General features: G+C 50.2%; 1 protein-coding gene across 4 annotated transcripts; it reads right to left on the bottom strand.

Annotated features, from left to right (window-relative positions):
• Window positions 1-10,913: 10,913 nt before the first annotated feature.
• LOC120978007 (DAB2 interacting protein) lies at window positions 10,914-126,662 on the bottom strand. 4 transcript variants are annotated; one of them, XM_040406239.1, is made up of 14 exons: window positions 92,269-92,412; window positions 91,330-91,428; window positions 89,301-89,855; window positions 69,557-69,701; window positions 69,045-69,189; window positions 68,663-68,899; window positions 66,317-66,515; window positions 58,528-58,706; window positions 55,648-56,524; window positions 36,320-36,460; window positions 33,770-33,972; window positions 33,351-33,438; window positions 32,907-32,977; window positions 10,914-11,828 (listed from the first exon to the last, which is right to left on the bottom strand). In XM_040406239.1, the coding sequence occupies exons 1-14, from the start codon at window positions 92,410-92,412 to the stop codon at window positions 11,819-11,821; spliced, it is 3,093 nt and encodes a 1,030-aa protein (XP_040262173.1). In that variant the 3' UTR covers window positions 10,914-11,818. The 4 variants fall into 4 exon arrangements, with proteins under 4 accessions (XP_040262173.1, XP_040262171.1, XP_040262172.1 ...); XM_040406237.1 differs by lacking the exon at window positions 10,914-11,828 and adding an exon at window positions 126,584-126,662 and having other exon boundaries at window positions 32,407-32,977; window positions 92,269-92,422; XM_040406238.1 differs by lacking the exon at window positions 10,914-11,828 and having other exon boundaries at window positions 32,407-32,977; window positions 55,648-56,458.
• Between the last annotated feature and the right edge of the window lie 161,696 nt (window positions 126,663-288,358).

Below are 288,358 nucleotides of genomic sequence, written 5' to 3' on the forward strand. Positions count from 1 at the left end.
TCAAGGACACCTTGGGGACCCCTTCTAATATATCTTCCCACTTATCTTTAGACATTTCCCCCACGTCAGCCTCCCATTTTTTGTTATTCTTGAAAGCGGAAACCCCTCTAGGAATTTTTCCAGTGAAAGAGCGTACACCTGTGATATCAGCCCTCTTTCCCCCCCACCTGTCGGGAGAACAAGCTTATGAACCACCTCCATCTGAGCTATCTCACATCCTTTCCGCAGTGTGACCTCAAGGGCATGCCTCATTTGAAGAAAAGAAAACTCTTTGAATGAGAAGGTGTGTCCAAACTTTTGGTCTGTACTGTGTGTATATGTGTATATATATTATACTGTCCTCTGTAGTATATATACAGTAGACTGTCCTCTGTAGTGTATATATACACAGTATACTGTCCTCTGTAGTATATATATATACAGTATACTGTCCTCTGTAGTGTATATATACAGTATACTGTCCTCTGTAGTATATATACAGTATACTGTCCTCTGTAGTATATATATACAGTATACTGTCCTCTGTAGTGTATATACAGTATACTGTCCTCTGTAGTGTATATACAGTATACTGTCCTCTGTAGTGTATATATACAGTATACTGTCCTCTGTAGTGTGTATATATATTATACTGTCCTCTGTAGTATATATATATATACAGTATACTGTCCTCTGTAGTATATATATATATATATATACAGTATACTGTCCTCTGTAGTGTATATATACAGTATACTGTCCTCTGTAGTATATATACAGTATAGTGTCCTCTGTAGTATATATACAGTATACTGTCCTCTGTAGTATATACACAGTATTGTGTCCTCTGTAGTATATATATACAGTATACTGTCCTCTGTAGTGTATATATATTATACTGTCCTCTGTAGTATATATACAGTAGACTGTCCTCTATAGTAAAAAACATTTTTATTTGTTGATTGCGTCACAGACAATGCCCATTGTGTTTGTTAATTGTATCACAGGCGGGGGGGGGGTTGTGTACAATTGCTGGGAGCATTTCAATACTGTAAATGCAAGTGATTGGCTAATGTAAAAACTCTCAGTCTTCCACAAGGTCCCCAGGGGCAGTGTCCCTTGCTGGAAGACCTGTAGAAAGGGCTGACATGTAGCCCCATTAAAGAGTTCCAGTTTTACCCTCAGCATAGAGCCTCGTCTCATGTGTGGGGATTGCTATACGCTGTATACTCCCCTGGCTATAATCACTCAGCTCTTTTAAGAGCTGTTCCTGCATCGCTCTCTGAAGGAAGACTGCGAGATCCCAACCAAACTGCGGCGGTTCGTGGGATCGGCAGTACTTACAGTGTCAAGTGGAGTGCTTGGAGCCCTCGGGAAGCACTAGGAGCATCCATCAACGGATGTACCCAGTCGGGGTGCTAGGAGATCTGTTACATACGACATCCATTGATTCGCCGCGGTCAAGACTAGAACTTACCTCCTCATAAAAACGGATTAAATTAGTTTTACATGACCGATCCCTCATGAAGCCATGTTGAGGTGCTCCAAGATAGCATCTCTTAGAAAACCTTCAAACTGTTTACCCACGACAGATGTTACACTTACCGGCCTATAATTTCCAGGCTGTTTTTGGACCCTTTTTGAATATTGGCACCACATTTACTATGCGCCAATCCTGTGGAATGTCCCTGTCAGTATAGAGTCCATAAATATCAGAAGTAAGGGTCTGGCTATGACATTACTTAATTCTCTTAGGATACGGGGGTGTATGCCATCTGGTCCTGGCGATTTGTGTACCGTATTTTTCGCCCCATAAGACGCACTTTTTCTCCCCCCAAAATGGGGGAAAAATGCCCCTGCATCTTATGGGGCGAATGCTGACCGTTTTACATCGCTGGCTGCGAGGGACTGGGAGGAGGCGGTGCAGTCACTGTACTATAGCCCCGCCGCTCCTGTGCTGCACTATTCAAATATAAAATGTCTTATTCAATTAAAAGTGATTACACATGCCCCCCCACTCCTAATAGTACTGTAAATCCTAACAGCTTCAGTAGAATACAGGCAGGCCGGGCAGCAGCACAACTCCCTGATGTCACGTGCCTGCGCCGCCTACTTTATGAATGAAGCAGGCGGCGCAGGCAAGTGACGTCAGTGAGTGACGCGCCGGCCTGCCAGCGTTGTACAGAAGCTGTTAGGATGTACGGTACTATTAGGAGTGGGGGGGCATGTGTAAGGGGTGGGGGTCTGTGGATGGCACTGTTATGGGGTGGGGGGTCTGTGGATGGCACATATATAACAGTGCCACCCACAGATCCCCCCTCTAACAGTGCCATCCACAGACCCCCCCCTGTAACAGTGTCAGTCACAGATCCCCCATAACAGTCATAGCTATCATACAGCCGTGTCTCAGTTATTCCCACTGTCATAGCTATCATCCAGCCGTGTCTCAGCTATTCCCACTGTCATAGCTATCATCCAGCCGTGTCTCAGTTATTCCCACTGTCATAGCTATCATCCAGCCGTGTCTCAGTTATTCCCACTGTCATAGCTATCATCCAGCCGTGTCTCAGTTATTCCCACTGTCATAGCTATCATCCAGCCGTGTCTCAGTTATTCCCACTGTCATAGCTATCATCCAGCCGTGTCTCAGTTATTCCCACTGTCATAGCTATCATCCAGCCGTGTCTCAGTTATTCCCACTGTCATAGATATCATCCAGCCGTGTCTCAGTTATTCCCACTGTCATAGCTATCATCCAGCCGTGTCTCAGTTATTCCCACTGTCATAGCTATCATCCAGCCATGTCTCAGTTATTCCCACTGTCATAGCTATCATCCAGCCGTGTCTCGGTTATTCCCCCAGTCATAGTCCTCCTCACACATCGCTAATTCCAGTTCCCCAGTACGTCCCTGATATCCTGCGCATGGAGTGTTGTTCAGTTGGGTGTTGTGGGCTGTTATTCAGCAGCAGAGAAGCTCCAGAGCCGAGGCCGATGACCCCCAGGTTGTTCCGCGCAGCTTTTGGATGATATTGTATCTGGTTTTTAGCTTCTCAACTGTTTTTATTAGGTGCTCCTACTCTCTAGTTGGAGAGGAGTCACCCAGACACGGGGGTCTCTAATCCGAGAGGAGCCACCCAGACACGGGGGTCTTTAATCCAAGAGGAGCCGCCCTGACATGGGGGTCTCTAATCCAAGAGGAGCCGCCCTGACATGGGGGTCTCTAGTTGGAGAGGAGCTGCCATGACACGGGGGTCTGTAGTTGGAGAGGAGCTGCCATGACACGGGGGTCTGTAGTTGGAGAGGAGCTGCCATGACATGGGGGTCTCTAGTTGGAGAGGAGCCTCCATGACACAGGGGGTCTCTAATCGGAGAGGAGCCGCCATGACACGGGGGTCTCTAATCGGAGAGGAGCCGCCATGACACGGGGGTCTCTAGTTGGAGAGGAGCTGCCCTGACACGGGGGTCTGTAGTTGGAGAGGAGCTGCCATGACATGGGGGTCTCTAGTTGGAGAGGAGCCGCCCTGACATGGGGGTCTCTAATCAGAGAGGAGCCACCCAGACACGGGGGTCTTTAATCCAAGAGGAGCCGCCCTGACATGGGGGTCTCTAATCCAAGAGGAGCCACCCTGACATGGGGGTCTCTAGTTGGAGAGGAGCTGCCATGACACGGGGGTCTCTAGTTGGAGAGGAGCTGCCATGACATGGGGGTCTCTAGTTGGAGAGGAGCTGCCCTGACACGGGGGTCTCTAGTTGGAGAGGAGCTGCCATGACACGAGGGTCTCTAATTAATCGGAGAGGAGCTGCCATGGCACGGGGGTCTCTAATCGGAGAGGTGGCTGATCCTCTGAGGCGTCTGTGCCTCACTCTCGCGATCGTGGGATTCCATGATAGGGGCCACACAGGCTCCCAGCAGAAGCCCGCCTCACCTGGAGGATGATAGGTGGTGTAGTAGCTGAGAGTTCGGCCGGATTCCCCCACGTAGAATGCTGCGCCTTCGCCGTTTGTCATGAGTCATGTTGGTTTAGACTCCGTGTAATTTGTGCGCGGTGGAGCGGATAATGGCGGTAATTAGTGACCGGAGATTATCGCCGTGACGGGCGCTCATCTCCTCCGCCTGCTGAACAATCGCGCAGTATAATTAACACGTTTTATCTCAATATAATCAGACAATAGATGTGAAAACGGCGCGGATTAAACCAACCATCCGCCTCCTGACATCCGAGCGTATGTTCATTAAAGGGCCAGCGCAAACTCCTGTACATCTGCTGGAAGTCAGTGAAGAAGTACAGTTTATATCTAGTTCCCCTCCCACAGCTGAGGGTTTGTTACAATGTATCAGCACAGACCAGCCTCTGAGGAAAAGATAGCAGCACAAATCTCTCTCCTGTCCTGGAGGCCAGACTGATAGATTCACTGATACATTGTAACAAACCCTCAGACAGCAGATAAAAATAGCAAAGAATTAAACCACAAAGTGGGCAGTTATTAAAGGGGTTGTCTCACTTCAGCAAGTGGCATTTATCATGTAGAGAAAGTTAATACCAGCCACTTACTAACGTGTATTTATTCTCCATATTGCTTCCTTCGCTGGCTGGATTCATTTTTCTATCATATTATGCACTGCTCGTTTCCATGGTTACAGGACCACCCTGCAATCCTTCAGCGGTGGTCGTGCTTGCACACTATAGGAAAAAAGCATCAGCCTCTCTGGTGGCCGGGACAGTGGGAGCGCACATAGGCCGGTGCAAGCACGACCACCACTGATGGACTGCAGGGTGATCTGTAACCATGGAAACGAGCAGTGTATAATGTAATAGAAAAATAAATGCAGCCAGCAAAGGAGGCAACATGGAGAATCACAATCCATTAGGAAGTGGCTGGTATTAACTGCATCTACATGATAAATGCCAATTGCTTAAGTGAGAGGACCCCTTTAACATTCAAAAATGCTTTTTTATGTTAAACATAAAAAATGTAGACATATTAGGTATCGCCGCGTCCGTAAGAACCTGCTCTATAAAAAATACCACACGACCTAACCCCTCAGGTGAACACCATTAAAAAAATAAAATAAAAAAGGTGTAAAAAAAGCTATTTTTTGGTCATCTTACATCACAAAAAGTGTAATAGCAAGCGATCAAAAAGGCGTATGCACCCTAAAATAGTACCAATCTAACCGTCATCTCATCCCGCAAATAATGAGCCCCTACCTAAGACAATCGCCCAAAAAATAAAAAAACAATGGCTCTCAGACTATGGAGACACTAAAATGATTTTTTTTTGTTTCAAAAATGATATTATTGTGTAAAACTTAAATAAATAAATAAAAAGTTAACATATTAGGTATCCCTGCATCAGTAAGAACCTTCTCTATAAAAATAGCACATGATCTAACCTGTCAGATGAACGTTGGTAATAATACAAAATAAAAACGGTGCCAAAACAGCTATTTTTTGGGCAGATTTTCCATTTTAATCCATTTTTTCCAGTAACAAAGCAAGGGTTAACAGCCAAACAAAACTCAATATTTATTGCCCTGATTCCGTAGTTTACTACACCACTCAAGGTATTCAAAACAGATTTTACAAACTTTGTTAACCCTTTAGGTGTTCCACAAGAGTTAATGGCAAATGGAGATGAAATTTCTGAATTTCAATTTTTTGGTACTTTGCCTCACAAAAAGTGTAATATAGAACAACCAAAAATTCTATGTTCCCTAAAATAGTACCAACAAAACTGTCACCTTTCCAAAATGGGGTCACTTTTTGGAGTTTCTACTCTAGGGGTGCATCAGGGGGGCTTTAAATGGTGGGACATGGTGTCAAAAAACCAGTCCAGCAAAATCTGCTTTCCACAAACCATGTAGCTTTCCTTCCCTTCTGCGCCCTGCCGTGTGCCCGTACAGCAGTTTACGACCACATATGGGGTGTTTCTGTAAACTATAGAATCAGGGCCATAAAAATTAAGTTTTGTTTGGCTGTTAACCCTTGCTTTGTCATCGAAAAATAAAATGATTAAAATGGAAAATCGGCCAAAAAGGTGAAATTCTGAAATTTCATCTCCATTTTCCATTAATTCTTGTGGAACACCTAAAGGGTTAACAACGTTTGTAAAATCAGTTTTGAATACCTTGAGGGGTTTAGTTTCTAAAATGGGGTAATTTTTGGGTGGTTTCTATTATGTAAGCCTCAGAAAGTGACTTCAGACCTGAACTGCTCCTTAAAAAGTGGGTTTTGGAAATTTTCTGAAAAATTTTAAGATTTGCCTCTAAACTTCTAAGCCTTCTAACATCCCCAGAAAATTAAAAGTAATTTACAAAATGATCCAAACATGAAGTAGACATATGGGGAATGTAAAATAATAACTATTTTTGGAGGTATTACTGTGTATTATAGAAGTAGAGAAATTGAAATCTCAGAACGGCCTGGAAAAGTCAAAGCATTTTAAAGTTATTACCACATAAACTGACACTGGTCAGTTTTGCAAAAAATGGCCCAGTCCTTAAGGTGAAAATGAGCCCGATCCCTAAGGGGTTAAGAAAAGTTGCCGATTTTGTTGAAAAAAAAAGATTGTGATGTTTTGTCCTTTCTCCGACACCCTTTTCCAAAACGAGTGAAGAAGGCGGCTGCGGGTGGGACCTCCACGGCCAGACGTGCCACAATTAGGAGTCAGGCGCCCCACGACTGGTGCACACGACGCCCCCAAAGTGTATTGGAAAGATGTAATGATAAAGGCTTCTGTGCATACGGCAGCACCGGCCCTTTAAGTCTCGATTCTCACCCAAAGTGCCTTGTGCTGCCGCAGTGTGGATCTCCTCACAAATTAGGCACAAATTTGGAAGTCTGGACACCAGGGGTAAAAACTATTCTGGCCCCTGACTGACGGCTCCTGACTGATTTGGGGCTGTCAGTCAGGAATCATCAGTGTGAGACAGTCAGTCACGGCTGTCAGTCATTCTAGAGTCATCATTTAGATGCAGTCGGTCAGGGGCAGTAAGTCAGGTTTGTCAGTCAGGAGCCATCAGTCAGGGCTAACAGCCATGAGTCATCAGTGTGAGGCAGTCAGTCACGGCTGTCAGTCATTCTAGAGTCATCATTTAGATGCAGTCGGTCAGGGGCTGTCAGTTGGAGGCAGTAAGTCAGGTTTGTCAGTCAGGAGCCATCAGTCAGGTCTAACAGCCATGAGTCATCAGTGTGAGGCAGTCAGTCAGGAGCCATCAGTTGGAGGCAGTAAGTCAGGTTTGTCAGTCAGGAGCCATCAGTCAGGGCTAACAGCCATGAGTCATCAGTGTGAGGCAGTCAGTCAGGAGCCATCAGTTGGAAGGCAGTCAGTTGGGGCTGTCAGTCATGAGCCGTCAGTCGTCGGGGCTTCACTCTACAGTCATCAGTTGGATGCAGTCGGTCAGGGGCTTTCAGACAAGAGTCATCAGTTGAAAGCAGTCAGTCGGGGCTGTCAGTCAGTCAGGAGCCATCAGTCGGGGCTGTTAGTCAGGAGACGTCATTCCAGGGTCATTAGTTGGAGGCAGTCAGTCAGGGCTGTCAGTTGGGGCTGTTAGTCCGGAGTCATTAGTTGGAGGTAGTCAGTCAGGGGTCATCAGTTGTAGTTTGTCAGTCAGGAGTCATCAGTTGTAGTTTGTCAGTCAGGAGTAATCAGTGTGAGGCAGTCGGTCAGGGCTGTCAGTCTTGAGCTGTCAGTCGGGTTTCAGTCTAGAGTCATCAGTTGGAAGCAGTTGGTCAGGTGCTGTCAGACAGGAGTCAGTTGGGGCTGTCAATAAGGAGCCGTCAGTCGGGGCTGTCAGTCAGGAGCCGTCAGTCGGGGCTGTCAGTTGGATCCGTCAGTCGGGGCTTTCAGTTAGGAGCCATCAGTTGGAGGCCATCAGTCAGGAGTCATTAGTGTAAGGCTGTCAGTGAGCAGCCGTCAGTTGGAGGCAGTAAGTTAGGTTTGTCAGTCAGGAGCCATCAGTCGGGGCTTTCAGTCAGGTTTGTCATCAGTTGGAGGCAGTCAGTCAGGGCTAACAGCCATGAGTCATCAGTGTGATTCCTGACTGACAGCCCCGAATGACGGCTTCAAACTGATCACTCCTGACTGACAGCCCTGACTGACTCCCTCGAACTGATGACTCCTTACTGACAGCCCCGACTGACGGCTCTTGACTGACTGCCTCACACTGATGACTCCTGTCTGACTGCATCCAACTGATGACTCCAGACTGAAGCCCCGACTGACTACTCACACTGATGACTCCTGACTGACGGCTCCTGACTTACAGCCCCGACTGACGGCTCCTGACTCACTGCCCCGACTGACGGCTCCTGACTCACTGCCCCGACTGACGGCTCCTGACTCACTGCCCCGACTGACGGCTCCTGACTCACTGCCCCGACTGACGGCTCCTGACTCACTGCCCCGACTGACGGCTCCTGACTCACTGCCCCGACTGACGGCTCCTGACTCACTGCCCCGACTGACGGCTCCTGACTTACAGCCCCGACTGACGGCTCCTGACTTACAGCCCCGACTGACGGCTCCTGACTTACAGCCCCGACTGACGGTTCCTGACTTACAGCCCCGACTCTCGGTTCCTGACTTACAGCCCCGACTGACGGTTCCTGACTTACAGCCCCGACTGACGGCTCCTGACTTACAGCCCCGACTGACGGCTCCTGACTTACAGCCCCGACTGACGGCTCCTGACTTACAGCCCCGACTGACGGCTCCTGACTTACAGCCCCGACTGACGGCTCCTGACTTACAGCCCCGACTGACGGCTCCTGACTCACTGCCCCGACTGACGGCTCCTGACTCACTGCCCCGACTGACGGCTCCTGACTCACTGCCCCGACTGACGGCTCCTGACTCACTGCCCCGACTGACGGCTCCTGACTCACAGCCCCGACTGACGGCTCCTGACTCACAGCCCCGACTGACGGCTCCTGACTCACAGCCCCGACTGACGGCTCCTGACTCACAGCCCCGACTGACGGCTCCTGACTCACAGCCCCGACTGACGGTTCCTGACTCACAGCCCCGACTGACGGTTCCTGACTCACAGCCCCGACTCTCGGTTCCTGACTCACAGCCCCGACTGACGGCTAACTGACTCACTGCCCTTGATTCTTAGTGCCTGCCTGGCAGCCCCTAACATTTTGCTCCTCTTGTTCGCATTTCCAGTAAACTTGCCAATGCCTCCCAAGTGGCAAAGATTGTGTAAAAATGCCTGGGAACAAACTTTTGTCACACTGGCATTTAAGGTGCAATCTCCTCTTCCATTTAGAGCTGGTGTGTCCTGAAGCCATGGTGAAGGGCTGCTGCAGTCCCATGTAAATTAAAGGAGTATTCTGGTTATACTGTTATCCCGCATTCACAGGATAGAGGATAACTATTAGATCGGCGGAGACTCTCAGCAATTATCAGAATGGGAGCTCCATACCCCATAGAGCCTACCCAAAATGAACGGAGCGCCAGTCCATTCATTTCTATAACAGCGCTGGACAGCCAAATACAGTGTGATCAGCGGGGGTCTCAGCAGTAAGCCCCCACCGATCTAATATTCTCTATCCTGTGGCTAGGGGATAACTTAATATAACCGGAATAACCCTTTAACCTTAATTTCACATGTCAGTGCATACTATGACTTACAACAAGGGATGAGTGAATCATCCGAAGTCGATATGCATAAAACTGAACTTATTACCCTTTGTAAGTAGGGATGAGCGAATCAACTTCGGATGAAACAAGTCGAATCGCATAAAATTTCATTCCAATACTGTACGGAGCAGGAATGTATTAACTTCGGCTCATCTGAGCCATTACTTCCAAGGTACCACTTGGAACCGAACCCGAGTTCAGGATTTTTTTTTTTACAGTACAAAATAATTTATGAAGTTATTACTCGAAGTCTCGCGAGACTTTGCAAAGCAATAACTTCGGCTCATTGCAGCCAATACATTCTAATACTGTACGGACTTCCTGCTCCGTACAGTATTGGAATGAAGTTTTATGCGATTCGGCTTTGGTTGTTTCATCCGAAGTCGATTCGCTCATCCCTACTTACAACGGGTAATAAGTTCATTCTCAGACCTCCAAATATATATGGATTACAGCCTGCCCCCCAGTAATACATGCTGGATGTGAGGTCTGTGTGACCCCCTTCCCTTTATAACAGATGCAGGCGTTTAAGGTTGGTGTGTCCTGGAAGATGCTTCCTTCACAAGCTTTCATGGGCTGGGTTTACAGAAATGTCAATTTCATTTTCTGTTCCTCTGAGCTGATGGAAATTGCTCAAACAGATGCCAATTTTTTCTGTTCTTTTGATGGTTCAGAAGAACTGAAAATGAAATTGAGATGTTATTTTAAAATCTAGAGTAATGGACTACTCTTTAGAAATGGTTGAAATCTTTTTGCACAGCCCTGCTGATTATTAGTCCAAGTTCTTTAGTGGGTATAAAGACTGATGGATATTCTCCCTCCCTCCCTGCTGTAAGGTCTAATACAGTGCCACTGTGAGAGGAGGAGGGGTAGAGCAGAGACGTGACATCGGGGCCCCCGGGAACAGGGTGCTAACAGCACAGCCAGCTATGTACAGGAGTCCCACAGACTCTACAGAAGCAAACTGATGTGTGGAGGAGGAGGAGAAGAAGAAGAAGAAGAAGGAGGAGGAGATGGAGGAGGAGGAGGAGAAGAAGAAGGAGGAGGAGGAGATGGAGGAGGAGAAGAAGAAGGAGGAGGAGATGGAGGAGGAGGAGGAGGAGGAGGAGGAGGAGGAGAAGAAGAAGAAGAAGGAGATGGAGGAGGAGGAGGATAAGAAGAAGAAGAAGGAGGAGGAGGAGATGATGATGATGATGATGATGATGATGATGATCCAGGCACCACCAAAGGACACAGCTCGGTAATCAGAGAACTCTTTATTGTTTCTGCTGATCTGTGATGAGTTTTGTCAGAGAAGCCTCTTCCAGGGCTCTGAACAACTTCTGCATCACAATAGTTCTATATGCATAGCATACATGTAATATACACAGCAGGATATATGACCCATGAGTAGATTACAAATGACATGGTACTGCAGCTTCCTGCTCAGCAATGCAGTGACTGCTCCTTGCCAGACTTTCATGTAAGTGGTGAACCAGCATCTGGCTCCAGGTTTGGCAGGTGGAGCAGCGCTAGGTGTCTCACATGCTTGATGCGAGTGGAATGATATTCTGACTGCAGGTCAGGAACCTGAGAATTATTTCTGTGCTGCCAGATCCTACGACCAATAACCTGTGTAATTGACAGCGGTTCCCCCGACAAGTTCAAGGAAGGGACGACAGAACATTCATTTTACTATTAAAAAAAAAAAAAAAGGTGTAGAAATCGGTGACTCTTCTTGGGTATCTGTACACGGCTAGTTGGTGGAGGTGCTTTTGAGGCAGGGGCCACACAACGCCTCAGTCACGCAGCATAAACACAATAGACATTATAAATCCTCATACAGTAGATCCCGCAGATTTAAAGCTACAATGATGTACATTCCCCTGGGGCGTCCGTCGTCTGGAGTTTCCCCCCTGAAAACAGCAAAGTTTGTACAGTTTCTATTTTCTCCTTGATTTGTCTCCTTTGCCGTCAGCTGCCAGGAATTGGTTCAGTAGTATCGGGGACCATGGTCTGACCCCCAAGTATATGCGACAACATGGAGCATTTCAAGTTACTATATGTTATACCAGTGATTATGTTCGGTGGGCTCCGTCACAAATGCAGTATATAGTAGACCGTGCCCTGGCAGAGTCCGCAGTGATTGCTTCCTGGGCTGGATTTTTCCACCGGTTTACATTCTTCATGTTTTCCCAATTACAAAGTAATCTAAGGCAGACTGTGAAAGAAAAGAAATAGCATTTACCCAGAATCAGCAGCGGCTGCTCGTCCTACATCACACCCTGTAGAGACCCAGCGGTACAGGAGGGAGGGAGGCTGCTCGTCCTACATCACACCGTATAGACCCAGCGGTATAGAGGGAGGCTGCTCGTCCTACATCACACCCTGTATAGACCCAGTGGTACAGGAGGGAGGGAGGCTGCTCGTCCTACATCTCACCGTATAGACCCAGCAGTACAGGAGGGAGGCTGCTCGTCCTACATCACACCGTATAGACCCAGCGGTACAGGAGAGAGGGAGGCTGCTCGTCCTACATCACACCGTATAGACCCAGCGGTACAGGAGGGAGGGAGGCTGCTCGTCCTACATCACACCGTATAGACCCAGCAGTACATGAGAGAGGGAGGCTGCTCGTCCTACATCACACCCTGTATAGACCTAGCGGTACAGGAGGGAGGGAGGCTGCTCATCCTACATCACACCATATAGACCCAGCGGTACAGGAGGGAGGGAGGCTGCTCGTCCTACATCACACCATATAGACCCAGCGGTACAGGAGGGAGGGAGGCTGCTCGTCCTACATCACACCCTGTAGAGACCCAGCGGTACAGGAGGGAGGGAGGCTGCTCGTCCTACATCACACCCTGTAGAGACCCAGCGGTACAGGAGGGAGGGAGGCTGCTCGTCCTACATCACACCCTGTAGAGACCCAGCGGTACAGGAGGGAGGGAGGCTGCTCGTCCTACATCACACCCTGTAGAGACCCAACGGTACAGGAGGGAGAGAGGCTGCTCGTCCTACATCTCACCGTATAGACCCAGCGGTACAGGAGGGAGGGAGGCTGCTCGTCCTACATCACACCATATAGACCCAGCGGTACAGGAGGGAGGGAGGCTGCTCGTCCTACATCACACCCTGTAGAGACCCAGCGGTACAGGAGGGAGGGAGGCTGCTCGTCCTACATCTCACCGTATAGACCCAGCAGTACAGGAGGGAGGCTGCTCGTCCTACATCACACCGTATAGACCCAGCGGTACAGGAGAGAGGGAGGCTGCTCGTCCTACATCACACCGTATAGACCCAGCGGTACAGGAGGGAGGGAGGCTGCTCGTCCTACATCACACCGTATAGACCCAGCAGTACATGAGAGAGGGAGGCTGCTCGTCCTACATCACACCCTGTATAGACCTAGCGGTACAGGAGGGAGGGAGGCTGCTCATCCTACATCACACCATATAGACCCAGCGGTACAGGAGGGAGGGAGGCTGCTCGTCCTACATCACACCATATAGACCCAGCGGTACAGGAGGGAGGGAGGCTGCTCGTCCTACATCACACCCTGTAGAGACCCAGCGGTACAGGAGGGAGGGAGGCTGCTCGTCCTACATCACACCCTGTAGAGACCCAGCGGTACAGGAGGGAGGGAGGCTGCTCGTCCTACATCACACCCTGTAGAGACCCAGCGGTACAGGAGGGAGGGAGGCTGCTCGTCCTACATCACACCCTGTAGAGACCCAACGGTACAGGAGGGAGAGAGGCTGCTCGTCCTACATCTCACCGTATAGACCCAGCGGTACAGGAGGGAGGGAGGCTGCTCGTCCTACATCACACCATATAGACCCAGCGGTACAGGAGGGAGGGAGGCTGCTCGTCCTACATCACACCCTGTAGAGACCCAGCGGTACAGGAGGGAGGGAGGCTGCTCGTCCTACATCACACCCTGTAGAGACCCAGCGGTACAGGAGGGAGGGAGGCTGCTCGTCCTACATCACACCCTGTAGAGACCCAGCGGTACAGGAGGGAGGGAGGCTGCTCGTCCTACATCACACCGTATAGACCCAGCGGTACAGGAGGCTGCTCGTCCTACATCACACCCTGTAGAGACTCAACGGTACAGGAGGGAGGGAGGCTGCTCGTCCTACATCACACCCTGTAGAGACCCAACGGTACAGGAGGGAGGGAGGCTGCTCGTCCTACATCACACCGTATAGACCCAGCGGTACAGGAGGGAGGGAGGCTGCTCGTCCTACATCACACCCTGTAGAGACCCAGCGGTACAGGAGGGAGGGAGGCTGCTCGTCCTACATCACACCGTATAGACCCAGCGGTACAGGAGGCTGCTCGTCCTACATCACACCCTGTAGAGACCCAACGGTACAGGAGGGAGGGAGGCTGCTCGTCCTACATCACACCGTATAGACCCAGCGGTACAGGAGGGAGGGAGGCTGCTCGTCCTACATCACACCCTGTAGAGACCCAGCGGTACAGGAGGGAGGGAGGCTGCTCGTCCTACATCTCACCGTATAGACCCAGCGGTACAGGAGGGAGGGAGGCTGCTCGTCCTACATCACACCGTATAGACCCAGCGGTACAGGAGGGAGGGAGGCTGCTCGTCCTACATCTCACCGTATAGACCCAGCAGTACAGGAGGGAGGGAGGCTACTCGTCCTACATAACACAGTATAGACCCAGCAGTACGGTATAGAGGGAGGCTGCTCGTCCTACATCTCACCGTATAGACCCAGCGGTACAGGAGGGAGGGAGGCTGCTCGTCCTACATCACACCGTATAGACCCAGCGGTACAGGAGGGAGGGAGGCTGCTCGTCCTACATCACACTGTATAGACCCAGCGGTACAGGAGGGAGGGAGGCTGCTCGTCCTACATCACACTGTATAGACCCAGCAGTACGGTATAGAGGGAGGGAGGCTGCTCGTCCTACATCTCACCGTATACACTCATGGCCAAAAGTTTTGAGAATGACACAAATATTAGTTTTCACAGAGTTTGCTGCTAAACTGCTTTTAGATCTTTGTTTCAGTTGTTTCTGTGATGTAGTGAAATATAATTACACGCACTTCATACGTTTCAAAGGCTTTTATCGACAATTCCATGACATTTATGCAAAGAGTCAGTATTTGCAGTGTTGGCCCTTCTTTTTCAGGACCTCTGCAATCCGACTGGGCATGCTCTCAATCAACTTCTGGGCCAATTCCTGACTGATACAACCCATTCTTTCATCATCACTTCTTGGAGTTTGTCAGAATTAGTGGGTTTTTGTTTGTTCACCCGCCTCTTGAGGATTGACCACAAGTTCTCAATGGGATTAAGATCTGGGGAGTTTCCAGGCCATGGACCCAAAATGTCAACGTTTTGGTCCCCGAGCCACTTAGTTATCACTTTTGCCTTATGGCTCGGTGCTCCATCGTGCTGGAAAATGCATTGTTCTTCACCAAACTGTTGTTGGATTGCTGGAAGAAGTTGCTGTTGGAGGGTGTTTTGGGACCATTCTTTATTCATGGCTGTGTTTTTGGGCAAAATTGTGAGTGAGCCCACTCCCTTGGATGAGAAGCAACCCCACACATGGATGGTCTCAGGATGCTTTACTGTTGGCATGACACAGGACTGATGGTAGCGCTCACCTTTTCTTCTCCGGACAAGCCTTTTTCCAGATGCCCCAAACAATCGGAAAGAGGCTTCATCGGAGAATATGACTTTGCCCCAGTCCTCAGCAGTCCATTCACCATACTTTCTGCAGAAGATCAATCTGTCCCTGATGTTTTTTTTGGAGAGAAGTGGCTTCTTTGCTGCCCTTCTTGACACCAGGCCATCTTCCAGAAGTCTTGGCCTCACTGTGCGTGCAGATGCGCTCACACCTGCCTGCTGCCATTCCTGAGCAAGCTCTGCACTGGTGGCACTCCGATCCCGCAGCTGAATCCTCTTTAGGAGACGATCCTGGCCCTTGCTGGACTTTCTTGGACGCCCTGAAGCCTTCTTAACAAGAATTGAACCTCTTTCCTTGAAGTTCTTGATGATCCTATAAATTGTTGATTGAGGTGCAATCTTAGTAGCCACAATATCCTTGCCTGTGAAGCCATTTTTATGCAACGCAATTATGGCTGCACGCGTTTCTTTGCAGGTCACCATGGTTAACAATGGAAGAACAATGATTTCAAGCATCACCCTCCTTTTAACATGTCAAGTCTGCCATTTTAACCCAATCAGCCTGACATAATGATCTCCAGCCTTGTGCTCGTCAACATTCTCACCTGAGTTAACAAGACGATTACTGAAATGATCTCAGAAGGTCCTTTAATGACAGCAATGAAATGCAGTGGAAAGGTTTTTTTGGATTAAGTTAATTTTCATGGCAAAGAAGGACTATGCAATTCATCTGATCACTCTTCATAACATTCTGGAGTATATGCAAATTGCTATTATAAAAATTTAAGCAGCAACTTTTCCAATTTCCAATATTTATGTAATTCTCAAAACTTTAGGCCACGACTGTATACCCAGCGGTACGGTATAGAGGGAGGAGGCTGCTCGTCCTACATTACACCGTATAGACCCAGCGGTACAGGGGGGAGGGAGGCTGCTCGTCCTACATCACACCGTATAGACCCAGCGGTACAGGAGGCTGCTCGTCCTACATCACACCGTATAGACCCAGCGGTACAGGAGGGAGGGAGGCTGCTCGTCCTACATCACACCGTATAGACCCAGCAGTACAGGAGGGAGGAGGCTGCTCGTCCTACATCACACCGTATAGACCCAGCGGTACAGGAGGGAGGGAGGCTGCTCGTCCTACATCACACCGTATAGACCCAGCGGTACAGGAGGGAGGGAGGCTGCTCGTCCTACATCACACCGTATAGACCCAGCGGTACAGGAGGGAGGAGGCTGCTCATCCTACATCTCACCGTATAGACCCAGCGGTACAGGAGGGAGGGAGGCTGCTCGTCCTACATCTCACCGTATAGACCCATCGGTACAGGAGGGAGGCTGCTCGTCCTACATCACACTGTATAGACCCAGCAGTACAGGAGAGAGGGAGGCTGCTCGTCCTACATCTCACCATATAGACCCAGCGGTACAGGAGGGAGGGAGGCTGCTCGTCCTACATCACACCGTATAGACCCAGCGGTACAGGAGGGAGGGAGGCTGCTCGTCCTACATCACACCGTATAGACCCAGCGGTACGGTATAGAGGGAGGCTGCTCGTCCTACATCTCACCGTATAGACCCAGCAGTACGGTATAGAGGGAGGCTGCTCGTCCTACATCACACCGTATAGACCCAGCGGTACAGGAGGGAGGGAGGCTGCTCGTCCTACATCACACCCTGTATAGACCCAGTGGTACAGGAGGGAGGCTGCTCGTCCTACATCACACACCGTATAGACCCAGCGGTACAGGAGGGAGGGAGGCTGCTCGTCCTACATCACACCGTATAGACCCAGCAGTACGGTATAGAGGGAGGGAGGCTGCTCGTCCTACATCTCACCATATAGACCCAGCGGTACAGGAGGGAGGGAGGCTGCTCGTCCTACATCACACCGTATAGACCCAGCGGTACAGGAGGGAGGGAGGCTGCTCGTCCTACATCACACCGTATAGACCCAGCAGTACAGGAGGGAGGGAGGCTGCTCGTCCTACATCACATCGTATAGACCCAGCAGTACAGGAGGGAGGGAGGCTTCTCGTCCTACATCACACCGTATAGACCCAGCAGTACGGTATAGAGGGAGGCTGCTCGTCCTACATCACACCCTGTATAGACCCAGTGGTACAGGAGGGAGGGAGGCTGCTCGTCCTACATCACACCGTATAGACCCAGCGGTACAGGAGGGAGGAGGCTGCTCGTCCTACATCACACCGTATAGACCCAGCGGTACAGGAGGCTGCTCGTCCTACATCACACCCTGTATAGACCCAGTGGTACAGGAGGGAGGCTGCTCGTCCTACATCACACCGTATAGACCCAGCGGTACAGGAGGGAGGGAGGGAGGCTGCTCGTCCTACATCACACCGTATAGACCCAGCGGTACAGGAGGGAGGAGGCTGCTCATCCTACATCACACCGTATAGACCCAGCGGTACAGGAGGGAGGGAGGCTGCTCGTCCTACATCACACCGTATAGACCCAGCAGTACAGGAGAGAGAGAGGCTGTTCGTCCTACATCACACCGTATAGACCCAGCGGTACAGGAGGGAGGGAGGCTGCTCGTCCTACATCACACCGTATAGACCCAGCGGTACAGGAGGGAGGGAGGCTGCTCGTCCTACATCACACCGTATAGACCCAGCGGTACAGGAGGGAGGAGGCTGCTCATCCTACATCACACCGTATAGACCCAGCGGTACAGGAGAGAGAGAGGCTGTTCGTCCTACATCACACCGTATAGACCCAGCAGTACAGGAGGGAGGGAGGCTGCTCGTCCTACATCACACCGTATAGACCCAGCAGTACAGGAGAGAGAGAGGCTGTTCGTCCTACATCACACCGTATAGACCCAGCGGTACAGGAGGGAGGGAGGCTGCTCGTCCTACATCACACCGTATAGACCCAGCGGTACAGGAGGGAGGAGGCTGCTCGTCCTACATCACACTGTATAGACCCAGCGGTACAGGAGGGAGGGAGGCTGTTCGTCCTACATCACACCGTATAGACCCAGCAGTACAGGAGGGAGGGAGGCTGCTCGTCCTACATCACACCGTATAGACCCAGCAGTACAGGAGGGAGGAGGCTGCTCGTCCTACATCACACTGTATAGACCCAGCGGTACAGGAGAGAGGGAGGCTTCTCGTCCTACATCACACCGTATAGACCCAGCGGTACAGGAGGGAGGAGGCTGCTCGTCCTACATCACACCGTATAGACCCAGCGGTACAGGAGGGAGGGAGGCTGCTCGTCCTACATCACACCGTATAGACCCAGCAGTACAGGAGGGAGGAGGCTGCTCATCCTACATCACACCGTATAGACCCAGCAGTACAGGAGGGAGGAGGCTGCTCGTCTTACATCACACTGTATAGACCCAGCGGTACAGGAGGGAGGAGGCTGCTCATCCTACATCACACCGTATAGACCCAGCGGTACAGGAGAGAGAGAGGCTGCTCGTCCTACATCACACCGTATAGACCCAGCGGTACAGGAGAGAGGGAGGCTTCTCGTCCTACATCTCACCGTATAGACCCAGCAGTACAGGAGGGAGGGAGGCTGCTCGTCCTACATCACACCGTATAGACCCAGCGGTACAGGAGGGAGGGAGGCTGCTCGTCCTACATCACACCGTATAGACCCAGCGGTACAGGAGGGAGGGAGGCTGCTCGTCCTACATCACACCGTATAGACCCAGCGGTATAGAGGGAGGGAGGCTGCTCGTCCTACATCACACCGTATAGACCCAGCGGTATAGAGGGAGGCTGCTCGTCCTACATCACACCGTATAGACCCAGCGGTACAGGAGGGAGGGAGGCTGCTCGTCCTACATCTCACTGTATAGACCCAGCAGTACAGGAGGGAGGCTGCTCGTCCTACATCACACCGTATAGACCCAGCGGTACAGGAGGGAGGCTGCTCGTCCTACATCACACCGTATAGACCCAGCGGTATAGAGGGAGGGAGGCTGCTCGTCCTACATCACACCGTATAGACCCAGCGGTACAGGAGGGAGGGAGGCTGCTCGTCCTACATCACACCGTATAGACCCAGCGGTACAGGAGGGAGGAGGCTGCTCATCCTACATCACACCGTATAGACCCAGTGGTACAGGAGGGAGGGAGGCTGCTCGTCCTACATCACACCGTATAGACCCAGCGGTACAGGAGGGAGGGAGGCTGCTCGTCCTACATCTCACCCTGTATAGACCCAGCGGTACAGGAGGGAGAGAGGCTGCTCGTCCTACATCACACCGTATAGACCCAGCAGTACAGGAGGGAGGAGGCTGCTCGTCCTACATCACACTGTATAGACCCAGCGGTACAGGAGGGAGGGAGGCTGCTCGTCCTACATCACACCGTATAGACCCAGCGGTACAGGAGGGAGGGAGGCTGCTCGTCCTACATCACACCGTATAGACCCAGCGGTACAGGAGGGAGGAGGCTGCTCATCCTACATCACACCCTGTATAGACCCAGCGGTACAGGAGGGAGGGAGGCTGCTCGTCCTACATCTCACTGTATAGACCCAGCGGTACAGGAGGGAGGAGGCTGCTCATCCTACATCACACCGTATAGACCCAGCAGTACAGGAGGGAGGGAGGCTGCTCGTCCTACATCACACCGTATAGACCCAGCGGTACAGGAGGGAGGCTGCTCGTCCTACATCACACCGTATAGACCCAGCGGTATAGAGGGAGGGAGGCTGCTCGTCCTACATCACACCGTATAGACCCAGCGGTACAGGAGGGAGGAGGCTGCTCATCCTACATCACACCGTATAGACCCAGTGGTACAGGAGGGAGGGAGGCTGCTCGTCCTACATCTCACTGTATAGACCCAGCGGTACAGGAGGGAGGGAGGCTGCTCGTCCTACATCACACCGTATAGACCCAGCAGTACAGGAGGGAGGGAGGCTGCTCGTCCTACATCACACTGTATAGACCCAGCGGTACAGGAGGGAGGGAGGCTGCTCGTCCTACATCACACCGTATAGACCCAGCGGTACGGTATAGAGGGAGGAGGCTGCTCGTCCTACATCACACTGTATAGACCCAGCGGTACGGTATAGAGGGAGGCTGCTCGTCCACCGTATAGACCCAGCAGTACTTTCTTATTCCTTATATACTTTCAGCTCCTATGATCAGGACTCTCTCTCTTCCCTCGCCTCTTATAGATTGTAAGCTCCTATGGTCAGGACTCTTTCTTCCCCCACCTCTTGTAGCTTCTCATACTTTATAGAATGCAAATGACCGCCATATGTAAAATATCGCAGCCGCAGATGGTGCTGTATGCGGCAGTTTTAGCTATATTACTGTCTAATCCTCTGACATCTCTCTTTACTTTTGTCCCCTTGTGATTCCAGCATGTGATGTCGGGAGCATTTGGCGGTAAATGCTTTGACAGGTCTTTTCGCTGGCGGATCTGCTTGCTGTAAACTGGCGTCTTTATGCAACAATATAAAAGTGAGAAACAATCAACAGCCTCCAGTAATGAGCTGCTCACGGGCCGGACTCCCCCTGAAGAGCGGGGTCTAGGCAAAACCCTTTGTAACTAGTCATGTGACCACATCACGTGATCCACGTTACAGGCAATTACACATCAGCAATACAATAAACATTAGAAAGTTTCAACAAGGTAAATGTTGCCGTGGAGACCATAAGGAACTATAGAGGACTACAACCCCCATCAGGATTATAGTTATGTGCAAGATAACAGCAGGCTAATCACTAATGTGTTTAATTACTGTTTTTGGCAGAAAAGATAATTCAACATGAGAATAAATGCATAACTGGGTGTGGCCGAGTAATGGGCGACCAACAGTCAGGAAGTGCGTGGAGGTCAGCGAGTGTGGTCATTCATCCTGTGACAGGTGTCAATCATGGCCCTTATTTAAAGGAGGGGGGGAGGCGAATGTTGGACCTGCTGGTTTTAGCCCGAGCTCAGGCAGTAAAATAGGTCGTTCCAGACATTGGACTGAAGAAATAAGAACTTTGATCAAGAAGTTGATTGGAGACGGGGAAAACACATGAAGGGCAGAAAATTATTGGCTAAAATGAACTCCACTACTTTAAAATAGTAAAAAAAAGAAAAGAAAAGAAATACCGCCATCCGTGTAGATGATGGAATAAGAGGAATGGCTAAGAAGCCTCCAGAGATCGGCTCCTGGGAAATCCAAGATCTTCATCTACCTTTGAGCGGTGCAATCAGAAGACACCGAAGTGAAGACAAACCTGGTAAAGAACCAGGAATGAGAAGAATACATCCTGCTGAAAAGGCCGAAAGAGAAGCGGCGGAACGTTCTATGGACAGACGAAAGCAGCATTATTGGGTCCAACGGCCGCAGAAGACCCAGAAACACGGAATTCAAGCATGGAGGGGCAGCAGAATGGTTTGGAGATGGTTCTCATTCTCTGGATTGGCCCATTTATCACATTTCTATTTTGTGAACATTATTACTTTTCTTCACTTTCAGTTTAAAAATTGTTATTTTGTTTGTTTTCATTTGGAAGTGAACGAGGAAGAGCAGTGAGACTACAGACTCTTTGTAAGAGCGGTGAGACTATGGGGTCTTTACTGTAAGAGCAGTGAGACTATGGACTCCCTTACTGTAAGAGCGGTGAGACTATGGACTCTATACTGTAAGAGCGGTGAGACTATGGACTCTGTACTGTAAGAGCAGTGAGACTATGGACTCTATACTGTAAGAGCAGTGAGACTATGGACTCTTTACTGTAAGAGCAGTGAGACTATGGACTCTTTACTGTAAGAGCAGTGAGACTATGGACTCTATACTGTAAGATCAGTGATACTATGGACTCTTTACTGTAAGAGCGGTGAGACTATGGACTCTGTACTGTAAGAGCAGTGAGACTATGGACTCTATACTGTAAGAGCAGTGAGACTATGGACTCTTTACTGTAAGAGCAGTGAGACTATGGACTCTATACTGTAAGAGCAGTGAGACTATGGACTCTGTACTGTAAGAGCAGTGAGACTATGGACTCTATACTGTAAGAGCAGTGAGACTATGGACTCTGTACTGTAAGAGCAGTGAGACTATGGACTCTTTACTGTAAGAGCAGTGAGACTATGGACTCTATACTGTAAGAGCAGTGAGACTATGGACTCTATACTGTAAGAGCAGTGAGACTATGGACTCTGTACTGTAAGAGCAGTGAGACTATGGACTCTTTACTGTAAGAGCAGTGAGACTATGGACTCTATACTGTAAGAGCAGTGAGACTATGGACTCTATACTGTAAGAGCAGTGAGACTATGGACTCTATACTGTAAGAGCAGTGAGACTATGGACTCTGTACTGTAAGAGCAGTGAGACTATGGACTCTATACTGTAAGAGCAGTGAGACTATGGACTCTTTACTGTAAGAGCAGTGAGACTATGGACTCTTTACTGTAAGAGCAGTGAGACTATGGACTCTATACTGTAAGAGCAGTGAGACTATGGACTCTTTACTGTAAGAGCAGTGAGACTATGGACTCTTTACTGTAAGAGCAGTGAGACTATGGACTTTATACTGTAAGAGCAGTGAGACTATGGACTCTTTACTGTAAGAGCAGTGAGACTATGGACTCTTTACTGTAAGAGCAGTGAGACTATGGACTCTATACTGTAAGAGCAGTGAGACTATGGACTCTATACTGTAAGACCAGTGAGACTATGGACTCTATACTGTAAGAGCAGTGAGACTATGGACTCTGTACTGTAAGAGCAGTGAGACTATGGACTCTGTACTGTAAGAGCAGTGAGACTATGGACTCTTTGTAAGAGCGGTGAGACTATGGACTCTTTGTAAGAGCGGTGAGACTATGGACTCTTTACTGTAAGAGCAGTGAGACTATGGACTCTTTACTGTAAGAGCAGTGAGACTATGGACTCTTTACTGTAAGAGCAGTGAGACTATGGGCTCTTTACTGTAAGAGCAGTGAGACTATGGACTCTTTACTGTAAGAGCGGTGAGACTATGGACTCTTTACTGTAAGAGCGGTGAGACTATGGACTCTTTACTGTAAGAGCAGTGAGACTATGGACTCTTTACTGTAAGAGCAGTGAGACTATGGACTCTTTACTGTAAGAGCAGTGAGACTATGGACTCTTTACTGTAAGAGCAGTGAGACTATGGACTCTATACTGTAAGAGCAGTGAGACTATGGACTCTTTACTGTAAGAGCAGTGAGACTATGGACTCTTTACTGTAAGAGCAGTGAGACTATGGACTCTTTACTGTAAGAGCATTGAGACTATGGACTCTATACTGTAAGAGCAGTGAGACTATGGACTCTATACTGTAAGAGCAGTGAGACTATGGACTCTATACTGTAAGAGCAGTGAGACTATGGGGTCTTTACTGTAATAGCAGTGAGACTATGGACTCTTTACTGTAAGAGCAGTGAGACTATGGACTCTATACTGTAAGAGCAGTGAGACTATGGACTCTTTACTGTAATAGCAGTGAGACTATGGGGTCTTTACTGTAATAGCAGTGAGACTATGGACTCTGTACTGTAAGATCAGTGAGACTATGGACTCTTTACTGTAAGAGCAGTGAGACTATGGACTCTGTACTGTAAGAGCAGTGAGACTATGGACTCTGTACTGTAAGAACAGTGAGACTATGGACTCTATACTGTAAGAGCAGTGAGACTATGGACTCTATACTGTAAGAGCAGTGAGACTATGGACTCTATACTGTAAGAGCAGTGAGACTATGGACTCTTTACTGTAAGAGCAGTGAGACTATGGACTCTATACTGTAAGAGCAGTGAGACTATGAACTCTACTGTAAGAGCAGTGAGACTATGGGCTCTATACTGTAAGAGCAGTGAGACTATGGACTCTTTACTGTAAGAGCAGTGAGACTATGGACTCTTTACTGTAAGAGCAGTGAGACTATGGACTCTTTACTGTAAGAGCAGTGAGACTATGGACTCTATACTGTAAGAGCGGTGAGACTATGGACTCTGTACTGTAAGAGCAGTGAGACTATGGACTCTTTACTGTAAGAGCGGTGAGACTATGGACTCTGTACTGTAAGAGCGGTGAGACTATGGACTCTTTACTGTAAGAGCAGTGAGACTATGGACTCTTTACTGTAAGAGCAGTGAGACTATGGACTATTTACAGTAAGAGCAGTGAGACTATGGACTCTATACTGTAAGAGCAGTGAGATTATGGACTCTTTACTGTAAGAGCGGTGAGACTATGGACTCTTTACTGTAAGAGCAGTGAGACTATGGACTCTTTACTGTAAGAGCAGTGAGACTATGGACTCTATACTGTAAGAGCAGTGAGACTATGGACTCTATACTGTAAGAGCAGTGAGACTATGGACTCTTTACTGTATGAGCAGTGAGACTATGGACTCTTTACTGTAAGATCAGTGAGACTATGGACTCTATACTGTAAGAGCGGTGAGACTATGGACTCTATACTGTGAGAGCAGTGAGACTATGGACTCTATACTGTGAGAGCAGTGAGACTATGGACTCTTTACTGTAAGAGCAGTGAGACTATGGACTCTTTACTGTAAGAGCAGTGAGACTGTGGACTCTTTACTGTAAGAGCGGTGAGACTATGGACTCTATACTGTGAGAGCAGTGAGACTATGGACTCTATACTGTGAGAGCGGTGAGACTATGGACTCTTTACTGTAAGAGCGGTGAGACTATGGACTCTTTACTGTATGAGCAGTGAGACTATGGACTCTATACTGTAAGATCAGTGAGACTATGGACTCTATACTGTGAGAGCAGTGAGACTATGGACTCTATACTGTGAGAGCAGTGAGACTATGGACTCTGTACTGTAAGAGCAGTGAGACTATGGACTCTATACTGTAAGAGCAGTGAGACTATGGACTCTTTACTGTAAGAGCAGTGAGACTATGGACTCTATACTGTAAGAGCAGTGAGATTATGGACTCTATACTGTAAGAGCGGTGAGACTATGGACTATTTACTGTAAGAGCGGTGAGACTATGGACTCTTTACTGTAAGAGCAGTGAGACTATGGACTCTTTACTGTAAGAGCAGTGAGACTATGGACTCTATACTGTAAGAGCGGTGAGACTATGGACTCTGTACTGTAAGAGCAGTGAGACTATGGACTCTTTACTGTAAGAGCAGTGAGACTATGGACTCTATACTGTAAGAGCGGTGAGACTATGGACTATTTACTGTAAGAGCGGTGAGACTATGGACTCTTTACTGTAAGAGCAGTGAGACTATGGACTCTTTACTGTAAGAGCAGTGAGACTATGGACTCTATACTGTAAGAGCAGTGAGACTATGGACTCTTTACTGTAAGAGCAGTGAGACTATGGACTCTTTACTGTAAGAGCAGTGAGACTATGGACTCTTTACTGTAAGAGCAGTGAGACTATGGACTCTTTACTGTAAGAGCATTGAGACTATGGACTCTATACTGTAAGAGCAGTGAGACTATGGACTCTATACTGTAAGAGCAGTGAGACTATGGACTCTATACTGTAAGAGCAGTGAGACTATGGGGTCTTTACTGTAATAGCAGTGAGACTATGGACTCTTTACTGTAAGAGCAGTGAGACTATGGACTCTATACTGTAAGAGCAGTGAGACTATGGACTCTTTACTGTAATAGCAGTGAGACTATGGGGTCTTTACTGTAATAGCAGTGAGACTATGGACTCTGTACTGTAAGATCAGTGAGACTATGGACTCTTTACTGTAAGAGCAGTGAGACTATGGACTCTGTACTGTAAGAGCAGTGAGACTATGGACTCTGTACTGTAAGAACAGTGAGACTATGGACTCTATACTGTAAGAGCAGTGAGACTATGGACTCTATACTGTAAGAGCAGTGAGACTATGGACCCTTTACTGTAAGAGCAGTGAGACTATGGACTCTTTACTGTAAGAGCAGTGAGACTATGGACTCTATACTGTAAGAGCAGTGAGACTATGGACTCTTTACTGTAAGAGCAGTGAGACTATGGACTCTTTACTGTAATAGCAGTGAGACTATGGACTCTTTACTGTAAGAGCAGTGAGACTATGGACTCTTTACTGTAAGAGCAGTGAGACTATGGACTCTGTACTGTAAGAGCAGTGAGACTATGGACTCTTTACTGTAAGAGCAGTGAGACTATGGACTCTATACTGTAAGAGCAGTGAGACTATGGACTCTTTACTGTAAGAGCAGTGAGACTATGGACTCTTTACTGTAAGAGCAGTGAGACTATGGACTCTTTACTGTAAGAGCAGTGAGACTATGGACTCTTTACTGTAAGAGCAGTGAGACTATGGACTCTATACTGTAAGAGCGGTGAGACTATGGACTCTGTACTGTAAGAGCAGTGAGACTATGGACTCTTTACTGTAAGAGCGGTGAGACTATGGACTCTGTACTGTAAGAGCAGTGAGACTATGGACTCTTTACTGTAAGAGCAGTGAGACTATGGACTCTTTACTGTAAGAGCAGTGAGACTATGGACTCTTTACTGTAAGAGCAGTGAGACTATGGACTCTTTACAGTAAGAGCAGTGAGACTATGGACTCTATACTGTAAGAGCAGTGAGATTATGGACTCTTTACTGTAAGAGCGGTGAGACTATGGACTCTTTACTGTAAGAGCAGTGAGACTATGGACTCTTTACTGTAAGAGCAGTGAGACTATGGACTCTATACTGTAAGAGCAGTGAGACTATGGACTCTATACTGTAAGAGCAGTGAGACTATGGACTCTTTACTGTAAGAGCGGTGAGACTATGGACTCTTTACTGTAAGAGCAGTGAGACTATGGACTCTATACTGTAAGAGCAGTGAGACTATGGACTCTATACTGTAAGAGCAGTGAGACTATGGACTCTTTACTGTAAGAGCAGTGAGACTATGGACTCTTTACTGTAAGAGCAGTGAGACTGTGGACTCTTTACTGTAAGAGCAGTGAGACTATGGACTCTTTACTGTAAGAGCAGTGAGACTATGGACTCTTTACTGTAAGAGCAGTGAGACTATGGACTCTATACTGTAAGAGCAGTGAGACTATGGACTCTTTACTGTATGAGCAGTGAGACTATGGACTCTATACTGTGAGAGCAGTGAGACTATGGACTCTATACTGTGAGAGCAGTGAGACTATGGACTCTTTACTGTATGAGCAGTGAGACTATGGACTCTTTACTGTAAGATCAGTGAGACTATGGACTCTATACTGTAAGAGCGGTGAGACTATGGACTCTATACTGTGAGAGCAGTGAGACTATGGACTCTATACTGTGAGAGCAGTGAGACTATGGACTCTTTACTGTAAGAGCAGTGAGACTATGGACTCTTTACTGTAAGAGCAGTGAGACTGTGGACTCTTTACTGTAAGAGCGGTGAGACTATGGACTCTATACTGTGAGAGCAGTGAGACTATGGACTCTATACTGTGAGAGCGGTGAGACTATGGACTCTTTACTGTAAGAGCAGTGAGACTATGGACTCTTTACTGTATGAGCAGTGAGACTATGGACTCTATACTGTAAGATCAGTGAGACTATGGACTCTATACTGTGAGAGCAGTGAGACTATGGACTCTATACTGTGAGAGCAGTGAGACTATGGACTCTGTACTGTAAGAGCAGTGAGACTATGGACTCTATACTGTAAGAGCAGTGAGACTATGGACTCTTTACTGTAAGAGCAGTGAGACTATGGACTCTTTACTGTAAGAGCAGTGAGACTATGGACTCTATACTGTAAGAGCAGTGAGACTATGGACTCTTTACTGTATGAGCAGTGAGACTATGGACTCTATACTGTAAGAGCAGTGAGACTATGGACTCTATACTGTAAGAGCAGTGAGATTATGGACTCTATACTGTAAGAGCGGTGAGACTATGGACTATTTACTGTAAGAGCAGTGAGACTATGGACTCTTTACTGTAAGAGCAGTGAGACTATGGACTCTTTACTGTAAGAGCAGTGAGACTATGGACTCTATACTGTAAGAGCGGTGAGACTATGGACTCTGTACTGTAAGAGCAGTGAGACTATGGACTCTTTACTGTAAGAGCAGTGAGACTATGGACTCTTTACTGTAAGAGCAGTGAGACTATGGACTATTTACTGTAAGAGCAGTGAGACTATGGACTCTTTACTGTAAGAGCAGTGAGACTATGGACTCTTTACTGTAAGAGCAGTGAGACTATGGACTCTATACTGTAAGAGCAGTGAGACTATGGACTCTTTACTGTAAGAGCAGTGAGACTATGGACTCTTTACTGTAAGAGCAGTGAGACTATGGACTCTGTACTGTAAGAGCAGTGAGACTTTGGACTCTTTACTGTAAGAGCAGTGAGACTATGGACTCTATACTGTAAGAGCAGTGAGACTATGGACTCTTTACTGTAAGAGCAGTGAGACTATGGACTCTTTACTGTAAGAGCAGTGAGACTATGGACTCTATACTGTAAGAGCAGTGAGACTATGGACTCTTTACTGTAAGAGCAGTGAGACTATGGACTCTTTACTGTAAGAGCAGTGAGACTATGGACTCTGTACTGTAAGAGCAGTGAGACTTTGGACTCTTTACTGTAAGAGCAGTGAGACTATGGACTTTACTGTAAGAGCAGTGAGACTATGGACTCTTTACTGTAAGAGCAGTGAGACTATGGACTCTATACTGTAAGAGCAGTGAGACTATGGACTCTATACTGTAAGAGCAGTGAGACTATGGACTCTATACTGTAAGAGCAGTGAGACTATGGACTCTATACTGTAAGAGCGGTGAGATTATGGACTCTATACTGTAAGAGCGGTGAGACTATGGACTATTTACTGTAAGAGCAGTGAGACTATGGACTCTTTACTGTAAGAGCAGTGAGACTATGGACTCTTTACTGTAAGAGCGGTGAGACTATGGACTCTGTACTGTAAGAGCGGTGAGACTATGGACTCTGTACTGTAAGAGCAGTGAGACTATGGACTCTTTACTGTAAGAGCAGTGAGACTATGGACTCTTTACTGTAAGAGCAGTGAGACTATGGACTCTTTACTGTAAGAGCAGTGAGACTATGGACTCTTTACTGTAAGAGCAGTGAGACTATGGACTCTTTACTGTAAGAGCAGTGAGACTATGGACTCTATACTGTAAGAGCAGTGAGACTATGGACTCTTTACTGTAAGAGCAGTGAGACTATGGACTCTTTACTGTAAGAGCAGTGAGACTATGGACTCTGTACTGTAAGAGCAGTGAGACTTTGGACTCTTTACTGTAAGAGCAGTGAGACTATGGACTCTGTACTGTAAGAGCAGTGAGACTTTGGACTCTTTACTGTAAGAGCAGTGAGACTATGGACTCTTTACTGTAAGAGCAGTGAGACTATGGACTCTTTACTGTAAGAGCAGTGAGACTATGGACTCTTTACTGTAAGAGCAGTGAGACTATGGACTCTGTACTGTAAGAGCAGTGAGACTTTGGACTCTTTACTGTAAGAGCAGTGAGACTATGGACTCTTTACTGTAAGAGCAGTGAGACTATGGACTCTTTACTGTAAGAGCAGTGAGACTTTGGACTCTTTACTGTAAGAGCAGTGAGACTATGGACTCTGTACTGTAAGAGCAGTGAGACTTTGGACTCTTTACTGTAAGAGCAGTGAGACTATGGACTCTTTACTGTAAGAGCAGTGAGACTATGGACTCTTTACTGTAAGAGCAGTGAGACTATGGACTCTTTACTGTAAGAGCAGTGAGACTATGGACTCTATACTGTAAGAGCAGTGAGACTATGGACTCTTTACTGTAAGAGCAGTGAGACTATGGACTCTTTACTGTAAGAGCAGTGAGACTATGGACTCTGTACTGTAAGAGCAGTGAGACTTTGGACTCTTTACTGTAAGAGCAGTGAGACTATGGACTCTTTACTGTAAGAGCAGTGAGACTATGGACTCTTTACTGTAAGAGCAGTGAGACTATGGACTCTATACTGTAAGAGCAGTGAGACTATGGACTCTATACTGTAAGAGCAGTGAGACTATGGACTCTATACTGTAAGAGCAGTGAGACTATGGACTCTATACTGTAAGAGCAGTGAGACTATGGACTCTATACTGTAAGAGCAGTGAGACTATGGACTCTTTACTGTAAGAGCAGTGAGACTATGGACTCTTTACTGTAAGAGCAGTGAGACTATGGACTCTATACTGTAAGAGCAGTGAGACTATGGACTCTTTACGGTAAGAGCAGTGAGACTTTGGACTCTTTACTGTAAGAGCAGTGAGACTATGGACTCTTTACTGTAAGAGCAGTGAGACTATGGACTCTTTACTGTAAGAGCAGTGAGACTATGGACTCTATACTGTAAGAGCAGTGAGACTATGGACTCTTTACGGTAAGAGCAGTGAGACTATGGACTCTTTACTGTAAGAGCAGTGAGACTATGGACTCTATACTGTAAGAGCGGTGAGACTGTGGACTCTTTACTGTAAGAGCAGTGAGACTGTGGACTCTTTACTGTAAGAGCAGTGAGACTATGGGCTCTATACTGTAAGAGCAGTGAGACTATGGACTCTTTACTGTAAGAGCAGTGAGACTATGGACTCTATACTGTAAGAGCAGTGAGACTATGGACTCTTTACTGTAAGCACCTTCCGGATTGTGGACCCATTCAAGTGAACAGTGAGGGGAGATTGCGGACCTGCTGTTTGTGTATGAGCCTTTATTCTGATGCCTGATTGCAGTTGGGAAGGAATGCTTTTCCCCATGATGAAAGCTGTCTTCTACCTCACAGGGGTTTTCTTCCTCTGGATCAATCTCCAGGCTGGATGGATGGGGGGCTTTATTCAAAGTATGTTGCCCCCGGTATACACTGGGCCCAGCCTTGTATACACCAGCTCCTCCCTCTCCTTGATTGACAGGGCCAGGTGAGATGATTACAGGAATCTTTCCCTGTCAAGGAGAGGGAGGGGCTGACAGAGGAAGCAGGCGGAGCCAGGGTGCACAGAGTGGCGTGGTCCCGCCCACAGGGCACTAAACAGTTCATTTCCATATGTTGTTCTCCAGAATTTAGCCACAGATCAGAAATCATTCATTAGGTGGAGCTCGCCCTACGAGGCAGGGTATTTCATGGTGGGGGGCTGGCTGTATATGGGATTGGGGCGCAGTATGTGGGGGGCTGTATACAAGGTTAGGGTGCAGTATGTGGAGGGTGCTGTATTTGGGATTGGGGCGCAGTATGTAGGGGGTGGGCTGTATTTGGGATTGGGGCGCAGTATGTAGGGGGTGGGCTGTATACGGGGTTAGGGTGCAGTATGTGGGGGGCTGTATACAGGATTGGGGCGCAGTATGTGGGGGGTGGGCTGTATACGGGGTTAGGGTGCAGTATGTGGGGGGCTGTATACGGGATTGGGGTGCAGTATGTGGGGGGCTGTATATGGGATTGGGGCGCAGTATGTTAGGGTGCAGTATGTGGGGGGCTGTATACGGGATTGGGGCGCAGTATGTGGGGGGGGGCTGTATTTGGGATTGGGGCGCAGTATGTGGGGGGGAAACCATCATCAGATCAGGCTCTGCAAACCATGGGGTTGTAGTCCTCTATAGCGTCCTATGGTTTCCATAGCAACGTTTACCTTCTACTGAATTGGTCACTGTGCCTATCTAATGGCCTGTAAGGAGGATCATGTGATGCGGTCACATGATGGGCCTTACTCTGACAGACGTGTAATGGCGGGATAATTGGGGATGAACGATCGCCCGTTAATCAGGTGACGTTCCAGGCCAGTAAATCGTGGCGTGTAAACAATGTAGCCGTATGAGGACGGGCGATGGCGGCAGGGAAACGCAGCGCTTCACGCTTCGGCTGCCCCCCCGTACACCCACCTTAAATTGTGCTCTGGCTCGGATCCAGGTGCAGACCTGCTGGTGCCACGAGACCTGCGAGCTACAGAGGGCGTCAGGGCGCAACGCATGCGGGCGACGCCTGACTGATGACATGATGGAGATTGAGCCTGTTATATGGGGGACCCCCTGGAAGTGACCCCAATACATCCCGCCGGTACCACTCTGCTAGGTCATGGCCGATAGGTGGGGGGGGGTCTAATGTCGGGGTCCGTTACCATAACCCCTATATAATCCGCAGACCAGGGGAGACGTTCTGATAAAGCATCTTTATTCCACAGGTTAATGTACACAGTCCACCACAGACACCTGGAAGACGTCCTACAGCCTGATGAGAGTAGTAGTACACGTGACCGCAGGGCAGTGTAATCGCAGACTAGACTATGGATACACTGACTGGGGAGGGGGTCACTGACTGCGTACAGGGTAGCGCAGGTCTGGCCATACATCCCGCGAGCTGGAGCAGCAGGTCTTACTGTTTACGGACTGCGCTCACGCCGATGGCGGCTGCGCAGATTGGTTTTAACCCTTTGCAGGTTCTCGGAGGAAATAAAAATCTGATTTAACATTAAAATAACCGGAATCTTCTACAAATAAGGTTCTTATGGCACATTACAGCATCCGCCAGTCCTGGAGCAGTCCCCGCTGCCGCGTCTCCGTTAACAATTACTGCTGTTTCGGAACTCGCCGTTCTCTGTGATCTGTAACTTAGTCGGGTTTGTGGGCGAGATCCCGTTACGTGTTTGCATGCTGTACCTCTCTTTCAGCTGGGTTAAGGCGCTCATGAGCCGGGCGTTGGCCGCGTCCAGCGAGGCGATGCGCTTCTCCTGGAACGAGAGAAGAGACGCTCGCACTTCAAACTGTTTTACAATGCTTTCCTCTGCTTGCTGTCAGTGAATCAGAACATGGCTTAGATTCAGAGACTTAAAACCTGCCCTACCCACACAGCTGAGGGTTTGTAACAACGTGTCAGTGCACTGGAGAGATTTGTACTGATGCGTTTAGCTCTCTGGGCTGTCTACACTGATGCACTGTAACAAACCCTCAGCTACGCGAGCTGTAAATAAGTAAGCAGAGATCCTGAATATGGTGCACTCAGTACAGGGGGGCAGTAGATAATAGTTGCACTGGTTGTTGCCGTGGTCCGTTGAGATCCACTTACTAATCGCGGCAGCTTATCCAATGGGATGTGCTCCTCACCTGGGCGTCGATGATCTTCTGCTTGGAGTCGACCGCCGCCTGCATCTCGGCGTGATCCTTCTTCAGCTCCTCCTCCACGGACATCAGCCTGCAGCAGACACAACCCCATTATTCCAGCACACACAAGACCTGACATGAAGAGGACTGACACCGCCTTGATGGCGCTCATCACCCAGGGGTTAATCTGGCACCTCATACCTCGGCCTGACTCTACGTCCACGCCGCTGAGGGCCGGCACAGTGGCCCCGCGAAGCCCCGCCCCCTTAGTCACGTATTAATAAATGCCCCCTTTGTGCTTCACTCATTTCCAAGATCTCCTCTCACAGCTGAGGGGTTGTTACTCTGGGCATCAGACTGTGCTGCGTCAGTGTTCACTCACTGCAGGCAAGCACTACATCCCCCATCATCCATGCTCTTACCTGCTTATGATGCCCTTCATCTGCATCTCCTTGTCCTCCTGCTGCCTGCGCAGCCGCTCCTCGCTCTCCTCCAGCCGCGCCTGGTACTCCAGCAGGATCTTCTGCGTCTGCTCGTCCTGGCTCTTGCAGCGGCTCTCGTACTCCTCCAGCTTCTTGTTGGAGAGTCGCAGCTTGTCCTGCAGCACCAGGATCTCCTGCTGATACTGCCGGCGACAAACCAGTGTTAGGAAGCGGGCGGCTAAACGCACAATGGGGGGAGTAGTCCTATAACGTGAAGTGAACTGTACAATGACCCCTAGAATCCTCTCCTTAGTGGCTCACTGCAGAGCTGGCCAATCAGATTGCTGCGCACAGTTCAACCTGCAGGTGGAGCATAAATGCTGCTCTCTGATTGGCTGTCCAAGTCCAGCGGAAAGGTGACGGCCTGCAAAGAAACTGCTGCTGACGAATCTTATCAGACTGGGAGCCAATGGGATCCCCAGGCTGCTCAGCTCGCCCACAACTGACCGATCTTATCAGACTGGGAGCCAATGGGATCCCCAGGCTGCTCAGCCCGCCCACAACTGACCGATCTTATCAGACTGGGAGCCAATGGGATCCCCAGGCTGCTCAGCTCGCCCACAACTGACCGATCTTATCAGACTGGGAGCCAATGGGATCCCCAGGCTGCTCAGCTCGCCCACAACTGACCGATCTTATCAGACTGGGAGCCAATGGGATCCCCAGGCTGCTCAGCTCGCCCGCAACTGACGGATCTTATCAGACTGGGAGCCAATGGGATCCCCAGGCTGCTCAGCTCGCCCACAACTGACCGATCTTATCAGACTGGGAGCCAATGGGATCCCCAGGCTGCTCAGCTCACCCACAACTGACGGATCTTATCAGACTGGGAGCCAATGGGATCCCCAGGCTGCTCAGCCCGCCCACAACTGACGGATCTTATCAGACTGGGAGCCAATGGGATCCCCAGGCTGCTCAGCCCGCCCACAACTGACGGATCTTATCAGACTGGGAGCCAATGGGATCCCCAGGCTGCTCAGCTCGCCCACAACTGATGGATCTTATCAGACTGGGAGCCAATGGGATCCCCAGGCTGCTCAGCCCGCCCACAACTGACCGATCTTATCAGACTGGGAGACAATGGGATCCCCAGGCTGCTCAGCCCGCCCACAACTGACGGATCTTATCAGACTGGGAGACAATGGGATCCCCAGGCTGCTCAGCCCGCCCACAACTGACGGATCTTATCAGACTGGGAGCCAATGGGATCCCCAGGCTGCTCAGCCGGCCCACAACTGACCGATCTTATCAGACTGGGAGCCAATGGGATCCCCAGGCTGCTCAGCCCGCCCACAACTGACCGATCTTATCAGACTGGGAGACAATGGGATCCCCAGGCTGCTCAGCCCGCCCACAACTGACCGATCTTATCAGACTGGGAGACAATGGGATCCCCAGGCTGCTCAGCCCGCCCACAACTGACCGATCTTATCAGACTGGGAGCCAATGGGATCCCCAGGCTGCTCAGCCCGCCCACAACTGACCGATCTTATCAGACTGGGAGACAATGGGATCCCCAGGCTGCTCAGCCCGCCCACAACTGACCGATCTTATCAGACTGGGAGCCAATGGGATCCCCAGGCTGCTCAGCTCGCCCACAACTGACCGATCTTATCAGACTGGGATCCAATGGGATCCCCAGGCTGCTCAGCTCGCACACAACTGATGGATCTTATCAGACTGGGAGCCAATGGGATCCCCAGGCTGCTCAGCTCGCCCACAACTGACCGATCTTATCAGACTGGGAGCCAATGGGATCCCCAGGCTGCTCAGCTCGCCCACAACTGACCGATCTTATCAGACTGGGATCCAATGGGATCCCCAGGCTGCTCAGCTCACCCACAACTGACCGATCTTATCAGACTGGGAGCCAATGGGATCCCCAGGCTGCTCAGCTCGCCCACAACTGACGGATCTTATCAGACTGGGAGCCAATCAGATCCCCAGGCTGCTCAGCCCGCCCACAACTGACGGATCTTATCAGACTGGGAGCCAATCAGATCCCCAGGCTGCTCAGCTCGCCCACAACTGATGGATCCCAGTGTCCCGTGTAGTGGTTTTCTGTAAACGACGCTCCACAGCCTTGAGGCTTTCAATGGCGGAGAATGACCACACCCAGTCCTGCTCTCAGCTGCGGGTTTGTTACAGTTGTATCCAGTCTGGAGTCCAGGGTGTTCACTGGATACAACTGTCACAAACCCTCAGCTGTGTACAGGGCACAGCCCTGAGTATAAAGCAGTGCTGTCGTTCACTGACATTCTGCAGGTATAGTAATCAGCAGTCACCCAGCACTATTCCCCCTCCTCACTGACTAGATCTGTCATCTGGCATTGGCAAACCCAGCTACAAGCCTAAACCCAGCTTAAACCCTCTGTGCTGCAGTAAGATCCCATTGACAGCATGAAATGCAGACAAGAAGTGATGAAGATGGCGGCACATGCCCTGCGCTGCGGTAGGTGTGAGCCTGGCTAACCTGGGGCGACATTTTACCTTTTCTGCTTGGCTCATGTCTTCCTTACTCCTGCTCCTATCCCTGAGCTCGGGGCCTTCATCTTCTAAAAGCTGCAGATTCATAGTCAGCAGCCAAGCAGCTGTGCGGTCCAGGGCATTGGGGTTCACGGGCGAGGGGGCCTAAAACAGAACATACAGCCGTAACCAAAGAAAAGCATGACACTGGCAGCAAAGGCCTCAGATAAGCGGCCCCCAGACCCGTTACCCCCGCTCTGCTAGGGTAAGTGACATTGTGAAGGTGAGAAGCAAGCAGGGAATGGACATGGTCTGAAGACAATGGCGCCCCTCCTGCCCAGAGCCTGAACTGCACCTACACTGAGCACGTCTACCCCCACACCTCGTGCTGCTTCTCACCTAGGCATTGCTCATCAGCAGCTGGTTTGCTACAGTGTATCAGTCTGGAGCCCTGCACCAAGCTCGACATCTGCACCCAAGACGAACGGAACCGATCACATCTAACATACTATCTGCAGCCCCATGTAACACCACAGGTGTGACATGGGGTGTGCGTCCGATGTCAGCTGTGGTGTTACACAGGACTGTGAGCTCAGTAATGCAGCCCCATGTAACACCACAGGTACGGACACAATCTGGGTTACTGTGCATCAGGTGTGAGCTGTGCTGTTACACAGGACTGCTAGCTCAGTGATGCAGTCCCATGTAATGCAGGTGCAGAATGTCATTAGGCTCCTTTCCTGATTCTTTCCCTTCTCATTTCAGGCTCCAATTTAGGAAGAGAGAAGACGAGATGGCGCGGGGTGTCCACAGGGCACTACAACACCCAACATCACTCTGGACCCGATCTATTTTCTGGATGGTGAGGGTTGTGTGACTGGTGTACGCGAATGCTCTTGTATCCCCCCCGAACCCCTAGTTTAGTTCCTCTCAGTACTGAGATGTGATCAGCCTTACCAGGCTCGAATCTACTCAACACGGACCCGGGGGGCCGGTACCCCCGCCTTCTGTGGAGCCGGCACCCCCTGCCTTCTGTGGAGCCGGCACCCCCTGCCTTCTGTGGAGCCGGCACCCCCTGCCTTCTGTGGAGCCGGCACCCCCTGCCTTCTGTGGAGCCGGCACCCCCTGCCTTCTGTGGAGCCGGCACCCCCTGCCTTCTGTGGAGCCGGCACCCCCTGCCTTCTGTGGAGCCGGCACCCCCTGCCTTCTGTGGAGCCGGCACCCCCGCCTTCTGTGGAGCCGGCACCCCCTGCCTTCTGTGGAGCCGGCACCCCCTGCCTTCTGTGGAGCCGGCACCCCCTGCCTTCTGTGGAGCCGGCACCCCCTGCCTTCTGTGGAGCCGGCACCCCCTGCCTTCTGTGGAGCCGGCACCCCCTGCCTTCTGTGGAGCCGGCACCCCCTGCCTTCTGTGGAGCCGGCACCCCCTGCCTTCTGTGGAGCCGGCACCCCCTGCCTTCTGTGGAGCCGGCACCCCCTGCCTTCTGTGGAGCCGGCACCCCCTGCCTTCTGTGGAGCCGGCACCCCCTGCCTTCTGTGGAGCCGGCACCCCCTGCCTTCTGTGGAGCCGGCACCCCCTGCCTTCTGTGGAGCCGGCACCCCCTGCCTTCTGTGGAGCCGGCACCCCCTGCCTTCTGTGGAGCCGGCACCCCCTGCCTTCTGTGGAGCCGGCACCCCCTGCCTTCTGTGGAGCCGGCACCCCCTGCCTTCTGTGGAGCCGGCACCCCCTGCCTTCTGTGGAGCCGGCACCCCCTGCCTTCTGTGGAGCCGGCACCCCCTGCCTTCTGTGGAGCCGGCACCCCCTGCCTTCTGTGGAGCCGGCACCCCCTGCCTTCTGTGGAGCCGGCACCCCCTGCCTTCTGTGGAGCCGGCACCCCCTGCCTTCTGTGGAGCCGGCACCCCCTGCCTTCTGTGGAGCCGGCACCCCCTGCCTTCTGTGGAGCCGGCACCCCCTGCCTTCTGTGGAGCCGGCACCCCCTGCCTTCTGTGGAGCCGGCACCCCCTGCCTTCTGTGGAGCCGGCACCCCCTGCCTTCTGTGGAGCCGGCACCCCCTGCCTTCTGTGGAGCCGGCACCCCCTGCCTTCTGTGGAGCCGGCACCCCCTGCCTTCTGTGGAGCCGGCACCCCCTGCCTTCTGTGGAGCCGGCACCCCCTGCCTTCTGTGGAGCCGGCACCCCCTGCCTTCTGTGGAGCCGGCACCCCCGCCTTCTGTGGACCCGGGGGGCCGGCACCCCCGCCTTCTGTGGACCCGGGGGGCCGGCACCCCCGCCTTCTGTGGAGCCGGCACCAAACGCCTTCTATGGACCCCGGACACCAGCGCCATCATCTTCTATGGACATTGGAGAAGGAAGAGGGTGGGGGCAGGTTGCTAGCGATGGGGGCTGGGGTGGTAGCGACCTCCACCTCCACTCACCTCTATAGCTGTCACTGACAGGCAGCAATGGAAGACAATGCTGTGTACAAGAGGCATCAGGGACCCCCAGAGCTACTGCAGGGGATCGAAGATGTCTCCACCCAAACCCACAGGTCACATGCCCAGCCCCCCCACAGCACAGGTCACATGCCCAGCCCCCCTTCCCTACCATAGCACAGGTCACATGTCCAGCCCCCCCCCTACCATAGCACAGGTCACATGTCCAGCCCCCCCCCCTACCATAGCACAGGTCACATGTCCAGCCCCCCCCCTACCATAGCACAGGTCACATGTCCAGCCCCCCCCCTACCATAGCACAGGTCACATGCTCAGCCCCCCATAGCACAGGTCACATGCTCAGCACCCCCCATAGCACAGGTCACATGCTCAGCCCCCCCCATAGCACAGGTCACATGCCCAGCCCCCCATAGCACAGGTCACATGCCCAGGACCCCATAGCACAGGTCACATGCTCAGCCCCCCCCCCCCCATAGCACAGGTCACATGGCCCTCCCTCCATAGCACAGGTCACATGCTCAGCCCCCCCCCCATAGCACAGGTCACATAGCCCTCCCTCCATAGCACAGGTCACACAGCCCTCCCTCCATAGCACAGGTCACACAGCCCTCCCACCATAGCACAGGTCACACAGCCCTCCCACCATAGCACAGGTCACATAGCCCCTCTCCATAGCACAGGTCACATAGCCCTCCCCCCATAGCACAGGTCACATAGCCCTCCCCCCATAGCACAGGTCACATAGCCCTCCCTCCATAGCACAGGTCACATAGCCCTCCCTCCATAGCACAGGTCATACAGCCCTCCCTCCATAGCACAGGTCACATAGCCCCCCCACCATAGCACAGGTCACATAGCCCTCCCACCATAGCACAGGTCACATAGCCCCCCTCCATAGCACAGGTCACACAGCCCTCCCCCCATAGCACAGGTCACATAGCCCCCCCCCCCCCTCCATAGCACAGGTCACATAGCCCTCCCCCCATAGCACAGGTCACATAGCCCTCCCCCCATAGCACAGGTCACATAGCCCTCCCTCCATAGCACAGGTCACATAGCCCTCCCTCCATAGCACAGGTCACACAGCCCTCCCTCCATAGCACAGGTCACACAGCCCTCCCTCCATAGCACAGGTCACATAGCCCTCCCTCCATAGCACAGGTCACATAGCCCCCCCCCCCTCCATAGCACAGGTCACACAGCCCTCCCCCATAGCACAGGTCACATAGCCCCCCCACCATAGCACAGGTCACATAGCCCCCCCACCATAGCACAGGTCACATAGCCCTCCCTCCATAGCACAGGTCACATAGCCCTCCCTCCATAGCACAGGTCACATAGCCCTCCCACCATAGCACAGGTCACATAGCCCTCCCCACCATAGCACAGGTCACATAGCCCTCCCACCATAGCACAGGTCACACAGCCCTCCCACCATAGCACAGGTCACATAGCCCTCCCTCCATAGCACAGGTCACATAGCCCTCCCTCCATAGCACAGGTCACATAGCCCTCCCTCCATAGCACAGGTCACATAGCCCTCCCTCCATAGCACAGGTCACATAGCCCTCCCTCCATAGCACAGGTCACATAGCCCTCCCACCATAGCACAGGTCACATAGCCCTCCCCCCATAGCACAGGTCACATAGCCCTCCCCCCATAGCACAGGTCACACAGCCCTCCCACCATAGCACAGGTCACATAGCCCTCCCCCCATAGCACAGGTCACATAGCCCTCCCCCCATAGCACAGGTCACATAGCCCTCCCACCATAGCACAGGTCACATAGCCCCTCTCCATAGCACAGGTCACACAGCCCTCCCACCATAGCACAGGTCACACAGCCCTCCCTCCATAGCACAGGTCACATAGCCCTCCCACCATAGTACAGGTCACACAGCCCTCCCACCATAGCACAGGTCACATAGCCCCTCTCCATAGCACAGGTCACATAGCCCTCCCACCATAGCACAGGTCACATAGCCCTCCCTCCATAGCACAGGTCACATAGCCCTCCCACCATAGTACAGGTCACACAGCCCTCCCACCATAGCACAGGTCACATAGCCCTCCCTCCATAGCACAGGTCACATAGCCCTCCCTCCATAGCACAGGTCACACAGCCCTCCCACCATAGCACAGGTCACACAGCCCTCCCCCCATAGCACAGGTCACATAGCCCTCCCTCCATAGCACAGGTCACATAGCCCTCCCTCCAAAGCACAGGTCACATAGCCCTCCCACCATAGCACAGGTCACATAGCCCCTCTCCATAGCACAGGTCACATAGCCCTCCCACCATAGCACAGGTCACATAGCCCTCCCTCCATAGCACAGGTCACATAGCCCTCCCTCCATAGCACAGGTCACATAGCCCTCCCACCATAGCACAGGTCACATAGCCCTCCCACCATAGCACAGGTCACATAGCCCTCCCACCATAGCACAGGTCACATAGCCCCTCTCCATAGCACAGGTCACATAGCCCTCCCTCCATAGCACAGGTCATACAGCCCTCCCTCCATAGCACAGGTCACATAGCCCCTCTCCATAGCACAGGTCACATAGCCCTCCCACCATAGCACAGGTCACATAGCCCTCCCACCATAGCACAGGTCACAAAGCCCTCCCACCATAGCACAGGTCACATAGCCCTCCCTCCATAGCACAGGTCACACAGCCCTCCCACCATAGCACAGGTCACACAGCCCTCCCACCATAGCACAGGTCATACAGCCCCTCTCCATAGCACAGGTCACAAAGCCCTCCCACCATAGCACAGGTCACACAGCCCTCCCTCCATAGCACAGGTCACACAGCCCTCCCACCATAGCACAGGTCATACAGCCCTCCCTCCATAGCACAGGTCACATAGCCCTCCCACCATAGCACAGGTCACATAGCCGCCCCCCCCCCCCCCCCCTCCATAGCACAGGTCACACAGCCCTCCCCCCATAGCACAGGTCACATAGCCCCCCCCCCCCCCCTCCATAGCACAGGTCACATAGCCCTCCCCCCATAGCACAGGTCACATAGCCCTCCCCCCATAGCACAGGTCACATAGCCCTCCCTCCATAGCACAGGTCACATAGCCCTCTCTCCATAGCACAGGTCACATAGCCCCCCCCCCCCACTCCATAGCACAGGTCACATAGCCCCCCCTCCATAGCACAGGTCACATAGCCCTCCCCCCATAGCACAGGTCACATAGCCCTCCCTCCATAGCACAGGTCACATAGCCCTCCCCCCATTGCACAGGTCACAACGCCCTCCCACCATAGCACAGGTCACATAGCCCTCCCACCATAGCACAGGTCACATAGCCCTCCCTCCATAGCACAGGTCACATAGCCCTCCCACCATAGCACAGGTCACATAGCCCTCCCCCCATAGCACAGGTCACATAGCCCCCCCACCATAGCACAGGTCACATAGCCCCCCCACCATAGCACAGGTCACACAGCCCTCCCTCCATAGCACAGGTCACACAGCCCTCCCCCCATAGCACAGGTCACATAGCCCTCCCACCATAGCACAGGTCACATAGCCCTCCCAACATAGCACAGGTCACATAGCCCTCCCTCCATAGCACAGGTCACACAGCCCTCCCTCCATAGCACAGGTCACATAGCCCTCCCTCCATAGCACAGGTCACATAGCCCTCCCTCCATAGCACAGGTCACACAGCCCTCCCTCCATAGCACAGGTCACATAGCCCTCCCTCCATAGCACAGGTCACATAGCCCTCCCTCCATAGCACAGGTCACATAGCCCTCCCCCCATAGCACAGGTCACATAGCCCTCCCACCATAGCACAGGTCACATAGCCCCTCTCCATAGCACAGGTCACATAGCCCTCCCTCCATAGCACAGGTCACATAGCCCTCCCTCCATAGCACAGGTCACATAGCCCCTCTCCATAGCACAGGTCACATAGCCCTCTCTCCATAGCACAGGTCACATAGCCCTCCCTCCATAGCACAGGTCACACAGCCCTCCCCCCATAGCACAGGTCACATAGCCCTCCCTCCATAGCACAGGTCACATAGCCCTCTCTCCATAGCACAGGTCACATAGCCCTCCCTCCATAGCACAGGTCACATAGCCCTCCCACCATAGCACAGGTCACATAGCCCTCCCCCCATAGCACAGGTCACACAGCCCTCCCACCATAGCACAGGTCACATAGCCCTCCCTCCATAGCACAGGTCACATAGCCCTCCCTCCATAGCACAGGTCACACAGCCCTCCCTCCATAGCACAGGTCACACAGCCCTCCCACCATAGCACAGGTCACATAGCCCTCCCACCATAGCACAGGTCACACAGCCCTCCCACCATAGCACAGGTCACACAGCCCTCCCACCATAGCACAGGTCACATAGCCCTCCCACCATAGCACAGGTCACACAGCCCTCCCACCATAGCACAGGTCACACAGCCCTCCCACCATAGCACAGGTCACATAGCCCTCCCACCATAGCACAGGTCACACAGCCCTCCCACCATAGCACAGGTCACACAGCCCTCCCACCATAGCACAGGTCACATAGCCCTCCCCCTATAGCACAGGTCACATAGCCCTCCCTCCATAGCACAGGTCACATAGCCCTCCCTCCATAGTACAGGTCACACAGCCCTCCCTCCATAGCACAGGTCACATAGCCCTCCCCCCATAGCACAGGTCACACAGCCCTCCCTCCATAGCACAGGTCACATAGCCCTCCCACCATAGTATAGGTCACACAGCCCTCCCTCCATAGCACAGGTCACATAGCCCTCCCCCCATAGCACAGGTCACATAGCCCTCCCTCCATAGCACAGGTCACACAGCCCTCCCACCATAGCACAGGTCACATAGCCCTCCCTCCATAGCACAGGTCACAAAGCCCTCCCACCATAGCACAGGTCACACAGCCCTCCCACCATAGCACAGGTCACATAGCCCTCCCACCATAGCACAGGTCACATAGCCCCCCCCCCCCCACCATAGCACAGGTCACACAGCCCTCCCACCATAGCACAGGTCACACAGCCCTCCCACCATAGCACAGGTCACACAGCCCTCCCACCATAGCACAGGTCACACAGCCCTCCCTCCATAGCACAGGTCACATAGCCCTCCCACCATAGCACAGGTCACATAGCCCTCCCTCCATAGCACAGGTCACACAGCCCTCCCCCATAGCACAGGTCACACAGCCCTCCCCCATAGCACAGGTCACACAGCCCTCCCCCCATAGCACAGGTCACACAGCCCTCCCACCATAGCACAGGTCACATAGCCCCCCCCCCCACCATAGCACAGGTCACATAGCCCTCCCTCCATAGCACAGGTCACATAGCCCTCCCACCATAGCACAGGTCACACAGCCCTCCCTCCATAGCACAGGTCACACAGCCCTCCCTCCATAGCACAGGTCACATAGCCCTCCCACCATAGCACAGGTCACATAGCCCTCCCTCCATAGCACAGGTCACACAGCCCTCCCCCATAGCACAGGTCACACAGCCCTCCCCCCATAGCACAGGTCACACAGCCCTCCCCCCATAGCACAGGTCACATAGCCCTCCCACCATAGCACAGGTCACATAGCCCTCCCTCCATAGCACAGGTCACATAGCCCTCCCTCCATAGCACAGGTCACATAGCCCTCCCTCCATAGCACAGGTCACATAGCCCTCCCTCCATAGCACAGGTCACATAGCCCCCCCACCATAGCACAGGTCACATAGCCCTCCCACCATAGCACAGGTCACATAGCCCCCCCCCCCCTCCATAGCACAGGTCACACAGCCCTCCCCCCATAGCACAGGTCACATAGCCCCCCCCCTCCATAGCACAGGTCACATAGCCCTCCCCCCATAGCACAGGTCACATAGCCCTCCCCCCATAGCACAGGTCACATAGCCCTCCCTCCATAGCACAGGTCACATAGCCCTCTCTCCATAGCACAGGTCACATAGCCCCCCCCCCCCCCCCCTCCATAGCACAGGTCACACAGCCCTCCCCCCATAGCACAGGTCACATAGCCCCCCCACCATAGCACAGGTCACATAGCCCTCCCTCCATAGCACAGGTCACATAGCCCTCCCTCCATAGCACAGGTCACATAGCCCTCCCACCATAGCACAGGTCACATAGCCCTCCCTCCATAGCACAGGTCACATAGCCCTCCCACCATAGCACAGGTCACACAGCCCTCCCACCATAGCACAGGTCACACAGCCCTCCCTCCATAGCACAGGTCACATAGCCCTCCCTCCATAGCACAGGTCACATAGCCCTCCCACCATAGCACAGGTCACATAGCCCTCCCACCATAGCACAGGTCACATAGCCCTCCCTCCATAGCACAGGTCACATAGCCCTCCCTCCATAGCACAGGTCACATAGCCCCTCTCCATAGCACAGGTCACATAGCCCTCCCTCCATAGCTCAGGTCACATAGCCCTCCCCCATAGCACAGGTCACACAGCCCTCCCACCATAGCACAGGTCACACAGCCCTCCCACCATAGCACAGGTCATACAGCCCCCCCACCATAGCACAGGTCACAAGCTCAGCCCCCCCACCATAGCACAGGTCACATGCTCAGCCCCCCTTCTTCCATAGCACAGGTCACAAGCTCAGCCCCCCTTCTTCCATAGCACAGGTCACATAGCCCTCCCTCCATAGCACTGGTTACATAGCCCCCCCACCATAGCACAGGTCACATAGCCCTCCCACCATAGCACAGGTCACATAGCCCCCCCCCCTCCATAGCACAGGTCACACAGCCCTCCCCCCATAGCACAGGTCACATAGCGCCCCCCCCCCCCCCTCCATAGCACAGGTCACATAGCCCTCCCTCCATAGCACAGGTCACATAGCCCTCTCTCCATAGCACAGGTCACATAGCCCCCCGCCCCCCCCCCCTCCATAGCACAGGTCACACAGCCCTCCCCCCATAGCACAGGTCACATAGCCCCCCCACCATAGCACAGGTCACATAGCCCCCCCACCATAGCACAGGTCACATAGCCCTCCCACCATAGCACAGGTCACATAGCCCTCCCACCATAGCACAGGTCACATAGCCCTCCCTCCATAGCACAGGTCACATAGCCCTCTCTCCATAGCACAGGTCACATAGCCAGCCCTCCCTCCATAGCACAGGTCACATAGCCCTCCCTCCATAGCACAGGTCACATAGCCCTCCCTCCATAGCACAGGTCACATAGCCCTCCCTCCATAGCACAGGTCACACAGCCCTCCCTCCATAGCACAGGTCACATAGCCCTCCCACCATAGCACAGGTCACACAGCCCTCCCACCATAGCACAGGTCACATAGCCCTCCCTCCATAGCACAGGTCACATAGCCCTCCCACCATAGCACAGGTCACATAGCCCTCCCACCATAGCACAGGTCACACAGCCCTCCCTCCATAGCACAGGTCACATAGCCCTCCCCCCATAGCACAGGTCACATAGCCCTCCCCCCATAGCACAGGTCACATAGCCCCCCCCCCCCCTCCATAGCACAGGTCACATAGCCCTCCCCCCATAGCACAGGTCACACAGCCCTCCCCCCATAGCACAGGTCACATAGCCCCCCCCCCCCCCCCCTCCATAGCACAGGTCACATAGCCCTCCCCCCATAGCACAGGTCACATAGCCCTCCCTCCATAGCACAGGTCACATAGCCCTCCCACCATAGCACAGGTCACATAGCCCTCCCCCCCATAGCACAGGTCACATAGCCCTCCCTCCATAGCACAGGTCACACAGCCCTCCCCCCATAGCACAGGTCACATAGCCCTCCGTCCATAGCACAGGTCACATAGCCAGCCCTCCCTCCATAGCACAGGTCACACAGCCCTCCCACCATAACACAGGTCACATAGCCCTCCCTCCATAGCACAGGTCACATAGCCCTCCCTCCATAGCACAGGTCACACAGCCCTCCCTACATAGCACAGGTCACACAGCCCCCTCCCTCCATAGCACAGGTCACATAGCCCTCCCTCCATAGCACAGGTCACACAGCCCTCCCTACATAGCACAGGTCACACAGCCCTCCCTCCATAGCACAGGTCACATAGCCCTCCCTCCATAGCACAGGTCACATAGCCCCTCTCCATAGCACAGGTCACACAGCCCTCCCCCCATAGCACAGGTCACATAGCCCCCCCTCCATAGCACAGGTCACATAGCCCCTCTCCATAGCACAGGTCACACAGCCCTCCCTCCATAGCACAGGTCACATAGCCCTCCCTCCATAGCACAGGTCACATAGCCCTCCCACCATAGCACAGGTCACATAGCCCTCCCTCCATAGCACAGGTCACATAGCCCCTCTCCATAGCACAGGTCACACAGCCCTCCCCCCATAGCACAGGTCACATAGCCCCCCCTCCATAGCACAGGTCACATAGCCCCTCTCCATAGCACAGGTCACATAGCCCTCCCACCATAGCACAGGTCACACAGCCCTCCCTCCATAGCACAGGTCACATAGCCCTCCCTCCATAGCACAGGTCACATAGCCCTCCCACCATAGCACAGGTCACATAGCCCTCCCTCCATAGCACAGGTCACATAGCCCTCCCCCCATAGCACAGGTCACATAGCCCTCCCTCCATAGCACAGGTCACATAGCCCTCCCTCCATAGCACAGGTCACATAGCCCTCCCTCCATAGCACAGGTCACATAGCCCCTCTCCATAGCACAGGTCACATAGCCCTCCCTCCATAGCACAGGTCACATAGCCCCCACACCATAGAACAGGTCACATAGCCCTCCCTCCATAGCACAGGTCACATAGCCTCCCCACCATAGAACAGGTCACATAGCCCTCCCTCCATAGCACAGGTCACATAGCCCCCCCACCATAGAACAGGTCACATAGCCCTCCCTCCATAGCACAGGTCACATAGCCCTCTCTCCATAGCTCAGGTCACATAGCCCTCCCTCCATAGCACAGGTCACATAGCCCTCCCACCATAGCACAGGTCACATAGCCCCCCCCCCCCCCTCCATAGCACAGGTCACATAGCCCCCACACCATAGAACAGGTCACACAGCCCTCCCTCCATAGCTCAGGTCACATAGCCCTCCCACCATAGCACAGGTCACATAGCCCTCCCCCCATAGCACAGGTCACATAGCCCTCCCTCCATAGCACAGGTCACATAGCCCTCCCTCCATAGCACAGGTCATACAGCCCTCCCTCCATAGCACAGGTCACATAGCCCTCCCACCATAGCACAGGTCACATAGCCCTCCCCCCATAGCACAGGTCACATAGCCCTCCCTCCATAGCACAGGTCACATAGCCCTCCCTCCATAGCACAGGTCACATAGCCCTCCCTCCATAGCACAGGTCACATAGCCCTCCCCACCATAGCACAGGTCACATAGCCCTCCCTCCATAGCACAGGTCACATAGCCCTCCCACCATAGCACAGGTCACATAGCCCTCCCCCCATAGCACAGGTCACATAGCCCTCCCTCCATAGCACAGGTCACATAGCCCCTCTCCATAGCACAGGTCACACAGCCCTCCCTCCATAGCACAGGTCACATAGCCCTCCCTCCATAGCACAGGTCACATAGCCCCTCTCCATAGCACAGGTCACATAGCCCCCCCACCATAGAACAGGTCACATAGCCCTCCCTCCATAGCACAGGTCACATGCCCCCCCCCCCCCCCTCCATAGCACAGGTCACATAGCCCTCCCTCCATAGCACAGGTCACATAGCCCCTCTCCATAGCACAGGTCACATAGCCCCCCCACCATAGAACAGGTCACATAGCCCTCCCTCCATAGCACAGGTCACATGCTCACCCCCCCCCCCCTCCATAGCACAGGTCACATAGCCCCCCCACCATAGAACAGGTCACATAGCCCTCCCTCCATAGCACAGGTCACATAGCCCCCCCACCATAGAACAGGTCACATAGCCCTCCCTCCATAGCACAGGTCACATAGCCCCCCCACCATAGCACAGGTCACATAGCCCCCCCCCCATAGCACAGGTCACAGGCCCACCCCCCCCCCCCCCCATAGCACAGGTCACATAGCCCTCCCACCATAGCACAGGTCACATAGCCCCCCCACCATAGCACAGGTCACACAGCCCTCCCACCATAGCACAGGTCACACAGCCCTCCCACCATAGCACAGGTCACATAGCCCTCCCACCATAGCACAGGTCACATAGCCCTCCCACCATAGCACAGGTCACATAGCCGCCCCCCCCCCCCCCTCCATAGCACAGGTCACACAGCCCTCCCCCATAGCACAGGTCACACAGCCCTCCCCCCATAGCACAGGTCACATAGCCGCCCCCCCCCTCCATAGCACAGGTCACACAGCCCTCCCACCATAGCACATGCTCAGCCCCTCTCCATAGCACAGGTCACATAGCCCTCCCCCCATAGCACAGGTCACATAGCCCTCCCTCCATAGCACAGATCACATAGCCCTCCCTCCATAGCACAGGTCACATAGCCATCCCACCATAGCACAGGTCACAAAGCCCTCCCTCCATAGCACAGGTCACATAGCCCTCCCCCCATAGCACAGGTCACACAGCCCTCCCTCCATAGCACAGGTCACATAGCCCTCCCACCATAGCACAGGTCACACAGCCCTCCCTCCATAGCACAGGTCACACAGCCCTCCCCCCATAGCACAGGTCACATAGCCCTCCCACCATAGCACAGGTCACATAGCCCTCCCTCCATAGCACAGGTCACACAGCCCTCCCACCATAGCACAGGTCACATAGCCCTCCCACCATAGCACAGGTCACACAGCCCCCTCCCCCCATAGCACAGGTCACATAGCCCTTCCTCCATAGCACAGGTCACATAGCCCTCCCCCCATAGCACAGGTCACATAGCCCTCCCACCATAGTACAGGTCACATAGCCCCTCTCCATAGCACAGGTCACATAGCCCTCCCCCCATAGCACAGGTCACATAGCCCTCCCACCATAGTACAGGTCACATAGCCCCTCTCCATAGCACAGGTCACATAGCCCTCCCTCCATAGCACAGGTCACATAGCCCTCCCCCCATAGCACAGGTCACATAGCCCCCCCCCCATAGCACAGGTCACACAGCCCCCCCCCCCCCCCCCCACCATAGCACAGGTCACACAGCCCTCCCTCCATAGCACAGGTCACATAGCCCTCCCTCCATAGCACAGGTCACACAGCCCTCCCTCCATAGCACAGGTCACATAGCCCTCCCACCATAGCACAGGTCACACAGCCCCCCCCCCCCCCCCCCCCCCCACCATAGCACAGGTCACACAGCCCTCCCTCCATAGCACAGGTCACATAGCCCTCCCTCCATAGCACAGGTCACATGCTCAGCCCCCCCCCCCCCCCATAGCACAGGTCACATAGCCCTCCCACCATAGCACAGGTCACATAGCCCTCCCTCCATAGCACAGGTCACATAGCCCTCCCACCATAGCACAGGTCACACAGCCCTCCCTCCATAGCACAGGTCACATAGCCCTCCCTCCATAGCACAGGTCACATAGCCCTCCCTCCATAGCACAGGTCACATAGCCCTCCCTCCATAGCACAGGTCACATAGCCCCTCTCCATAGCACAGGTCACACAGCCCTCCCCCCATAGCACAGGTCACATAGCCCCCCCTCCATAGCACAGGTCACATAGCCCCTCTCCATAGCACAGGTCACATAGCCCTCCCACCATAGCACAGGTCACACAGCCCTCCCTCCATAGCACAGGTCACATAGCCCTCCCTCCATAGCACAGGTCACATAGCCCTCCCACCATAGCACAGGTCACATAGCCCTCCCTCCATAGCACAGGTCACATAGCCCTCCCCCCATAGCACAGGTCACATAGCCCTCCCTCCATAGCACAGGTCACATAGCCCTCCCTCCATAGCACAGGTCACATAGCCCTCCCTCCATAGCACAGGTCACATAGCCCCTCTCCATAGCACAGGTCACATAGCCCTCCCTCCATAGCACAGGTCACATAGCCCCCACACCATAGAACAGGTCACATAGCCCTCCCTCCATAGCACAGGTCACATAGCCTCCCCACCATAGAACAGGTCACATAGCCCTCCCTCCATAGCACAGGTCACATAGCCCCCCCACCATAGAACAGGTCACATAGCCCTCCCTCCATAGCACAGGTCACATAGCCCTCTCTCCATAGCTCAGGTCACATAGCCCTCCCTCCATAGCACAGGTCACATAGCCCTCCCACCATAGCACAGGTCACATAGCCCCCCCCCCCCCCCTCCATAGCACAGGTCACATAGCCCCCACACCATAGAACAGGTCACACAGCCCTCCCTCCATAGCTCAGGTCACATAGCCCTCCCACCATAGCACAGGTCACATAGCCCTCCCCCCATAGCACAGGTCACATAGCCCTCCCTCCATAGCACAGGTCACATAGCCCTCCCTCCATAGCACAGGTCATACAGCCCTCCCTCCATAGCACAGGTCACATAGCCCTCCCACCATAGCACAGGTCACATAGCCCTCCCCCCATAGCACAGGTCACATAGCCCTCCCTCCATAGCACAGGTCACATAGCCCTCCCTCCATAGCACAGGTCACATAGCCCTCCCTCCATAGCACAGGTCACATAGCCCTCCCCACCATAGCACAGGTCACATAGCCCTCCCTCCATAGCACAGGTCACATAGCCCTCCCACCATAGCACAGGTCACATAGCCCTCCCCCCATAGCACAGGTCACATAGCCCTCCCTCCATAGCACAGGTCACATAGCCCCTCTCCATAGCACAGGTCACACAGCCCTCCCTCCATAGCACAGGTCACATAGCCCTCCCTCCATAGCACAGGTCACATAGCCCCTCTCCATAGCACAGGTCACATAGCCCCCCCACCATAGAACAGGTCACATAGCCCTCCCTCCATAGCACAGGTCACATGCTCAGCCCCCCCCCCCCCCTCCATAGCACAGGTCACATAGCCCTCCCTCCATAGCACAGGTCACATAGCCCCTCTCCATAGCACAGGTCACATAGCCCCCCCACCATAGAACAGGTCACATAGCCCTCCCTCCATAGCACAGGTCACATGCTCAGCCCCCCCTCCATAGCACAGGTCACATAGCCCCCCCACCATAGAACAGGTCACATAGCCCTCCCTCCATAGCACAGGTCACATAGCCCCCCCACCATAGAACAGGTCACATAGCCCTCCCTCCATAGCACAGGTCACATAGCCCCCCCACCATAGCACAGGTCACATAGCCCCCCCACCATAGCACAGGTCACAGGCCCAGCCCCCCCCCCCCCCCATAGCACAGGTCACATAGCCCTCCCACCATAGCACAGGTCACATAGCCCCCCCACCATAGCACAGGTCACACAGCCCTCCCACCATAGCACAGGTCACACAGCCCTCCCACCATAGCACAGGTCACATAGCCCTCCCACCATAGCACAGGTCACATAGCCCTCCCACCATAGCACAGGTCACATAGCCGCCCCCCCCCCCCCCCTCCATAGCACAGGTCACACAGCCCTCCCCCATAGCACAGGTCACACAGCCCTCCCCCCATAGCACAGGTCACATAGCCCTCCCTCCATAGCACAGGTCACACAGCCCTCCCACCATAGCACATGCTCAGCCCCTCTCCATAGCACAGGTCACATAGCCCTCCCCCCATAGCACAGGTCACATAGCCCTCCCTCCATAGCACAGGTCATACAGCCCTCCCTCCATAGCACAGGTCACATAGCCCTCCCTCCATAGCACAGGTCACATAGCCCTCCCTCCATAGCACAGGTCACATAGCCCTCCCTCCATAGCACAGGTCACATAGCCCTCCCCCCATAGCACAGGTCACATAGCCCTCCCTCCATAGCACAGGTCATACAGCCCTCCCTCCATAGCACAGGTCACACAGCCCTCCCACCATAGCACAGGTCACATAGCCCTCCCCCCATAGCACAGGTCACAACGCCCTCCCACCATAGCACAGGTCAAACAGCCCTCCCACCATAGCACAGGTCACACAGCCCTCCCACCATAGCACAGGTCACATAGCCCTCCCTCCATAGCACAGGTCACATAGCCCTCCCTCCATAGCACAGGTCACATAGCCCTCCCTCCATAGCACAGGTCACATAGCCCTCCCACCATAGCACAGGTCACATAGCCCTCCCTCCATAGCACAGGTCACATAGCCCTCCCACCATAGCACAGGTCACACAGCCCTCCCCCCATAGCACATGCTCAGCCCCTCTCCATAGCACAGGTCACATAGCCCTCCCCCCATAGCACAGGTCACATAGCCCTCCCTCCATAGCACAGGTCATACAGCCCTCCCTCCATAGCACAGGTCACATAGCCCTCCCACCATAGCACAGGTCAAACAGCCCTCCCACCATAGCACAGGTCACATAGCCCTCCCTCCATAGCACAGGTCACATAGCCCTCCCTCCATAGCACAGGTCACATAGCCCTCCCTCCATAGCACAGGTCACATAGCCCTCCCACCATAGCACAGGTCACATAGCCCTCCCTCCATAGCACAGGTCACATAGCCCTCCCACCATAGCACAGGTCACATAGCCCTCCCTCCATAGCACAGGTCACATAGCCCTCCCACCATAGCACAGGTCACATAGCCCTCCCTCCATAGCACAGGTCACACAGCCCTCCCACCATAGCACAGGTCACATAGCCCTCCCTCCATAGCACAGGTCACATAGCCCTCCCACCATAGCACATGCTCAGCCCCTCTCCATAGCTCAGGTCACATAGCCCTCCCCCATAGCACAGGTCACATAGCCCTCCCTCCATAGCACAGATCACATAGCCCTCCCTCCATAGCACAGGTCACATAGCCATCCCACCATAGCACAGGTCACAAAGCCCTCCCTCCATAGCACAGGTCACATAGCCCTCCCCCCATAGCACAGGTCACACAGCCCTCCCTCCATAGCACAGGTCACATAGCCCTCCCACCATAGCACAGGTCACACAGCCCTCCCTCCATAGCACAGGTCACACAGCCCTCCCCCCATAGCACAGGTCACATAGCCCTCCCACCATAGCACAGGTCACATAGCCCTCCCTCCATAGCACAGGTCACACAGCCCTCCCACCATAGCACAGGTCACATAGCCCTCCCACCATAGCACAGGTCACACAGCCCCCTCCCCCCATAGCACAGGTCACATAGCCCTTCCTCCATAGCACAGGTCACATAGCCCTCCCCCCATAGCACAGGTCACATAGCCCTCCCACCATAGTACAGGTCACATAGCCCCTCTCCATAGCACAGGTCACATAGCCCTCCCCCCATAGCACAGGTCACATAGCCCTCCCACCATAGTACAGGTCACATAGCCCCTCTCCATAGCACAGGTCACATAGCCCTCCCTCCATAGCACAGGTCACATAGCCCTCCCCCCATAGCACAGGTCACATAGCCCGCCCACCATAGCACAGGTCACACAGCCCCCCCCCCCCCCCCCCACCATAGCACAGGTCACACAGCCCTCCCTCCATAGCACAGGTCACATAGCCCTCCCTCCATAGCACAGGTCACACAGCCCTCCCTCCATAGCACAGGTCACATAGCCCTCCCACCATAGCACAGGTCACATGCTCAGCCCCCCCCCCCCCCCCCATAGCACAGGTCACACAGCCCTCCCTCCATAGCACAGGTCACATAGCCCTCCCTCCATAGCACAGGTCACATGCTCAGCCCCCCCCCCCCCCCATAGCACAGGTCACATAGCCCTCCCACCATAGCACAGGTCACATAGCCCTCCCTCCATAGCACAGGTCACATAGCCCTCCCACCATAGCACAGGTCACACAGCCCTCCCTCCATAGCACAGGTCACATAGCCCTCCCTCCATAGCACAGGTCACATAGCCCTCCCTCCATAGCACAGGTCACATAGCCCTCCCTCCATAGCACAGGTCACATAGCCCCTCTCCATAGCACAGGTCACACAGCCCTCCCCCCATAGCACAGGTCACATAGCCCCCCCTCCATAGCACAGGTCACATAGCCCTCCCACCATAGCACAGGTCACATAGCCCTCCCTCCATAGAACAGGTCACAAGCTCAGCCCCCCCACCATAGCACAGGTCACATGCTCAGCCCCCCTTCTTCCATAGCACAGGTCACAAGCTCAGCCCCCCCACCATAGCACAGGTCACATAGCCCTCCCTCCATAGCACAGGTCACAACGCCCTCCCTCCATAGCACAGGTCACATAGCCCTCCCTCCATAGCACAGGTCACATAGCCCTCCCCCTATAGCACAGGTCACACAGCCCCCCCCACCATAGCACAGGTCACATAGCCCTCCCTCCATAGCACAGGTCACATAGCCCTCCCACCATAGCACAGGTCACATAGCCCTCCCCCTATAGCACAGGTCACATAGCCCTCCCACCATAGCACAGGTCATACAGCCCTCCCTCCATAGCACAGGTCACATAGCCCTCCCACCATAGCACAGGTCACATAGCCCTCCCTCCATAGCACAGGTCACATAGCCCCCCCCCCCCCCATAGCACATGCTCAGCCCCTCTCCATAGCACAGGTCACACAGCCCCCCCACCAAAGCACAGGTCACATGCTCAGCCCCCCCACCATAGCACAGGTCACATGCTCAGCCCCCCCACCATAGCACAGGTCACATGCTCAGCCCCCCTCCTTCCATAGCACAGGTCACATGCTCAGCCCCCCCACCATAGCACAGGTCACATGCTCAGCCCCCCCACTATAGCACAGGTCACATGCTCAGCCCCCCCACCATGGCACAGGTCCATGTTAGCACCCCCCTTACCCCCAAATATCACAGGTCACATGTTGCCTCCCCCCCAACAGGACAGATGACATGTTTGGCCCCCCCATTCCTGATGGAGACAACCCACCTGTTTGTGTACCGTCCTGTGCTTCATCTCGGGGCTGTCTCCTTTGGAGGACGATGACTGCTGCCTCATGCGGGCTCCACTGCCGGGCCAGTCTGGGGAGGAGGACATCATGCTGCCGCTGGACGGTCTGGGGTAGGGTGCTGTGTTGAGTAACGTTGGGGGTGTCCTGCCCCTCATCATTGGTGGTGGGGGAGGAGGTGGGGGTTGGTCTATCCTCCTCTGGGGACCCGAGCTGTTTTGCCGCGGCATGGTAGGCTGGCCAGTCTTTTCTGTCATGGAGAGCTGCCGCCTGGAGCCGTCCCCTGAGCGCCGGCTAAAGTCCTCGCTGGCGCCCATGTTCATGAAGCCGTGTTTGGTGGCGGCTAAGTCCTCGCTGTTACTGTGAGAGCTCAGCGAGCTGTGACATTCTGACCCAGAGTCTGCCAACCCCCTCGGTGACACCGGCAAACCTGCTGCCATCTGGTACACGGGGTTCTGGAATGACAAAGGCGCCAGGAGCTGGGGTCTCCCCAATGTGGCGTCTGCATTGGGAGTGGTCGGCGTCTGCCCCGTTCTCCTGGCCGTGGTCATGGTCATCATGTTACCCTGCGGCGTCCGGGCTGTCCATATTGCCTGGAGCTGGCTGAACGATGTCTGGCTGTCATTTAAAGAGTCCCCAATGGTGGGGGGACTGGTGCCAATATCCAAAACCCGATTGTCCTGCAGGTCAACCATGGACAAGCTCTTGCTGCCATTAGTTATCTGCATGTCCGGCTCGTTGGCCTCCGAGTAACTGGAGCTTCGTGCCGGCGAAGGCTGAACCCCAGCAGACCTTGTGACAAAAAATAAGTCCTTGTTTTCAGGAGTTGGAGATGGTAACCTGGTGAAATCTATCAGACTAGGGGGAAATAGATAAAGAGGAGCTGTAAATGGCGCCCCGCACAGGTCAGTCATCACATTACACCCCATCCCCTACCATATGGAGATGGGACCTGGAGAAATCTATCAGACTAGGGGGAAATAGATAAAGAGGAGCTGTAAATGGCGCCCCGCACAGGTCAGTCATCACATTACACCCCATCCCCCACCATATGGAGATGGTAACCTGGTGAAATCTATCAGACTAGGGGGAAATAGATAAAGAGGAGCTGTAAATGGCGCCCCGCACAGGTCAGTCATCACATTACACCCCATCCCCTACCATATGGAGATGGGACCTGGAGAAATCTATCAGACTAGGGGGAAATAGATAAAGAGGAGCTGTAAATGGCGCCCCGCACAGGTCAGTCATCACATTACACCTCATCCCCCACCATACGGAGATGGGACCTGGTGAAATCTATCAGACTAGAGGGAAATAAAGAGGAGCTGTAAATGGCGCCCCGCACAGGTCAGTCATCACATTACACCCCATCCCCCACCATATGGAGATGGTAACCTGGTGAAATCTATCAGACTAGGGGGAAATAGATAAAGAGGAGCTGTAAATGGCGCCCCGCACAGGTCAGTCATCACATTACACCCCATTCCCCACCATATGGAGATGGTAACCTGATGAAATCTATCAGACTAGGGGGAAATAGATAAAGAGGAGCTGTAAATGGCGCCCCGCACAGGTCAGTCATCACATTACACCCCATCCCCCACCATATGGAGATGGGACCTGGAGAAATCTATCAGACTAGAGGGAAATAAAGAGGAGCTGTAAATGGCGCCCCGCACAGGTCAGTCATCACATTACACCCCATCCCCCACCATACGGAGATGGGACCTTGAGAAATCTATCAGACTAGGGGGAAATAGATAAAGAGGAGCTTTAAATGGCGCCCCACACAGGTCAGTCATCACATTACACCCCATCCCCCACCATACGGAGAAGGGACCTGGAGAAATCTATCAGACTAGAGGGAAATAAAGAGGAGCTGTAAATGGCGCCCCGCACAGGTCAGTCATCACATTACACCCCATCCCCCACCATACGGAGAAGGGACCTGGAGAAATCTATCAGACTAGGGGGAAATAGATAAAGAGGAGCTGTAAATGGCGCCCCGCACAGGTCAGTCATCACATTACACCCCATTCCGCACCCATACAGAGATGGGACCTGGTGAAATCTATCATACTAGGGGGAAATAGATAAAGAGGAGCTGTAAATGGTGCCACGCACAGGTCCAGTCATCACATTACACCCCATCCCCCACCATATGGAGATGGGACCTGGAGAAATCTATCAGACTAGGGGGAAATAGATAAAGAGGAGCTGTAAATGGCGCCCCGCACTGGTCAGTCATCACATTACACCTCCTCCAGCCATCTCTCTAGACCTCTGCATTAGCACAGCTCACCACCAGAGGGCACCCTTGTGTTCTAGCTTCTGGTTATTACAGATAATTGGGGTTGTAGTTCACAGTTATGGCAGCAGAGAATCTCCTCCTGGGACATATAATCTGACCCGCCATGTCTGCTCACCATGCTGTGCCATCCATGGGCTCATCTGGTGCCTTCCAGATTAATTACCGCCGCCATCGGGGAGTCTGAATGTCTTCGGGAATCGGCTGCAGTGTGGTCCCGATGCATCCTTACATGTGGATGCTCCATGACCTCCCTGCAGCACGCTCTACTGATGGGACGCCCCTGACGATGTAGCAGAGGCAGGCAGCCGCCACACTCCTGCTCTGCTGCTCTAGTAGACCACATGCTGAGCAGAATTAGGGACAGAAGTGGTAATTAGCAAGACATCCCGCCCGCCTCCCCTTCTACTAATTAAATTGTTAAATACAGTCCTACTTCAGATCAGTATAATTACACGGTATTAGGGAAAAGGAGGGGTTTTCCGGCGGAGGTGGCTCTGCACAGCTGCAGGTTATTGGGGGTCCGCACACAGGCCTCGGCGGCTCTTACCCAGATAAGTCATTGTCGATTACCATCTTTTGGAGGCCGATGGAGACGTTGTTGCTTGTGTTCGGCGAGGTGGCGGAGTGATCGCTGGTGACAGATCCCTGTGCGTTGGACGGATTGTTGAGTGCGGCGTTCACATCCCGCAGAATACGAGGCAGGGGTCCCAGCTTAGCGACTGTGGCCTGTAGGGACAGAATAGAGATGAGGTGAAGGGGGTTAATAAATCCATATATCGCCATGTTCATCCGGGAAGCCTTCACACCCTCTCACTTTTCTCACATTTTGTTCCTTGTATTATCAGTTCACCCCTAATAAAAAAAGTGAGGACAGAAGGTAAGAAATCTGAGAGGGGAAACTAACATCTCACATTGACGTAAGTCTTCGGCCCCTTTACTGGGGACAGAAGTCTTCGGCCCCTTTACTGGGGACAGAAGTCTTCGGCCCCTTTACTGGGGACAGAAGTCTTCGGCCCCTTTACTGGGGACAGAAGTCTTCGGCCCCTTTACTGGGGACAGAAATCTTCGGCCCCTTTACTGGGGACAGAAGTCTTCGGCCCCTTTACTGAGGACAGAAGTCTTCGGCCCCTTTACTGGGGACAGAAGTCTTCGGCCCCTTTACTGGGGACAGAAGTCTTCGGCCCCTTTACTGGGGACAGAAGTCTTCGGCCCCTTTACTGGGGACAGAAGTCTTCGGCCCCTTTACTGGGGACAGAAGTCTTCGGCCCCTTTACTGGGGACAGAAGTCTTCGGCCCCTTTACTGGGGACAGAAGTCTTCGGCCCCTTTACTGGGGACAGAAGTTTTCGGCCCCTTTACTGGGGACAGAAGTCTTCGGCCCCTTTACTGGGGACAGAAGTCTTCGGCCCCTTTACTGGGGACAGAAGTCTTCGGCCCCTTTACTGGGGACAGAAGTCTTCGGCCCCTTTACTGGGGACAGAAGTCTTCAATGTGAGATGATAGTTCCCCTCACAGATTTCTCACATTCTGTCCTACACTTTCTCATTATGGGGTAAGTGATAATGAGAGGGTGTGAGGACTTTCCCAATGCACTGTATAATGCGCCCTCCCCCAGTCATGAGGCACAGGACAGTGGCTGCGGCTCTCATCTACATCCACTAGAGGGGGCTCCTGCAGAGCTTAGTACGTGGCTCCTGGAGATCACAGCAAACACACGGCGCAGGACACACACACCGCTGTGCACACCATGTTCTCATCAGTGGCCGCATGTCTGAGGCTAAGGAGTCGGCGTAAAGCACAGCAGCTGGGAAGCCTGGGGGAGGGGGGGATGGAGCTGTCACATCTCAACCACTCTCATACAACCAATGGAAGGAGCGACAAAAGCTAGAAGGCAGAGCATGCAGTGACTGGCTCGGCCAGTTCCTCCCAAAATGCAAATACAAAAGTACTGATCCCCTAGGGGACAAAGGGGGTAAAACTTAACTTTTATTAATAATCATTATAAAATCTCCGCGCTAAAACACGGGTGGAACCTTCAAAATCAATAGAACAGCCCGGGGTGGGCCTATACAAACATACACTGTGCCAGTATGTAATAAATAAGGGACGCTCTCACCCATCAATGGCTGTGCAGGCTGGTGGTCGGATCTCTTCCAGCGGGATGGGCTTCAAAGCCATGGGTTTCCCAATTTGATGGAGATGAAAAATCCCATAGGCTGTAGTACCATTCAGGAAAAAATGCCAACAGTGAACTTCAGCGAAAATGGGAAACGGGAGAATAAGTCCCTAATCCAGGGGACTAATATCACCCTGCCTATCTATACGAAGTACTTGCCCCGCAAGGGGCGACCCCGTCCGGATACCTTTCTCTAGTGCACCCTACTGGAGGTAAACGCCCGACGTGTCACGTTTCGTTCCACATGAACTCATCAGGGGAGATGTACAACAATGGTAGCAAATTCAAAAAGAGCTTGTTGGGGGGGGGGTATAAACATAAATGAATTGGCAGTGGTTGGAGCTTTCACCTAAAAAACAGGGAACTAATAAACTCCTAGGGAAAGGCCAGGCCAGTGGGACCCAGGCCACCCAAATACCACTAATCGGGTGGGTGGTGACGGCTTAAGCAACTGTACGTTGCGGCCCAGAGTCAGAATAGTCAGGCTGTCAGCTACCATTGTTGTACATCTCCCCTGATCAGTTCATGTGGAACGAGACGTGTCCAGTAGGGTGTACTAGGGATACTGCCCGGGATTAGGGAAAGGAATCCGGACGGAGTCGCCCCTTGCGGGGCAAGTACTTCGTATTGATAGGCAGGGTGATATTAGTCCCCTGGATAGGGCGTATTAGGGACTTGTTCTCCCTTTCCCATCTACGCTGAAGTTCACTATTGGCATTTTTTCCTGAATGGTACTACCCTGGCTACAGCAGGATAGAATCGGCTAGTCTTCGGACAGTGTTCCATGGCGATGAGGCGGCCGCGGACTACAGGGATGCAGACAGAAAGGAAGTCTGGTATGATGCCCTGGAAAATGCCCAGTGGCGGCGAGGTGAGAGTCTCCTCAGTTATGAGCAGCGGCTACAGAAGCGTGTGGCGATGCGGATGGGTCTCTTGGGAGAGCAGCCCCTGGATGACTGGGTAACAGAGCTCCAGAGCCTGGTATGTAAGGAGCTTTGGCTAGAGGACGCTTACCAGGCCCTAAGGTGGCATGTCATTCAACATTCCCCCTGGATGGCTGAGCACGACAGACCCGAGGGTGAGGATTATGATGGACCTGGGTTACTATGGGATGCCTTGGAGGAGGACATTGATCTTGGCAGCACGGAGGAGTCTAGGTTTGGGGACATCTACGACTACCGGATGGGCATGCATGTTTATGCTGACGGAAGGGAGGTGAGCAAAGACATGACCCACCTGGTAACAAGGGAGTGGGAGCTGGAGCAGACCTACCAACACCTGCTCAGCTCCGTTCATCCCCAACCTACTCGACAAGCAGAGCCAGATCCGCCCCCCTACAACTGGGAAGACTTGCCGGCGATACCCCCTGCTTCCCTACCAACTCCCAAAGTAGGGAACTTCATCGACTGGTTCTGGGAAGACCTCCAGATGGCAGGTAGAGATGGGACCGCGGTCTCTGCACCAGGCCTACCGGGATGCTGGACGGCCGGTTCAGATCCCCCACCAACCCCGCAGGAATGCCAGGAGGAGGAGGTAAGCGATTCCTCCTCTCCACAGCCGATCTGCAACAAGGTCCTGGGGATAGGATTCCCTGACCACATCCCAGCAGAAGAGCTGGCATCTGGGCAGAGCGCAGTCAGCCTCTGGCCTCCCCTATCCTCTTATCCAGAGCCTGACTCCCCACAGGCTACCCCAGCGGAAGAGCTGGCATCTGGGCAGAGCGCAGTCAGCCTCTGCCCTCCCCTATCCTCTTCTCCAGAGCCGGACTTCCCACAGGCTACCCCAGCAGAAGAGCTGGCATCTGGGCAGAGCGCAGTCGGCCTCTGCCCTCCTCTATCCTCTTCTCCAGAGCCTGACTCCCCACTGGCTACCCCAGCGGAAGAGCTGGCACCTGGGCAGAGCGCAGTCAGCCTCTGCCCTCCCCTATCCTTTTGTCCAGAGCCAGACTCCCCACAGGCTACCCCAGCGGAAGAGCTGGCATCTGGGCAGAGCGCAGTCGGCCTCTGTCCTCCTCTATCCTCTTCTCCAGAGCCTGACTCCCCACTGGCTACCCCAGCAGAAGAGCTGGCATCTGGGCAGAGCGCAGTCAGCCTCTGCCCTCCACTATCCTCTTGTCCAGAGCCTGACTCCCCACTGGCTACCCCAGCGGAAGAGCTGGCATCTGGGCAGAGCGCAGTCAGCCTCTGCCCTCCACTATCCTCTTCTCCAGAGCCGGACATCCCACAGGCTACCCCAGCGGAAGAGCTGGCATCTGGGCAGAGCGCAGTCGGCCTCTGCCCTCCACTATCCTCTTCTCCAGAGCTGGACTTCCCACAGGCTACCCCAGCGGAAGAGCTGGCATCTGGGCAGAGCGCAGTCAGCCTCTGCCCTCCCCTATCCTCTTGTCCAGAGCCTGACTCCCCACAGGCTACCCCAGCAGAAGAGCTGGCATCTGGGCAGAGCGCAGTCGGCCTCTGCCCTCCTCTATCCTCTTGTCCAGAGCCTGACTCCCCACTGGCTACCCCAGCGGAAGAGCTGGCATCTGGGCAGAGCGCAGTCAGCCTCTGCCCTCCCCTATCCTCTTCTCCAGAGCCGGACATCCCACTGGCTACCCCAGCGAAAGAGCTGGCATCTGGGCAGAGCGCAGTCGGCCTCTGCCCTCCTCTATCCTCTTCTCCAGAGCCGGACTTCCCACAGGCTACCCCAGCGGAAGAGCTGGCATCTGGGCAGTGAGCAGTCAGCCTCTGCCCTCCTCTATCCTCTTCTCCAGAGCCGGACTTCCCACAGGCTACCCCAGCGGAAGAGCTGGCATCTGGGCAGAGCGCAGTCAGCCTCTGCCCTCCCCTATCCTCTTCTCCAGAGCCTGACTTCCCACAGGCTACCCCAGCGGAAGAGCTGGCATCTGGGCAGTGAGCAGTCAGCCTCTGCCCTCCTCTATCCTCTTCTCCAGAGCCGGACTTCCCACAGGCTACCCCAGCGGAAGAGCTGGCATCTGGGCAGTGAGCAGTCGGCCTCTGCCCTCCTCTATCCTCTTCTCCAGAGGCTGACTTTCCACAGGCTACCCCAGCGGAAGCGCTGGCATCTGGGCAGAGCGCAGTCGGCCTCTGCCCTCCCCTATCCTCTGCTCCAGAGCCGGACTTCCCACAGGCTACCCCAGCGGAAGAGCTGGCATCGGGGCAGAGCGCAGTCGGCCTCTGCCCACCAAGTACCTACAGATCCAAGCTAGAGAGCTACAGGGAAGCAAGGAGTAGCAGATGCCCCCTCAACAGCTGGGGACATACAGAACAGAGCCAGGCCCCAAAATTCAACAGGTCCAGTATTGGGTTGTGGGTGGACTGCCAGACTAACTCAGGTACCGACCGGCATGAGGTCAGGTATCTGGTTAGTCTTCCCTGGGAGGGGGAGATGTGTGGCGAAACCAACCTCGCCACTGGGTTTCGGAGGGGCCTGGCTACCAGCCTCTTGCCCCAGGATTATGGCCCATACTAACTTTAAAGGAGAAGACAGACCGGCCGCACAGCTTAAATCTGTCTTTGGAATTTTGTTGTATGTTATGTGAGGGCACCCAGATAGCTAATTGTATTGTATTTGTGTATTCTGAGTGCCATTCACCTAATGATATGCACTCAGACTGGATCTATCTGGGGATATGTTAAATGTCTGTGTTTACTGTAAGGGTTGTGACATTGTATGTTTTTTTTTATTTTATTTTTTTTAAACTCGTTTTATTGAAGTTTAACAACAGCATGGTGCATCACATTCTGGAGCAGTGGCAACCCACACAGGGGAGCCACTAGCTCCACATCAGACAATGAAAATACACGGTGCATTGGGTAATTTTCACATTATTCAACCGCCCGACATCAAGAGGCATCATAAACGTGACATTGTATGTTTAAATGGTGATTTCTGTCCTGCTGTCCCCACATGTGTATTGGCGATTTCCCTTTGTCCTGAGAGATAACTGAATTGTTCCTCGGGTGTCTCCAGGGCAGAGAGGAGGAAACCATGATGCATTGTGGGGATGTGTTGTGTCTGTGTATCCTGAGTTGCTGCATATCTGTCCTGTGTCACAGTCTTCCTTCTGGTCCCCTAGGGGCGTGTCTACCAGATGGGGACCTGCATAAATACGGGCGGGTAGCCCTCAATAAAGGGTTCCTGTTTTACCCTTCATCATGTTGAGGCTGGTGTTTGGGTAACTGATCAACACTGGGGGATTGCTATACGCTGAAGATTTGCTATACTCCCCTGGCTTTACTACTAGCTCTTGTAAGAGCTGTTCCTGCTCTCTGGTTTTAGGAGAGGTTCACCCACTGGAGCCTGGAGCCTTGTCGTAGGTCCAGGGTGGGTAGGAGACGGTGAGACCTCCACCAAGCTTCGGCGGTTCGTGGGGTCTGCAGCGCTTACGGTGTCAAGTGGAGTGCTTGGAGTCCTCGGGAAGCACTAGGAGCAGCTATCAACAGAGGTACCCGGTCGGGGTGCCAGGAGATCCATTACACAGCCTATGGGATTTTTCATCTCCATCAAATTGGGAAACCCATGGCTTTGAAGCCCATCCCACTGGAAGAGATCTGACCACCAACCTGCACAGCCATTGATGGGTGAGAGCGTTCCTTATTTATTACATACTGGCACCAGTGTATGTTTGTATAGGCCCACCCCGGGCTGTTCTATTGATTTTGAAGGTTCCACCCGTGTTTCAGCGCGGATATTTTATAATGATTATTAATAAATGTTACGTTTTATCCCTTTTGTCCCCTAGGGGATCAATGGAAGGGGCGCCATGCAACCAACTGGAATGCGGGACAGGGAGCGGCAAATGCCTCAGGTGTTTAATGGGGACAGGAGGTGAGTACAAGCAGGATGGCCACAAGTCACTGCAGTGAGTGCACAGAGCCCCAGGGCGGAGGCTGTAGTGCTCGTGCCCGACCTCCATGCCCCTGTCTGGAGCGGTGAAGTAGAGCTCCAGGAGACTCCACCAGACGTGTTCCTGTCTTGGCAATGGTGATCAATGGTCCTCAGCACACAGCCCAATTCTATCAGCTATGTCTAAGAAGGTGCCATTTCTGACCTGTTACATCATTGTATGCATGGACTTTTAAGTGGTACCCCACCCAGACATTGCAAGAATATATGCCTGACAGCTAGTACCCCCACCAGTCCATATACTGGGGACCACAGTAATGTAAGTCTGTGACAGACGAGAAGTGTTACAATGTATCTGTCTGTGCTGAGTTTCTCCACTCCACCCCTCCCACTAGAAGGTTCCAGTCTAGCAAAAACTGTATATAAGGAGAGCAGTCAGAGCCCCTAGTGTGCTGCTGTTAGGGACCAGTGCTTGTAGGGGAGACTCTACCAGACTACTGAGTGACCAGAAGACGCTGAGACGGAGATACTTTGCCACACCAGCCTTGGACCAGGGTATCAGCCTTCTGAGAGAGAGAGGTACAGCTAGCTCAGGCCTTTCCTCATCATCAAACCCTTCTTCTGCCAGGGAGGGGACTGGAGAAGCCATCCCTGTGCCTCGTCCTAGGCAGAAGACTGGAGAAGCCAGCCCTATGCCTCGTCCTAGGGAGGAGACGGGAGAAGCCAGCCCTATGCCTCGTCCTAGGGAGGAGACTGGAGAAGCCAGCCCTATGCCTCGTCCTAGGGAGGAGACTGGAGAAGACAGCCCTATGCCTCGTCCTAGGGAGGAGACTGGGGAAGACCGCCCTATGCCTCGTCCTAGGGAGGAGACTGGAGAAGACCGCCCTATGCCTCGCCTGTATTGTGCACCATGCCTTACCATCCCTTCCGGAGAGCAGCAACACGTAGTGACACCTCAATGGTGTCCGGGGCCCCTGCGTAGCATTTCGGCCACCATAAAACCGGCCACTGCAATGGTACTTACATGGGACTGTACATCACAGAAGACTGGGGGATTAGAGCGATGGTACTTACATGGGACTGTACATCATAGAAGACTGGGTAGGAAAGCAATGAAACTTACTTTTAATGTGAGGGTTCACTCAACCATTTTACGTTTGGACGGACTTTATGTTTTCCCGTTTGTGGCACCGAGTGGCGCGATATTTGACTTGGTATCGAAGTTGAAATACTGAATCGTGACCACCCTAATGAGAAGTGTGCACAGGTCACTGCCCTCACCTCCAGAGGGCATCCCTTAGAGAAGGTCGTTGTACCTGATCCATGGAGATCACCTCCCACAACAGGGAATGCAGCATGGACAACTCCCGACCCAGGTCGATGTAGCCCTCAAATCCTGCCGTGTTGGAGATGGTTTCTGGATTCGAGATCTCCAGGAGGAAACGCTGCATGTTGGTCCATTCGTGCTCCAAGAACTGATTCATGAAGGACATGTACTCCTCCTTACTGCCGAACCTGCGGATACACAGGACATGGCCAGTCAATCATGTGGCCACAGGACATCTTTCCTGGTGGGGCCATATCTTGCTGGGTGACAGCAGCACTCATTATTCGTAACTCACCCTTCAAGATGTGGACCCCACCAACAAGAACCTAATGACTGGTAAACATAGATGTCTTACCATCAGCCCGGTGGTCATGGCACACCACATTTACCTCAGGGGTTGCTTTCCACTACACTTCAAATGAGAAGGGACATGCAAGCCAAGACTAGACCTTGCGTGATCTGTCCACCCCCTCCTCACCATAGCTTCTATTAGTGTGATACAAGGGCGCCCCCCCAGAGGTCACCTCCAGTACAACTGCAGACGGTGTACCTGAGGTTTTCTGCCCCCTCCGCCCTCCTCCACAGACTGCCCCCTCCGCCCTCCTCCACAGACTGCCCCCTCCGCCCTCCTCCACAGACTGCCCCCTCCGCCCTCCTCCACAGACTGCCCCCTCCGCCCTCCTCCACAGACTGCCCCCTCCGCCCTCCTCCACAGACTGCCCCCTCCGCCCTCCCCCACAGACTGCCCCCTCCGCCCTCCTCCACAGACTGCCCCCTCCGCCCTCCTCCACAGACTGCCCCCTCCGCCCTCCTCCACAGACTGCCCCCTCCGCCCTCCTCCACAGACTGCCCCCTCCGCCCTCCTCCACAGACTGCCCCCTCCGCCCTCCTCCACAGACTGCCCCCTCCGCCCTCCTCCACAGACTGCCCCCTCCGCCCTCCTCCACAGACTGCCCCCTCCGCCCTCCTCCACAGACCGCCCCCTCCGCCCTCCTCCACAGACCGCCCCCTCCGCCCTCCTCCACAGACCGCCCCCTCCGCCCTCCTCCACAGACCGCCCCCTCCGCCCTCCTCCACAGACCGCCCCCTCCGCCCTCCTCCACAGACCGCCCCCTCCGCCCTCCTCCACAGACCGCCCCCTCCGCCCTCCTCCACAGACCGCCCCCTCCGCCCTCCTCCACAGACCGCCCCCTCCGCCCTCCTCCACAGACCGCCCCCTCCGCCCTCCTCCACAGACCGCCCCCTCCGCCCTCCTCCACAGACCGCCCCCTCCGCCCTCCTCCACAGACCGCCCCCTCCGCCCTCCTCCACAGACCGCCCCCTCCGCCCTCCTCCACAGACCGCCCCCTCCGCCCTCCTCCACAGACCGCCCCCTCCGCCCTCCTCCACAGACCGCCCCCTCCGCCCTCCTCCACAGACTGCCCCCTCCGCCCTCCTCCACAGACTGCCCCCTCCGCCCTCCTCCACAGACTGCCCCCTCCGCCCTCCTCCACAGACTGCCCCCTCCGCCCTCCTCCACAGACTGCCCCCTCCGCCCTCCTCCACAGACTGCCCCCTCCGCCCTCCTCCACAGACTGCCCCCTCCGCCCTCCTCCACAGACCGCCCCCTCCGCCCTCCTCCACAGACCGCCCCCTCCGCCCTCCTCCACAGACCGCCCCCTCCGCCCTCCTCCACAGACCGCCCCCTCCGCCCTCCTCCACAGACCTCCCCCTCCGCCCTCCTCCACAGACTGCCCCCTCCGCCCTCCTCCACAGACTGCCCCCTCCGCCCTCCTCCACAGACCGCCCCCTCCGCCCTCCTCCACAGACCGCCCCCTCCGCAGACTGCCCCCTCCGCCCTCCTCCACAGACTGCCCCTCCGCCCTCCTCCACAGACTGCCCCTCCGCCCTCCTCCACAGACTGCCCCCTCCGCCCTCCTCCACAGACTGCCCCCTCCGCCCTCCTCCACAGACTGCCCCCTCCGCCCTCCTCCACAGACCGCCCCCTCCGCCCTCCTCCACAGACCGCCCCCTCCGCCCTCCTCCACAGACCTCCCCCTCCGCCCTCCTCCACAGACTGCCCCCTCCGCCCTCCTCCACAGACCGCCCCCTCCGCCCTCCTCCACAGACCGCCCCCTCCGCAGACTGCCCCCTCCGCCCTCCTCCACAGACTGCCCCTCCGCCCTCCTCCACAGACTGCCCCTCCGCCCTCCTCCACAGACTGCCCCCTCCGCCCTCCTCCACAGACTGCCCCCTCCGCCCTCCTCCACAGACTGCCCCCTCCGCCCTCCTCCACAGACTGCCCCCTCCGCCCTCCTCCACAGACTGCCCCCTCCGCTCTCTGTCGCACACTTACTTTGCAAAGTTGGCGAGGTTCTGCGTGACTTTGGCAATCAGGGTTAAAGTGCGAGCTGTGCGGTCATCAGGATATTCCTGGAGAAGGTTGAATAAGGAGGGAGACATGATGGCGGGACAGAGGAAGCGCAGGAAGAGAGACGCACTAATGAGCCGCTCGCTGATGTCCGGCCGCCCCCGGTTGTTACACTCCTGCCTCCAGGACGCAAACACCTCCTTCAGCTCTCGGGGGAAAACGCTGCAAATACAAGAAGTAAAATGAGAATTATCACCAGACCCCGCCCACAGCGCAATAAGCCCCCCCACCCAGTCACACCCTATACTCCAGTCACACCCAGAGCTGCAGTCACATCCTCTCCTATACCGCGGGCCCCCCCACTGACCAGTAGGAGTTGATGATCTTGCAGAAGGCCAGCTCGCAGCACATTTTGAGGTTCCCCTGGTGCTCGGGGAGGTCGGAGGCTGAACACTTGTTGGGGTCGACCTCACAGTTCTCGTCTGACTCGTATAGGGCCTTGATGAACTCTCCTGTGGAGGACACAAGACTGATCAGAGGGCGATCCCCGTGTGATGCACCTAAACCAGTAATGCCCAACCTGCGGCCCTCCAGCTGTTGTAAAACTACAACTCCCAGCATGCCTCAACAGCCTACAGCTACTAGGGCATGCTGGGAGTTGTAGTCTTGCAACAGCTGGAGGGCCGCAGGTTGGGCATCCCTGCCCTAAACCATTCGTCTGCATGAGGCACCGCTGCCGGGCACTGCCTGATGATGTCACCAGCAGGGGCCATGTAACCCCGATCCCTGCAAGGAGGGATTTGTCAGAAGCCATCCCCCTCATTACCATTTCCCACCCCCCTCTGTTGACGCTCACGGCGCCCCCTGTGGTGACATTACCCAGCGCATCCTGCAGATACTTCTGTCCCACCAGCTTCAGGTATTCCTCAATCGCCTTGGTGGCCAAAGTGTTCTCCCGAAATATCAGATGTTCATTGTCTCCACAGCGATCCACCTCTGACATCATCAGATCCGTGAGGAAATCCTGGGGAGAAGAGACTGGTGAGGAGACATCATCCTGACCTTCATCCTCACAGAGATCAGCGGTGCCATCACTGAGAATGCAGCCTATCCATACACTAGAGATCAGCGGTGCCATCACTGAGAATGCCACCTATCCATACACTAGAGATCAGCGGTGACATCACTGAGAATGCTGCCTATCCATTCACTAGAGATCAGCGGTGCCATCACTGAGAATGCAGCCTATCCATTCACTAGAGATCAGCGGTGCCATCACTGAGAATGCCACCTATCCATACACTAGAGATCAGCGGTGACATCACTGAGAATGCTGCCTATCCATTCACTAGAGATCAGCGGTGCCATCACTGAGAATGCAGCCTATCCATTCACTAGAGATCAGCGGTGCCATCACTGAGAATGCCACCTATCCATACACTAGAGATCAGCGGTGACATCACTGAGAATGCTGCCTATCCATTCACTAGAGATCAGCGGTGCCATCACTGAGAATGCAGCCTATCCATACACTAGAGATCAGCGGTGCCATCACTGAGAATGCCACCTATCCATTCACTAGAGATCAGCGGTGACATCACTGAGAATGCAGCCTGTCCATCACTAGAGATCAGCGGTGCCATCACTGAGAATGCAGCCTATCCATACACTAGAGATCAGCGGTGACATCACTGAGAACGCAGCCTATCCATTCACTAGAGATCAGCGGTGCCATCACTGAGAATGCAGCCTATCCATACACTAGAGATCAGCGGTGCCATCACTGAGAATGCCACCTATCCATTCACTAGAGATCAGCGGTGACATCACTGAGAATGCCACCTATCCATTCACTAGAGATCAGCGGTGACATCACTGAGAACGCAGCCTATCCATTCACTAGAGATCAGCGGTGCCATCACTGAGAATGCCACCTATCCATACACTAGAGATCAGCAGTGCCATCACTGAGAATGCCACCTATCCATTCACTAGAGATCAGCGGTGACACATGGCTGTTAGTCGGCTCCTGTGGCTGGGGATAAGCGGTGCTGTGGGTTGGGTAGTTTTTCTGAGTGGATTCAGACCCGAGATAAGCGGCACTGAGCTCTGATAAATGACTCCCCAGCATGTAATCTGGTAAATATCTTGTAGATCTGGGCGCCGCTCGTCCTCCTTACACATGGTGTAATCTCGCCGCCATCGCACCGTCCTGTCACATTCTGAGGTTGGATCATGACTGACCCCATGATGCAGGACCATCTCTAGAACCAGTCCAGAACCTCACATGGATCCAGTGTGCCCCCGTTCATTGTTCTGCTAAATCTTCTTCAGGCTGGTAGCTCAGGGGTGTGACCTTTCTACTGCAGCACTTTCCTCATCACTGCTCTGGGGGTGTGACCTTTCTACTGCAGCACTTTCCTCATCACTGCTCTGGGGGTGTGACCTTTCTACTGCAGCACTACCATCACTGCTCCGGGGGTGTGACCTGTCTACTTCAGCACTACCATCACTGCTCCGGGGGTGTGACCTGTCTACTTCAGCACTACCATCACTGCTCCGGGGGGTGTGACCTTTCTACTGCAGCACTACCATCACTGCTCCGGGGGTGTGACCTTTCTACTGCAGCACTACCATCACTGCTCCGGGGGTGTGACCTGTCTACTTCAGCACTACCATCACTGCTCCGGGGGGTGTGACCTTTCTACTGCAGCACTACCATCACTGCTCCGGGGGTGTGACCTGTCTACTGCAGCACTACCATCACTGCTCCGGGGGTGTGACCTGTCTACTGCAGCACTACCATCACTGCTCCGGGGGGTGTGACCTTTCTACTGCAGCACTACCATCACTGCTCTGGGGGTGTGACCTTTCTACTGCAGCACTACCATCACTGCTCCGGGGGTGTGACCTGTCTACTGCAGCACTACCATCACTGCTCCGGGGGGTGTGACCTTTCTACTGCAGCACTACCATCACTGCTCCGGGGGTGTGACCTGTCTACTGCAGCACTACCATCACTGCTCCGGGGGGTGTGACCTGTCTACTGCAGCACTACCATCACTGCTCCGGGGGGTGTGACCTTTCTACTGCAGCACTACCATCACTGCTCCGGGGGTGTGACCTTTCTACTGCAGCACTACCATCACTGCTCCGGGGGTGTGACCTGTCTACTTCAGCACTACCATCACTGCTCCGGGGGGTGTGACCTGTCTACTGCAGCACTACCATCACTGCTCCAGGGGTGTGACCCGTCTACTGCAGCACTACCATCACTGCTCCGGGGGTGTGACCTTTCTACTGCAGCACTACCATCACTGCTCCGGGGGTGTGACCTTTCTACTTCAGCACTACCATCACTGCTCCGGGGGTGTGACCTTTCTACTGCAGCACTACCATCACTGCTCCGGGGGGTGTGACCTTTCTACTGCAGCACTACCATCACTGCTCCGGGGGTGTGACCTTTCTACTGCAGCACTACCATCACTGCTCCGGGGGTGTGACCTTTCTACTGCAGCACTACCATCACTGCTCCGGGGGTGTGACCTTTCTACTGCAGCACTACCATCACTGCTCCGGGGGTGTGACCTTTCTACTGCAGCACTACCATCACTGCTCCGGGGCGTGTTCTTTCTGTTGGAACTCTCTCCTAGTAACGGTCAGTTTCTAACAGTAGATATGGTTAGTGGCAGTGCTCAGCAGCTGGACGTGCACATTACAGAGGATACACTAGGGGGCGCCATTATAATGAAGACAACCCCTCAAAGCTGCAGCTTTATTGTAGCAGGAAGTAACGGTCGCCAGGTAACACCAAATTATAATAAAATAACATTTAAAGGCCGGGTGATGGCGACAACGCAAAGTTACATCTGTAGCGGGACAACACATAGTCTGATGATCAGCGCCAGGATGGAGGATGAGGGTTATCACACGTGTAAAACATGGGGGGCTCTAGAGAAACCTTAAAAACACACAGGCTCCCCAAAAGTGGTGACCACATGAGCTGCTGGGAAGATTGCATCAGAGTGAGATCACAGATCATCCTGCACCGTGGAGGAGATTCCCAGGTCTACTACATCAGAGTGAGATCACAGATCATCCTGTACCACGGAGGAGATTCCCAGGTCTACTACATCAGAGTGAGATCACAGATCATCCTGCACCGCGGAGGAGATTCCCAGGTCTATTACATCAGAGTGAGATCACAGATCATCCTGCACCGCGGAGGAGATTCCCAGGTCTATTACATCAGAGTGAGATCACAGATCATCCTGCACCGCGGAGGAGATTCCCAGGTCTATTACATCAGGGTGAGATCACAGATCATCCTGCACCGTGGAGGAGGATATTCCAGGGTCTATTACATCAGAGTGAGATCACAGATCATCCTGCACCGTGGAGGAGATTCCCAGGTCTATTACATCAGAGTGAGATCACAGATCATCCTGCACCGTGGAGGAGATTTCCAGGTCTACTACATCAGAGTGAGATCACAGATCATCCTGCACCGTGGAGGAGATTCCCAGGTCTATTACATCAGGGTGAGATCACAGATCATCCTGCACCGCGGAGGAGATTCCCAGGTCTATTACATCAGAGTGAGATCACAGATCATCCTGCACCGCGGAGGAGATTCCCAGGTCTACTACATCAGAGTGAGATCACAGATCATCCTGCACCGTGGAGGAGATTCCCAGGTCTATTACATCAGAGTGAGATCACAGATCATCCTGCACCGCGGAGGAGATTCCCAGGTCTACTACATCAGAGTGAGATCACAGATCATCCTGCACCGTGGAGGAGATTCCCAGGTCTATTACATCAGGGTGAGATCACAGATCATCCTGCACCGCGGAGGAGATTCCCAGGTCTATTACATCAGAGTGAGATCACAGATCATCCTGCACCGTGGAGGAGATTCCCAGGTCTACTACATCAGAGTGAGATCACAGATCATCCTGCACCGCGGAGGAGATTCCCAGGTCTATTACATCAGAGTGAGATCACAGATCATCCTGCACCGCGGAGGAGATTCCCAGGTCTATTACATCAGAGTGAGATCACAGATCATCCTGCACCGCGGAGGAGATTCCCAGGTCTACTACATCAGAGTGAGATCACAGATCATCCTGCACCGTGGAGGAGATTCCCAGGTCTACTACATCAGAGTGAGATCACAGATCATCCTGCACCGTGGAGGAGATTCCCAGGTCTACTACATCAGAGTGAGATCACAGATCATCCTGCACCGCGGAGGAGATTCCCAGGTCTATTACATCAGAGTGAGATCACAGATCATCCTGCACCGCGGAGGAGATTCCCAGGTCTACTACATCAGAGTGAGATCACAGATCATCCTGCACCGTGGAGGAGATTCCCAGGTCTACTACATCAGAGTGAGATCACAGATCATCCTGCACCGTGGAGGAGATTCCCAGGTCTATTACATCAGAGTGAGATCACAGATCATCCTGCACCGTGGAGGAGATTCCCAGGTCTATTACATCAGAGTGAGATCACAGATCATCCTGCACCGTGGAGGAGATTCCCAGGTCTATTACATCAGGGTGAGATCACAGATCATCCTGCACCGCGGAGGAGATTCCCAGGTCTATTACATCAGGGTGAGATCACAGATCATCCTGCACCGTGGAGGAGATTCCCAGGTCTACTACATCAGAGTGAGATCACAGATCATCCTGCACCGCGGAGGAGATTCCCAGGTCTACTACATCAGAGTGAGATCACAGATCATCCTGCACCGTGGAGGAGATTCCCAGGTCTATTACATCAGAGTGAGATCACAGATCATCCTGCACCGTGGAGGAGATTTCCAGGTCTACTACATCAGAGTGAGATCACAGATCATCCTGCACCGTGGAGGAGATTCCCAGGTCTACTACATCAGAGTGAGATCACAGATCATCCTGTACCACGGAGGAGATTCCCAGGTCTACTACATCAGAGTGAGATCACAGATCATCCTGCACCGCGGAGGAGATTCCCAGGTCTATTACATCAGAGTGAGATCACAGATCATCCTGCACCGCGGAGGAGATTCCCAGGTCTATTACATCAGGGTGAGATCACAGATCATCCTGCACCGTGGAGGAGGATATTCCAGGGTCTATTACATCAGAGTGAGATCACAGATCATCCTGCACCGTGGAGGAGATTCCCAGGTCTATTACATCAGAGTGAGATCACAGATCATCCTGCACCGTGGAGGAGATTTCCAGGTCTACTACATCAGAGTGAGATCACAGATCATCCTGCACCGTGGAGGAGATTCCCAGGTCTATTACATCAGGGTGAGATCACAGATCATCCTGCACCGCGGAGGAGATTCCCAGGTCTATTACATCAGAGTGAGATCACAGATCATCCTGCACCGCGGAGGAGATTCCCAGGTCTACTACATCAGAGTGAGATCACAGATCATCCTGCACCGTGGAGGAGATTCCCAGGTCTATTACATCAGAGTGAGATCACAGATCATCCTGCACCGCGGAGGAGATTCCCAGGTCTACTACATCAGAGTGAGATCACAGATCATCCTGCACCGTGGAGGAGATTCCCAGGTCTATTACATCAGGGTGAGATCACAGATCATCCTGCACCGCGGAGGAGATTCCCAGGTCTATTACATCAGAGTGAGATCACAGATCATCCTGCACCGTGGAGGAGATTCCCAGGTCTACTACATCAGAGTGAGATCACAGATCATCCTGCACCGCGGAGGAGATTCCCAGGTCTATTACATCAGAGTGAGATCACAGATCATCCTGCACCGTGGAGGAGATTCCCAGGTCTATTACATCAGAGTGAGATCACAGATCATCCTGCACCGCGGAGGAGATTCCCAGGTCTATTACATCAGAGTGAGATCACAGATCATCCTGCACCGCGGAGGAGATTCCCAGGTCTACTACATCAGAGTGAGATCACAGATCATCCTGCACCGTGGAGGAGATTCCCAGGTCTACTACATCAGAGTGAGATCACAGATCATCCTGCACCGTGGAGGAGATTCCCAGGTCTACTACATCAGAGTGAGATCACAGATCATCCTGCACCGCGGAGGAGATTCCCAGGTCTACTACATCAGAGTGAGATCACAGATCATCCTGCACCGTGGAGGAGATTCCCAGGTCTACTACATCAGAGTGAGATCACAGATCATCCTGCACCGTGGAGGAGATTCCCAGGTCTATTACATCAGAGTGAGATCACTGATCATCCTGCACCGTGGAGGAGATTCCCAGGTCTATTACATCAGAGTGAGATCACAGATCATCCTGCACCGTGGAGGAGATTCCCGGGTCTACTACATCAGAGTGAGATCACAGATCATCCTGCACCGTGGAGGAGATTTCCGGGTCTACTACATCAGAGTGAGATCACAGATCATCCTGTACCACGGAGGAGATTCCCAGGTCTACTACATCAGAGTGAGATCACAGATCATCCTGCACCGTGGAGGAGATTCCCAGGTCTACTACATCAGACTGAGATCACAGATCATCCTGCACCGTGGAGGAGATTCCCAGGTCTATTACATCAGAGTGAGATCACAGATCATCCTGCACCGTGGAGGAGATTCCCAGGTCTACTACATCAGAGTGAGATCACAGATCATCCTGCACCGTGGAGGAGATTCCCAGGTCTACTACATCAGAGTGAGATCACAGATCATCCTGCACCGTGGAGGAGATTCCCAGGTCTATTACATCAGAGTGAGATCACAGATCATCCTGCACCGTGGAGGAGATTCCCAGGTCTATTACATCAGAGTGAGATCACAGATCATCCTGCACAGTGGAGGAGGATATTCCAGGGTCTATTACATCAGAGTGAGATCACAGATCATCCTGCACCGTGGAGGAGATTCCCAGGTCTACTACATCAGAGTGAGATCACAGATCATCCTGCACCGTGGAGGAGATTCCCAGGTCTACTACATCAGAGTGAGATCACAGATCATCCTGCACCGTGGAGGAGATTCCCAGGTCTACTACATCAGAGTGAGATCACAGATCATCCTGCACCGTGGAGGAGATTCCCAGGTCTACTACATCAGAGTGAGATCACAGATCATCCTGCACCGTGGAGGAGATTCCCAGGTCTACTACATCAGAGTGAGATCACAGATCATCCTGCACCGCGGAGGAGATTCCCAGGTCTATTACATTAGAGTGAGATCACAGATCATCCTGCACCGCGGAGGAGATTCCCAGGTCTACTACATCAGAGTGAGATCACAGATCATCCTGCACCGTGGAGGAGATTCCCAGGTCTACTACATCAGAGTGAGATCACAGATCATCCTGCACCGCGGAGGAGATTCCCGGGTCTATTACATCAGAGTGAGATCACAGATCATCCTGCACAGTGGAGGAGATTCCCAGGTCTACTACATCAGAGTGAGATCACAGATCATCATGTACCACGGAGGAGATTCTCGGGTCTATTACATCAGAGTGAGATCACTGATCATCCTGCACCGTGGAGGAGATTCCCAGGTCTACTACATCAGAGTGAGATCACAGATCATCCTGCACCGCGGAGGAGATTCCCAGGTCTATTACATCAGAGTGAGATCACAGATCATCCTGTACCACGGAGGAGATTCCCAGGTCTATTACATCAGAGTGAGATCACAGATCATCCTGCACCGTGGAGGAGATTCCCAGGTCTACTACATCAGAGTGAGATCACTGATCATCCTGCACCGTGGAGGAGATTCCCAGGTCTACTACATCAGAGTGAGATCACAGATCATCCTGTACCACGGAGGAGATTCCCAGGTCTATTACATCAGAGTGAGATCACAGATCATCCTGCACCGCGGAGGAGATTCCCAGGTCTACTACATCAGAGTGAAATCACAGATCATCCTGCACCGTGGAGGAGATTCCCAGGTCTACTACATCAGAGTGAGATCACAGATCATCCTGCACCGCAGAGGAGATTCCCAGGTCTACTACATCAGAGTGAGATCACAGATCATCCTGCACCGTGGAGGAGGATATTCCAGGGTCTATTACATCAGCATAGTAACCACACCATGTACACCCCATATCTGCAGCACAGTAATAGTAACCACACCATGGACACCCCATATCTGCAGCACAGTAATAATAACCACACCATGGACACCCCATATCTGCAGCACAGTAAAAGCCAAATCATGTATTCCGCATATCTGCAGTACACTATTAATAACCACAGCATATACACCCCATATCTGCAGTACAGTAATAGAAACCACACCATATACCCCCTATATGCAGCACAGTAATAACCACACCATATATACCCCATATACGCAGCACAGTAATAACCACACCATGTACACCCCATATATGCAGCACAATAATAACCACACCATGTAAACCCCATATTTGCAGTACACTAATAACCACAGCATATACACCCCATATCTGCAGCACAGTAATAATCACACCATGTATACCCATATCTGCAGTACAGTAATAACCACATCATGTACACCACATAACTGCAGTATAGTAATAACTACACCATGTACACCCCATATTTCTGTAGTACAGTAATAGTAACCACACCATGTACACCCCATATCTGCAGTACAGTAATAGTAACCACACCATGCATACCCCATATCTGCAGTACAGTAATAGTAACCACACCATGGATACCCCATATCTGCAGTACAGTAATAGTAACCACACCATGGATACCCCATATCTGCAGTACAGTAATAGTAACCACACCATGTATACCCCATATCTGCAGTACAGTAATAGTAACCACACCATGTATACCCCATATCTGCAGTACAGTAATAGTAACCACACCATGGATACCCCATATCTGCAGTACAGTAATAGTAACCACACCATGTACACCCCATATCTGCAGTACAGTAATAGTAACCACACCATGGATACCCCATATCTGCAGTACAGTAATAGTAACCACACCATGTACACCCCATATCTGCAGTACAGTAATAGTAACCACACCATGTATACCCCCCATATCTGCGGCACAGTAATAACCGCACCATGAATACACCATATCTGCGGCACAGTAATAACACCATGTACACCCCATACCTGCAGTATAGTAATAACCACATCATGTACACCCCATATCTGCAGCACAGTACTAACCACACCATATGTACCCCATATCTGCAGCACAGTAATAACCGCACCATGTATATACCATATCTGCAGTACAGTAATAGGAACCACACCATGTACACCCTGTATCTGCAGTACAGTAATAGTAACCACACCATGTATACCCCCCATATCTGCGGCACAGTAATAACCGCACCATGAATACACCATATCTGCGGCACAGTAATAACACCATGTACACCCCATACCTGCAGTATAGTAATAACCACATCATGTACACCCCATATCTGCAGCACAGTACTAACCACACCATATGTACCCCATTTCTGCAGCACAGTAATAACCACACCATGTATACCCCATATCTGCAGTACAATATTAATAACCACAGCATATACACCCCATATCTGCAGCAAAGTAATAATAACCACACCATGTACACCTCGAATCTGCAGTACAGTAATAACTGAACCATGTATACCCCATATCTGCAGCACAGTAATAACCACACCATGTATACCCCATATCTGCAGTACAGTAATAGTAACCACACCATGTACACCCCATATCTGCAGTACAGTAATAGTAACCACACCACGTACACCTTGTATCTGCAGTACAGTAATAATAACCACACCATGTACACCCCATATCTACAGTACAGTAATAACCACACCATGTACACCCCATATCTGCAGCACAGTAATAACCGCACCATGTACACCCAATATCTGCAGCACAGTAATAACCGCACCATGTATACACCATATCTGCAGTACAGTAATAGTAACCACACCATGTACACCCCATATCTGCAGTACAGTAATAGGAACCACACCATGTACACCCCATATCTGCTCAGAGACCATCAGCAAGGAGCCTTGGGTGGATGTGCAGTCCTGTCTGTGTACTGACGTCCTGTCGGGAGGGTGTATATACTACCCATTGAGTAACAATCAGAACATCTGGAAGATATGAAGCTGCTATGAGGAGTTATCAGGCAGTAATAACCACACCATGTACACCCCATATCTGCAGTACAGTAATAGGAACCACACCATGTACACCCCATATCTGCAGTACAGTAATAGGAACCGCACCATGTACACCCCATATCTGCAGTACAGTAATAACTGCACCATGTATACCCCATATCTGCAGCACAGTAATAACCGCACCATGTATACACCATATCTGCAGTACAGTAATAGGAACCGCACCATGTACACCCCATATCTGCAGTACAGTAATAACCGCACCATGTATACACCATATCTGCAGTACAGTAATAGGAACCGCACCATGTACACCCCATATCTGCAGTACAGTAATAACTGCACCATGTATACCCCATATCTGCAGCACAGTAATAACCGCACCATGTATACACCATATCTGCAGTACAGTAATAGGAACCACACCATGTACACCCCATATCTGCAGCACAGTAATAACCGCACCATGTATACACCATATCTGCAGTACAGTAATAACCGCACCATGTATACACCATATCTGCAGTACAGTAATAACCGCACCATGTATACACCATATCTGCAGTACAGTAATAACCGCACCATGTATACACCATATCTGCAGTACAGTAATAACCGCACCATGTATACACCATATCTGCAGTACAGTAATAGGAACCACACCATGTACACCCCATATCTGCAGTACAGTAATAACCGCACCATGTATACACCATATCTGCAGTACAGTAATAGGAACCACACCATGTACACCCCATATCTGCAGTACAGTAATAACTGCACCATGTATACACCATATCTGCAGTACAGTAATAGGAACCACACCATGTACACCCTATATCTGCAGTACAGTAATAACCGCACCATGTATACACCATATCTGCAGTACAGTAATAACCGCACCATGTATACACCATATCTGCAGTACAGTAATAGGAACCACACCATGTACACCCCATATCTGCAGTACAGTAATAACCGCACCATGTATACACCATATCTGCAGTACAGTAATAGGAACCACACCATGTACACCCCATATCTGCAGTACAGTAATAACTGCACCATGTATACACCATATCTGCAGTACAGTAATAGGAACCACACCATGTACACCCCATATCTGCTCAGAGACCATCAGCAAGGAGCCTTGGGTGGATGTGCAGTCCTGTCTGTGTACTGATGTCCTGTCGGGAGCGTGTATAGACTACCCATTGAGTAACAATCAGAACATCTGGAAGATATGAAGCTGCTATGAGGAGTTATCAGGCAGTAATAACTGGACCATGTACACCCCATATCTGCAGTACAGTAATAACTGCACCATGTATACACCATATCTGCAGTACAGTAATAGGAACCACACCATGTACACCCCATATCTGCTCAGAGACCATCAGCAAGGAGCCTTGGGTGGATGTGCAGTCCTGTCTGTGTACTGATGTCCTGTCGGGAGCGTGTATATACTACCCATTGAGTAACAATCAGAACATCTGGAAGATATGAAGCTGCTATGAGGAGTTATCAGGCAGTAATAACTGCACCATGTACACCCCATATCTGCAGTACAGTAATAGGAACCACACCATGTACACCCCATATCTGCTCAGAGACCATCAGCAAGGAGCCTTGGGTGGATGTGCAGTCCTGTCTGTGTACTGATGTCCTGTCGGGAGCGTGTATATACTACCCATTGAGTAACAATCAGAACATCTGGAAGATATGAAGCTGCTATGAGGAGTTATCAGGCGAAGCAGCCATTGTAATAAGATCAGTAAACAGCAGCATTCTGAGGTCTGCACCAAGTATAAAATAAGAGCTCAGAGAGCGGCTGTACGTGAAGATCGGTGGAGACCGCGGACACGCGCCTTCTCATCCGGAATGCAGAAACCGCAGAGCGGCTTCACAGAAATCTTTGTAAAAAACACCCAAAAACCCTGAAGCCCCAATACAAGCACTGCTCCCGAGAGCTGGCAGAGCAGGCGCCACAACCCCCAGACCACGCTGCCACACCAGGGGAGTGGGAGGAACACGGCACGCGTACATACAGCCCTGCCGAGTCACAGGGAGAGAATCTGCAGATTATTACACCTCTGACCTTTACAGAGATCTGCAGAACATCGCTCTGTCCTCTCTACCTCCTGACACATACATAGTGATATATCCTGCAGATTATTACACCTCTGACCTCTACAGAGATCTGCAGAACATCGCTCTGTCCTCTCTACCTCCTGACACATACATAGTGATATATCCTGCAGATTATTACACCTCTGACCTCTACAGAGATCTGCAGAACATCGCTCTGTCCTCTCTACCTCCTGACAGATACATAGTGATATATCCTGCAGATTATTACACCTCTGACCTCTACAGAGATCTGCAGAACATCGCTCTGTCCTCTCTGCCTCCTGACACATACATAGTGATATATCCTGCAGATTATTACACCTCTACAGAGATCTGCAGAACATCGCTCTGTCCTCTCTACCTCCTGACACATACATAGTGATATATCCTGCAGATTATTACACCTCTGACCTCTACAGAGATCTGCAGAACATCGCTCTGTCCTCTCTACCTCCTGACACATACATAGTGATATATCCTGCAGATTATTACACCTCTTACCTCTACAGAGATCTGCAGAACATCGCTCTGTCCTCTCTACCTCCTGACAGATACATAGTGATATATCCTGCAGATTATTACACCTCAGACCTCTACAGAGATCTGCAGAACATCGCTCTGTCTTCTCTACCTCCTGACACATACATAGTGATATATCCCGCAGATTATTACACCTCTGACCTCTACAGAGATCTGCAGAACATCGCTCTGTCCTCTCTACCGCCTGACACATACATAGTGATATGTTCTGAAGATTATTACACCTCTTACCTCTACAGAGATCTGCAGAACATCGCTCTGTCTTCTCTACCTCCTGACACATACATAGTGATATATCCTGCAGATTATTACACCTCAGACCTCTACAGAGATCTGCAGAACATCGCTCTGTCTTCTCTACCTCCTGACACATACATAGTGATATATCCTGCAGATTATTACACCTCTGACCTCTACAGAGATCTGCAGAACATCGCTCTGTCCTCTCTACCTCCTGACACATACATAGTGATATATCCTGCAGATTATTACACCTCTTACCTCTACAGAGATCTGCAGAACATCGCTCTGTCCTCTCTACCTCCTGACAGATACATAGTGATATATCCTGCAGATTATTACACCTCTGACCTCTACAGAGATCTGCAGAACATCGCTCTGTCCTCTCTACCTCCTGACACATACATAGTGATATATCCTGCAGATTATTACACCTCTACAGAGATCTGCAGAACATCGCTCTGTCCTCTCTACCTCCTGACACATACATAGTGATATATCCTGCAAATTATTACACGTCTGACCTCTACAGAGATCTGCAGAACATCGCTCTGTCCTCTCTACCTCCTGACACATACATAGTGATATATCCTGCAGATTATTACACCTCTGACCTCTACAGAGATCTGCAGAACATCGCTCTGTGCTCTCTACCTCCTGACACATACATAGTGATATATCCTGCAGATTATTACACCTCTGACCTCTACAGAGATCTGCAGAACATCGCTCTGTCCTCTCTGCCTCCTGACACATACATAGTGATATATCCTGCAGATTATTACACCTCTTACCTCTACAGAGATCTGCAGAACATCACTCTGTCCTCTCTACCTCCTGACACATACATAGTGATATGTTCTGAAGATTATTACACCTCTGACCTCTACAGAGATCTGCAGAACATCGCTCTGTCCTCTCTACCTCCTGACACATACATAGTGATATATCCTGCAGATTATTACACCTCTGACCTCTACAGAGATCTGCAGAACATCGCTCTGTCCTCTCTACCTCCTGACACATACATAGTGATATATCCTGCAGATTATTACACCTCTACAGAGATCTGCAGAACATCGCTCTGTCCTCTCTACCTCCTGACACATACATAGTAATATATCCTGCAAATTATTACACGTCTGACCTCTACAGAGATCTGCAGAACATCGCTCTGTCCTCTCTACCTCCTGACACATACATAGTGATATATCCTGCAGATTATTACACCTCTGACCTCTACAGAGATCTGCAGAACATCGCTCTGTGCTCTCTACCTCCTGACACATACATAGTGATATATCCTGCAGATTATTACACCTCTGACCTCTACAGAGATCTGCAGAACATCGCTCTGTCCTCTCTGCCTCCTGACACATACATAGTGATATATCCTGCAGATTATTACACCTCTTACCTCTACAGAGATCTGCAGAACATCACTCTGTCCTCTCTACCTCCTGACACATACATAGTGATATGTTCTGAAGATTATTACACCTCTGACCTCTACAGAGATCTGCAGAACATCGCTCTGTCCTCTCTACCTCCTGACACATACATAGTGATATATCCTGCAGATTATCACACCTCTGACCTCTACAGAGATCCGCAGAACATCGCTCTGTCCTCTCTGCCTCCTGACAGATACATAGTGATATATCCTGCAGATTATTACACCTCTTACCTCTACAGAGATCTGCAGAACATCGCTCTGTCCTCTCTACCTCCTGACACATACATAGTGATATATCCTGCAGATTATTACACCTCTGACCTCTACAGAGATCTGCAGAACATCGCTCTGTCCTCTCTACCTCCTGACACATACATAGTGATATATCCTGCAGATTATTACACCTCTGACCCCTCTAGAGATCTGCAGAACATCGCTCTGTCCTCTCTACCTCCTGACACATACATAGTGATATATCCTGCAGATTATTACACCTCTTACCTCTACAGAGATCTGCAGAACATCACTCTGTCCTCTCTACCTCCTGACACATACATAGTGATATATCCTGCAGATTATTACACCTCTGACCTCTCTAGAGATCTGCAGAACATCACTCTGTCCTCTCTACCTCCTGACACATACATAGTGATATATCCTGCAGATTATTACACCTCTGACCTCTACAGAGATCTGCAGAACATCGCTCTGTCCTCTCTACCTCCTGACACATACATAGTGATATATCCTGCAGATTATTACACCTCTGACCTCTCTAGAGATCTGCAGAACATCGCTCTGTCCTCTCTACCTCCTGACACATACATAGTGATATATCCTGCAGATTATCACACCTCTGACCCGTCTAGAGATCTGCAGAACATCGCTCTATCCTCTCTACCTCCTGACACATATATAGTGATATATCCTGCAGATTATTACACCTCTGACCTCTACAGAGATCTGCAGAACATCGCTCTGTCCTCTCTACCTCCCGACACATACATAGTGATATATCCTGCAGATTATCACACCTCTGACCTCTCTAGAGATCTGCAGAACATCGCTCTGTCCTCTCTACCTCCTGACACATACATAGTGATATATCCTGCAGATTATCACACCTCTGACCCCTCTAGAGATCTGCAGAACATCGCTCTGTCCTCTCTACCTCCTGACACATACATAGTGATATATCCTGCAGATTATCACACCTCTGACCCCTCTAGAGATCTGCAGAACATCGCTCTGTCCTCTCTACCTCCTGACACATATATAGTGATATATCCTGCAGATTATTACACCTCTGACCTCTACAGAGATCTGCAGAACATCACTCTGTCCTCTCTACCTCCTGACACACACATAGTGATATATCCTGCAGATTATTACACCTCTGACCCCTGTCTAGAGATCTGCAGAACATCACTCTGTCCTCTCTACCTCCTGACACACACATAGTGATATATCCTGCAGATTATTACACCTCTGACCTGTCTAGAGATCTGCAGAACATCGCTCTGTCCTCTCTACCTCCTGACACATACATAGTGATATATCCTGCAGATTATTACACCTCTGACCTCTACAGAGATCTGCAGAACATCACTCTGTCCTCTCTACCTCCTGACACACACATAGTGATATATCCTGCAGATTATTACACCTCTGACCCCTGTCTAGAGATCTGCAGAACATCACTCTGTCCTCTCTACCTCCTGACACACACATAGTGATATATCCTGCAGATTATTACACCTCTGACCTCTCTAGAGATCTGCAGAACATCGCTCTGTCCTCTCTACCTCCTGACACATACATAGTGATATATCCTGCAGATTATCACACCTCTGACCCCTCTAGAGATCTGCAGAACATTGCTCTGTCCTCTCTACCTCCTGACACACACATAGTGATATATCCTGCAGATTATTACACCTCTGACCTCTACAGAGATCTGCAGAACATCGCTCTGTCCTCTCTACCTCCTGACACATACATAGTGATATATCCTGCAGATTATTACACCTCTGACCCCTGTCTAGAGATCTGCAGAACATCGCTCTGTCCTCTCTACCTCCTGACACACACATAGTGATATATCCTGCAGATTATTACACCTCTGACCTCTCTAGAGATCTGCAGAACATCGCTCTGTCCTCTCTACCTCCTGACACATACATAGTGATATATCCTGCAGATTATCACACCTCTGACCTCTACAGAGATCTGCAGAACATCGCTCTGTCCTCTCTACCTCCTGACACATACATAGTGATATATCCTGCAGATTATCACACCTCTGACCTCTCTAGAGATCTGCAGAACATCGCTCTGTCCTCTCTACCTCCTGACACATACATAGTGATATATCCTGCAGATTATCACACCTCTGACCCGTCTAGAGATCTGCAGAACATCGCTCTATCCTCTCTACCTCCTGACACATATATAGTGATATATCCTGCAGATTATTACACCTCTGACCTGTCTAGAGATCTGCAGAACATCGCTCTGTCCTCTCTACCTCCTGACACATACATAGTGATATATCCTGCAGATTATTACACCTCTGACCTCTACAGAGATCTGCAGAACATCACTCTGTCCTCTCTACCTCCTGACACACACATAGTGATATATCCTGCAGATTATTACACCTCTGACCCCTGTCTAGAGATCTGCAGAACATCACTCTGTCCTCTCTACCTCCTGACACACACATAGTGATATATCCTGCAGATTATTACACCTCTGACCTCTCTAGAGATCTGCAGAACATCGCTCTGTCCTCTCTACCTCCTGACACATACATAGTGATATATCCTGCAGATTATCACACCTCTGACCCCTCTAGAGATCTGCAGAACATTGCTCTGTCCTCTCTACCTCCTGACACACACATAGTGATATATCCTGCAGATTATTACACCTCTGACCTCTACAGAGATCTGCAGAACATCGCTCTGTCCTCTCTACCTCCTGACACATACATAGTGATATATCCTGCAGATTATTACACCTCTGACCCCTGTCTAGAGATCTGCAGAACATCGCTCTGTCCTCTCTACCTCCTGACACACACATAGTGATATATCCTGCAGATTATTACACCTCTGACCTCTCTAGAGATCTGCAGAACATCGCTCTGTCCTCTCTACCTCCTGACACATACATAGTGATATATCCTGCAGATTATCACACCTCTGACCTCTACAGAGATCTGCAGAACATCGCTCTGTCCTCTCTACCTCCTGACACATACATAGTGATATATCCTGCAGATTATCACACCTCTGACCTCTCTAGAGATCTGCAGAACATCGCTCTGTCCTCTCTACCTCCTGACACATACATAGTGATATATCCTGCAGATTATCACACCTCTGACCCGTCTAGAGATCTGCAGAACATCGCTCTATCCTCTCTACCTCCTGACACATATATAGTGATATATCCTGCAGATTATTACACCTCTGACCTCTACAGAGATCTGCAGAACATCACTCTGTCCTCTCTACCTCCTGACACATACATAGTGATATATCCTGCAGATTATTACACCTCTGACCCCTGTCTAGAGATCTGCAGAACATCGCTCTGTCCTCTCTACCTCCTGACACATACATAGTGATATATCCTGCAGATTATTACACCTCTGACCCCTGTCTAGAGATCTGCAGAACATCGCTCTGTCCTCTCTACCTCCCGACACATACATAGTGATATATCCTGCAGATTATCACACCTCTGACCTCTCTAGAGATCTGCAGAACATCGCTCTGTCCTCTCTACCTCCTGACACATACATAGTGATATATCCTGCAGATTATCACACCTCTGACCTCTACAGAGATCTGCAGAACATCGCTCTGTCCTCTCTACCTCCTGACACATACATAGTGATATATCCTGCAGATTATCACACCTCTGACCCCTCTAGAGATCTGCAGAACATCGCTCTGTCCTCTCTACCTCCTGACACATACATAGTGATATATCCTGCAGATTATCACACCTCTGACCCCTCTAGAGATCTGCAGAACATCGCTCTGTCCTCTCTACCTCCTGACACATACATAGTGATATATCCTGCAGATTATTACACCTCTGACCTCTACAGAGATCTGCAGAACATCGCTCTGTCCTCTCTACCTCCTGACACACACATTGTGATATATCCTGCAGATTATTACACCTCTGACCTGTCTAGAGATCTGCAGAACATCGCTCTGTCCTCTCTACCTCCTGACACATACATAGTGATATATACTGCAGATTATTACACCTCTGACCTCTACAGAGATCTGCAGAACATCACTCTGTCCTCTCTACCTACTGACACACACATAGTGATATATCCTGCAGATTATTACACCTCTGACCCCTGTCTAGAGATCTGCAGAACATCACTCTGTCCTCTCTACCTCCTGACACACACATAGTGATATATCCTGCAGATTATCACACCTCTGACCCCTCTAGAGATCTGCAGAACATTGCTCTGTCCTCTCTACCTCCTGACACACACATAGTGATATATCCTGCAGATTATTACACCTCTGACCTCTACAGAGATCTGCAGAACATCGCTCTGTCCTCTCTACCTCCTGACACATACATAGTGATATATCCTGCAGATTATTACACCTCTGACCCCTGTCTAGAGATCTGCAGAACATCACTCTGTCCTCTCTACCTCCTGACACACACACAGTGATATATCCTGCAGATTATCACACCTCTGACCTCTCCTGAGATCTGCAGAACATCGCTCTGTCCTCTCTACCTCCTGACACATACATAGTGATATATCCTGCAGATTATCACACCTCTAACCTCTCCTGAGATCTGCAGAACATCGCTCTGTCCTCTCTACCTCCTGACACATACATAGTGATATATCCTGCAGATTATTACACCTCTGACCTCTCCTGAGATCTGCAGAACATCGCTCTGTCCTCTCTACCTCCTGACACATACATAGTGATATATCCTGCAGATTATCACACCTCTGACCCCTGTCTAGAGATCTGCAGAACATCGCTCTGTCCTCTCTACCTCCTGACACACACATAGTGATATATCCTGCAGATTATCACACCTCCCTCCTGCCGACCACGGCTTCTTACCTTGGCCTTTCCGGTGCTCTGCAGGATATGGACCAGCGCGGACGCCATCTCCTCCTTGTTCTTGACGCTGAGGACGGCCTCCAGGCTGGAGCACAGCACCATGTAGTTGTTGGTGATGTACTCGGCGAACTCCTTGTACAGCTCCATGGGCAGGATGCTGATGCTCTGGTAGCGGCTCTTCATGCGAATCATGGGGCCGGCGGACTTCCCTTTGCTGGTGTTTGTGGACACCACCGGATACCACTTTTCCACAAACTGCCGCCCTGTCACCGCGGTTACGGGGATGCTGACCAGGCCCACGTAGTTGTTCTTGTCCTTCTTCTTCTTCTTGTCCGTCTCCTTGTATAAGTGCACCATGATGCTCCTCAGGGGCGGCAGGTTGTTGAACTCAAAGTGCTCGCCCCAGAAGACGTTGTCCGTCTTCAGTTTGCAGGTGGTCCGTGCGTAGAGCACATCGTCCAGGAACAGCTCGCACAGGTACTTCTTCTTGGCCGGCAGGTCCTTGGCCTCAACAATCCACAGCTTCAGCATGTTCTCCGTCCGACGACTGTTATCCTGCAAGCCACAAACACCGTCAGTGCGCCATTCAGACACAGATTTCCTGCTCTGAAGCCAATAAAGTGGACCCAATCCTGCAACATTTTGTGAAAGTGTTGGAAAAAAAGTATTTAGGGGATTTCCGATAAATTTATTTTGTATTTTTACCACCAAGCAACCCTTGAAGCGCTGTCTGCGGAGTACGGGTACTGGTCTGTACCGGAGTTCGCCTGTACCATCCACGAAAGGCTCTGCCATAGAAATTCAGTGCAGGATGTCCCCTTGTCAGGGGGCCCGAACGTCAGGGGTCGCTTGGTGGCAAAATTAGAAAATAAATAGATAAAGTTTATCAGAAAAAATTATTTTTAGGGCATTTCTAACACTTTCCAAGTATCTTACTTGAAGGTTTAGGGAGACCTTAAAGGGGTTCTCTGTTTTCAGCAGATGGCGTTTATCCTGTAGACCAGGCATGGCCAACCTGCGGCTCTCCAGCTGTTCCAAAACTACAACTCCCATCATGCCCTGCTATAGGCAGTCTGGGCATGCTGGGAGTTGTAGTTTTGGAACAGCTGGAGAGCCTCAGGTTGGCCATCCCTGCTGCAGACGCAGTTACTACCAGGCTCTTCCTAATTGTCAGGTGGTCGGGAAGGGAGCTGCTGCGCAGAGACCAGGTGCTCTGGAAGGGAGCTGCTGCGCAGAGACCAGGTGGTCGGGAAGGGAGCTGCTGCGCAGAGACCAGGTGGTCGGGAAGGGAGCTGCTGCGCAGAGACCAGGTGCTCTGGAAGGGAGCTGCTGTGCAGAGACCAGGTGGTCGGAAAGGGAGCTGCTGCGCAGAGACCAGGTGCTCTGGAAGGGAGCTGCTGCGCAGAGACCAGGTGGTCGGGAAGGGAGCTGCTGCGCAGAGACCAGGTCGTCGGGAAGGGAGCTGCTGCACAGAGACCAGGTGGTCGGGAAGGGAGCTGCTGCGCAGAGACCAGGTGGTCGAGAAGGGAGCTGCTGCGCAGAGACCAGGTGGTCGAGAAGGGAGCTGCTGCGCAGAGACCAGGTGGTCGAGAAGGGAGCTGCTGCCTGGATATCCAAGAAGCCAGCGCTTATTCTATAGGGTGAAGCACAACCGCGGCTTCTGGATTGTAGGGTGGACATAATCATGGAAACTAGCAGTGTATGTGATGGAAAAATGAATCCAGCCAGCACAGGAGGCAATATGGAGAATCACTGCACATTAGTAACTTCCTCTGCTGAAGACAGACCACCCCTTTAAGCAGGTTCATCGGGGGGCAATCAAGTCAACACTCCAGAACCACCCAAGATGAACACCCTGCCCCCCCCCCTCCTTAGAAGCCGCCATCTTGGATACCATGTCCTCCAGATCTTCAGTACTGGTGTGAGCTTGGACAGCATGGAGGAGGTATGGGGGTGGAAGATGATGAAGCATTATGGAGGGATATGCGGGCAGAGTACCCGGGTGCCCGTTAGTGCGCTCTCACCGTACCTTATTTGGGTGTACGGCACGACGCAGGTTCTCCATCCATTTATCCCGCTCAGCTGATGAGCGGCACGAGAAGCATTTACTGCCAGACGACGCTGTGACCTACGAGGAAAACAGACGCCATGAGAGCACTCCGCATCCCTACATCCGGTATACATGCGCTGGCTTGTGTCGGTTTGTGCACGTGTGCAGTTTGATGGCGCTCAGCCCTGGTTGTCAGCCTCCATTACTGCACACAGTGTGGCTTTATTCTGCCATGTGTCCCCCGCCTCCCTCCGCCATGACACTATCCCCATGTCTAGAAGGCAGAGACGGAGCCAGTCTGGTGTAGAGGCTGGTGACTGGAAGACTGCCAGGCTATGCCAGCCCATCATCCACAATATGCCAGACCTGCAGGGTGGGAGACGACCCCTGTGACCACAAGATTCCAACAGATCTCCCCAGAACAGAAGCTAACAAGCAGGCGGCATGAGGTGGAGGAGACATCTCAGTGCCCCACCCTGGCCTTAGCCTGCAGCAGGCGAGGAGCTCCAGGACCCAAACCATGGAGTACAGACCTCCTGCTCTGACACACTGAAATCATCTCAGGGGACGGTATTCTGTGGACCTATCAAGTGACCAGAGATAAAAAGAACTCGCCATGAAACCGGGGGCCAGGAGGCCTACTATGCAACCAGGGGCCAGGAGGCCTGCTATGCGACCAGGGGCCAGGAGGACCTATCATATAACCAGGGGCCACGAGGACCCGACATGTGACCAGGTATAATGAGGAACTGCCACGTGGCCAGGGGGACCAGTCATGTGACCTGGGACTGAGAGGACCTGTTGGGTGACCATGGATAGTGAGGACCTGTTGGGAGACATGGGATAATAAAGACCAATGGCATGTCTTACACAGCGTGCTGTGTGCTGCCCTCATCACCTCAGTAGTAGTCCCCTTACCTCGAAGCAGTAGTCCTGGCCCAGGATGCTGCTGTGGACAGGTTTGATCACCACTTCTTCCTCCATGCTGAGATCAAGAGCTTCAACCGCACTGCTGGGACTAAGCAAAGACTCGTGGGAGCGCGATTCCTTCAGCCTCGGCATTAGATGTGACCTGCGGAGAGAAGAGAGGTGAGCGGCCAAATTCTGCCTCCTTCCCCGCCATGCCCAGCCGGAGACGTTTCCTCCTATGTGGTGTCACATGACCTGATGAGATGTCGGGGGTCACCCTGGAGGTCAGTGTCGCCTATATACAGGTAACATGATGTCATCACTGATGAGATGTCGGGGGTCACCCTGGAGGTCAGTGTCGCCTATATACAGGTAACATGATGTCATCACTGATGAGATGTCGGGGGTCACCCTGGAGGTCAGTGTCCCCTATGTACAGGTAACATGATGTCATCACTGATGAGATGTCGGGGGTCACCCTGGAGGTCAGTGTCCCCTATATAGAGGTAACATGATGCTATCACTGATGAGATGTCAGGGGTCACCCTGGAGGTCAGTGTCCCCTATGTACAGGTAACATGATGTCATCACTGATGAGATGTCGGGGGTCACCCTGGAGGTCAGTGTCCCCTATGTACAGGTAACATGATGTCATCACTGATGAGATGTCGGGGGTCACCCTGGAGGTCAGTGTCCCCTATATACAGGTAACATGATGTCATCACTGATGAGATGTCGGGGGTCACCCTGGAGGTCAGCGCCCCCTATGTACAGGTAACATGATGTCATCACTGATGAGATGTCGGGGGTCACCCTGGAGGTCAGTGTCCCCTATATACAGGTAACATGATGTCATCACTGATGAGATGTCGGGGGTCACCCTGGAGGTCAGTGTCCCCTATATACAGGTAACATGATGTCATCACTGATGAGATGTCAGGGGTCACACCCGGGATGTCAGCGCCCCCTATATACAGGTAACGATGTCATCATCACCAGAGGTGGAAGCGTCAGCCTAGGTCGTCAAATGATCTGATGAGATGTCGGGGGTCACCCTGGAGGTCAGTGTCCCCTATGTACAGGTAACGATGTCATCACTGATGAGATGTCGGGGGTCACCCTGGAGGTCAGCGCCCCCTATGTACAGGTAACATGATGTCATCACCAGAGGTGGAAGCGTCAGCCTAGGTCGTCACATGATCTGATGAGATGTCGGGGGTCACCCTGGAGGTCAGTGTCCCCTATATACAGGTAACATGATGTCATCACCAGAGATGTCAGGGGTCACCCTGGAGATCAGCGCCCCCTATGTACAGGTAACGATGTCATCACTGATGAGATGTCAGGGGTCACCCTGGAGGTCAGCGCCCCCTATGTACAGGTAACATGATGTCATCACCAGAGGTGGAAGCGTCAGCCTGGGTCGTCACATGATCTGGTGAGATGTCGGCGGTCACCCTGGAGGTCAGCGCCCCCTATGTACAGGTAACATGATGTCATCACTGATGAGATGTCGGGGGTCACCCTGGAGGTCAGTGTCCCCTATGTACAGGTAACATGATGTCATCACTGATGAGATGTCGGGGGTCACCCTGGAGGTCAGTGTCCCCTATGTACAGGTAACATAATGTCATCACCAGAGATGGAAGCGTCAGCCTAGGTCGTCACATGATCTGATGAGATGTCGGGGGTCACCCTGGAGGTCAGCGCCCCCTATATAGAGGTAACATGATGCTATCACTGATGAGATGTCGGGGGTCACCCTGGAGGTCAGTGTCCCCTATATACAGGTAACATGATGTCATCACTGATGAGATGTCGGGGGTCACCCTGGAGGTCAGTGTCCCCTATATACAGGTAACATGATGCCATCACTGATGAGATGTCGGGGGTCACCCTGGAGGTCAGTGTCCCCTATATAGAGGTAACATGATGTCATCACTGATGAGATGTCGGGGGTCACCCTGGAGGTCAGTGTCCCCTATATACAGGTAACATGATGTCATCACTGATGAGATGTCAGGGGTCACCCTGGAGGTCAGTGTCCCCTATATAGAGGTAACATGATATCATCACTGATGAGATGTCGGGGGTCACCCTGGAGGTCAGTGTCCCCTATATACAGGTAACATGATGTCATCACTGATGAGATGTCAGGGGTCACCCTGGAGGTCAGTGTCCCCTATATAGAGGTAACATGATGTCATCACTGATGAGATGTCGGGGGTCACCCTGGAGGTCAGCGCCCCCTATGTACAGGTAACATGATATCATCACTGATGAGATGTCGGGGGTCACCCTGGAGGTCAGTGTCCCCTATGTACAGGTAACATGATGTCATCACTGATGAGATGTCGGCGGTCACCCTGGAGGTCAGTGTCCCCTATATAGAGGTAAAATGATATCATCACTGATGAGATGTCGGGGGTCACCCTGGAGGTCAGTGTCCCCTATATACAGGTAACATGATGCCATCACTGATGAGATGTCGGGGGTCACCCTGGAGGTCAGTGTCCCCTATATAGAGGTAACATGATATCATCACTGATGAGATGTCAGGGGTCACCCTGGAGGTCAGTGTCCCCTATATACAGGTAACATGATATCATCACTGATGAGATGTCGGGGGTCACCCTGGAGGTCAGTGCCCCCTATATAGAGGTAACATGATGTCATCACTGATGAGATGTCAGGGGTCACCCTGGAGGTCAGTGTCCCCTATATACAGGTAACATGATGTCATCATCACCAGAGGTGGAAGCAGCAGCCTAGGTCGTCACATGATCTGATGAGATGTCAGGGGTCACCCCTGGAGGTCAGTGTCCCCTATATAGAGGTAACATGATGTCATCACTGATGAGATGTCGGGGGTCACCCTGGAGGTCAGTGTCCCCTATATACAGGTAACATGATGTCATCACTGATGAGATGTCGGGGGTCACCCTGGAGGTCAGCGCCCCCTATGTACAGGTAACATGATGTCATCACCAGAGATGGAAGCGTCAGCCTAGGTCGTCACATGACCTGATGAGATGTCGGGGGTCACCCTGGAGGTCAGCGCCCCCTATATAGAGGTAACATGATGTCATCACTGATGAGATGTCAGGGGTCACCCTGGAGGTCAGCGCCCCCTATATAGAGGTAACATGATGCCATCACTGATGAGATGTCGGGGGTCACCCTGGAGGTCAGTGTCCCCTATATACAGGTAACATGATGTCATCACTGATGAGATGTCAGGGGTCACCCTGGAGGTCAGCGCCCCCTATATAGAGGTAACATGATGCCATCACTGATGAGATGTCGGGGGTCACCCTGGAGGTCAGCGCCCCCTACTTACAGGTAACATGATGTCATCACTGATGAGATGTCAGGGGTCACCCGGGAGGTCAGCGCCCCCTATATAGAGGTAACATGATGTCATCACTGATGAGATGTCAGGGGTCACACCCGGGATGTCAGCGCCCCCTATGTACAGGTAACATGATGTCATCATCACCAGAGGTGGAAGCAGCAGCCTAGGTCGTCACATGATCTGATGAGATGTCAGGGGTCACCCCTGGAGGTCAGTGTCCCCTATATAGAGGTAACATGATGTCATCACTGATGAGATGTCGGGGGTCACCCTGGAGGTCAGTGTCCCCTATATACAGGTAACATGATGTCATCACTGATGAGATGTCGGGGGTCACCCTGGAGGTCAGCGCCCCCTATGTACAGGTAACATGATGTCATCACCAGAGATGGAAGCGTCAGCCTAGGTCGTCACATGATCTGGTGAGATGTCGGCGGTCACCCTGGAGGTCAGTGTCCCCTATGTACAGGTAACATGATGTCATCACTGATGAGATGTCAGGGGTCACCCTGGAGGTCAGCGCCCCCTATATAGAGGTAACATGATGTCATCACTGATGAGATGTCAGGGGTCACCCTGGAGGTCAGCGCCCCCTATATAGAGGTAACATGATGCCATCACTGATGAGATGTCGGGGGTCACCCTGGAGGTCAGCGTCCCCTATATAGAGGTAACATGATGTCATCACTGATGAGATGTCAGGGGTCACCCTGGAGGTCAGCGCCCCCTATATAGAGGTAACATGATGCCATCACTGATGAGATGTCGGGGGTCACCCTGGAGGTCAGTGTCCCCTATATAGAGGTAACATGATGTCATCACTGATGAGATGTCAGGGGTCACCCTGGAGGTCAGCGCCCCCTATGTACAGGTAACATGATGTCATCACCAGAGATGGAAGCGTCAGCCTAGGTCGTCACATGATCTGGTGAGATGTCGGCGGTCACCCTGGAGGTCAGTGTCCCCTATGTACAGGTAACATGATGTCATCACTGATGAGATGTCGGGGGTCACCCCTGGAGGTCAGTGTCCCCTATATACAGGTAACATGATGTCATCACTGATGAGATGTCGGGGGTCACCCCTGGAGGTCAGTGTCCCCTATATACAGGTAACATGATGTCATCACTGATGAGATGTCAGGGGTCACCCTGGAGGTCAGCGCCCCCTATGTACAGGTAACATGATGTCATCACTGATGAGATGTCAGGGGTCACCCGGGAGGTCAGCGCCCCCTATGTACAGGTAACATGATGTCATCACCAGAGATGGAAGCGTCAGCCTAGGTCGTCACATGATCTGATGAGATGTCGGCGGTCACCCTGGAGGTCAGTGTCCCCTATGTACAGGTAACATGATGTCATCACTGATGAGATGTCAGGGGTCACCCTGGAGGTCAGCGCCCCCTATGTACAGGTAACATGATGTCATCACTGATGAGATGTCAGGGGTCACCCTGGAGGTCAGCGCCCCCTATGTACAGGTAACATGATGTCATCACCAGAGGTGGAAGCGGCAGCCTAGGTCATCACATGATCTGATGAGATGTCGGCGGTCACCCTGGAGGTCAGTGTCCCCTATGTACAGGTAACATGATGTCATCACTGATGAGATGTCAGGGGTCACCCTGGAGGTCAGCGCCCCCTATGTACAGGTAACATGATGTCATCACTGATGAGATGTCAGGGGTCACCCTGGAGGTCAGCGCCCCCTATGTACAGGTAACATGATGTCATCACCAGAGATGGAAGCGTCAGCCTAGGTCGTCACATGATCTGATGAGATGTCGGCGGTCACCCTGGAGGTCAGTGTCCCCTATGTACAGGTAACATGATGTCATCACTGATGAGATGTCAGGGGTCACCCTGGAGGTCAGCGCCCCCTATGTACAGGTAACATGATGTCATCACCAGAGATGGAAGCGTCAGCCTAGGTCGTCACATGATCTGATGAGATGTCAGGGGTCACCCGGGAGGTCAGCGCCCCCTATGTACAGGTAACATGATGTCATCACCAGAGGTGGAAGCGTCAGCCTAGGTCGTCACATGATCTGATGAGATGTCGGGGGTCACCCTGGAGGTCAGTGTCCCCTATATACAGGTAACATGATGTCATCACTGATGAGATGTCAGGGGTCACCCTGGAGGTCAGTGTCGCCTATATACAGGTAACATGATGTCATCACTGATGAGATGTCAGGGGTCACCCTGGAGGTCAGCGCCCCCTATATACAGGTAACATGATGTCATCACCAGAGATGGAAGCGTCAGCCTAGGTCATCACATGATCTGATGAGATGTCAGGGGTCACCCTGGAGGTCAGCGCCCCCTATGTACAGGTAACATGATGTCATCACCAGAGATGTCAGGGGTCACCCTGGAGATCAGCGCCCCCTATGTACAGGTAACGATGTCATCACCAGAGGTGGAAGCGTCAGCCTGGGTCGTCACATGATCTGATGAGATGATTTTGGGGGCCATAGAAATGTGGGGGCTCAGAAGCTGCACTTCTCTCTGACAAAGCAGCATCACTGCAGTTATATACAGAACTCATACTACAACTGCTGACAACAGTCTCCAAATGTCTGAGAGGTTGTCACAGCCCCGCCACAGATTTAGTTTTAGACTGTGATCAGTAAAGCTCTATCATCTCACTGCCCCCAATATCCACACATGTCCAGTTGTTCTGTCCCCAGGGGCTTCCCACTTAACACCTGGACACAACCACTGGAGCGGAGGAGACATGTCACAGCATCACCTTAGACGCACGACAACTTGTGACAGGAGGAAACAACCAGAGAAGAAATCATCAGGACCACCGACATCCCGGATATCAGTCAGACGCAGCGTCCAGAGACCTCAGTCATCAGGAGACTAATAACAGGAGGAAACAACCAGAGAAGAAATCATCAGGACCACCGACACCCCGGATATCAGTCAGACGCAGCGTCCAGAGACCTCAGTCATCAGGAGACTAATAACAGGAGGAAACAACCAGAGAAGAAATCATCAGGACCACCGACACCCCGGATATCAGTCAGACGCAGCGTCCAGAGACCTCAGTCATCAGGAGACTAATAACAGGAGGAAACAACCAGAGAAGAAATCATCAGGACCACCGACACCCCGGATATCAGTCAGACGCAGCGTCCAGAGACCTCAGTCATCAGGAGACTAATAACAGGAGGAAACAACCAGAGAAGAAATCATCAGGACCACCGACACCCCGGATATCAGTCAGACGCAGCGTCCAGAGACCTCAGTCATCAGGAGACTAATAACAGGAGGAAACAACCAGAGAAGAAATCATCAGGACCACCGACACCCCGGATATCAGTCAGACGCAGCGTCCAGAGACCACAGTCATCAGGAGACTAATAACAGGAGGAAACAACCAGAGAAGAAATCATCAGGACCACCGACATCCCGGATATCAGTCAGACGCAGCGTCCAGAGACCTCAGTCATCAGGAGACTAATAACAGGAGGAAACAACCAGAGAAGAAATCATCAGGACCACCGACACCCCGGATATCAGTCAGACGCAGCGTCCAGAGACCTCAGTCATCAGGAGACTAATAACAGGAGGAAACAACCAGAGAAGAAATCATCAGGACCACCGACATCCCGGATATCAGTCAGACGCAGCGTCCAGAGACCTCAGTCATCAGGAGACTAATAACAGGAGGAAACAACCAGAGAAGAAATCATCAGGACCACCGACACCCCGGATATCAGTCAGACGCAGCGTCCAGAGACCACAGTCATCAGGAGACTAATAACAGGAGGAAACAACCAGAGAAGAAATCATCAGGACCACCGACACCCCGGATATCAGTCAGACGCAGCGTCCAGAGACCTCAGTCATCAGGAGACTAATAACAGGAGGAAACAACCAGAGAAGAAATCATCAGGACCACCGACACCCCGGATATCAGTCAGACGCAGCGTCCAGAGACCTCAGTCATCAGGAGACTAATAACAGGAGGAAACAACCAGAGAAGAAATCATCAGGACCACCGACACCCCGGATATCAGTCAGACGCAGCGTCCAGAGACCTCAGTCATCAGGAGACTAATAACAGGAGGAAACAACCAGAGAAGAAATCATCAGGACCACCGACACCCCGGATATCAGTCAGACGCAGCGTCCAGAGACCACAGTCATCAGGAGACTAATAACAGGAGGAAACAACCAGAGAAGAAATCATCAGGACCACCGACACCCCGGATATCAGACGCAGCGTCCAGAGACCTCAGTCATCAGGAGACTAATAACAGGAGGAAACAACCAGAGAAGAAATCATCAGGACCACCGACACCCCGGATATCAGTCAGACGCAGCGTCCAGAGACCTCAGTCATCAGGAGACTAATAACAGGAGGAAACAACCAGAGAAGAAATCATCAGGACCACCGACACCCCGGATATCAGTCAGACGCAGCGTCCAGAGACCACAGTCATCAGGAGACTAATAACAGGAGGAAACAACCAGAGAAGAAATCATCAGGACCACCGACATCCCGGATATCAGTCAGACGCAGCGTCCAGAGACCTCAGTCATCAGGAGACTAATAACAGGAGGAAACAACCAGAGAAGAAATCATCAGGACCACCGACACCCCGGATATCAGTCAGACGCAGCGTCCAGAGACCTCAGTCATCAGGAGACTAATAACAGGAGGAAACAACCAGAGAAGAAATCATCAGGACCACCGACACCCCGGATATCAGTCAGACGCAGCGTCCAGAGACCTCAGTCATCAGGAGACTAATAACAGGAGGAAACAACCAGAGAAGAAATCATCAGGACCACCGACACCCCGGATATCAGTCAGACGCAGCGTCCAGAGACCTCAGTCATCAGGAGACTAATAACAGGAGGTAACAACCAGAGAAGAAATCATCAGGACCACCGACACCCCGGATATCAGTCAGACGCAGCGTCCAGAGACCTTAGTCATCAGGAGACTAATAACAGGAGGAAACAACCAGAGAAGAAATCATCAGGACCACCAACACCCCGGATATCAGTCAGACGCAGCGTCCAGAGACCTCAGTCATCAGGAGACTAATAACAGGAGGAAACAACCAGAGAAGAAATCATCAGGACCACCGACACCCCGGATATCAGTCAGACGCAGCGTCCAGAGACCTCAGTCATCAGGAGACTAATAACAGGAGGAAACAACCAGAGAAGAAATCATCAGGACCACCGACACCCCGGATATCAGTCAGACGCAGCGTCCAGAGACCTTAGTCATCAGGAGACTAATAACAGGAGGAAACAACCAGAGAAGAAATCATCAGGACCACCGACACCCCGGATATCAGTCAGACGCAGCGTCCAGAGACCTCAGTCATCAGGAGACTAATAACAGGAGGAAACAACCAGAGAAGAAATCATCAGGACCACCGACACCCCGGATATCAGTCAGACGCAGCGTCCAGAGACCTCAGTCATCAGGAGACTAATAACAGGAGGAAACAACCAGAGAAGAAATCATCAGGACCACCGACACCCCGGATATCAGTCAGACGCAGCGTCCAGAGACCTCAGTCAGTTTCACCTTAATTACCATTTAATTTTCTAAAACGGTGATATTTTCTTGCAACTGAGACGGTCTACACGGCGCCATACAACACCGATTATTAAATACAGATGACAGAGCAGTCCCCGGGATCAGCAGAGTCACACACTATTATATAAAGATGATAGAGCAGTCCCCGGGATCAGCGGCGTCACACCTCGATTATTATATACAGATGACAGAGCAGTCCCCGGGATCAGCGGCGTCACACACTGACTATCATATAAAGATGATAGAGCAGTCCCCAGGATCAGCGGCGGCACACCTCGATTATTATATACAGATGAGAGCACAGTCCCTGGGATCAGTGACGCCACACCTCGATTATTATATACAGATGAGAGCACAGTCCCCGGGATCAGCGTCGTCACACACTGACTATTATATACAGATGAGAGCACAGTCCCTGGGATCAGTGGCGGCACACCTCGATTATTATATACAGATGAGAGCACGGTCACCGGGATCAGCGGCGGCACACCTCGATTATTATATACAGATGAGAGCACAGTCCCCGGGATCAGCGTCGTCACACACTGACTATTATATAAAGATGATAGAGCAGTCCCCGGGATCAGCGGCGTCGCACCTCGATTATTATATACAGATGAGAGCACAGTCCCTGGGATCAGTGACGCCACACCTCGATTATTATATACAGATGATAGAGCACAGTCCCTGGGATCAGTGACGCCACACCTCGATTATTATATAAAGATGAGAGCACAGTCCCTGGGATCAGTGGCGGCACACCTCGATTATTATATACAGATGAGAGCACAGTCCCCGGGATCAGCATCGTCACACACTGACTATTATATACAGATGAGAGAACAGTCCCCGGGATCAGTGGCGTCACACCTCGATTATTATATACAGATGAGAGCACGGTCACCGGGATCAGCATCGTCACACACTGACTATTATATACAGATGAGAGAACAGTCCCCGGGATCAGTGGCGCCACACCTCGATTATTATATACAGATGAGAGCACAGTCCCCGGGATCAGTGGCGTTGCACCTCGATTATTATATACAGATGATAGAGCACAGTCTCTGGGATCAGCGGCGGCACACCTCGATTATTAAATACAGATGAGAGAACAGTCCCTGGGATCAGTGGCGCCACACCTCGATTATTATATACAGATGATAGAGCACAGTCCCTGGGATCAGTGACGCCACACCTCGATTATTATATACAGATGAGAGCACAGTCCCCGGGATCAGTGGCGCCACACCTCGATTATTATATACAGATGATAGAGCACAGTCCCCGGGATCAGTGGCGTTGCACCTCGATTATTATATACAGATGATAGAGCACAGTCTCTGGGATCAGCGGCGGCACACCTCGATTATTATATACAGATGAGAGCACAGTCCCTGGGATCAGTGACGCCACACCTCGATTATTATATACAGATGAGAGCACAGTCTCCGGGATCAGCATCGTCACACACTGACTATTATATAAAGATGATAGAGCAGTCCCCGGGATCAGTGGCGTCGCACCTCGATTATTATATACAGATGAGAGAACAGTCCCTGGGATCAGTGACGCCACACCTCGATTATTATATACAGATGATAGAGCACAGTCCCTGGGATCAGTGGCGTCGCACCTCGATTATTATATACAGATGAGAGCACAGTCCCCGGGATCAGTGGCGCCACACCTCGATTATTATATACAGATGAGAGCCCAGTCCCCGGGATCAGCGGCGGCACACAGGATTACTGAATCCAGTCACACTGTACGGGGCAGGCGGTGCTCATAGATTCATTGCTAGAGAAGCCAGCCATACGTGTAAGTGACTCCGATCATACCAACATCATGGAGCCCTTGGACCAGACTGACTTATAACTGGGTTCCAGCACAGATCCCACCATGACCACTGGATTGAACAGAGCAGAACCTTCTGCATGAACTGGAGGATAAAATGACGGATCCCCCGGACCCCCTCGGCATGATAGCGCCCCCGGGCCTGCAGTGGTTGATGGTAGCAAGGATGGCAAGCGCACCGCTGTGTACCACATCGCCTATTATTTGCTCATCATAAATATGTCATTAGCAATGAGCGCAGCAAGACATCAAAGCGGAGCTTGCACCAGGCCGCCAGCGAGGTAATCAACGCACAATTTATCCGATTATATCAGCAGAGTCTACAGCGATAAAAGGTGGCGGCACTAAAACTTGCTGACACAGCGCAGTCTGCTCAGAGCCAAAGGCTTAGGACAAAAATATATCAGCAGCAAAAACTGCAGAGACCTCATCCATCCAGAGAGAACCCGGAAAGGGACAAGAGTAGAGCGGACAGACCCCCAGACCTGCTGGACCACGTCATACACCAAGGAGACAAAGCCAAAGACAATGATGGCCGAGGAGAAGACATCATCCACACACATTGCAGGATGCAGATATTGATGGAGGTGGCGGTATTCTTCACCTGCAGCGGACAGACATCATGGCGGACACCAAGGGCAGAAACATGGAAGAAATGGCTGATAACAGGGGGCAATAGACTGTATTCTCCTGTCCTACAGTCATCCTCTGCCCTGAAATGGCTGATAACAGGGGGCAATAGACTGTATTCTCCTGTCCTACAGTCATCCTCTCACCTGAAATGGCTGATAACAGGGGGCAATAGACTGTATTCTCCTGTCCTACAGTCATCCTCTTCCCTGAAATGGCTGATAACAGGGGGCAATAGATTGTATTCTCCTGTCCTACAGTCATCCTCTCCCCTGACATGGCTGATAACAGGGGGCAATAGACTGTATTCTCCTGTCCTACAGTCACCCTCTCCCCTGAAATGTCTGATAACAGGGGGCAATAGATTGTATTCTCCTATCCTACAGTCATCCTCTCCCCTGAAATGGCTGATAACAGGGAGTAATAGACTGTATTCTCCTGTCCTACAGTCATCCTCTCCCCTGAAATGTCTGATAACAGGGGGCAATAGACTGTATTCTCCTGTCCTACAGTCATCCTCTCCCCTGAAATGTCTGATAACATAGGGCAATAGACTGTATTCTCCTGTCCTACAGTCATCCTCTCCCCTGAAATGGCTGATAACAGGGGGCAATAGACTGTATTCTCCTGTCCTACAGTCATCCTCTCCCCTGAAATGGCTGATAACAGGGGGCAATAGACTGTATTCTCCTGTCCTACAGTCATCCTCCCCCTGAAATGGCTGATAACAGGAGGCAATAGACTGTATTCTCCTGTCCTACAGTCATCCTCTCCCCTGACATGGCTGATAACAGGGGGCAATAGACTGTATTCTCCTGTCCTACAGTCACCCTCTCCCCTGAAATGTCTGATAACAGGGGGCAATAGATTGTATTCTCCTGTCCTACAGTCATCCTCTCCCCTGAAATGGCTGATAACAGGGAGTAATAGACTGTATTCTCCTGTCCTACAGTCATCCTCTCCCCTGAAATGTCTGATAACAGGGGGCAATAGACTGTATTCTCCTGTCCTACAGTCATCCTCTCCCCTGAAATGGCTGATAACAGGGGGCAATAGACTGTATTCTCCTGTCCTACAGTCATCCTCTCCCCTGAAATGGCTGATAACAGGAGGCAATAGACTGTATTCTCCTGTCCTACAGTCATCCTCCCCCTGAAATGGCTGATAACAGGGGGCAATAGATTGTATTCTCCTGTCCTACAGTCATCCTCTCCCCTGAAATGGCTGATAACAGGGAGCAATAGACTGTATTCTCCTGTCCTACAGTCATCCTCTCCGCTGAAATGGCTGATAACAGGGAGCAATAGACTGTATTCTCCTGTCCTACAGTCATCCTCTCCCCTGAAATGGCTGATAACAGGGGGCAATAGACTGTATTCTCCTGTCCTACAGTCATCCTCTCCCCTGAAATGGCTGATAACAGGGGGCAATAGACTGTATTCTCCTGTCCCACAGTCATCCTCTCCCCTGAAATGTCTGATAACAGGGGGCAATAGATCTGTATTCTCCTGTCCTACAGTCATCCTCTCCCCTGAAATGGCTGATAACAGGGGACAATAGACTGTATTCTCCTGTCCTACAGTCATCCTCTCCCCTGAAATGGCTGATAACAGGGAGCAATAGACTGTATTCTCCTGTCCTACAGTCATCCTCTCCCCTGAAATGGCTGATAACAGGGGGCAATAGACTGTATTCTCCTGTCCTACAGTCATCCTCTCCCCTGAAATGGCTGATAACAGGGGGCAATAGACTGTATTCTCCTGTCCTACAGTCCTCCTCTCCTCTGAAATGGCTGATAACAGGGAGCAATAGACTGTATTCTCCTGTCCTACAGTCATCCTCTCCCCTGAAATGTCTGATAACAGGGGGCAATAGACTGTATTCTCCTGTCCTACAGTCATCCTCTCCCCTGAAATGACTGATAACAGGGGGCAATAGACTGTATTCTCCTGTCCTACAGTCATCCTCTCCCCTGAAATGGCTGATAACAGGGGGCAATAGACTGTATTCTCCTGTCCTACAGTCATCCTCTCCCCTGAAATGACTGATAACAGGGGGTAATAGATTGTATTCTTCTGTCCTACAGTCATCCTCTCCCCCTGAAATGGCTGATAACAGGAGGCAATAGACTGTATTCTCCTGTCCTACAGTCATCCTCTCCCCTGAAATGGCTGATAACAGGGGGCAATAGACTGTATTCTCCTGTCCTACAGTCATCCTCTCCCCTGAAATGGCTGATAACAGGGGGCAATAGACTGTATTCTCCTGTCCTACAGTCATCCTCTCCCCTGAAATGGCTGATAACAGGGGGCAATAGACTGTATTCTCCTGTCCTACAGTCATCCTCTCCCCTGAAATGACTGATAACAGGGGGTAATAGATTGTATTCTTCTGTCCTACAGTCATCCTCTCCCCCTGAAATGGCTGATAACAGGAGGCAATAGACTGTATTCTCCTGTCCTACAGTCATCCTCTCCCCTGAAATGGCTGATAACAGGGGGCAATAGACTGTATTCTCCTGTCCTACAGTCATCCTCTCCCCTGAAATGGCTGATAACAGGGGGCAATAGACTGTATTCTCCTGTCCTACAGTCATCCTCTCCCCTGAAATGGCTGATAACAGGGAGCAATAGATTGTATTCTCCTGTCCTACAGTCATCCTCCCCCCTGAAATGGCTGATAACAGGGAGCAATAGACTGTATTCTCCTGTCCTACAGTCATCCTCTCCCCTGAAATGGCTGATAACAGAGGGCAATAGACTGTATTCTCCTGTCCTACAGTCATCCTCTCCCCTGAAATGGCTGATAACAGGGGTAATAGACTGTATTCTCCTGTCCTACAGTCATCCTCCCCCCTGAAATGGCTGATAACAGGGGGCAATAGACTGTATTCTCCTGTCCTACAGTCATCCTCTCCTCTGAAATGGCTGATAACAGGGAGCAATAGATTGTATTCTCCTGTCCTACAGTCATCCTCTCCCCTGAAATGGCTGATAACAGGGAGCAATAGACTGTATTCTCCTGTCCTACAGTCATCCTCTCCCCTGAAATGACTGATAACAGGGGGTAATAGATTGTATTCTCCTGTCCTACAGTCATCCTCTCCCCTGAAATGGCTGATAACAGGAGGCAATAGAGTGTATTCTCCTGTCCTACAGTCATCCTCTCCCCTGAAATGGCTGATAACAGGGGGCAATAGACTGTATTCTCCTGTCCTACAGTCATCCTCTCCCCTGAAATGGCTGATAACAGGGAGCAATAGACTATATTCTCCTGTCCTACAGTCATCCTCCCCCCTGAAATGGCTGATAACAGGGGGCAATAGACTGTATTCTCCTGTCCTACAGTCATCCTCCCCCCTGAAATGGCTGATAACAGGGGGCAATAGACTGTATTCTCCTGTCCTACAGTCATCCTCTCCTCTGAAATGTCTGATAACAGGGAGCAATAGACTGTATTCTCCTGTCCTACAGTCACCCTCTCCCCTGAAATGGCTGATAACAGGGGGCAATAGATTGTATTCTCCTGTCCTACAGTCATCCTCTCCCCTGAAATGGCTGATAACAGGGGGCAATAGATTGTATTCTCCTGTCCTACAGTCATCCTCTCCCCTGAAATGGCTGATAACAGGGGGGAATAGACTGTATTCTCCTGTCCTACAGTCATCCTCTCCCCTGAAATGGCTGATAACAGGGGGCAATAGACTGTATTCTCCTGTCCTACAGTCATCCTCTCCCCTGAAATGGCTGATAACAGGGGGCAATAGACTGTATTCTCCTGTCCTACAGTCATCCTCTCCCCTGAAATGGCTGATAACAGGGGACAATAGACTGTATTCTCCTGTCCTACAGTCATCCTCTCCCCTGAAATGGCTGATAACAGGGGGCAATAGACTGTATTCTCCTGTCCTACAGTCATCCTCTCCCCTGAAATGGCTGATAACAGGGAGCAATAGACTGTATTCTCCTGTCCTACAGTCATCCTCTCCCCTGAAATGGCTGATAACAGGGAGCAATAGACTATATTCTCCTGTCCTACAGTCATCCTCTCCTCTGAAATGACTGATAACAGGGAGCAATAGACTGTATTCTCCTGTCCTACAGTCATCCTCCCCCCTGAAATGGCTGATAACAGGGGTAATAGACTGTATTCTCCTGTCCTACAGTCATCCTCTCCCCTGAAATGGCTGATAACAGGGGGCAATAGACTGTATTCTCCTGTCCTACAGTCATCCTCTCCCCTGAAATGGCTGATAACAGGGGGCAATAGACTGTATTCTCCTGTCCTACAGTCGTCCTCTCACCTGAAATGGCTGATAACAGGGGGCAATAGACTGTATTCTCCTGTCCTACAGTCATCCTCTCCCCTGAAATGGCTGATAACAGGGAGCAATAGACTGTATTCTCCTGTCCTACAGTCATCCTCTCCCCTGAAATGGCTGATAACAGGGGTAATAGATTGTATTCTCCTGTCCTACAGTCATCCTCTCCCCTGAAATGGCTGATAACAGGGGGCAATAGACTGTATTCTCCTGTCCTACAGTCATCCTCTCCCCCGAAATGGCTGATAACAGGGGGCAATAGATTGTATTCTCCTGTCCTACAGTCATCCTCTCCCCTGAAATGGCTGATAACAGGGGGCAATAGATTGTATTCTCCTGTCCTACAGTCATCCTCTCCCCTGAAATGGCTGATAACAGGGGGCAATAGATTGTATTCTCCTGTCCTACAGTCATCCTCTCCCCTGAAATGGCTGATAACAGGGGGGAATAGACTGTATTCTCCTGTCCTACAGTCATCCTCTCCCCTGAAATGGCTGATAACAGGGGGGAATAGACTGTATTCTCCTGTCCTACAGTCATCCTCTCCCCTGAAATGGCTGATAACAGGGGGCAATAGACTGTATTCTCCTGTCCTACAGTCATCCTCTCCCCTGAAATGGCTGATAACAGGGGGCAATAGACTGTATTCTCCTGTCCTACAGTCATCCTCTCCCCTGAAATGGCTGATAACAGGGGACAATAGACTGTATTCTCCTGTCCTACAGTCATCCTCTCCCCTGAAATGGCTGATAACAGGGGGCAATAGACTGTATTCTCCTGTCCTACAGTCATCCTCTCCCCTGAAATGGCTGATAACAGGGAGCAATAGACTGTATTCTCCTGTCCTACAGTCATCCTCCCCCCTGAAATGGCTGATAACAGGGGTAATAGACTGTATTCTCCTGTCCTACAGTCATCCTCTCCCCTGAAATGGCTGATAACAGGGGGCAATAGACTGTATTCTCCTGTCCTACAGTCATCCTCTCCCCTGAAATGGCTGATAACAGGGGGCAATAGACTGTATTCTCCTGTCCTACAGTCGTCCTCTCACCTGAAATGGCTGATAACAGGGGGCAATAGACTGTATTCTCCTGTCCTACAGTCATCCTCTCCCCTGAAATGGCTGATAACAGGGAGCAATAGACTGTATTCTCCTGTCCTACAGTCATCCTCTCCCCTGAAATGGCTGATAACAGGGGTAATAGATTGTATTCTCCTGTCCTACAGTCATCCTCTGCCCTGAAATGGCTGATAACAGGGGGCAATAGACTGTATTCTCCTGTCCTACAATCATCCTCTCCCCTGAAATGGCTGATAACAGGGGGCAATAGACTGTATTCTCCTGTCCTACAGTCATCCTCTCCCCTGAAATGGCTGATAACAGGGGGCAATAGACTGTATTCTCCTGTCCTACAGTCATCCTCTCCCCTGAAATGTCTGATAACAGGGAGCAATAGACTGTATTCTCCTGTCCTACAGTCATCCTCTCCCCTGAAATGGCTGATAACAGGGGACAATAGACTGTATTCTCCTGTCCTACAGTCATCCTCTCCCCTGAAATGGCTGATAACAGGGGGCAATAGACTGTATTCTCCTGTCCTACAGTCATCCTCTCGCCTGAAATGGCTGATAACAGGGAGCAATAGACTGTATTCTCCTGTCCTACAGTCATCCTCCCCCCTGAAATGGCTGATAACAGGGGTAATAGACTGTATTCTCCTGTCCTACAGTCATCCTCTCCCCTGAAATGGCTGATAACAGGGGGCAATAGACTGTATTCTCCTGTCCTACAGTCATCCTCTCCCCTGAAATGGCTGATAACAGGGGGCAATAGACTGTATTCTCCTGTCCTACAGTCATCCTCTCCTCTGAAATGGCTGATAACAGGGGGCAATAGACTGTATTCTCCTGTCCTACAGTCATCCTCTCCCCTGAAATGGCTGATAACAGGGGGCAATAGACTGTATTCTCCTGTCCTACAGTCGTCCTCTCACCTGAAATGGCTGATAACAGGGGGCAATAGACTGTATTCTCCTGTCCTACAGTCATCCTCTCCCCTGAAATGGCTGATAACAGGGAGCAATAGACTGTATTCTCCTGTCCTACAGTCATCCTCTCCCCTGAAATGGCTGATAACAGGGGTAATAGATTGTATTCTCCTGTCCTACAGTCATCCTCTGCCCTGAAATGGCTGATAACAGGGGGCAATAGACTGTATTCTCCTGTCCTACAATCATCCTCTCCCCTGAAATGGCTGATAACAGGGGGCAATAGACTGTATTCTCCTGTCCTACAGTCATCCTCTCCCCTGAAATGGCTGATAACAGGGGGCAATAGACTGTATTCTCCTGTCCTACAGTCATCCTCTCCCCTGAAATGGCTGATAACAGGGGTAATAGATTGTATTCTCCTGTCCTACAGTCATCCTCTCCCCTGAAATGGCTGATAACAGGGAGCAATAGACTGTATTCTCCTGTCCTACAGTCATCCTCTGCCCTGAAATGGCTGATAACAGGGGGCAATAGACTGTATTCTCCTGTCCTACAGTCATCCTCTCCCCTGAAATGGCTGATAACAGGGGGCAATAGATTGTATTCTCCTGTCCTACAGTCATCCTCTCCCGTGAAATGGCTGATAACAGGGAGCAATAGACTGTATTCTCCTGTCCTACAGTCATCCTCTGCTTGGCCTAACTGAAAACAATAGACTAGAGTGATATAGACAGCAGCACTCACCCTCAGTGCCGCTTGCTCTTGCAGTTGGCGGCAGCCTCTGTGATGGTGACTCTTGTCGGCCCCCTGCAGACAGGTGTTCTTGGGGCCCCTGACTGGTGTTGCCTGGTTACTAGGGTCCCCCATGGGAGGTTGTGCAGGAGGTTTGGAGCCCGGGGGACTAACTGTTTACCAGGCTTATCACACCGGGAGAGTGAATGGGCGTATCACTGTTAATCTAGGACATGGGGGGCACCTACTTCTGCTCAATCAGAACTATCATGCAGCCCAATATTCTCCACAGAGCAGGTAACCCCAGGGGTGCACACAAAATTCAGGGACAATTCATACGCAGCAGATATGCTGTGATTGCCCTATTCACATGAATAGGAATTGCAGAAGTCCCTTCCACCCCCGCAGTAGAAGTGACTGTAAATCAGGGCCCCAGCGTTGTGCAGACCTCTCAATCCCCGCCATTGACTCACAGAACAATTCCCGCTTTAATCCATCAATGTCAGACATAGGGAGCAGAGGAGGTGGCCGATCGCACCGGATTATAAATGAGGACAAGGCGTCATACAGCAGGATACCCCTAGTGGGTGGGTGACTACATGATGGGAGTTGTTGGCTCTCACTTCTCCGGGGACAGCGCAAGAGAGAAGCTTGAGGCTTAGAGTCCAACACAGCAGGGCGCTAATACTTAATTGGACACCCTCCAAGAGCCAAGTACCAACCTCCAGCCTGAGAAGAAAGTGTTCACCCCCCTAGATGTCTGGGACACATACAGGCAAATGCAAAAGTATTCACTCCCTCCTGGTGTTTCCTAATGTCAGTTACATGTACAGGCGGATGAAAAAGTATTCACCCCCTCCTGAAATCTGGGATAGGTGCAACGGGCGACCGCGCCCCAGTGCCATCTATGTCGCGTCCCAGGTGTAGGAAATGACGAGTGGTATGTTGCGGCCTAAAATGTCCTTTTACGTGTGTGACGGTGCTCCTACATGGATACGGCTGGACCCCAGGCTTTGGCTCTGAAGCAATAAATAGGGGAATAATTGAAGGATTTGAAAGAATAATTTGAGTCCAGACCTTGAGATGAAGTGAACGCCAGCTTTAGGGTACATTCACACATCTGTGTGCGTTTTGCGGATCCACGGATCGCCGGCACTTAATAGAAAATGCCTAATCTTGTCCACAATTACGGCCAAGAATAGGACATGTTCTATTTTTTGGGGGAACGGAATTGCGGACCCAGAAGTGCGGATCTGCAATTCCGGATCCGGGCAGCACATCGTGCGGCCCCCTAGAAATGAATAGGTCTGCAATTCCGTTCCGCAAAATGCGGAACTGAATTGCGGACGTTTGAATGGACCCTTACTTCGAATAAACGTTTCTTCGAACAGTCTTGAGGCTTTGTCTTGGTTCCAGCAGGCTTTAGCATATAACTGGCAGGCAAACTCAACTCTGCTGTACCGACAAGCTTAAATAGAATCGTTTTCTTCTTGATGCTGCACTTTCTCTCGGTAGTCTGACTTTAGGTAATGCCAGGGAACTTTCCTCCTGAGGCTTTAAGTTTTGGCCTCCATGGCCAGCAGAGCTTAGGGTGCTCTGGCTGGTGTGGGCATGTCCAGCAGAGACGTGCACCTGTACACCCTTCCCCTGTCTAGGGAAGACCTAACATGGAACTAACTGGTCCCCACCCTTCCTGCAGGGAAGTAGGGCTAGCCCACTTCTCTCCAGAGGGGGGGGGGGGGGGGGTTAGAATGGAATGGTATGTTGCATTCTCTCCAACTATAGCTCTGCCGTGTTTGCTGCCACCTGTTGGTAAACCAGGCACATTACAGAACTGTTGCAAACAGATTAGGAATGCACAGTGTATAGGACCTGGACAGAAATACATAAGATTACGTTTTGTTAGCCCAATAAAGACAGTAGCAGGGTGCAGGAGTGGTAACACCACTCTGGGGTGTTACATAGGCTTCTCAGAAATCCGTACAAATATAATGAGACCCTGACAAGTAACAACAAAAGACCAAAGTCCTCAGCTCCTAGCCCACCAAGTGCAGAAGTACCTGCACCCCAAACATATGGACGACTTCTGTGCAGACAAGGTTTGCACATCCGACACAAAGATTAACGCTCCATGCATAAGATGCCCAAGACCTGCAAGTCCTGACACTCAGAAAGGGGGAAATTACTTTACAACAGATGGACCCCCACAGACCCCAGTCACAGATTCAGTGCTTTAACTGATCATGCACAGGTGCCCTACTCATCCAGAACTTCCAGGTTCATCAGGTTAGTTATGGAAGAGCATGCACTTCGAAAAGCGCAGTCTGTACGGGCCCGCCTCTGACCGCACTGATCGGACTGAGTCCTAGAGACCACCCTGGGTCCCCCAATGGCGGAGGCCATGGCTGCCCCGCACTGGTTATCACCCCGAGTTGTGCCACTGGCACACAGGGCTCAGTAATAACCAGGTGACAGATGGAGCCCCCCATGTTGTAGTTGGCAGACCCCACCAGGAGCTGAACGCGCCTCATTCACTGATTTATCTATATGGAGGAGGAAGAATGTGTCGCTGCTCCACCAGCCAAACATCCATCAGCTTCCTAGAAGCCAGGGGACTATAGGGGGCGACAGTGATCCCCATTTCTGTCAGCCATTATTGGGGTGAGCTACATTCGCAGCACTGTGGATACAGACCTCTGTCCACATTACTTCCTCACCGCTCCCAAGCCAGACGGCTCTAGGAATGGAAATGATTAGTGGGCACAACAAGTGGACTGAGCCTGAGCCGCCGGCACTGACCCTGGAAACAGACTGAGCCTGTGCCATCAGCACTGACCCTGGAAACAGACTGAGCCTGTGCCATCAGCACTGACCCTGGAAACAGACTGAGCCTGTGCCATCAGCACTGACCCTGGAAACAGACTGAGCCTGTGCCATCAGCACTGACCCTGGAAACAGACTGAGCCTGTGCCATCAGCACTGACCCTGGAAACAGACTGAGCCTGAGCCTGTGCCATCAGCACTGACCCTGGAAACAGACTGAGCCTGAGCCTGTGCCGCCGGCACTGACCCTGGAAACAGACTGAGCCTGAGCCGCCGGCACTGACCCTGGAAACAGACTGAGCCTGAGCCGCCGGCACTGACCCTGGAAACAGACTGAGCCTGTGCCATCAGCACTGACCCTGGAAACAGACTGAGCCTGTGCCATCAGCACTGACCCTGGAAACAGACTGAGCCTGTGCCATCAGCACTGACCCTGGAAACAGACTGAGCCTGTGCCATCAGCACTGACCCTGGAAACAGACTGAGCCTGTGCCATCAGCACTGACCCTGGAAACAGACTGAGCCTGAGCCATCAGCACTGACCGTGGAAACAGACTGAGCCTGTGCCATCAGCACTGACCCTGGAAACAGACTGAGCCTGAGCCGCCGGCACTGACCCTGGAAACAGACTGAGCCTGAGCCGCCGACACTGACCCTGGAAACAGACTGAGCCTGAGCCGTCGACACTGACCCTGGAAACAGACTGAGCCTGAGCCGCCGGCACTGACCCTGGAAACAGACTGAGCCTGTGCCATCAGCACTGACCCTGGAAACAGACTGAGCCTGTGCCATCAGCACTGACCCTGGAAACAGACTGAGCCTGTGCCATCAGCACTGACCCTGGAAACAGACTGAGCCTGTGCCATCAGCACTGACCCTGGAAACAGACTGAGCCTGAGCCATCAGCACTGACCCTGGAAACAGACTGAGCCTGAGCCATCAGCACTGACCCTGGAAACAGACTGAGCCTGAGCCGCCGACACTGACCCTGGAAACAGACTGAGCCTGTGCCATCAGCACTGACCCTGGAAACAGACTGAGCCTGTGCCATCAGCACTGACCCTGTTTCCAGGGTCAGCCTGAGCCATCAGCACTGACCCTGGAAACAGACTGAGCCTCAGCCATCAGCACTGACCCTGGAAACAGACTGAGCCTGTGCCATCAGCACTGACCCTGGAAACAGACTGAGCCTGTGCCATCAGCACTGACCCTGGAAACAGACTGAGCCTGTGCCATCAGCACTGACCCTGGAAACAGACTGAGCCTGTGCCATCAGCACTGACCCTGGAAACAGACTGAGCCTGTGCCATCAGCACTGACCCTGGAAAAGGACTGAGCCTGTGCCATCAGCACTGACCCTGGAAACAGACTGAGCCTGTGCCATCAGCACTGACCCTGGAAACAGACTGAGCCTGTGCCATCAGCACTGACCCTGGAAACAGACTGAGCCTGAGCCATCAGCACTGACCCTGGAAACAGACTGAGCCTGTGCCATCAGCACTGACCCTGGAAACAGACTGAGCCTGTGCCATCAGCACTGACCCTGGAAACAGACTGAGCCTGTGCCATCAGCACTGACCCTGGAAACAGACTGAGCCTGAGCCGCCGGCACTGACCCTGGAAACAGACTGAGCCTGAGCCGCCGGCACTGACCCTGGAAACAGACTGAGCCTGTGCCATCAGCACTGACCCTGGAAACAGACTGAGCCTGAGCCATCAGCACTGACCCTGGAAACAGACTGAGCCTGTGCCATCAGCACTGACCCTGGAAACAGACTGAGCCTGTGCCATCAGCACTGACCCTGGAAACAGACTGAGCCTGTGCCATCAGCACTGACCGTGGAAACAGACTGAGCCTGTGCCATCAGCACTGACCCTGGAAACAGACAGACCATGACCCGTCAGTATTGACCATGGAAACAGACTGCAAATTTCTGTGCCCAGAACATTGGGGAGAAGGCAGCACACCGCAGTATCAATGTAAATAGAGTATCAATGTGAATGGCGACAAACATACTGGAAAAAGACAAGGAGGACAAGAACTACATGGCTGTGGTACTAAAGGTCTCAGTGTCCTATCCCTGAAGAGCTTACACTCAAATTTTTCCACAGCACACGGGGCATCCTCTGTGACAGCTTGATGTCTCCATGTGATCAAAGTATCCTGGCTTGTCTGAGGAGCTTGCAATCTAATGTTTATTAGAGCTGGGTATACCACCACAAGTAAATCCAACAGCACACAATCAGCTAGATTGACAGAGAAGCAGGTGTGGATGACAGTTGTGGTCCCTGGTGTGTCAGGAGCAGGGCCCCTCCAGCACCAGGGTGCGGGGTGGAATTTCTGAGGCTGCAAACAGCAGCTCTGCTCCTCCTTGTAAGGAAACTAGTGCTGTGTTCTGGCCTCCAGCCGAGGAGCCCAGGGTAGTCAGTGCTGCAGTGCCCTCACAAGTGGTCACTTCCACATCCTGACTGTATAACCCCTATTATTCTCCATAACGGCGTCTTCCGGTGATATAGTCCTGAGAACGCCCGGCCACTCCGCATTCACATATGGTCTATTTTTAAGGCCTCTGTCACAGGAGTGGAGAAAGAACTGATGAAACCTGAGCAGACCCAGTCATTGGCGCCTTCAGTGTTGTCCGTTTTATCTGGATTGTGTCTCTGATCCACCTGCATGAAGAAAAACTGGAGAATAACCCTCAACATCTCCCAGAAGCCATCAGTGAAAAAAACATTGCGCCCTGGCGCCTTCCGTATTCAGGCACCTATCATTCATTTCTTCAGAGCTAAGACTGCTAGGAAACCGAATATAGAGCACGCCGCCCCCAACACAGAGCGCGCCGCCCCCAACACAGAGCGCGCCGCCCCCAACACAGAGCGCGCCGCCCCCAACACAGAGCGCGCCGCCCACAACACAGAGCGCGCCGCCCACAACACAGACCGCGCCGCCCCCAACACAGACCGCGCCGCCCCCAACACAGACCGCGCCGCCCCCAACACAGACCGCGCCGCCCCCAACACAGAGCCCGCCGCCCCCAACACAGAGCCCGCCGCCCCCAACACAGAGCCCGCCGCCCCCAACACAGAGCCCGCCGCCCCCAACACAGAGCCCGCCGCCCCCAACACAGAGCCCGCCGCCCACAACACAGAGCGGGCCGCCCACAACACAGAGCGCGCCGCCCACAACACAGAGCGGGCCGCCCACAACACAGAGCGGGCCGCCCACAACACAGACCGCGCCGCCCACAACACAGACCGCGCCGCCCACAACACAGACCACGCCGCCCACAACACAGACCACGCCGCCCACAACACAGACCACGCCGCCCACAACACAGACCACGCCGCCCACAATATAGAGTGTGCAGTGATTTCTCCTGAGATGAGACGAGGCTCATCTGTGCAAAACCAGCATCAGGGACAGACTGGGAACTAAAAGTTGCCCTGTAAAAAAATAAAAAAATAAAAAAAAAGTGTCCCCATGTTGTAGCCTCGTCCAAACCGACAGAAGGCGGTGCAACACCAGTGGCAGGTGTCAGCAATACCATAGAGTAAAATACCATCCCAGCAGAACCAGTTACCACAGTGCAGCATAATGCCCCAACAGCTGGTGAGCAGCTGACATCTTCTGTCTTCCTCCAGTTCCCCCTGATGAAGGTATGGAGCCGTGGGCACAGCGGGCACAGCAGCTGAATTCAGGAGGGCGCCTTCAGTGGTTAGTGGGAAAAGGGTCCAACATGTCCACAAAATATCACACAATGTGCGCCATGTGATTAATGCAGTCTGTATCCCCCAGTGGACAAGCAACGGAGTGCACAGCAGATATGCAAGGGTTAAGTCAGCGATATGGGCAGCACTGCTCTCTATAGGATGCGTGACAGCAGGACTTATCACCCTCAGCATCCACGCACTGGTCCGAAGGTGGGGGGGTCCTCCTCCGGTCACACAGCCAGCCGTCTGCAGCACATCTCGCAGCATTAATGCTCAGCCTGCGGAGACACTACACCGGACCCCCGTGGTCCCAAGTTGGTGGTCCGGTGTCCTTCCAGCACTGAAGAGTTGAGACATTACGAAGCTTGTCCAGTCTATAAAAGTTTTCTCATCCACTGACAGCAATCAGAGGTCTTCAAATGGTGAGGTACTGAAACTAAGTTTATCAAAAAGCTGTACACAAGTCTGAAACGACCCTTCAGGTCCAACCCCAATATTGGATCGCCCCGTGCGTCCTCCCTCCAGTCTAAGACCTCACACCAGACGAGGCGCCGCTGATCAGGACAACATCAGTCAGAAACAGGATGCTCTCACTAATACGATGTGGGAGTGCACTGACACCCTGGGGCTCATCAATCCACATAGAGGGGGGCCCATGTCATCATCTGGGGGTGCACCGACACCCTGGGGCTCATCAGTCCACACAGAGGGGCCCATGTCATCATCTGGGGGTGCACTGACACCCTGGGGCTCATCAGTCCACACAGAGGGGCCCATGTCATCATCTGGGGGTGCACCGACACCCTGGGGCTCATCAGTCCACATAGAGGGGGGCCCATGTCATCATCTGGGGGTGCACCGACACCCTGGGGCTCATCAATCCACATAGAGGGGTGCCCATGTCATCATCTGGGGGTGCACCGACACCCTGGGGCTCATCAGTCCACATAGAGGGGGGCCCATGTCATCATCTGGGGGTGCACTGACACCCTGGGGCTCATCAGTCCACATAGAGGGGGGCCCATGTCATCATCTGGGGGTGCACCGACACCCTGGGGCTCATCAGTCCACATAGAGGGGGGCCCATGTGATCATCTGTGGGTGCACTGACACCCTGGGGCTCATCAGTCCACATAGAGGGGGGCCCATGTCATCATCTGGGGGTGCACCGACACCCTGGGGCTCATCAGTCCACATAGAGGGGGGCCCATGTCATCATCTGGGGGTGCACCGACACCCTGGGGCTCATCAGTCCACATAGAGGGGGGCCCATGTCATCATCTGGGGGTGCACCGACACCCTGGGGCTCATCAGTCCACACAGAGGGGCCCATGTCATCATCTGGGGGTGCACTGACACCCTGGGGCTCATCAGTCCACATAGAGGGGGGCCCATGTGATCATCTAGGGGTGCACAGACACCCTGGGGCTCATCAGTCCACATAGAGGGGGGCCCATGTCATCATCTGGGGGTGCACCGACACCCTGGGGCTCATCAGTCCACATAGAGGGGGGCCCATGTCATCATCTGGGGGTGCACTGACACCCTGGGGCTCATCAGTCCACATAGAGGGGGGCCCATGTCATCATCTGGGGGTGCACTGACACCCTGGGGCTCATCAGTCCACATAGAGGGGGGCCCATGTGATCATCTGGGGGTGCACTGACACCCTGGGGCTCATCAGTCCACATAGAGGGGAGCCCATGTCATCATCTGGGGGTGCACCGACACCCTGGGGCTCATCAGTCCACATAGAGGGGGGCCCATGTCATCATCTGGGGGTGCACTGACACCCTGGGGCTCATCAGTCCACATAGAGGGGGGCCCATGTGATCATCTGGGGGTGCACTGACACCCTGGGGCTCATCAGTCCACATAGAGGGGAGCCCATGTCATCATCTGGGGGTGCACCGACACCCTGGGGCTCATCAGTCCACATAGAGGGGGGCCCATGTCATCATCTGGGGGTGCACCGACACCCTGGGGCTCATCAGTCCACATAGAGGGGGGCCCATGTGATCATCTGGGGGTGCACAGACACCCTGGGGCTCATCAGTCCACATAGAGGGGGCCCATGTGATCATCTGGGGGTGCACCGACACCCTGGGGCTCATCAGTCCACACAGAGGGGGCCCATGTCATCATCTGGGGAGGATGAGTCTGACATTGTCTCGGTGGGGTTCCAAGGGAGAAGACAATGTGAGGCCTCGCTGACTTAAATCAGAAGATAGAGGACAGGACACAAGCACAGCAGGTGCAGCAGCACTTTGTGTCGCACCGCGAGAAGCGTCCTCCGTAAATCTTCCAATAAAGCTGGGGACACCTCAACACCTGACATCCGGGAATCCTGGAAAGCCGGGAAGAGGATGGGGAGCCATATTGGAAACAAACCACTGCACCTGCCTTCCCGGGTCCCAGGGACAAGGCCCAGTCTGCACAGACAAGTCTGAGACTTCAGGATTCAGAGGAATCACCTGCTCTGTGCCGAACATCCATCAACCTGCCAGTACATGGCTTCCACGTATCCTGCCAACGCCTCGAGCCAGGGGCAAGATAAGAGAAATCTCCAAAAAGCCCAGAGGGCACATATTCATCTGCTCCAGGGCGAGGACGTACAGCTCTCCATCCATTACAGGGGCTGAGCTCCCGATGAAGGACCCGGCCTGGTCCTGTACACAGTATACATAGGGGGCTGAGCTCCCGATGAAGGACCCGGCCTGGTCCTGTACACAGTATACATAGGGGGCTGAGCTCCTGATGAAGGACCCGGCCTGGTCCTGTACACAGTATACATAGGGGGCTGAGCTCCTGATGAGGGGTCCGGCCTGGTCCTGTACACAGTATACATAGGGGGCTGAGCTCCTGATGAAGGACCCGGCCTGGTCCTGTACACAGTATACATAGGGGGCTGAGCTCCCGATGAAGGACAACGGCCTGGTCCTGTACACAGTATACATAGGGGGCTGAGCTCCTGATGAGGGGTCCGGCCTGGTCCTGTACACAGTATACATAGGGGGCTGAGCTCCTGATGAGGGGTCCGGTCTGGTCCTGTACACAGTATACATAGGGGGCTGAGCTCCCGATGAAGGACCCGGCCTGGTCCTGTACACAGTATACATAGGGGGCTGAGCTCCCGATGAAGGACCCGGCCTGGTCCTGTACACAGTATACATAGGGGGCTGAGCTCCCGATGAAGGACCCGGCCTGGTCCTGTACACAGTATACATAGGGGGCTGAGCTCCCGATGAAGGACCCGGCCTGGTCCTGTACACAGTATACATAGGGGGCTGAGCTCCCGATGAAGGACCCGGCCTGGTCCTGTACACAGTATACATAGGGGGCTGAGCTCCTGATGAAGGACCCGGCCTGGTCCTGTACACAGTATACATAGGGGGCTGAGCTCCTGATGAAGGACCCGGCCTGGTCCTGTACACAGTATACATAGGGGGCTGAGCTCCTGATGAAGGACCCGGCCTGGTCCTGTACACAGTATACATAGGGGGCTGAGCTCCCAATGAAGGACAACGGCCTGGTCCTGTACACAGTATACATAGGCGGCTGAGCTCCCGATGAAGGACCCGGCCTGGTCCTGTACACAGTATACATAGGGGGCTGAGCTCCTGATGAAGGACAACGGCCTGGTCCTGTAGACAGTAGACATAGGGGGCTGAGCTCCCGATGAAGTACCCGGCCTGGTCCTGTACACAGTATACATAGGGGGCTGAGCTCCTGATGAGGGGTCCGGCCTGGTCCTGTACACAGTATACATAGGGGGCTGAGCTCCTGATGAGGGGTCCGGCCTGGTCCTGTACACAGTATACATAGGGGGCTGAGCTCCCGATGAAGGACAACGGCCTGGTCCTGTAGACAGTAGACATAGGGGGCTGAGCTCCCGATGAAGGACCCGGCCTGGTCCTGTACACAGTATACATAGGGGGCTGAGCTCCTGATGAGGGGTCCGGCCTGGTCCTGTACACAGTATACATAGGGGGCTGAGCTCCTGATGAGGGGTCCGGCCTGGTCTTGTACACAGTATACATAGGGGGCTGAGCTCCCGATGAAGGACCCGGCCTGGTCCTGTACACAGTATACATAGGGGGCTGAGCTCCTGATGAGGGGTCCGGTCTGGTCCTGTACACAGTATACATAGGGGGCTGAGCTCTTGATGAGGGGTCCGGTCTGGTCCTGTACACAGTATACATAGGGGGCTGAGCTCCTGATGAAGGACCCGGCCTGGTCCTGTACACAGTATACATAGGGGGCTGAGCTCCTGATGAAGGACCCGGCCTGGTCCTGTACACAGTATACATAGGGGGCTGAGCTCCTGATGAAGGACCCGGCCTGGTCCTGTACACAGTATACATAGGGGGCTTAGCTCCTGATGAGGGGTCCGGCCTGGTCCTGTACACAGTATACATAGGGGGCTGAGCTCCTGATGAAGGACCCGGCCTGGTCCTGTACACACGGGTCACTATACACGGTGTATGATACGTGTGGTGCAGACAATGTGCACCCCTTAACCTGTACACCTTTACTATGATATACATCATGTGAGCCATTCTGATGGATTGAATGTTCCCATTTTGGAGTTGTCTGCGTATTACTACTTATTAAGAACTAGGGGTGCACTTATATGTAGGCCCGGAGTGGTGGGGGCTTATAGGGTCTTTCCTGTACACAATATTATAAAGTAGTTCTTTTTCTGTGGCTATAATCATGGAGCGCTGTCCTATCAGCCTCCACACACACAGGAAAGCTGCAGTACACGTATGTACCCCCGCTGATCATGGAGCGCTGTCCTATCAGCCTCCACACACACAGGAAAGCTGCAGTACACGTATGTACCCCCGCTGATCATGGAGCGCTGTCCTATCAGCCTCCACACACACAGGACAGCTGCAGTACACGTATGTACCCCCGCTGATCATGGAGCGCTGTCCTATCAGCCTCCATACACACAGGACAGCTGCAGTACACGTATGTATCCCTGCTGATCATGGAGCGCTGTCCTATCAGCCTCCACACACACAGGACAGCTGCAGTACACGTATGTACCCCCGCTGATCATGGAGCGCTGTCCTATCAGCCTCCATACACACAGGACAGCTGCAGTACACGTATGTACCCCCGCTGATCATGGAGCTCTGTCCTATCAGCCTCCATACACACAGGACAGCTGCAGTACACGTATGTATCCCCGCTGATCATGGAGCGCTGTCCTATCAGCCTCCATACACACAGGACAGCTGCAGTACACGTATGTATCCCTGCTGATCATGGAGCGCTGTCCTATCAGCCTCCATACACACAGGACAGCTGCAGTACACAATACACATATGTACCCCCGCTGATCATGGAGCGCTGTCCTATCAGCCTCCATACACACAGGACAGCTGCAGTACACGTATGTACCCCCGCTGATCATGGAGCGCTGTCCTATCAGCCTCCACACACACAGGACAGCTGCAGTACACGTATGTATCCCCGCTGATCATGGAGCGCTGTCCTATCAGCCTCCACACACATTACGATCGGAGGCAGTTGGTGTGTAGCATTGCACATTGTGGGCCCCTCGGGACATAGGTAGATAGTCCTCCACTCCATATCATCCTATGACTACAGGAATCAGAGGAAGCCTTTCTATGTGGCCCTGAAGTTTAGAGCCTCGGGAATGTGTAGCTGCTCCCATGTTCACACTGGACAGTTCCGAAGGCGGATCATTCAGTATAAATACGGCCTATCTACCGGTGATCGCCCCGCCACGGGCTGACCCGATATGGGCCGCTCCTTAATGAGAAGAGGAGCAGGGCGAGCTCAGCAGCAGAAGGGTTAAGCTGGGACTTCAGCCTTTTCCTTGCTGGCAGCAGTGATTTCTCCATGTGAAATCCATGTCCCGGGGCTATGAGCGCTGCTCCGGACTCTGAATGAAGCAGCTGGGAGGAAGAGGCATGTTCAAACCAATGTGCACAGCTATGCAAACAATGTCATGACAAAGCGGCAGGAGGGCGAGTCAGGCCGCCCCCAGCCCAGCGTCACCTCCAGCCAGACTGGCAATGTGGAAGCTAAGGCAGGAGTGAGGAGCTAAACACTTATGAGGAATACTGTGCCTCACGCCTCAGAGAGGTCCTGGTCTCATATCAGCTGCCTGCACTGAGGTCCACCATATCTCCTCCTGGAAATACGTCACACAACCATTCCAGAGCAGATCCAGAGACTGCAACCATCTCTGTCCGTATAACATACACCCGGCACAACGCCACCGGATGTCAGACCTAGTGGATACAGGACAGAGGTGGGCACCGCCGGTGTGGACGGACACAGGCAGGTGGTGGTAACAGCCAGTGTTGATGGACACGATGGTGCAAACACATGCAGGCTGCCATCTTTAGTAAGGTAGACTCACCCGTCCGGCGATGCACAGGTAAGCCCTTACCTGTGCCGGGAACCGGTCTGAAATCAAATGCAGTCACCGGGAGCAGGCAGTTCCGAGAACAGCCGCCGGGGTCCTTCATCGGGCTGTTCTCGGAACTGCCTGCTCCCGGTGACTGCATTTGATTTCAGACCGGCTCCCGGCACAGGTAAGGGCTTACCTGTGCATCGCCGGACGGATGAGTCTACCTTACTAAAGATGGCAGCCCGCATGTGTTCGCTGGCGAACACTGCAAACTGGCCATCACTGGTCTCAACATACAAAATACAGCACAAGAGGTTGACTTCTAGAACACAGCAAAAGAAAAAGACCACTAGTGGCCCATTCTACAACAAGGGCCTAGCACCCCCCTATAAAGAGGTTGTACATGAAGGAGTACCCGCAGCCACACTACACCCTGCAGGCACCACAACCCCAGGAGCAGATCATAGACCGGGCTCCGAGAAGATGACCCCAAGACCTCTGACCAATCACTACTGTTCTCAAGAAAACAATACCAGGTCCACTGACAAGACGTGAGGGTGACAAAAATAAGGGTGAAGGTGGAATATAGGGTTAAGTGATGCAGGGAGATAGTAAGTAGGGTGAGAGGGACAGGAGGGTCACAGGAAAAACGGTATATGGGCGTGAGAGTGACAGGAGGACGGTATATAGAGGTGAGGGTGACAGGAGGACGGTATATAGAGGTGAGGGTGACAGGAGGACGGTATATAGAGGTGAGGGTGACAGGAGGACGGTATATAGAGGTGAGGGTGACAGGAGGACGGTATACAGAGGTGAGGGTGACAGGAGGACGGTATACAGAGGTGAGGGTGACAGGAGGACGGTATACAGAGGTGAGGGTGACAGGAGGACGGTATACAGAGGTGAGGGTGACAGGAGGACGGTATATAGAGGTGAGGGTGACAGGAGGACGGTATACAGAGGTGAGGGTGACAGGAGGACGGTATACAGAGGTGAGGGTGACAGGAGGACGGTATACAGAGGTGAGGGTGACAGGAGGACGGTATACAGAGGTGAGGGTGACAGGAGGACGGTATATAGAGGTGAGGGTGACAGGAGGACGGTATATAGAGGTGAGGGTGACAGGAGGACGGTATACAGAGGTGAGGGTGACAGGAGGACGGTATACAGAGGTGAGGGTGACAGGAGGACGGTATACAGAGGTGAGGGTGACAGGAGGACGGTATACAGAGGTGAGGGTGACAGGAGGACGGTATACAGAGGTGAGGGTGACAGGAGGACGGTATACAGAGGTGAGGGTGACAGGAGGACGGTATACAGAGGTGAGGGTGACAGGAGGACGGTATACAGAGGTGAGGGTGACAGGAGGACGGTATACAGAGGTGAGGGTGACAGGAGGACGGTATATAGAGGTGAGGGTGACAGGAGGACGGTATATAGAGGTGAGGGTGACAGGAGGACGGTATATAGAGGTGAGGGTGACAGGAGGACGGTATATAGAGGTGAGGGTGACAGGAGGACGGTATATAGAGGTGAGGGTGACAGGAGGACGGTATATAGAGGTGAGGGTGACAGGAGGACGGTATATAGAGGTGAGGGTGACAGGAGGACGGTATATAGAGGTGAGGGTGACAGGAGGACGGTATATAGAGGTGAGGGTGACAGGAGGACGGTATATAGAGGTGAGGGTGACAGGAGGACGGTATATAGAGGTGAGGGTGACAGGAGGACGGTATATAGAGGTGAGGGTGACAGGAGGGACGGTATATAGAGGTGAGGGTGACAGGAGGACGGTATACAGAGGTGAGGGTGACAGGAGGACGGTATACAGAGGTGAGGGTGACAGGAGGACGGTATACAGAGGTGAGGGTGACAGGAGGACGGTATACAGAGGTGAGGGTGACAGGAGGACGGTATACAGAGGTGAGGGTGACAGGAGGACGGTATATAGAGGTGAGGGTGACAGGAGGACGGTATACAGAGGTGAGGGTGACAGGAGGACGGTATACAGAGGTGAGGGTGACAGGAGGACGGTATATAGGGTGAGGGTGACAGGAGGACGGTATATAGAGGTGAGGGTGACAGGAGGACGGTATACAGAGGTGAGGGTGACAGGAGGACGGTATATAGAGGTGAGGGATGGAGAGGAGGACGGTATATAGGGTGAGGGTGACAGGAGGACGGTATATAGAGGTGAGGGTGACAGGAGGACGGTATACAGAGGTGAGGGTGACAGGAGGACGGTATACAGAGGTGAGGGTGACAGGAGGACGGTATATAGAGGTGAGGGTGACAGGAGGACGGTATACAGAGGTGAGGGTGACAGGAGGACGGTATATAGAGGTGAGGGTGACAGGAGGACGGTATACAGAGGTGAGGGTGACAGGAGGACGGTATACAGAGGTGAGGGTGACAGGAGGACGGTATATAGAGGTGAGGGTGACAGGAGGACGGTATATAGAGGTGAGGGTGACAGGAGGATGGTATATAGAGGTGAGGGTGACAGGAGGACGGTATACAGAGGTGAGGGTGACAGGAGGACGGTATATAGAGGTGAGGGTGACAGGAGGACGGTATATAGAGGTGAGGGTGACAGGAGGACGGTATATAGAGGTGAGGGTGACAGGAGGACGGTATACAGAGGTGAGGGTGACAGGAGGACGGTATACAGAGGTGAGGGTGACAGGAGGACGGTATACAGAGGTGAGGGTGACAGGAGGACGGTATACAGAGGTGAGGGTGACAGGAGGACGGTATACAGAGGTGAGGGTGACAGGAGGACGGTATATAGAGGTGAGGGATGGAGAGGAATGGTATACGAGGATGACGGTGATGTCGTCAGATAGAGACGGCAGAGAACGGTAACAGCGGGTGAGCGCTTCCTGCGGAGGAGGCTCCGGTCCCCGCACACAGCCCCTCCCGTCACTCACCCGGTGCCGGCCCCGGTCAGGGCTCCCTCAGCGTCCGCACATCCCGGCCGTGTCCACACTGACTGGAAGGAGGGGGCGGGGAGTGCGGCGAGGAGGCGGTGCCGGGATATTGCTCCGCCCACACCCCGCCCTTTGGTGCTCCTTGTGTAGGATCGATTGCCCGCCTTTTTTCTGAGGGGATGTAGTCCTGAGGAGAGACATGGCGGAGGAGGAGCGGGAGCAGGGAAGAGGTGGAGCTCGAGAACGGGGCTACAGCTGAGGGGAAGCGGCGGGAGAACGGGGCTACAGCTGAGGGGGAGCGGCGGGAGAACGGGGCTACAGCTCAGGGGGAGGGCGGCGGGAGAACGGGGCTACAGCTCAGGGGGAGGGCGGCGGGAGAACGGGGCTACAGCTGAGGGGGAGGGCGGCGGGAGAACGGGGCTACAGCTCAGGGGGAGGGCGGCGGGAGAACGGGGCTACAGCTGAGGGGGCGGCGGGAGAACGGGGCTACAGCTGAGGGGGAGGGCGGCGGGAGAACGGGGCTACAGCTGAGGGGGAGGGCGGCGGGAGAACGGGGCTACAGCTCAGGGGGAGGGCGGCGGGAGAACGGGGCCACAGCTGAGGGGGAGCGGCGGGAGAACGGGGCTACAGCTAAGGGGGAGCGGCGGGAGAACGGGGCTACAGCTGAGGGGGCGGCGGGAGAACGGGGCTACAGCTGAGGGGGGCGGCGGGAGAACGGGGCTACAGCTCAGGAGGAGGGCGGCGGGAGAACGGGGCTACAGCTCAGGGGGAGGGCGGCGGGAGAACGGGGCTACAGCTGAGGGGGGCGGCGGGAGAACGGGGCTACAGCTCAGGGGGAGGGCGGCGGGAGAACGGGGCTACAGCTCAGGGGGAGGGCGGCGGGAGAACGGGGCTACAGCTGAGGGGGGCGGCGGGAGAACGGGGCTACAGCTGAGGGGGGCGGCGGGAGAACGGGGCTACAGCTGAGGGGGGCGGCGGGAGAACGGGGCTACAGCTCAGGGGGAGGGCGGCGGGAGAACGGGGCTACAGCTGAGGGGGGCGGCGGGAGAACGGGGCTACAGCTCAGGGGGAGGGCGGCGGGAGAACGGGGCTACAGCTCAGGGGGAGGGCGGCGGGAGAACGGGGCTACAGCTGAGGGGGAGCGGCGGGAGAACGGGGCCACAGCTGAGGGGGAGCGGCGGGAGAACGGGGCCACAGCTGAGGGGGGCGGCGGGAGAACGGGGCTACAGCTCAGGGGGAGGGCGGCGGGAGAACGGGGCTACAGCTGAGGGGGCGGCGGGAGAACGGGGCTACAGCTGAGGGGGCGGCGGGAGAACGGGGCTACAGCTGAGGGGGAGGGCGGCGGGAGAACGGGGCTACAGCTCAGGGGGAGGGCGGCGGGAGAACGGGGCTACAGCTCAGGGGGAGGGCGGCGGGAGAACGGGGCTACAGCTCAGGGGGAGGGCGGCGGGAGAACGGGGCCACAGCTGAGGGGGAGCGGCGGGAGAACGGGGCTACAGCTAAGGGGGAGCGGCGGGAGAACGGGGCTACAGCTAAGGGGGAGCGGCGGGAGAACGGGGCTACAGCTCAGGGGGAGCGGCGGGAGAACGGGGCTACAGCTCAGGGGGAGCGGCGGGAGAACGGGGCTACAGCTCAGGGGATGTAGTCCTGAGGAGAGAAAAAATATAACATGTCCTATTCTTGTCCGTTTTGCGGTCAAGTATAGGCATTTCTACAATGGGCCGCCCGTTCTGTTCCGCAAATTGCGGAAGGCACACGGGCGGCTTCTGTGTTTTGTGGACCGCAAAAAACGGAACAGTCGTGTGCATGTAGCCTTATGGACAATGATAGGACTTTTTTTAGGTACCAGCTGTTCCGTTCCACAAAATACAGAATGCATGCAGCCATCATCTGTAACTTTTGCGAATCCGTGTTTTTTGGATTGCGAAATACATATGTTCATGTGCATGAGCCCTAAGGATGAGGGACTGTGACCCCCGCCATATTAATCGCATCGCATTGCATCATGTGGACGGCCAGGTGTGTCACTTACCTGGGGGAGAGATGGCACCGGGTGCACTATAGGGAGAAGGCACCTGGTCTAAGGAATCGCTTTACATCATGTGGATGGCCAGGTGTATGTGTGTCACTTACTTGGGGAAGACATGGCATCGGATCCACTATAGGAAGAAAGCGGTATGGTCTGAGCAATCGCTTTACATCATGTGGATGGCCGGGTGCGTGTGCATCACTTACCTGGGGAAGAGATGGCACCGGGTGCACTATGAGAAGAAGACACCTGGTGTGGGGAATCGCATTACATCTTATGGATGGCTGGGGACGTGACCTGATCACAGCAGAAGTACTGATATACACTCACCTAAAGAATTATTAGGAACACCTGTTCTATTTCTCATTAATGCAATTATCTAGTCAACCAATCACATGGCAGATGCTTCGATGCATTTAGGGGGGTGCTCCTGGTCAGGACAATCTCCTGAACTCCAAACTGAATGTCAGAATGGGAAAGAAAGGTGATTTAAGCAATTTTGAGCGTGGCATGGTTGTTGGTGCCAGACGGGCCGGTCTGAGTATTCACAATCTGCTCAGTTACTGGGATTTTCACGCACAACCATTTCTAGGGTTTACAAAGAATGGTGTGAAAAGGGAAAAACATCCAGTATGCGGCAGTCCTGTGGGCGAAAATGCCTTGTGGATGCTAGAGGTCAGAGGAGAATGGGCCGACTGATTCAAGCTGATAGAAGAGCAACGTTGGCTGAAATAACCACTCGTTACAACCGAGGTCTGCAGCAAAGCATTTGTGAAGCCACAACACGCACAACCTTGAGGCGGATGGGCTACAACAGCAGAAGACCCCACCGGGTACCACTCATCTCCACTACAAATAAGAAAAAGAGGCTACAATTTGCACGAGCTCACCAAAATTGGACTGTCGAAGACTGGAAAAATGTTGCCTGGTCTGATGAATCTCGATTTCTGTTGAGACATTCAAATGGTAGAGTCCGAATTTGGCGTAAAAAGAATGAGAACATGTATCCATCCTCTGATGGCTACTTCCAGCAGGATAATGCACCATGTCACAAAGCTCCAATCATTTCACATTGGTTTCTTGAACATGACAATGAGTTCACTGTACTAAAATGGCCCCACAGTCCCCAGATCTCAACCCAATAGAGCATCTTTGGGATGTGGTGGAACGGGAGCTTCGTGCCCTGGATGTGCATCCCTCAAATCTCCATCAACTGCAAGATGCTATCCTATCAATATGGGCCAACATTTCTAAAGAATGCTATCAGCACCTTGTTGAATCAATGCCACGTAGAATTAAGGCAGTTCTGAAGGCAAAAGGGGGTTCAACACCGTATTAGTATGGTGTTCCTAATAATTCTTTAGGTGAGTGTATAATAGTACACTTATAATATCCTGCACCCCAACCGTGTGTGATCAAGATCGGACAACAGCAGAAAGACTGATATATATACACATAGAGGGACATTCATCATGTCAGAAGAGGCATAAAGATGTCCCTAGTCTTGGCATTCGGCTTATGTGAGGTAAAACTTTTCAAAAGTGGCAAGAAAAGGTGATGTGGGTGGGCGAGCAGGTGCATTTATCTTTTTCCATGTTAGTTTTAGTTGTGGAAAATGGCTTACATCTACACCTGCAGGAGAGCTGGTGTATGTTGCACATCCTACTGGACAATGCACCAACCATATGTAGAGGCCTGCGCCGCCTCCGGCATCACAGAGGAACTGGAGACCCACCGGGAAAACGCCCAGTCTTCATAAATGTCCCCCATAATGTGTACTTCTCTGTATCCATATAATAGCCTGCTTTTCTTTCCGCCACCTAGTTACGGTCAGATAGCACTAGTGGAGACGATGGTGGCCTCTCTTCCTCAGGCGTCCTCCAGAACCTTGTTCTTGCCTCATCACCACACTCGCCCAGACAGGCACACAAGATTGTCCCGGCAGCGATTAATTGCAGCTTAATGACAGCGTACTGCCTGGAGCCGCACAACGCTGACCCACTTCTCCCTACTCCCTGCAGCTTCCTCCAAATAATGTGATGTAAATGAGCACGGGAAAACGGCTTCTACCACCCCCGGCATTAACCACTTGCTGCTTCTCCTCGTACATCAGACTAGTGTTAAACATTTAATCAAGAGTGATGCAGGATGATATTACATGGTGCAGGACCTATACACAGTCAAAGAATGACCTCACATTGTACAGGACCTATACACAGTCTAATAATGACATCACACCCTGTACATGACCCATATACAGTCTAATAATGACATCACACCCTGTACAGGACCCATATAAAGTCCAATAATGACATCACACCCTGTACAGGACCCATATACAGTCCCTACTGGGATTATCTCTACAGCAAGTAGTAAAACGGACTTTTCTAAAATTAGATTAGTGGTATACGAGTCTCTATCAGATTGGAACAGTTTCATTGGAGTCCAGGAGAAATGGGACTACTTAAAAGTGGCACTATTGAAGGCAACAGAATTGCATTAGGCTTGTCAGTAAAAGCAAAAAAAGGAAGAGACCACTGTGGTACTCAGCAGAAGTGGCCAAAATCATTAAAAACAAAAAGATAGCATTTAGGAATTATAAAAAAAAACGAGGATGACAGGCTAATTTACAAGATTAGGCAGAGAGAGGCCAAACAAGTTATAAGAGCTTCTAAAGCACAGGCAGAAGAGAAATGAGCTCAGTCAGGGAAAAAAGGCGATAAGGCATTCTTCAGATACATAAATGAAAAAAGGAAACTAAAACAAGGAATTACCAAATTAAAAACAAAAGAAGGAAGGTATATGGAAGAAGATAAAGAGCTAGCTGACTGCCTCAATGAATACTTCTGTTCAGTTTTTGCAAAGGAAAAGGACCTCAGTTAGGAAAGAAGACTAATGAATCTTTTGATGCATGTGTCTTTACAGAGGAAGAGGTTCTAAGTCAGCTGTCTAAAATTAATACAAATAAGTCACAGGGGCCTGATGGGATACACCCAAAGCTATTAAAAGAGCTCAGCGGTGAACTAGCAAAACCATTAACAGATTTATTTAACCAATCACTGGCAACAGGAGTCGTCCCAGAAGATTGGAAATTAGCAAATGTTGTGCCCATTCACAAGAAAGGTAGTAGGGAGGAATCGGGCAACTATAGGCCAGTAAGCCTGACATCAATAGTGGGGAAATTAATGGAAACCATACTTAAGGAGAGGATTGTGGAACATCTAAAATCCCATGGATTGAAAGATGAAAAACAGCCTGGGTTTACTTCAGGGAGATTTTTTTTGATTGGGTGACTAAAATAGATGGAGGAGGTGCAGTAGACATCGCTTATCTAGACTTTAGTAAGGCTTTTGATACTGTCCCACATAGAAGGCTTATCAATAAATTGCAGTCTTTGGGCTTTGACTCCCATATTGTTGAATGGATTAGGCAGTGGCTGAGGGACAGGCAACAGATGGTTGAAGTCAATGGAGTATATTCAGACCAAGGTCTTGTTACCAGTGGAGTACCTCAGGTATCTGTTCTGGGACCCATATTGTTTAATATCTTTATCAGCTAAATTGCAGACGGCCTCAATGGTAAGGTGTCTTTTTGCTGATGACACAAAGATTTGTAACAGCCTTGATGTTCCTGGAGTGATACACCAAATGGAAAAGGATTTGGGAAAACTAGAGGAATGGTCAAAAATCTGGCAACTAAAATTTAATATTCATAAGCGCAAGATAATGCACCTGGGGCGTAAAAACCCAAGATCAGAATATAAAATCAGTGATACAGTCCTAACCTCACTATCTGAGGAAAGGGATTTAGGGGTCATTATTTCAGAAGACTTAAAGGTAGGCAGACCATGTCAAGAGCAGCAGGAGATGCTAGCAGAATGCTGGGGTGTATAGGGAGAGGCATTACCAGTAGACAGAGGGGGGCGCTCATGCCGCTCTACAGAGCACTAGTGAGACCTCATCTGGAGTATTGTGCTCAGTACTGGAGACCATATCTCCAGAAGGTTAGTGACTCTTTGGAGAGAGTTCAGAGAAGAGCTACTAAACTGGTACATGGATTGCAGGATAAAAATTACCAGGAAAGATTAAAGGGAACCTGTCACCAGTTTTATGGTGTCCTAACTAAGGGCAACATAAATAAGTGACTGATTCTCCTAGCAAAATGCTGGGTCACTTTCTTTAATTGACCCAGTCAATCTGCCAACATCTTGTATTGAAAAGCTCCAGCTGATAATGATGAGTCCTGAATATTCATGAGCTCCTGACTCTCCCCGCCTACCTGCTGCTGATTGACAGTTATTTTCCATATGAATCAGCAGCAGGTGGGCAGGGGAGTGGCTATAGCTCTGAATTAAATATACGCTGGACTCAATGATATCACGCTAGACTCAAATCAGCTCATTAGCATACGGCATGTGACATATTTGTGTGTATATTATGAGGTAACCATCTGTCACACCAGTAAGTGAATACATCTAAGGCACTTTTTAGTAGTTAATGATAGTATATAATTAGTTAGATTATAATCAAATATCCACATGACAGGTTCCCTTTAAAGGACCTTAACATGTATAGCTTGGAAGAAAGACGAGACAGAGGGGAGATGAGAGAAACTGCTAAATACATAAAGGGAATCAACAAAGTAAAAGAGGAGAGAATATTTAAAAGAAGAGCAAGAGGACATAGTTTTAAATTAGAGGGGCAAAGGTTTAAAAGTAATATCAGGAAGTATTACTTTACTGAGAGAGTAGTGGATGCATGGAATAGCCTTCCTGCAGAAGTGGTAGCTGCAAATACAGTGAAGGAGTTTAAGCATGCATGGGATAGGCATAAGGCCATCCTTCATATAAGATAGGGCCGGGGGCTATCCATAGTATTCAGTATATTGGGCAGACTAGATGGGCCAAATGGTTCTTATCTGCCGACACATTCTATGTTTCTAATATGACATCACACCCTGTACAGGACCCATAGACAGTCCAATAATGACATCACAACCTGTACAGTACCTACAGTCAGGTCCATAAATATTGGGACATCGACACAATTGTAACATTTTTGGCTCTATACACTAGGGATCGACCGATATTGATTTTTTTTAGGGCCGATACCGATAATTTGTGAACTTTCAGGCCGATAATTTATACCGATATTCTGGGAATTTTCATTTTTGGAAAAAAAATATTTCCTACACAAATCTGCTGAAAATTAATGTTTATTGTTAACGTGTATTATTTTATTTTTGTAAATCTTTCTTTTTCATTTATACTTTTTTTGTTTTGTTTTTTACTAACTTTTAGCCCCCTTAGGGACTAGAACCCTTGTCCTATTCACCCTGATAGAGATCTATCCGGGTGAATAGGATCTCACACTGTCCCTGCTGATCTGTGCTTTGTGCACACAGCAGCATGGAGCTTACCATGGCAGCCAGGGCTTCAGTAGCGTCCTGGCTGCCATGGTAACCGATGGGAGGCCCCAGGCTTACACTGGGGCCTCCCATCGGAGAGAGGGGATCCTGTGGCCACTGCCACCAATGATTAATACTGGGGGGGGGGGGCGCACTGCGCCACCAACGTTTTTAATACTGGGATGGGGGTGGGGGACGCACTGCGCCACCAATGATTAATACTGGGGGGCGCACTGCGCCACCAATGAAGATCAGTCTTTCATTAATTCATATACAGGAGGCGGGAGCTGGCTGCAGAATCACATAGCCGGCTCCCGACCTCTATGAGCGGTAGCTGCGAGCCGCGGCACCTAAGGGGTCAACTACTGCAGATCGCAGCTACCGCTCATAGAGGTCGGGAGCCGGCTATGTGATTCTGCAGCCAGCTCCCGCCTCCTGTATATGAATTAATGAAAGACTTACCTTCATTGGTGGAGCGGTGGCCACAGCCCCTCCCCTCCTCTTGTCCTCTCTTTTCTAATTGGCGGCAGCAGCATCACAGGGGAGGGAGACACTGCTTCCTTCTCCCCTGTGCTGCTGAGGGAACACTGAGAGCAGCGCGTTCTGTGTTCCCAATACGTTATCGGTATATCGGCAAAATAGATGCCGATAACGTTCAAAATCCTGAATATCGGCTGATAATATCGGTAAAACCGATAATCGGTCGATCCCTACTATACACCACCACAATGGATTTGAAATGAAATGAACAAGATGTGCTTTAACTGCAGACTGTCAGCTTTAATTTGAGGGTATTTACATCCAAATCAGGTGAACGGTGCAGGAATTACAGCAGTTACATATGTGCCTCCCACTTGTTAAGGAACCAAAAGTAATGGGACACTTGGCTTCTCAGCTGTTCCATGGCCGGTGTGTGTTATTCCCTCATTATCCCAATTACAATGAGCAGATACAAGGTCCAGAGGTCATTTCCAGTCTGCTATCTGCATTTGGAATCTGTTGCTGTCAACTCTGAAGATGAGATCCAAAGAGCTGTCACTATTAGTCAAGCAAGCCATCATTAGGCTGAAAAAACAAAACAAACCCATCAGAGAGATAGCAAAAACATTAGGCCTGGCCAAAACAACTGTTTGGAACATTCTTAAAAAGAAGGAATATTGGAAGAAAAACCATCCAGCTCCACGTCTAAGCAGGAAGACTTAGACGTGGAGCTGGATGTTTTTCTTCCAATATTTGTTCAACTCCAACCAGGTGCGGTATCCTTGCTCGTCTAGCAGAGGAAGAGGTGAGAGCTGCCTTTACCATTACCATTATTGTAAAAAGAAGGAATGCCCGGGTGAGCTCAGCAACACCGGAAGACCACGGAAAACAATAGTGGTGGATGACCGAAGAATCCTTTCCCTGGTGAAGAAAACACCCTTCACAACAGTTGGCCAGATCAAGAACACTCTCCAGGAGGTAGGTGTATGTGTGTCAAAGTCAACAATCAAGAGAAGACTTCACCAGAGTGAATACAGAGGGTTCACCACAAGATGGAAACCATTGGTGAGCCTCAAAAACAGGAAGGCCAGATTAGAGTTTGCCGAACGACATCTAAAAAAGCCTTCACAGTTCTGGAACAACATCCTATGGACAGATGAGACCAACATCCACTCGTACCAGAGTGATGGGAAGAGAAGAGTATGGATGAAGGGAAAATGCCCCAAGAACAAGCAGGAACTGAAGACAGTTGCAGTAGAGGCCTGGCAGAGCATCACTAGGGATGAGACCAAGCGTCTGGTGATGTCTATGCGTTCCAGACTTCAAACTGTAATTGACTGCAAAGGATTTGCAACCAAGTAGTAAAAAGTGAAAGTTTGATTTATGATTATTAGTCTGTCCCATTACTTTTGGTCCCTTAACAAGTGGGAGGCACAGATGCAAACTTGTAATTCCTGCACCGTTCACCTAATTTGGATGTAAATACCCTCAAATTAAAGCTGACAGTCTGCAGGTAAAGCACATCTTTGTTTCATTTCAAATCCATTGTGGTGTATAGAGCCAAAAATGTTAAAATTGTGTCGATGTCCGAATATTTATGGACCTGACTCTATACAGTCCAATAATGACATCACTCTTACAGGACCCGTATACAGTCCAATAATGACATCACACACAGTACAATGCCTATATACAGTCTGATACTGACATTACACACGGTAGAGGATCCATATACAGTCTATCGACATCACACACTGTACAGAACCCATATACAGTAATAATGATATCACACAATGTACAGGACTCATACAGTAAAATAATGACATCACACCCTGTACAGGACCCATATACAGTCCAATAATGACATCACACACTGTACTGGATCCATTATACAGTCTAGTGACATCACACATGGTACAGGACCCATATACAGTTTAATAATGACATTACACATGTTAGATGATCCATATACAGTCTAATAATGACATCACACACGCTACAGGACCCATACACAGTCTAATAATGACATCACAATGTACAGGACCCATAATCAGTCTAATATTGACATCACACTGTGCAGGACCCATATAAAGTCCAATAATGACATCACATCCTGTACAGGACCAATATAGTCTAATAATGACATCACACATGGTAGAGGATCTATATACAGTCCAATAAAGACATCACACACAGTACAAGGCCTATATACAGTCTAATAATGACATTACACACGGTAGAGGATCTATATACAGTCTGATAATTACATCACACACTGTATAGAACCCATATACAGTAATAATATCACTGTACAGGACTCATATACAGTAATAATTCACACTGTACAGGGTCCATATACAGTCTAATAATGACATTACACACGGTAGAGGACCCATATACAGTCTAATGATGACATCACACTGTACAGGGTCCATATACAGTCTAATAATGACATCGCACCCTGTACAGGACCCATATACAGTCTAATGATGACATCACACTGTACAGGACCCATAGACAGTGTAATAATGACATCACACACAGTACAGATCTAAAGACTGTATAATAATGACATCAGACTACACATTGTAGGCTGTCTTTCTAGAGAACGCTCTTGTTGATTTACACTCTCTCGCCTTCCTTCTTGTCAGATTACTGCACCCATCCGGCTGTCTCGCTATCGCTACAGATGGATGGATGTCTAGGAGAACATTCTGACTGTCTATAATGAATTGCAGGAAGTCACCATGAGCTGCAGACTGAAAGGTGGGCATCAGAGATAAAAACTTTACCCTAAAAATGTCCGCAGGAGAAAGTGAGACACGGCAAGGAGCGCAATGTTAACCCTCTCAGTGCTGCAGGGTGATCTACTATGCTGCAGTGGATATGAATAGTCTTCACACCCTTGGTAAATGGCAGGTTTCGAACCAAGAAGAATAATTTTGAGATTTTTCTCTTCAAAGTAACCCACAACCTGTGCGATTCTATCTAAAATCAGACAAACCATTTCCATAGATACTGTGTTCAGAATCAACCAATCACATTTGAGCTATGGTAAGTAGTAGTTAGTGCGCAGCGTCCATCATGTAAAGTGATGCTGGTGACCCCCACAGTCCTGCTCTACTAGGAGGACTTTCCTGACACTTTCTTAGTTGGTATGTAAACTGCTGACAACACGTCAAAGGGATTTCATTGTAGAAAGGTGAGAAGAAGGATACAAAACACTTCCAAGACATTAGATATACCATGGAGCATCATAAAGATGACCATCCAGAAGTGGAGGAAACACTACAGAGACATCTCCAAGAACTAGGCGACCAGCAAGAGCTGACAAAAAGACAAGAAGAAGATTGGTCCAGGAGGTGGCCAGAGGGCTTCAGAATTATTACTGTGGGAATATCTGGTGAGTGCTGGTTGTGTACAGCATGTGACTGGTATCTCCTGTATTCTCCCTGTGTCTGGTGAGTACTGGTTATGTACGGCATGTGACTGGTATCTCCTGTATTCTCCCTGTGTCTGGTGAGTACTGGCTGTGTACGGCATGTGACTGGTATCTCCTGTATTCTCCCTGTGTCTGGTGAGTACTGGTTATGTACGGCATGTGACTGGTATCTCCTGTATTCTCCCTGTGTCTGGTGAGTACTGGCTGTGTACGGCATGTGACTGGTATCTCCTGTATTCTCCCTGTGTCTGGTGAGTACTGGTTATGTACGGCATGTGACTGGTATCTCCTGTATTCTCCCTGTGTCTGGTGAATGCTAGTTGTGTACGGCATGTGACTGGTATCTCCTGTATTCTCCCTGTGTCTGGTGAGTACTGGTTATGTACGGCATGTGACTGGTATCTCCTGTATTCTCCCTGTGTCTGGTGAATGCTAGTTGTGTACGGCATGTGACTGGTATCTCCTGCATTCTCCCTGTGTCTGGTGAGTACTGGCTGTGTACGGCATGTGACTGGTATCTCCTGTATTCTCCCTGTGTCTGGTGAGTACTGGTTATGTACGGCGTGTGAATGGTATCTCCTATATTCTCCCTGTGTCTGGTGAGTACTGGTTGTGTACGGCATGTGACTGGTATCTCCTGTATTCTCCCTGTGTCTGGTGAGTACTGGTTGTGTACGCATGTTACTGGTATCGACTGTATGCTCCGTGTGTCTGGTGAGTGATAGTTGTGTACGGCGTGTGACAGATATCTCCTATATGCTGCATGTGTCTGGTGAGTATTGGTTGTTTATGGCGTGTGACAGATATCTCCTGTATGCTCCGTGTGTCTGGTGAGTACTGGTTGTGTACGGCGTGTATTATCCATTTGTCTGGTGAGTGCTTGTTGTGTATGGCGTGTGACAGGTATCTCCTGTATTCTCCCTGTGTCTAGGGTAGGGGGAGGGGATAACACGGAAGCCTTTCCTTACCAAGAAAACCTGCATCGTCTGCCAAAAGCAGGTGGAAAACGTGTTCTGGTCTGATAAGACTGAGGGTGAACTTTGTGGCCATAATTCCAAAAGGTATGTCTGACTCAAACCCAACCCTGTACGTCCCCAAAAGAATGGCATCCCCACCAAGAATCATGGCTGAGGCGGCATTACGTTCTAGACCACCATCCCCACAGAGAAGCATGGCTGAGGCAGCATTACATTATAGACCACCATCCCCACAGAGAAGCATGGCTGAGGCAGAATTGCATTATAGACCACCATCCCCACAGAGAAGGATGGCTGAGGCAGCATTACGTTATAGACCACCATCCCCACAGAGAAGCATGGCTGAGGCAGCATTACGTTATAGACCACCATCCCCACAGAGAAGGATGGCTGAGGCAGCATTACGTTATAGACCACCATCCCCACAGAGAAGGATGGCTGAGGCAGCTTTACGTTATAGACCACCATCCCCACCAAGAATCATGGCTGAGGCAGCTTTACGTTATAGACCACCATCCCCACAGAGAAGCATGGCTGAGGCAGCATTACGTTATAGACCACCATCCCCACAGAGAAGGATGGCTGAGGCAGCTTTACGTTATAGACCACCATCCCCACAGAGAAGCATGGCTGAGGCAGAATTGCGTTATAGACCACCATCCCCACAGAGAAGGATGGCTGAGGCAGCTTTACGTTATAGACCACCATCCCCACAGAGAAGCATGGCTGAGGCAGCATTACGTTCTAGACCACCATCCCCACAGAGAAGCATGGCTGAGGCAGCATTACATTATAGACCACCATCCCCACAGAGAAGCATGGCTGAGGCAGAATTGCATTATAGACCACCATCCCCACAGAGAAGGATGGCTGAGGCAGCATTACGTTATAGACCACCATCCCCACAGAGAAGCATGGCTGAGGCAGCATTACGTTATAGACCACCATCCCCACAGAGAAGGATGGCTGAGGCAGCTTTACGTTATAGACCACCATCCCCACCAAGAATCATGGCTGAGGCAGCTTTACGTTATAGACCACCATCCCCACAGAGAAGCATGGCTGAGGCAGCATTACGTTATAGACCACCATCCCCACAGAGAAGGATGGCTGAGGCAGCTTTACGTTATAGACCACCATCCCCACAGAGAAGCATGGCTGAGGCAGAATTGCGTTATAGACCACCATCCCCACAGAGAAGGATGGCTGAGGCAGCTTTACGTTATAGACCACCATCCCCACAGAGAAGCATGGCTGAGGCAGCATTACGTTCTAGACCACCATCCCCACAGAGAAGCATGGCTGAGGCAGCATTACATTATAGACCACCATCCCCACAGAGAAGCATGGCTGAGGCAGAATTGCATTATAGACCACCATCCCCACAGAGAAGGATGGCTGAGGCAGCATTACGTTATAGACCACCATCCCCACAGAGAAGGATGGCTGAGGCAGCTTTACGTTATAGACCACCATCCCCACAGAGAAGCATGGCTGAGGCAGCATTACGTTATAGACCACCATCCCCACAGAGAAGGATGGCTGAGGCAGCTTTACATTATAGACCACCATCCCCACAGAGAAGCATGGCTGAGGCAGAATTGCGTTATAGACCACCATCCCCACAGAGAAGCATGGCTGAGGCAGAATTGCGTTATAGACCACCATCCCCACAGAGAAGGATGGCTGAGGCAGCATTACGTTATAGACCACCATCCCCACAGAGAAGCATGGCTGAGGCAGAATTGCATTATAGACCACCATCCCCACAGAGAAGGATGGCTGAGGCAGCATTATGTTATAGACCACCATCCCCACAGAGAAGCATGGCTGAGGCAGCATTACGTTATAGACCACCATCCCCACCGAGAAGCATGGCTGAGGCAGAATTGCGTTATAGACCACCATCCCCACAGAGAAGCATGGCTGAGGCAGCATTATGTTATAGACCACCATCCCCACCGAGAAGCATGGCTGAGGCAGCATTATGTTATAGACCACCATCCCCACGAGAAGCATGGCTGAGGCAGCTTTACGTTATAGACCACCATCCCCACCGAGAAGCATGGCTGAGGCAGCATTATGTTATAGACCACCATCCCCACTGAGAAGCATGGCTGAGACAGCATTACGTTATAGACCACCATCCCCACTGAGAAGCATGGCTGAGGCTGCATTACGTTATAGACCACCATCCCCACTGAGAAGCATGGCTAAGGCAGCATTACGTTCTAGACCACCATCCCCACAGTTAAGCATGGTGACTGCCAGGGCTGGCGTTAGGGGGGGGGGGGCAAACTGGGCAATTGCCCTGGGCCCCCATCACCAAAGGGGCCCCCTTCAGGTGGTCTTCCTCCTATCTTTACTGAAAACAATGCTATGAGGCTCTGGAGTCGGGAGCAAAGGTGAACCGGAATCAGTCTGCCCTAGCCGGACAGCAGCTAACTCTTTCTTTATAGCAGAGGTTCCGTCTGCTAGCAGCTGATTTACAGCCTGTACTCCCCTCATACACTCTCCCCTCCCCCAGCACACACACATATACCTCAGCCCCTTAGTTATGAGGAGCAGCGTCGGGACAGAGAGAGAGATGGTGGGGGAGGATGTTTTCAACCACTCTAGTGTGGCGAAAATAACCTCGCTACTGGGTTTTGGAGGGGCCTGTTTGCCAGTCTCTTGCCTCAGGATTATGGTCCATATACTAACTTTGAAGGAGAAGACAGACAGAGCCTAAATCTGTGGAACTGTTTTGGGCAGGAAAGCCATGCTTGCGGTCGGCCAAATGTGACTTCCATGGAATTCGGGAACCCCTGCTCGGATCTGGGTGATTTTTGGATATGTTGTTCACCCAGATCAGAGCTATACATTATGTATACATTATGGGGATATGTGGGGTTTTGAGGTGGTTTCTGTGTGTTGGGGAAAAATTTGTGTTTTCTGCCTGTGAGTGATTAAGTTAGCCCATTATGTTTGGTAATTGTATCACCTGCAGAGCCCATTGTGTTTTGGTAATTGTATTTTGTTGATTGCGTCAAATACAATGCCTATTCTGTTATTGAGTGCGTCATAGGCAATGCCATTGTGTTTGTTAATTGCGTCATAGACAATGCCATTGTGTTTGTTAATTGCGTCACAGACAATGCCATTGTGTTTGTTGAATGTATAGTTTTTGTGTTTAAACTGTAAAACTGTAAAGAATTGGCTGCTATGTTATGTCCTCAGTTCCCAGCCAGGTCCACGGGGGTGGAAAATGTGTATATAAGTCAATGCTTGTGTGTTCAATACAGAGTTCCTGTTTTACCCTTCATCATGTTGAGGCTGGTGTTTGGGTAACTGATCGACACTGGGGATTGCTATACGCTGAAGATTTGCTATACTCCCCTGGCTATAACTACTAGCTCTTGTAAGAGCAGAGTGCTTGAGTCCTCGGGAAGCGCATCCATTAGCCGTCCACAGAACATGGATCTTGTCCGTGAGCATGCCACCTTTTTTTTACAGTCTAGAGAAAAGAACATGCTCTATTTTCATGTGAGGCCACGGAATGGAAGTACGGATGCGGACAGTTCACAGTGCGCTGTCCGCATCTTTTGTGGCCCCTTTGAAATAAAAGTGTCCGCATCCGAACCGCATAAAATGTGGAATGCATGCAGCCCATGGATACTGTCATGTGCATGAGGTCTTAAAGAATCCTGTGATCCAGTCTTTCGTTAGTGAGGAGGGACAGTACAAGGCTGAGCGTTTCTGCCTCCTTGTATCGGCGCGGTCTCAATACCCTGATTTCCAGACTTGGCAGGTCACTGTGAAACGTAGAAAGTGTTTTTTAAGGCGAGTTACATTATATATGTTTGTCTTTCCAACCTGCTTCTTGTTTTTTCACTTAAAAGGTTGACCTAGGAATTTGATATGGATGGTCTATCCTCAGCATAGGTCATCAGTATCAGATCAGCAGGGATCCGACTACCGACACCCCCGCTGAGCACTGTGTTCTCTTTATAGCTCACCAAGCCCAGCGCCGTACATTAGACAGCAGCGGTGCCTGGTATTGCAGCTCATCTCCTTTCACATGAATGGGACTGGACTGTAGCTAGTCCATGTGACTGATATCCAGTGACATCACTGGCCTCCCAGATCGGCAGGGGTCCTGGAAGATGGACGCCGGCCGATCTGATATTGATGACCTATCCTAAAGAAAGACCATCAATAATGAATTCCAGATAACACGTGGTTCTTCTGAGCTCCTGTGTAGAACTAGTGCCTACACTTTATGGTCACTGTGTGGCGGTAATATCGGTCTTTGTGTAGTGATTCTTAGTCAGTAAGATGACGGTAATATTATTCAGTTACTAGTGGTAATGTAAACTGTGGCAAAATAAAAAGGAGAAAGGCACTTCTAGGGTGATGTGTGGGATAAATTAGGGTAAAAACTCCATGGTTATGCTGTAGGTGTTGTGCAATCATAGGCACTAGTGAAAGGTATGTCGGTGCAACTGGTCGTTAGGTCCTCAACCCTCCGGAGGAAAGTGAATAGTATAAGCAAGGGGGTGCAGCACACGGTCGACACTGTGCAACGCTCTGACACCTCTGGGTCAAACACGACCACAAGAGGACGGAATAGATGGTTCTTATTTTTTATTTTGTTTCCAATAAAGAACCATCTATTACGTCCTCTTGTGGTTGTGTTTGACCCAGAGGTGTCAGAGCATTAGAGAGCGCCGATCGTCTGCACCGCCTTGTGGTCGTGTTTGACCCAGAGGTGTCAGAGCATTAGAGAGCGCTGATCGTCTGCGCCGCCTTGTGGTTGTGTTTGACCCAGAGGTGTCAGAGCATTAGAGAGCGCTGATCGTCTGCACCGCCTTGTGGTTGTGTTTGACCCAGAGGTGTCAGAGCATTAGAGAGCGCTGATCGTCTGCACCGCCTTGTGGTCGTGTTTGACCCAGAGGTGTCAGAGCATTAGAGAGCGCTGATCGTCTGCACCGCCTTGTAGTCGTGTTTGACCCAGAGGTGTCAGAGCATTAGAGAGCGCCGATCGTCTGCACCGCCTTGTGGTCGTGTTTGACCCAGAGGTGTCAGAGCATTAGAGAGCGCCGATCGTCTGCGCCGCCTTGTGGTTGTGTTTGACCCAGAGGTGTCAGAGCGTTAGAGAGCGCCGATCGTCTGCACCGCCTTGTGGTTGTGTTTGACCCAGAGGTGTCAGAGCATTAGAGAGCGCTGATCGTCTGCACCGCCTTGTGGTCGTGTTTGACCCAGAGGTGTCAGAGCATTAGAGAGCGCTGATCGTCTGCACCGCCTTGCTTTATACTAGCCAGTTGTGGTAATGGTATGGCAGTGGTTATGATGCCCCATATAGCGGTATTATTGGTAATTCTGCCTTTGTACATCCGTGTGTTTTACAGATCCGCAAAACATGGACATTGGCAATGTGCGTTCCGCATTTTGCGGACCGCACATCGGCGGCACTTAATAGAAAATGCCTATTCTTGTCCCCAATTGCGGACATGAAAAGGACATGTTCTATTTTTTTTCAGGATCAGAATTGCGGACCCGGACCATAGAAATGAATGGGTCCACAATTCGGACGTGTGACTGGAGCCTTAGTGTGGACGTTGGACCCGATAAACCTTCTTTTTCAATCTTATCAACTACACAACTAATGATTTCTGTTTCCTACGTGTATAGCGGTAACACTCGACCCTGTGTAGCAGTATTATTGGATAATTACTGTGTATACATGACACTCTGCCGACTTCTGAATCCACATGGCGGTCACTCTGCACAAGCAACAAAGAAGCAAAATGTCGCTGAGCTTTGTCTGATCTGATCCACCGTGCCGATACTGGATGACGCTGCAGGTTCTCTGCAAGAGCCGGTGTTTGTGCAATATTTCATTTAGGGCCCCACTTTCTCTAAAACCAGCCCTGGAGGTGGCATTACATAACAGAGCGCCATCCCCACCGAGAAGCATGGCAGAGCCGGTATTACTTAATAGACCACCACCCTCCACGATAATGCATGGTGGCGGCATTATGTAATAGACCATCATTCCCACAGTGAAGCATGGCAGAGCAGGTATTACTTAATAGACCGCCGTCCCCCACAGTGAAGCATGGTGGCGGCATTACATAATAGACCATCATTCCCACAGTGAAGCATGGTGGCGGCATTATGTTATAGATCACCATCCCCACAGTGAAGCATGGTGGCGGCATTACGTTATAGACCACCATCCCCATAGTGAAGCATGGTGGCGGCAATATGTTATAGGCCACATCCTCACAGTGAAGCATGGTGGCGGCATTATGTTATAGACCACCATCCTCACAGTGAAGCATGGTGGCGGCATTATGTTATAGACCACCATCCTCACAGTGAAGCATGGTGGCGGCATTACGTTATAGACCACCATCCCCATAGTGAAGAATGGTGGCGGCATTACGTTATAGACCACCATCCTCACAGTGAAGCATGGTGGCGGCATTACGTTATAGACCACCATCCCCACAGTGAAGCATGGTGGTGGCATTACGTTATAGACCACCATCCCCACAGTGAAGCATGGTGGCGGCGTTACATCATAGACCATCATTCCCACAGTGAAGCATGGTGGTGGCATTACGTTATAGACCACCATCCCCACAGTGAAGCATTGTGGCAGCATTATGTTATAGACCACCATCCCCACAGTGAAGCATGGTGGCAGCATTATGTTATAGACCACCATCCCCACAGAGAAGCATGGTGGCGGCATTACGTTATAGACCACCATCCCCACAGTGAAGCATTGTGGCAGCATTATGTTATAGACCACCATCCCCACAGAGAAGCATGGTGGTGGCATTACGTTATAGACCACCATCCCCACAGTGAAGCATTGTGGCAGCATTATGTTATAGACCACCATCCCCACAGTGAAGCATGGTGGCAGCATTATGTTATAGACCACCATCCTCACAGTGAAGCATGGTGGCGGCATTACGTTATAGACCACCATCCCCACAGTGAAGCATGGTGGCGGCATTATGTTATAGACCACCATCCTCACAGTGAAGCATGGTGGCGGCATTACATAATAGACCATCAGTCTGTGGCAACGAGCGCAGTGACGGCTCCTCCGCTGATTAAAATGCTAAATAGAAGATGTGTAATCAGGGGAGGGAGACATTTATCCTGATTGTCTCTCAGCGTGAGGCCTGAATCAATGCGCAGTGACATCAGGACGCCCTCCATGGCTGTGTGAAGATGCCCCACACGTCGGCTGGAGAGCGAGATCCCATCCACAATCCGAGAGCAAAGCCTCCATATGACACTCGAGAAATCGTGTACTCACCATCACATAACGTATACTCCAGTCCCATCCAGAGCTGCAGTCACATAACGTATACTCCAGTCCCATCCAGAGCTGCAGTCACATAACGTATACTCCAGTCCCAACCAGAGCTGCAGTCACATAACGTATACTCCAGTCCCATCCAGAGCTGCAGTCACATAACGTATACTCCAGTCCCAACCAGAGCTGCAGTCACATAACGTATACTCCAGTCCCATCCAGAGCTGCAGTCACATAACATATACTCCAGTCCCATCCAGAGCTGCAGTCACAATTTTGCTGTTCCCTTTATTCGAGTCCACGTGTGGCTAGCTGCCCGTGGCCCTATGTGCTGTCCTCTCTATTTTCCGTCTGGGATGTGTGGCGCTCACTTTCCATTGACTACGAATCCCTGATTTTCCATCAATCACGAGTACAGAGGTGATGCGAGGGAGATTATCACAGAGGATGCCGCCTGTTCTACTTCCCCGATCCTGTGCCACCCAGGCCAGCAACCACAAGAGGCCCCAGCGACCACCAGACTCGCCAGTGACTGCCAGAAACATGATTGACCACCAGAGGCCCCCAGCGACCACCAGAAACATAACTGACCACCAGAGGCCCCAGCGACCACCAGAAACACAACTGACCACCAGATGCCCCAGCGACCACCAGAAACACAACTGACCACCAGAGGCCCCAGTGACCGCCAGAAACACGATTGACCACCAGAGGCCCCAGTGACCTCCAGACTCCCCAGTGACCTCCAGAAACACAATTGACCACCAGAGGCCCCAGCGACCACCAGAAACACAACTAACCAACAGAGGCCCCAGCGACCACCAGACTCCCCAGTGACCACCAGAAACACGATTGACCACCAGTGACTGCCAGAAACATGATTGACCACCAGATGTCCCAGTGACCACCAGAAACACAATTGACCACCAGACTCCCCAGTCACCACCAGACAATCCAGCGACCACCAGACTCCCCTGTGACCACCAGATGATCCAGCGACCACCAGAAACACGATTGACCACCAGACGACCCAGCGACCACCAGAAATACGATTGACCAACAGAGGCCCCAGTGACCACCAAAAACACGATTGAACACCAGATGCCCCAGCGACCACCAGAAACAACTGACCACCAGAGGCCCCAGCGACCACCAGAAACACAATTGACCACCAGATGCCCCAGCGACCACCAGAAACACAACTGACCACCAGAGGCCCCAGCGACCACCAGAAACACGATTTACCACCAGAGGCCCCAGCGACCACCAGAAACACGATTGACCACCAGTGACCGCCAGAAACATGATTGACCACCAGATGTCCCAGTGACCACCAGAAACACATGACCACCAGACTCCCCAATCACCACCAGACAATCCAGCGACAACCAGACTCCCCTGTAACCACCAGATGATCCAACGACCACCAGAAACACGATTGACCACCAGAGGCCCCAGTGACCACCAGACGACCCAGCGACCACCAAAAACACGATTGAACACCAGATGCCCCAGCGACCACCAGAAACACAATTGACCACTAGAGTCCCCAGTGACCACCAGACGACCCAGCAACCACCAGAAATACGATTGACCACCAGAGGCCCTAGTGACCACTGTGGCGAAACCAACCTCGCCACTGGGTTTTGGAGAGGCCTGTTTAAAAGCCTCTTGCCTCAGGATTATGGCCCATACTAACTTTTAAACCCCTGAACCTATTCAAGTGAATTTTGGATAGGTTTGTCCCCAAGTTATACTGTTTAAATTGATGTAAGTTATATGTATGGACAATGTAAACTCACAAAGTTGTAACAATTTATAATAAGTGTAACTTGTCAGCTTGGGAGGAATATGCTGGGTGTGTTTCTATCGTTCCATTGTCCCATTGTGTGTTTAAATGGTGATGTCTGTCCTGTTGTTCTCACATGTGTATTGGCGATTTCCCTTTGTCCTGAGAGATAATTGGATTGCTCCTCGGTTGTCTCCAGGACAGAAAGGAAGAAACCATGATGCATTGTGGGGATGTGTTGTGTCTGTATCCTGAATTGCTACATATCTGTCCTGTGTCGCAGTCTCCCTTCTGGTCCCCTAGTGGCGTGAACGATTGGTTGCTGTACTTACATTGTATGTGTTGTAACATATTGATTGGTTGTATTTCAAAACCCTGTGGGCGGACCTGTATTTGCAACAACTGTAATAAAAACCAGGCTGGGTGTGCCAGCACGTCAGACCACTGCTTGACCCTTAACACGGAGCCTTGTCTCGTTATTGGGGGGATCCCCTGTATGCTGTTAGAGACTGATTGCCAGGAGTGTAAGCTGATTCCTGTTCGTCTGCTAGCAGCTATTCGTGAGGTTCCAGTTTGGAGTGCTATTTTGTATCCAGTTTGGGAGTTTGGTGTTCTGCAGTAGCTGTGCCTGTCTCTCAGAAAGGGGCATATCGCCTAAACGGATTTTAACCCCTTGTCTGCAGAAACGGTCCGTTACATTGGTGGCAAGCGGCGGGATCGTTCCTACAGCCAGAAGGACAGCTACAGGAGACACCATTTCTGTGGATTCTACAATTTAAGGGCAACGCATGTCTCAGTACAGCGACCCTAAAAAAAACACCAAGATGGAACCAGCAGTGGAGTACAGATACTCTATTGAGGAATTTGACCGTATGATGTGGTTGCGGCTGAACTTCTTCGGACCCAATCCAGCTGAGAAATCCGTGAAGTTCGTCAGGAGTCTAGTGTTCAAGACCCTACTCTACCGGGCAGAAGGTGACGGTCAGCTGCCACGTTGGGTGGACCTCCATCGGAAGTTACAGTTGCGGGACAGAGAGAGCTCAGTCTCCTCTCCCCAGCGGCAGAGTGTCCAGCAGGGAATTGGGAGCCCAGTCTCCATTCCCCAGCGGCAGTGTGAATTACAGGGAATTGGGAGCCCAGTCTCCATTCCCCAGCGGCAGGCTGAGTTACAGGGGGCAGAGGTAGTTGTTCCTGCCCCCCAGCAGTAGGGTGATATGCCGGGAAGGCAGTGTGAAATGCAGGGAGAGGAGAGCAGCGTCCTCCCTCCCCAACGGCAGGCTGAGTTACAGGGGGCAGAGGTAGTTGTTCCTGCCCCCCAGCAGCAGGTTGATTTTTTGGGAATTGGGAGCCCAGTCTCCATTCCCCAGCGGCCGAGTGATGTACAGGGAATTGGGAGCCCAGTCTCCATTCCCCAGCGGCCGTGTGATTTATTGGGAATTGGGAGCCCAGTCTCCATTCCCCAGCAGCAGCATGATTTTTTGGGAATTGGGAGCCCAGTCTCCATTCCCCAGCGGCCGAGTGATGTGCCGGGAATTGGGAGCCCAGTCTCCATTCCCCAGCGGCCGAGTGATGTGCCGGGAATTGGGAGCCCAGTCTCCATTCCCCAGCGGCCGTGTGATGTACAGGGAATTGGGAGCCCAGTCTCCATTCCCCAGCGGCCATGTGATTTATTGGGAATTGGGAGCCCAGTCTCCATTCCCCAGCGGCAGGCGGAGTTACAGGGGGCAGAGACAGTCGGTCCTGTCCCCCAGCGGCAGAGTGTCCAGCAAGGAATAGAGAGCCCAGTCTCCTTTCCCCAGCAGCAGGACACTGTATTGGGAGCGGAGACGGTCGGTCGCCCTCCCCAGCGGCTGGAAGTATGTATGGGAGAGGAGCTCGTTACCCCCTCTCCCCAGCGGCAGCTTAACGCACCAGGGGGAGACAGTAAGCCCCACAACAGTGCAGATGGGACCGTGGTCTCTGCACTTACAGCACAGGGGGTAGAGACAGTCGGTCTCCCCCTCCAATAACCAGGCTCCAACCAGGCTTCTTCCATGGTAACGCTGGCACCAGGGCAGAGTACCGCTGATACCTGCCCACAAAGCAACCTCCACTCCAAGCCAGGGAGCAACACAGAGACCGGGAGTACCAGCTACCAACATAACCTTGGTGGACTCACTGGACAGAGACAGGCTACCAAATTCAACAGGTCCAGTATTGGGTTGTGGGTGGACTGGCAGACTAACTCAGGTACTGACCGTGAGGTCAGGTATCTGGTTAGTCTTCCCGGGGGGGGGGGGGGGAGATGTGTGGTGAAACCAACCTCGCCACTGGGTTTTGGAGAGGCCTGTTTAAAAGCCTCTTGCCTCAGGATTATGGCCCATACTAACTTTTAAACCCCTGAACCTATTCAAGTGAATTTTGGATAGGTTTGTCCCCAAGTTATACTGTTTAAATTGATGTAAGTTATATGTATGGACAATGTAAACTCACAAAGTTGTAACAATTTATAATAAGTGTAACTTGTCAGCTTGGGAGGAATATGCTGGGTGTGTTTCTATTGTTCCATTGTCCCATTGTGTGTTTAAATGGTGATGTCTGTCCTGTTGTTCTCACATGTGTATTGGCGATTTCCCTTTGTCCTGAGAGATAATTGGATTGCTCCTCGGTTGTCTCCAGGACAGAGAGGAGGAAACCATGATGCATTGTGGGGATGTGTTGTGTCTGTATCCTGAATTGCTACATATCTGTCCTGTGTTGCAGTCTCCCTTCTGGTCCCCTAGTGGCGTGAATGATTGGTTGCTGTACTTACATTGTATGTGTTGTAACATATTGATTGGTTGTATTTCAAAACCCTGTGGGCGGACCTGTATTTGCAACAACTGTAATAAAAACCAGGCTGGGTGTGCCAGCACGTCAGACCACTGCTTGACCCTCAACACAGAGCCTTGTCTCGTTATTGGGGGGATCCCCTGTATGCTGTTAGAGACTGATTGCCAGGAGTTAAGCTGATTCCTGTTCGTCTGCTAGCAGCTATTCGTGAGGTTCCAGTTTGGAGTGCTATTTTGTATCCAGTTTGGGAGTTTGGTGTTCTGCAGTAGCTGTGCCTGTCTCTCAGAAAGGGGCATATCGCCTAAACGGATTTTAACCCCTTGTCTGCAGAAACGGTCCGTTACATTGGTGGCAAGCGGCGGGATCGTTCCTACAGCCAGAAGGACAGCTACAGGAGACACCATTTCTGTGGATTCTACAATTTAAGGGCAACGCATGTCTCAGTACAGCGACCCTAAAAAAAACACCAGGATGGAACCAGCAGTGGAGTACAGATACTCTATTGAGGAATTTGACCGTATGATGTGGTTGCGGCTGAACTTCTTCGGACCCAATCCAGCTGAGAAATCCGTGAAGTTCGTCAGGAGTCTAGTGTTCAAGACCCTACTCTACCGGGCAGAAGGTGACGGTCAGCTGCCACGTTGGGTGGACCTCCATCGGAAGTTACAGTTGCGGGACAGAGAGAGCTCAGTCTCCTCTCCCCAGCGGCAGAGTGTCCAGCAGGGAATTGGGAGCCCAGTCTCCATTCCCCAGCGGCAGTGTGAATTACAGGGAATTGGGAGCCCAGTCTCCATTCCCCAGCGGCAGGCTGAGTTACAGGGGGCAGAGGTAGTTGTTCCTGCCCCCCAGCAGTAGGGTGATATGCCGGGAAGGCAGTGTGAAATGCAGGGAGAGGAGAGCAGCGTCCTCCCTCCCCAACGGCAGGCTGAGTTACAGGGGGCAGAGGTAGTTGTTCCTGCCCCCCAGCAGCAGGTTGATTTTTTGGGAATTGGGAGCCCAGTCTCCATTCCCCAGCGGCCGAGTGATGTACAGGGAATTGGGAGCCCAGTCTCCATTCCCCAGCGGCCGTGTGATTTATTGGGAATTGGGAGCCCAGTCTCCATTCCCCAGCAGCAGCATGATTTTTTGGGAATTGGGAGCCCAGTCTCCATTCCCCAGCGGCCGAGTGATGTGCCGGGAATTGGGAGCCCAGTCTCCATTCCCCAGCGGCCGAGTGATGTGCCGGGAATTGGGAGCCCAGTCTCCATTCCCCAGCGGCCGTGTGATGTACAGGGAATTGGGAGCCCAGTCTCCATTCCCCAGTGGCCATGTGATTTATTGGGAATTGGGAGCCCAGTCTCCATTCCCCAGCGGCAGGCGGAGTTACAGGGGGCAGAGACAGTCGGTCCTGTCCCCCAGCGGCAGAGTGTCCAGCAAGGAATAGAGAGCCCAGTCTCCTTTCCCCAGCAGCAGGACACTGTATTGGGAGCGGAGACGGTCGGTCGCCCTCCCCAGCGGCTGGAAGTATGTATGGGAGAGGAGCTCGTTACCCCCTCTCCCCAGCGGCAGCTTAACGCACCAGGGGGAGACAGTAAGCCCCACAACAGTGCAGATGGGACCGTGGTCTCTGCACTTACAGCACAGGGGGTAGAGACAGTCGGTCTCCCCCTCCAATAACCAGGCTCCAACCAGGCTTCTTCCATGGTAACGCTGGCACCAGGGCAGAGTACCGCTGATACCTGCCCACAAAGCAACCTCCACTCCAAGCCAGGGAGCAACACAGAGACCGGGAGTACCAGCTACCAACATAACCTTGGTGGACTCACTGGACAGAGACAGGCTACCAAATTCAACAGGTCCAGTATTGGGTTGTGGGTGGACTGGCAGACTAACTCAGGTACTGACCGTGAGGTCAGGTATCTGGTTAGTCTTCCCTGGGGGGGGGGGGGAGATGTGTGGTGAAACCAACCTCGCCACTGGGTTTTGGAGAGGCCTGTTTAAAAGCCTCTTGCCTCAGGATTATGGCCCATACTAACTTTTAAACCCCTGAACCTATTCAAGTGAATTTTGGATAGGTTTGTCCCCAAGTTATACTGTTTAAATTGATGTAAGTTATATGTATGGACAATGTAAACTCACAAAGTTGTAACAATTTATAATAAGTGTAACTTGTCAGCTTGGGAGGAATATGCTGGGTGTGTTTCTATTGTTCCATTGTCCCATTGTGTGTTTAAATGGTGATGTCTGTCCTGTTGTTCTCACATGTGTATTGGCGATTTCCCTTTGTCCTGAGAGATAATTGGATTGCTCCTCGGTTGTCTCCAGGACAGAGAGGAGGAAACCATGATGCATTGTGGGGATGTGTTGTGTCTGTATCCTGAATTGCTACATATCTGTCCTGTGTCGCAGTCTCCCTTCTGGTCCCCTAGTGGCGTGAACGATTGGTTGCTGTACTTACATTGTATGTGTTGTAACATATTGATTGGTTGTATTTCAAAACCCTGTGGGCGGACCTGTATTTGCAACAACTGTAATAAAAACCAGGCTGGGTGTGCCAGCACGTCAGACCACTGCTTGACCCTCAACACGGAGCCTTGTCTCGTTATTGGGGGGATCCCCTGTATGCTGTTAGAGACTGATTGCCAGGAGTTAAGCTGATTCCTGTTCGTCTGCTAGCAGCTATTCGTGAGGTTCCAGTTTGGAGTGCTATTTTGTATCCAGTTTGGGAGTTTGGTGTTCTGCAGTAGCTGTGCCTGTCTCTCAGAAAGGGGCATATCGCCTAAACGGATTTTAACCCCTTGTCTGCAGAAACGGTCCGTTACATTGGTGGCAAGCGGCGGGATCGTTCCTACAGCCAGAAGGACAGCTACAGGAGACACCATTTCTGTGGATTCTACAATTTAAGGGCAACGCATGTCTCAGTACAGCGACCCTAAAAGCACCAGGATGGAACCAGCAGTGGAGTACAGATACTCTGTTGAGGAATTTGACCGTATGATGTGGTTGCGGCTGAACTTCTTCGGACCCAATCCAGCTGAGACCACCAGACGACTCAGTGACCACCAGAAACATGATTGATCACCAGATGCCCCAGTGACCACCAGAAACAACTGACCACCAGCGGCCTTAGCGACCACTAGAAACAAGATTGACCGCCAAAGGCCCCAGCAACCACCAGAAACACGATTGACCACTAGACGCCCCAGCGACCACCAGAAACACAATTGACCACCAGAACCCCCAGCGACCACTAGACACCCCGGTGACCACCAGAAACACGATTGATCACCAGACTCCCCAGTGACCACCAGAGGACCCAGCAACCACCAGAAACACAATTGACCACCAGATGCCCCAGCGACCACCAGAAACAACTGACCACCAGAGGCCCCAGCGACCACCAGAAACACAATTGACCACCAGATGCCTCAGCGACCACCAGAGGCCCCAGCGACCACCAGAAACACGATTGACCACCAGAGGCCCCAGCAACCACCAGAAACACGATTGACCACCATAGGCCCTAGCAACCACCAGAAACACGATTGACCACCAGAGGCCCCAGCAACCACCAGAAACATGATTGACCACCAGAGACCCCAGCAACCACCAGAAACACGATTGACCACCAGAGGCCCCAGCAACCACTAGAAAAATGATTGACCACCAGAGGCCCCAGCAACCACCAGAAATATAATTGACCACCAGATGCCCTAGTGACCACCAGAAACAGAATAGACAACCAGACATCCCAGTGACCGCCAGAAACATGATTGACCACCAAAGGCCTCAGCCACCCCTAGGAACATGATTGACCACCAGTGGCCCCAGCAACCACTAGAAAAATGATTGACCACCAGAGGCCCCAGCAACCACTAAAAACAGATTGACCACCAGAGGCCCCAGCAACCACTAAAAAAATAATTGACCACCAGAGGCACCAGCGACCATCAGAAACATGATGGACCACTATAGGCCCCAGCATCCTCCAGGGACCCCAGCGACCGCCAGAAACACAATTGACCACCAGACAATCATCCAGCGACCACCAGACTCCCCTCTGATCACCAGGTGATCCAGCGACCACCAGAAACACGATTGACTACCAGACGACCCAGCGACCACCAAAAACACGATTGAACACCAGATGACCCAGCGACCACCAGAAACACGATTGACCACTAGAGGCCCTAGTGACCACCAGACGACCCAGCGACCACCAGAAATATGATTGACCACCAGAGGCCCCAGCGACCACCAGAAACACAATTGACCACCAGATGCCCCAGCGACCACCAGAGGCCCCAGCAACCACCAGAAACACGATTGTCCACCAGAGGCCCCAGCAACCACCAGAAACACGATTGACCACCAGAGGCCCCATCAACCACCAGAAACACGATTGACCACCAGAGGCCCCAGCAACCACCAGAAACACAATTGACCACCAGATGCCCCAGCAACTACCAGAAACACGATTGACCACCAGAGGCCCCAGCGACCACTAGCAACCCAATTGACCACCATAGGCCTCAGCGACCACCAGAAACAGGATTGAACGCAAGATGCCCCAACAACCACCAGAAACACGATTGACCACCAGACGCCCCAGCCACCACCAGAAACATGATTGACCACCAGAGGCCCCAGCAACCACTAGAAAAATGATTGACCACCAGAGGCCCCAGCAACCACCAGGGGCCCCAGTGACCACCAGAAATATAATTGACCACCAGAGGCCCTAGTGACCACCAGAAACAGGATTGACAACCAGACATCCCAGTGACCGCCAGAAACATGATTGACCACCAAAGGCCTCAGCCACCATTAGGAACATGATTGACCACTAGTGGCCCCAGCAACCACCAAAAAAATGATTGACCACCAGAGGCACCAGCGACCATCAGAAACACGATTGACCACCATAGGCCCCAGCAACCTCCAGGGGCCCCAGCGACCGCCAGAAACACGATTGACCACCAGATATCCCAATGACCGCCAGAGGCCTCAGTGACCTCTACAGCAGCGATACACTCACATTGTGGGACAGTTATTCTCAGGACTAATTACATTTCAACGACTAATAACGAGACGCAACTTTTCCCACTCATGACTCCAATATAGAAGGTATGTATAATATGAGGAGAGCCCAGGACACGGAAATTATCTGCCACCTAATGTCACATACAGCACATAAGAAGCCGAGGATATACTGTGCACAGAGCTCCAGGGAGACAAGCAATATGGCGGGGGGGGGGGGGGGGGGAGTATTTACAGAGCACGCTCCAGTGACATCACCGCTCAGCACATACAACAGACGATGTTCTGCAGATCTCTAGAGGTCAGAGGTGTAATAATCTGCAGGATATATCACTATGTATCTGTCAGGAAGAAGAGAGGACAGAGCAATGTTCTGCAGATCTATAGACAGGGGTCAGAGGTGTAATAATATGCAGAATATTTCCGGTGACGCACTCAGGATATACGGTAGGAAGCGGTCCTATACAGGACGCGGGGGGCGGAGTCTGCAGGCTCTTAGGACAGAAACTGGAAATTCTGCCATTGATCAAAGTTCAGGTTGTTATCAGTAGTTACCATGGCGACGTCCAATCTCCCCACATAACGCACACGCAGTATGAAGAGGGTTCTGATATTCCTGCTTTCCGCGCACAGTGATTTAAAGGGAACAGTACCTACTAAATGCTGCTCCAGCTGTAAGCAGCGGGGGAGGCGGAATAATAGTGATATTACACAGTGGAGCAACATTAATATGAGCAGCAGCGCGACCGCCGGGTGGAGCACCGACAGCAGCTAATCTGCAGAGAGACCGCCAGGTGCAGCACGGACAGCAGCTAATCTGCAGAGCGACTGCCGGGTGCAGCACAGACAGCAGCTAATCTGCAGAGCGACTGCCGGATGCAGCACGGACAGCAGCTAATCTGCAGAGCGACTGCCGGATGCAGCACGGACAGCAGCTAATCTGCAGAGCGACAGCCGGGTGCAGCACGGACAGCAGCTAATCTGCAGAGCGACCGCCGGGTGCAGCACCGACAGCAGCTAATCTGCAGAGCGACTGCCGGATGCAGCATGGACAGCAGCTAATCTGCAGAGCGACCGCCGGGTGCAGCACGGACAGCAGCTAATCTGCAGAGCGACCGCCGGGTGCAGCACAGACAGCAGCTAATCTGCAGAGCGACTGCCGGGTGCAGCACGGACAGCAGCTAATCTGCAGAGCGACCACCGGGTGCAGCACGGACAGCAGCTAATCTGCAGAGCGACCGCCGGGTGCGGCACGGACAGCAGCTAATCTGCAGAGCGACCGCTGAGTGCAGCACCGACAGCAGCTAATCTGCAGAGCGACTGCCGGATGCAGCATGGACAGCAGCTAATCTGCAGAGAGACCGCCGGGTGCAGCACGGACAGCAGCTAATCTGCAGAGAAACCGCCGGGTGCAGCACGGACAGCAGCTAATCTGCAGAGAAACCGCCGGATGCAGCACGGACAGCAGCTAATCTGCAGAGCGACCACCGGGTGCGGCACGGACAGCAGCCAATCTGCAGAGCGACCGCCGGGTGTGGCACGGACAGCAGCTAATCTGCAGAGCGACCGCCGTGTGTGGACAGCAGCTAATCTGCAGAGCGACCGCCGGGTGTGGCACGGACAGCAGATAATCTGCAGAGCGACTGCCGGGTGTGGCACGGACAGCAGCTAATCTGCACAGTGACCGCCGGGTGCAGCACGGACAGCAGCTAATCTGCAGAGCGACCGCCGGGTGTGGCACGGACAGCAGCTAATCTGCAGAGCGACCGCCGGGTGCAGCACGGACAGCAGCTAATCTGCAGAGCGACCGCCGGGTGCAGCACGGACAGCAGCTAATCTGCAGAGCGACCGCCGGGTGTGGCACGGACTGCAGATAATCTGCAGAGCGACTGCCGGGTGTGGCACGGACAGCAGCTAATCTGCACAGTGACAGCCGGGTGCAGCACGGACAGCAGCTAATCTGCAGAGCGACCGCCGGGTGTGGCACGGACAGCAGATAATCTGCAGAGCGACTGCCGGGTGTGGCACGGACAGCAGCTAATCTGCACAGTGACCGCCGGGTGCAGCACGGACAGCAGCTAATCTGCAGAGCGACCGCCGGGTGTGGCACGGACAGCAGCTAATCTGCAGAGCGAACCGCCGGGTGTGGCACGGACAGCAGCTAATCTGCAGAGCGACTGCCGGGTGCGGCATGGACAGCAGCTAATCTGCAGAGCGACTGCCGGGTGCGGCATGGACAGCAGCTAATCTGCAGAGCAACCGCTGGGTGCAGCACAGACAGCAGCTAATCTGCAGAGCGACCGCCGGGTGCAGCACGGACAGCAGCTAATCTGCAGAGCGACCGCCGGGTGTGGCACGGACAGCAGCTAATCTGCAGAGCGACTGCCGGGTGCGGCATGGATAGCAGCTAATCTGCAGAGCAACCGCCGGGTGCAGCACAGACAGCAGCTAATCTGCAGAGAAACCGCCGGATGCAGCACGGACAGCAGCTAATCTGCAGAGAAACCGCCGGATGCAGCACGGACAGCAGCTAATCTGCAGAGCGACCACCGGGTGCGGCACGGACAGCAGCCAATCTGCAGAGCGACCGCCGGGTGTGGCACGGACAGCAGCTAATCTGCAGAGCGACCGCCGGGTGTGGCATGGACAGCAGCTAATCTGCAGAGCGACTGCCGGGTGCGGCATGGACAGCAGCTAATCTGCAGAGCAACCGCCGGGTGCAGCACAGACAGCAGCTAATCTGCAGAGCGACCGCCGGGTGCAGCACGGACAGCAGCTAATCTGCAGAGCGACCGCCGGGTGTGGCACGGACAGCAGCTAATCTGCAGAGCGACTGCCGGGTGCGGCACGGACAGCAGCTAATCTGCAGAGCGACCGCCGGGTGCAGCACGGATAGCAGCTAATCTGCAGAGCGACCGCCAGGTGCGGCACGGACAGCAGCTAATCTGCAGAGCGACCGCCGGGTGCAGCACGGACAGCAGCTAATCTGCAGAGCGACCGCCGGGTGCAGCACGGACAGCAGCTAATCTGCAGAGCGACCGCCGGGTGTGGCACGGACAGCAGATAATCTGCAGAGCGACTGCCGGGTGTGGCACGGACAGCAGCTAATCTGCACAGTGACCGCCGGGTGCAGCACGGACAGCAGCTAATCTGCAGAGCGACCATCGGGTGCAGCACGGACAGCAGCTAATCTGCAGAGCGACCGCCGGGTGCAGCACGGACAGCAGCTAATCTGCAGAGCGACCGCCGGGTGTGGCACGGACAGCAGCTAATCTGCAGAGCGACTGCCGGGTGTGGCACGGACAGCAGCTAATCTGCACAGTGACCGCCGGGTGCAGCACGGACAGCAGCTAATCTGCAGAGCGACCGCCGGGTGTGGCACGGACAGCAGCTAATCTGCAGAGCGACCGCCGGGTGCAGCACGGACAGCAGCTAATCTGCAGAGCGACCGCCGGGTGCAGCACGGACAGCAGCTAATCTGCAGAGCGACCGCCGGGTGTGGCACGGACTGCAGATAATCTGCAGAGCGACTGCCGGGTGTGGCACGGACAGCAGCTAATCTGCAGAGCGACCATCGGGTGCAGCACGGACAGCAGCTAATCTGCAGAGCGACCGCCGGGTGCAGCACGGACAGCAGCTAATCTGCAGAGCGACCGCCGGGTGTGGCACGGACAGCAGATAATCTGCAGAGCGACTGCCGGGTGTGGCACGGACAGCAGCTAATCTGCACAGTGACCGCCGGGTGCAGCACGGACAGCAGCTAATCTGCAGAGCGACCGCCGGGTGTGGCACGGACAGCAGCTAATCTGCAGAGCGACCGCCGGGTGCAGCACGGACAGCAGCTAATCTGCAGAGCGACCGCCGGGTGCAGCACGGACAGCAGCTAATCTGCAGAGCGACCGCCGGGTGTGGCACGGACTGCAGATAATCTGCAGAGCGACTGCCGGGTGTGGCACGGACAGCAGCTAATCTGCAGAGCGACCGCCGGGTGCAGCACGGACAGCAGCTAATCTGCAGAGCGACCGCCGGGTGTGGCACGGACAGCAGATAATCTGCAGAGCGACTGCCGGGTGTGGCACGGACAGCAGCTAATCTGCACAGTGACCGCCGGGTGCAGCACGGACAGCAGCTAATCTGCAGAGCGACCGCCGGGTGTGGCACGGACAGCAGCTAATCTGCAGAGCGAACCGCCGGGTGTGGCACGGACAGCAGATAATCTGCAGAGCGACTGCCGGGTGTGGCACGGACAGCAGCTAATCTGCACAGTGACCGCCGGGTGCAGCACGGACAGCAGCTAATCTGCAGAGCGACCGCCGGGTGTGGCACGGACAGCAGCTAATCTGCAGAGCGACCGCCGGGTGCAGCACGGACAGCAGCTAATCTGCAGAGCGACCGCCGGGTGCAGCACGGACAGCAGCTAATCTGCAGAGCGACCGCCGGGTGTGGCACGGACTGCAGATAATCTGCAGAGCGACTGCCGGGTGTGGCACGGACAGCAGCTAATCTGCACAGTGACCGCCGGGTGCAGCACGGACAGCAGCTAATCTGCAGAGCGACCGCCGGGTGTGGCACGGACAGCAGATAATCTGCAGAGCGACTGCCGGGTGTGGCACGGACAGCAGCTAATCTGCACAGTGACCGCCGGGTGCAGCACGGACAGCAGCTAATCTGCAGAGCGACCGCCGGGTGTGGCACGGACAGCAGCTAATCTGCAGAGCGAACCGCCGGGTGTGGCACGGACAGCAGATAATCTGCAGAGCGACTGCCGGGTGTGGCACGGACAGCAGCTAATCTGCAGAGCGACCGCCGGGTGTGGCACGGACAGCAGCTAATCTGCAGAGCGAACCGCCGGGTGTGGCACGGACAGCAGATAATCTGCAGAGCGACTGCCGGGTGTGGCACGGACAGCAGCTAATCTGCAGAGCGACCGCCGGGTGTGGCACGGGCAGTGGTTGCTCTGCAGATTAGCTGCTGTCTGTGCTGCACCCAGCGGTCACTCTGCAGATTAGCCATACCTCCCAACTGTCTCGGTTCCAGCGGGACAGTCCCGGATTTCAGTGGCTGTCCCGCGGTCCCGGTACGGGGGAGGTATGTTCCACTTTCTGGCAGCTGTCCCTGCGTCCATAGGAAGCAGAGAAAGTTGCCTGTATTATGATAGACCCGACATCGGCTCCCGGTTTTATCATCCTTCCCCCCCTGCCGACTCTCCACACCTCTGGTCTTTGCGGGGGCGGGACGAGCTGGCAGTCAGCCTTAGCTCCGCCTCCTTCACAGACCAAAGCAGCCGATGTGCTGCTGCTGCAAGGAACAAGGTAAGTATGTGGTGTTTATTTTTTTAAACTTTTTGTGAGGGGCACATAAACTACTGGGGGCACATAAATGAGCATATTACTGGGGGCACAATGTGGGCATAAATACTGTGTGGTGGCATGAAGGGGGAATAATAACTATGTGGGGGCAATAAGGGGACTGGGTGGGATTAGGTGTATACTGTAGTTATGTTTTGGGCGGAGTTAAAGGGCGTGGCCTAGTGTGGAAAAAAATTGTTTTGCGCGCCGCACAATGTATTCCTCTTTATTAGTTTACAAAGTTGAGAGCTATGGATTAGCTGCTGTCCGTGCTGCACCCGGCGGTCGCTCTGCAGATTAGCTGCTGTCCGTGCTGCACCCGGCGGTCGCTCTGCAGATTAGCTGCTGTCCGTGCTGCACCCGGCGGTTTCTCTGCAGATTAGCTGCTGTCCGTGCTGCACCCGGTGGTTTCTCTGCAGATTAGCTGCTGTCCGTGCTGCACCCGGCGGTCGCTCTGCAGATTAGCTGCTGTCCGTGCTGCACCCGGCGGTCGCTCTGCAGATTAGCTGCTGTCCGTGCTGCACCCGGTGGTTTCTCTGCAGATTAGCTGCTGTCCGTGCTGCACCCGGCGGTCGTTCTGCAGATTAGCTGCTGTCCGTGCTGCACCTGGCGGTTTCTCTGCAGATTAGCTGCTGTCCGTGCTGCACCCGGCGGTTTCTCTGCAGATTAGCTGCTTTCCGTGCTGCACCCGGTGGTTTCTCTGCAGATTAGCTGCTGTCCGTGCTGCACCCGGCGGTTTCTCTGCAGATTAGCTGCTGTCCGTGCTGCACCCGGTGGTTTCTCTGCAGATTAGCTGCTGTCCGTGCTGCACCCGGTGGTTTCTCTGCAGATTAGCTGCTGTCCGTGCTGCACCCGGCAGTCGTTCTGCAGATTAGCTGCTGTCTGTGCTGCACCCGGTGGTTTCTCTGCAGATTAGATGCTGTCCGTGCTGCACCCAGCGGTCGCTCTGCAGATTAGCTGCTGTCCGTGCTGCACCCGGTGGTTTCTCTGCAGATTAGATGCTGTCCGTGCTGCACCCGGCGGTTGCTCTGCAGATTAGCTGCTGTCCGTGCTGCACCCGGTGGTTTCTCTGCAGATTAGCTGCTGTCCGTGCTGCACCCGGCGGTCGTTCTGCAGATTAGCTGCTGTCCGTGCCACACCCGGCGGTCGTTCTGCAGATTAGCTGCTGTCCGTGCTGCACCCGGCGGTCGTTCTGCAGATTAGCTGCTGTCCGTGCTGCACCTGGCGGTTTCTCTGCAGATTAGCTGCTGTCCGTGCTGCACCCGGCGGTTTCTCTGCAGATTAGCTGCTTTCCGTGCTGCACCCGGTGGTTTCTCTGCAGATTAGCTGCTGTCCGTGCTGCACCCGGCGGTTTCTCTGCAGATTAGCTGCTGTCCGTGCTGCACCCGGTGGTTTCTCTGCAGATTAGCTGCTGTCCGTGCTGCACCCGGTGGTTTCTCTGCAGATTAGCTGCTGTCCGTGCTGCACCCGGCAGTCGTTCTGCAGATTAGCTGCTGTCTGTGCTGCACCCGGTGGTTTCTCTGCAGATTAGATGCTGTCCGTGCTGCACCCAGCGGTCGCTCTGCAGATTAGCTGCTGTCCGTGCTGCACCCGGCGGTTGCTCTGCAGATTAGCTGCTGTCCGTGCTGCACCCGGTGGTTTCTCTGCAGATTAGCTGCTGTCCGTGCTGCACCCGGCGGTCGTTCTGCAGATTAGCTGCTGTCCGTGCTGCACCTGGCGGTCTCTCTGCAGATTAGCTGCTGTCCGTGCTGCACCCGGCGGTTTCTCTGCAGATTAGCTGCTGTCCGTGCTGCACCCGGCGGTCGCTCTGCAGATTAGCTGCTGTCCGTGCTGCACCCGGCGGTCGCTCTGCAGATTAGCTGCTGTCTGTGCTGCACCCGGCGGTCGCTCTGCAGATTAGCTGCTGTCCGTGCTGCACGCGGCGGTCGTTCTGCAGATTAGCTGCTGTCCGTGCTGCACCTGGCGGTCTCTCTGCAGATTAGCTGCTGTCCGTGCTGCACACGGCGGTTTCTCTGCAGATTAGCTGCTGTCCGTGCCGCACCCGGCGGTCGCTCTGCAGATTAGCTGCTGTCCGTGCTGCACCCGGTGGTTTCTCTGCAGATTAGCTGCTGTCCGTGCTGCACCCGGCGGTCGTTCTGCAGATTAGCTGCTGTCCGTGCTGCACCTGGCGGTCTCTCTGCAGATTAGCTGCTGTCCGTGCTGCACCCGGCGGTTTCTCTGCAGATTAGCTGCTGTCCGTGCCGCACCCGGCGGTCGCTCTGCAGATTAGCTGCTGTCCGTGCTGCACCCGGCGGTTTCTCTGCAGATTAGCTGCTGTCCGTGCTGCACCCGGCGGTCGCTCTGCAGATTAGCTGCTGTCCGTGCTGCACCTGGCGGTCTCTCTGCAGATTAGCTGCTGTCCGTGCCGCACCCGGCGGTCGCTCTGCAGATTAGCTGCTGTCCGTGCTGCACCCGGCGGTTTCTCTGCAGATTAGCTGCTGTCCGTGCTGCACCCGGCGGTCGCTCTGCAGATTAGCTGCTGTCCGTGCTGCACCTGGCGGTCTCTCTGCAGATTAGCTGCTGTCCGTGCTGCACCCGGTGGTTTCTCTGCAGATTAGCTGCTGTCCGTGCTGCACCCGGCAGTCGTTCTGCAGATTAGCTGCTGTCTGTGCTGCACCCGGTGGTTTCTCTGCAGATTAGCTGCTGTCCGTGCTGCACCCGGTGGTTTCTCTGCAGATTAGCTGCTGTCCGTGCTGCACCCGGCGGTCGTTCTGCAGATTAGCTGCTGTCCGTGCTGCACCCGGCGGTCGTTCTGCAGATTAGCTGCTGTCCGTGCTGCACCTGGCGGTCTCTCTGCAGATTAGCTGCTGTCCGTGCTGCACCCGGCGGTTTCTCTGCAGATTAGCTGCTGTCCGTGCCGCACCCGGCGGTCGCTCTGCAGATTAGCTGCTGTCCGTGCTGCGCCCGGCGGTTTCTCTGCAGATTAGCTGCTGTCCGTGCTGCACCCGGCGGTTTCTCTGCAGATTAGCTGCTGCTCATATTAATGTTGCTCCACTGTGTAATATCACTATTAGGCCTCTTTAACACGAGTGTGTCCGGATTAGGTCCGGATGCGTCCCGGTGCATTGCGGCAAACCCGCGCGAGTAGGTATGCAATTGCATTCCGTTGTTCAGTTTTTAATGTGAATGTGGTACTTCACAGAAGTTCAGGTTTGGGTTCAAGGTTGTGTAGATTTTATTATTTTCCCTTATAACATGGTTATAAGGGAAAATAATAGCATTCTGAATACAGAATATATAGTACAATAGGGCTGGAGGGGTCACATGATCCATGGTGATGGATCATGTGACGGACAATGTGATGAACGTAGTGACGTCATCAAAGGTCCTATTCCTCACAGATGAAGACAGAAGAGATGCCGGCTGCGCGAACAAGTGGATTAAGGTGAGTTAAATAATTATTATTATTTTTTAACCCCTCCAGCGCTATTGTTCTATGCATTCTGTATTCAGAATGGTATTATTTTCCCTTATAACCATGTTATAAGGGTAAATAATAAAGATCGGGTCCCCATCCCAATCGTCCCCTAGCAACCGTGCGTGAAAATCGCACCGCATCCACACTTGCTTGCGGATGCTTGCGATTTTCACACAGCCCCATTCACTTCTATGGGGCCTGCGTTGCGTGAAAAACGCAGAATATAGAGCATGCTGCGACTTTCACGCAACGCACAAGTGATGCGTGAAAATCACCGCTCATGTGCACAGCCCCATAGAAATGAATGGGTCCGGATTCAGTGCGGGTGCAATGCGTTCAACTCACACATTGAACCCGCGCGGAAAACTCGCTCGTGTGAAAGGGGCCTTATAACTCGCAGCATCCCCCTCTTCTTACAGCTGGAGCAGAATTTAGTGGGTGACCGCCGAGTGCAGCACTGACAGCAGCTAATCTGCAGACAGCCTATTACACACCAACCGAGGGACATGTGTACAGACAGCCTATCACACCCTTTATATACCCACCGGGGGATATGTGTGCAGACAGCCTATCACACCCTTTATATACCCACCGGGGGATATGTGTTCAGACAGCCTATCACACCCTTTATATACCCACCGAGGGATATGTGTGCAGACAGCCTATCACACCCTTTATATACCCACCGAGGGATATATGTGCAGACAGCCTATCACACCCTTTATATACCCACCGAGGGATATGTGTGCAGACAGCCTATCAACCCTTATATACCCACCGAGGGATATGTGTGCAGAGAGCTTATCACACCCCTGATATACCCACCGAGGGATATGTGTGCAGACAGCTTATCACACCTTATATACCTACCGAGGGATATGTGTGCAGACAGCCTATCACACCCCTGATATACCCACCGAGGGATATGTGTGCAGACAGCCTATCACACCTTATATACCTACGAGGGACATGTGTACAGACAGCTTATCACACCTTATATACCCACCGAGGGATATGTGTGCAGACAGCCTATCACACCTTATATACCCACCGAGGGATATGTGTGCAGACAGCCTATCACACCTTATATACCTACGAGGGATATGTGTGCAGACAGCCTATCAACCCTTATATACCTACGAGGGATATGTGTACAGACAGCCTATCAACCCTTATATACCTACGAGGGATATGTGTGCAGACAGGGCCGGCCTTAGGTGTTCAGGCGCCCTGTGCGAGCTAACCTTGTGGTGCCGCCTTCCCCCCCCCCAAAAAAAAAAAAAACACTGCTTGTTGCTGGCATCATGGCATAGGCTGGCTGACTATCCAACCAAGTAGTTACCAGCCCCCACACCCCAAAGGCCAGTGTAATGTTATACTTCCCTACTTCGTGAGATTTCCCTACCTTCGTCACTTCCGGTCGCACCGGACATGACGTGAGGAGGTGTGCAGCACCGCGCAGGCGCACAACGACAGGTTAGGGAAATTTCACAGCAGAGTGCGCATGCGCCAGGAGCCTCGCCGGCGGTTCGGGTAGGGAAAAACTATGGGCCAGTGCGCAGGCACAGTGATCGGATGGATGTTCTCAGCTGGACACCGGCCGACACTGCGCATGCATCGGGAGCCTCACCAGCGGTTAGGGAAGGGAAAAATTACGTACGGGCCAGTGCTTTTTCCCTACCCTAACCGCTGGTGAGGCTCCCAGCGCATGCGCAGTGTCGGCCGGTGTCCAGCTGAGAACATCCATCCGATCACCGCACCTGTGCACGGGCCCATAATTTTTCCCTACCCTAACCGCCGGCGAGGCTCCCAGCGCATGCGCACTCTGCTGTGAAATTTCCCTAACCCGTCATTGTGCGCAGTGCGCCCCCCCAATATAATAAACATTGGTGGCGCAGTGCGCCCCCATCCAACACCCCAGTATAATAAACATTGGTGGCGCAGTGGGCCCCCCCAATATAATAAACATTGGTGGCGCAGTGCACCCCCCCAACACCCCAGTATAATAAACATTGGTGGCGCAGTGCGCCCCCCCAATATAATAAACATTGGCGCAGTGCGCCCCCCCAATATAATAAACATTGGTGGTGCAGTGCGCCCCCCCAACACCCCAGTATAATAAACATTGGTGGTGCAGTGCGCCCTCCCCCAAAATAATAAACATTTGTGGCGCAGTGGGCCCCCCCAATATAATAAACATTGGTGGTGCAGTGGGCCCCCCCAATATAATAAACATTGGTGGCGCAGTGGGCCCCCCCAATATAATAAACATTGGTGGCGCAGTGCACCCCCCCAATATAATAAACATTGGCACAGTGCGCCCCCCCAATATAATAAACATTGGTGGTGCAGTGCGCCCCCCCAACACCCCAGTATAATAAACATTGGTGGCGCAGTGCGCCCCCCCCAATATAATAAACATTGGTGGTGCAGTGCGCCCCCCCCAACACCCCAGTATAATAAACATTGGTGGCGCAGTGCGCCCCCCCAATATAATAAACATTGGTGGTGCAGTGCGCCCCCCCAACACCCCAGTATAATAAACATTGGTGGCGCAGTGCGCCCCCCCCAATATAATAAACATTGGTGGTGCAGTGCGCCCCCCCAACACCCCAGTATAATAAACATTGGTGGCGCAGTGCGCCCCCCCAACACCCCAGTATAATAAACATTGGTGGTGCAGTGGGCCCCCCCAATATAATAAACATTGGCACAGTGCGCCCCCCCAATATAATAAACATTGGCACAGTGCGCCCCCCCCAATATAATAAACATTGGTGGTGCAGTGCGCCCCCCCAACACCCCAGTATAATAAACATTGGTGGAGCAGTGCGCCTTCCCAATATAATAAACATTGGTGGCGCAATATAATAAACATTGGCACAGTGCGCCCCCCCAATATAATAAACATTGGTGGTGCAGTGCGCCCCCCCAACACCTCAGTATAATTAACATTGGTGGTGCAGTGCGCCCCCCCTCAATATAATAAACATTGGTGGCGCAGTGGGCAGTGCCAATGAGGGTTAAAAAATAAAAAAATAATTAACTCACCTCCTCCAATTGATCGTCTCCTGTTCTTTCTTCAGGACCTGTCAAAGGACCTGTGGTGACATCACTGTGATCATCACATGATACATCACATGATCCATCACATGGTAATGGACCATGTGATGAGCTCAGTGACGTCACCACAGGTCCTGAAGAAAGAACAGGAGACCGGCAGCTACGCGATCAACTGGAGGAGGTGAGTTAATTTTTTTTTTTTTTTTTTTAACCCTCATTGGCACTTGCCACTGAGCCACCAATGTTTCTTATACTGGGGTGTTGGGGGGGCGCACTGTGCCACCAACGTTTCTTATACAAATACAGGAGGCGGGTGCCGGAATCAAATAGCCGGCACCCGACCTTTGTGACAGGGAGCTGCGATCAGCGGCAGTTAACCCCTCAGGTACCGCACCTGAAGGGTTAACTCAACTGCAGCTGATCGCAGCTCCCTGTCACAGAGGTCGGGTGTCGGCTATTTGATTCCGGCACCCGCCTCCTGTATTTGTATTTCAGGTCAGTTATCTTCATTGGTGGCGCAGTGGCCACAGCCCCTCCCCTCCTCCTCCCGTCTCTTCTTATTGGCAGCGGCGGGGGCAGCAGGCAGGTCAGACAGGAGAGGGGGAGATGGAGGGGGCGCCCCGAGGGAGAACACAAGTACAGCCTCGCCTGCCGCAGATTACATTGCGAGCTGTCGGCCGCCCAGCGCCCCTGTTGCTATGGCACCCTGTGCGGCCGCACAGCCCGCACACCCCAAAGGCCAGCCCTGTGTGCAGACAGCCTATTACACACCTTATATACCCACCGAGGGATATGTGTGCAGACAGCCTATTACACCCCTTATATACCCACCGAGGGATATGTGTGCAGACAGCCTATCAACCCTTATATACCTACGAGGGATATGTCTGCAGACAGCCTATCACACCCTTTATATACCCACCGAGGGATATGTCTGCAGACAGCCTATTACACACCTTATATACCCACCGAGGGATATGTGTGCAGACAGCCTATTACACACCTTATATACCCACCGAGGGATATGTGTGCAGACAGCCTATCACATGCCTTATATACCCACCGAGAGATATGTGTGCAGACAGCCTATCACACCTTATATACCCACAGAGGGATATGTGTGCAGACAGCCTATCAACCCTTATATACCCACCGAGGGATGTGTGTGCAGACAGCCTATCACACCCCTTATATACCCACCAAGGGATATGTGTGCAGACAGCCTATCACACGCCTTATATACCTACCGAGGGATATGTGTGCAGACAGCCTATCACACCTTATATACCCACAGAGGGATATGTGTGCAGACAGCCTATCAACCCTTATATACCCACCGAGGGATATGTGTGCAGACAGCCTGTCACACCTTATATACCCACCAAGGGATATGTGTGCAGACAGCCTATCACACCTTATATACCTACAGAGGGATATGTGTGCAGACAGCCTATCAACCCTTATATACCCACCGAGGGATATGTGTGCAGACAGCCTATCACACCTTATATACCCACAGAGGGATATGTGTGAAGACAGCCTATCACACCCCTTATATACCCACAGAGGGATATGTGTGCAGACAGCCTATCACACCCCTTATATACCCACCGAGGGATATGTGTGCAGACAGCCTATCACACCCCTTATATACCCACTGAGGGATATGTGTGCAGACAGCCTATCACACCTTATATACCCACCAAGGGATATGTGTGCAGACAGCCTATCACACCTTATATACCTACAGAGGGATATGTGTGCAGACAGCCTATCAACCCTTATATACCCACCGAGGGATATGTGTGCAGACAGCCTATCACACCTTATATACCCACAGAGGGATATGTGTGCAGACAGCCTATCACACCCCTTATATACCCACAGAGGGATATGTGTGCAGACAGCCTATCACACCCCTTATATACCCACAGAGGGATATGTGTGCAGACAGCCTATCAACCCTTATATACCCACCGAGGGATATGTGTGCAGACAGCCTATCACACCTTATATACCCACAGAGGGATATGTGTGCAGACAGCCTATCACACCCCTTATATACCCACAGAGGGATATGTGTGCAGACAGCCTATCAACCCTTATATACCCACCAAGGGATATGTGTGCAGACAGCCTATCACACCCCTTATATACCCACAGAGGGATATGTGTGCAGACAACCTATCAACCCTTATATACCCACCAAGGGATATGTGTGCAGACAGCCTATCACACCTTATATACCTACAGAGGGATATGTGTGCAGACAGCCTATCAACCCTTATATACCCACCGAGGGATATGTGTGCAGACAGCCTATCACACCTTATATACCCACAGAGGGATATGTGTGCAGACAGCCTATCACACCCCTTATATACCCACAGAGGGATATGTGTGCAGACAGCCTATCACACCCCTTATATACCCACAGAGGGATATGTGTGCAGACAGCCTATCAACCCTTATATACCCACCGAGGGATATGTGTGCAGACAGCCTATCACACCTTATATACCCACAGAGGGATATGTGTGCAGACAGCCTATCAACCCTTATATACCCACCAAGGGATATGTGTGCAGACAGCCTATCACACCTTATATACCCACAGAGGGATATGTGTGCAGACAGCCTATCACACCTTATATACCCACAGAGGGATATGTGTGCAGACAGCCTATCACACCTTATATACCCACCGAGGGATATGTGTGCAGACAGCCTATCACACCCTTTATATACCCACCGAGGGATATGTGTGCAGACAGCCTATCACACCCTTTATATACCCACCGATGGATATGTGTGCAGACAGCCTATCACACCCCTTATATACCCACAGAGGGATATGTGTGCAGACAGCCTATCACACCCCTTATATACCCACCGAGGTAGATGTGTGCAGACAGCCTATCAACCCTTAAATACCCACCGAGGGATATGTGTGCAGACAGCCTATCAACCCTTATATACCTACGAGGAATATGTGTGCAGAGAGCCTATCACACCTTATATACCCACTGTGGCAATGTGAACATTGAGGTGTTGTTTGCACCAGGAGCGTGTCACCAAGGGGCCCGGCCTTGGTGGAGTAAAATCCCTAGTCTAGGTGTCCACTAAAGTAGTTGGGGGACACCATATAGATAGTGTAGCTGGTTCAGCTATTTCAGGGCGGGCTTTTACTGGGAACAGGCAATGTGTTGGGTGGGTGCCTGTTCCCCATGCTCCAGTCCGGGACTTAGGGCATGCTCATGTCCAGGGATCCTATTTAATCCTGCTACTGGATCTTGGGTGTGGCTCACTCTGGAGTGTCTTGTGAAGCAGAGTCCTGGTGAAGCTCTGTGTGGGTGGTCTCAGCCTGGTGGGCTGAGGGGCCACGAGGCTAGGCGATAGCCTGAACTTTAGGGGACGCGGTGACGCTTGTGAAACAAGGATCACGAGGCCAGAGTCGGGAGGACTACTGGGCCACAATCCCCCAAAAGGTATTGAAGTGTCACAGCCTGGAGGTTGCTGGACTGAATGGCTGAGGAAAGCCGCATTTGTGTTCCATGTGTGAACAGGGCTCTCTAGGTGAGTCAGGGATACGCTTATGTGTTTAGTTAAAGCCTCGCCGGGCAAGCGTTTGTTATTTTGTGTGAATGTCACACGTGATAAGTTGAAGCTTCTTAACCTGTGCTTTGCTAAAGTGTCTGAAATAAAGCAAGAGTTTGGACATTATAATCGTGTCTGCGAAGATATCTGTGAGAATGACCCCCTGAAAAGAGATGATCCCTTACACCACCGAGGGATATGTGTGCAGACAGCCTATTACACCCCTTATATACCCACTGAGGGATATGTGTGCAGACAGCCTATCACACCTTATATACCTACCGAGGGATATGTGTGCAGACAGCCTATCACACCCCTTATATACCCACCGAGGGATATGTGTGCAGACAGCCTATCACACCTTATATACCACTGAGGGATATGTGTGCAGACAGCCTATCACACCTTATATACCCACCGAGGGATATGTGTGCAGACAGCCTATCACACCCCTTATATACCCACCGAGGGATATGTGTGCAGACAGCCTATCACACCTTATATACCCACCGAGGGATATGTGTGCAGACAGCCTATCACACCTTATATACCCACCGAGGGATATGTGTGCAGACAGCCTATCACACCTTATATACCCACCGAGGGATATGTGTGTAGACAGCCTATCACACCTTATATACCACTGAGGGATATGTGTGCAGACAGCCTATCAAACCTTATATACCCACCGAGGGATATGTGTGCAGACAGCCTATCACACCTTATATACCACTGAGGGATATGTGTGCAGACAGCCTATCACACCTTATATACCACTGAGGGATATGTGTGCAGACAGCCTATCACACCCCTTATATACCCACTGAGGGATATGTGTGCAGACAGCCTATCACCCCTTATATACCCACCGAGGGATATGTGTGCAGACAGCCTATCACACCCCTTATATACCCACCGAGGGATATGTGTGCAGACAGCCTATCACACCCCTTATATACCCACTGAGGGATGTGTGTGCAGACAGCCTATCACACCCCTTATATACCCACTGAGGGATATGTGTGCAGACAGCCTATCACACCTTATATACCACTGAGGGATATGTGTGCAGACAGCCTATCACACCCCTTATATACCCACTGAGGGATGTGTTTGCAGACAGCCTATCACACCCCTTATATACCCACCGAGGGATATGTGTGCAGACAGCCTATCACACCCCTTATATACCCACCGAGGGATATGTGTGCAGACAGCCTATCACACCTTATATACCCACCGAGGGATATGTGTGCAGACAGCCTATCACACCCCTTATATACCCACTGAGGGACATTTGTGTAGACAGCCTATCACACCTCTTATATACCCACCGAGGGATATGTGTGCAGCCTATCACACCCCTTATATACCCACCGGCCGGGGGATATGTGTGTAGACAGCCTATCACACACCTTATATACCCACCGAGGGATATGTGTGCAGACAGCCAATCACACCTTATATACCCACCGGCCGGGGGATATGTGTGCAGACAGCCTATCACACACCTTATATACCCACCGAGGGATATGTGTGCAGACATAGAAACATAGAAACATAGAAACATAGAAACCTAGAATGTGCTGGCAGATGAGAACCATTTGGCCCATCTAGTCTGCCCAATATACTGAATACTATGGATAGCCCCGGCCCTATCTTATATGAAGGATAGCCTTATGCCTATCCCATACATGCTTAAACCCCTTCACTGTATTTGCAGCTACCACTTCTGCAGGAAGGCTATTCCATGCATCCACTACTCTCTCAGTAAAGTAATACTTCCTTATATTACTTTTAAACCTTTGCCCCTCTAATTTAAAACTGTGTCCTCTTGTGGTAGTTTTTCTTCTTGTAAATCTTCTCTCCTCTTTTCCCTTGTTGATTCCCTTTATGTATTTAAAAGTTTCTATCATATCCCCTCTGTCTCGTCTTTCTTCCAAGCTATACATGTTAAGGTCCTTTAACCTTTCCTGGTAAGTTTTATCCTGCAATCCATGTACTAGTTTAGTAGCTCTTCTCTGAACTCTCTCTAGAGTATCTATATCCTTCTGGAGATATGGCCTCCAGTACTGCGCACAATACTCCAAGTGAGGTCTCACCAGTGTTCTGTACAGCGGCATAAGCACTTCACTCTTTCTACTGCTTATACCTCTCCCTATACATCCAAGCATTCTGCTGGCATTTCGTGCTGCTCTATTACATTGTCTTCCCACCTTTAAGTCTTCTGAAATAATTACTCCTAAATCCCTTTCCTCAGATACTGAGGTCAGGACTGTGTCAAATATTCTATATTCTGCCAGACAGTCTATCACACCTTATATACCACTGAGGGATATGTGTGCAGACAGCCTATCACACCCCTTATATACCCACTGAGGGACATTTGTGTAGACAGCCTATCACACCTCTTATATACCCACCGAGGGATATGTGTGCAGCCTATCACACCCCTTATATACCCACCGGCCGGGGGATATGTGTGTAGACAGCCTATCACACACCTTATATACCCACCGAGGGATATGTGTGCAGACAGTCTATCACACCTTATATACCACTGAGGGATATGTGTGCAGACAGCCTATCACACCCCTTATATACCCACCGAGGGATATGTGTGCAGACAGCCTATCACACCCCTTATACCCACCGAGGGATATGTGTGTAGACAGCCTATCACACACCTTATATACCCACCGAGGGATATGTGTGCAGACAGCCTATCACACCTTATATACCACTGAGGGATATGTGTGCAGACAGCCTATCACACCTTATATACCCACCGAGCCCGCTTAGCACACGTTACTTCCCTTACGTCCTAACCAGCAGCACAAGTGGGGAGTTCTCCCCTGTGATTTCCTACCAAGTAATAATTAAATAATTAGTAAAACCCACCCCTATAAAGGGCAGACTGCCCATAAGTCAGTGCTTTTTTTCTCTGTCCCTGTGGACAGTAGGACGGGTCAGGCTGCGGCCTGTTACTTTAAAAAATATTTTTTCTTTTTCGTTCGGATAAAAAAAAATCCTACTGCTTGACTGATGGTCCTAGCTCCTGGCCAGAAGTCGCTCCCGGTCCCCTCTGCCCATGGCGTTGGTCCGCGACCTGCCGCATGCTGCACCTGTGGTAGCGGCAGTTCCAGGCTACAGGGGCGGAGCCTTTCGGCACTCTGTCCGCCTACAGGGCTTGGATCGCTGGCGTCTCTTCGCCGGCTCCTGCTGCACGCTGCACGGCCGACAGGAAGTGCGTCATAGACGACTTCCGGTTTTCGGCCGGGTTTGTTTAATCCTAAAACGCAGGTGTATTTTAGTAATATGAGCCCCGCGGGCGGAAGAATTAAGAATAGATGTAATATATATATGTTTTAAAATCTAATATTCCTAGGCTTTCAGGGAAAGATTTAAAGGGTTTCTATCACTTCATATCACATATTTAGGTGTCAGACACTAGCGATCCGCTAGTGTCTGCTCTAACAAACCATCCTAATATGATAGGTTTTGGGGCGGCCGTTTTTCTAAAATAACAACTTATATCTATATGCTAATGAGCCTCTAGGTGCTATGGTGGCGTCATTAGCACCTAGAGGCTCCGTCTACCTTCCTAAACTGCCGCCGCCCAGCGCGTCCCTCCAGCCCGCCCATCTCCTCCGGAATGCGATGATCTGCGATCCTCTCCGTGCGCGTCTCTGTTCTGCGCATGCGCAGTGAATGCCTGACCGCTCCCCTGCTCAGACAGCTCCACTGCGCCTGTTCCTCGGAGCACTATGATGTCATAGGCGCAGTGGAGATGTCTGAGCAGGGAAGCGGTCAGACATTCACTGCGCATGCGCAGAACAGAGACGCGCACGGAGAGGATCGCATTCAGCAGGGGATGGGCGGGCTGGAGGGACGCGCTGGGCGGCGGCAGTTTAGGAAGGTAGACGGAGCCTCCTGGTGCTAATGACGCCCCCATAGCACCTAGAGGCTCATTAGCATATAGATATAAGTTGTTATTTTAGCAAAACGGCTGCCCCAAAACCTATTATATTAGGATGGTTCGGTAGAGCAGACACTAGCGGATCGCTAGTGTCTGACACCTAAATATGTGATATGAAGTGATAGAAACCCTTTAAGTGAGGCGGAGCTATCGCAGAGGGGGCCGAGCTAAGGTCAGAGGTGGAGCTATCCACCTATATAAGCCCACAACAAGAGGAGTACTTCCTCTTTCTGAGCAGAGAGCTAAGGCTACAGTTCTGTGCCTGCTAACGACTACTGAGAGCTAAAGCTACAGTCTGTGGCTATTACTACTATTACTACTAAACTGAAAGTTTCGTTCCAGATGGCGTCCCCTAACGCTGATCAGCGCAGTAAATCCACCCACAAGCAGAAACATTTAGTCTGCGCTTCCTGCGAGATGCCAATGCCGGACTCCTATGAGTACAATCGGTGTCCATCATGTCGTCCCCCTCTGTCGCAACCCACTGTAAGCGACATGTTTGGGTGGATGAAGGACTTTATGGGAAATTCCATTTCCGAAATTAAGAGCGCCCTCTCCTCAAAGAGACCAAGAGAATCATCTCCGGGTCTGATGCCTATGCTGGAAGCAATCTCCGTGGACGACCATTCTTCTTCTTCCTCTGACAACGAAGACTCACTGTTCCTGTTCCCAGCCGAGAAAACTCAATGGCTTTTACGCTCCATCCGGTCGAGGGATCGTGATGTTGAGCAAGGGGAAGCTCTGCCATCCACCTCTAGGGGGTTAAGAACCTTCAAAGTGGACGAAAACCTTAAACGTTTCATGCTTACGGAATGGAAACATCCAGAGAAGAGTCCAGTCCTCAACAAGAGGTTTAAACTCATGTTTCCCCTCCAGGAATCGGAGTCTGACCTTTGGGTACCGCTCTAAAGGTTGACATGGCGATATCCAAATTCTCCAAAAGGACCCTAGTCCCGTCAGATGACGGTAGTAATCTCCAGGACCCGTTAGACCGAAAGGTCGAATGCACCTTAAGGCGCAATTATTCTGCTGCGGCAGCTTCCGCGTCAGTAGCTGTCGCCTCCTCTGAGACCGCGGACTTTGTACGTTCCCGCATCCTAAGAATTCAGGCTGACCTAGAGGCCGGAGTGGCCAGAACGGACATTCTGGACCAATTTAAGACCCTCCTATTAGGAGCGGATTTTCTATGCGACGCCTCTGCGCAGCACTTGAAGCTGGCTGCGAAAAGTATGGCGCTTTCTTCTGCCAGCCGTAGGCCCCTTTGGTTACGACCATGGGTCGCTGATAACACCTCCAATTTCCACTTATGTGGCCTGCCCTATGAGCCAGGAAGGCTATTTGGTTCTGAGCTAGACAAGCTCATGGAAAGCTTGGCAGATAAAAAAAAGAAAAATCTCCCTCAACAGTCCTTTCGGGGTCGCAGTAGGTCCAGAAACACAAGACTTCAGGGCCCCTCGAGATCCCAGAGGCGTCAGGCGTCCTCTAGACTCTCCCGCTTACCTTCTCCCTTTCCCTCCAGACCCTCCGTACAATGCACAACTTCCAGTTGCTCCTCCGGTCGGAGGTCGTTTCAGTTTTTTTCAGCAGACCTGGCTGCAAGAGATCCCAGACCAGTGGGTCCTAAATATAATTTTGTTCGGTTACACAATAGATTTCGTGTCTCCCCCTCAGGAGAAATTTGTGTTAACCTGACCTTTACCCCAAATCAAACAAAAGATCCTGGAGGACGCTGTCCTCCTTTATATTCACAAAAAAGCCCTAGAGGAGGTTCCCTCCCACAAACGAGGGCGGGGGGTGTATTCTCCCATATTTCTAGTCCCAAAGCCTTCTGGAGACTGGCGCATGATAATAGATCTGCGCTACCTAAATCGCTTCATAAGGCAGAAGCGCTTCAGAATGGAGACCATCCGTTCCTTAATCAATATTCTAAATCCCGGAGACCTCATGGTCACCATAGATCTAAAGGACGCTTATCTTCACGTCCCTATTCATCCAACTCACCGAAAGTTCCTAAGAGTTGCGGTCTCCATAAAAGGTGTGGTAAAGCATTACCAGTTTGCTGTTCTACCCTTTGGCATCTCTTCCGCTCCCCACACCTTTACCAAGGTTGTGGCTCTGGTTGTTGCCAAGCTCAGGCTTCAAGGACTAGAAATCGTGCCATATCTAGACAACTGGCTCTTAAAAGCTGCGTCTCTAGACGTTGTTCAGACCCATCTTCATCTTCAGACTCTCCAGCGGTTAGGCTGGCTGATAAATTGGGAAAAATCCCAGATCCTGCCTTCCACTTCCAGTGTATTCCTGGGGTTTATAGTGGATTCTCAAAGGATGACTCTCTCTCCCCAGAAAGGAAAGATCGAGTCATAAGAGCCGCTCAGTTTCTCATGGCACCTCGTCGAGTGTCCATCAGAACACTTGGGCCACATGTCAGCATCTGCAGAAGCAGTTCCTTGGGCCCTTCGGCACCTCCGTCCACTTCAAGAGGAAGTGTTAGCAGTCTGGAACCACAACCCAAAGAGGTTGGACAAGACTCACTCCCTGTCTGTCAAAGTCTGGTCCTCACTCAAATGGTGGAGGAACCTATCATATGGGAGGTCCTTGATTCAACCTGGTTGGATCACGTTGACCACAGACGCCTCCCTTCTAGTTTGGGGAGCCCATCTGGAAGACAGTCCAGTACAAGGTATCTGGACTTCACAGGAGAGGCTTCTCTCGTCCAATATGAGAGAACTAAGAGCTGTACGTCTAGCTCTTTATCACTTTGCTCCTCTCATCCGCAGAAAGGCAGTGAGAGTCCGTTCGGACAGCACGACTGTGGTCGCTTACATCAACAGGCAGGGAGGTACGAGATCTCAACCTCTTCTCCAAGAAGTTGGTCTAATTCTCTCTTGGACAGAGCTCAGTCTATCCCACCTATCCGCGGTTCACATCAGGGGAGATCTCAACATAGTTGCAGATCGACTCAGTCGGGGTCTACCAGTTCCAGGCGAATGGTCACTGAACAGAGACATCTTCTCCCAGATTACTCTACGTTGGGGTACTCAGGAGATCGACTTGATGGCGACCCGGTTGAACGCGTAGGTGGACAAGTTCTGCTCCCTCTACAAGGAGGACAACCCTTTGGCGATAGACGCTCTGTCCATTCCATGGAGGTTCAGGCTGGCATACATATTCCCTCCACTTTCCATGATACCACGGGTATTGACGAAAATCAGACAAGACCAGACCCCGGTCATTGCAATAATACCATTCTGGCCGAAGAGGTCTTGGTTCACCCAGCTCATGAAGATGAGTCAGGGCACATATTGGAGACTTCCCCTAATGCAGGACCTTGTGTATCAGGACACAGGCCCCTGCCTAGATCTGAGGAAACTCAATCTGACAGCCTGGAGATTGACAGGCCCCTACTAGAAGCTAGAGGGCTTTCTGCGGAGGTCTTGAGAACTATTTCACACTCCCGTGCGGAGTCTACAAACAAGGCGTACAAAAGAATTCATAAGATCTTTCTTCAGTGGTGTGCTGTTAAAGAGGTAGTACCCTCAGATCCTCCTCTTTCAGCTATTTTACAATTCCTGCAGGACGGCCTGGACAAAGTCTAAGTCCGTCTACTCTCAGAGTCCACATCAGTGCTCTCTCTGCCTCTTTAGGTAGACCATTATCTCAAGACCCCCTAACTCAGGAGGTTCCTCAAGGGAGCCGAAAGATTAAAACCTAGAATCCTGAGACCTATCCCTGAATGGGATTTATCCATTGTTCTAAAGGGGCTATCCTCTCCCCCCTTTGAACCCTTAGAGAATGTAGACCTTAGGTTTCTATCCTTAAAGGTCACATTTTTACTGGCCATAACTTCGGCCAAAAGGATTGGAGAATTACAGGCCCTAGCCGCCACTGACCCTTATACCCTCTTTCTCCAGGTCTCTGTCCTGTTGAGATTTCTACCGACCTTTGCTCCTAAGGTTCCCTCATTCGGTAACCGAAATCAAACCATCTCCCTGCCGGTCCTATGTCCTACTCCATCATCTCCTGAAGAGGAAGCGCTTCACTCCTTGGACATTTCCAGAAATCTAAAAATCTACCTGGACAGGACTGCGAACTTTAGGAAATCGGAACACCTACTGCTCTCCTTTTCTGGTAAAAGCAAAGGTCTAAAAGCCTCCAAACCCTCTCTAAGTAGATGGGTAAAGGAGGCAATCCGGGAAGCCTTTTTATCCCAAGGCTTGGCTCCTCCATCCTTTATCAGATTTGTGCTGCGGCTTCCTGGAGCTCCCACAGCACTTTCATTAGACACTATCGCCTAGACTCTAGGCGTTCGGAGGGGGTAACATTCGGACGTACCATTCTGTCTGCCGCCCTCTCATAAAAAAAATTAATAAATATATAGGATTATACCTGGGAAAAGCCCTCCCAATTTGTTGGGTTACTTGCTAGGTCCCCACTTGTGCTGCTGGTTAGGACGTAAGGGAAGCGTTAATTTTTAACGTAAATTTGTTTTCCCTTAGTCCTAACAGCAGCACACAAATTTCCCACCCTTGTTTGTTTCTACTTGTTATAAAGCACTGAATTGTGGGCAGTCTGCCCTTTATAGGGGTGGGTTTTACTAATTATTTAATTATTACTTGGTAGGAAATTTATTGTCATCAAAAGTTCCACCTGTCATACTAGCTTCACAGGGGAGAACTCCCCACTTATGCTGCTGTTAGGACTAAGGGAAAACAAATTTACGTTAAAAATTAACGCTTCCTTCATGAGCTAGGCTCTGCTGACCTGGATAGTAGGAAATGCTCAGAATAATGGGACTCCGCTGTGTGTAATGATACATTAGTGATATCATGATTTGGGGGGGTACAGTCTCTCCTTGGGGACAGAGCGCCTTGGTCGGTGTTGATATTCTAGTAATATTAGGGTGATAGAAGACACAGTATAATGGTGATATAAGAGTCAAGGTTGCACACGGCTCCTGCAGAACAATCGTCTCCTCTCCGCAGAGCTGAGATTGAAGGGAATTTAATAATTTGTCACTTGTGTGAAATTATTCTAATATTCAAGGACAAAGCGCATTGCTGTGGTCATAACTGCAAATGAAAGCTTCCCAGCCGCTCATCAGAACTCGTATAATGACCTCTCATAGAGCCAGCAGGAGGAGACCGTTGGTAAACATGGAGGGGTGGGGGGGGGACAGCTGGTAAACATGGAAGGGTGGAGGGGACCGCTGGTAAACATGCAGGGGTGGGGGGGACCGCTGGTAAACATGGCGGGGTAGGGGGGACCGCTGGTAAACCTGGAGGGGAAGCAAGGAAGATGGCGCTCCCTCAACCTAAATGGGACCAGATGGCGATACAGGGAGAACTCGTTTACGAGCCCGTTGTGCCTGAGATCCGGGTTTCCCAGCTCGTAAGAAGAGATGGACCCTGCGCATTTAAAGCATCTTTAGAGCTAGCGCCTGTGACAAAACAAGACCCGAGAGCCGCCGCTGACTTACCCAAGAAGGCCGCTGCCATTTTTCCAGTCGCCGCGGAAGAAGACCGGACTACAATCCTGAGGATGCCGCTGATGTAGCTGCCCAGGCTTCGGACCAGCCTGCACCGCAGACGGCGATTGAACCCCGCGACAACTACCAGGAGGCACCGGAACCGGCCGCCACAACAGGTAGGAGCTGCCGCGCTCCCTTAGGCCCAGGCCCAGTCCGCATCTGCCCCTGCACCGCTTCCCGTGGCTCCCGATACCGCCACCAGGCCTAGGTTTGCTCCGCTAAGGACGCCCACTGGTGCGGCAGAGGCGGCTGGTGTTTCCACTCCGCCGCCCAGTTCTACCACTACTAAACCAGGATGCTTGAACCCCGAGGTCCCTAGAAAAATAACTGCTTATGCCCAGACGGCGTGGGAGTATAAGTCCGCCATCGAGTAGTGGGTGAAGCAAGTGGTAGACGACCCCCAGCCAGGAGATTCCAAACTCACCAGGCGCACTGGGACTGTGCTCTGGTTCTCCGTGGAAAGGGGAGTTGGATTCTTGCAGGACAGTCACTCCGGGTCGGAGATCTTTGTGGGCCGTCGCTCAGTGAAGCGCCATTATCTGCCGCAGGCCCGTCACAACCTGTACGTGGGGGACCAGGTGGAATATAACCCCATGCGTTCAGTACAGGGTCCCTTTGCTGCCGGTGTGACTCTGCTGGCTAAACCGTTAACCCCGGCAGTCACCCCAGAGACCTGGCAGGAAGACCCAGGCTCTGCAGGGGAAGTGAGATGTCTTCAAGAGACCCCAGATGGCAGGTTACGTTTTAGGGAACAACACCAGCCAGAACCTGCACCCCTTATTCCGGACCTGGCCGCGCCACCAACACTACGGGTGGGTCAGATAAACAATTCAGTGCTGACATTTAACCCCAGGGTGCAGCCTTATGTACTGCCCTGGAAGCAGCCTCAGGCACCTTCTACATGTTTACCAGAGCCCCTTCAGCCAGAGGTTTTGAGCCCCTCTGCACCGGCTAGGGATTCCGGTTTGCAGCAAGTTACAGCTGCGTTTTCCAGGCTGTCTGCACCGCCAATTCAACCAGCCACCACTAGAGGTCAGTGGCGTACCACTACTGCTGCAACCATGAGCTACCAGAGGCAAGAGCGCCCCCTGATGCACTTCAGTAGCTCTAGCAGCGAGGAGGACATGGATGCCCTCCTCTAAAATGTGTCCTCTGTAACCAAGTAATGACATTTGGGAGCCACGTCATGGACTATTCCTGACGGGTGAGGACCCGTTGGCATTGTGTGTTTTAACGTTTTATTCCAGGTTGCACTAGTTTGTCCTCACCCTGATGGTCATGCATAGTAAGGACTCCCCCCATCAGCATTTAACCCCTCATGTCCAAGTTCATTGTTTTATCCCCTTTCTCAGGTTACTTGATAGCCTTGTGGAACTACGGTTCTTAAATATGCTGCTCTTAAACATTTTATGCCTCCTTGGATTACCATTAACTCTTTTATCCCTGTGGATTACAATTGACTTTTACTGTTTCCAGAGGATTCTACTACTTCAAGCACTTCAAGAACAAAAAAAGGACACAAGTTATTGTTGAGCCTATCCTTACTAAAAATGTTTTACCGCAACATAAAAGCTTGCACCCAAAGAAAGGACTCAAACGATACCTGAGCTCTTTGTGATTTTCGTTGTAATACTTTTGCACTAATTACCAGTTTACATGTTATGTAACGTTTAAGATAACTTGCCCATTGTGTGTATTCTTTCCTAGGTGCCGCAATGTGAATTTATGCACCATTTGTGACGATTGCACTAACAATTGCACTTAACAAAAAATGTAGCAACTTACTAAGTATGCCGTATTTGACAGCTCTTGTTCTCTCCTTCCTTTATACGGACTGCCTTCATACGGACGCTGAAAACTAATGGCCTACACCCGGTGATATATACCCATAGGTACCCAGGGTAGGACCAAGTGGTAAGTCCCGGCCGGTCCAGTAACTACACGGGTAACCCCGCTGCTTCAGGAATCGTTAGAAGTCCTAGACCGCTCCTACCCACTTGTTATATGTTCAGGATTGCTCCCATCCTGAGGTGTCTTATTTCCAGGAGATCCATGGGATTGTACTACCCTCCTCCTGTGACATTGCAGAAGTATACGGAGACAATAAATACCTCCCCTTCTGAGCCTCTTTGCCTAAGGTAAGGCGCCTCAAACCTTAGAGCCACAATTTAGCTACCCCTTAGTCACCATAGTGATCGTGCTTTAAGCCAAATTTCTCAGGCTTTGGTGCAGGAAAGGGAATACAGGATAAAGCCACCCTTTCATTTGCGGGCGTTTCATTACACAATGGCTGGACTACAGAGTAAAGACATCCCCATGCTTTCTTTGGTGTTTAAAGGATCCAGAACATTTCAAAGTCAGTCAGTACTGTTTGCTTAGTGCAGTATTTAGGTTACCTGGTTACACCAAGAGAAGGAAACTGTGTGTTGGACACCTTACTCTAGCGGGCAGGAACCTGGGGAAAGCTGTTTCATGTTTTGTCTCTGTATGTCTTTATATGTAATTCACGCAGCACTTTTTATTTATTGGGTACCCCAGAGCTGGTTCTTCCTCTCCCTTCTAAGCATAAGCCGAGGGCGGCTTAACTCAAAGTAAAGGGGAATTTAACATCCCAGAGTTATGTTACTAAACTCTTTCTCCCCGCTACAACCTGTTAAGTGCATCTGCATTACCATCCTGTGTAATTTAACATCACATTCTCACAAATGTGCATTTTCTAAGCTTGTTAAATATATTTGCTGTAATTTTCATGTACACCAGCAGGTGGCAGCAATGTTTAGCAGGACCTTAGTAACAGTTTAGTATATCTAGACTGGAATAGAACTTTCCAGTTTAGCTCCCCCCTCTTTGAGGAGGTGGGGAATGTTCCCACATCCTGGCTCATGGGGAGGAAAGGAAGTTAGAGTTAGCGTGCCAGCCACCCCAGCTAGGGGAAGGCTGTGCAAGTAGGAGCTCCAGGAAATAGGGATCCCAATCCTGGATCGAGTCTCGGCTGAGACCAAAGATTACCATTCCCAGTCTGAGCCTTCAGCCTCAGCTGTTGACAAGCAAGCAGCACCTCCAGATCTCCAGGAAGAGCCATTCTCTGTGAGCTAATTGTGAGTAACTATCCAGAGACCAAGAGAAGCCAAATTCCTCCTCAACTAGTCAGTCCCTTTCCAAGCAGAAGATAGACAGAGCAGAAGACAGATTCCTGCCATATTCTCCAGGCATATGATAGATGCAGAAGAGATATTGATCCCTGCCATACATTGCCAATACCTGCTGGGATCAAAGACTATTGCTGTATCTATATGGATTAATGCTGCCTCCAGTAAAGACAAGTTGAATTATATTACAAGTCTGGATCTCATTTACTGCTACCAAAATCCCTCAATTACTCCTACTAGCAACACACTCATTTATTGCAAGTGAGCCAGGATCCAGGAGTCCAGCCGTACCAAGGTAGGAGACACCGTTGACACTATTACTACTACTACACAGAGACATTACCCCACTCTGGCATTCCTCACCTGGTACGTGAGTTGCAACACCTTAAAGGGCCCTGAGACTGTACCCTGCGCACGCTGCAATTGGCGTCACAAACAAAAACGCTTAACTATCATTTACACCTGACCCAGTCAGTGTATATTATTGCGCCATTGTGCATTAGTCCAATCCGGCTTACTGCATGTCTGATCAGAGATCACAGGTAGGATGGTGGACAGAGAGAATGAGGAGGCAGCACAGGAGAGGTCCTCGAGACTGGAGTGACCACCACTGATGAAGAGGAGGATTAATATAGAGATGTGTCTGATCAGAGATCACAGGTAGGATGGTGGACAGAGAGAATGAGGAGGCAGCACAGGAGAGGTCCTGGAGACTGGAGTGACCACCACTGATGAAGAGGAGGATTAATATAGAGATGTGTCTGATCAGAGATCACAGGTAGGATGGTGGACAGAGATAATGAAGAGGCAGCACAGGAGAGGTCCTGGAGACTGGAGTGACCACCACTGATGAAGAGGAGGATTAATATAGAGATGTGTCTGATCAGAGATCACAGGTAGGATGGTGGACAGAGATAATGAAGAGGCAGCACAGGAGAGGTCCTGGAGACTGGAGTGACCACCACTGATGAAGAGGAGGATTAATATAGAGATGTGTCTGATCAGAGATCACAGGTAGGATGGTGGACAGAGATAATGAAGAGGCAGCACAGGAGAGGTCCTGGAGACTGGAGTGACCACCACTGATGAAGAGGAGGATTAATATAGAGATGTGTCTGATCAGAGATCACAGGTAGGATGGTGGACAGAGATAAGAGAAGGAAGAGGAAGCACAGAAGTCCTGGAGACTGGAGTGACCACCACTGATGAAGAGGAGGATTAATATAGAGATGTGTCTGATCAGAGATCACAGGTAGGATGGTGGACAGAGATATGAGAAGGAAGAGGCAGCACAGGAGAGATCCTGGAGACTGGAGTGACCACCACTGATGAAAAGGACGATCAGTATAGGGATGTGTCTCATCAGAGATCACAGGTAGGATGGTGGACAGAGATAAGAGAAGGAAGAGGCAGCACAGGAGAGGTCCTGGAGACTGGAGTGACCACCACTGATGAAGAGGAGGATTAATATAGAGATGTGTCTGATCAGAGATCACAGGTAGGATGGTGGACAGAGAGAATGAGGAGGCAGCACAGGAGAGGTCCTGGAGACTGGAGTGACCACCACTGATGAAGAGGAGGATTAATATAGAGATGTGTCTGATCAGAGATCACAGGTAGGATGGTGGACAGAGATAAGAGAAGGAAGAGGAAGCACAGAAGTCCTGGAGACTGGAGTGACCACCACTGACGAAGAGGAGGATTAATATAGAGATGTGTCTGATCAGAGATCACAGGTAGGATGGTGGACAGAGAGAATGAAGAGGCAGCACAGGAGAGGTCCTGGAGACTGGAGTGACCACCACTGATGAAGAGGAGGATTAATATAGAGATGTGTCTGATCAGAGATCACAGGTAGGATGGTGGACAGAGAGAATGAGGAGGCAGCACAGGAGAGGTCCTCGAGACTGGAGTGACCACCACTGATGAAGAGGAGGATTAATATAGAGATGTGTCTGATCAGAGATCACAGGTAGGATGGTGGACAGAGATAATGAGGAGGCAGCACAGGAGAGGTCCTGGAGACTGGAGTGACCACCACTGATGAAGAGGAGGATTAATATAGAGATGTGTCTGATCAGAGATCACAGGTAGGATGGTGGACAGAGAGAATGAGGAGGCAGCACAGGAGAGGTCCTGGAGACTGGAGTGACCACCACTGATGAAGAGGAGGATTAATATAGAGATGTGTCTGATCAGAGATCACAGGTAGGATGGTGGACAGAGATAATGAAGAGGCAGCACAGGAGAGGTCCTGGAGACTGGAGTGACCACCACTGATGAAGAGGAGGATTAATATAGAGATGTGTCTGATCAGAGATCACAGGTAGGATGGTGGACAGAGAGAATGAGGAGGCAGCACAGGAGAGGTCCTCGAGACTGGAGTGACCACCACTGATGAAGAGGAGGATTAATATAGAGATGTGTCTGATCAGAGATCACAGGTAGGATGGTGGACAGAGATAATGAAGAGGCAGCACAGGAGAGGTCCTGGAGACTGGAGTGACCACCACTGATGAAGAGGAGGATTAATATAGAGATGTGTCTGATCAGAGATCATAGGTAGGATGGTGGACAGAGATAATGAAGAGGCAGCACAGGAGAGGTCCTGGAGACTGGAGTGACCACCACTGATGAAGAGGAGGATTAATATAGAGATGTGTCTGATCAGAGATCACAGGTAGGATGGTGGACAGAGATAATGAAGAGGCAGCACAGGAGAGGTCCTGGAGACTGGAGTGACCACCACTGATGAAGAGGAGGATTAATATAGAGATGTGTCTGATCAGAGATCACAGGTAGGATGGTGGACAGAGATAAGAGAAGGAAGAGGCAGCACAGGAGAGATCCTGGAGACTGGAGTGACCACCACTGATGAAGAGGACGATCAGTATAGGGATGTGTCTGATCAGAGATCACAGGTAGGATGGTGGACAGAGATAAGAGAAGGAAGAGGCAGCACAGGAGAGATCCTGGAGACTGGAGTGACCACCACTGATGAAAAGGACGATCAGTATAGGGATGTGTCTCATCAGAGATCACAGGTAGGATGGTGGATAGAGATAAGAGAAGGAAGAGGCAGCACAGGAGAGGTCCTGGAGACTGGAGTGACCACCACTGATGAAGAGGAGGATTAATATAGAGATGTGTCTGATCAGAGATCACAGGTAGGATGGTGGACAGAGAGAATGAGGAGGCAGCACAGGAGAGGTCCTGGAGACTGGAGTGACCACCACTGATGAAGAGGAGGATTAATATAGAGATGTGTCTGATCAGAGATCACAGGTAGGATGGTGGACAGAGATAATGAAGAGGCAGCACAGGAGAGGTCCTGGAGACTGGAGTGACCACCACTGATGAAGAGGAGGATTAATATAGAGATGTGTCTGATCAGAGATCACAGGTAGGATGGTGGACAGAGATAAGAGAAGGAAGAGGAAGCACAGAAGTCCTGGAGACTGGAGTGACCACCACTGATGAAGAGGAGGATTAATATAGAGATGTGTCTGATCAGAGATCACAGGTAGGATGGTGGACAGAGATATGAGAAGGAAGAGGCAGCACAGGAGAGATCCTGGAGACTGGAGTGACCACCACTGATGAAAAGGACGATCAGTATAGGGATGTGTCTCATCAGAGATCACAGGTAGGATGGTGGACAGAGATAAGAGAAGGAAGAGGCAGCACAGGAGAGGTCCTGGAGACTGGAGTGACCACCACTGATGAAGAGGAGGATTAATATAGAGATGTGTCTGATCAGAGATCACAGGTAGGATGGTGGACAGAGAGAATGAGGAGGCAGCACAGGAGAGGTCCTGGAGACTGGAGTGACCACCACTGATGAAGAGGAGGATTAATATAGAGATGTGTCTGATCAGAGATCACAGGTAGGATGGTGGACAGAGATAAGAGAAGGAAGAGGAAGCACAGAAGTCCTGGAGACTGGAGTGACCACCACTGATGAAGAGGAGGATTAATATAGAGATGTGTCTGATCAGAGATCACAGGTAGGATGGTGGACAGAGAGAATGAGGAGGCAGCACAGGAGAGGTCCTGGAGACTGGAGTGACCACCACTGATGAAGAGGAGGATTAATATAGAGATGTGTCTGATCAGAGATCACAGGTAGGATGGTGGACAGAGATAAGAGAAGGAAGAGGAAGCACAGAAGTCCTGGAGACTGGAGTGACCACCACTGATGAAGAGGAGGATTAATATAGAGATGTGTCTGATCAGAGATCACAGGTAGGATGGTGGACAGAGATATGAGAAGGAAGAGGCAGCACAGGAGAGATCCTGGAGACTGGAGTGACCACCACTGATGAAAAGGACGATCAGTATAGGGATGTGTCTGATCAGAGATCACAGGTAGGATGGTGGACAGAGATAAGAGAAGGAAGAGGCAGCACAGGAGAGATCCTGGAGACTGGAGTGACCACCACTGATGAAGAGGAGGATTAATATAGAGATGTGTCTGATCAGAGATCACAGGTAGGATGGTGGACAGAGAGAATGAAGAGGCAGCACAGGAGAGATCCTGGAGACTGGAGTGACCACCACTGATGAAGAGGACGATCAGTATAGGGATGTGTCTGATCAGAGATCACAGGTAGGATGGTGGACAGAGAGAATGAAGAGGCAGCACAGAAGTCTTTGCAGCAACCCCACAAGGTTTAGGACGTGCTGTTGGAGCGATTTACAGGGTCAAGAAATCCCATGATTGATGTAGAATAATTCAGCCTGTGATCTGCAGAATGGGCCATGCAGAGTAGGAGCAGCAGTAACAGGGCAGAGGACGAGTGCTGCTGCGTTTTATTGGAGTTCTCCATTATCCGGATTAAGACCTTGGCGTCCTGTCCATCAACTTTACGAGTTGTCGCTGTCTGAGGTTTGGGATGGGATGTTTACAGTGAAAAGCCGAGGGCTGCCTGTAAAACCGATATGAAAGGAATATAAAGATCAAAGTGTGAGCGCTGATGTCGCCTTCTATGGCGTCAGACTGGAATACCGCAAAACCTTATGGAATAAAGAGCGGTAATCTACCAATATGAGGCCGACAGCAGCACTGTACAGAGATGTCATCGTGTCGTGTACTGGTGGAGGGGGATTTGTTTCCAGCCTGTGACACAAACAGCGCCGGCTGTATCGATCCATCTGTGGTGACTGTCACTCGCTCCCTATTCAGCACTGCTGCACTGCACGTAAATGCAGAGATTTCTGATCTACTGCACCGAGGCACGAGCCATGCTGTGCCTAGCCCCCCAGTTAGGGCCTTAGGTGGTGAGAGCAGGACACACTGGTCAGTCAGGATGGATTTTCCTTGCGCTCTCTGCAGTAAATACAATCTTATTATTATTAGTGCTGTTTCTTGCCGGATCAATATCAGGATGGAGTATAATTGATGGAAGAAAAAGCCTCAAGGAATTCTCCGGAAAATATTGCCAGAAAAGTACGGGAAAAGAACCGCAAGTGACCTCCATAAATAGAGAAGATTACTCGCAATTTACGGTGGCTGATTTATTACCATACTCATCCAGGCCAAAGAGGCTATTAACAGAATATGTGTTTGCAGAGGAGGAGGTGCAGGAGGAGGATGAGGTGGTGCAAGAGGAGGATAAGGTGGTACAGGAGGAGGATGAGGTGGTGCAAGAGGAGGATGAGGTGGAACAGGAGGAGGATGAGGTGGTACAGGAGGAGGAGGAGGAGATGAAGGAGGAGGATGAGGTGGTGCAAGAGGAGGATGAGGTGGTACAGGAGGAGGTTGAGGTGGTACAGGAGGAGGAGATGCAGGGGGAGGATGAGGTGGTGCAGGAGGAGGATGAGGTGGTGCAAGAGGAGGATGAGGTGGTACAGGAGGAGGATGAGGAGATGCAGGAGGAGGATGAGGTGGTGCAAGAGGAGGATGGGGTGGTACAGGAGGAGGTTGAGGTGGTACAGGAGGAGGAGATACAGGGGGAGGATGAGGTGGTGCAGGAGGAGGATGAGGTGGTGCAGGAGGAGGATGAGGTGGTACAGGAGGAGGATGAGGTGGTGCAAGAGGAGGATGAGGTGGAACAGGAGGAGGATGAGGTGGTACAGGAGGAGGATGAGGAGATGAAGGAGGAGGATGAGGTGGTGCAAGAGGAGGATGAGGTGGTACAGGAGGAGGTTGAGGTGGTACAGGAGGAGGAGATGCAGGGGGAGGATGAGGTGGTGCAGGAGGAGGATGAGGTGGTGCAAAAGGAGGATGAGGTGGTACAGGAGGAGGATGAGGAGATGCAGGAGGAGGATGAGGTGGTGCAAGAGGAGGATGAGGTGGTACAGGAGGAGGTTGAGGTGGTACAGGAGGAGGAGATACAGGGGGAGGATGAGGTGGTGCAGGAGGAGGATGAGGTGGTGCAGGAGGAGGATGAGGTGGTACAGAAGGAGGATGAGGAGATGCAGGAGGAGGATGAGGTGGTGCAAGAGGAGGATGAGGTGGTACAGGAGGAGGTTGAGGTGGTACAGGAGGAGGAGATGCAGGGGGAGGATGAGGTGGTGCAGGAGGAGGATGAGGTGGTGCAGGAGGAGGATGAGGTGGTGCAGGAAGAGGATGAGGTGGTGCAGGAAGAGGAGGAGGATATACAGGAGGAGGATGAGGTGGTGCAGGAGGAGAATGAGGTGGTGCAGGAGGTGGATGAGGTGGTGCAGGAGGAGGATGAGGTGGTGCAGGAGGAGGATGAGGTGGTGCAGGAGGAGGATGAGGTGGTACAGGAGGAGGATGAGGAGATGCATGAGGAGAATGAGGTGGTGCAGGAGGAGGAGGAGGTGATACAGGAGGTGGATGAGGTAGTGCAGGAGGAGGATGAGGTGGTACAGGAGGAGGATGAGGTGGTACAGGAGGAGGAGCAAGAGGAGAATGATGAGCAGAAGAAGGAGGAGGTGCAGGAGAAGGAGAGGATGATTCCCTCTGCCGTCCCGCCAATACCTGAACACTCTTAAATTAGATTTATATTCATGATCTGAAGGTAAAATGCAATCACCAATAATAAAACCTACAGATACTTGCCGATCCAAACTGACAACTGAGAATGCCACCTGTCCATCACTAGAGATCAGCGGTGACATCACTGAGAATGCAGCCTATCCATTCACTAGAGATCAGCGGTGACATCACTGAGAATGCAGCCTATCCATCACTAGAGATCAGCGGTGCCATCACTGAGAATGCAGCCTGTCCATTGCTAGAAGTAACTAACAGTCTAAGACAATGTCCCAGGACTCCAGATTCTGCTGAATTGTCCTAAAGGTCTTTTGCAGCGGGCTTGTGATTTGCCTTTCTAGCAGCTTCCTGTCTCTTCTTGGTCGTCTGGACCTTCTCTTTCCCTTTGCTGTCTTCTTCTAGATTTCTCCTGCTTTGTGGGCCCCAGCCATGTTCAGAGTGTCCGGCAGATGCTTAGAAGAAGCCATTCTTGGGGACAAGGTTAGAGGGGTCGGGGGATTTCTAAAGCTTTGTGGCCTTAACCCTAACAGGCTATGTGAGGTCTGAGACCTCGGTCAGTTATCGGAGCGCTCACATCTCCTGGGGTTCACATGCTTTTGCAAGGTACGCCTTTTGTTTTTTCACTCTAAGGGCTCGTTCACACGAACGTTCTTTGCGTTCTATATATGGGCCATTTACAGGCCGTGGACGGAACCATTCATTTCAATGGTTCCGCAAAAAAAACAGACTGTACTCCGTATGCATTCCGATTCCGTTTCCGTTCTGTTGAAAGATAGAACATGTCCTATTATTGCCCTCAAATCACGTTCCGTGGTTCCATTCAAATCAATGGGTCTGCAAAAAAAACGGAACACATATGGAATGTACTCTGTATGTCTTCCGTATCAGTTCCGTTTTTGCGGAAAAACGGCCCGCAAAACACTGAAAAAGACTGTGTGAATGAGCCCTAAAATTGTACAAAACCAAATTAATCCAATGCTCCTATTGAAAATGTAGAAGAGTGCGTTGCACCAGGGGTGCACAAACTTTTGCATGCCATTGTATGTATTATTGCAATCTGAGCAGCACCAATATCTGCCCTGGTAGTTTGTTACAGTGTATCAGTGCAATCTGAGCAGCGCCAATATCTGCCCTGGTAGTTTGGTACAGTGTATCAGTGCAATCTGAGCAGCACGAATATCTGCCCTGGTAGTTTGGTACAGTGTATCAGTGCAGACTGTATCTCATGAGAGCATTCTCTAGGCAGTATATTACTAAGGAAACCCTCAGCTGTAAGTATAGTCTCTAGATATAAACAAGAACATTCCTACAAACTGACCGCAAGCATAGATCTTGAAAATGTTGAGGAATCACAATCTATTAGAACCATTGCTTATAGCGTGTATCTGCAGAAAATTCTCCAGGATAATAATGTAAGAGCAGGTGGACGCCTGAGTGTCACGGCTGTATGTGAGCAACAATAGTAATACACAGTACAGAGCTACTGACTGGACCCAGAACTAGGGAGGATAAAGGGTGACCCCTGTCCAACCCTCAACGCTCTCCCTATTCTGCTAAAGCACATGCCCGGATCCCAATGGCGGAACGAGGCATGCCCACGTGCCTAAGACTAATGACCACTGTAACCCCTACAATAGTGGAAGGGGCACGGCCACCAGTGCCCTACTCAGTATATGGAGGGAACCGTGGCCACCTCAGATCCAGTCAGAAATAAACAGGAACACAACAATGTCTGCACACTTAGCTGGAGGTGTTGCAGCCGCAGAGAAGACGGATCCAAGGACAGGCTGGCAATATCCGGAGTGCTAGCTGCAGCAGAACACAGGTCCAGTGAACTGATAGCCACAAGTGAAGAAACTAAAGCAAGAGCTACAACTGAAGTGAGAACTATAATCCACATCCTATCAAAGGAGGAGGGGTGATATAAAGAGAGGGAAATCAAACACATGAAGAACAGCTGTGGTGAAAGAAACCAAAAGTAAACAGAGTAGTGAGAACTCCTCCCAGCTCTAGTAGTGACATCATCACAGGGGTGGAGAAACAGAGCTGTGAGAACGTCCCAAAGCTCTGGTAGTGACAGTACCCCCCCCTCTACGGGTGGACTCCGGACACCCAGGACCCACCTTCTCAGGATGAGCCCTATGAAATGCCCTGATGAGGCGAGTGGCTTTAATGTCCGACACCAGAACCCACATCCTCTCCTCAGGACCATAACCCTTCCAATGAACGAGGTACTGAAGAGAACTGCGGACAATGCGAGAGTCCACAATTCTGGAAACCTCAAACTCCAGATTGCCATCAACCAAAATCGGAGGAGGAGGCAAAGAGGAGGGTACCGTGGGCTGGACATATGGTTTTAAGAGAGATCTGTGAAATACATTATGTATCTTCCAAACCCGTGGAAGATCAAGACGGAAGGCAACAGGATTGATGACTGACAAGATTTTATAAGGCCCAATAAACTTGGGACCCAATTTCCAGGAGGGAACCTTCAACTTAATGTTTCTAGTAGATAACCACACCAGATCACCCACATTCAGGTCCGGACCAGGCACACGTCTCTTATCAGCCACACGCCTATACCTCTCACTCATCTTTTTAAGATTACTCTGAATCTTTTGCCAAATGGTAGACAAAGACGAGGAAAATCTCTCCTCCTCAGGTAAACCAGAAAGAGCCCCTCCCGAGAATGTCCCAAACTGCGGATGGAACCCATATGCACCAAAGAATGGTGACTTATCAGAAGATTCCTGACGACGGTTGTTCAGAGCAAACTCAGCAAGAGGGAGAAATGAACACCAATCCTCCTGGTTCTCTGCCATAAAACAGCGCAAATATGTCTCCAGATTCTGATTGAGGCGCTCAGTCTGACCATTCGACTGCGGGTGAAAAGCAGAAGAGAAGGACAGCCGAACCCCCAGGCGAGAACAGAAAGCCTTCCAGAACCTGGACACAAACTGCGTGCCTCTATCGGAAACAATATCAGAGGGAATGCCGTGCAATTTAACAATATGGTCGACAAAAGCTTGCGCCAACGTTTTAGCATTGGGTAAACCAGGGAAAGGTACGAAATGAGCCATCTTGCTAAAACGGTCCACCACCACCAGGATCACCGACTTCCCCGAAGAACGAGGAAGATCCGTGATAAAGTCCATGGACAGGTGTGTCCAAGGACGGGAAGGAATGGGTAACGGGAGAAGGGAACCTGAAGGCCGTGAACGAGGGACCTTAGCGCGAGCGCACGTCTCACAAGCAGCCACAAAACCCTCCACCGACTTACGAAGAGCCGGCCACCAAAATCTCCGAGCAATGAGATCTACCGTGGCTCTACTCCCGGGGTGACCAGCAAGAACCGTATCATGATGCTCCTTAAAGAGTTTGTGACGTAGCTCAGGAGGCACGAACAACTTCCCAGAAGGACAACGGGCAGGTGTCTCAGTCTGGGCAGCCTGGACCTCGGCCTCCAAATCGGAATATAGAGCAGAAACAACTACCCCCTCCGCCAAAATGGGACCCGGGTCCTCGGAGTTTCCTCCTCCCGGAAAACAGCGAGAGAGAGCATCAGCCTTCACATTTTTTATCCCAGGTCGGAATGTAACAACAAAATTGAATCTGGAGAAGAACAGAGACCATCTGGCCTGTCTCGGATTCATACGCCTGGCCGACTCCAAGTACGCCAGATTCTTATGGTCGGTAAAAACGGTGATAGGGTGCCTGGCCCCCTCCAACCAATGGCGCCATTCCTCGAAAGCCAACTTGATGGCCAACAACTCCCTATCTCCCACATCATAGTTTCTCTCTGCCGGGGAGAGTTTTTTAGAGAAAAAGGCACAGGGTCGCCATTTGGCAGGAGAAGGGCCCTGGGACAAAACTGCACCCACACCCACCTCGGAAGCATCCACCTCAACAATAAAAGGTAAGGAAACATCGGGATGCACCAAGACGGGAGCAGACGCAAAACTCTCTTTAATCTTAGAAAAAGCTGTAAGCGCCTCCTCCGACCAAGAGGAAAAATCCGCCCCCTTTTTTGTCATGTCAGTGAGGGGTTTGACAACAGAGGAATAATTCAAAATGAACTTTCTGTAATAGTTCGCAAAACCCAGAAAGCGCATCAATGCCTTCTGATTCTCAGGAAGCTCCCACTCAAGTACAGCACGGACCTTCTCGGGATCCATGCGAAAACCAGAAGCAGAGAGGAGAAAACCCAGAAATTGAATCTCCGATACCATAAAAAGACATTTCTCCAGCTTGGCGTACAATTTATTTTCCCGCAGAATCTGCAGAACCAGAAAAAGATGATCCTGATGGGTCTGAACATCAGGGGAAAAAATCAAAATATCATCAAGATACACCAATACAAATTTCCCCATTAAATGGTAGAAAATACTGTTAACAAAATGCTGAAAGACGGCCGGAGCATTCATCAGGCCGAAAGGCATAACGAGATTCTCGAAATGCCTGTTAGGGGTATTAAAGGCAGTTTTCCATTTATCCCCCTCTCTGACCCTGACCAGGTTGTACGCGCCTCTCAAATCCAATTTGGAAAAAACCTTGGCCCCAACAATTTGATTGAAGAGGTCCGGGATCAGAGGAAGGGGATAGGGATCGCGAATCGTGATACGGTTCAGCTCCCTAAAATCTAGGCAAGGTCTCAGAGAGCCATCTTTTTTTTTAACAAAAAAAAAAACCCGCGGCAACAGGTGATTTTGAGGGACGAATATGCCCCTTATCGAGACTCTCGGAGATATAGGTTTGCATTGCGATTCTTTCCGGTTGTGAGAGATTGTAGAGGCGTGCTTTTGGCAGCTTGGCGCCGGGAATGAGGTTAATGGGACAGTCAAACTCCCGGTGAGGAGGTAGCTCCTGAACACCGCTCTCGGAAAACACGTCCGAGAAATCAGAGAGAAATGATGGCACAGTTTTAGTAGACACCTCTGCAAAAGTCGCTGTGAGACAATTCTCTCTACAAAAGTCACTCCACTCATTTATTTGCCTTCCTTGCCAATCAATAGTGGGGTTATGTCTAGTGAGCCAGGGTAACCCCAAAACTAGAGGAGAAGGCAATCCGTTAAGGACAAAACAAGATATTTCCTCCACATGAGTGTCACCTACAGCTAACCGGATATTGTGAACAATGCCCTTCAGAGATCTCTGTGAGAGTAGAGCAGAGTCAATAGCAAAAACAGGTATATCCTTTTCTAATGTGCAAACCTGAAAACCATGCATGGCTACAAATTGAGTGTCAATAAGATTGACGGCCGCTCCACTATCGACAAAAATCTCACAAGAAAAGACTTTGCTCTCTAGCGCCACCCTGGCAGACAGGAGAAAACGGCAACTGCAGTTCAGAGGAAAAGCATCAATTCCTACATCAACTTTGCCCAAAGTAGCAGATGAAGCAGAGTTTGATGATTTACCTTTTGAGGTTTTTCTCTTATTATCGCTCTTAGTACAGTTCAAGAATCTCCTAGACGGACAAACATTTGCCAAATGACCTATGCCCCCACAACAAAAACACACCATACTCTGAGGACTAAATCCTCTTTTATCAGGGGCAAGTCGACCTAGCTGCATGGGCTCCTCCTCAGAAGGGAGCGAGACAGGATGAGGCCCCTGCACACTGAATGAGTCCGCACCACTGCCCCTAGACTGACAATGGCTGGACAGAGAGGTCTCGTTTCTTTCTCTTAGACGCCTGTCAAGGCGTACCGCCAATGACATGGCAGACTCTAAGGACGTTGGTCTCTCATGGAAAGCAAACGCATCTTTCAATCTCTCTGAGAGACCATGACAGAACTGACTCCGGAGTGCAGCATCATTCCAACCCGAATCAGCTGCCCATCTCCGAAATTCAGAACAATAAAGCTCCGCAGTTTGTTCTGGCATAAAACACGTAAGTTAGATTCGGCCAGAGCAACACGATCCTAGTCATCATAAATCTGCCCCAGGGCCACAAAAAATCCCTCCACGGATCGAAGGGAGGGATCCCCTGATGGCAGCGAAAAAGCCCAAGTCTGAGCATTACCCCTGAGCAGGGAGATGACAATCCTCACCCTCTGCTCCTGATTACCAGAAGAGTGAGGACACAAGCAAAAATGGAGTTTGCATGCCTCTCTGAAACGAACAAAATTCTCACTGCCCCCGGAGAACGTCTCCGGAAGTGAGACCTTTGGCTCGCAACAGACTCCATGAGCCGGGGCAGAGCCCAATGCTTGAAGCTGGGTCATAGATTGACGGAGATCCGCTACTTCCAAAGAAAGACCCTGCATGCGGTCAAACAGGTCAGAAAGCGGATCCATGTCAAAAAAGGACGGTTTTGGTGGATTATAATGTCACGGCTGTATGTGAGCAACAATAGTAATACACAGTACAGAGCAACTGACTGGACCCAGAACTAGGGAGGATAAAGGGTGACCCCTGTCCGACCCTCAACGCTCTCCCTATTCTGCTAAAGCACATGCCCGGATCCCAATGGCGGAACGAGGCATGCCCGCGTACCTAAGACTGATGACCGCTGTAACCCCTACAATAGTGGAAGGGGCACGGCCACCAGTGCCCTACTCAGTATATGGAGGGAACCGTGGCCACCTCAGATCCAGTCAGAAAACAAACAGGAACACAACAATGTCTGCACACTTAGCTGGAGGTGTTGCAGCCGCAGAGAAGACGGATCCAAGGACAGGCTGGCAATATCCGGAGTGCTTGCTGCAGCAGAACACAGGTCCAGTGAACTGATAGCCACAAGTGAAGAAACTAAAGCAAGAGCTACAACTGAAGTGAGAACTATAATCCACATCCTATCAAAGGAGGAGGGGTGATATAAAGAGAGGGAAATCAAACACATGAAGAACAGCTGTGGTGAAAGAAACCAGAAGTAAACAGAGTAGTGAGAACTCCTCCCAGCTCTAGTAGTGACATCATCACAGGGGTGGAGAAACAGAGCTGTGAGAACGTCCCAAAGCTCTGGTAGTGACACTGAGGAAAGCAGCAGTCCGCAGCTGAAACGTGTCACGTGCCTTCAATAAAAACTTTTTTTTAGCTATTATTTATTTTTTATTTACTTTTTAATAAATTCAGTTAATCTCCAGAGCAGCACTCCCTATTCTCTTTTTATTACAGAGGGTAAGGATAATGGTTTCACCGTTGTATAGAAGGTAAAATTACTCTGAATTACCTTGTATATACCGTGCTGTATACATCAGGGTGCGGGCTATTACACTCTGGATTACCTCGTATATACAGCGCAGTATACATCGGGGTGAGGGATATTATGCTCTGGATTACCTCGTATATACCGCGCTGTATACATCAGGGTGAGGGATATTATGCTCTGGATTACCTCGTATATACTGGTCTGTATACATCAGGGTGAGGGATATTACACTCTGGATTACCTCGTATATACCGCGCTGTATACATCGGGGTGAGGTATATTATGCTCTGGATTACCTCGTATATACAGCGCAGTATACATCGGGGTGAGGGATATTATGCTCTGGATTACCTCGTATATACTGGTCTGTATACATCGGGGTGAGGGATATTACACTCTGGATTACCTCGTATATACCGCGCTGTATACATCGGGGTGAGGGATATTATGCTCTGGATTACCTCGTATATACTGGTCTGTATACATCGGGGTGAGGGATATTACACTCTGGATTACCTCGTATATACCGCGCTGTATACATCGGGGTGAGGGATATTATGCTCTGGATTACCTCGTATATACTGGTCTGTATACATCGGGGTGAGGGATATTACACTCTGGATTACCTCGTATATACTGGTCTGTATACATCGGGGTGAGGGATATTACACTCTGGATTACCTCGTATATACAGCGCTGTATACATCGGGGTGAGGGATATTATGCTCTGGATTACCTCGTATATACTGGTCTGTATACATCGGGGTGAGGGATATTACACTCTGGATTACCTCGTATATACAGCGCTGTATACATCGGGGTGAGGGATATTACACTCTGGATTACCTCGTATATACCGCGCTGTATACATCGGGGTGAGGGATATTACGCTCTGGATTACATCGTATATGCATTGGGGTGCGGGATACTGTGCTCTGGATTACCTCGTATATACAGCGCTGTATACATCGGGGTGAGGGATATTACGCTCTGGATTACCTCGTATATACCGCGCTGTATACATCAGGGTGAGGGATATTACGCTCTGGATTACATCGTATATACATTGGGGTGCGGGATACTGTGCTCTGGATTACCTCGTATATACATTGGGGTGCGGGATACTATGCTCTGGATTACCTCGTAATTATTGTGTTGTATACATCGGGGTGCGGGATATTACACTCTGGATTACCTCATTTATACAGCGCTGTATACATCGGGGTGAGGGATATTACGCTCTGGATTTCCTCGTATATACATTGGGGTGCGGGATACTATGCTCTGGATTACCTCGTAATTATTGTGTTGTATACAGCGAAGTGCGGGATATTACACTCTGAATTACCTCATTTATACAGCGCTGTATACATCGGGGTGAGGGATATTACACTCTGGATTACCTCGTATATACATTGGGGTGCGGGATACTGTGCTCTGGATTACCTCGTAATTATTGTGTTGTATACATCGGGGTGCGGGATATTACACTCTGGATTACCTCATTTATACAGCGCTGTATACATCGGGGTGAGGGATATTACGCTCTGGATTTCCTCGTATATACATTAGGGTGCGGGATACTGTGCTCTGGATTACCTCGTAATTATTGTGTTGTATACATCGGGGTGCGGGATATTACACTCTGGATTACCTCATATATACCGCACTGTATACATTGGGGTGTGGTATATTACGCTCTGGATCACCTCGTATATACCACGCAGTATACATCGGGGTGCGGGATATTACGCTCTGGATTACCTCGCATATACAGCGCTGTACACATCGGGGTGCGGGATATTACACTCTGAATTACCTCGTATATACATTGGGGTGCGGGATACTATGCTCTGGATTACCTCGTATATACCACGCTATATACATTGGGGTGTGAGATATTACTCTCTGGATAACCTTATATATACACAGCAATGTATACATAGGGGTGGGGGATATTACGCTCTGGACTACCTCGTATATACCACGCAGTATACATCAGGACTACCTCGTATATACATTGGGGTGCGGGATACTATGCTCTGGATTACCTCATATATACCACGCTGTATACAGCGGGGTGCGGAATATTACGCTCTGGATTACCTTGCATATATCGTGCTGTATACACCGGGGTGCGGTATATTACGCTCTGGATTACCTCGTATATACTGCTCTGTACACATCAGGGTGTGGTATATTACGCTCTGGACTACCTTGTATATACAGCGCAGTATACATCAGGGTGTGGTATATTACGCTCTGGACTACCTTGTATATACCATGCAGTATACATCGGGGTGTGGTATATTACGCTCTGGACTACCTCGTATATACAGCGCAGTATACATCGGGGTGGGGGATATTACGCTCTGGACTACCTCGTATATACCATGCAGTATACATCGGGGTGTGGTATATTACGCTCTGGACTACCTCGTATATACCGTGCAGTATACATCGGGGTGTGGTATATTACGCTCTGGATTACCTCGTATATACAGCGCAGTATACATCGGGGTGTGGTATATTACGCTCTGGATTACTTCGTATATACAGCGCTGTATACATCGAGGTGAGGGATATTACGCTCTGGACTACCTCGTATATACCGTGCAGTAAAAACATCGGGGTGGGGGAAATTACGCTCTGGATTACCTCGTATATACCGTGCAGTATACATCGGGGTGTGGTATATTACGCTCTGGATTACCTCGTATATATACCATGCAGTATACATCGGGGTGTGGTATATTACGCTCTGGACTACCTCGTATATATACAGCGCAGTATACATCGGGGTGCGGGATATTACGCTGTGGATTACCTCGTATATACCGCGCTGTATACACCGGGGTGCGGGATATTACGCTCTGGATTACCTCATATATACCGCGCTGTATACACTGGGGTGTGGAATATTACGCTCTGGATTACCTCGCATATATCGCGCTGTATACACCGGGGTGCGGGATATTACGCTCTGGATCACCTCGTATATACCGCGCTGTATACATCGGGGTGTGGTATATTACGCTCTGGATTACCTCGTATATACCGTGCAGTATACATCGGGGTGTGGTATATTACGCTCTGGACTACCTCGTATATACCATGCAGTATACATCGGGGTGTGGTATATTACGCTCTGGACTACCTCGTATATACCGTGCAGTATACATAGGGGTGTGGTATATTACGCTCTGGATTACCTCGTATATACAGCGCAGTATACATCGGGGTGGGGGATATTACGCTCTGGACTACCTCGTATATACCATGCAGTATACATCGGGGTGTGGTATATTACGCTCTGGACTACCTCGTATATACCGTGCAGTATACATCGGGGTGTGGTATATTACGCTCTGGATTACCTCGTATATACAGCGCAGTATACATCGGGGTGTGGGATATTATGCTCTGGACTACCTCGTATATACCGTGCAGTAAAAACATCGGGGTGGGGGAAATTACGCTCTGGATTACCTCGTATATACCGTGCAGTATACATCGGGGTGTGGTATATTACGCTCTGGATTACCTCGTATATACCGTGCAGTATACATCGGGGTGTGGTATATTACGCTCTGGACTACCTCGTATATATACAGCGCAGTATACATCGGGGTGCGGGATATTACGCTGTGGATTACCTCGTATATACCGCGCTGTATACACCGGGGTGCGGGATATTACGCTCTGGATTACCTCATATATACCGCGCTGTATACACTGGGGTGTGGAATATTACGCTCTGGATTACCTCACATATATCGCGCTGTATACACCGGGGTGCGGGATATTACGCTCTGGATCACCTCGTATATACCGCGCTGTATACATCGGGGTGTGGTATATTACGCTCTGGATTACCTCGTATATACCGTGCAGTATACATCGGGGTGTGGTATATTACGCTCTGGACTACCTCGTATATACCATGCAGTATACATCGGGGTGTGGTATATTACGCTCTGGACTACCTCGTATATACCGTGCAGTATACATAGGGGTGTGGTATATTACGCTCTGGATTACCTCGTATATACAGCGCAGTATACATCGGGGTGTGGGATATTACGCTCTGGACTACCTCGTATATACCGTGCAGTATACATAGGGGTGTGGTATATTACGCTCTGGATTACCTCGTATATACAGCGCAGTATACATCGGGGTGGGGGATATTACGCTCTGGACTACCTCGTATATACCATGCAGTATACATCGGGGTGTGGTATATTACGCTCTGGACTACCTCGTATATACCGTGCAGTATACATCGGGGTGTGGTATATTACGCTCTGGATTACCTCGTATATACAGCGCAGTATACATCGGGGTGTGGGATATTATGCTCTGGACTACCTCGTATATACCGTGCAGTAAAAACATCGGGGTGGGGGAAATTACGCTCTGGATTACCTCGTATATACCGTGCAGTATACATCGGGGTGTGGTATATTACGCTCTGGATTACCTCGTATATACCGTGCAGTATACATCGGGGTGTGGTATATTACGCTCTGGACTACCTCGTATATATACAGCGCAGTATACATCGGGGTGCGGGATATTACGCTGTGGATTACCTCGTATATACCGCGCTGTATACACCGGGGTGCGGGATATTACGCTCTGGATTACCTCATATATACCGCGCTGTATACACTGGGGTGTGGAATATTACGCTCTGGATTACCTCACATATATCGCGCTGTATACACCGGGGTGCGGAATATTACGCTCTGGATCACCTCGTATATACCGCGCTGTATACATCGGGGTGTGGTATATTACGCTCTGGACTACCTCGTATATATACAGCGCAGTATACATCGGGGTGCGGGATATTACGCTGTGGATTACCTCGTATATACTGCGCTGTATACACCGGGGTGCGGGATATTACGCTCTGGATTACCTCACATATATCGCGGTTTATCCACTGGGGTGGGTTTACGCTGTGGATTACCTTATATATACCGCGCTGTATACACCGGGGTGCGGGATATTACGCTCTGGATTACCTCACATATATCGCGGTTTATCCACTGGGGTGGGTTTACGCTGTGGATTACCTTATATATACCGCGCTGTATACACCGGGGTGCGGGATATTACGCTCTGGATTACCTCATATATACCGCGCTGTATACACTGGGGTGTGGAATATTACGCTCTGGATTACCTCACATATATAGCGCTGTATACACCGGGGTGCGGGATATTACGCTCTGGATCACCTCGTATATACCGCGCTGTATACACCGGGGTGCGGAATATTATGCTCTGGATTACCTCACATATATCGCGCTGTATACATCGGGGTGCGGGATATTACGCTCTGGATTACCTCACATATATCGCGCTGTATACACCGGGGTGCGGGATATTACGCTCTGGATTACCTCGTATATACCGCGTTGTATACATCGGGGTGTGGGATATTACGCTCTGGATTACCTCGTATATACATTGGGGTGCGGGATACTATGCTCTGGATTACCTCACATATATCGTGCTGTATACACCGGGATGCGGGATATTACGCTCTGGATTACCTCACATATATCGTGCTGTATACATCGGGGTGGGGGATATTACGCTCTGGATTACCTCACATATATCGCGCTGTATACATCGGGGTGCGGGATATTACGCTCTGGATCACCCCGTATATATCGTGCTGTATACATCGGGGTGTGGGATATTACGCTGTGGATTACCTCGTATATACCGCGCTGTATACACCGGGATGCGGGATATTACGCTCTGGATTACCTCACATATATCGCGCTGTATACATCGGGGTGCGGAATATTATGCTCTGGATTACCTCACATATATCGCGCTGTATACATCGGGGTGTGGGATATTACGCTCTGGATTACCTCGTATATACCGCGCTGTATACATCGGGGTGCGGAATATTATGCTCTGGATTACCTCACAAATATCGCGCTGTATACACCGGGATGCGGGATATTACGCTCTGGATTACCTCACATATATCGCGCTGTATACATCGGGGTGTGGGATATTACGCTGTGGATTACCTCGTATATACCGCGCTGTATACACCGGGATGCGGGATATTACGCTCTGGATTACCTCACATATATCGCGCTGTATACATCGGGGTGCGGAATATTATGCTCTGGATTACCTCACAAATATCGCGCTGTATACATCGGGGTGTGGGATATTACGCTCTGGATCACCCCGTATATACCGCGCTGTATACACCGGGGTGCGGGATATTACGCTCTGGATCACCCCGTATATATCGCGCTGTATACACCGGGGTGCGGGATATTACGCTCTGGATCACCCCGTATATACCGCGCTGTATACACCGGGGTGCGGGATATTACGCTCTGGATTACCTCGTATATACCGCGCTGTATATTATCTGGGGGTTAGCTTTAATTTTGGGGGTGCTTTCCTCGAGGGGCTCTGATCCCCACACACCATTTTCCGGGCCCCACAGAGGGACAATCTTCCTGCTGTTATTTGGGTTGTATAGCGATACGCAATAAGGAGCGCACATGTAGCGCCCACCAGTTGTCATCTATTATTCATGTGCCGACACCTCCTTCCACCACGCTGGCCTCTCGGGGCCCTGCAGACACCCCTAGGAGCCCCACTGACTATTATCTCTATTCATTGTCATTAACTGCTCCATGAAAACAATTCCAGAGACAGTGAATACTGACACACTAGCACGGCAGAGGGAGTGACGGTTCTGTGACCATCCCTGTCAGTGACATACTCCGTGCAGGATTAGTTCAGGACAGGTTGTCACTCACTGACAGCAAGCAGAGACCTTTAAAATGCGCAGTGGAAACATGGAGCCGATGAGAAAGTTGTGACCAGATGTCAGCAGCTTCTGATGGAAACTCCGTAACCATGGCAACAGACACGGCAACCCCCGGCTTGTTTCCATGGTTGCTGCCATGACAGCACCACTCAGAGATATTCACGCTAAGCATCACGGGGCCCAGTGTGGATGTCGGAGGTCCCAGGGGCCCCACACGCCCCGCAGCTCCTCATCTTTATGACTGTACGTCCACTGCGAAACCGAGCCCCCACAACGTCACCGCGCTGCTAAGTGTAACATGGTTTATAGGCCTCCATACTCACCTGGTGAAGCTTGTGTCAGGTGTCCCGCTACTTAGCGTGTCGCCCCCAGGCCGCACACACAGCAGAGGTTTGGGGTCTTTTCTACAAGTCGGACGCTGCGAGTTCTGTGGAGTAAAGGTCATTTTCCCATAAAAAAAGGAATGCTGGGAACGAATTTCCGAAGCAGCCGCGCAGTCACTGGGGAGACGCTGGAATCACAGGGCGGTGCACGAAGGGTTAACGCTACAAATAGAAACAAAATCAGACGAGGCACGGGAAGCATGACAAAAACCGCTGACCGCTCACAGGGGCCCCGTCTGTACACACATCCCAATTCTAGAGGGCCCGATGCTAAATCTGTAAAAGGGCCCCACTTACCAAGTGCCATTTATGATACTGGGATCCACTGACATAAAAGTGTTTTCGGGCCCCGGTATGCACTATGGCCTTAGAACTGTAAACAGTGTCAGATGTAGAGCAGTGACCGGCCTGCGGGGGGCAGCGGTGTGAGATGTAGAGCAGTGATCGGCCTGCGGGGGGCAGCGGTGTGAGATGTAGAGCAGTGATCGGCCTGCGGGGGCAGCGGTGTGAGATGTAGAGCAGTGATCGGCCTGCGGGGGGCAGCGGTGTGAGATGTAGAGCAGTGATCGGCCTGCGGGGGGCAGCGGTGTGAGATGTAGAGCAGTGACCAGCCTGCGGGGGGCAGCGGTGTGAGATGTAGAGCAGTGACCAGCCTGCGGGGGGCAGCGGTGTGAGATGTAGAGCAGTGATCGGCCTGCGGGGGGCAGCGGTGTGAGATGTAGAGCAGTGATCGGCCTGCGGGGGGCAGCGGTGTGAGATGTAGAGCAGTGACCGGCCTGCGGGGGGCAGCGGTGTGAGATGTAGAGCAGTGATCGGCCTGCGGGGGCAGCGGTGTGAGATGTAGAGCAGTGATCGGCCTGCGGGGGGCAGCGGTGTGAGATGTAGAGCAGTGATCGGCCTGCGGGGGCAGCGGTGTGAGATGTAGAGCAGTGATCGGCCTGCGGGGGGCAGCGGTGTGAGATGTAGAGCAGTGACCGGCCTGCGGGGGGCAGCGGTGTGAGATGTAGAGCAGTGACCAGCCTGCGGGGGGCAGCGGTGTGAGATGTAGAGCAGTGACCAGCCTGCGGGGGGCAGCGGTGTGAGATGTAGAGCAGTGACCAGCCTGCGGGGGGCAGCGATGTGAGATGTAGAGCAGTGATCGGCCTGCGGGGGCAGCGGTGTGAGATGTAGAGCAGTGACCAGCCTGCGGCGGGGGGCAGCGGTGTGAGATGTAGAGCAGTGATCGGCCTGCGGGGGGCAGCGGTGTGAGATGTAGAGCAGTGACCAGCCTGCGGGGGCAGCGGTGTGAGATGTAGAGCAGTGATCGGCCTGCGGGGGCAGTGGTGTGAGATGTAGAGCAGTGATCGGCCTGCGGGGGGCAGCGGTGTGAGATGTAGAGCAGTGATCGGACTGCGGGGGGCAGCGATGTGAGATGTAGAGCAGTGATCGGCCTGCTGCGGGGGGCAGCGGTGTGAGATGTAGAGCAGTGATCAGCCTGCGGGGGCAGCGGTGTGAGATGTAGAGCAGTGACCAGCCTGCGGGGGGCAGCGATGTGAGATGTAGAGCAGTGATCGGCCTGCGGGGGGCAGCGGTGTGAGATGTAGAGCAGTGATCGGCCTGCGGGGGGCAGCGGTGTGAGATGTAGAGCAGTGACCGGCCTGCGGGGGGCAGCGGTGTGAGATGTAGAGCAGTGACCAGCCTGCGGGGGCAGCGGTGTGAGATGTAGAGCAGTGACCAGCCTGCGGGGGGCAGCGGTGTGAGATGTAGAGCAGTGATCGGCCTGCGGGGGGCAGCGGTGTGAGATGTAGAGCAGTGATCGGCCTGAGGGGGGCAGCGATGTGAGATGTAGAGCAGTGATCGGCCTGCGGGGGCAGCGGTGTGAGATGTAGAGCAGTGATCAGCCTGCGGGGGGCAGCGGTGTGAGATGTAGAGCAGTGATCGGCCTGCGGGGGGCAGCGGTGTGAGATGTAGAGCAGTGATCGGCCTGAGGGGGGCAGCGGTGTGAGATGTAGAGCAGTGACCTCCCTGCGGCGGGGGGCAGCGGTGTGAGATGTAGAGCAGTTATCGGCCTGCGGGGGGCAGCGATGTGAGATGTAGAGCAGTGATCGGCCTGCGGGGGGCAGCGGTGTGAGATGTAGAGCAGTTATCGGCCTGCGGGGGGCAGCGATGTGAGATGTAGAGCAGTGATCGGCCTGCGGGGGGCAGCGGTGTGAGATGTAGAGCAGTTATCGGCCTGCGGGGGGCAGCGATGTGAGATGTAGAGCAGTGACCGGCCTGCGGGGGGCAGCGATGTGAGATGTAGAGCAGTGATCGGCCTGCGGGGGGCAGCGGTGTGAGATGTAGAGCAGTGACCAGCCTGCGGGGGGCAGCGGTGTGAGATGTAGAGCAGTGATCGGCCTGCGGGGGGCAGCGGTGTGAGATGTAGAGCAGTGATCGGCCTGAGGGGGGCAGCGATGTGAGATGTAGAGCAGTGATCGGCCTGTGGGGGCAGCGGTGTGAGATGTAGAGCAGTGATCGGCCTGCGGGGGGCAGTGATGTGAGATGTAGAGCAGTGATCGGCCTGAGGGGGCAGCGATGTGAGATGTAGAGCAGTGATCGGCCTGCGGCGGGGTTCAGCGGTGTGAGATGTAAAGCAGTGACCGGCCTGCGGGGGCAGCGATGTGAGATGAAGAGCAGTGATCGGCCTGCGGGGGGCAGCGATGTGAGATGTAGAGCAGTGACCGGCCTGCTGCGGGGGGCAGCGGTGTGAGATGTAGAGCAGTTATCGGCCTGCGGGGGGCAGCGATGTGAGATGTAGAGCAGTGACCGGCCTGCTGCGGGGGGCAGCGATGTGAGATGTAGAGCAGTGATCGGCCTGCGGGGGCAGCGGTGTGAGATGTAAAGCAGTGACCGGCCTGCGGGGGCAGCGGTGTGAGATGTAGAGCAGTGACCGGCCTGCGGGGGGCAGCGGTGTGAGATGTAGAGCAGTGAGCGGCCTGGGGGGGGCAGCGGTGTGAGATGTAGAGCAGTGATCGGCCTGCTGCGGGGGGCAGCGGTGTGAGATGTAGAGCAGTGATCGGACTGCGGGGGGCAGCGGTGTGAGATGTAGAGCAGTGACCAGCCTGCGGGGGGCAGCGATGTGAGATGTAGAGCAGTGATCGGACTGCTGCGGGGGGCAGCGGTGTGAGATGTAGAGCAGTGACCAGCCTGCGGGGGCAGCGGTGTGAGATGTAGAGCAGTGATCGGCCTGAGGGGGGCAGCGGTGTGAGATGTAGAGCAGTGAGCGGCCTGCGGGGGGCAGCGGTGTGAGATGTAGAGCAGTTATCGGCCTGCGGGGGGCAGTGATGTGAGATGTAGAGCAGTGACCGGCCTGCTGCGGAGGGCAGCGATGTGAGATGTAGAGCAGTGATCAGCCTGCGGGGGGCAGCGGTGTGAGATGTAGAGCAGTGATCGGCCTGCGGGGGGCAGCGATGTGAGATGTAGAGCAGTGATCGGCCTGCGGGGGGCAGCGATGTGAGATGTAGAGCAGTGATCGGCCTGCTGCGGGGGGCAGCGATGTGAGATGTAGAGCAGTGATCGGCCTGCTGCGGGGGGCAGCGGTGTGAGATGTAGAGCAGTGATCGGCCTGCGGGGGGCAGCGATGTGAGATGTAGAGCAGTGATCGGCCTGCTGCGGGGGGCAGCGATGTGAGATGTAGAGCAGTGATCGGCCTGTGGGGGCAGTGATGTGAGATGTAGAGCAGTGATCGGCCTGCGGGGGGCAGCGATGTGAGATGTAGAGCAGTGATCGGCCTGTGGGGGCAGTGATGTGAGATGTAGAGCAGTGATCGGCCTGAGGGGGCAGCGGTGTGAGATGTAGAGCAGTGATCAGCCTGCTGCGGGGGGCAGCGGTGTGAGATGTAGAGCAGTGACCAGCCTGCGGGGGGCAGTGATGTGAGATGTAGAGCAGTGATCGGCCTGCGGGGGGCAGCGATGTGAGATGTAGAGCAGTGATCGGCCTGCTGCGGGGGGCAGCGGTGTTAGATGTAGAGCAGTGACCAGCCTGCGGGGGGCAGTGATGTGAGATGTAGAGCAGTGATCGGCCTGCGGGGGGCAGTGATGTGAGATGTAGAGCAGTGATCGGCCTGAGGGGGCAGCGATGTGAGATGAAGAGCAGTGACCGGCCTGCGGGGGGCAGCAATGTGAGATGTAGAGCAGTGATCGGCCTGCGGGGGGCAGCGATGTGAGATGTAGAGCAGTGATCGGCCTGAGGGGGCAGCGATGTGAGATGAAGAGCAGTGACCGGCCTGCGGGGGGCAGCGATGTGAGATGTAGAGCAGTGATCGGCCTGCGGGGGCAGCGGTGTGAGATGTAGAGCAGTGACCGGCCTGCGGGGGCAGCGGTGTGAGATGTAGAGCAGTGACCGGCCTGCGGGGGCAGCGGTGTGAGATGTAGAGCAGTGATCAGCCTGCGGGGGCAGCGGTGTGAGATGTAGAGCAGTGATCGGCCTGCAGGGGGCAGCGGTGTGAGATGTAGAGCAGTGACCGGCCTGCGGGGGGCAGCGATGTGAGATGTAGAGCAGTGATCGGCCTGCTGCGGGGGGCAGCGGTGTGAGATGTAGAGCAGTGATCGGCCTGCGGGGGGCAGTGATGTGAGATGTAGAGCAGTGATCGGCCTGCGGGGGGCAGCGATGTGAGATGTAGAGCAGTGATCGGCCTGAGGGGGCAGCGATGTGAGATGTAGAGCAGTGACCGGCCTGCGGGGGGCAGCGATGTGAGATGTAGAGCAGTGATCGGCCTGCGGGGGCAGCGGTGTGAGATGTAGAGCAGTGACCGGCCTGCGGGGGCAGCGGTGTGAGATGTAGAGCAGTGATCGGCCTGCGGGGGCAGCGATGTGAGATGTAGAGCAGTGATCGGCCTGCGGGGGCAGCGGTGTGAGATGTAGAGCAGTGACCAGCCTACGGGGGCAGCGGTGTGAGATGTAGAGCAGTGATCAGCCTGCGGGGGCAGCGGTGTGAGATGTAGAGCAGTGATCAGCCTGCGGGGGGCAGTGATGTGAGATGTAGAGCAGTGATCGGCCTGAGGGGGGCAGCGATGTGAGATGTAGAGCAGTGATCGGCCTGCGGCGGAGGGCAGCGGTGTGAGATGTAGAGCAGTGACCGGCCTGCGGGGGGCAGCGGTGTGAGATGTAGAGCAGTGATCGGCCTGAGGGGGGCAGCGATGTGAGATGTAGAGCAGTGATCGGCCTGCGGCGGAGGGCAGCGGTGTGAGATGTAGAGCAGTGATCAGCCTGCGGGGGCAGCGGTGTGAGATGTAGAGCAGTGATCAGCCTGCGGGGGGCAGCGATGTGAGATGTAGAGCAGTGATCGGCCTGCGGGGGGCAGTGATGTGAGATGTAGAGCAGTGATCGGCCTGAGGGGGGCAGCGATGTGAGATGTAGAGCAGTGACCGGCCTGCGGGGGGCAGCGGTGTGAGATGTAGAGCAGTGACCTCCCTGCGGCAGGGGGCAGCGATGTGAGATGTAGAGCAGTGATCGGCCTGCGGGGGCAGCGGTGTGAGATGTAGAGCAGTGACCAGCCTGCGGGGGCAGCGGTGTGAGATGTAGAGCAGTGATCAGCCTGCGGGGGCAGCGGTGTGAGATGTAGAGCAGTGATCAGCCTGCGGGGGGCAGTGATGTGAGATGTAGAGCAGTGATCAGCCTGCGGGGGGCAGCGATGTGAGATGTAGAGCAGTGATCGGCCTGCGGCGGGGGGCAGCGGTGTGAGATGTAGAGCAGTGATCAGCCTGCGGGGGGCAGTGATGTGAGATGTAGAGCAGTGATCGGCCTGCGGCGGGGGGCAGCGGTGTGAGATGTAGAGCAGTGATCAGCCTGCGGGGGGCAGTGATGTGAGATGTAGAGCAGTGACCGGCCTGCGGGGGGCAGCGGTGTGAGATGTAGAGCAGTGACCAGCCTGCGGGGGCAGCGGTGTGAGATGTAGAGCAGTGACCAGCCTGCGGGGGCAGCGGTGTGAGATGTAGAGCAGTGATCAGCCTGCGGGGGGCAGTGATGTGAGATGTAGAGCAGTGATCAGCCTGCGGGGGGCAGCGGTGTAAGATGTAGAGCAGTGACCAGCCTGCGGGGGCAGCGGTGTGAGATGTAGAGCAGTGATCAGCCTGCGGGGGGCAGCGGTGTAAGATGTAGAGCAGTGACCAGCCTGAGGGGCAGCGATGTGAGATGTAGAGCAGTGATTGGCCTGCGGGGGGCAGCGGTGTGAGATGTAGAGCAGTGACCGGCCTGAGGGGCAGCGATGTGAGATGTAGAGCAGTGATCGGCCTGCGGGGGCAGCGGTGTGAGATGTAGAGCAGTGACCGGCCTGCGGGGGGCAGCGATGTGAGATGTAGAGCAGTGATCGGCCTGCGGGGGCAGCGGTGTGAGATGTAGAGCAGTGACCGGCCTGCGGGGGGCAGCGATGTGAGATGTAGAGCAGTGATCGGCCTGCGGGGGCAGCGGTGTGAGATGTAGAGCAGTGACCAGCCTGAGGGGCAGCGATGTGAGATGTAGAGCAGTGATTGGCCTGAGGGGGCAGCGGTGTGAGATGTAGAGCAGTGACCAGCCTGAGGGGCAGCGATGTGAGATGTAGAGCAGTGACCAGCCTGAGGGGCAGCGATGTGAGATGTAGAGCAGTGATTGGCCTGAGGGGGCAGCGGTGTGAGATGTAGAGCAGTGATCGGCCTGCGGGGGGCAGCGGTGTGAGATGTAGAGCAGTGATTGGCCTGAGGGGGCAGCGGTGTGAGATGTAGAGCAGTGATCGGCCTGCTGCGGGGGGCAGCGGTGTGAGATGTAGAGCAGTGATCGGCCTGAGGGGCAGCGGTGTGAGATGTAGAGCAGTGATCAGCCTGCGGGGGGCAGCGGTGTGAGATGTAGAGCAGTGATCGGCCTGCTGCGGGGGGCAGCGGTGTGAGATGTAGAGCAGTGATCGGCCTGCTGCGGGGGGCAGTGATGTGAGATGTAGAGCAGTGATTGGCCTGCAGGGGGCAGCGGTCTGGTCAGTCAGGACTCTGCAGGTAAGTGACAGCTCTTGGCACGCTCTCCTGTGAGACATATGAACGGCAGTCGTCGTCAGGACGCGAAGTCTGGTGGCAAAAATTCTCGTGTCTGAGAAGGATTCAAAGCCAAGAACATCTGCTGCTTCCCACGTCCACACAGGACAATATTTACTGTGTGCGGTGACAAAGCAACGGGCGAGCCAAGAGACTGTGCGCCATCACACTGTAACGAAATCCCCCCGCCTGGCAGCGCACAGTCATGGCTGTGAATACGGGGTCCTGGAGCGAGGAGGAAATCTGGGACCAAATAAGAAGCTGGAGAGCCAGGCGGGATGAATAATGCAGGAGCCGTCATGGCTGCTCCACATTCCCTGCGCGTCTGCTCATTTCACACTCATCATTCCGCTGCAGCCGCCTGACCGTGTATCTGATCGACCTGATGGAGAGATAAAGCTGCTGGAAGGCGCCGCTGATCGGCCAATTCAACTGACACATTCCAGCAGATAAGAAAGGTGCAGAAAGGAGGGGCAGATGCACGGTACAAGGCCCAACGCGTTACCGCTACTGCTTGAACGGCGGGCAGGTAGAGACTCGTGTGTGATACAGTCTGTGGGGCTGTGTATCTAATCCCATCATGTGTGATACTGCCTGCTGAGCTGTGTATCTAATCCTATCCTATGTGATACTGCCTGCTGAGCTGTGTATCTAATCCCATCATGTGTGATACTGCCTGCTGAGCCGTGTATCTAATCCTATCCTGTGTGATACAGTCTGTGGGGCTGTGTATCTAATCCCATCATGTGTGATACAGTCTGTGGGGCTGTGTATCTAATCCTATCCTGTGTGATACAGTCTGTGGGGCTGTGTATCTAATCCCATCATGTGTGATACAGTCTGCTGAGCTGTGTATCTAATCCTATCCTGTGTGATACTGCCTGCTGAGCTGTGTATCTAATCCTATCCTGTGTGATACTGTCTGCTGAGCTGTGTATCTAATCCTATCCTGTGTGATATTGTCTACTGAGCTGTGTATCTTATCCTATCCTGTGTGATACAGTCTGTGGGGCTGTGTATCTAATCCCATCATGTGTGATACAGTCTGCTAAGCTGTGTATCTAATCCTATCCTGTGTGATACTGCCTGCTGAGCTGTGTATCTAATCCTATGTGATACTGCCTGCTGAGCTGTGTATCTAATCCCATCATGTGTGATACTGCCTGCTGAGCCGTGTATCTAATCCTATCCTGTGTGATACAGTCTGTGGGGCTGTGTATCTAATCCCATCATGTGTGATACAGTCTGTGGGGCTGTGTATCTAATCCTATCCTGTGTGATACAGTCTGTGGGGCTGTGTATCTAATCCCATCATGTGTGATACAGTCTGCTGAGCTGTGTATCTAATCCTATCCTGTGTGATACTGCCTGCTGAGCTGTGTATCTAATCCTATCCTGTGTGATACTGCCTGCTGAGCTGTGTATCTAATCCTATCCTGTGTGATACTGCCTGCTGAGCTGTGTATCTAATCCTATCCTGTGTGATACTGTCTGCTGAGCTGTGTATCTAATCCCATCCTGTGTGATACAGTCTGCTGAGCTGTGTATCTAATCCTATGTGATACTGCCTGCTGAGCTGTGTATCTAATCCCATCATGTGTGATACTGCCTGCTGAGCTGTGTATCTAATCCCATCATGTGTGATACAGCCTGCTGAGCTGTGTATCTAATCTCATCATGTGTGATACTGTCTGCTGAGCTGTGAGAGGGGCAGATGTCCATGGGGCAATAACAAGAGGCGTCTTCAGCGCCCAGTAAAACCCTGAAGACGTCTCCTCAGTGAGGAGCTCTGAGACGCTTCACCATCCCTGAACCATGGAAAACATAAACTGCCGCTCTTCAGCAGAATACAGCCGCAGGTTCCGGTGGGTGTAGTAGTAGTCAGCAGGCTATCAGGCTGATGTGCACAGGATGAACATACCGTCTCCTGATGCAGGCCAAGAGGGTGCCCAGGGCTGGAGCTTCTGTCCCCCAGACTGACCACAGTGTACTGGATGTATATTGGATCCAGGGCCCCTAGTTAAAGTGCAGCTGTGGGTGTTCACATACAGTGGCATGACAAACTTTGGGCCCCCTGCATGGTTAGTACCTAGTAACCCCCCCAGTGGCAATTATCAAAGCTTTGTGGGGTTTCGCTCTGGTAGATAGGGTAAGCGAACGCAGAACAGAGGCAAAAGACAAGTTCTTAAAGCAAAACTTCAGTGTTTATTCACACTTGAGGCAAATGTACAAAACAAAATGCATTACTTGGTGTTTACTTCACACACGATGGAAAGTACATCTTGGTGTTACTTCACACAAGTTCATATAAGACAAGTCACCTTGATGTCCGTTCTGCCTCCAGCAGTCCACGGCAGGCTTTAGGGGGCCTGTTTCCTCGGCCCATGGGTCTCAGCCCTCCAACCTGGTACCAAGCCTTAGATCCCAACACAGAGATCCTGCTGCTGAGCCCAGCTGCCTATTTAAGGACAGCCAGGTGCTGCCAAAACCCGGACCGGCAATTAAAATCCAGTTTGGTATTTGACTCCACCTGGCTGCAAATCAGCCCAGCAGCACATGCTGGGAGGAAAATACTTGTTTTTCCAGACCATTCCCCTCACTGTGTCACGCATGTAAAGGATTTTTGCAGCAGCCAAGAGTCTTCCAGTTCTGTGAGGTTCCGGGGCCGTCTTGCAGGCTCTGCACTTTTGAGGGATTTCCTCCATTCCTCCTTGCAGACATCTTCCAGTTCTGTGAGATTCCGGGGCCGTCTTGCAGGCTCTGCACTTTTGAGGGATTTCCTCCATTCCTCCCTGCAGATGTCTTCCAGTTCTGTGAGATTCCTGGGCCGTCTTGCAGGCTCTGCACTTTTGAGGGATTTCCTCCATTCCTCCCTGCAGACATCTTCCAGTTCTGTGAGATTCCTGGGCCGTCTTGCAGGCTCTACTCTTTTGAGGGATTTCCTCCATTCCTCCCTGCAGATGTCTTCCAGTTCTGTGAGATTCCTGGGCCGTCTTGCAGGCTCTACTCTTTTGAGGGATTTCCTCCATTCCTCCCTGCAGACGTCTTCCAGTTCTCTCAGATTCCGGGGCCGTCTTGCAGGCTCTGCACTTTTGAGGGATTTCCTCCATTCCTCCCTGCAGATGTCTTCCAGTTCTCTCAGATTCCGGGGCCGTCTTGCAGGCTCTGCTCTTTTGAGGGATTTCCTCCATTCCTCCATGCAGATGTCTTCCAGTTCTCTCAGATTCCTGGGCCGTCTTGCAGGCTGTGCTCTTTTGAGGGATTTCCTCCATTCCTCCCTGCAGATGTCTTCCAGTTCTGTGAGATTCCGGGGCCGTCTTGCAGGCTCTGCTCTTTTGAGGGATTTCCTCCATTCCTCCTTGCAGATGTCTTCCAGTTCTCTCAGATTCCGGGGCCGTCTTGCAGGCTCTGCTCTTTTGAGGGATTTCCTCCATTCCTCCCTGCAGATGTCTTCCAGTTCTGTGAGATTCCGGGGCCGTCTTGCAGGCTCTGCTCTTTTGAGGGATTTCCTCCATTCCTCCCTGCAGATGTCTTCCAGTTCTCTCAGATTCCTGGGCCGTCTTGCAGGCTCTGCTCTTTTGAGGGATTTCCTCCATTCCTCCTTGCAGATGTCTTCCAGTTCTCTCAGATTCCGGGGCCGTCTTGCAGGCTCTGCTCTTTTGAGGGATTTCCTCCATTCCTCCCTTCAGATGTCTTCCAGTTCTGTGAGATTCCGGGGCCGTCTTGCAGGCTCTGCTCTTTTGAGGGATTTCCTCCATTCCTCCCTGCAGATGTCTTCCAGTTCTCTCAGATTCCTGGGCCGTCTTGCAGGCTCTGCTCTTTTGAGGGATTTCCTCCATTCCTCCTTGCAGATGTCTTCCAGTTCTCTCAGATTCCGGGGCCGTCTTGCAGGCTCTGCTCTTTTGAGGGATTTCCTCCATTCCTCCCTGCAGATGTCTTCCAGTTCTGTGAGATTCCGGGGCCGTCTTGCAGGCTCTGCTCTTTTGAGGGATTTCCTCCATGCAGATGTCTTCCAGTTCTCTCAGATTCCTGGGCCGTCTTGCAGGCTCTGCTCTTTTGAGGGATTTCCTCCATTCCTCCCTGCAGATGTCTTCCAGTTCTGTGAGATTCCGGGGCCGTCTTGCAGGCTCTGCTCTTTTGAGGGATTTCCTCCATTCCTCCTTGCAGATGTCTTCCAGTTCTCTCAGATTCCGGGGCCGTCTTGCAGGCTCTGCACTTTTGAGGGATTTCCTCCATTCCTCCCTGCAGATGTCTTCCAGTTCTGTGAGATTCCTGGGCCGTCTTGCAGGCTCTGCACTTTTGAGGGATTTCCTCCATTCCTCCCTGCAGACATCTTCCAGTTCTGTGAGATTCCTGGGCCGTCTTGCAGGCTCTACTCTTTTGAGGGATTTCCTCCATTCCTCCCTGCAGATGTCTTCCAGTTCTGTGAGATTCCTGGGCCGTCTTGCAGGCTCTACTCTTTTGAGGGATTTCCTCCATTCCTCCCTGCAGACGTCTTCCAGTTCTCTCAGATTCCGGGGCCGTCTTGCAGGCTCTGCACTTTTGAGGGATTTCCTCCATTCCTCCCTGCAGATGTCTTCCAGTTCTCTCAGATTCCGGGGCCGTCTTGCAGGCTCTGCTCTTTTGAGGGATTTCCTCCATTCCTCCATGCAGATGTCTTCCAGTTCTCTCAGATTCCTGGGCCGTCTTGCAGGCTGTGCTCTTTTGAGGGATTTCCTCCATTCCTCCCTGCAGATGTCTTCCAGTTCTCTCAGATTCCGGGGCCGTCTTGCAGGCTCTGCTCTTTTGAGGGATTTCCTCCATTCCTCCTTGCAGATGTCTTCCAGTTCTCTCAGATTCCGGGGCCGTCTTGCAGGCTCTGCTCTTTTGAGGGATTTCCTCCATTCCTCCCTGCAGATGTCTTCCAGTTCTGTGAGATTCCGGGGCCGTCTTGCAGGCTCTGCTCTTTTGAGGGATTTCCTCCATTCCTCCCTGCAGATGTCTTCCAGTTCTCTCAGATTCCTGGGCCGTCTTGCAGGCTCTGCTCTTTTGAGGGATTTCCTCCATTCCTCCTTGCAGATGTCTTCCAGTTCTCTCAGATTCCGGGGCCGTCTTGCAGGCTCTGCTCTTTTGAGGGATTTCCTCCATTCCTCCCTTCAGATGTCTTCCAGTTCTGTGAGATTCCGGGGCCGTCTTGCAGGCTCTGCTCTTTTGAGGGATTTCCTCCATTCCTCCCTGCAGATGTCTTCCAGTTCTCTCAGATTCCTGGGCCGTCTTGCAGGCTCTGCTCTTTTGAGGGATTTCCTCCATTCCTCCTTGCAGATGTCTTCCAGTTCTCTCAGATTCCGGGGCCGTCTTGCAGGCTCTGCTCTTTTGAGGGATTTTCTCCATTCCTCCCTGCAGATGTCTTCCAGTTCTGTGAGATTCCGGGGCCGTCTTGCAGGCTCTGCTCTTTTGAGGGATTTCCTCCATGCAGATGTCTTCCAGTTCTCTCAGATTCCTGGGCCGTCTTGCAGGCTCTGCTCTTTTGAGGGATTTCCTCCATTCCTCCCTGCAGATGTCTTCCAGTTCTGTGAGATTCCGGGGCCGTCTTGCAGGCTCTGCTCTTTTGAGGGATTTCCTCCATTCCTCCTTGCAGATGTCTTCCAGTTCTCTCAGATTCCGGGGCCGTCTTGCAGGCTCTGCACTTTTGAGGGATTTTCTCCATTCCTCCCTGCAGATGTCTTCCAGTTCTGTGAGGTTCCGGGGCCGTCTTGCAGGCTCTACTCTTTTGAGGTCTATTCACAGATTTTTTATGATGTTCAGATCAGGCCACTGAGGCCCATGATAAAACCTTCAGCAGATAAGCTGACCGTGAGGGCCATGGTAAATCCTTCGGCATAACGGGCGACTGTGATGGCCACGGTAAAACCTTCAGCAGATCAGGGGACTGTGAGGGCCACAGTATAACACATAACTAGGCATATTACTGGGGGTGCATAACTGGGCATAATTCTGTGAGGGGGCATGATGTGGGCATAGATACTGTTCAGTGACATGAAGGAGGAATAATTACTATGTGGGGGCATTAAGAGGACTGCTTGGGATTAGGTGCATAATTATGTTTTGGGCGGAGTTAGAGGCGTGGCCTAGTGCAGAATTTTTTTTTGTGCGTTGTCCCTCTTTGTTCATTTAGAAGGTTGGGAGGTATGGGAATGTGAGGGCCACGGTAAAACCTTCAGCAGATCAGGGGACTGTGAGGGCCACGGTAAAACCTTCAGCAGATCAGGGGACTGTGAGGGCCACGGTAAAACCTTCAGCAGATCAGGGGAATGTGAGGGCCACGGGAAAACCTTCAGCAGAACAGGGGACTGTGAGGGCCACGGTAAAAGCTTCAGCAGATCAGGGGAATGTGAGGGCCACGGTAAAACCTTCAGCAGAACAGGGGAATGTGAGGGCCACGGTAAAACCTTCAGCAGATCAGGGGAATGTGAGGGCCACGGTAAAAGCTTCAGCAGATCAGGGGAATGTGAGGGCCACGGTAAAACCTTCAGCAGAACAGGGGAATGTGAGGGCCACGGTAAAACCTTCAGCAGAACAGGGGAATGTGAGGGCCATGGTAAATCCTTCAGCAGAACAGGGGAATGTGAGGGCCACGGTAAAACCTTCAGCAGAACAGGGGAATGTGAGGGCCACGGTAAAACCTTCAGCAGAACAGGGGAATGTGAGGGCCACGGTAAATCCTTCAGCAGAACAGGGGAATGTGAGGGCCACGGTAAAACCTTCAGCAGAACAGGGGAATGTGAGGGCCACGGTAAAACCTTCAGCAGAACAGGGGAATGTGAGGGCCACGGTAAAACCTTCAGCAGATCAGGGGACTGTGAGGGCCACGGTAAAACCTTCAGCAGATCAGGGGAATGTGAGGGCCACGGGAAAACCTTCAGCAGAACAGGGGACTGTGAGGGCCACGGTAAAAGCTTCAGCAGATCAGGGGAATGTGAGGGCCACGGTAAAACCTTCAGCAGAACAGGGGAATGTGAGGGCCACGGTAAAACCTTCAGCAGATCAGGGGAATGTGAGGGCCACGGTAAAAGCTTCAGCAGATCAGGGGAATGTGAGGGCCACGGTAAAACCTTCAGCAGAACAGGGGAATGTGAGGGCCACGGTAAAACCTTCAGCAGAACAGGGGAATGTGAGGGCCATGGTAAATCCTTCAGCAGAACAGGGGAATGTGAGGGCCACGGTAAAACCTTCAGCAGAACAGGGGAATGTGAGGGCCACGGTAAAACCTTCAGCAGAACAGGGGAATGTGAGGTCATGGTAAAACCTTCAGCAGAACAGGGGAATGTGAGGGCCACGGTAAAACCTTCAGCAGAACAGGGGAATGTGAGGTCATGGTAAAACCTTCAGCAGAACAGGGGACTGTGAGGGCCACGGTAAAACCTTCAGCAGAACAGGGGACTGTGAGGGCCACGGTAAAACCTTCAGCAGAACAGGGGAATGTGAGGGCCACGGTAAAACCTTCAGCAGAACAGGGGAATGTGAGGGCCATGGTAAATCCTTCAGCAGAACAGGGGAATGTGAGGGCCACGGTAAAACCTTCAGCAGAACAGGGGAATGTGAGGGCCACGGTAAAACCTTCAGCAGAACAGGGGACTGTGAGGGCCACGGTAAAAGCTTCAGCAGATCAGGGGAATGTGAGGGCCACGGTAAAACCTTCAGCAGAACAGGGGAATGTGAGGGCCACGGTAAAAGCTTCAGCAGATCAGGGGAATGTGAGGGCCACGGTAAAACCTTCAGCAGAACAGGGGAATGTGAGGGCCACGGTAAAACCTTCAGCAGATCAGGGGAATGTGAGGGCCACGGTAAAAGCTTCAGCAGATCAGGGGAATGTGAGGGCCACGGTAAAACCTTCAGCAGAACAGGGGACTGTGAGGGCCACGGTAAAACCTTCAGCAGAACAGGGGACTGTGAGGGCCACGGTAAAACCTTCAGCAGAACAGGGGAATGTGAGGGCCACGGTAAAACCTTCAGCAGAACAGGGGAATGTGAGGGCCATGGTAAATCCTTCAGCAGAACAGGGGAATGTGAAGGGCCACGGTAAAACCTTCAGCAGATCAGGGGACTGTGAGGCCCACGGTAAAACCTTCAGCAGATCAGGGGAATGTGAGGGCCACGGTAAAAGCTTCAGCAGATCAGGGGAATGTGAGGGCCACGGTAAAACCTTCAGCAGAACAGGGGAATGTGAGGGCCACGGTAAAACCTTCAGCAGAACAGGGGACTGTGAGGGCCACGGTAAAACCTTCAGCAGAACAGGGGACTGTGAGGGCCACGGTAAAACCTTCAGCAGATCAGGGGAATGTGAGGGCCACGGTAAAACCTTCAGCAGAACAGGGGAATGTGAGGGCCACGGTAAAACCTTCAGCAGAACAGGGGACTGTGAGGGCCACGGTAAAACCTTCAGCAGAACAGGGGAATGTGAGGGCCACGGTAAAACCTTCAGCAGAACAGGGGAATGTGAGGGCCATGGTAAATCCTTCAGCAGATCAGGGGAATGTGAGGGCCACGGTAAAACCTTCAGCAGATCAGGGGAATGTGAGGGCCACGGTAAAACCTTCAGCAGATCAGGGGAATGTGAGGGCCACGGTAAAAGCTTCAGCAGATCAGGGGAATGTGAGGGCCACGGTAAAACCTTCAGCAGAACAGGGGACTGTGAGGGCCACGGTAAAACCTTCAGCAGAACAGGGGACTGTGAGGGCCACGGTAAAACCTTCAGCAGAACAGGGGAATGTGAGGGCCACGGTAAAACCTTCAGCAGAACAGGGGAATGTGAGGGCCATGGTAAATCCTTCAGCAGATCAGGGGAATGTGAGGGCCACGGTAAAACCTTCAGCAGATCAGGGGAATGTGAGGGCCACGGTAAAACCTTCAGCAGATCAGGGGACTGTGAGGGTCATGGTAAAACCTTCAGCAGATCAGGGGACTATGAGGGCCATGGTAAAACCTTCAGCAGATCAGGGGACTGTGAGGGCCATGGTAAAACCTTCAGCAGAACAGGGGAATGTGAGGGCCACGGTAAAACCTTCAGCAGATCAGGAGACTGTGAGGGCCATGGTAAATCCTTCAGCAGAACAGGGGACTGTGAGGGCCACGGTAAAACCTTCAGCAGATCAGGAGACTGTGAGGGCCACGGTAAAACCTTCAGCAGATCAGGAGACTGTGAGGGCCACGGTAAAACCTTCAGCAGAACAGGGGACTGTGAGGGCCACGGTAAAACCTTCAGCAGATCAGGAGACTGTGAGGGCCACGGTAAAACCTTCAGCAGATCAGGAGACTGTGAGGGCCATGGTAAAACCTTCAGCAGAACAGGGGAATGTGAGGGCCACGGTAAATCCTTCAGCAGAACAGGGGAATGTGAGGGCCACGGTAAAACCTTCAGCAGAAAAGGGGAATGTGAGGGCCACGGTAAATCCTTCAGCAGAACAGGGGAATGTGAGGGCCACGGTAAAACCTTCAGCAGATCAGGAGACTGTGAGGGCCATGGTAAAACCTTCAGCAGATCAGGAGACTGTGAGGGCCATGGTAAAACCTTCAGCAGAACAGGGGAATGTGAGGGCCACGGTAAAACCTTCAGCAGATCAGGGGAATGTGAGGGCCACGGTAAAACCTTCAGCAGAACAGGGGAATGTGAGGGCCACGGTAAAACCTTCTGTTTGCGCATTTTGAGGAACTTTTCCATGCCACTGTACAAGAAGATGTCTAACTTATAACAGCAGTCAGGGGCGATGCTAGAGTCTCAAAAGATCTGGGGCCCAAGCCCCAATGAATATGGCCCAGTTCTCTAAGTTACCCCCTTGCTATACGGCAGCACCCACCTCTCACATCCAGGGCCTCCAGGTGACGTCTCCTCTGATGTAGATCTTCTCATCATCTTCTCCATTCGGTCCGGACACTTCTCTCAGCCGCCTCGTCTCTGCAGTGTGACGCAGACATCTTAGCTTCCTCACTTTTCTATCATCATCTCCCAACCTGGAACCCCCACAGTGTTATCCTGCTGCTCGCTGTGCCCCCCGATACCCCCAAATACTATCCTGAAGGAAAATGAGTGCCCCCATAGTAATAGTACTCCTCATAGTCCCACCAATAGCAATTCCCTTCTAGAATGCCCCATTAGTAATACTGCCCCCAACCATAATAATGCTCTCCATGAGTGCCCCCATTATTAGCAGAGCCCTCCGGTATTAATAATGCCCTCACAGAGCCCCTTGTAGAAATAAGGCCCCCCTATTGTTCCTCCAGTGGAAATAAAGCTCCCTACAGACCCCTCAGTAGTAATACGGCCCCCATAGAAATAATGCGGATCTATAGGTCCCTCCTATAGAGCCCCCAGTAGTAATAAGAAAGCCTAATGTCCCCTGGATTTATAATACCCTACAGTGCCCCCAGCATTTATACTGCCCCCTACTGTTATAATGCTCACCCTGAAGTGCCCCCAGTATTTATACTGCCCCCTGCAGTGCCACCTGTAATTATATTCCTCTGTCCACCATACAGTCCCATGTAAATAACATCACACCATCTCTCCTGCCCCCTCCAAAATAGTCCTATGTAAATAACATCACTGCCCTCCCTTCAGCCCCTCCAACATACAGCCCCATGTAAATAACACTATTTCCCTCCCTCCGTCATAGAGTCCCATGTAAATAACACCACACCATCTCTCCAGCCCCCTCCAAAATACAGTCCCATGTAAATAATAGGGATCATCTGATTATCAGAAGTACCGATATTATTGGCCGATATTCAGGATTTTGTACATTATCGGAATCAGCATCTAACCTTGCCAACCTACTGATTATGCGTATAAAACGAATACTAGTGAAGCGCGCACTAGTATGCATCAGGTGCCGGGAGCGGGGAAGAAGCGCAGCAAGCGTTTCCGATACTTACCTTCCCTGGTCTTCTTTGATGGGGCCCGCGCTGCACTGTCCTGACCCCGTACAGCATCAGGACGTACTGCGCGCACTATGACCTGACGCTGCACGGTGACAGGTGACAGTGCAGCGCGGGCCGGAGAACACCGGGGGGGAACGAGACAGACACAGCAAACCTTCTTGCCACAGCTTGCATTGATGTGCCATCCTGGATAAGCTGCACTACCTGAGCCACTTGTGTGGGTTGTAGACTCCGTCTCATGCTACCACTAGAGTGAAAGCACCGCCAGCATTCAAAAGTGACCAAAACATCAGCCAGGAAGCATAGGAACTGAGAAGTGGTCTGTGGTCACCACCTGCAGAACCACTCCTTTATTGGGGGTGTCTGGCTAATTGCCTATAATTTCCACCTGTTGTCTATCCCATGTGAAATGGATTGTCACTCAGTGTTGCTTCCTAAGTGGACAGTTTGATGTCACAGAAGTGGGATTGACTTGGAGTTACATTGTGTTGTTTAAGTGTTCCCTTTATTTTTTTGAGCAGTGTATAATATATATTATGAGATATAAAATATCGGTATAAATTATCGGCTATTGGCCTGAAAGTTCACAGATTATCGGTATCGGCTCTAAAAAAAATCTATATCGGTCGATCCCTAGTAAATAACATCACCTCCTCCCACAGCTGCCATCAACATACAGTCCCATGTAAATAACTTGACCCCCTCCCAAGCTGCCTCCAACATGAAATCTCATGTAAACATCACCCCCTCAACATTCAGTCCCATGTAAATAACATCCCTCCCTTCAGCCCTAACATACAGTCTCAGTTAAATAACCACAACTCCCAGCATTGCTCTGCCTCTCCCTTCACTTACCTCTCCTCATGTAGCAGACATCCCCACAGCTTCTGCTCCTCTTCACTGCCGTCCTCTCCTGCATTGGTCACATGATGGTGACATCATCACAGGTACTTCTCAGCCACTGCCTGTTTTGCTGGTCACATGACCTGTGATGTCACCACAGGTCCTTTAGATTTTCCAGTGCATTAGATTGAATTGTATTGCCATTGTTCTGCCAGATTCCTATACCTTGGCAGAATGCTATACCCAGAAGTGACGCGGCCGCACAGGAATCAGCTGGAGGAGGGTGTGGATTCGTAAAAATAATTGCACCGCCGCGGGAGCAGCACCTACTTAATTTGCATACACTGCGCTTGCGCACTCAGCTCTGCTATGTGGTGACCCCACCACCCCAATATCCTGCATTCAGCTCTGCTAAGCTGAACTGCTCCAGATGATGTGTCCGCGCGTGCGCACTCAGGGGTAGGGAGATCTGATGGAACATTTTGCACTAAAAAATCTACCTACCCCTGAGTGCGCATGCGCGTTGTACAGTTTTGCGCATGCAAATGAAGTAGGTTCTTCTCCCGCGGCGCAGATCCACACACCCCCTCCTCCAGCTGATTCCGATGCGGCCACGTCACTTCCGGGTATAGCATTCTGCCAGGTATAGGAATCTGGTAGAACACCATCCTGAGGATGGCAATTCAGTTGTATTTAGCAGGCAGGCATGACATTCGGGGTCTGGGACATAACAACAGGGGCCCGGGCCCCGAATGTTTTAGCCTAGCAACGCCCCTGCCAGCTGTACATATATAATTATATACAGGAGATGCCCAGGTTATACCAGCTGTACATATATAATTATATACAGGAGATGCCCAGGTTATACCAGCATGCTCCATATTACTATATACAAGAAGATGTATAACTTATACCAGCTATACATATATAATTACATACAGGAGATACCCAGGTTATACCAGCTGTACATATATAATTATATACAGGAGATACTCAGGTTATACCAGCTGTACATATATAATTATATACAGGAGATGCCCAGGTTATACCAGCTGTACATATATAATTATATACAGGAGATGCCCAGGTTATACCAGCTGTACATATATAATTATATACAGGAGATGCCCAGGTTATACCAGCTGTACATATATAATTATATACAGGAGATACCCAGGTTATACCAGCATGGTCCATATCACTATATACAAGAAGATGTATAACTTATACCAGCTGTACATATATAATTATATACAGGAGATGCCCAGGTTATACCAGCTGTACATATATAATTATATACAGGAGATGCCCGGGTTATACCAGCTGTACATATATAATTATATACAGGAGATGCCCAGGTTATACCAGCTGTACATATATAATTATATACAGGAGATGCCCAGGTTATACCAGCTGTACATATATAATTATATACAGGAGATACCCAGGTTATACCAGCTGTACATATATAATTATATACAGGAGATACCCAGGTTATACCGGCTATACATATATAATTATATACAGGAGATACCCAGGTTATACCAGCATGGTCCCTATCACTATATACAAGATGAATAACTTATACCAGCTGTACATATATAATTATATACAGGAGATACCCAGGTTATACCAGCTGTACATATATAATTATATACAGGAGATGCCCAGGTTATACCAGCATGGTCCATATCACTATATACAAGAAGATGTATAACTTATACCAGCTATACATATATAATTATATACAGGAGATGCCCAGGTTATACCAGCTGTACATATATAATTATATACAGGAGATGCCCAGGTTATACCAGCTGTACATATATAATTATATACAGGAGATACCCAGGTTATACCAGCATGGTCCCTATCACTATATACAAGATGAATAACTTATACCAGCTGTACATATATAATTATATACAGGAGATACTCAGGTTATACCAGCATGGTCCCTATCACTGTATACAAGAAGATGTATAACTTATACCAGCTATACATATATAATTATATACAGGAGATGCCCAGGTTATACCAGCTGTACATATATAATTATATACAGGAGATGCCCAGGTTATACCAGCTGTACATATATAATTATATACAGGAGATACCCAGGTTATACCAGCTGTACATATATAATTATATACAGGAGATGCCCAGGTTATACCAGCTGTACATATATAATTATATACAGGAGATACTCAGGTTATACCAGCATGGTCCCTATCACTATATACAAGATGAATAACTTTATACCAGCTGTACATATATAATTATATACAGGAGATACCCAGGTTATACCAGCTATACATGTATAATTATATACAGGAGATACCCAGGTTATACCAGCATGGTCCATATCACTATATACAAGAAGATGTATAACTTTATACCAGCTATACATATATAATTATATACAGGAGATACCCAGGTTATACCAGCTATACATATATAATTATATACAGGAGATGCCCAGGTTATACCAGCATGCTCCATATCACTATATACAAGAAGATGTATAACTTATACCAGCTGTACATATATAATTATATACAGGAGATGCCCAGGTTATACCAGCATGGTCCCTATCACTATATACAAGATGAATAACTTATACCAGCTGTACATATATAATTATATACAGGAGATACCCAGGTTATACCAGCTGTACATATATAATTATATACAGGAGATACCCAGGTTATACCAGCATGGTCCATATCACTATATACAAGAAGATGTATAACTTTATACCAGCTATACATATATAATTATATACAGGAGATACCCAGGTTATACCAGCTGTACATATATAATTATATACAGGAGATCCCCAGGTTATACCAGCATGGTCCATATCACTATATACAAGAAGATGTATAACTTTATACCAGCTATACATATATAATTATATACAGGAGATACCCAGGTTATACCAGCTGTACATATATAATTATATACAGGAGATCCCCAGGTTATACCAGCATGGTCCATATCACTATATACAAGAAGATGTATAACTTTATACCAGCTGTGGCGAAACCGACCTTGCCACTGGGTTTTGGAGAGGACTGGCTGCTGGCCTCTTGCCCCTGGATTATGGGCCATATACTAACTTTTAAACCCCTGAACCTATTCAAGTGAATTTTGGATAGGTTTGTCCCCAAGTTATACTGTTTAAATTGATGTAAGTTATATGTATGGACAATGTAAACTCACAAAGTTGTAACAATTTATAATAAGTGTAACTTGTCAGCTTGGGAGGAATATGCTGGGTGTGTTTCTATTGTGCCATTGTCCCATTGTGTGTTTAAAGGGTGATGTCTGTCCTGTTGTCCTCACATGTGTATTGGTGATTTCTCTTTGTCTTGAGAGATAATTGGATTGCTCCTCAGGTTGTCTCCAGGGCAGAGAGGAGGAAACCATGATGCATTGTGGGGATGTATTGTCTCTGTAAAACCTGCTTGAGCCAGATTGCCATGCTGCCAGCCAGGGCCCAAAAGATACTTTTACTAACTTTTCAACCCCTAGTCTGATTCATGCCATTTTGTAATATGTTGTTCCCCTGAATGGATTGATTGTGAATATGTAATTTTTATGTGAATGTGATGTATGGTTTTAGAGTTATGAATGTTAGGTAGAAAGTATGTTTTAACTGTATGTGTAATTGAGTTTCCTCTCAGGATAAGGGGAGGGAATATGTGGGATGTAACTGATATGTGATTGGTTGTTTTATACCTCCCTGTGGGCGGTCCTGTATTTGAAAACACTGTAATAAAAACCAGGCTGGGTGTGCCAGCACCTCAGACCACTGCTTGACCCTCAACACGGAGCCTTGTCTCGTTCTTGGGGGCATCCGCTGTATGCTGTTAGAGACTGATTGCCAGGAGTGTAAGCTGATTCCTGTTCGTCTGCTAGCAGCTATTCGTGAGGTTCCAGTTTGGAGTGCTACTTTGTATCCAGTTCGGGAGTTGGTGTTCTGCAGTAGCTGTGCCTGTGTCTCAGAAAAGGGGCATATCGCCTAAACGGATTTTAACCCCTTGTCTGCTGAAACGGTCCGTTACACCAGCTATACATATATAATTATATACAGGAGATGCCCAGGTTATACCAGCATGGTCCATATTACTATATACAAGATGATATATAAAACTTATACCAGCTGTACATATATAATTATATACAGGAGATACCCAGGTTATACCAGCATGGTCCATATTACTATATACAAGATGATATATAACTTATACCAGCTGTACATATATAATTATATACAGGAGATACCCAGGTTATACCAGCATGGTCCATATCACTATATACAAGAAGATGTATAACTTATACCAGCTATACATATATAATTATATACAGGAGATACCCAGGTTATACCAGCTATACATATATAATTATATACAGGAGATACCCAGGTTATACCAGCTATACATATATAATTATATACAGGAGATACTCAGGTTATACCAGCTGTACATATATAATTATATACAGGAGATCCCCAGGTTATACCAGCTATACATATATAATTATATACAGGAGATACCCAGGTTATACCGGCATGGTCCATATCACTATATACAAGAAGATGTATAACTTATACCAGCTGTACATATATAATTATATACAGGAGATGCCCAGGTTATACCAGCTGTACATATATAATTATATACAGGAGATGCCCAGGTTATACCAGCATGCTCCATATCACTATATATATAAGTGAGGGACATGGACATGTGGAGTCACTGTGGGTAGAGATACATGGAGGCAAAAACAATAATAAATTACTGATAGGAGTTTACTATGAACCACCTAATATACCGGAGTCCACAGAAAATCTACTACTAAACGAGATAGACGAGGCGGCAAATCATAATGAGGTGGTTATTATGGGGGAACTCCGCAGATATAGACTGGGAAACTGAGACCTGTACATCTCATAAAGGAAACAGGTTCTTGGCAATAACCAAAGACCATTATCTCTCCCAACTGGTTCAGGACCCGACTAGAGGTACGGCCATACTGGACTTAGTACTAACCAATAGGCCTGACAGAACAACGTGCAGGTCGGGGGACACCTGGGAAATAGTGACCAGAAAGTAATAACCTTCCAATTATCCTTCAAAGGAGCGTTTCTACAGGGAGGAACAAAAATACCAAACTTCAAAAAAGCTAAATTTAGCCAACTAGGAAAAGCCATAGGCCTAACTAACTGGGACAAAGTCCTCAAAAATAAAAATACTGCCACAAAATGGGATATTTTTAATTGTGAGAGGTACATACCTTATGGGAATAAAACGTTAAGGAACAAGAAGAAACCAATGTGGATAAATAGAACTGTAAAGAAGGCAATAAATGACAAAAAGAAAGCATTTAAATCACTCAAACAGGAGGGAAGCACTGAAAAACTATAAGGAAAAAAATAGAACATGTAAAAAACAAATAAAAGCCACCAAACTAGAGACCGAGAGATTAATTGCCAAAGAGAGTAAAACTAACCCTAAAATGTTCTTGAATTATATAAATGGTAAAAAGTATAAATCTGAAGGTGTCGGCCCTCTACAAAGTGATGAGGGGGGAGTCGCAGAGAGTGACGAGGAGAAAGCAAAGCTATAAAATATTATTTCCACCACTGAAGAAAATAAACTGTCAGATGAAATGCAGAAATTCCCCATTAAAAGTGCCCTGTCTGACCCAGGAAGAAGTACAGCGACGTCTTAAAAAGATTAAAATAGACAAATCGTCGGGACCAGATGGCATACACCCCCGTATCCTAAGGGAATTAGGTAATGTCATAGTCAGACCCTTATTTCTGATATTTACGGACTCTATACTGACAGGGAATGTCCCACAGGATTGGCGCATAGTAAATGTAGTGCCAATATTCAAAAGGGCCAAAAACAGAGCCATGAAACTATAGGCCGGTAAGTGTAACATCTGTCGTGGGTAAACTGTTTGAAGGTCTTCTAAGAGATGCTATCTTGGAGCACCTCAATGAAAATAAGAAAATACCGCCATATCAGCATGGCTTCATGAGGGATCGGTCATGCCAAACTAATTTAATCAATTTCTATGAGGAGGTAAGTTCTAGACTTGACCTCGGCAAATTAATGGATGTTGTACAGTCAGGTCCATAAATATTGGGACATCTACACAATTGTAACATTTTTGGCTCTATACACCACCACAATGGATTTGAAATGAAACAAACAAGATGTGCTTTACCTGCAGACTGTCAGCTGTAATCTGAGGGGATTTACATCCAGATCAGGTGAACGGTGCAGGAATTACAGCAGTTTGCATATGTGCCTCCCACTTGTTAAGGGACCAGAAGTAATGGGACAATTGTCTTCTCAGCTGTTCCATGGCCCGGTGTGTGTTATTCCTTCATTATCCCAATTACAATGAGCAGATAAAAGGTCCAGAGGTCATTTCCAGTCTGCTATCTGCATTTGGAATCTGTTGCTGTCAACTCTCAAGATGAGATCCAAAGAGCGGTCACCATCAGTGAAGCCATCATTAGGCTGAAAAACACCACAAACCCATCAGAGAGATAGCAAAAACATTAGGCGCGGCCAAAACAACTGCTTGGAACATTCTTATAAAGAAGGAACGCATCGGAGAGCTCAGCAACACCAAAAGACCCGGAAGACCACGTAAAACTGTGGTGGATGAGCGAAGAATTCTTTCCCTGGTGAAGAAAACGCCCTTCACAACAGTTGGCCGGATCAAGAACCCTCTCCAGGAGGTAGGTGTATGTGTGTCAAAGCCAACCATCAGGAGAAGACTTCACCAGAGTGAATACAGAGGGTTCACCACAAGATGGAAACCATTGGTGAGCCTCAAAAACACGAAGGCCAGATTAGAGTTTTCCAAACGGCATCTAAAAAAGCCTTCACAGTTCTGGAACAACATCCTATGGACAGATGAGACCAAGATCAACTAGTACCAGAGTGATGGGAAGAGAAGAGTATGGAGAAGGAAAGGAGCTGCTCATGATCCTAAGCATACCACCTCATCAGTGAAGCATGGTGGTGGTGGTGTCATGGCGTGGGCATGTATGGCTGCCAATGGAACTGCTTCTCTTGTAGTTATTGATGATGTGACTGCTGACAAAAGCAGCAGGATGAATTCTGAAGGGTTTCGGGCAATATTATCTGCTCCTATTCAGCCCAATGCTTCAGAACTCATTGGACGGCCCTTCACAGTGCAGATGGACAATAACCCAAAGCATACTGCAAAAGCAACCAAAGAGTTTTCTAAGGGAAAGAAGTGGAATGTTCTGCAATGGCCGAGTCAATCCCCGGACCTGAATCCGATTGAGCATTTCACTTGCTGAAGACAAAACTGAAGGGAAAATGCCCCAAGAACAAGCAGGAACTGAAGACAGTTGCAGTAGAGGCCTGGCAGAGCGTCACCAGGGATGAGACCAGCGTCTGGGGATGTCTATGTGTTCCAGACTTCAGGCTGTAATTGACTGCAAAGGATTTGTAACCAAGTATTAAAAAGTGAGAGTTTGATTTATGATTATTATTCTGTCCCATTACTTCTGGTTCCTTAACAAGTGGGAGGCACATATGTAACTGCTGTAATTCCTGCACGTTCACCTGATTTGGATGTAAATACCTCACATTACAGCTGACAGTCTGCAGGTAAAGCACATCTTGTCCGTTTCATCTCACATCCATTGTGGTGGTGAATAGAGCCAAAAATGTTAGAGTTGTGTCCATGTCCCAATATTTATGGACCTGACTGTATATCTGGACTTCTCTAAAGCATTTGACACTGTACTGCATAAAAGGTTAGTATATAATGAGAATGCTCGGACTGGGAGAAAACATCTGTATGTGAGTGATAGAAAACAGAGGGGGGTTATTACTGGTACACACTCAGATTGGGTCACTGTCACTAGTGGGGTACCTCAGGGGTCAGTACTGGAGGAGTCACTGTCACTAGTGGGGTACCTCAGAGGTCAGTACAAGAGGGGTCACTGTCACTAGTGGGGTACCTCAGGGGTCAGTACAAGAGGGGTCACTGTCACTAGTGGGGTACCTCAGGGGTCAGTACAAGAGGGGTCACTGTCACTAGTGGGGTCCCTCAGGGGTCAGTACAAGAGGGGTCACTGTCACTAGTGGGGTACCTCAGAGGTCAGTACAAGAGGGGTCACTGTCACTAGTGGGGTACCACAGGGGTCAGTACCGGAGGTGTCACTGTCACTAGTGGGGTACCTCAGGGGTCAGTACCAGAGGGGTCACTGTCACTAGTGGGGTACCTCAGAGGTCAGTACAAGAGGGGTCACTGTCACTAGTGGGGTACCTCAGGGGTCAGTACAAGAGGGGTCACTGTCACTAGTGGGGTACCTCAGGGGTCAGTACAAGAGGGGTCACTGTCACTAGTGGGGTCCCTCAGGGGTCAGTACAAGAGGGGTCACTGTCACTAGTGGGGTACCTCAGAGGTCAGTACAAGAGGGGTCACTGTCACTAGTGGGGTACCACAGGGGTCAGTACCGGAGGGGTCACTGTCACTAGTGGGGTACCTCAGGGGTCAGTACCGGAGGGGTCACTGTCACTAGTGGGGTACCTCAGGGGTCAGTACAAGAGGGGTCACTGTCACTAGTGGGGTACCTCAGAGGTCAGTACAAGAGGGGTCACTGTCACTAGTGGGGTACCACAGGGGTCAGTACCGGAGGGGTCACTGTCACTAGTGGGGTACCTCAGGGGTCAGTACCGGAGGGGTCACTGTCACTAGTGGGGTACCTCAGGGGTCAGTACAAGAGGGGTCACTGTCACTAGTGGGGTACCTCAGAGGTCAGTACAAGAGGGGTCACTGTCACTAGTGGGGTACCTCAGGGGTCAGTACAAGAGGGGTCACTGTCACTAGTGGGGTACCTCAGGGGTCAGTACAAGAGGGGTCACTGTCACTAGTGGGGTCCCTCAGGGGTCAGTACAAGAGGGGTCACTGTCACTAGTGGGGTACCTCAGGGGTCAGTACAAGAGGGGTCACTGTCACTAGTGGGGTACCTCAGGGGTCAGTACAAGAGGGGTCACTGTCACTAGTGGGGTACCTCAGGGGTCAGTACAAGAGGGGTCACTGTCACTAGTGGGGTACCTCAGGGGTCAGTACTGGAGGGGTCACTGTCACTAGTGGGGTACCTCAGGGGTCAGTACTGGAGGGGTCACTGTCACTAGTGGGGTACCTCAGGGGTCAGTACTGGAGGGGTCACTGTCACTAGTGGGGTACCTCAGGGGTCAGTACAAGAGGGGTCACTGTCACTAGTGGGGTCCCTCAGGGGTCAGTACTGGAGGGGTCACTGTCACTAGTGGGGTACCTCAGGGGTCAGTACAAGAGGGGTCACTGTCACTAGTGGGGTACCTCAGGGGTCAGTACAAGAGGGGTCACTGTCACTAGTGGGGTACCTCAGGGGTCAGTACAAGAGGGGTCACTGTCACTAGTGGGGTACCTCAGGGGTCAGTACAAGAGGGGTCATTGTCACTAGTGGGGTACCTCAGGGGTCAGTACAAGAGGGGTCACTGTCACTAGTGGGGTACCTCAGGGGTCAGTACTGGAGGGGTCACTGTCACTAGTGGGGTACCTCAGGGGTCAGTACTGGAGGGGTCACTGTCACTAGTGGGGTACCTCAGGGGTCAGTACTGGAGGGGTCACTGTCACTAGTGGGGTACCTCAGGGGTCAGTACTGGAGGGGTCACTGTCACTAGTGGGGTACCTCAGGGGTCAGTACAAGAGGGGTCACTGTCACTAGTGGGGTACCTCAGGGGTCAGTACAAGAGGGGTCACTGTCACTAGTGGGGTACCTCAGGGGTCAGTACTGGAGGGGTCACTGTCACTAGTGGGGTACCTCAGGGGTCAGTACTGGAGGGGTCACTGTCACTAGTGGGGTACCTCAGGGGTCAGTACTGGAGGGGTCACTGTCACTAGTGGGGTACCACAGGGGTCAGTACTGGAGGGGTCACTGTCACTAGTGGGGTACCTCAGGGGTCAGTACTGGAGGGGTCACTGTCACTAGTGGGGTACCTCAGGGGTCAGTACAAGAGGGGTCACTGTCGCTAGTGGGGTACCACAGGGGTCAGTACTGGAGGGGTCACTGTCACTAGTGGGGTACCTCAGGGGTCAGTACTGGAGGGGTCACTGTCACTAGTGGGGTACCTCAGGGGTCAGTACTGGAGGGGTCACTGTCACTAGTGGGGTACCTCAGGGGTCAGTATTGGGTCCTATCCCTTTCTATATATTTATTAATGATCTTGTAGAAGGCTTGCACAGTAAAGTATCAATGTTTGCAGATTACACTAAACTGTGTAAAGTAATTGATACGGAACAGGACAGTATACTGTATATATACTACAGAGGACAGAATACTGTATATATACTACAGAGGACAGGATACTGTATATACACTACAGAGGACAGTATACTGTATATATACTACAGAGGACAGGATACTGTATATACACTACAGAGGACAGTATACTGTATATACACTACAGAGGACAGTATACTGTATATATACTACAGAGGACAGTATACTGTGTATATACACTACAGAGGACAGTATACTGTATATACACACACTACAGAGGACAGTATACTGTATATATACTACAGAGGACAGTATACTGTATATATACTACAGAGGACAGTATACTGTGTATATACACTACAGAGGACAGTATACTGTGTATATACACTACAGAGGACAGTATACTGTATATATACTACAGAGGACAGTATACTGTATATATACTACAGAGGACAGTACACTGTATATATACTACAGAGGACAGTATACTGTATATACACTACAGAGGACAGTATACTGTATATATACTACAGAGGACAGTATACTGTATATACACTACAGAGGACAGTATACTGTATATACACTACAGAGGACAGTATACTGTATATATACTACAGAGGACAGTATACTGTATATATATACTACAGAGGACAGTATACTGTATATACACTACAGAGGACAGTATACTGTATATACACTACAGAGGACAGTATACTGTATATACACTACAGAGGACAGTATACTGTATATATACTACAGAGGACAGTATACTGTATATATATACTACAGAGGACAGTATACTGTATATATACTACAGAGGACAGTATACTGTATATATACTACAGAGGACAGTATACTGTATATATACTACAGAGGACAGTATACTGTATATACACTACAGAGGACAGTATACTGTGTATACACTACAGAGGACAGTATACTGTATATATACACTACAGAGGACAGTATAATATATATACACTACAGAGGACAGTATACTGTATATATACTACAGAGGACAGTATACTGTATATATATACTACAGAGGACACAATACTGTGTATATACTACAGAGGACAGTATACTGTATATACACTACAGAGGACAGTATACTGTATATATACCACAGAGGACAGTATACTGTATATATACACTACAGAGGACAGTATACTGTATATACACTACAGAGGACAGTATACTGTATATATACTACAGAGGACAGTATACTGTATATATATACTACAGAGGACAGTATACTGTATATATACTACAGAGGACAGTATACTGTATATATATACTACAGAGGACACAATACTGTGTATATACTACAGAGGACAGTATACTGTATATACACTACAGAGGACAGTATACTGTATATATACCACAGAGGACAGTATACTGTATATATACACTACAGAGGACAGTATACTGTATATATATATACTACAGAGCAGTGAGACTATGGACTCTATACTGTAAGACCAGTGAGACTATGGACTCTTTACTGTAAGAGCAGTGAGACTATGGTACTCTGTACTGTAAGAGCGGTGAGACTATGGACTCTGTACTGTAAGAGCAGTGAGACTATGGACTCTATACTGTAAGAGCAGTGAGACTATGGACTCTTTACTGTAAGAGCAGTGAGACTATGGACTCTTTACTGTAAGAGCAGTGAGACTATGGACTCTATACTGTAAGAGCAGTGAGACTATGGACTCTATACTGTAAGAGCAGTGAGACTATGGACTCTATACTGTAAGAGCAGTGAGACTGTGGACTCTTTACTGTAAGAGCAGTGAGACTATGGACTCTTTACTGTAAGAGCAGTGAGACTATGGACTCTATACTGTAAGAGCAGTGAGACTGTGGACTCTATACTGTAAGAGCAGTGAGACTATGGACTCTATACTGTAAGAGCAGTGAGACTATGGACTCTTTACTGTAAAAGCAGTGAGACTATGGACTCTTTACTGTAAGAGCAGTGAGACTATGGACTCTTTACTGTAAGAGCAGTGAGACTATGGACTCTTTACTGTAAGAGCGGTGAGACTATGGACTCTTTACTGTAAGAGCAGTGAGACTATGGACTCTATACTGTAAGAGCAGTGAGACTATGGACTCTGTACTGTAAGAGCAGTGAGACTATGGACTCTTTACTGTAAGAGCAGTGAGACTATGGACTCTATACTGTAAGAGCGGTGAGACTATGGACTCTTTACTGTAAGAGCAGTGAGACTATGGACTCTATACTGTAAGAGCAGTGAGACTATGGACTCTACTGTAAGAGCAGTGAGACTATGGACTCTTTACTGTAAGAGCAGTGAGACTATGGACTCTATACTGTAAGAGCGGTGAGACTATGGACTCTATACTGTAAGAGCAGTGAGACTATGGACTCTACTGTAAGAGCAGTGAGACTATGGACTCTTTACTGTAAGAGCAGTGAGACTATGGATTCTTTACTGTAAGAGCAGTGAGACTATGGACTCTTTACTGTAAGAGCAGTGAGACTATGGACTCTTTACTGTAAGAGCGGTGAGACTATGGACTCTATACTGTAAGAGCAGTGAGACTATGGACTCTATACTGTAAGAGCGGTGAGACTATGGACTCTGTACTGTAAGAGCGGTGAGACTATGGACTCTTTACTGTAAGAGCGGTGAGACTATGGACTCTATACTGTAAGAGCAGTGAGACTATGGACTCTTTACTGTAAGAGCAGTGAGACTATGGACTCTTTACTGTAAGAGCAGTGAGACTATGGACTCTTTACTGTAAGAGCAGTGAGACTATGGACTTTACGGTAAGAGCAGTGAGACTATGGACTATATACTGTAAGAGCAGTGAGACTATGGACTCTATACTGTAAGAGCAGTGAGACTATGGACTCTTTACTGTAAGAGCAGTGAGACTATGGACTCTATACTGTAAGAGCAGTGAGACTATGGACTCTATACTGTAAGAGCAGTGAGACTATGGACTCTATACTGTAAGAGCAGTGAGACTATGGACTCTTTACTGTAAGAGCAGTGAGACTATGGACTCTATACTGTAAGAGCAGTGAGACTATGGACTCTATACTGTAAGAGCAGTGAGACTATGGACTCTTTACTGTAAGAGCAGTGAGACTATGGACTCTTTACTGTAAGAGCAGTGAGACTATGGACTCTATACTGTAAGAGCAGTGAGACTATGGACTCTTTACTGTAAGAGCAGTGAGACTATGGACTCTATACTGTAAGAGCAGTGAGACTATGGACTCTTTACTGTAAGAGCAGTGAGACTATGGACTCTATACTGTAAGAGCAGTGAGACTATGGACTCTTTACTGTAAGAGCAGTGAGACTATGGACTCTTTACTGTAAGAGCAGTGAGACTATGGACTCTATACTGTAAGAGCAGTGAGACTATGGACTCTTTACTGTAAGAGCAGTGAGACTATGGACTCTGTACTGTAAGAGCGGTGAGACTATGGACTCTTTACTGTAAGAGCAGTGAGACTATGGACTCTTTACTGTAAGAGCAGTGAGACTATGGGCTCTATACTGTAAGAGCAGTGAGACTATGGACTTTTTACGGTAAGAGCAGTGAGACTATGGACTCTTTACTGTAAGAGCAGTGAGACTATGGACTCTTTACTGTAAGAGCAGTGAGACTATGGACTCTATACTGTAAGAGCAGTGAGACTATGGACTCTTTACTGTAAGAACAGTGAGACTATGGACTTTACTGTAAGAGCAGTGAGACTATGGACTCTTTACTGTAAGAACAGTGAGACTATGGACTTTACTGTAAGAGCAGTGAGACTATGGACTCTTTACTGTAAGAGCAGTGAGACTATGGACTCTATACTGTAAGAGCAGTGAGACTATGGGCTCTTTACTGTAAGAGCAGTGAGACTATGGACTCTATACTGTAAGAGCAGTGAGACTATGTACTCTTTACTGTAAGAGCAGTGAGACTATGGACTCTATACTGTAAGAGCAGTGAGACTATGGACTCTTTACTGTAAGAGCAGTGAGACTATGGACTCTATACTGTAAGAGCAGTGAGACTATGGACTCTTTACTGTAAGAGCAGTGAGACTATGGACTCTATACTGTAAGAGCAGTGAGACTATGGACTCTATACTGTAAGAGCAGTGAGACTATGGACTCTTTACTGTAAGAGCAGTGAGACTATGGGCTCTTTACTGTAAGAGCAGTGAGACTATGGACTCTATACTGTAAGAGCAGTGAGACTATGGACTCTTTACTGTAAGAGCAGTGAGACTATGGACTCTGTACTGTAAGAGCGGTGAGACTATGGACTCTTTACTGTAAGAGCAGTGAGACTATGGACTCTTTACTGTAAGAGCAGTGAGACTATGGGCTCTATACTGTAAGAGCAGTGAGACTATGGACTTTTTACGGTAAGAGCAGTGAGACTATGGACTCTTTACTGTAAGAGCAGTGAGACTATGGACTCTTTACTGTAAGAGCAGTGAGACTATGGACTCTATACTGTAAGAGCAGTGAGACTATGGACTCTTTACTGTAAGAACAGTGAGACTATGGACTTTACTGTAAGAGCAGTGAGACTATGGACTCTTTACTGTAAGAACAGTGAGACTATGGACTTTACTGTAAGAGCAGTGAGACTATGGACTCTTTACTGTAAGAGCAGTGAGACTATGGACTCTATACTGTAAGAGCAGTGAGACTATGGACTCTATACTGTAAGAGCAGTGAGACTATGGACTCTTTACTGTAAGAGCAGTGAGACTATGGACTCTATACTGTAAGAGCAGTGAGACTATGGACTCTATACTGTAAGAGCAGTGAGACTATGGACTCTTTACTGTAAGAGCAGTGAGACTATGGACTCTATACTGTAAGAGCAGTGAGACTATGGACTCTTTACTGTAAGAGCAGTGAGACTATGGGCTCTATACTGTAAGAGCAGTGAGACTATGGACTTTTTACGGTAAGAGCAGTGAGACTATGGACTCTTTACTGTAAGAGCAGTGAGACTATGGACTCTTTACTGTAAGAGCAGTGAGACTATGGACTCTTTACTGTAAGAGCAGTGAGACTATGGACTCTTTACTGTAAGAGCAGTGAGACTATGGACTCTATACTGTAAGAGCAGTGAGACTATGGGCTCTTTACTGTAAGAGCAGTGAGACTATGGACTCTTTACTGTAAGAGCAGTGAGACTATGGACTCTATACTGTAAGAGCAGTGAGACTATGGACTCTATACTGTAAGAGCAGTGAGACTATGGACTCTTTACTGTAAGAGCAGTGAGACTATGGACTCTATACTGTAAGAGCAGTGAGACTATGGACTCTGTACTGTAAGAGCAGTGAGACTATGGACTCTTTACTGTAAGAGCAGTGAGACTATGGACTCTTTACTGTAAGAGCAGTGAGACTATGGACTCTATACTGTAAGAGCAGTGAGACTATGGACTCTTTACTGTAAGAGCAGTGAGACTATGGACTCTATACTGTAAGAGCAGTGAGACTATGGACTCTTTACTGTAAGAGCAGTGAGACTATGGACTCTATACTGTAAGAGCAGTGAGACTATGGACTCTTTACTGTAAGAGCAGTGAGACTATGGACTCTTTACTGTAATAGCACTGAGACTATGGGCTCTTTACTGTAAGAGCAGTGAGACTATGGACTCTTTACTGTAAGAGCAGTGAGACTATGGACTCTTTACTGTAAGAGCAGTGAGACTATGGACTCTTTACTGTAAGAGCAGTGAGACTATGGACTCTGTACTGTAAGAGCAGTGAGACTATGGACTATTTACTGTAAGAGCAGTGAGACTATGGACTCTTTACTGTAAGAGCAGTGAGACTATGGACTATTTACTGTAAGAGCAGTGAGACTATGGACTCTTTACTGTAAGAGCAGTGAGACTATGGACTCTGTACTGTAAGAGCAGTGAGACTATGGACTATTTACTGTAAGAGCAGTGAGACTATGGGCTCTTTACTGTAAGAGCAGTGAGACTATGGGGTCTATACTGTAAGAGCAGTGAGACTATGGACTCTATACTGTAAGAGCAGTGAGACTATGGACTCTGTACTGTAAGAGCAGTGAGACTATGGACTCTGTACTGTAAGAGCAGTGAGACTATGGACTCTGTACTGTAAGAGCAGTAAGACTATGGATTCTTTACTGTAAGAGCAGTGAGACTATGGACTCTATACTGTAAGAGCAGGGAGACTATGGACTCTATACTGTAAGAGCAGTGACACTATGGACTCTTTACTGTAAGAGCAGTGAGACTATGGACTCTGTACTGTAAGAGCAGTGAGACTATGGACTCTGTACTGTAAGAGCAGTGAGACTATGGACTCTGTACTGTAAGAGCAGTGAGACTATGGACTCTGTACTGTAAGAGCAGTGAGACTATGGACTCTTTACGGTAAGAGCAGTGAGACTGAACTTTTTACGGTAAGAGCAGTGAGACTATGGACTCTCTGCCTGAGGAGGTGGTGATGGTGAGTTCACTATAGGAGTTCAGGAGGGGCCTGGATGTATTTCTGGAGTGTAATAATATTACAGGCTATAGCTACTAGAGAGGGGTCGGTAATCCAGGGAGTTATTCTGACGCCTGATTGGAGTCGGAAAATAATTTTTTCCCCCTTAAGTGGGGAAAATTGGCTTCTTCCTCACAGGTTTTGTTTCTTGCCTTCCTCTGAATCATTGTGCAGGATGACAGGCCGAACTAGACGGACAGATGTTATTTTTCGGCCTTATAAACTATTTTACAAGAAGATGTATAACTTATACCAGCTGTACATATATAATTATATACAGGAGATACCCAGGTTATACCAGCTGTACATATATAATTATATACAGGAGATACCCAGGTTATACCAGCTGTACATATATAATTATATACAGGAGATGCCCAGGTTATACCGGCTGTACATATATAATTATATACAGGAGATACCCAGGTTATACCAGCTATACATATATAATTATATACAGGAGATGCCCAGGTTATACCAGCTGTACATATATAATTATATACAGGAGATACCCAGGTTATACCAGCTGTACATATATAATTATATACAGGAGATACTCAGGTTATACCAGCTGTACATATATAATTATATACAGGAGATGCCCAGGTTATACCAGCTGTACATATATAATTATATACAGGAGATACCCAGGTTATACCAGCTGTACATATATAATTATATACAGGAGATACCCAGGTTATACCAGCTATACATATATAATTATATACAGGAGATACCCAGGTTATACCAGCTGTACATATATAATTATATACAGGAGATGCCCAGGTTATACCAGCTGTACATATATAATTATATACAGGAGATGCCCAGGTTATACCAGCATGGTCCATATCACTATATACAAGAAGATGTATAACTTATACCAGCTGTACATATATAATTATATACAGGAGATACCCAGGTTATACTAGCTGTACATATATAATTATATACAGGAGATGCCCAGGTTATACCGGCTGTACATATATAATTATATACAGGAGATGCCCAGGTTATACCAGCATGGTCCATATCACTATATACAAGAAGATGAATAACTTATACCAGCTGTACATATATAATTATATACAGGAGATGCCCGGGTTATACCAGCTGTACATATATAATTATATACAAGAGATACCCAGGTTATACCAGCATGGTCCATATTACTATATACAAGAAGATGTATAACTTATAACAGCTGTACATATATAATTATATACAGGAGATGCCCAGGTTATACCAGCTGTACATATATAATTATATACAGGAGATGCCCAGGTTATACCAGCTGTACATATATAATTATATACAGGAGATACCCAGGTTATACCAGCTATACATATATAATTATATACAGGAGATACTCAGGTTATACCAGCTGTACATATATAATTATATACTGGAGATACCCAGGTTATACCAGCTGTACATATATAATTATATACAGGAGATACCCAGGTTATACCAGCTGTACATATATAATTATATACAGGAGATACCCAGGTTATACCAGCATGGTCCATATTACTATATACAAGAAGATGTATAACTTATACCAGCTGTACATATATAATTATATACAGGAGATGCCCAGGTTATACCAGCTGTACATATATAATTATATACAAGAGATACCCAGGTTATACCAGCTGTACATATATAATTATATACAGGGGATGCCCAGGTTATACCAGCTGTACATATATAATTATATACAGGAGATACCCAGGTTATACCAGCTGTACATATATAATTATATACAGGAGATACCCAGGTTATACCGGCATGGTCCATATCACTATATACAAGAGGATGTATAACTTATACCAGCTATACATATATAATTATATACAGGAGATGCCCAGGTTATACCAGCATGGTCCCTATCAGTACATACAAGAGGATGTATAACTTATACCAGCTATACATATATAATTATATACAGGAGATGCCCAGGTTATACCAGCATGGTCCCTATCAGTACATACAAGAAGATGTATAACTTATACCAGCTGTACATATATAATTATATACAGGAGATACCCAGGTTATACCAGCTGTACATATATAATTATATACAGGAGATACCCAGGTTATACCAGCTGTACATATATAATTATATACAGGAGATACCCAGGTTATACCGGCATGGTCCATATCACTATATACAAGAAGATGTATAACTTATACCAGCTGTACATATATAATTATATACAGGAGATGCCCGGGTTATACCAGCTGTACATATATAATTATATACAGGAGATACCCAGGTTATACCAGCTGTACATATATAATTATATACAGGAGATGCCCAGGTTATACCAGCTGTACATATATAATTATATACAGGAGATACCCAGGTTATACAGCATGGTCCATATCACTATATACAAGAAGATGTATAACTTATACCAGCTGTACATATATATTATATACAGGAGATGCCCGGGTTATACAGCTATACATATATAATTATATACAGGAGATACCCAGGTTATACCGGCTGTACATATATAATTATATACAGGAGATGCCCAGGTTATACCAGCATGGTCCCTATCACTATATACAAGAAGATGTATAACTTATACCAGCTGTACATATATAATTATATACAGGAGATACTCAGGTTATACCAGCTGTACATATATAATTATATACAGGAGATGCCCAGGTTATACCAGCATGGTCCCTATCACTATATACAAGAAGATGTATAACTTATACCAGCTGTACATATATAATTATATACAGGAGATACCCAGGTTATACCAGCTGCACATATATAATTATATACAGGAGATGCCCAGGTTATACCAGCTATACATATATAATTATATACAGGAGATGCCCAGGTTATACCAGCATGGTCCCTATCACTATATACAAGAAGATGTATAACTTATACCAGCTGTACATATATAATTATATACAGGAGATACCCAGGTTTTACCAGCATGGTCCCTATCAGTACATACTGTGGGGCCACTGTTCCAGTGTTGTCTCCATGCTGTGTGTACATGCATCCTCGGCTGGTGGCAGGGCTGTGATGGCGTGTAATTGGCGTGTTATTTCCCTGGCTGACATGAATATAATGTGTACACAAGCAGCGCAACGCACAGTAGACATCACATCTGCTGCGCTTGCTGCCTGTTCTGAGAGCTGCCAATTATCTGGCGACTGGCGCACAGTGGACCCTGACGTGCGGCTGATTTATCTGTGGAGGACAAGTCACCGACTCAATCTGCCACAACGAACAGTGCACAGACGATAAGAGCGGTAACGAGGGCGAAATTACCAAGCAGAAGAGTAAGAAACCCCGGCTCCGCCACACTGCATCTCCAGGTCCTTCTACAGCACAAGAATCCATGGACCCCCCCGAAAATCAGCCCCAGTCTTCAAGATGTAGTCAAGGTGTATGCCATGCCTGTGACCGTGCTCAACTGAAGGTCCCAAGAGCTTCACAGTAGAGAAGACACATATGTACATCAGCAATGGAGAGGCTGCAGACCTTCTCAACAGCTACAAATCCACACAGCAGTAGATGGATATATACAGGGGGGCATTACCGATCCCTGCTGTATACAGAGGTACAGTATACACACTGCCAGTCACCTATAGATCTCCTATACAGCACTGCGTATATATATACATACACTCACCTAAAGAATTATTAGGACCACCATACTTCTACGGTGTTGGACCCCCTTTGGCCTTCAGAACTGCCTTAATTCTACGTGGCATTGATTCCAATAGGTGCTGATAGCATTCTTTAGAAATGTTGGCCCATATTGATAGGATAGCATCTTGCAGTTGATGGAGATTTGAGGGATGCACATCCAGGGCACGAAGCTCCCGTTCCACCACATCCCAAGATGCTCTATTGGTTGAGATCTGGTGACTGTGGGGCCATTTTAGGTGCAGTGAACTCATTGTCATGTTCCAGAAACCAATGTGAGATGATTGGAGCTTTGTGACATGGTGCATTATCCTGCTGGAAGTAGCCATCAGAGGATGGAGACATGTTCTCATTCTGTTACCCCCCAAATTCGACTCTACCGTTTGAATGTCTCAACAGAAATCGAGATTCATCAGACCAGGCAACATTTTTTCCAGTCTTCAACAGTCCAATGTTGGTGAGCTCGTGCAGATTGGAGCCTCTTTTTCTTATTTGTAGTGGAGATGAGTGGTACCCGTGGGGTCTTCTGCTGTTGTTAGCCCATCCGCCTCAAGGTTCTGCGTGTTGTGGCTACACAAATGCTTTGCTGCAGACCTCGGTTGTAACGAGTGGTTATTTCAGCCAACGTTGCTCTTCTATCAGCTTGAATCAGTCGGCCCATTCTCCTCTGACCTCCAGCATCCACAAGGCATGTTCGCCCACAGGACGGCCGCATACTGGATGTTTTTTCCCTTTTCACACCATTCTTTGTAAACCCTAGAAATGGTTGTGTGTGAAAATCCCAGTAACTGAGCAGATTGTGAAATACTCAGACCGGCCCGTCTGGCACCAACAACCATGCCACGCTCAGAATGGCTTAAATCACCTTTCTTTCCCATTCTGACATTCAGTTTGGAGTTCAGGAGATTGTCTTGACCAGGACCACCCCCCTAAATGCATCGAAGCAACTGCCATGTGATTGGTTGACTAGAGAATTGCATCAATGAGAAATAGAACAGGTGTTCCTAATAATTCTTTAGGTGAGTGTATATATACTGTAAGGGATCGCTCTCTCTCAGGGGGTCGCAGTCACATATTTCTCTGACAACAGGGTTCAAGTCCAAAAGGTGCCATATTTTGGCACTTCAGCACAATCATACACATAAACATTGAAAATAAACACCTGCCCGTCTGGGCTCTTCCTAATAAACGTGTTGTCTCTACCTCACCTACAGAGCCCCGTTCACACACGGGATTATATCCGGCTTCCTCAGTCATACATGGTCCAGCAGCCTCCAGGCTGTGACCACACCAGCACCCTTGGGGAGATAGTCCAGAAGTCCTCCCAATTCTGACCATGCAAACCTCTTTCCGTAGGCCTCGTTGGGCCCCCCCAGACCTCAGGCTTTACAAAGCCTCATGGCCCCCAGCCCTCCTGGCTGAGACCACACAGAGCCTCTCAGGCTTCCTCAGCCTTTCTCCCTCCAAGTCATACACAGAGTATTGTTTTACCCCTCCGTGATTACAGCAGCAGGCCTCACCTGCGATCACCTCCGGCAACAGACAATACATGTAGTGGAAGGGTGTGGACTGGCAGATCCCACTACCAAACCTATCCCCCAGTCCACATGAAATCCAGCCCAGAACAACGCAAACTGTCTTGGCAAACTACACTTTACTGAAACCACTGCAGCTTTTTGGATTTCAGTTATCTCACCCAGCTGAGGTATCTGGGTGGGATATACACACCTCCCAGCACTTATACTGTACACATCACCACAATATATATATATATATACACCTCATACACTATATATATATATATACACACACACTACTCACAAAGAGTCAGGGATATTTGTCTTGTGGTGTGAAATTTCAGGATGACTGAAAATGCCCTCTAACCTTTACAGAAGAACCTAATGTCACCTTCTCTAACCTTCTGAATGCCCATGTCCAACTGTTCAATGCTTCAGGACATTTTGCATAACTTGCTGTTCTCTAACTAGGAGCTTAACGGCAAAATTCACAACAGGTGCTTGATCCATGAATCGCCCAATAACTTTCCTGGTCAATTAGAATTGGTATTAAACAGTCCTCATTGTGAGCAATGCCCTGCGGAACAAGATGATGAATGCCACACAACTCCAGGCACATGTAAGGGAGGTGAGAGGCACCCAAGTGTCACGTCAGACCATTGGAAACCGTTTACATTAGCGCAGTCTGCGTGATAGACGACCTGCAAGGTACCTGACCGCACCACCAGGCGCAGGCGTCACCGTCTTCTATGGGCCGGGGAGCATCTACGCTGGATGAGCGACCAGTGGCCTCAGTGCTGTTCACTGATGAAAGGTGATTCACCCTGATCAGAAATGATGGCCGCCAGCGATGTTAGAGACGTCCAGGAGAGCGCTCTGCATCAGTCACTGGTCACCAGACGGGCCTTTGGTGGTGTCACAGTGTGGGCCGATGTCTAGTCAGTTCAGAACTGCCCTACACTGTGTGACTGGTCCAGTGACAGCCCAGACCACCTGAAGACCATCATTACTCCAGTCATGGTGCCTCTGCAGGAACAGCACCGGCCTGATGTCATCTTCATGGTGTTATACACTGTGGTGATTGTAGACTGCACAGTTACAGGTCATTGAGGTCCTGGGGTACAGAGTTATGAGCCTCTACACGGCGACTCAGCTGATCCCAGAGGTTTTCAATGGGATTCAGGTCTGGAGAAAGTGCAGCCGCTCCATGTGAGGACCCCCAGTCTCCAGCAGCCATTCCCTAATGATGGACCTCGATGAGCTGGAGCATTGTCCTCCATGAAGATGACATTAGGCCGGTGCTGTTCCTGCAAAGGCACCATGACTGGAGTAATGATGGTCTTCAGGTGGTCTGGGCTGTCACTGGACCAGTCACACAGTGTAGGGCAGTTCTGTACTGACTAGACACACCTGTCCACACTGTGACACCACCAAAGGCTGGTCTAGTGACAGCAGTGGCTGATGCAAAGCGCTCTCCTTATGTCTCCAACATCGCTGGCCGCCATCATTTCTGCTCAGCGTGAATCGCCTTTCATCAGTGATCAGCACTGAGGCTCACTGGTCCCTCGTCAGTGTAGATGCTCCCCGGCCCATACAAGACAATGACACCTTTGCCTGGTGGTGCGGTCAGGTACCTTGCAGGTCGTCTAGCAGGCAGACCACGCCGATGTAAACAGTTTCCAATGGTCTGACGTGACACTTGGGTGCCTCTCACCTCCCTTAAATGTGCCTGGAGTTGTGTGGCATTCATCATCCGGCAGGGCATTGTTCACAATGAAGCGGTCATCAGAGTGGGATGTGGCCACAGGACGTCCACTTCTCTGCCTTTCTGTGACTCTTCCAGTCTCTGTATCTCTGATAAAACCTGCTGATCACACTCTGTGACACTCTAAGCTCATGGGCCACTTCTGTTTGAAAACATCCTGCTTAAAGCCTCGCAATGGCGAGGTACTGTTCATCAATTGTTAGGTGTCGTCTTGGTCTCATGATGTCACAATGTGAGCAGCATGATGAGGAGGACGGTTTATTACCAATCTAATTGAACCAGGAAATGGATTCATGGATCAAACTCCTGGTGTGAATTTCGCTGTTAAGCTCCTTGTTAGAGAACAGCAAGTTGTGCAAAAAGTCCTGAAACATTGAAGAGTTGGACGTGTGCATTCAGAAGGTTAGAGAAGGTGACATTAAGTTATATACTCTGAGCCCTGGAGAGCTGACAGAGGTAGGTGATCACACAGATAGATATATTCTTCCACATAAGGCAGAGGTGCAGCGCCCGCTCAGTACCATATACAATCACATAGTTAACTCTTTCTTTGCATCAATCATTGATTCAAAGAAGCACAGATTTATTCCAATTTGTACAATGGAGTTGACCGATCTGACAAACAATAACCCCCAATGGATCGGGCAGTAGTCTGCACTTGTTATGACGTCCGGTATCTTTATCTGTTGCTGACTTTCAGGAAGCTTCAACGGGAATGACCCGATATCTACAGAGCATAGTCAGGGGTGACGTCACCTCATCTGTCCCCCAATATCATCTCCTCCTGTGTCCTTCCATATCTACAGAGCACAGTCAGGGGTGACATCACCTCATGTCTCCCCCATGTCATCTCCTCACATCTCCTCCGATATCATCTCCTCATGTCTTCCCCGATATCATCTCCTCCTGTGTCCCCCCATATCTCCTCGTGTCCCCCCATATCTACAGAGCACAGTCAGAGGTGACATCACCTCACGTCTCCCCCCGATATCATCTCCTCACGTCTCCCCCCGATATCATCTCCTCATGTCTTCCCCGATATCATCTCCTCATGTCTCCTCCGATATCTACAGAGCACAGTCAGGGGTGACGTCGCCTCATGTGTCCCCCTGATATCATCTCCTCCAGTCCCCCTGATATCATCTCCTCCTGTCGTCGTCCCCCCCCCCCCCCCCCCGATATCATCTCCCCCTGTGTCCCCAGATATCATCTCCCCCTGTGTCCCCTGGTATCATCTCCCCCTGTTTTCCCCGATATCATCTCCTCATGTGTCCCTCCATATCTACAAAGCACAGTCAGAGGTGACGTCACCGCCTGTGTCCCCCGATATCATCTCCTCCTGTCTCTCCCCGATATCTCCGCACACAGATGACATGTTCACCTCATCATACAGGGTGAAGCGTCTCTGATTCCAGCGACTGATGACTTCCTCAAACTACAGTGAGACGACCGTCATACCCATGATCACAAGTGCTCAGCCATTCAGCCCCCCCACTGTGTAGCGCAAAGACGCCACCATTGTCACACAGCCGATCCCTTACCAGTCATTGTCCACACTCCTGAAGCCAAGGCTGAGGTGCCGAAAGCTGCTGATTCGATCAAGCGTTTTGTCCGTTTGTTGGAGCGTTTGAGATGTTGGCTGAGGAATCCCTGTGGAGGGAGAAAAAAACACCAGATTATAACGACAGAAGATCCGGGCGCCTCCATTATCGAGTATGGTGTGATGGACGGTGGACTGCAGGACAAGCGCCTTCACTTACAGCAGAGGGGGAGAGATGCAGATTGTTGTCAGAGCAGCATCAAGGATTCCATCTTACATCTGCTCCCCGAGCTCCAAGAGGCCAGCATGCAACGTAAGCGCGAGACCTCCCTATGCCTCTGTTACCATGGCAACCACCGACTGACACTGAAATTCTGTCAGACAGACAAGGCTAGTGCTGCTCTATCCTATTCATCGCTGTCACTGGACACTGACCCCCACTGTGCAGCTGAACGCGGGAGAGCAGAGAAGGTGCACCAGCAAACAGCGACTGCAGGGAGCGCCAACGTCACTGAATCAAAGCCGCTCAATGTGAGCAGAGACGTAGTCCACCACTGTGCTCTGCCGGAGCGTGCATCTACTGCCCCCTGTTATCAGCCACTGCAGGCGGGAGAGGATGACTGTAGGACAGGAGAATACAGTCTACTGCCCCCTGTTATCAGACATTTCAGGGGAGAGGATGACTGTAGGACAGGAGAATACAGTCTATTGCCCCCCTGTTATCAGCCATTTCAAGGAGAGGATGACTGTAGGACAGGAGAATACAGTCTACTGCCCCCTGTTATCAGACATTTCAGGGGAGAGGATGACTGTAGGACAGGAGAATACAGTCTATTGCCCCCTGTTATCAGCCACTGCAGGCGGGAGAGGATGACTGTAGGACAGGAGAATACAGTCTACTGCCCCCTGTTATCAGCCATTTCAGGGGAGAGGATGACTGTAGGACAGGAGAATACAGTCTATTACCCCCTGTTATCAGCCATTTCAGGGGAGAGGATGACTGTAGGACAGGAGAATACAGTCTATTGCCCCCTGTTATCAGCCATTTCAGGGGAGAGGATGACTGTAGGACAGGAGAATACAGTCTATTGCCCCCTGTTATCAGCCGCTTTCTGGGGAGAGGATGACTGTAGGACAGGAGAATACAGTCTATTACCCCTGTTATCAGCCATTTCAGGGGAGAGGATGACTGTAGGACAGGAGAATACAGTATATTGCCCCCTGTTATCAGCCATTTCAGGGGAGAGGATGACTGTAGGACAGGAGAATACAGTCTATTGCTCCCTGTTATCAGCCATTTCTGGGGAGAGGATGACTGTAGGACAGGAGAATACAGTCTATTACCCCTGTTATCAGCCATTTCAGGGGAGAGGATGACTGTAGGACAGGAGAATACAGTCTATTGCCCCCTGTTATCAGCCATTTCAGGGGAGAGGATGACTGTAGGACAGGAGAATACAGCCTATTGCTCCCTGTTATCAGCCATTTCAGGGGAGAGGATGACTGTAGGACAGGAGAATACAATCTATTGCTCCCTGTTATCAGACATTTCAGGGGAGAGGATGACTGTAGGACAGGAGAATACAGTCTATTGCCCCCTGTTATCAGACATTTCAGGGGAGAGGATGACTGTAGGACAGGAGAATACAATCTATTGCTCCCTGTTATCAGCCATTTCAGGGGAGAGGATGACTGTAGGACAGGAGAATACAGTCTATTGCCCCCTGTTATCAGCCATTTCAGGGGGGAGAGGATGACTGTAGGACAGGAGAATACAGTCTATTGCCCTCTGTTATCAGCCATTTCAGAGGAGAGGATGACTGTAGGACAGGAGAATACAGTCTATTGCTCCCTGTTATCAGCCATTTCAGGGGAGAGGATGACTGTAGGACAGGAGAATACAGTCTATTGCCCCCTGTTATCAGCCATTTCAGGGGAGAGGATGACTGTAGGACAGGAGAATACAGTCTATTGCCCCCTGTTATCAGCCATTTCAGAGGAGAGGATGACTGTAGGACAGGAGAATACAGTCTATTGCCCCCTGTTATCAGCCATTTCAGGGGAGAGGATGACTGTAGGACAGGAGAATACAATCTATTGCCTCCTGTTATCAGCTATTTCAGGGGAGAGGATGACTGTAGGACAGGAGAATACAGTCTATTGCCCCCTGTTATCAGCCATTTCAGAGGAGAGGATGACTGTAGGACAGGAGAATACAGTCTATTGCCCCCTGTTATCAGACATTTCAGGGGAGAGAATGACTGTAGGACAGGAGAAGACAGTCTATTGTCCCCTGTTATCAGCCATTTCAGGGGAGAGGATGACTGTAGGACAGGAGAATACAGTCTATTGCCCCCTGTTATCAGACATTTCAGGGGAGAGGATGACTGTAGGACAGGAGAATACAGTCTATTGCCCCCTGTTATCAGCCATTTCAGGGGAGAGGATGACTGTAGGACAGGAGAATACAGTCTATTGCCCCCTGTTATCAGCCATTTCAGGGGAGAGGATGACTGTAGGACAGGAGAATACAGTCTATTGCCCCCTGTTATCAGCCATTTCAGCGGAGAGGATGACTGTAGGACAGGAGAATACAGTCTATTGCCCCCTGTTATCAGCCATTTCAGGAGAGAGGATGACTGTAGGACAGGAGAATACAGTCTATTGCCCCCTGTTATCAGCCATGTCAGGGGGGAGGATGACTGTAGGACAGGAGAATACAGTCTATTGCCCCCTGTTATCAGACATTTCAGGGGAGAGGATGACTGTAGGACAGGAGAATACAGTCTATTGCCCCCTGTTATCAGCCATTTCAGGGGAGAGGATGACTGTAGGACAGGAGAATACAGTCTATTGCCTCCTGTTATCAGCCATTTCAGGGGAGAGGATGACTGTAGGACAGGAGAATACAGTCTATTGCCCCCTGTTATCAGCCATTTCAGCGGAGAGGATGACTGTAGGACAGGAGAATACAGTCTATTGCCCCCTGTTATCAGCCATTTCAGGAGAGAGGATGACTGTAGGACAGGAGAATACAGTCTATTGCTCCCTGTTATCAGCCATTTCAGGGGAGAGGATGACTGTAGGACAGGAGAATACAGTCTATTACCCCCTGTTATCAGCCATTTCAGGGGAGAGGATGACTGTAGTACAGGAGAATACAGTCTATTGCCCCCTGTTATCAGCCATTTCAGGGGAGAGGATGACTGTAGGACAGGAGAATACAGTCTATTGCCCCCTGTTATCAGCCATTTCAGGAGAGAGGATGACTGTAGGACAGGAGAATACAGTCTATTGCTCCCTGTTATCAGCCATTTCAGGAGAGAGGATGACTGTAGGACAGGAGAATACAGTCTATTGCCCCCTGTTATCAGCTATTTCAGAGGAGAGGATGACTGTAGGACAGGAGAATACAGTCTATTGCTCCCTGTTATCAGCCATTTCAGGGGAGAGGATGACTGTAGGACCAGAGAATACAGTCTATTGCCCCCTGTTATCAGCCATTTCAGGGGAGAGGATGACTGTAGGACAGGAGAATACAGTCTATTGCCCCTGTTATCAGCCATTTCAGGGGAGAGGATGACTGTAGGACAGGAGAATACAGTCTATTGCCCCCTGTTATCAGCCATTTCAGGGGGGAGGATGACTGTAGGACCGGAGAATACAGTCTATTGCCCCCTGTTATCAGCCATTTCAGGGGAGAGGATGACTGTATGACAGGAGAATACAATCTATTGCTCCCTGTTATCAGCCATTTCAGGGGAGAGGATGACTGTAGGACAGGAGAATACAGTCTATTGCTCCCTGTTATCAGCCATTTCAGGGGAGAGGATGACTGTAGGACAGGAGAATACAGTCTATTGCCCCCTGTTATCAGCCATTTCAGGGGAGAGGATGACTGTAGGACAGGAGAATACAGTCTTTTGCTCCCTGTTATCAGCCATTTCAGGGGAGAGGATGACTGTAGGACAGGAGAATACAGTCTATTGTCCCCTGTTATCAGCCATTTCAGGGGAGAGGATGACTGTAGGACAGGAGAATACAGTCTATTGCTCCCTGTTATCAGCCATTTCAGGGGAGAGGATGACTGTAGGACAGGAGAATACAGTCTATTGCTCCCTGTTATCAGACATTTCAGGAGAGAGGATGACTGTAGGACAGGAGAATACAGTCTATTGCCCCCTGTTATCAGCCATTTCAGGGGAGAGGATGACTGTAGGACAGGAGAATACAATCTATTGCCCCCTGTTATCAGCCATTTCAGGGGAGAGGATGACTGTAGGACAGGAGAATACAGTCTATTGCTCCCTGTTATCAGCCATTTCAGGGGAGAGGATGACTGTAGGACAGGAGAATACAGTCTATTGCCCCCTGTTATCAGCCATTTCAGGGGGAGAGGATGACTGTAGGACAGGAGAATACAGTCTATTGCTCCCTGTTATCAGCCATTTCAAGGGGAGAGGATGACTGTAGGACAGGAGAATACAGTCTATTGCCCCCTGTTATCAGCCATTTCAGGGAGAGGATAACTGTAGGACAGGAGAATACAGTCTATTGCCCCCTGTTATCAGCCATTTCAGGGAGAGGATGACTGTAGGACAGGAGAATACAGTCTATTGCTCCCTGTTATCAGCCATTTCAGGGGAGAGGACGACTGTAGGACAGGAGAATACAGTCTATTGCTCCCTGTTATCAGCCATTACAGGGGAGAGGATGACTGTAGGACAGGAGAATACAGTCTATTGCCCCCTGTTATCAGCCATTTCAGGGGAGAGGATGACTGTAGGACAGGAGAATACAGTCTATTGCTCCCTGTTATCAGCCATTTCAGGGGAGAGGATGACTGTAGGACAGGAGAATACAGTCTATTGCCCCCTGTTATCAGACATTTCAGGGGAGAGGATGACTGTAGGACAGGAGAATACAGTCTATTGCCCCCTGTTATCAGCCATTTCAGGGGAGAGGATGACTGTAGGACAGGAGAATACAGTATATTGCCCCCTGTTATCAGCCATATCAGGGGAGAGGATGACTGTAGGACAGGAGAATACAATCTATTGCCTCCTGTTATCAGCCATTTCAGCGGAGAGGATGACTGTAGGACAGGAGAATACAGTCTATTGCCCCGTGTTATCAGCCATTTCAGCGGAGAGGATGACTGTAGGACAGGAGAATACAGTCTATTGCCCCCTGTTATCAGCCATTTCAGGGGAGAGGATGACTGTAGGACAGGAGAATACAGTCTATTGCTCCCTGTTATCAGCCATTTCAGGGAGAGGATGACTGTAGGACAGGAGAATACAGTCTATTGCCCCCTGTTATCAGCCATTTCAGGGGAGAGGATGACTGTAGGACAGGAGAATACAGTCTATTGCCCCCTGTTATCAGCCATTTCAGGGGAGAGGATGACTGTAGGACAGGAGAATACAGTCTATTGCCCCCTGTTATCAGCCATTTCAGGGGAGAGGATGACTGTAGGACAGGAGAATACAGTCTATTGCCCCCTGTTATCAGCCATTTCAGGGGAGAGGATGACTGTAGGACAGGAGAATACAATCTATTGCCTCCTGTTATCAGCCATTTCAGGGGAGAGGATGACTGTAGGACAGGAGAATACAGTCTATTGCCCCCTGTTATCAGCCATTTCAGGGGGAGAGGATGACTGTAGGACAGGAGAATACAGTCTATTGCCCCCTGTTATCAGCCATTTCAGGGGAGAGGATGACTGTAGGACAGGAGAATACAATCTATTGCCTCCTGTTATCAGCCACTGCAGGCGGGAGAGGATGACTGTAGGACAGGAGAATACAGTCTATTGCCCTCTGTTATCAGCCATTTCAGGGGAGAGGATGACTGTAGGACAGGAGAATACAGTCTACTGCCCCCTGTTATCAGCCATTTCAGGGGAGAGGATGACTGTAGGACAGGAGAATACAGTCTATTGCCCCCTGTTATCAGCCATTTCAGGGGAGAGGATGACTGTAGGACAGGAGAATACAGTCTATTGCCCCTGTTATCAGCCATTTCAGGGAGAGGATGACTGTAGGACAGGAGAATACAGTCTATTGCCCCCTGTTATCAGCCATTTCAGGGGAGAGGATGACTGTAGGACAGGAGAATACAATCTATTGCCCCCTGTTATCAGCCATTTCAGGGGAGAGGATGACTGTAGGACAGGAGAATACAGACTATTGCCCCCTGTTATCAGCCATTTCAGGGGAGAGGATGACTGTAGGACAGGAGAATACAGTCTATTGCTCCCTGTTATCAGCCATTTCAGGGGAGAGGATGACTGTAGTACAGGAGAATACAGTCTATTGCCCCCTGTTATCAGCCATTTCAGGGGACAGGATGACTGTAGGACAGGAGAATACAGTCTATTGCCCCCTGTTATCAGCCATTTCAGGGGAGAGGATGACTGTAGGACAGGAGAATACAGTCTATTGCTCCCTGTTATCAGCCATTTCAGGGGAGAGGATGACTGTAGGACAGGAGAATACAGTCTATTGCTCCCTGTTATCAGCCATTTCAGGGGAGAGGATGACTGTAGGACAGGAGAATACAGTCTATTGCTCCCTGTTATCAGCCATTTCAGGGGAGAGGATGACTGTAGGACAGGAGAATACAGTCTATTGCCCCCTGTTATCAGCCATTTCAGGGGAGAGGATGACTGTAGGACAGGAGAATACAGTCTATTGCCCCCTGTTATCAGCCATTTCAGGGGAGAGGATGACTGTAGGACAGGAGAATACAGTCTATTGCCCCCTGTTATCAGCCATTTCAGGGGAGAGGATGACTGTAGGACAGGAGAATACAGTCTATTGCCCTCTGTTATCAGCCATTTCAGGGGAGAGGATGACTGTAGGACAGGAGAATACAGTCTATTGCCCCCTGTTATCAGCCATTTCAGGGGAGAGGATGACTGTAGGACAGGAGAATACAGTCTATTGCCCCCTGTTATCAGCCATTTCAGAGGAGAGGATGACTGTAGGACAGGAGAATACAGTCTATTGCTCCCTGTTATCAGCCATTTCAGGGGAGAGGATGACTGTAGGACAGGAGAATACAGTCTATTGCCCCCTGTTATCAGCCATTTCAGGGGAGAGGATGACTGTAGGACAGGAGAATACAGTCTATTGCCCCCTGTTATCAGCCATTTCAGGGGAGAGGATGACTGTAGGACAGGAGAATACAATCTATTGCTTCCTGTTAGCTGCTGTACAGTACACTACCTCTCCATACTACACACACATATACTATCTGCAATTTAGTACACTGTGTCTCCATACGATGCACACCTGTACTATCTGCTGTACAGCACACTGCCTCTCCATACTACACAGACCTGTATTGTCTGCTGTACAGTACACTGCCTCTCCATACTACACAGACCTGTATTATCTGCTGTACAGTACACTGCCTCTCCATACTACACACATACCTGCATTATCTGCTGTACAGTACACTGTCTCTCCATACTACACACATACCTGCATTATCTGCTGTACAGTACACTGTCTCTCCATACTACACACACCTGTATTATCTGCTGTACAGTACACTGTCTCTCCATACTACACACATCTGTATTATCTGCTGTACAGTACACTGCCTCTCCATACTACCCACACCTGTACTATCTGCTGTACAGTACACTGCTTCTCAATACTACACACACCTGTACTATCTGCTGTACAGTACACTGCTTCTCCATACTACACACACCTGTATTATCTGCTGTACAGTACACTGCCTCTCCATACTACACAGACCTGTATTATCTGCTGTACAGTACACTGCCTCTCCATACTACACACATCTGTATTATCTGCTGTACAGTACACTGTCTCTCCATACTACACACATCTGTATTATCTGCTGTACAGTACACTGCCTCTCAATACTACACACACCTGTACTATCTGCTGTACAGTACACTGCTTCTCCATACTACACACACCTGTATTATCTGCTGTACAGTACACTGCCTCTCCATACTACACACACCTGTATTATCTGCTGTACAGTACACTGCCTCTCCATACTACACACATCTGTACTATCTGCTGTACAGTACACTGCCTCTCCATACTACACACACCTGTGCTATCTGCTGTACAGTACACTGCCTCTCCATACTACACACATCTGTACTATCTGCTGTACAGTACACTGCCTCTCATACTACACACACCTGTACTATCTGCTGTACAGTACACTGCCTCTCCATACTACACACATACCTGCATTATCTGCTGTACAGTACACTGCCTCTCCATACTACACACATCTGTATTATCTGCTGTACAGTACACTGCCTCTCCATACTACACACACCTGTACTATCTGCTATACAGTACACTGCCTCTCCATACTACACACACCTGTATTATCTGCCATACAGTACACTGTCTCTCCATACTACACACATCTGTATTATCTGCTGTACAGTACACTGCCTCTCAATACTACACACACCTGTACTATCTGCTGTACAGTACACTGCTTCTCCATACTACACACACCTGTATTATCTGCTGTACAGTACACTGCCTCTCCATACTACACACACCTGTATTATCTGCTGTACAGTACACTGCCTCCCCATACTACACACATCTGTACTATCTGCTGTACAGTACACTGCCTCTCCATACTACACACACCTGTGCTATCTGCTGTACAGTACACTGCCTCTCCATACTACACACATCTGTACTATCTGCTGTACAGTACACTGCCTCTCCATACTACACACACCTGTACTATCTGCTGTACAGTACACTGCCTCTCCATACTACACACATACCTGCATTATCTGCTGTACAGTACACTGCCTCTCCATACTACACACATCTGTATTATCTGCTGTACAGTACACTGCCTCTCCATACTACACACACCTGTACTATCTGCTATACAGTACACTGCCTCTCCATACTACACACACCTGTATTATCTGCTGTACAGTACACTGCCTCTCAATACTACACACACCTGTACTATCTGCTGTACAGTACACTGCTTCTCCATACTACACACACCTGTATTATCTGCTGTACAGTACACTGCCTCTCCATACTACACACACCTGTATTATCTGCTGTACAGTACACTGCCTCTCCATACTACACACATCTGTACTATCTGCTGTACAGTACACTGCCTCTCCATACTACACACACCTGTGCTATCTGCTGTACAGTACACTGCCTCTCCATACTACACACATCTGTACTATCTGCTGTACAGTACACTGCCTCTCCATACTACACACACCTGTACTATCTGCTGTACAGTACACTGCCTCTCCATACTACACACATACCTGCATTATCTGCTGTACAGTACACTGCCTCTCCATACTACACACATCTGTATTATCTGCTGTACAGTACACTGCCTCTCCATACTACACACACCTGTGCTATCTGCTGTACAGTACACTGCCTCTCCATACTACACACATCTGTACTATCTGCTGTACAGTACACTGCCTCTCCATACTACACACACCTGTACTATCTGCTGTACAGTACACTGCCTCTCCATACTACACACATACCTGCATTATCTGCTGTACAGTACACTGCCTCTCCATACTACACACATCTGTATTATCTGCTGTACAGTACACTGCCTCTCCATACTACACACACCTGTACTATCTGCTATACAGTACACTGCCTCTCCATACTACACACACCTGTATTATCTGCCATACAGTACACTACCTCTCCATACTACACACATACCTGCATTATCTGCTGTACAGTACACTGTCTCTCCATACTACACACACCTGTATTATCTGCTGTACAGTACACTGTCTCTCCATACTACACACATCTATATAATCTGCTGTACAGTACACTGTCTCTCCATACTACACACATCTGTATTATCTGCTGTACAGTACACTGCCTCTCCATACTACACACACCTGTACTATCTGCTATACAGTACACTGCCTCTCCATACTACACACACCTGTATTATCTGCCATACAGTACACTGCCTCTCCATACTACACACACCTATATTATCTGCTGTACAGTACACTGTCTCTCCATACTACACACACCTGTATTATCTGCCATACAGTACACTGCCTCTCCATACGATACAGGGGATGACTGTAGGACAGGAGAATACAGTATCTGTAGTTTCAGGTGCTGCACATCTCGTATCTTCACAGCATAGACAATTGCCTTCAGATGATACGAGATGTGCAGAACCTGAAACTACGGATACTGGAAGCCTGTGCTAGCATTTCTCCTGCGGTGTTGCTATCAGTGTGTGAAGAGTGGGAGAAGAGGGTTGCATTGACAATCCAACACAATGGGCAGCACATTGAACACATTTTGTAAGTGGTCAGAATCTTGTAAATAACTCATGAAAGAATAAAGTTACGTTAAAACCAAGCACACCATTGTTTTTCTTGTGAAATTCCCAATAAGTTTGATGTGTCACATGACCCTCTTCCTATTGAAAAACAAAAGTTGGATTCAAAATGTCCGACTTCAAAATGGCCGCCATGGTCACCACCCATCTTGAAAAGTTTCCCCCCTCACATATACTAATGTGCCACAAACAGGAAGTTAATATCACCAACCATTCCCATTTTATTAAGGTGTATCCATATAAATGGCCCACCCTGTACACACGCCTGTACTAACTGCTGTACAGTATGCTGCTTCCACATACTACACACACCTGTGCTATCTGCTGTACAGTATGCTGCTTCCACATACTACACAAACCTGTGCTATCTGCTGTACAGTACACTGCCTCTCCATACTACACACACCTGTACTATCTGCTATACAGTACACTGCCTCTCCATACTACACACACCTGTGCTAACTGCTGTACAGTACACTGCTTCCACATACTACACACATCTGTACTATCTGCTGTACAGTACACTGCTTCTCCATACTACACACGCCTGTACTAACTGCTGTACAGTACACTGCCTCTCCATACTACACACACCTGTACTATCTGCTGTACAGTACACTGTTTCTCCATACTACACACACCTGTGCTAACTGCTGTACAGTACACTGCTTCCACATACTACACACATCTGTACTATCTGCTGTACAGTACACTGCTTCTCCATACTACACACGCCTGTACTAACTGCTGTACAGTACACTGCCTCTCCATACTACACACACCTGTACTATCTGCTGTACAGTACACTACCTCTCCATACTACACACACCTGTGCTATCTGCTGTACAGTATGCTGCTTCCACATACTACACAAACCTGTGCTATCTGCTATACAGTACACTGCCTCTCCATACTACACACATCTATATAATCTGCTGTACAGTACACTGCCTCTCCATACTACACACATCTATATAATCTGCTGTACAGTACACTGCCTCTCCATACTACACACATCTGTATTATCTGCTGTACAGTACACTGCCTCTCCATACTACACACATCTGTATTATCTGTTGTACAGTACACTGCCTCTCCATACTACACACACCTGTATTATCTGCTATACAGTACACTGCCTCTCCGTACTACACACACCTGTGCTATCTGCTGTACAGTACACTGCCTCTCCATACTACACACATCTGTATTATCTGTTGTACAGTACACTGCCTCTCCATACTACACACACCTGTATTATCTGCTATACAGTACACTGCCTCTCCATACTACACACACCTGTACTATCTGCTGTACAGTACACTGCCTCTCCATACTACACACACCTGTACTATCTGCTGTACAGTACACTGTCTCTCCATACTACACACACCTGTATTATCAGCTGTACAGTACACTGCCTCTCCATACTACACACATCTGTATTATCTGTTGTACAGTACACTGCCTCTCCATACTACACACACCTGTATTATCTGCTATACAGTACACTGCCTCTCCATACTACACACACCTGTACTATCTGCTGTACAGGACACTGCCTCTCCATACTACACACATCTATATAATCTGCTGTACAGTACACTGCCTCTCCATACTACACACATCTATATAATCTGCTGTACAGTACACTGCCTCTCCATACTACACACATCTGTATTATCTGCTGTACAGTACACTGCCTCTCCATACTACACACATCTGTATTATCTGTTGTACAGTACACTGCCTCTCCATACTACACACACCTGTATTATCTGCTATACAGTACACTGCCTCTCCATACTACACACACCTGTGCTATCTGCTGTACAGGACACTGCCTCTCCATACTACACACACCTGTATTATCTGCTGTACAGTACACTGTCTCTCCATACTACACACACCTGTATTATCTGCTATACAGTACACTGCCTCTCCATACTACACACACCTGTGCTATCTGCTGTACAGGACACTGCCTCTCCATACTACACACACCTGCATTATCTGCTGTACAGTACACTGCTTCTCCATACTACACGCATCTATATAATCTGCTGTATAGTACACTGCCTCTCCATACTACACACATCTATATAATCTGCCGTACAGTACACTGCCTCTCCATACTACACACACCTGTACTATCTACTAACTGCTGTACAGTACACTGCCTCTCCATACTACACACACCTGTACTATCTGCTATACAGTACACTACCTCTCCATACTACACACACACCTGTACTATCTGCTGTACAGTACACTGCCTCTCCATACTACACACACCTGTACTATCTGCTATACAGTACACTACCTCTCCATACTACACACACCTGTACTATCTGCTGTAGAGTACACTGCTTCTCCATACTACACACGCCTGTACTAACTGCTGTACAGTACACTGCATCTCCATACTACACACACCTGTACTATCTGCTGTACAGTACACTGCATCTCCATACTACACACACCTGTACTATCTGCTGTACAGTACACTGCTTCTCCATACTACACACGCCTGTACTATCTGCTGTACAGTACACTGCCTCTCCATACTACACACATCTATATAATCTGCTGTACAGTACACTGCCTCTCCATACTACACACATCTATATAATCTGCTGTACAGTACACTGCCTCTCCATACTACACACACCTGTACTATTTGCTGTACAGTACACTGCCTCTCCATACTACACACATCTATATAATCTGCTGTACAGTACACTGCCTCTCCATACTACACACACACCTGTACTATCTGCTGTACAGTGCACTGCCTCTCCATACTACACACATCTATATAATCTGCTGTACAGTACACTGCCTCTCCATACTACACACACCTGTGCTATCTGCTGTACAGGACACTGCTTCTCAATACTACACACATCTATATAATCTGCTGTACAGTACACTGCCTCTCCATACTACACACACACCTGTACTATCTGCTGTACAGTACACTGCCTCTCCATACTACACACATCTATATAATCTGCTGTACAGTACACTGCCTCTCCATACTACACGATCTGTATTATATATATATATATATATACTAACTAATGTAATGAGTGGAAAGCACAGAGCACAGCAATGACACTGCTCTATCTCTCAGAACTCCATAAAACTACAGAAAATGGCTGCTGTGGAGGTTCTTATATAGTAAGAGGTAGGCAATAGTGTTGATCGGGCACCAAAGTGCTCGGGTGCTCGAGTAGAAGACTTTGGGATGCTCGGGTGATCTACCAAGCACCCGAGTATAATGGAAGTCAATGGGAGAACCAGAGCATTAAACCAGGCGCCCTCTGCTCTGAACCAGGCTCATGTGTCTGGTTCACATGAAAAGGTCAGAAATTGATGAAAACACCACCAAAATGGTTCGGGAACAGCATGGGGAGGATGTCTGGATGCATCTTGGACTCCCAGGTCGCTACTGGGAAGCATGTTGTCCGAGTAGTGCGCCACTTCTACAGACTGACAAAAATACGCACAAAACCCCCCAAAAAATCTAATTTACAGGAAAAATTGTTTGGAAACATTCTTTCCTGTATATTTACTTGTATATAAAGTGCAAGTGCTGCCAAAATTAGGGAAGAGAAGAGGCACTCCGACACAACCTGTATATCACATAAAGGAGGCCTCAGTCACATTGTGGTACAGTAGATCAGGTAGTCGGACTCCGACACTCATAAAGCCTGTGCACTAAGGGAAAGGGCTGCCAAATATTACAGGGAAGAGGCACTCCGACACAACCTGTATATCACATAAAGGAGGCCTCATTCACATTGCGGTACAATTGTTCAGGTAGTGGGACTCCTACACTCATAAAGCCTGTGCACTAAGGGAAAGGGCTGCCAAATATTACAGGGAAGAGGCACTCCGACACAACCTGTATATCACATAAAGGAGGCCTCAGTCACATTGTGGTACAGTAGATCAGGTAGTCGGACTCCTACACTCATAAAGCCTGTGTACTAAGGGAAAGGGCTGCCAAAAATTACAAGGAACCGGTGCTCCAATACACCCTTTATTACATTAGGGGCGAGGGTCTGCTGGTGACCCTCTAAAACATTAGGGGCGAGGGTCTGCTGCTGAGCTGACCATCTAATACATTAGGGGCGAGGGCCTGCTGGTGACCCTCTAAAACATTAGGGGCGAGGGTCTGCTGCTGGGCTGATCATCTAAAACATTAGGGGCGAGGGCCTTCTGGTGACCCTCTAAAACATTAGGGGCGAGGGTCTGCTGGTGTTATCGCAATTTATCGCAATTCATGCGATTCTCTTCTTCTTTGTGCGGTGCCAAATCAATTAGAAGTGTAAGTAAGCACGTGCTATACTGCTTCATAATGAGAAAAGCATCTTCTCACCCCCCTGAGCAAGAGAAAGAAGAGAACTTTATTCAAGTTACATTGACTTAAATAGCAGACATGACATCACAGAAGGGGTGTTCCTTAAGAAGAGACTATTGGCTCCTTACCCTGATAGGAGTGGTTTCAGCAACTTCAACTCTGAGTTCATAGGTAGATTTGAAAACTGCAACCTAACCCCCCCTTTCCCCTCCCCCAGTGTCCTTAAGACAAAGAAATGCACACGAGGCTCACATATCTGTAGTCAACCAATATTAACCGGACAGAATGATATCAAAACATTGGACCATAATCACCCAAAAAAATGTTGAAACTGACTTTCGTATGTATGAAAATCCTAAAAGCTTTATTGTAAATATATATAAACAGTACATACATATATTATAAAACAAAGGAGGTGTAAGCAATATGAAGGGGCACACTCAGAAGGGAAACACAGTAGGTGAAGATAATAATATACTTTTATTATTCTAAAAACATACCCCTAAAATTTTTATTAAAACATACATATAGGCACACATATACCCCATAAATAGTAAATCATTATTACACTAAATAGGGAAAAGGGTAAAGCCGCTGTGGGCGCGTTGGTAACTGATAGAACCACAATATCTCAATAGAATATATAACAGCGTGCCGGCAATGTCCCAATAAGAGTCCTATTCCCGTTAGGCGTAGATTCTGCTGATAACTCTTTTAGCAATATAGCCGAAAGCAGACTGAGCAGTAATTATATAGCAATAGCGTTCCAATGTCCAATAGCGTATATCAAGTACATTCAGTGGTAAATATCAGTTAGGCTCAGTATTGCTGACTTCACAATGAGGCTGATAGTCTCGTTACTTACAGTCTCTTGATGCGCCTTGCAAAGCTCATATACGAGCTTGGTCTTACCCCTCTTCACTGCTTCTCCGCAGTGCTGTTCCCAGGTGGCCGTACACTAGCAGCGTCCCGCGTGGTGTATCCGGAAGTAGCCAGATTTACAGGCGAAACGGCGTTGGGTCAGGAGTTGGCCGAGAGATCTTTGCACCATTCAGGGTATGTTCAATTGTGTTCCTTTGTGTTCCTTCCATCTTAACCTCAGTCTCCACAATCGCCTCTGTGTTTGGGGCGTTGCTGCTATGAGACTCTGAGGTTTGCTCTTTCAGCTAGTATTCTTTTTCCCTGTATTTTCGTGCACTGATCTCCCGGTCTCTCCTTGGGTCCTGTTCCTCATCTGTGTGTCCCGCCTCGTTCTGCCTGTTTTATAATACATGTATGTACTTGTGGCGAAACCAACCTCGCCACTGGGTTTTGGAGGGGCCTGGCGGCTGGCCTCTTGCCCCAGGATTATGGGCCCCCTCATCAGCCAGGCCTCATTTGTTCACAAAGGACTTGAACTAACTTGAACTCCTGGTCTAATTCGTGCCATTTTGGGATGTTAAATGTCTGTGTATTGAAAAGGGTTGTGACATTGTATGTTTAAATGGTGATTTCTGTCTGTTGTCCCCACATGTGTATTGGTGATTTCCCTTTGTCTTGAGAGATAATTGGATTACTCATCGGGTGTCTCCAGGGCAGAGAGGAGGAAACCATGATGCATTGTGGGGATGTGTTGTGTCTGTGTATCCTGCAGTGCTGCATGTCTGTCCTGTGTCCCAGTCTTCCTTCTGGTCCCCTAGGGGCGTGTCCACCAGATGGGCTTGGTTGTTTTATACCTCCCTGTGGGCGGACCTGTATTTGCAACAACTGTAATAAAAACCAGGCTGGGTGTGCCAGCACCTGAGACCACTGCTTGACCCTCAACACGGAGCCTTGTCTCGTTATTGGGGGGATCCACTGTATGCTGTTAGAGACTGATTGCCAGGAGTGTAAGCTGATTCCTGTTCGTTTGCTAGCAGCTATTCGTGAGGTTCCAGTTTGGAGTGCTATTTTGTATCCAGTTCGGGAGTTTGGTGTTCTGCAGTAGCTGTGCCTGTCTCTCAGAAAGGGGCATATCGCCTAAACGGATTTTAACCCCTTGTCTGCTGAAACGGTCCGTTACATTGGTGGCAGCAGCGGGATCGTTCCTACAGCCAGAAGGACAGCTACAGGAGACACCATTTCTTTGGATTTTACAACTTAAGGGCAACGCATGTCTCAGTACAGCGACCCTAAAAGCACCAGGATGGAACCAGCAGTGGAGTACAGATACTCTGTTGAGGAATTTGACCGTATGATGTGGTTGCGGCTGAACTTCTTCGGACCCAATCCAGCTGAGAAATACGTGAAGTTCGTGAGGAGTCTAGTGTTCAAGACCCTACTATACCGGGCAGAAGGTGACGGTCAGCTGCCACGTTGGGTGGACCTCTATCGGAAGTTACAGTTGCGGGACAGAGAGAGCTCAGTCTCCTCTCCCCAGGGGCAGAGTGTCCAGCAGGGAATTGGGAGCCCAGTCTCCATTCCCCAGTGGCAGGCTGAGTTACAGGGGGCAGAGGTAGTTGTTCCTGCCCCCCAGCAGCAGAGTATATGCCGGGAAGGCAGTGTGAAATGCAGGGAGAGGAGAGCAGCGTCCTCCCTCCCCAGCGGCAGGCTGAGTTACAGGGGGCATAGGTAGTTGTTCCTGCCCCCCAGCAGCAGCATGATTTTTTGGGAATTGGGAGCCCAGTCTCCATTCCCCAGCGGCCGAGTGATGTACAGGGAATTGGGAGCCCAGTCTCCATTCCCCAGCGGCCGTGTGATTTATTGGGAATTGGGAACCCAGTCTCCATTCCCCAGCGGCTGGGTGATTTATTGGGAATTGGGAGCCCAGTCTCCATTCCCCAGCGGCCGTGTGATTTATTGGCAATTGGGAGCCCAGTCTCCATTCCCCAGTGGCAGGCGGATTTACAGGGGGCATAGACAGTCGGTCCTGTCCCCCAGCGGCAGAGTGTCCAGCAGGGAATAGAGAGCCCAGTCTCCTTTCCCCAGCAGCAGGACACTGTATTGGGAGCGGAGACGGTCGGTCGCCCTCCCCAGCGGCTGGAAGTATGTATGGGAGAGGAGCTCGTTACCCCCTCTCCCCAGCAGCAGCTTAACGCACCAGGGGGAGACAGTAAGCCCCACAACAGTGCAGATGGGACCGAGGTCTCTGCACTTACAGCACAGGGGGTAGAGACAGTCGGTCTCCCCCTCCAACAACCAGGCTCCAACCAGGCTTCTTCCATGGTAACGCTGGCACCAGGGCAGAGTACCGCTGATACCTGCCCACAAAGCAACCTCCACTCCAAGCCAGGGAGCAACACAGAGACCGGGAGTACCAGCTACCAACATAACCTTGGTGGACTCGCTGGACAGAGACAGGCTACCAAATTCAACAGGTCCAGTATTGGGTTGTGGGTGGACTGCCAGACTAACTCAGGTACTGACCGTGAGGTCAAGTACCTGGTTAGTCTTCCCTGGGAGGGGGAGATTTGTGGCGAAACCAACCTCGCCACTGGGTTTTGGAGGGGCCTGGTGGCTGGCCTCTTGCCCCAGGATTATGGGCCCCCTCCTCAGCCAGGCCTCATTTGTTCACAAAGGACTTGAACTAACTTGAACTCCTGGTCTAATTCATGCCATTTTGGGATGTTAAATGTCTGTGTATTGAAAAGGGTTGTGACATTGTATGTTTAAATGGTGATTTCTGTTCTGTTGTTCCCACATGTGTATTGGTGATTTCCCTTTGTCTTGAGAGATAATTGGATTACTCCTCGGGTGTCTCCAGGGCAGAGAGGAGGAAACCATGATGCATTGTGGGGATGTATTGTCTCTGTGTATCCGGCAGTGCTGCATATCTGTCCTGTGTCGCAGTCTCCCTTCTGGTCCCCTAGAGGCGTGAACGATTGGTTGCTGTACTTACATTGTATGTGTTGTAACATATTGATTGGTTGTATTTCAAAACCCTGTGGGCGGACCTGTATTTGCAACAACTGTAATAAAAACCAGGCTGGGCACCTCAGACCACTGCTTTGACCCTCAATACGGAGCCTTGTCTCGTTATTGGGGGGATTCGCTGTATGCTGTTAGAGACTGATTGCCAGGAGTGTAAGCTGATTCCTGTTCATCTGCTAGCAGCTATTCGTAAGGTTTCAGTTTCGAGTGCTATTTTGTATCCAGTTCGGGAGTTTGGTGTTCTGCAGTAGCTGTGCCTGTCTCTCAGAAAGGGGCATATCTCCTAAACGGATTTTAACCCCTTGTCTGCTGAAACGGTCCGTTACAGTACTGTTTATATATATATATTTACAATAAAGCTTTTTGGATTTTCATACATACGAAAGTCAGTTTCAATTTTTTTTTGGGTGATTATTTTTTTCACATATCTGTAGTACACATATATTTTTACAAAAATGTGTACTATAGAATATTCGCATTATATATAGAGAAATAAAACCTATATATCTCACAAATCCCTCCTTTTGCGGGAAATAGACCAAAGGTGAACAGGCAAAGTGAGGTTCTCTCCCAACGCCCTAAACAGCGAAGAGCTGGACTTTCCTGATTGCTTCACCAGGTCCCCTGAACTCCTTTTCGGGTTTGCCTTCACCTTGTCTTATTTACCCTGTAACAATCAATTACTTTAGGATGTAATAATCTGCCTTTGACAGGGCACAGCACATATACATAGTATACATGGATGTATTAAACATTTTTAATTCCCCCCCCCCCCCTAAAATGGAGAACTATATAACAGCCTGTTAAAGCCAATTGCTAAAAACACTGTAGTCACTGAACCAGTTCCCAAAACATTGTTCTGGCCAAGACGTGATTAATTTCAGAAGTTTTCCTGTCAGTTCATTTCATAAAGTCCATCAGTTTCTTCAGATCCTTGGCGATCCTTCCATCAGGAGCAGTGTTGTCCGGAATGTAGATGCAGCAGGAACTTCCAACGATCTTGTAGACCCCTCCTTTTTCTGCTGTCAAGGACCAGTCGGTTCTGTAGAGTCATCACCAAAAAAGAGCTCAGTTGTTCTGCCATTCTCTTCGCAGCATCACACAGATGTAATTCACAAATCTCTATTGATGACAATAGAGATGTTAATCCAAGCTACATTTTCTTATTATTACTAATCGTGGGAATTAATGACTCAAATCTTGCAGCAATCTGACTTTTAGCTTTAAATTCGTCAGAAAAAATCTTCTACAGACTCCTATGGCATCCATGTATACATGTGAGTCAAAGGATGTAGGGAGTGACCTCCTTAGTCGTGACCGAACATTGTTTTGCTTACTGATTTGATCCCACTCAGGAGGTCAGAATAGAACAAATAGTATCAGGACTTGATCAGGGTACATTGGCCACTTTATTCTACCTGCATCCTGGGTCAGAGTTTCAAATCTCCACACAATTATTAGATATTTGCGGTTTGATAATTTTGGTTGATAAACCAACTGTCAGGAACTATCAGAGTCACTACTTATATTATTCAGCTGAATTATGTAAGAACAATATTCTGGAGGGAAAACGCCAAAGGTCTTTCTTGTATAAAATCCTAAGGCCAGTTTGTCTTCTGTCAGGGAAATAAAGCAAAAGGCTTTATGTAAAATAAAGGATCAAAGAAAAGATTTCAAATGATTATTGATCCTCGAGGTGGACATATATAACACCTCAAAAAGAGTTTGATCGGTTATTAAATTATATTGTGCAATCAGTAAAACAAGGTACAATCATCTATACAAAAATATAAATGATTTATTATACAATAATTTAAAATACAATCAAAGATTAAAATCAATGTGAAATTCAATAATATGCAATGATACACAGTGATATGCAGTACCTAAAATTCTAGATGGCACCAACAGAAATACCAGCGTATACACAGTACCTCTCAGACAGAAGAATATAATACAATACGTCTCAACCACAATTTTTAGATATAAAAACGTAATAATGTTAAAGGATAGATACACAAACCCTTGCTTTGCACAAACCATGACAAATCTCAGTTAATCGGGTAGGATGGTCACACAACTTATAAATTATCAAGCCTGGTACTGACTATGGAATGGAATTATTCCAATCAGAAAACAATATTTACGTCTTTTGTTCATTAATATGCATCTTTATTGAATAGTGACAATATTGATGTAGCACTTTTAACAACTATACATCCGCCAATAGCAGGGAGTTAGGGGTAAGGTCCTTTATTCAGTAATATGCATCTTTACTGAATAGTGACAATATTGATGTAGCACTTTTAACAATTATACATCCGCCAACAGCGGGGAGTTTGCTAAATATTAGGTTGATTAATTTATATCAATACTACACAAAATAAAGTTATACATTACCGAGAATACAGATGATGTGCAGAGACTAAGGGAAGTCAGCTCTAAGGTACGATCTGGTCATTTCTCCTGGGTTTTCTTTGTTTCTCTGTTTTCCTGGTTCCCCCTTGTCTTTTTCCTGTTGCTCTTTCTTTTTGTTTCTGTTTTGTTTCTCTCTCTCATGTGTGTGTGGTTAATGATCACAAACTTATCAGTTAGACACACCTTCCTAGCTTGGAGTTTTCCAATCATTGTCGGCTAGGCGTGTACATATGATAAGGACTGTGATGTCATTGTATTACCCAAAATGCACTTTTGCTGTTGGTTTAATGTTACTCATTTACCCCTAGGTGACACTATTACCTAAGCTATTAGTATCATTCTACTAAGGGTTAAATATCCAAGTATGACTTTATCTCACATTCACATGACCTCTGGAACCTAATTCATAGCTAGAGGGATTAATTCTGACACTTCTACCAATTAACCACAGACTTTTAGGCACCATTTGAATGTTTCCCATACTCCTAAATTTTTGTTATAGATATAATACGATGAGCCTTGTTTTCTCACAGAGATACCTGTGACTCCTCTGCTACACCAACGGGTGATTGATGGTTAGTTAAAATAACACATCTTTACAGATGCTCATTAACAAAGTCCATACTTAAACTGTCTTCCTCATATAATAGGAATATATGCGTTCCTATTGAGAAATATATATGATAACAAATACATAAACGTCCTTAACCCTTTCATGACCAAGGGTGATTGATACCCCTGTGACCACGTCTAATTTTGAAAATCTGACATGTGTCACTTTATGTGGTAATAACTTTGGAACACTTTTTACTTATCCAAACCATTCTGAGTTTGTTTTCTCGTACTTCATGATAGTCATAAATTTGAGTCAATATATTTCACCTTTATTTATGAAAAAATCCCAAATTTACCAAACATTTTGAAAAATTCGCAATTTTCTAAATTTTTATTTTTCTGCTTTTAAAACAGAAAGTGATACCTCATAAAATATTTATTACTTAACATTCCCCATATGTCTACTTTATGTTGGCATTATTTTGTAAATGTCATTTTATTTTTTTAGGACGTTAGAAGTCTTAGAAATTTAAAAGAAATTCTTAAGATCTTTAATAAAATTTCCAAAACCGACTTTTAAGGACCAGTTCAGATTCAAGTCAGTTTGTGGGGCTTACATAGTGAAAACCCCCCATAAAGGACCCCATTTCAGAAACTACACCCCTCAAGTTACTCAAAACTGATTTTACAAACTTTGTCAACCTTTTAGGTGTTCCACAAGAATTAAAGAAAAATGGAGATGACATTTCTAAATGTCACTTTTTTGTCAGATTTTCCATTGTAATACATTTTTTTCTTCAACACATTGAGGGCTAACAGCCAAACAAAATTGAATATTTATTAACCCAATTCTGCGGTTTACAGAAACACCCCACATGTGGTCGTAAACTGCTTTACGGGCACACGCCATATGGTTTTTGGAGGGCAGATTTTGCTGGACTGGTTTTTAGATGCCATGTCCCATTTGAAGCCCCCTGATGCACCCTTACAGTAGAAACTCCAAAAAAGTGACCCCATTTTGGAAACTAGGGGATAAGGTGCCAGTTTTATTGGTACTATTTTGGGGTACATGAAGTTTTTTGTGAGGCGAGGTAACCAAAAAATGGCTGTTTTGGCACCGTTTTATTTTTTACAACATTTATCTGACAGGGTAAATCATGTGCTATTTTTATAGAGCAGGTTGTTACGGATGCAGTGATATAAAATATGACTACTTTCTTTCTTTGTTTGTTTCAGTTTTACATAATAAAGCATTAAAAAATATATTAATATTTTGAAATTTTTCTGCCGATCGTCTTGTGCAGGGGCTCGTTTTTTGCAGAAAGAGTTGATGTTTTATTGGTACCATTTTTGGGTACATATGATTTTTTGATCATTCATTATTACACTTTATAGGGCAAGCTGACCCAAAAATTGGTTGTTTTGGAACAGTTTTTATTTATTTATTTTTACAGCGTTCACGTGAGCGGTTAGGTCATGTGATATTTTTATAGAGCAGATAGTTACGGATGTGGAAATACCTAAATATGTATACTTTTTCTTATTTATTTAAGTTTTACACAATAATAGCATTTTTGAAACCAAAAAAATGATGTTTTAGTGTCTCCATAGTCTGAGAGCCATAGCTTTTTTATTTTTTCACCAATTGTCTTAATTAGGATCTAATTTTTTGCAGGAAGAGGTGATGGTTAGATTTGTACTATTTTGGGGGGCATACATCTTTTTGATCGCTTGGTGTTGCGATTTTTGTAAGGTGACAAAAAAACGGCTTTTTGGGCACAGTTTTTTTTTTTTTTTTTTTACGTTGTTCAGTTGAGGTTAGGTCATGTAATATGTTTATAGAGCTGGTTGTTACGGAGGTGGCAATACCTAATATGTATACTTTTTCAAATTGATTTCACTTTAACACAATAATAGCATATTTGAAACAAAAAAATTATGTTTTAGTGTCTCCACGTTCTAAGCGCTATAGTTTTTTTTATTTTTTAAGCGATTTTCTTATGTAGGGGCTCATTTTTTTCAGGATGAGGTGACAGTTTTATTGGTACCATTTTGTAGTATGTACGCCTTTTTGATTGCTTAGTGTTGCACTTTTTGTGATGTAGAGTGACAAAAATTGCTTTTTTTTACACAGTTTTTTTGTTTTATAGTGTTTATCAGACAGGGTGGATCATGTGATATACACTGCTCAAAAAAATAAAGGGAACACTTAAACACCACAATGTAACTCCAAGTCAATCCCACTTCTGTGAAATCAAACTGTCCACTTAGGAAGCAACACTGAGTGACAATCAATTTCACATGCTGTTGTGCAAATGGGATAGACAACAGGTGGAAATTATAGGCAATTAGCAAGACACCCCCAATAAAGGAGTGGTTCTGCAGGTGGTGACCACAGACTACTTCTCAGTTCCTATGCTTCCTGGCTGATGTTTTGGTCACTTTTGAATGCTGGCGGTGCTTTCACTCTAGTAGTAGCATGAGACGGAGTCTACAACCCACACAAGTGGCTCAGGTAGTGCAGCTTATCCAGGATGGCACATCAATGCGAGCTGTGGCAAGAAGGTTTGCTGTGTCTGTCAGCGTAGTGTCCAGAGCATGGAGGCGCTACCAGGAGACAGGCCAGTACATCAGGAGACGTGGAGGAGGCCGTAGGAGGGCAACAACCCAGCAGCAGGACCGCTACCTCCGCCTTTGTGCAAGGAGGAACAGGAGGAACACTGCCAGAGCCCTGCAAAATTACCTCCAGCAGGCCACAAATGTGCATGTGTCTGCTCAAACGGTCAGAAACAGACTCCATGAGGGTGATATGAGGGCCCGACGTCCACAGGTGGGGGTTGGGCTTACAGCCCACCACCATGCAGGACGTTTGGCATTTGCCAGAGAACACCAAGATTGGCAAATTCGCCATTGACGCCCTGTGCTCTTCACAGATGAAAGCAGGTTCACACTGAGCACATGTGACAGACGTGACAGAGTCTGGAGACGCCGTGGAGAACGTTCTGCTGCCTGCAACATCCTCCAGCATGACCGGTTTGGCATTGGGTCAGTAATGGTGTGGGGTGGCATTTCTTTGGAGGGCCGCACAGCCCTCCATGTGCTCATCAGAGGTAGCCTGACTGCCATTAGGTACCGAGATGAGATCCTCAGACCCCTTGTGAGACCATATGCGGGTGCGGTTGGCCCTGGGTTCCTCCTAATGCAAGACAATGCTAGACCTCATGTGGCTGGAGTGTGTCAGCAGTTCCTGCAAGACGAAGGCATTGATGCTATGGACTGGCCGCCCGTTCCCCAGACCTGAATCCAATTGAGCACATCTGGGACATCATGTCTCGCTCTATCCACCAACATCACGTTGCACCACAGACTGTACAGGAGTTGGCAGATGCTTTAGTCCAGGTCTGGGAGGAGATCCCTCAGGAGACCATCCGCCACCTCATCAGGAGCATGCACAGGCGTTGTAGGGAGATCATACAGGCACGTGGAGGCCACACACACTACTGAGCCTCATTTTGACTTGTTTTAAGGACATTACATCAAAGTTGGATCAGTTTGTAGTGTGTTTTTCCACTTTAATTTTGAGTGTGACTCCAAATCCAGACCTCCATGGGTTGAAAAATTAGATTTCCATTTTTTTATTTTTGTGTGATTTTGTTGTCAGCACATTCAGCTATGTAAAGAACAAAGTATTTCAGAAGAATATTTAATTAACTCAGATCTAGGATGTGTTATTTTTGTGTTCCCTTTATTTTTTTGAGCAATGTATTTATAGAGCTGGTCGTTACGGATGCGGTGATACCTAATATGTGTGGTTTATTTATTTTTTCATATTTTAATCTCTTATAAATGAGAGGATATAGTAAAAGGCAATTTATTTTATGTTTAATTTACATTTTTATTTATTTATTTATTTTACTTTTTTTATTTTCACACTTTTTTTTATCAAGTCCCACTTGGATCTTGAAGATCCAGTGGGGCTGATGGCTGTACTATACTTTGCAATGCTCTTGCATTGCAAAGTATAATACTATCAGTTTTACACTGATAGATGGCAACACTGGATGCCTTTGCGTGGCAGCCCGGTGGTTGAGAGAGGGAGCCTGCTTCCTTTGTTAACCCCTTGGATGCCGCTGACATCTAAGGGGTTACAGCAGAGTGTCAGCATACAGCTGACACTCACTGTTGATGGCGGCGGCTCAGGAATGGAGCCGCTGCCATCACAAATAGCAGGGGTACGGAGCAGGGGGACCCACGGGGGGAGGGGAGCGCAGGGTCGAAATGGGGGCAGGGCCGGCACAGATGGGGGCAGGGCCGGCACAGATGGGGGCAGGGCCGGCACAGATGGGGGAAGAGCTTGGAGGAAACAGCAAGCAGGGAAGACATCTAGGGGCGGAGGGACACCAGGGAAGACATCAGGGGGCACAGATCGGGGTACACATATTGGGGGCACAGAGCAGCCAGTGCCTTATTTCAGGCTCTGATCTGCAGAGCGCAGATCAGAGCCTGAAACCATCATTTTAACACTGCCGCGATCCTATTGGTTAGTCTGCACAGACTAACCAATCCGAGCGATTGCCGACAAGGGACCACTCTGATTGGTCCCTTGCCGGCATTACTGGACTGTATGCTGTACGTGACAGCAGCAGTCCAGGGGCAGAAGCTTTAATCCAAGTGTTTTGCAGAGCTTGGATTAAAGAGCTGCCATGACGTCTATACATGTGCTAGCTGACGAGGTATGTGCAGATAGCACGTATATAGCCGTATGGCATTTGGGAAGGGGTTAATAATACGTAACAATATAAAACGATACATATGTCTTATTGATTTTCTTATACAAAACTAAGGTTTATTATACGGGTATACAGATATTACAGATTTTCTGCTTGATTAATAGATACAAAACTGTAGGAATAATTAGCACCAGCTGCGTCTAGAAAATATTCTTATCTCAGCCATAAATCCATAAGGAGACAATAATGACTTTTCTCAGACTAGTACATGAACTTTGTCTTTCCCTTGAACCTCTTTCGGCCTACTTTAAAATACATACTGTACATCTAGCAATATGGCCTCTTATAGGTCTGATTCACTATATTTATAATATTTAGATAAATGTTTTATACACTTATGAAAAAGTACAACACTTCATATTTTGAAACTGGCCAAATATTTAATGCCAATTATAGGTAAGGATGTAGGAGTCACAGATGCAACTGAACTTTGAGGTTTTTTCCTTACCAACATTCTAAATTCGCCTAGGGGATCTTTGTCACTTACACATGCTCCTAAAACATATTTCCCTGAATCCTGTTGGATAGGATTTCTAATGGACAGGAACAGAGGATTACACTCCTTATGTTTACAACTGTTTGGTGGTGTTCCCTTCAGGACAGTCATTGCGACAAACCTTTGCCTTTACTGACTCTAGAGGTAGTTTCCACTGGTTTATATCCCCAACACTTCAGTGCTCCATTCTGTTAATCTCAAATATCCACAGTTGGTATGGTCATATCTAAAGACAGTAGTAATAAATTAGTTAGATGCACAGGGTGGTTGATGCACCAATCAGGGTGCTCTCAGTTTTAACAGCGTCACCCCGCTGTTAAAGAAGGAGAAATATAGAAAAGAGATAACTGGGCACACCTAAGATATTTGTAACTATTATTTATTGATTAATTATTAAAAAATATTTATTAGAAATATTTGCAATAATTTGAGGATATAATATCACTACCACATTAATGAGCAACATACATATAGTAAATTATGTGTCTCAGTAATCGGATTGAGGCTAGAATGGAAACCACCAGTAATTAAGCAGCCCCACTCCAGTCTCCGTGTGGACAGAAAAGTATACCAAATAAATTACATAAATAAAACAGCAATATAGTAACGGAATAATATAATAGTATACTGATAAGAATAATAAAAGTTCAGCGGCAATGGAATAACGTCTGGTATTTATAGAATAAAATCCAGGTAACGATATAAAATGGAAATTCGTTGGTCCTGAAAATTTCCAAATGTCCAAATATGCCAAAGATACCCACAGGTGGTGTTGTATAATGTATTGGCAATAATACAATCAGTTGGTATATTCAGTTGTTAGACCAGCGGCGTCCCGCTTACGGTCTGAAATCAATCCAACAGTTGAACAAATAGTGAAAAAGAGGAACAATCTTACCAATGCCGGAGGGTTCTCACAATTCAGAGAAACCTCTGCCGTCTGTCGAAACTTAATCCCGGTTTTTGCTGCAGTCGGGTAGAACTCACGGTAGATGTTTGTAAATCACCTGTTCGCAGTCGAATCACTGCACGAGGTCCCGCTTGTTTGAGTCCTAATGAAGTATCCCAACCTTCCAGGTAGAGGTTTCAGATCGGCTGTGTTCAATGAGTCGGCTCTAGATTGTTCCGGTTGTGAAGTCGATGCGGTGCACTCGCATATGCTTGAATTTGGGGGGTCAGACCAGACGCGTTTCGGGGTTAGAGTGTCCCCTTCCTCAGTGGATAGCCACTGAGGAAGGGGACACTCTAACCCCGAAACGCGTCTGGTCTGACCCCCCAAATTCAAGCATATGCGAGTGCACCGCATCGACTTCACAACCGGAACAATCTAGAGCCGACTCATTGAACACAGCCGATCTGAAACCTCTACCTGGAAGGTTGGGATACTTCATTAGGACTCAAACAAGCGGGACCTCGTGCAGTGATTCGACTGCGAACAGGTGATTTACAAACATCTACCGTGAGTTCTACCCGACTGCAGCAAAAACCGGGATTAAGTTTCGACAGACGGCAGAGGTTTCTCTGAATTGTGAGAACCCTCCGGCATTGGTAAGATTGTTCCTCTTTTTCACTATTTGTTCAACTGTTGGATTGATTTCAGACCGTAAGCGGGACGCCGCTGGTCTAACAACTGAATATACCAACTGATTGTATTATTGCCAATACATTATACAACACCACCTGTGGGTATCTTTGGCATATTTGGACATTTGGAAATTTTCAGGACCAACGAATTTCCATTTTATATCGTTACCTGGATTTTATTCTATAAATACCAGACGTTATTCCATTGCCGCTGAACTTTTATTATTCTTATCAGTATACTATTATATTATTCCGTTACTATATTGCTGTTTTATTTATGTAATTTATTTGGTATACTTTTCTGTCCACACGGAGACTGGAGTGGGGCTGCTTAATTACTGGTGGTTTCCATTCTAGCCTCAATCCGATTACTGAGACACATAATTTACTATATGTATGTTGCTCATTAATGTGGTAGTGATATTATATCCTCAAATTATTGCAAATATTTCTAATAAATATTTTTTAATAATTAATCAATAAATAATAGTTACAAATATCTTAGGTGTGCCCAGTTATCTCTTTTCCATATCTAAAGACAATTACCATAGACTGGGTCAGTTCCAGGCACACAGATGGACTTCTCAGACCAAGACCAAGTGTCCTATCTGTCCTCAGTCTAAGGCTACTTTCACACTGGCGTTTTAATTTCCGTTTGTGAGATCCGTTTCAGGGCTCTCACGAGCGGTCCAAAACGGATTAGTTTTGCCTTAATGCATTCTGAATGGATAAGGATCAGTTCAGAATGCATCAGTTTGCTTCCGTTCCGCCTCTATTCCGCTCTAGTGTCCGCTTGACGATATAGAGGTAAACGGACCCGTCCTGACACACAATGTAAGGCACAAAAGAAAACAGATCCGTCCCCCATTGACTTTTTAATGGTGTTCAAGGGTATGAGAATCAAAGGGGCAGTAACATATTAAAATATAACTTTTAATGGTATAGATAAGAATATCCCAATAGACAGGGAGAAATATCCCCTTACAAACATAAACAGACAGACGCAGGCGGGACCCTAAATGCGCGTATCCCACGGTGAGGCGGGTCACGCTAGGTGAGGTCCCACGGGCAGACCCTTGTTAAATATGTGTGGACCCCAAGGATAAAGAGGAACCACACGTAATGGTGAAAACTAACGTCAGAGTCCTGTGTATCAATGCAAGGGCCAGGACGGTGCCTTATGTGGGTAAGATAACAAGGAAAGATCTTACCGGTAAAAATTCATAGGCAGCGCTGTTCACCGAGCACAAGATGTCGCTGGAAAGGGTGGTCTTTTCCAGCACGTAGATTCTGAGTAAGGTGTCCTTTTAGGGGGGGTCTTCAGGGAGTCGGTCATACGTCGTAGAGAGCCTCAGGGAGGTAAACTGCCCCTGTTGCACCCTACTTGACCTGTTAAGGGTTAGGGTGCCCTAACACGGGATACATGCCCCGCAAGGGGTGGTCCCATTCGGAACCTCACCCTGGTCTAAGGTCCCTGTAAGACCCTGCCGGGGTGATTGGATAGACACCTGGTGTAATGGTAATAAAACCGTAAATGTAATAGATGTTCAAGACAGATCCGTTTTGGCTATGTTACAGATAATACAAACGGATCCATTCTGAACTGATGCATGCGGTTGTATTATCTGAACGGAAGCGTTTGTGCAGATCCAAGATGGATCCGCACCAAACGCGAGTGTGAAAGTAGCCTTATAGTCCACTATAATGCAAAAGTCAACTTAGTTGTCCTTGACTCATCTTGATAATATAACATCGTTGGAATTTGATTTGACTGTGATTTCCCCCTTGTACAATATGAAACAAACAATACGACATGCAAAAACATTATGGCTCTTATAGTCCTGGCACTTGATTGCAATACGACACGTAGACCCAATCAGGCTTTTCTTCCAATTCAATAGCAGTGGCGGTGGTTATCAGGACTTGATGTAGATCTTCAAACGTCTCTCGTTTCACCACTACCCAATCTCCTGATTGTAAAGAATGAATCGCTTCTATACAGTCTGGATTCTAGAAAACAACAAAAACTTGGAAATACACATTAGACAATCAATTTGTGCAACAGACAACATAATTTGGAAAACTACTATGCTGCATCTGCAGCTGTTGGGGAAATAGAGATTTAATCTAGGGGCATTTCCAAAGAGTACTTCATAAGGACTTAGGCCTATGTTCCGGTTAGGTGTGTACCGGATAAAGAAAAGCCCCAGGGGTAGGTACTCTCACCTCAGTCAGTATTTTTTTGCTGAAGCCTTTGCTAAAGGCCAAATCTCCGAATATCCTGGAAAGAGATCTATACAGACACAGACATATTCACACTGTTCCACCTTTGTTCTGAATGTAATCAATCCGCAGTCTCTGAAATGGGTAAGATGACCTGGGCATATTCCTTCCTGGAACTCCCATAGTTCTCCAACCATTATTACAGCATTTACCTAGTGGCAGCATTGTTGAACCCAGGAGCCGTCCACCACAGAACCCAATCACACCTTCTCTCTCTGGATTTTCCCATATTCTAAATCCATCCTCTTTAGGTAGAGTGCCCTCTGAAGGAAGAGTTTCTTACCAACCCTCCAGAATCCATTCTCAATCATCACTTCTACCTTTATCCTTTGATGTTTCCTTTCAGCCTCCGTAGCCTGTATCTGAAAAAGACAAACTTTTGGAAGTCTACTGGCCTAAGCCATCCTGTATCACACAGATTTCCACTTAGGGTAGACTTCAGGTAATAGTTTAGCCTCTACCTTCTCAGGCAGCATCAGGGCATCAAACATCTTTCATACACTCAGCATTTATTATTGATGGGCTTACCCATGGATCAAACAAAATCTCTGCTTCACTAGATTAGACCATAATAATGAGTGATACCGAAGGCATACCTGGATTAATATTGATGTTAGCAGTCTTACCCTCAGCCATCTTACAAATCTCAGCAAGTGTCTTCAGCTCTGTCTCCTGCACTAACATTGCTGGAGGGAGTGGTTCTTTCTTGACCACATCTGATTAAGTAGAAACAGCATCTTCTGTCCGAGATGATCCATCTTCCAAGAACCTGAAATTATCTACCAGAAACTCAAAAATTTGGTTATCAATTGGACAAAACAATGGCTGATCTTAGGGAGACCAGCTACATAAAACACTGTGGAGCCTCATTTAAGAGTCTCGACACAGCAATCCAAAGTGCAAAGCTCCCTGGGAAACAGTAATATGCAAAATAGTTGTGGAACCCCAGTTATGGGTCTTCAACACAGTGATAGCCAGATATTCCTCAAAGGAAGGAAAACCAAGCAAAGGGGTGTCCCCATTACAGAGATCACCAAATCCACCATATTAGGTGGCCCCTAAGTCAAGATCCCGCTCTTTTACAAGCTTTAAGGATGTGACGGGGAAGACCTAAGCCCGTTATCCAATCAACAGACAGCTGTTTCGGGGTGTTGCCCCTCATCAGTGTGGAGTAGGATTCTGGCTAACCGGGAGCAATGCCTTGGAGACTACTCAAAAAAAACAATGGCTGATCTTAGGGAGACCAGCTACAGAAAACACTGTGGAGCCTCATTTAAGAGTCTCGACACAGCAATCCAAAGTGCAAAGCTCCCTGGGAAACAGTAATATGCAAAATAGTTGTGGAGCCCCAGTTATGGGTCTTCAACACAGTGATAGCCAGATATCCCTCAAAGGAAGGAAAACCAAGCAAAGGGGTGTCCCGATTACTGACATCACCAAATCCACCATATTAAGTGGCCCCTAAGTCAAGATCCCGCTCTTTTACAAGCTTTAAGTATGTGACGGGGAAGACCTAAGCCAGGTTATTAATTAAAGACAGTCATGTGAATTTGAATTTTTATATTTATTATTATTTTAAGAGGTGGGAAGGCACTACTACTCCCTCCCCCGTGCAGAGGCAGCCTAGTAGTCGGATCTAAATTTGTGCACTTTTAAGGCTATGAACAGTTGGTGAGAGGAGTAGGAACTGCATTACTATCTACTCCTTCACATGTGATACTACCCTTAGCCATGAGAGATCATGGGACATGTTTTTTATGAGGCAATGGCAGCAGATCCTAAGGATTGTATAGATAATAGGGATCCAGCATTTGATTCTGGATTGTTAATTCCCTATGGGCGTTGCACTTGAAGGGCTGAACATTTGTAGCTCCTCCTATGGGTGAGGAAGTGGGAAAGTACATACAAAGTCTTCCTTCCCCCTTCTTGTGGGGAGGACTGATACGCAGCCATGCCCGCCTTAGGCCTTTGTTCAATTCAACTTCAACAAAATGGAGGGACAAAATGGAGGGCTATAGTGAACTTCACTCAGGCCTTGCTAATACTAGATCTTTCCAGATGATCCTTAAGACCATCCACAAAGACAGCACTTAAGATTTTCTCATGCATATCTAAGGTATGGTCAAAACCCAAATCCAGTCAACTTTTCTGGAGTCTAGTGAAAACTTTCTCCACACTCTCTGCCCTGTCCTGATGCATATTCAGACAATGTGACAGGCTAATTACCTAAATGCTTCCTCCCAGACCCAATGATATTCACTATGCATTGCTCACCCGACAACAATGTAGTATCATCCCCTTCGCAATATCCCACAACTGAAGCTATAACTTGAGAAAGAATTACTGGCTTTACATTGGACTAAATTTTTCAAATCTTACCAATAACATGAGAAAGCTTTTCATATTTTTGCTAACTCTCTACACAACAGCATAGGTAAGTCCTCTGAATTGGGAATTCTACTCATCATGGCCAGCATCTCACTAGGGGACCAAGGTCAATACACAGGCTCATCAGGGCCATCATTTGGACCCCTGAGAGGAGCAGCTTCAGGATTTAGGTGCCTGGGCACACGATAGGGTAGATTTGGCCGGGGTGGATTTAGCGTGGATGATACAACTGGGGAAACTGGGTGCATCTTATTTCACACATCAAACAATGATTCTGGAAACCCCACATTTTCTTGTGACTGAAATTCACTCATGTCTACAAGAGGACTTAGAGCGGGTGCAGCCCTAGATTGAGTGGATTGGTCAGGGACACTTCCAGTAGGCATCATAAGGGCAATCACTGCAGGCACATTTTTAACTGGTGGAACATACAATTGGGAAGGGTTATTTGCAGACATCATTGGATATAATCCAGTACTGGGACCTAGAACAGGAATTGTGCCCTGTCTTTAAAATCTACAGATAACACACATGTTACTAGTTTCAGCATTTTTGTGCCTGCAAACACACTCCCACCCCCCATAAGAGGGGGGGGGGGGTTGGTTTTCATAGGAGGGAGTTTTGGGGGATGGGGAAAGGATAGAAGGAGCAGAAAGCATGGTGGTAGGTGTTCCTATTTGAAAGGAGCACATTCCAGAGCAGAGTGCCAAGGAGGGGCTGACAGAAGAAACAATTGGAGTTTTTGTGGAACTGCAAGACACAGAACTATTGGAGGTTTCAGCAGATATGGTGGGGGAAGGGATGCCACATGGCAGACTGTCCTGTGTTTTGTTTGCTACCACATCCAAATCCTCCATCTTACAATAGAAATATTGTTTATTTTTCTCAACTTTTTTCAACTTTCCATCCGTCACGTGAGTGGACAACTTCCACCATAACTCTGCTTGCATCAGCCTATTATTGTCTCTCAACCAACCTATCTTTTCCTGCAATATATTTTTCCATAAATTCTCATTTAATCTACCGGTTTCTGGCATACCAATTGCATGCATGAACGAACTTAATAACTGAAACTTTCCCTTCTCTTTCTCTCATCAGCTGAGCTGCTGTTAACAGCTCACCACTATATCCTGTGACATTAGAGTTACCCATTTTATTTTATTTATCCTTCCTAATCGGGAAACCACAAAAATATTTAACCTAGATTCTTTCTAACTGGGAAACCACCAAAAAATATTTAACCTAGATTCTTCCTAATTGGGAAACCACAAAAAAAATATTTAACCTAGATTCTTCCTAATTGGGAAACCACAAAAAAAAAATATATTTAACCTAGATTCTTCCTAATTTGGAAACCACAAAAAAAAAAAACTAAAACAACAAAAAATTCAAACAAAAATTCATCCAATTAGGGGAACTCAAAACTATATAATCTAGATTCTTCCAATTAGGGGAACTCAAACCTATATAATTTAGATTCTTCTGATTAGGGAATACAATCTCACTACTACCCAAACAAAAATCCCATCAGAGCCATTCTGGGATCCAATTCAACGTCACAAGATATGAGACTATCAGCTGTCTAAAAAAAAAAAAAAATATGTTCTGCTCAGCACTTCAATACAACTAAAAAGCCACACAAAGAAGGAATACAAAAGGGTTCTTTCGTTCTAAAGGACAGATCAGCTGTAATTGAACCCTTAGCAGTAAATACCACGAATTTAACACTTAGAGTACCATTCAAAAGCAGAAGTTTTAGAGGAGCTTAGTAAGAAATAAAGCTTTTTTACCTTCCCAGCTAATGATCTTGTCTAATGGTTCAGTTTAAGTGCTTCTTTAACTATTTAATTGATGCCATTCAAGCTGATCTGCCCACCCAGGGACGCCAAATTGTTATCGCAATTCATGCGATTCTCTTCTTCTTTGTGTGGTGCCAAATCTATTTGAAGTGTAAGTATGCACGTGCTATATTGCTTTCATAATGAGACCAGTTGGTTTCATGAAAACATCTTCTCACCCTCTGAGAAAGAGCAAGAAGAGAACTTTATTCAAGTTACATTCACTTAAATAGCAGACATAACATCACAAAAGGGGTGTTCCTTAAGAAGAGGCTATTGGCTCCTTAACTTGATAGGAGTAGTTTCAGCAACTTAAACTCTGAGTTCATAGGTAGATTTAAAAACTGCAACCTAATCCCCCCCCCTCCCCCAGTGTCCTTAAGACAAAGAAATGCACACGAGGCTCACACATCTGGTTTGGACAGAAATGTGTACTACAGAATGTTCACATTATATATAGAGAAATAAATCCTATCTCTCACACTGGTACCCTCTTAAACATTAGGGGCGAGAGCCTGTTGCTGATCTGACCATCTAAAACATTAGGGGCGAGGGCCTGCGGCTAGGGTGGCCAGACGTCCGGTTTTAGGCCGGACAGTCTGGTTGTTAGACTCCTGGTCCTCCATCCGTCGCAAGGACGGACGGACAGAAGTCCCCCTTTTTTGTTGTTATGGGTGACAGCGGGTCCGCTCAGGCATGGTCACTTTAAGGAGGCAGGGCCCGGCAGCACGTTTGGATCTGCGTGCTTACGTGACGGCCAGCGCGTGCTGCCTGCAGCTGCACCGGCCAATTCTGGTTTGTGCACTGTGCAGGCAGGAACTGGAACTTTACTTAAGTCGGGAACAGAGGAACGCAACCGGACCCACAGGTGTGCTGCGGTCCTGTGGCGGTGCCAGTCACGGCAGCACTACTAGTCTGCCAGTGCACAGCTCTATACAGTGGTCACTCTCAGACTCATCCCATCGCACTGCCTGCCCTGAGTGCCAGTCCCCTCGCTCTCTCTCTGCCAGCTGAGCCACTGAAGCCAGCCACTAGCGCGCTGCCCACATCAGTGAGCCCAGCCAGCCTCAGTCAGTGTTCAGGACAGGTTGTGTGCCACACTGGCCCACACTGCCTTGCCAAGTCAATTTAGCATCAGTAGCAGCAATTTCAGCCTAAGCCAGCCAGCGGGGCAAGCCCACTAGGCTTAGGTACTACCATCTGGCCTTGGTAACTTCTTATTATATATGAGTTGGCCTGGTATCTTATTAAGAGGTATAACTTATACCAGCTGTACATATATAATCATATAAGGAGATGACCAGGTTATAGTATGGCCCATATCACTATATACAGAAGATGTATAACTTACCAGCTGTACATATATAATTATACATAGGAGATACCCAGGTTATATCATCAGCATGGTCCATATCACTATATACGAGAAGATATTATACTGTATTATACCCAAGCTGGTATAACCTGGGTATCTCCTGTTTATAATTGACAAAGGCCTCATTGAGTGGGCTGAAACGTTGCCTGGGAATAAATTGGGTCACCACTTGATGTCGGTGTGCTGCCTCATTTTTTGGAACTATTACTGTATATAATTATATATGTGCAGCTGGTATAAGTTATACATCCTCTTGTATATAGTATAGTAATCACAGGTCGGCACTGCTGTATATGGTCACGGTGCACGAGTCTATGGGATGGCGTCCCAATGTAGAATCAATAAAGAAGACCGGCACTCGCTGTTGATATTCTTTCTTTGTATTTATTCAGTCACATGTACAGGCAATAAGTGACGCGTTTCGGTGCTACCGCACCTTCCTCAGACTTATCATCATACAAAGAACATTTCATGTTTAAATAGAGCGCCCAAACACAGGGAAATGACATCACACAGAAAACCACACCCACCAATCAGTGTTAAAACGAAAACATATGAGTTCCTTTAAATTCACTTTAGTTTGTTCCTTATTTCTTTCTTCCTTCATTATGTTCGCTGGAACCTCGTGATCCGTGGAGCGTCTGCCTCGCCTATGATGGCGCCCGGCTCGCCTTGTCTTGGCTTGCGTGGTCGTCGGCCTAAAAAAGGCGCCCGATATCCAGTGGAGACGTCGCTTCCAGAGCCGGAAGAAGCCGAACCCACTCGCCGGTCTCTCATACGAGAGAATGGAACCGCGACACCTTTTGCGTCCTGCCACCTGTATACTCGATGGTGCAGATAATCCTCTGTATCCCGAAGAAACTTGGATCGCTTTGTAGCTTCGATCCTGGAGCGGAGGTCGCTGCATTGTTTGTCAAGTTTGTCCTGCAGTGCGGTGAATTCTTCCGGCTTCAAGCAGTTATTCAGCTGTTGCTTAATGTTGTCAATGCTCTTTTGGCGTTCGTCAATGGCAACGGTCAGATGCTCAAGAGTAAGTACAATCAAATCCAGAGAACATTTATTCAGTATTTGGGCAAAACGAGTGCAAAAGTCCAAGTTATCACCAAACAGAGTCGGCCGTAGTTTAACTCGGAGTCCTCGTGGTATTTTTTCAGTGCGGTGATATTCCGCCAATGTTGCGGCATGCAATTCCAATGAAATAAGGTGTTTCGCTTCCTTCTCAAGATCCCGACTTTTCAGTTCACTTGAAGGAATTTTCAAAAAATCAGATGGGGCGGTGATCTGTGCCACGATGTCTTTCGCCGCATCATCCGTATAAGCAAAGGTATTCATTTGATAATGGAAATTTAGCGCGCTCGTACCTGAAAGCTGTAGATAATATAGTAATCACAGGTCGGCACTGCTGTATATGGTCACGGTGCACGAGTCTATGGGATGGCGTCCCAATGTAGAATCAATAAAGAAGACCGGCACTCGCTGTTGATATTCTTTCTTTGTATTTATTCAAAGCAGCAGATAGGGAGGAGAAGCAGACAGAGCTCGCAGGGCACAGTAGGCAAAAAGCAGGCTACAAATGTATCTGGAGCGAGCCATCCACCATGTACGGTCGCTTCTGGCGCTCCCAGGACACCGGCACATGGCTCCACAGTGTGGGCTTTTTTAATGTGTCTGCTGCTGACAATAGTGCTGCCATCTGCAGCCTGTGCTGTCAACGCATAAGTCGCGGTAAGCCCAACACTCACCTAGGGACTACCGCCTTAAGAAGGCACCTGGCCTCCCATCACCGAGCCCAGTGGGAGAAACGTCGTCAGAACCCACAAAGCCACACTCCCGGTGCTTCACGTCTTTCCTCTTCTTCTTCTCCTCCCATTTGTCCTCCACTCCACCTTCCACCACTCCGTCGGCGCGTTCATCTGGCACAAGGAAGGCTTCCGTGGCCCAAATGTTAGAGTGTAAAAAGTTGATGACGCCAGATAACCCTCTTGCCCTATGGCTGACCGCTGGCTTGTCAGAACTGCTAGCCCACCAACTACTGCCATATAAACTAGTGGACTCAGAGGCCTTTAGAAAATGTGTTGCCATTGGCACACCGCAATGGAAGGTCCATGGAAGGAAATATTTCTCCTAGAAGGGCATCCCAGAGCTATATGGCCATGTTTAGCGGCAATTGAATATATCTCTGGCACACAGTGTCGGTGCCAAGATACATCTGACCACAGACATGTGGTCTAGCAAACACGGGCAGGGAAGGTACATAACTTTTACTGCCCACTGGGTGAACCTTCTGACGGCCGTCAAGCATGTAACCCGTAGCACCGGTGTGGATTTGGTGTTACCGCCAAGGATTGCATGCAGGCCCGCCTCTTCTTCTCCTCCTCTTACTCCATCCTCCGTCTCCTTGGCTGAATCCTCCTTTTCCACTGCTACCGCCTCTTCCGCTGCACCCCCCAAGATCCCCAGAACCTATTCGACATGCCAGGTTAGACGTTGCCATGCTGTGCTGCGGGTGTTGTGTCTG

This window comes from Bufo bufo, chromosome 8 (assembly GCF_905171765.1).
Source record: "Bufo bufo chromosome 8, aBufBuf1.1, whole genome shotgun sequence".
Taxonomy (NCBI): domain Eukaryota; kingdom Metazoa; phylum Chordata; class Amphibia; order Anura; family Bufonidae; genus Bufo; species Bufo bufo.

What these genes read in the sequence shown, in the direction of transcription:
- LOC120978007 (XM_040406237.1), bottom strand. Translation starts at nt 92,412, where the DNA reads ATGCCGAGGCTGAAGGAATCGCGCTCCCACGAGTCTTTGCTTAGTCCC. An exon ending in AGGTGATCTCCATGGATCAG is followed by an intron (nt 58,707 to 66,316) that starts GTACAACGACCT and finishes CTGTCCCTACAG; the next exon opens with GCCACAGTCGCTAAGCTGGG. An exon ending in ACAGGACGGTACACAAACAG is followed by an intron (nt 36,461 to 55,647) that starts GTGGGTTGTCTC and finishes GTTCTGTTTTAG; the next exon opens with GCCCCCTCGCCCGTGAACCC.